A 216,877-nucleotide genomic window follows, 5' to 3' on the forward strand; every position below is an offset into this window, starting at 1 on the left:
CGTCCTTACAATTTCCTATCATTACCTATCATAGTGGTTAATGAGTTTGACTTCTAACCCTAGGATTGTGGGTTTGAGTCTCGGGCCGGTAGGCTAATACCATGACTGAGGTGCCCTTGAGCAAGGCACCAAACCCCAAACTGCTCCCCGGGCGCCACAGCATGAATGGCTGCCCACTGCTCCAGGTGTGTGTTCACAGTGTGTGTGCACTTTGGATGGGTTAAATGCAGAGCATGAATTTTGAGTATGGGTCACCATACTTGGCCGAATGTCATGTCACTTTATCTTCAAGAATCAGCTAAAAACACATTTCTTCCAATCTTTATTTGACCCTCTAACTCTAGCACCCTCTATTCTAATTCTATTCTTCATTAAAAAAGTAAAAAAAAAATCAAAACAATTGCCTACACTTAAAAAAGGTTATATCAAAACTTCAAAAAAAAAAAAAAAAAAAATCATAACAGAAAATAAAATTATACATTTTATATCAATTAAGGTCTAAATAAGGCTTTAAAAGGTCTAAATCAGATTATTCTGTGTCACCTACCCTCTGTACAAACACACAAAGAAGAAGAGAAATGTTCCTAAAATTCTTTAATTCAACACATAGGTGATACTGACACAGGAAAGCATTAATGAGACTGGACAAAACTCAAAAGACATGCATGCATGGAACAAACAAAGGGAACTGATTAGTACACCGCTAAATGGAATGACTAAATCAAATCAGTACACAAAGAAACAAATGACGAAATTGATAGGCAGGGAGAAAACAGTGATTCATTCAGCACTGGCACAGTGTGTGCATATTCCAATAGAAAACTAATTAACTCAAGATGTGTTTTTCCACCCAACTGCCTGCATGTTTCAAGAGTAAAAATACTACCAGTAAACTGAGGTAACACTATAATAAAAATAAAAAAGCACAGATCCTCCTTGTTCTTTATGTATGACCTGTAGTTTGATATGTGTATATACAGTATCTGTATTCATTCAGGGATGGAAACCGTCTGGATGTTGCAAGAATAAAATCTAGTCAGCTTGAGGTAAAATAAAATTGGCAGATTAACAATAAAAAAGTAATAATTTAAAGCTTCCATGGTCTAGTTTGAATTGTGTGTAAAGCATTTTTCATTCATTGTAATGATTTATGAGGAGACATTAGTCAGTTAAGGTAAAAAATAACAACACTCTGGTAAATGGGAAAAAAAGATAAAATAGTGATTAGTAATATCTCTCAAAAAAAAAAAAATCTGCATTGTGCAACCAAATATACTGTGCTATAACAAGTCTGAGTTAGGTTAACACAGTACACGCAAGGACTATTAAATAATATAATAAATAAAAAGAAAACAGATATTGAAAATAGAAAAATAATAGAGCAAGCTAGTGTTAGAGATTTATTTTTTATAATTGTATAATACATAAAAAGAAAATAGAATACAAAAAGATTAAAGAATAAAATTTAAAGAATTTAAAGAATTCTATTTAAAGAATAGAATTAGAATAGTGAGTGTAAGAGTTAGAGGGTCAAATAAAGATGGAAAAGATGTGTTTTAAGATGATTCTTGAAGATGGCTAAGGATGGCTGCTCGGATTGAGTTGGGGAGGTCATTCCACCAGGAGGAACATTTAATTTAAAAGTCCGTAAAAGTGACTTTGTGCTTCTTTGGGATGGCAAAATCAAGTGACGTGACATTCAGCCAAGTATGGTGACCCATACTCAGAATTTGTGCTCTGCATTTAACCCATCCGAAGTGCACACACAGAGCAGTGAACACACACACACCATGAACACACACTGTGAGCAGTGGGCAGCCATTTATGCTGCGGCGCCCGGGGAGCAGTTGGGGGTTCAGTGCCTTGCTCAAGGGCACCTAAGTTGTGGTATTGAAGCCACGTTCACTTGCAGAACGCAAGCTTTTAGAGGGCACATAAATCTGAAGTAACAAATTTAGGTAAATGGGTGCAGAGCCAGTGGTAGTTTTGTAGGCAAACATCAATGCCTTGAATTTTATCCGAGCAGCTATTGGAAGCCAGTGCAAATTGATAAAAAAGAGGTGTGACGTGTATTCTTATCTTGCTGTCGCGTTCTGGATTCATTGTAAAGGTTTGATTAGAATTGGCTGGAAGACCTGCCAAGAGGGCATTGCAATAGTCCAGCCTGGACAGAACAAGAGCTTGAACAAGGAGTTGTGCAGCATGTTCCCAAAGAAAGGGCTTGATCTTCTTGATGTTGAATAAAGCAAATCTGCAGGATCGGACAGTTTTAGCAATGTGGTCTGAGAAAGTCAGCTGATCATCAATCATAACTCCAAGGCTTCTAGCTGTTTTTGAAGGAGTTATGGTTGATGTGCCTAACTTGATGGTGAACTTGTGATGAAGCGAGGGGTTTGCTGGATCCACAAGCAGTTTTGTCTTGGCAAGGTTGAGTTGAAGGTGATGGTCCTTCATCCAGTAAGAAATGTCTGTTAGACAAGCTGAGATGTGAGCAGCTACCGTCGGATCATCAGGATGGAATGAGAGGTGAGTGTCATCAGCATAGGCTATGATGGTATGAAAAGCCATGTTTCTGAATGACAGAACCCAATGATGCCATGTAGACAGAGAAGATAAGTGGTCCAAGAACTGAGCCCTGAGGGATCCCAGTAGTTAGATGTTGTGACTTGGACACTTCACCTCTCCAAGATACTTTGAAGGACCTATCTGACTCAAACCATTGAAGTGTGGTTCATGAGATTCCCTTTGCCAGTAGGGTTGATAGGAGAATCTGTGGTTAACCATGTCAAAAGCAGCGGACAGATCAAGCAAGGTAAGTATTGAAGATTTGGATTCTGCTCTTGCCAGTCTTAGAGCTTCAACAACTGAGATGAAGGCCGTCTCAGTTGAATGTCCACTTCTGAAGCCAGATTGGTTGCTGTCAGGGAGATTGTTTTGTGTGAGAAAGGCAGAGACTTGGTTGAACAGAGCTCATTCAAGTGTTTTTGCAATGAAAGGAAGAAGGGAAACTGGTTTGTAGTTCTCTAGAAGAGATGGGTTGAGGGTGGGTTTCTTAAGTAGTGGAGTTAAACGAGCTTGTCTAAATGATGAGGGAAAAACACCAGTGTGGAAGAATTGTGATAATGATGTGAGTGAGTGAAGGTACAACTGCAAGAGAAATGGCTTGAAGGAGATGAGATTTAATAGGATCAAGCAGACAGGGAGTAGGGTGATTAGAAAGGATGAGTTTGGAGACTTCTGCCTCAGAGAGTGAAGAGAATGATGTGAACGAGTATATGTTTGCAGATGTAGTTGACGGATTGTGGTGTGGAAAATTGTGCACTGATGTTTTTAATTTTATTAACGAAAAACTTGGCAAAGATGTCAGCTGTTAGAGTATGCAAGAATTAGACAAATTGTGAATTTTGTTATGGTAGTATGTCCTTTTAGCAGTGGAGACATCAGCAGAGAAGGAAGAGAGGAGTGACTGATACACAATAAGGTCAGTAGCATTTTTGGATTTCCGTCACACCCTTCCAGCAGCTCTAAGCTTAGAACGGTGTTCACGTAGAACATCAGATAACCAAGGGGCGGAAGGGGTGGTACGGTCTGACCTGAAAGACAAGGGGCAAACAGTGTCTAAACAAGATGTAAGAGTGGAGCAGAAAGTATCAATAACACTGTTAGCATTAAAAGCTGCTAACAGTTTAGAAGAAGGAAGTGAAGATGAAACCATTGCAGATAGCCGGGTGGGTGAGAGGGCACGTAGTGTCATCAGCATAACAGTGAAAACTAACACCATGTTTTTTGATGTTATCTCAAGGGTAACATGTCATGTGTGAAAAGGAAAAGTTTTTCTCTTCTCTAGACAAACTTAAAGCAGTCCAGCCATCAGAAGAATTGTGCAGATATGTGAAATTCTGGTTTAAAGACGCAAAGTGCTGCCTGCGTTTTGCCCCTTGTGATTGCCGTATCCATTCCTGAACCATCTAAACATCTTGTCAATACATTAAAATTGTAATGAAGTGTGCAAGCATCTCTCCACTGCACTCATGTCATGGTTTGTCACCAACGTCATTAAAATACCTCCAAACAGCAGACTTTGGAGGGAAAACTTACAGGCTCCTCTGGTGTAAAATATTCAAGATCCACAGTATGAAGTGTCCCACCTATCGAATACATTTCCTCCTACCTGATAAGCAGAAACTTAAAAATTCATGTTTCACAAAATCCACATCTTCATCCAAAAACGGTCAAACTAATCCTGTGTTTATTAAACAGGACATCTTGTTGGTGAAACGCACATCACTCTTCTATAGAATATATATATATATATATATATATATATATATATATATAGGGGTATTAGGAGTGTTAGGAGAGAGTTATGTGAGTCACAATACTTCAGTGTCCAACCACCGTATCCTAAAACTTATTTAGCAAACACTGGGATGTCAGTACATAGAGGACAAAAGAGCAACTGTCACAGGTGTGTGCAGGGAGAGGGGAACGTCCAAAAAATAATCAAACAAACACACACACACATACAAACACAAGTGTGCTGTTACCTTGTACAGGGCAAACTGACAAGACCAAATCAATAACACAATATTTTTGCTTCAACTGCATAAAATCTTGTCAACTTAATAACTTTAACTTAATCAAATTGAACATTTGCTGAAAATGTATTTACTCTCAAGCAATCTAAAATGTAGATGAGCTCGTAAAAGCATCACAATAATCCACAAGTGATCCACTTGACTCTAGTCCATCAATTAACATCTTGTGAAGTGATCCATCATCAAAACCCATCATTTAGATGTTTTTAACTTCAAACTGTTGTTGCCCACTAAATACAAGTCCTCTATTTCTCCATAATACTGTGGAAAAGTAATTTCATCTGAATATGGAGAGAAACATATCTAGTGCAAACAGTTCTAAACAAATATGTTGGTGGATTGGTGTGAGAACTCAACAGGGGATGGGTATTTTGACCGGAGGAAGAATTATTGTGGATTATGGATTGTATTCTGGCCAGAAACAACAGTTTAAAGTAAAAATGCCTTAATGATGGATTTTTTTTAAACATGCAGGTTCACTTCTCTCTAAATTATGGACAGGATTTGTGTGGAATACTTGTGGATCTTCTAGTGACCAAACATTTAGACAGGTGACAACAACATGATGAAATGCTATTAAAAAATATGCATTTATTAATCTGTATCCAGACCAGATGGTGGATCATTACCTGGAGAAGACCTCTACAGCCCTGTATGTCAGCGGAGACCAGGGCAACTAGATGCCCCCCAGAGACCGACCCACTCTGAACTCCACGTTGGCCATTGACTGACGAGTCCTCTGCACAATCTGACCTGTGTTGCAGCCAGGGCCGCTGCTGGCCAAATGGGTGCCCTGAGCAGGATTGTATTGTTGTGCCCCCCTTCCTCAAATATTATGATGGAAAAAAACACCTACTATAGGGGTAATTGATAATAGAACTTTAATCAAATAAAAAAGTAAATGAATAAATTGTATTATTTACAAATTACAATTGTAGCTCTCGACATTTACCTATGGTTATAACTTTATTATGACTCTAATTTATTTTATAGTCTCAAGCATTCAGAAATCATGCAAAAGGAAACTAAGCAGTTTTACTATGATAAAACCATGGTTTTATTTTTGTAAGGGTTGTGATATCCATGTTTGTTGTTGAAGAAATTATAAAGGCTCTGTCATCTATAGCAAAAAGGTGTCCAAAAATGAAAGATTTAGTGAATATTTGAATTAAATGTTTGATTAGTAGCCTAAACAAGGATTTGATTGTCCTGTAAGTGTAACAGCAGCAATTACATGGCATTTGGCTCCCTTTGCAGGTATTTGTAATAACATGTACGTAAATTGTTTATTTTGTATTTGCCTACATTATGTATTGTAACAGTGTTATTATCAACCAGTCATTATTGCCTCATTGTTTTTTTATATAATGCATTTTAAGTCATTTTAAAGGCTATTGATGGCCTAGGTCTGTTTTTATAGCAACAACAACAACAAATTATTATTTGAAGTAACAAAACCATGGTTAATTTGCAGTTACCATGGCTACAATAACGATTTGTGGTTTTTCTCCTCAAATGCTGTTGAGCTTCAAATTTGCGTTTGAGCCCATGTGAAAAAGTAGCATAATTTACATACGATTTACAGTTTATTTTAATAAATATCAAACATTCAATTCAATTGTGCATTATAGCTGACACCTAGATGAACAATTGCAGTTGTTTTTATGACTGTAAGTAATTTTTCTCAAATGCTACTGACGTTAGAAATGTGTATACCAATATCGCATGTAACTTTAGAGACAGTCTCTAAATTTGAGACTCGAACGTCCAAAGTCAGGCCAACTTTATGCCTGTTTTTTTATTTATTTTTTTATTTTATTTTTTTACTTTCTTTAGTTTTCCTTTCTCTTCGGCAGATTGCTGATGTCCTTTACCCGGGTATAGTTGTCCATCCATCAATTATGAACGTTCAGCCGCAAACATGAGGTGCGAGCGGTCGCAAGTGCGGATGGGTGAATGGCGGAAGTTTTTTTTTTGGACGTTTTTTTGAGCAACTGGGATGGTGCCCCCTCTGGGAGTTGGTGCCCTACGCAGACTGCGTACTTTGCCTGTAGGGAGCGTCAGTACTGGTTGCAGCCTGGAATTAGGGGAAGTCGTGGCCTAGTGGTTAGAGAGTTTGACACCTAACCCTAGGGTTGTGGGTTCGAATCCCGGGCCAGCAATACCATGACTGAGGTGCCCGTGAGCAAGGCATCGAACCCCCAACTGCTCCCCGGACGCCACAGCATAAATGGCTGCCCGCTGCATCCATCCACCTCACAGGTGTGGCATATCAAGATGCTGATTAGACAGCATGATTAATGCACAAGTGTGCCTTAGGCTGGCCACAGTAAAAGGCCATTCTAAAATATGTAGTTTTATCACACAGCACAATGCCACAGATGTCACAAGTTTTGAGGGAGCGTGCGACTGGCATGCTGACCGCACGAATGTCCACCAAAGCTGTTGTCCGTGAATTGAATGTTAATTTCTCTACCATAAGCAGTCTCAAAAGGTGTTTCAGAGAATTTGAATTTCAGTAATTTGCCTAAACCGGCCTCACAACCACAGACCATGTGTAACCGCACCAGCCCAGGACCTCCACATCCAGCATCTTCACCTTCATCTGAGACCAGCCACCCAGACAGCTGCTGCAACAATCAGTTTGCATAACCGAATAATTTCTGCACAAACTGTCAGAAACTGTCTCAGGGAAGCTCACCTGCTGCTCGTCGTCCTAATCGGGGTTTTGACCTGACAACAGTTAATCGTCGTAACCTACCTGAGTGGATGAATCGCGGTTTTTACTGAACAGGGCAGATGGCTGACAGCGTATGATGTCATGTGGGTGAGTGGTTTTCTGATGATAACGTTGTGGATCGAGTGGCCCATGGTGTGGTGGGGTTATGGTATGGGCAGGCGTATGTTATGGACAACAAACACAGGTGCATTTTATTGATGGCTTTTTGAATGCACAGAGATACCTTGATGATGTCCTGTCTGCTCTGGATCCACGTATACGACAGTGTGTTCCAGTTCCTGCCAATATCCAGCAACTTCACACAGCCACTGAAGAAGAGTGGACCAACATCCCACAGGCCACAATCAACAACCTGATCAACTCTATCTGAAGGAGATGTGTTGCCCTGCGTGAGGCAAATGGTGGTCACACCAGATACTGACTGGTTTTTAGACCCCACCCCCCAATACAGTAAAACTGCACTTTTTAGAGCAGCCTTTTATTGTGGCCAGCCTAAGGCACACTTGTGCTATAAACTTGCTGTCCAATCACACCTGTGAGGTGGATGGATTATTTTGGCGAAGGAGAAGTGCTCACTAACACAGATTTAGACAGATTTGATCTAACAATATTTGAGTGAAATTGTCCTTTTGTGTATATAGAACAAGTCTTAGATGAGACTTCAGCTCATGAAAAATGGGGGCAAAAAATGTGTTGTGTTTATAATTTTGTTCAGTGTATTATTATAGCTTTTTTCTATCCTTGTTATTTTGATACACAAAATCCTAATTAAACACCACAAATTCTCTTGTGATCAGTTTACTCACTTATGTTTGTTAAGACATTACCGAAAGGGTCATAAATAAAAGGTTTAATGCATTTTTGGGTGAGCTATTTCTTTAAGGACTGTTACTTTAAGTACAAAACCAATGAATCAAACATCTGGGCAGGTGACAACAACAACACAATCAATTGCTTTTTAAAATATTAATTTGTTTATTTATCATACATTTTGTTTACCCTAGTTATTTGAATACAATCCTGGTTAAACCACAAGTGCTTGCGATCGGTTCACTCATTCACTCGTTTGGATTTAGACCGAAAGAGTCACGATGACTCATCATGAACAATAACTTCAAACGACGATTCAAACGGATTTGTGAATCGTTTGTCTAGTTCGTTTAAAAGAATCTGTTCAAAAGCGCGAATCGAACATAACACCGATTTTCCCGCCCACACAAAGAATAATTACGTCATTTCTGCCCGGTTTTTCTCGCTAGCGGTTTCTTCACGTGTCTCCGGCCATCAACTCCTCTGCTAAACGTAAGCTGCTTTATTTTATAACTTTAACTCCTCGGTCTTAATGCGAATTAAAGCACGATTGAAGAGAAGATTGACTCGTTAGCGTCAAATAGTTAGGCGATAATTGTGAAGTTGACTTTTACTGCTGCGGTCTAACGTTAATTGACGTAACATTAGTCGTCTTTGGTGTTAATATCTATCTTAATTAAATTATTAGCTGTTAAATTAACCTATATTACTGTACTGTAGCAGAAAGGATATGGTGTCGTGTGCTTTTTCTAGAAATGACGGTGTTTTACACGAGGCTTTCAAAGAGGTTAAGAGGCCTTGTGCAGAAACTAATGACCGATTTAAATTGAACGTTAATTGAACTCCTTAAAATGTTAACCGATAATCGAGTTAGTTTGATGTAGGAAATATTGAGTTTCAGCAGTGTGGTGTTTTCTGTCACAGATCTTGGAGAAGTGTTAATTGTCGGTGGTATCCTCTCAGCTGAGCTGCTCATCATGGATGACTGGGAGGAAGATCAGGTGAGGCCACCACACTCATCCTCTCACGGTGTGAAATTCACTAGCCACACGGAGAGGTCTTGATTCCTTCAGTAGTACTGGAAACATTACTCATTGTTGTTTTATTTTATATTTTGACATGTATATTGGCTAAGAGAAGTGATTTGATTACAATGAGTTTGCCAGAAGTTTCTACGTGTTGCATACGGCCGGTGTCCTGACATTTTATCCTACCCCGTCAGATTTTCCTACCCGGGTTTACTGCGCACGCGCACATCAATATCGCGTCCTTTGTCTCATGCTAAACAACGATATTTAATGTATCTGCATTACTGTAAGGGTAGGTTTAGGGCTGGGGTAGGTGTAGACTTTAATAAAAACGCAATCTAATTGGTAGAAAATAATATTTATTGTTGGTTTCCTGTAACTGTATCCCTTTTAGCTACAACCGCGAATATAACACATAATTACTGTATTTGCAGTACTGTAAGGGTATGATTAGGGTTGTGGTAGGTGTAGACGTTAATAAACCATAACTTTACAGTAGAATTTTCATTGTGGAATTGTACTACCCACTGTTTTGGTGGGAGGTAGGAAAATCTGACAGCGTAGGACAAATCGACAGAACACCGGCGCTTTTATCCCAAGTGACTTTCAGTGGATGCGAGGTTTAACGTTAGTTTCGTTGTTTCGGTTCATAAACTTAACGTTACATTACTTTGCCAGATGTGCAGCGTTGAAGATACAACATGTACATTTCGCAAGTGTTCAGTGCAAGAAATCAAACCCGATGAACTTTTTAGTACAGACTTCAGCACCTGAAATGAATGTCAAATAAGTGTTCATTCAGTTAACATTCAATTATTTCAAATAAATACAATAGGACTTTGATGCAAGATGAAAAATGTATGCTGAAAAAAGTCAGAATAGTCGCATTCCTTGAACAAACAGGGTCAAGTGATTTCATTTTTAAGATAAACTAATCATAAATTAAAAATACAAAAAAAAAAAAAAATCGATTCATGGCCTTAGAGAATTGATTTTGAATCACATTTTAAAAAACGATTAATTGGAAAAATTGAATTTTTTACCCAGCCCTAATATTTAGAAATGAATGTTGTTAATGTGATTACTTCTTAATTTGTTCATCTTTTACAGGGCCCTGTTGTATCCTGCAATTCAGGTTTTGGTAGGTTTAAAAAATAATAATGCACACACACATATACATACATACATACATACATATTTATTGCACTTTGTTCTTTTTTTACGTTTAGTTCCATACAACCTGACAGAAATTACATTTCAGTTTCACATTAGGGCTGTGCGATTTGGGTAAAATATATAGATGGAATTTTTTTGACACAGATTGCGATTACGATTTAATTTGCGTTTTTAATTTGGCAAAGTCAAGCTTCAGCTTAAAATTGTCAATAGTGTGCAGGACAGTATGGGTATTGTTACCCTGCTGAAAAAAACAACAAAAAAAATTATTATGGTTTCCAAAATTATTTTTGTAGTGTGTTTTGGGCATTACTCTCATATTAATTACTGTTCTATTGTTTCCCATCTGACAGATTATATCCCACCAATAGAATCCATCAAATGCAAGTAGACACCATTATAGTTTACAGAAAAGCCAAAATAATTCATATTTTAACCATTAAATCCATTCATTTTCTTTGGTGTTTTGGGAGGGGTTCTATTGTTTGTTTGTTTTTGTTTAAGCAGGGAATATTATAATTGCATTTAGGGCTGTAGCTATCGAATATTTTAGTAATCGAGTATTCTACCAAAAATTCCATCGAGTAATCGGATAAAATGTGTTTTTGCTTAAAGTGCAATATTAATTATGCAAGAGAAAATAAGACTCCTGGGTCTCTTAAAATGAACAACTAAGTTTCCTTTTTTAGAAAAAAAAAATATTTTTTAAATGCATAGAATGCAATGCATAAATAAAAAATAAACATTTAATTATTACCTATTGTTTTTTTGTCTGTACTTGTACTGTGAACAATGACAAGAAAGTTGACAGATGAATTAAGTGCATTTTAAGGGACATTCAGTTGGGGTTTTACATAAAGCATTTTCTGAGATGCACATTAAACACATAAAACATGAATTTAATTTATCTTTTAATTATTGAAAATTAAACAAACTTAATTTTTTTTTAGTAGTAGGCTATGTACATTCTGCTGAACAATAGTAATAGATTTCTGGCAAATACTTGTCTTTAAACTAAACCAGACTTTTATTTTGACGGGTTACCATACCTTTACAGTTCTGTGTGAGTTCCCACACATTGTGACGTGACACTAGTTTTACTCAAATCAAAGGGTCAAATGCTCATGAAGTGACTGTCAGTGCAGTTCTAGAGATGTTGTTCATGTGTTCACCTCCTCATTAAGTGACACAGCAGACGCTGAAATCACCAGAGCGTCACGCGCGCTTCAGTGTGTGTGATAAAGGAAGAAGTGCTTCTGCTCCATTCATTAACAGAGGCACACAGAACATGCAGGATTCATATTTAAACAGACTGTTCCGGCTTAATATTTACAGATATTAGTCCATATCGTGATTTGATGTAAGTGCAATGACCTATTTTTGATTAATTCATTCAAAATTTGGCAAATTCCGTGCCATCCCACGTTAAACTGTAAATTCCGTTTTATGACTGGATTCCGCGATTCCCTCCGCATTTTCTGCATCGCAGTAAACGCGTTGTCACATTAAAAAAAAAATTGAGAAAGAACCTGACATCAGATTTAAAATATATTAAAAGAGGCTTTGAGGCAGAGGAATTTGCCTCGATAATTTTTTGTAATCGAGTTTCAGCCCTAATTGCATTACTTCTTTTACAGAATTTACTTATTTAATTTAACAGGAAAGATTTATTTTGTGTAAATAAAGAACTATTAGTTTAATCAGTTATTAAAGTATTACATAGGTTACATAGGCTGATTTATTCGTTTTTAATATTTGGGATTTTAAAAACAAGTGGAAAATGTGTTGAATGTTTCATTTCATCCTAGTGAAATTAGCAAAGCAGTGTGACAGATTTTTTTTAAAAAGCAGAGCCAAGCAATTTTTAAAAGCAGAGCCAGGCAGGTTGAGCGCATGCTTCGGGTCTCATCCATATTGCCATATGTGCTCGTGGAGACCTGCGGAGCCGCGTGCGAGTATAACTGAACATTACGAGACAGGCTTGTGTGAGCGGCGTGTTTAAATGGCGAGTATGAGAAGCATTCAGAGTTGTGCGCTCTTCTGAATTGGGAATAGCGAACATGCATTATAAACTTCTACCAAATTAGAATCTGTTGGGGAGATAAAATGTGCAAGATAACGTTCATGTACTATTAAAAACCTATAGGAATAAATATTTTATTCTCCAGACACCGCTCTTGTAAATTAACTTTACCTTTTTTTGTGGTGTCTGTCATTTCATAAGTTTTTCTTTAGTATTAACTTTCCTAACTATTGACCCTGCAGACGCAATAATCACACACATACACACACACTCTCTCTCTCTCTCTCTCTCTCTCCCACTTTCTGTGTTTTTTTTTTTTAACTGTGGGCGTTTACGCAGTTAGGGCAGTGCTGATTGAGGAGAACGGGGGTGCGCTCTCTCTATTGGTTCGTTATAATGCCACTCAAGGCTGACAGTCATGCATATGCTCTGGAACAGAGTAATATCGCATCCACATCGCAGGCTTTGCGATTAGCAAAATCGCAATGTCTCCAATCGCGTTTGCATTTCGATTTCAATTAATCGCACAGCCCTATTTCACATGCTTTATGTACACAAAAATTGCTTGATTTTGAACGGGCATCACTGAAAGGAACGATAACTTGCAGTTAAGTGAGTCAGAATTATTCAGTAACTGCTCTGAGTTTGGTTATTTCTCTCTCTCTAACTACTAATACGAGTGAAAACTAATCATCAAAACAAGTATTTGAACATTTCAGTATAAAAATATCAGCTGTCTGTTACGCGTGTTTTCTAAAGCTTGCAACTCAGTATTTTGTGAAATAAAAATATGCACAGGAATTTAATTTTTTACCGTAACGTAAACAAAACATAAGGAAACCTGCCAAAGAGCACTGACCCTGCCTCTTCGACCTGACTGCAAATAGAGACCGATCCATTCAGAATTACTAAACACCACAAAATATACTTTTCACAATGTGTGGGAACTCAGTGATCCATTCCTCCTACAAAATAATAAATCATGTCTATGTTTGTAGCATCTCCCATCTTTTGCCTACATGTACATAAACCCCACTAAATAATGTAGACTTGACTGACTGCTTCACTTTCCCTTTAAATGTACACTTAAATGTCAAATGCACTGTTGTGTTTTACTTGCAGGTCTGAGCTCTAGTGGTGCAATTGGAGGATTCAAGAGCTTCTATTCAGGTTCACTCTCCCATTTTGTACATGCAGTCATTTGTAACCCCTTTTCCAGACAAAAGCAAATTTCAATTGACAGCATTGGCTAGAGCAAAGAGATCAGAAACCCTGCTCCTGGTGATCTACGGTCCTGCAGACCTTGGTTGAGCCCTGCTCCAACACTCCTGCCTGTAGTTACCAAGTAACCCTGAACACCTAGATCAAGCTAGTTCATGTGTGCTTTAGTGGCATCAAAGCTGAAATCTGCAGGATGGTAGCCCTCCAGGAGCAGGGTTGGCATTTGTGTGATCGGAGTTGTAGACTAGAAACATTAGATGGCAACTTTTTGTATTATGGTCATTAAGCTGCTACCTTTATACCACTTGCTGTATTAGTCGTAACACATGCAGTTTCCTAAAATCCACTCCCTGGAGTAAATCCAGTTACATAAAATGCAGTTACTAATGTAGCTAAATTACTGAAGGGTCTGTACACATTGTAGTTAATCAATCAGTAGAGGAATGCCAACTGTGTTTGAACAAGATGCTTTTCATTTGTAGGAAGTACAGGAAATGGGAAGACAAACAATGTTTCGTATCTCTTTTCTTTAATGCTGTTCCTGTGAATTTGGTTTGGAGTCCTGAAGGGATTTTTGTTACAGGACTTCAGAATGCAACTAAATTTAATATAAATATGCTTTCAAAATCTATTAGGTGTCAGTTGATTTAAACAAATTAACTAATTGCACAGATTTGTGCAGTCTTAAATAATTGAGCCTAATATTAAAATGTGTAATTATTAATCAGACCTGCCAGCCTGTGCACCATTTGGGTAGCCAGTATGTACTTTGACCTCAAAGTATGCGGTTACAATTTGGGACCGTAAACTACGTGAAAAGCTTTGTTCAGTTATGCACATGCAGTATGCTAGTCACTTAAATCACACATTTGTTCTTGATAAACAAAATATTTGTTAAATTGTTACTTGTGTACGGAGTGATAAGGCCAAAAAACTCAACATTGATGATGATCACGATACATTTCTAATTTGTAAAGGCATATTTTTGCTCCCAAGTACTTGTTGTAAGAACCAGATCATTATTTTTTGTTTAAATCTACTTTTTATGGTCGGAACATGACAAATGCTTTATGCTTTTCCTGTAGGACTGCATGATAAATCACATGAGATGTTTAATGTGCATCTTGTCAGTAAAGCCGGTTCTGAAATCAGTGTTAAATCTCCATCACGCATTACATGGAGCAGCATTTACTACACAGAGCTGTTATTCACAGACAAGTATGGGCAATAACTAGGGCTGGAACAACGCGTCGAGGTCATCGATGACGTCGACACAAGAAATACGTCGACGCAAAATATGCGCATCGATTCGTCGACCTGTTTTTATTTCTCTAAAAAACGTTTGCAAAACGTTTACCTTATGTGCGCTGAATATACGCGATGGCCGGATCAACATTCTGTCCGACGTTATAACCAATCCAGGGGTTTTTCTGCATTGATCTTTTTTTTTTTTTGGCGGCTGCTTGCTCTCTCTCTCGCTCTCTCTCTCTCCCTCGTGCATATTAACCAAAATCATTAGACACGATAGAAAAAGGGCAGAATGCCAAAGTTTCAGGTGGAGCATTCTGAGATTTTTTTTTTCCTCCATGACAGGCTGCTGGCTCCCACTGTTAATTTATTTTCTTTTTTTCCTTTTTTTCTTTTTTTTTGGAAAAGCACTCTCTGTATTAGGGATGTCAATTTCGACAAATTCTCATGATCGATCGTCGTTTAAATTAACGATCAATTAATCGATTAATCGTTAAGCTTCATACTGCAAGATGCGTCTACAGTAGTTATCGCATGAATTGGTGTGCAATGACACTAAAAACGCAAGTGTCCTCCCACAAAGGAAAGGGTTTTTACTGTAAATAAAAGGCTAGTAGGATTATAAAATGAATCGATTGATCATTTAATATAATTATTTAATTCAAATACAATGACTAATATAACTCAGTCTCAGATGCACTCTGGCATATGACCGGAGCGGAGTGGTAATATTTCCTTGAGCGCCTTTCTGAAGATTCCACTCCGCTTGCTCAACCCAGTTCATAATCCAAGCGTTCTAAGTGCATTTTATCTTGTGTGTGCTTTTCACATGCTTTTTAATCCATGTGTATTTTGTAAAGATCTACGAACATTTCATCTCCTGTGTGTGTGTGTGCGTTTGTGTTTTAATGAGCCTATTTTGAATATTCTATTGCACAACAACAGCAGCTATTTTCACGGAAATAAAGTGAATGAAAATCAAATACTTTTTCAGTTTTTGCATTTTAGGAATGTTTGCTAAGGATAGATTAATATATTTAATACATTTTAATTAATACAATTAATAAAATTAAGAAGAAACATAATAATTTGAAACATAATAATTGCTATTTATCAGCATGCATAATTTTAGACAATTATACAAGAATTTTGGTACAAACAGTAAACAATTAGGCCTACTAGAAAAACTTTATTTTGGAGCTGGAACTGGTTTACGGCGAGAGTCAGCGGAATATTAACGGAGCGCTTGCTCGGGCTGTTAGCGACTCAGTGGAGCACACATCCATAGAGCGGAAAACGTTGCGGGCGTGCGTCCATGTTTTTGTTACGGTGTTATTTTCTTTCCAAATGTACATAGGATATTGTGCATATCAAGGAAAATCCGGAGAATGCGAAAAAACCCATCTACGCGTTCTGATGGTACAGATGTTTCTGGTATGCATAAATAGCCCTTTGCCAGCTGAGACAACCTGGGAAACCTGGTGGCATTCGCTTTCCACCAATTATTACATTACATTAACATTATCACCATTTGAAATAAAATGATCCCAAACAAAACTCTTGTGTGCTCGCTTCATTTTCCTTCACAACTGCTGTACTTTACATGTTTTGGCATAAGCCACGTGCGTCGTCCTCTTTTGGCGGTTGGCAAACCAGCTAGCCGCCTATGTCTCAAACTATGCACGTTAATGGTGATCATGCTTAATCGACCGTCGATAAGGTTTATCGATTAAAATATTTATCGACAATTAATCGATCGTCGATTAATCGTTGACATCCCTACTCTGTATTAGCTTAAATCCCTCAAGTTTACATTGGTTACTGTATTCTTTCAATTGCTCTAAACAAGTATTTGAAAAAAAATAATCGTTAGATTAATCGATGCATCGGAAAAATAATCGCTAGATTAATCGTTTGAAAAATAATCGTTTATCCCAGCCCTAGCAAAAACATTATCATATGTAAAAAAAAAAAAAATTGCATGATCTTTATCACAGAAAAATATTTGAATGTAAAGTCGGCAACACCAAAGCTCAAAGGTATAAAAAAATAATGTTTAACTATCGCATAGCATATGTGACGTTTCAAGCAAGCAGGCTCTTCATCAGAAATCTTTCTGCTTGTTTTTTGGTCGATCACCCAGTTTAGATTGTGTGTGCTTTTGCTTCCTTTTTCTGATCTTTATCACAGCAGCTCATAATGTAAGTCAGTAGTGTCTAGGTACTAGTACTGTTGTTGCCCTTCTTCAGTCCTGTCCATCTGTCCTCTTGTAACAGCCCATCTTTTGGTTACTTGAATGCACTGAAGGTGCAAATATTAGAATGAAGGTATCAAATTAGATCTAATCTAAACTAAATACAGCTTATTAAACCGAAGCTCTTCTAAACCACCAAGCAATTTTGTAATTTGTCAGTCTTTTGGGTCCTAATTGTGTACATCTAATAATTATGGATGTTAGTACAATTGAACCTTTAGTTTGGTCTGGAGAGGTATATTAGAAGCAGTTCACATTACCAAATTTAAAATCGGATGTCAGCTTCTGTTATGATTTGGGACTATGATGCCTAAAAGCTAATGTAAGTATATAGATTTGAACATATGCAAAGTGTGTCCTTGTGTTTGTAGATGTTGACGGCAGCTCATGGAAGTCTACTGGTGATGGATTCAGGGGCAGAGGTGAGTAGGTGAACTCAAGTATTGATAACTGAAGTAATGAGTAACTGCATCAAGAGCGTTCACACAGTTGATGTTTCATTGAGACCTCAAGAGCAGTGTTTTTCAACTCTGTTTCTGGAGCCCTAATACGCATTTTTGAATGTCTCCTTTGTCCGAAACACCCGTTTCAAGTCTTGGGGCATCTGCTAATAAGCATATCCGTTACATCAGGTGTTTGATTAGAGAGCCAAAATGTGCAGGGTTTTTTGGGGTTTTTTTTGTAGAACTGCTAAAATTGTTGGTTTGAATTTGAATTTACTTGTGGATGTAGACCACATTTCTATCCAAATAATATTTGCCACAGTAAGCTAGGGACACTCTTTCACTAAGCATGTGTTAGCAAAATGTGCGTGAAAACTGTATGGATGCGTGTATAGCAAAAATAATTGATCATAGGTTTTCATACTGAAATTAATTCTAGATTCATGAAAGTATAGAAACAACTGAAAGCACACAATCATAGCATATACTTTAGTTAGACTTAATGTGTTAATATCGCATCATATACATTAGGGGTGTTCGATATATATAGTTTACGTTAATTTCTTAACTGTTGTTTAAACGATATGCAAATTGACATTATAGAGTATATTGCAAAAACCAAAAAGAAACACCCAGTGAGTGAAAGCATACACTGAGATGTAGGTGTAGGTTAGACTACTGCACGAGCACACGTCCACACTAGGGGTGTGCACGGATAGTCGAACATTCGAATGCAAAAGACACTATGTGAACAGCCCTAAGAGCTGCGGTCTTTTACAGCACTTCAAATATGCCGTGGAGAGTCACAGAAAGTGACTGAATTCAAGAACACTGTTACGGCATCTCTCAAGCAACAAATAAACACTACTGACTTGGAGAATGCAGTGAAAACTCCTCTTCTCGCGTCTGCCCTAGACCCTCGGCCCAAACATGTCAGGTTTATCGATGAAAACATGAGAGAAGTAAGAAAAGAAAAAAAAACTTTTTTTGAACATTATCAGAACATTTTCCCTGATGCGAGTGGTCCGTTACCAACGATGAAGAGGATAAAATCCCCACTCGTCGTAAAACGCTGAGACAGTTCTTCAGCGCTGATTACAGAGAGTTCTTGCTGGAGCCATGCATTCCACCAGATGAGGATCCCATTCAGTGGTGAAACGAAAACATGAAGCGCTTCACAAAACTTACTCGCTTAGCACACCGTTATTTGTGAGTCGCGCCAACGTCTGTGCCGTCAGAGCACGTTTTCTCCGCGGCCAATCATATTTACATGCCCGTATTTATTAAGAACATGTAAAACAATAGGGAAAAAAAGCAAAAAAGATTTGCTGACAGTTTCAGAGTTTCAAAGTTGAGTGTAGTCTACGTTCTACAAGAGCCTAATTACTGCAGGCAGCTTTGTTTTTTCTTTGTTCACTTTTTTTTTTATTTTTTTTATCTGTACTTTTGTTTGTTTGCACGCATTGTTAAAGGTTTTCAGCTACAAAACACAATGTGTAATGTTCAAGCTTATTGTGTGTAAGCTTGTTCAAAATGAAGGAAACAATAAATGTTGCTGAAAAATAACGTCGGTCTCATTAAACTTAATTTAAATAAATATTCAAATATTTGTTTTTTGTGAGCTCAAATATTCGAATGTGATATTTGCGGAAAACGCCCATCCCTAGTCCACACGGAGATGTGTTTTGCTGTATATGCTTACATTTTGTATCATTTAGGTGTTTCGTCCACATGGATCTGGTGTTTTGGGAACTGATATTTTTTTTTAAACCGTGTCCCAGAGTGGGTAAATCTGAGAAAATTTTAGCATTTTAGTTTGGACGGTGAATCAGTATATTTTCTGAAATGATGACGTCAGCCCACGTCTCGCCCGTAGGCAGACACCGCTACGTCACATAACTGCAACAAAGACATTAACAAACACTTTAACATTAACCCCTTTACGTGCAAACATCGCCGACGGCCCTAGTTTATATTGTTTCACTTTCACAGCACATTAAACATCACTGTCTTACTTCATCTGGACAAACTGTGCATCAATTGAAAGTTTGAAGACTCTAGCTTCGATATTTTACCAATATTTTGATAAAACATTGTTGCAGTGACAGATATTTAGTGATTTATGTCAGAAGTGCAAAATAATAAATCCGTATTATGCCATATTTTGAATAGAAATTCACCACTCACTCATATTCAGTCACGTCAGCAGCGGTTTATTTGTGTTCACATAGACTCACTGAACAGCGTCAATAAGGATTTATAGACCAAAGATGCATATCTGCGGAGATATATGGATATATTTACAGATGTTTACTTCATATTTCTTCAGACAGAATCGTCATTTCTATTCATTTTTCATGGATTTACGCGATCTGATGATAAACAGCCACTCCCAGAGATCTGTGTGTGCGTGCAGTAGTCACAGCTCGTGCGGTGTGTGACTCAGACTCTGATTGGGTCTTTCAAACGTCAATCTTACAGTTTCATATCTGGACACCGCCCCATCGTGTCACATGCTTCCTGCACACTTCCTGGTAGTTATCTGGCCAAAACAACACTGAAACACCTCTGTACACACGAAATATCCAAATAATAAACCCGCGATTACGATAGTAAAGCTTGGTATGAGAATTTATTGAGATCTGGGGCGTTTTTATAAAAAAAATCGAAAATGTACATCGGAAATGCTAACTTGTGCAGCGATGAAAAAGGCTACAAATAACATATTTTTACAACAGTAAACGACCAAATTCCACCCCTGATCGCTAAAGGAAGTTATTATAAACACTCGATCGGCGTTAAAAGTGAGTTTTGAGTAAAAGTGTACTAATAATTTCATAAATTGTCTGATGTAGCTTGATGCTAACGTTAGCTCCGATGCTACTAATAGCAGGTGCTTTTCTTCTTCATAATGCATTTTTGTCACAATAATTCACGTAAGGTCGTAGGAAAATGTTTTGTTGTATTTTTATAGTAAGACTTTTGATAAATAAGGGCTAAATGCAAAGAGAGACTTTTCACAGCCAAACACACACAAAATACACAGGAGAGTTTACATGTGAGATCTCACAGAGATGACAAGGGCCATAAATCAATCTGATTAGCCTTCTCTAAAAACACACATGACATGGCCTTAGAAAATATTTCATAAAATTCACAGTTTTACAGATTCGATTATTTTACAACGTTTTGGAAGACTTGTGGCCTTAGCTACACTGTGTTTTCAAACTCATTTCCTACATCAAATTTTTTTTAAATACATTTAAAACATATGTTTTTAATATTTTTATTTTTGTTTTTATGTTTGAGCTTATATATCTCTATCATAACAGTCTGAGTGATTCTGATTCCTGAACAGTAAACTTTAAAGTGTCAGCTTTGTGAACAAAGGTTGATTATGTATCTAGTCAGAAAGAATCAAAAGCAGAAACCTTTTTATTTTGGGTATGTAATTTCGGTCTCCATGCCAAAAAAGGGGGGTTACTAGTAAGGGGTTAAAGTGTAATTTTATGCTATTAAAAGAATTCAACCTTAAAGTGTGATTTATTCTATTAAAATACATTTATAATTCCTTCAAAATACAAGATAAGTGGGAAAATATGCCCCTGTATAAATTATATCATCTGATGTAGTTGGGTTAACATTAGGGCTGAAACGATTCCTCGAGTAACTCCACTCGCAATGATTTTTTTTTTAATGTGACAACGCGTTTGTCACCCACAAAGCGGAAGGAGAAACAAGCACTGAATTCGCATACAACGAGTCGGCAGTGTTTTGATTTGAGGGCGTGGGCAAACATAAAGCGAACGTCGTGGCTTGTGTCCATTGCAAGATAGAGCTGGCATACCACAACTAGGGCCCTGTGATTTCTGCGATGCAGAAAACGCGGAGGGAATCGCAGAATCCAGTCATAAAAACGGAATTTACAGTTTAATTCGGAATGGCGTGGAATTTGCCAAATTTTGAATGAATGAATCAAAAATAGGTCATTGCACTTACATCAAATCACGATATGGACTAATATCTGTAAATATTAAGCCGGAACAGTCTGTTTAAATATGAATCCTGCATGTTCTGCGTGTCTCTGTTAATGAATGGAGCAAGAAGCGCTTCTTCCTTTATTAACACACACTGAAGTGCGCGTGACTCTCTGGTGATTTTAGCGCCTGCTGTTTCACTAAATAAGACGAGAACACATGAACAACATCTCCAGAACTGCACTGACAGACACTTCATGAGCATTTGACCGTTTGATTTGAGTAAAACTAGCATCACGTCACCCGTCAAACCCGTCAAAATAAAAGTCTGGTTTAGTTTAAAGACAAGTATTTGCCAGATATGTATTACTTTTGTTCAGCAGAATGTAAATGGCCTACTACTAAAAACTTTTTTTTTCTTTAAGGTATGATCACACAAAATTTCTTCCATGTTTTATTTTTAATAGTAATTCCCTTTGTTTACCAAAAAGTTGTTAATTTTCAATAATTACATTTTTTTTAATGTTTTGTTTAATGTTTAATGTGCATCTCAGAAAATGCTTTATGTAAAACCGAACTGAATGGCACTTAAATGCACTTAATTCATCTGTCAACTTTCTTGTCATTGTTCACAGTACAAGTACAGACAGAGAAACAATGGGTCATAATTTAAAGTTTATTTTTGATGTATGCTTTGCATTATATGCATGTAAAAAAAAAAAAAAAAAAAAGGAAACTTAGTTGTTCATTTTACGAGACCTGTGACTGTCACAAAGGGACCGCGCGTTCAACATGGACGTTAATACGCACAAACACACACCAAAACTGTTTGGTGATACAAGAGTTTATTGTAATTGTTAATCAGAGAGTGAATAAAATACCTGCAACCCTCAGGCCACATTCTCCGCTGCAGAAACAAACACAGACTACCTTCCATTACAAAGACATTCACATTTATACTGGTGGCCAGCACCATTACTACATGTGGAGGGACAAACTCACAGAAAACACTTTACACATGTTCCCTTAAATGTACAGGGTCTGAAAGAAACATATTGCCATGATGTTCTACTTGATCAACTTTGATGTTATTTAGGGCTGTGGTGGTGGCTGATTTTTACCACCGCGGTAGTCATGGACCAACAACCGCCGGTGGCACGCTGTTGAAAAAAAAAAAATATATATATATGCAGACCTGCCAACATGTACGCATTTTTCATACTCTGCACGCATTTTGACCCATAAGTACGCTTGTACGATTCGCTGCTCCCTAGGTACGCATTTTGTTGCGTCTTGCATTTCGCCGATTTCTGTTTCCATGCAATCTATGACGCTGATTCTGCCACTGATCCACAGCGTGTGAGTGGAGTGAAAAGCTTTCGGCCAATCAGAGCGGTGCATGTTAACCCACCGTCCACCTGCCCCTCCTATCCACAAGCTTAGTTTGTAGTTAGAATTAGAAAAGTGGTGGAATGGCTTGTAATCTAGAAGCATGAGACAGGCGAGGTGCTGATTAACGTAAGATAAAGGTAACAGTTAGGCTATGTTTAGCATAATTAAATTTATGAACATTAAAAGTGACCTTGACACCTTGAGCAGTCCAGCTGTGACGAGCTCAGTTCAGTTCACGCGTTCATGTAGGCTAACATGTAAGGGTGGCGCTGCCAATAACGCACCTAAAAGCTGTCACAATGAACCAGCAAAAGTAATGATTATGGATATTTTATGAATATAATTATTAATAAGTGTTTTTGGTATCAATGTCGTGTCGACTGCAAAGATAAAGTTGACGATGCCGTCTCGCGATCTTCGCAGTAGTGAACGCGCCAGAGAAATGCACATTTCATACAGATTAACGTTACATAAGAAGAGAGCAGTCTGTTCTTTCGTTTTGAATTGTTCTGTTCAAACTTCTGGAGTCTATTGACGCGTATACGCGTTATGAGTCATTTTCTCCTGATAACTCCTAAAATAACTTAAATTACACTTTCAGTTTTGATCGTACAGATAAGAGCAAAATTGAATCTGTAAAGGGTCTACTTTTATTTGTATACAGACATAATAACAAAACTTTGTGCACATAAAATAAAGATAACAAACAAGCTGTGCTGTCTGCAGCCTTTGTCTGCTGTGATATTCATTTACAAACATGTCATTAAAATGAACTTTAACTCCATTAATACTCAACGAAGAGACATGAGAGATATATCTATAGAAAGCCTGGCATGTCTACTTTTAAACCAAACAAGTGCTGCCAAAAACAAATACTCTGTGATAAAGTAATCCATATGAAAACCATGCTGTTTTTCACATCTCCCTTCATTATATTCGACCACGCCCCCGCGCTGAACGCTCTATTCAGATTTTAATGTTAAATAAAGTTTTTATTTTTATTTTACTGTTTGCTTCGCGATGACAGGAATAAGTCACCCCAAAATGTGATTTGAGTATTTGGATTTCCTCAGAAAAAAGAATGAAGCACGTTATTCAGCAGAGAGTAAGTCTCTTTTTATTTATTTCTATACTTGTACTAGTTTTCACATAACGTGTAAACATTTTACTAGTTAGACTTTTTCCAAAGACTTTTTCCAAACTATAATTCCTGACTAAATGTATAATCAAGTGAAACATTATGAAGTTTCAATAACAATATGCAATACTATACCATTCAAAAGCTTGATGTAAATAATATAAATGTAACTGTAACAAATGTAACAAACAATGCTGTTCTTTCAATTTATTCCCCTAAAAAAAACGGAAAAAGAAAAATTCTCCGCTCTTTTCAATATTATTAATAATCTATTAATATGAGCACAGACATGTTTAGTTCTCTGGTGACAAGAAAAGTCATGATTTCCTCCAAAGGCAGCATTTGTTACAAAGAGACTTTCACTGATGCACTACTTAAAAAAGCCAAATCTGCAACCTTTAACAAGTTAAACAATGCAAAAGTTTAAACACTATGCATGGAAAATTATAAAAATAATTTTTGTTTGTTTTTTAGCAAACTGATTTTGATATTGATAACTGCTGGTTTTGCACGTTTATTTAATGTTTTGATTTATTTATTTAGAAAGAATGTCCTCAGTTTACTTTTCAGGTGGAAGAAGTTTCCATGGGCTATGCATCCTGTACAAAATGTTCGGAGTGATTGCAGTAATTGTATAACATTTATGGTCTTCTTGTATATTTTATGGAGTTACTAATAAATCTTAAATGGTGAAAGGATATTATGTGTATAATATGTATTATAGTGTTATGTATCTCATAGGTTTCTCACAGATGTGAGTGCATCGGTGTGGGTGGGGGTGTTTGGGTTGTAGTACTCAAAATTTCTTCAAGGTTGGCAGGTATGTATATATATTAGTTTCAAAATGTGCTAGTTAATGAAGGCGATCATTATATACTTCCTTTTATATACAGGATATATATATATATATATATATATATATATATATATATGGATGTGTATGCACATGTCTATGAAATCAGCCCAGCACCGTCTCACTCATCTAACACAGTCAGTTCGTGTTTATTTGAGAACTTCTGTCAGTGTACGCCGCCTGCAAAACACTAAAATAAATATAGAAAAATAATGCAGTTAAACAAGAAAGACGCCTAAATAAGAAAATTAAATACACCCTGTCTAACGGACGCGAGCAACGGAGCGTGACAAAATACTCATTATAATCAGTGATGCTACACTGGATGCACCACATGATAAATACTTGTCCGGTCTGTGAGGTACTGACACAGAGTTAAAATGTCCTGTATAGACACTAAACAGACTAAACCTGTTGCGTCGCTGTAGTGTTGCGTCCGGTTTAGTTTTCCGCCACCAAGCGAGCTCAATAACTCATCTGCACGCACTCTCTTTGAAATAGGAATAGTTGCCATATTTATTGTTACCATTTTTATTTATCGCTGTCTTGTTTGTATTTGGCCAGTCTGAAGAAAGCCTCACCAAACCTGACCAGCCAGCATTTGCGATCACGAGAACTTGTGCAAACGCAGATGGGTGACATGAATGCAGACGGCTCAACACTAAATTAAGGTGCTGAATGCATAAACTATTTAGGACCTGCGCTCCTAAACCTGCCAACTTACTAGCACAATAACACACTCCTCAAAATGTTGACCAATTATCGTCGTTTTAAAAATTTCAATCCATAAATGACTATTTTTTTGTGGCTTAACCCTGATAAGGGAGGTGGGAAACTACATATTTTATAAAACTGCATACTTTTTTTTTTTCAGAGGGTTGCCTGAACAAACAAGAACACTACAGATTTAAACTTTGTAAATCTGAATCCAAAGTTGTTTGTGTGCAGCATGCTTGTAAAAAGTTAGAATTTGTATTTGACTGCCATTGCTCATGATATATTTTCAGGAGGCAGAGGAGGATCACGAGGAGGAAGAGGAGGCTTCAGAAATGACTTTAAATCAGGTGATATTACATGTATCCTTGATTCTCCTAAACAGAAGTCTGGTTTTGAGCCTCTGTCAATTTTGGTTGTATTCTACTCCAAGAAGAAAACAAGCTGGCTCCAATATAATGCTGATGTAATTTGTCATAATTTTCCTGGATGAAATCAGTTTACTATAAAAGTGAACAGCATAACCCCTTCTGTTAGAGAAGAATTCATGGTAAATTACTTCCTCGAAGTGACCATCATATGGCGTACTTTAAAACTGCCACTGAAGACAACTGAAGTAGGACTAGGATGAAAATCTCATAATTCTTTATTTATATATAAGACACTCTTTCAGGTGCACTCTCTCTTTTTTAAAATACTTTTTATATATATTAGGGGTGTAACAGTACGCAAAAATCACGGTTCGGTACGTACCTCGGTTTTAAAGTCACGGTTCGGTTCATTTTCGGTACAGTAAGGGCAAGAAATGCAAACATTAAACTGCAGGTTGTTTATTACTATACACTTTTTAAAAAAAAAATACTTGTATACTAATATATTTTATATATATATATATATATATATATATATATATATATAGCATAAATTCTTAAATCCCAAGAATGTTTGGAGCTCTTTAATTTGACTTAACGTAGCTGTAATGCCTGAGTTCAAGCAGCAAATGAACCAATCGTCTCTTCCTTTTTATATATATACATACATACACACACACATTTTTTATCCTGTATGAATTTAACAATGTTCTTGCTTATTTTTCAGAAATTGATGGCAGTGATGAGGGTAATTATATATATATATTTTTTGTTGTTTATAAATAGACATGTTTTTGTGACTCTAGAGCACTTTCTTTTTTATGGTACCCATCTGTTTGCAGGTTGGAAGGAAGGTCAGGGTGAAGGTCAGGGAAGAGTGCGAGGTGGTTCCCGTGGTGGTTTTCGCGGTGCTTCCCGTGGGGGTTTCCGTGATGGTTGGTTGTTGTAAAAATTGTATTTGACTTGTAATTTAAGAGAGAAAATAACTAAGGGATGAAATGTGCGAGGCTGTGTATTAATTTGGTTCCTTGACGCAACAGTGAATTATAGTTCAGTGCTCATTATACACATTGAACCACATTACAATATCTTTGACCAATCCTGATCGAGTCGAGTTGTTTGAGGCATATTTTTTTTTTATTTATATATATATTTTTTTTAAGGTGGTAATGAAGAGACTGGGAGAAGAGGCTTTGGAAGAGGAGGTAACAAATTTTAATTCCTGTCTATGTATACATGTACAATTATGTATGTATATTTTTTTTAATTAAAATTTCTTTCAAATTCCAGGAATTGATGAAAATGGCACAGATGAGGGTAATGTAATTTTTCTTTAAAATAATATAAATTCTCTAAAGTGACACGTGATGTTTCAGTAATTCATGGACCCCGTCTGTTTGTTACAGGTTGGAAAGGAGGTGAAGGCCGAGGAAGAGGTCGCGGCGGTTTCCGGGGTGGTTTACGTGATGGTTTGTTATTGAAATAAATAAATTAGAATTGAAGTTTATGTGAGATGATGACAGAAAGGCCTGAGGTGGGAATCTAGCACATCTGTTTAGGGAGTTATTTGTCTGGGGCAACAGTGATTTATAGTGATTTTACCAATAAACAGAGGCGTTTTTTTTACTCATCAAAACTAAGCACTAAAACGAAATTGCCTAAACATGCATTGCTTCAAATGGTATATTAAAACTGGATCTTATATTAAAGGGTTAGTTCAACCCAATAATAAAAATGTCATTAATGACTCCCCCTCATGTTGTTCCAAACCAGTAAAACCTCAGTTCATCTTCAGAACACAGTTTAAGATATTTTAGATTTAGTCGAGAGCTCTCAGTCCCTCCATTGAAGCTGTGTACGGTCTACTGTCCATGTCCAGAAAGGTAAGAAAAACATCATCAAAGTGGTCCATGTGACATCAGAGGGTCAGTTAGAATTTTCTGAAGCATCGAAAATACATTTTGGTCCAAAAATAGCAAAAACTACAACTTAATTCAGCATTGTCTTCTCTTCCGCGTCTGTTGTGAGAGAGTTCAAAACAAAGCAGTTTGTGATATCCGGTTCATGAATGGATCTTTTTGAACCAGTTCACCAAATCGAACTGAATCGTTTGAAATGGTTTGCGTCTCTAATAAGCATTTACCACATATGACTTAAGCTGTTAACTTTTTTAATGTGACTGACACTCCCTCTGAGTTAAAACAAACCAATATCCCGGAGTAATTCATTTACTCGAACAGTACACTGACTGAACTGCTGTGAGGAGAGAACTGAAGATGAACACCGAGCCGAGCCAGATAATGAACAATAGACTGACTCGTTCACCAGTGAAGAACCGGTTGCAATGGGTTTTGGATCACCAGTACTTCTTTCGGACAGTTCGATTCAGTAAACCGGTTGAAGAAAACCGTTCAACGGTTCTTTTGCGCTCAACGTAATGACGTCATTTGCGATGATTGCCCTTGATTCAAGCCTTCGGTTTACCTGAGGTTCTGAAATCACGCAGCTCACACATCCAGGAGAAAATAAACTTGTCAACGCTGCCTCACGACTTCTATTAAATCCAGTTTAAATACTGAATCGTTACATTATATTTTTCCAGCAACGAGAGATAACAATCGCTGTTTTTAAGTAAACTCACTCTAAAAAGATAAACACACAGATGCAAATACACCCAACTTCTTTTTCTCTCTCTCTCGAATGGGCAATATTTAAGAAAAGGGTTTAGCGATTTCTAATTATTGAGGGGATAAGCCCCCATCAATGTCTACGGCAGTGATCGCCCTGATCAGACATTTGCTGTGGCACTATCATGCAGTCTGTAATGATGATATGATGTTAGCAAATATTAGCGACTTTAAACGAAGAAAAATCTTCGTTTAAAGGGCTATCCCACCCTTCCCCTTACCCCTACTCCTCCAACCAAAAAATTATTGTTGGAGACGTGAACAGTTTCAAATAATTCAGCTCGATTTGGTGAACTGGTTCAAAAAGATCCGGTTACATCGAGTGATTCATTCGCAATCCGGATATCACTAAACTGCAGTGTTTTGAACTCGCTCACAACAGACCCAGAAGAGAAGACAATGCTGAATAAAGTTGTAGTTTTTGCTATTTTTGGAACAAAATGTATTTTCGATGCTTCAACAAACTCTAACTGACCCTCTGATGTCACATGGACTACTTTGATGATGTTTTTCTTACCTTTCTGGACATGGACAGTATACCGTACACACAGCTTCAATGGAGGGACTGAGAGCTCTCGGACTAAATCTAAAATATCTTAAACTGTGTTCTGAAGATAAATGGATGTCTAATGGGTTTGGAACAACATGAAGGTGAGTCATTAATGACATTATTTTCCTTTTTAGGTGAACTAACCCTTTAAATGTAAGGCTTGGCAACAAATTATTTTTCCACGATTAATCTCATTTTCTGCGATTTAATAGTGGTGCACAATTAATTTGACTGAACTTAATGTTTCATTTTAATATTTGTGTCCTGCTTTTAAGGTGGTGGTGATGAAGACACAGGAAAAAGAGGCTTTGGAAGAGGAGGTGATATTTCCATATTCATGTGTTTTAAGTACTACGAGTCATTTATCTTATTGGTTCAATTGAACTCTCTTCAATGACACTGTGTAGGTTTCAGAGGCCGGGATGAGGAAGTGTTTTCTAAGGGTAATTTACTGCTGTTTTTAGTAACTAATTAATAAGCTGCTTTTTAAATTTGCTTAGTTTTCTTTCTCTTTTCCCGATTGTCTAGTCTCAACAGCAGACAAGGAAAATCAAGAAGCAAGTGAAAATACAGGTGTCATATCTTCCTTCAATGCAAGAAGTCATTGCTTTAGCCAGAGCATGTGTTATAGTTGACTTGCTTTATATCCAAAATAAACTAACATTGTGTTTCTGTTTCATGTAGGACCCAAGGTTGTCTATGTGCCGCCTCCCCCTCCAGAAGAGGAGAGTTCCATATTTTCCCATTATGCCACAGGCATCAATTTTGACAAATATGATGACATCCTTGTGGATGTGAGTGGCAGCAATCCTCCCAAGGCTATTATGGTAAGTTGTTAGTGCATATATTTAGTAATTCATTTTAACATTGGCTATAAAATATTGTAGGTTTTTGTAATATTAAAGTTATACTAATACTAACTTAAACTTTAAATTACAAAACTGTATTTCTGCTCCATGCAAGCACGCATGCGCCATCACGATCTAATGAATGGTCAAGATCTAATGCGCAGGATTTTTTTTAACAAATAGGCCTAGTGGAACACAGAAGTTCTAAATCGATTTCAATTAAAGTACTGGTCATAATACTTGCATAAAATGTTTGATGTAAAAAAAATGGTTAATTGACTGCGCAGCACAGCCACAAGCGCCACAGTTACGTTTGGGATAATTTTATTTAGTGTCATTCGAAAACATTGCAGTTGTGTTTTACAATACAACGAGCACCTTGAAACCATTTAAAGAGGCGCATTCACCAGTCTCCTTGACTAAGACCTAGAAACAGTCAACAAAGTATGATGATCTCAAACGTGTGGCGCGCTCTCTTCATTTTATCAAATGATCATAATCACATCCTATTAATTTGAGTCCTGCTACTAGCATTTTATTAAGACTAAAACCCCTTTAATTCGGGTGAGAAAGCTTTTTATCCAAGTGGCTTTTGCACAATAATAATACCGCTGTAGACGCATTTGAGTTGGATGGAAACCTGGCTATTGTCTGCATCAAACCATGCTTCCGAACAAATATGATTCACGGTTCTGGGCAGCTCCAGGACAGCTGTCTCTCCGAGCACAGTGCTCTCTGTGAGTGGGGCGGAGTAACTGAGCCCTCAATCAAGCTGCAGTGTTTGTGAGAGCTGACAACTTCACCCCATTTACAGAGTGAGATTCTCTGACTACCTTTATCTTTATATTTGACTGTTGTTGAATCTTCCAAAGGTTTTGGCTTGGGGTGCCTCACATGCGGCGGCAGCACTTTCCACCACACCAATAACATGGGGCTGCCCGCTGATATTGCCTGACTTTAAATCGGTGCTACTAAACACTGATATCGGTATCGATGCCGATATATAAAAAATTTAATCAAAACGAATGTGTGTGCGAACTGTTGAAATTTGGTTATCATAAGTGCATCTCCACAAAAGGAAAATCGCATGATGTTAAAACGCTTAACCTAGGGATGGTTACTGAAACCCGGTATTAAAGGGATAGATACGCCACCCTAAGATGAAAAATTTGTCAATCACTTAACCACATGTCGTTCCAAACATGTAGAAGTTACGTTTGTCTTTTGGAACACAATTCAAGATATTTTGGATGAAAACCTGGAGGCTTGAGAATGTCCCATAGATATATAATATATTTTTAGTGACAAGTACACATTTCCATTGGCAACACTTAGTGTCAGATACATTAAAGAGATAATTTGGTTATATTTGGAGATATTTGGAAGAATGACAGAATCAAATAGATCTCGGTCCCCATTGACTTCCATAGTAGGAAAAATATATACTATGGTAGTCAATGGGGATTGAGATCTGTTTGGATACAAACATTCTTCCAAATATCTTCCTTTGTGTTCAGCAGAACAAAGAAACTCATACAGGTTTGGAACAACTTGAGGGTGAGTAAACGATGATAGAATGTTCATTTTCCCTTTAAAGACATTGCTATTGCTATTACACACACACACACACTCAAACTCACAAACTTACTGACACAATCAAACACAGGCTCACACACTCAAACACAGGCTCACACACTCAAACATTCAAAAAGACTCACTCACACACAGACTCAGACACACACAGGCTCACACACACACGCCAAACTGGACCTGGAGGAAGAAAAAAATGAAGTTTTAGTCGCATAACATTGGTTAAGGGAAACGCTGTCATTTCGCAATAGTTGTTGTCGATATTTAGAAAAAAAAAAAAAAAGTTTTGCGCGAATCTGTAATGGAAACGCAACAGCGTTCTCAGAGTTATGTTGAGCAACAGTGTTCATTACTAACCATTCAACTCCGGATTGATTCTGGAATCTTCGCTGGGGGAATAAGCATTAAGCACCGGTGATCCGTCCTCTAACTAACGCATGCTCATGTTTTGATTCAGATGTTCGACGAGGAGGGGCTAGTCGTGCGTGCCTCCGTTGTCAGTTTGTGAGAGGGAGGGAGCAAGCAGCGCGCAGCTCTACAATAAAATACAATTGTACCCATATTAAATAGTTTAAAAATCTAAATCAATCCGTGGCGGTCAGCGTTGATATTGTGGCGGGCCGCCACAAATGAATGAATATATGGGAAACCCTGAAGAGAGAACCAAACAAAACTCTGTAAGTACTATATAATTGGAAGTACAAAACAAGATTTGGTAAAGAGAAATGTTGGAGGATTTCGATATAAGCCAAGAGGAGACTGGTTTTCCTTAGCTAAAGGAAGGAAACTTTGCTTCATTTGCTCCTGTAAACAAACATTGGTTTTCACGAGACTAGCATATTCTCACCGGTTCATTCGCTACACCTCCTACGTCATCCACCCGGATTGGCTTCTGCTGTACGACAGTTAGCACAAGCTACAGAAAAGTGGTCATAATGTTTTAAATATGGATCTCTTTCTTACAAGAGCGCATCGATTTGCTAAAGGAGGTCTATATTCACCCTCTGGAGCTGTGCGAGGCATGTTTTACTTTAGATGTATGCGCTTAAGTGCCCTTCAACTGTAACACCCGCTGAGTGCCCTTCTTGTGCTTGGAAGATCAAAGACATTGTTTTATTAAGCTCCAACTGGATTTGCCTGAAAGAAGAAAGTCATATACAGTTAGAATGCCTTTATGGCGAGTAAATCATGGGCTGATTGTCGTTTTTGAGTGAACGAACCATTTAAGCTAATAAAAAATTTTATTGCAATTTTGGCTTCTAAAAATCTAGCTGCATTTCTTCGAGCATAGTTCCTTCTCTTAACAATAATAATACTGATGATAAATATAACGTTTTTTTTTTAATATAAAAAACAACTGGTTGTAACACTGAAACTTTCAATTTACTGCAAATGCATACTATTTTAAAGTGTCATAACCTGGAACACCACTAGATGATGCCTGTTTATGAATCCTCTTAAAAACTCAGATCAAATTTGACAAGACATTGAGAGATAAATAATATTCTTTATCAGGGTATCCGCGGGGTCATAAAAAGTCATAAATTTAACAATAAGAATTTAAGGCCATAAAAAGTCATAAAAACGTCTGGTTTTTCCATACAAGGTCATAAAAAACATTTAGCCACGTCTTAAATTTATATACTAGTCCATTAATTTGTTCTTCCATCAAAATGCGCTCGCAGTGGCAATGGCATTCATTTGTTTCATTCATGTTGTTTCATGTTGTTGCAGCATACAGACTTGTCAGAATGACTTTTACAGAAACCCGCGCGAACTCCGAACATACTGTATCAAACTGAGTCACTGCTTAGATTAATTTAAATCATCCTGGCTATCACAATGGGAAAATGTACCTTTAAAGATCTATGGCTCGAAGATGGTGCGTTTAGTAGCTGGCTCAAGCCCGTCGCTTACAATCGGTATCAAGCATCCAAACACAAGACGCGGAAAAGCTGAAATGAGTAGCTGGTTACTCGCGCGCTCTGTATTCGGTGCGGAGAGAGAGCGAGAGAGAGAGCCGCATATCACGGACAGTCCCTCCTGCACATGAACGAACAAATAATAATCGCAGTTTTAAACAAACAAAAGGATGTGAAAGAGCCCGATTCATTACCACGGTGTTCAGGTGTTCAGGGCTCACGCTGAGAAAGGCGTCTCAAAATGCTTGTACACCGAATTTGCTTCTTTTTGCTCTTGTGCCGACAAATACATACAAAATGTCAAAATACCCGGCTTGGAAAGTATGCTCGAAAAAAACGTATTTATTTGTCAGTTATTTCTTAAGTGAAAGTAAACCGTTGAGGGAAAAGATGCGTTCATCGTCTCTTAAAGTGACCGCGCCTAATTTAGCTACTGGCTGCTGTAATGTTAATCCAAGAAAATGAAAGAAATATCACTCACTGCTCTTGACTTCATTACTTTGTAGTTTAAACAAGAATTTATGCACAGTCAAACCAAAAATTATCCAGACTCCAGATATAATTTTTGATATACATATTTTACTAGTAGGTAAAGGACACTAATACATTTATGTGAGTACAACCCCTGGCAAAAAGTATGGAATCACCCCTCTCAGAAGATGTTCATTCAAATGTTTAATTGTGTAGAGAAAAAACCAATTTTTTCACAACCAAAAAATTGTTTGTGAAAAAACAATTTTCACTCAACAAAACAATATTCTGGCTGTATAAAACACTTGAAAAAACAACAAAGATAACTATAGTCAATTACAACTGTTTTTACAGATCAAACAGAGGAAAAAAATATGGAATCACACAAATCTGAGGAAAATTATATGGAATCACCATGCACTTTGCATTTCTAAAACTAACACCTGTATCTGATTACAAATGCTAATTAGTCTGCAGTTAAAAAGGAGTGCTTGCACACATTAGTGATGTGTTGAACCAAGATGATTGACATAACTCATGGCTCCAACACGAGAGATGTCAGTTGAAACAAAGGAGAGGATTATCAAACTTCTCAAAGGTAAATCTTCACGGAATGTTGCAAAAGATGTTGGTTGTTCCCAGTCAGCTGTGTCTAAAGTCTGGACCAAGTACAAATCAAATGGAAAGGTTGTAAAAGGGAAGCGTACTGGTAGACCAAGAAAGACATCAAAGTGCCAAGACAGAAAACTTAAAGCAATATGCCTTGAAAACAGAAAATGCACAACAAAACAAATGAGGAACAAATGGGCAGAAAGTGGAGTTCATGTCTGTGACCGGACTGTAAGAAATGGCCTAAAAGAAATGGGATTTACATACAGAAAAGCCAAACGAAAACCATCATTAACATCTAAACAGAAAAAAACAAGGTTTCAGTGGGCTAAAGAAAGACGATCTTGGACTGTGGATAACTGGATGAGAGTTATATTCAGTGATGAATCACGAATCTGCATTGGGCAGGGTGATGATGCTGGAACTTTTGTTTGGTGCCGTTCCAATGAAATGTATAAAGACAACTGCCTGAAGAAAACATGCAAATTTCCACAATCATTAATGATATGGGGTTGTATGTCAGGTAAAGGTATGGGAGAGATGACCGTCATTACATCTTCTATAAATGCACAAGTTTATGTTGAGATTTTGGACACTTTTCTTATTCCATCAATTGAAAGGATGTTTGGTGATGGTAGCATCATTTTTCAGGATGATAATGCATTGTGCCATAGGGCAAAATCTGTGAAAACATTTCTACAGGAAAGACATATAATGTCAATGGCATGGCCTGCAAATAGTCCGGACCTCAATCCAATTGAAATCTGTGGTGGAAATTAAAGAAAATGGTCCACGACAAGGCTCCAACCTGCAAAGCTGATCTGGCAACTGCAATAAGACAAAGCTGGAGACAGATTGATGAAGTATACTGTTTGTCATTAGTTAAATCCATGCCTCAGAGAATTCAAGCTGTTATAAAAGCCAGAGGTGGTGCAACAAATACTAGTAGTGTTTTTATTTGGTGATTCCATATTTTTTTCCTCTGTTTGATCTGTAAAAAACAGTTGAAATTGACTATAGTTATCTTTCTTTGTTGTTTTTTTATGTGTTTTATACAGCCAGAATATTGTTTTGTTGAGTGAAAATTGTTTTGTGGCATATATGTGAAGGGAATTAAATATCCTGTTTGTACATGATAACGTTATTAGGTCAGCCGTTATTATTTCTATATGTAATAAAATGCAATTTATACATGAACTATATAATATCCAAAAAAACCAAAAAACATACAGCAAACGAAAATAGGTGATTAATGCATTAAAATGAAACCTCTACACGATTAATATATATATTTTTCTCTCACGAACTTAATTTATTTTTTAGCGTGTTTAAAAATAAATAAATAAAACATGCAGCAAATAAAAAAAAGGATTAATCAGTTAAAATGTGTTACTCTGGGTTAACAGTAATTATAAGTAATTCTGCAGAGCCTGCGTGGGCCTAATCTACAGGCTATTTTTTTTGTTTTTTTTTTCATTCCATCTGAAAATGACTTTGTTCATCGCATTCACTTCACGCGCTCTGACGCAGATCCCCCTCTCGTGTTGCTCAGCTGTAGACGATTTAAAATGTTTGATATAAAGGTTGCTGTCCCATTTTATACAGGAGTTTTTCATGTAAAAAAAATCTAATTATATTATTAACACAAGTTCATTTAGGCTATTTAACATGCACTGTGACATTTTACCCTTTTTTACTTATAAACTCCTTGATATTTTAAAGTTAGTTTAATATCATTTAAATTCAAGTTTAAAAAATAGGTTTTAACTGCTAAATACCAACAACCATACTGCATGCAGTGTTAATTTCGTTGACTAAATATTTTCGTCATTATTTTCGTCACGAATATATTTTTGCGGACGAAAACGAAACGAAAACTAAAATAGAAGGCACTGATGGAGACTAAAACTATGACTAAATTGATTGACATTATCGTCAACGAATAAAGGACGAGACGAAAATAGACTGTGATGAAAATCAAATCAGCAGACGGGAGAGATGCGAGGAATGAGCAAAAGAACCGGCAAAACAGAACAGACTGCATGAGAGAAGAGAACCAATCAGAGCCTGACTTATTGAGACGTGAAGCGAAGGTTTTCAGTTTTTAAATGAGCTCCCGGGAAGTCGGCATTCGAAGAGGTGATGTCTAAAAGAGCGACAAAATGTCCACAGCTCACTTCACGTTTGACGACGAACAAAACAAAACAAAGCGTAAAGCACGCGGAGCGCTCATTCGTGGCAAGAACACAACCAATTTGAAAAGACATTTACAGACGAGCCACCTGGACATTTTCTCAAATGTAATTTCACAACGATGTTCTTTTGTTTATTGAGCTAAGCAAAATTGGAATAGTGCAGTGCGTAGATGTTGTAGCATTAAATATTACGAACTGAAAAGTACTGTAAAATAGCCCCTTCTTCAAGTTAGATGAGAGCACACTACTAAGACGTAATATCATGATAAATACATTTGATTAATACTAATGTTTAGTATATTTTATAATTTTCTACTTGTTGACAATATCACAAATATTTCTATATTAGTCATGTGAAACATGAATGTTCACATCCTATCATTATACATACAAATCTAGCAATATTGTAGTATTTAAAACATACAATATTGCTAGACAAATGAATACCTTATAAAATCTTGTTACTTTTTTTATCCACCTAGCTGCCAACTTATTAAATATTTACTTTAAATGTATGCACTTATTGTTCAGCTCAGCTGTAAGCTTTAAGGTCCTGGACCTAACGTTATTTTTCTTTTATTGATGGTCAATTGGCAGCTAGTTATTGTTTACATTATCATGACAGTGTTTGTAGCTGCATAAAAGCTTTTGAATCGAAATAAAGACACAGTTGTGTTGAAATACAGTTGAATTTGTGTTTTATATATTTTGGTTAAGTTTGTTTCCTATACCAGCTGTAAAAAATTGTCTAGTAAATCTGTTATTGATTTTAGTCTTATTTTAGTCGACTAAAATACCAAGCAATTTTAGTCGACTAAAATAAGACTAAAATTAAAACAAATCAGATGACTAAAACTTGACTAAAACTAAAAAGAATTATAGTCAAAAGACTAAGACTAAAACTAAATTAAAATTTCGTGTCAAAATTAACACTGACTGCATGTGAATAAATAAAATTCATACTTTTTATAACATTTCATTATTCATAAAATGCATAACATTTCTGGTGTTTGGACTTGTTTGGCTCTCTCTCTCTCTCTCGTTTACAGACAAATGTTTTTTCCCCCAATAAGTTAAAGGACACATAACGAATAACAAAAATGCAAGTTGTTTTATTAAAGGAAAAAATATATTTATATTGAAAATATAAATTAAAATATAGGCATAATATATGAAAATATTGACATTTTGCATATTAATCCATGTAGCCAACCACCCTAAAATAGGCTACCACTTTTAATGCTCCGATGCAAAGTTAACCACAATTTATTTTGAATAATATAACGCATAATTAATATAATATAAATAATACTGCACACCTTTTAAATGTGTCAAATCTTAAATATGGTTTAATACCATGTAGATTAGAGAAAATATAATCACATGTTCAGGCACAGGCTTGACTTTTACCCTGCTTGAATTCGTTCTAAAAATGCACATAACTTCATAAGTACCAAACTTTCGTCTGTGGATATTAAATATTAAATATTGTAACTACAGTGTTTTTCTTTCATTTTCCCTGACTAAAGCCATAAAATCTAACACATCAGCGAGTCAAAACTGACGTCTATTAGCAAAAATGTGCTTTGTTTACGCTTGTTTGATAACTTGTGGTTAAAGCGCCCCTCAGCGGTCAAAGGTTGCAAATGCACTTTATACTGCTGCCGCGGCGGGAGGAGTGGCGGTAAAAGCGGCGTTTTGGATGTCTACTTAGTGTAAATGTTTTATCTATCTATATATAAAATTGGGAACAAAAATTATCCAGCACCTTATAAAGCACCATGCATTGCTTGTGTGTTTTTTTTTCTGAATTGCTAATGAAAGCTTTTCACACCACAGTCTGAACAAAATGAAGCATTGCTTGGTAATTGGTCAACAAAGTATTGATAGTTGTGTAAAGTCATAATAACAGTTGTCTGTAGTTTTGGTTGATTACGTAGATTTCTATCAAAGTTATGACGTTATCAAGACAAATTTGTTCCGACAGAGTTTAACTAAGTTTGTGTCATATTTTATAACCATTTTAGAAGCAATAGCAAATAAACTAATAATGTGAGAAATGTTCAAGGTGTCTGATTTGATTGTACATTTCATTTTTACATTGAAGACTATCCAGTGCTATTTTACATTTAATTATTCAGTTTCTGTACCTTGACACCTACAAACTTGAAAAAAACGTAAACATTGTGTAAATAGCATAAATAAATAAAAATGAACGTACATACAAATCAAACAATTTCAAACAGGCCCACTGGTACCACCTTCACCGGGTCCCCGCTGACCCCAGCTATGTCCTGTGGGTGTTTAATACTGTGACTAAACACCAATAACACTTGTTATTTTGGAAAGTAATGCCATAAAATAATTGTTCATTTACAATGTTACAATTAAGTGTTCCTGTGTTCTTGATACTCAAGAAAAAGAAGGCGAAGGCTTCAGTTTCTTAATCTTAAGAAATAATAGAATAACTCTTTTTAATAATAAAACTTGTTACTTACAATGAAAGTCAATAATTAAAAAAAAAAAAAAAGACTTTTGAAAATTATTTATCGTAATTCGTGTAGGTCATAAATTTAAATTGTAATGTCATAAAAAGGTCTTAAAGTCTTAAATTTGACTGATTAAACCCTGCAGTAACCCTGTTTATTGTGCCTACACACAGACTCATAGTTCCATTAGCTTTTTTGTGTACATGGTACATTTAAAAGCTTTGGAAATAGGCCAAAATAGCTGCTAAATGACACAGTACTACAAAATTTAATTAAGTTCCTAATGCTCGCTCTCTCTCATACAGACTTTTGATGAAGCAGGACTTTGTGAATCACTGAGAAAGAATGTAACGAAGTCTGGATATGTGAAGCCTACTCCCGTCCAGAAACATGGGATTCCCATTATTTCTGCTGGACGAGATCTAATGGCTTGTGCTCAGACCGGATCAGGAAAAACTGTAAGAGCAACCCTCTGTGACATGCTGTTTTCGTTAAATGCCAAGACCTTTAATTTGTGTTTTTGATGTAGTTTATCTGTGTTGGTCATTATCACTCATGTAATCGTCTGCTCACTCAGGCGGCCTTCCTGCTGCCCATCCTTCAGCGGCTGATGGCTGATGGTGTGGCAGCCAGCAAGTTCAGCGAGGTGCAGGAGCCCGAGGCTATAATCGTGGCCCCCACCAGAGAGCTCATCAATCAGATCTATCTGGAGGCCAGGAAGTTTGCATATGGGTACACATTTTTGACTTTTCATTGATTTTATAGATGGTCTAGTGTTTGTTTTATTTTATAGTTTTCTAAAACCAAAAATCTGGAAACACTGAACTACAAAGCAAAAGTAATTATAAAATTAGACTTTATTTGAATTACTTTTTTACGATGTATGAAAACAGACCAATTTAAGCACAATCTTACTCAACAAAAGAAATGTGGCCATCAGCAGGAATATTTCATACAAGTTTTTCTCATGCATTGCACAATAACGTCTCATAGTCTTTGCCAAAATCTGGACATGGAGACTTGAATCCCATTTTAGAATTTTCGCATTTTAGATGGTAATGTTTTCTCTTGGTTCTAAATAAATGCGACTTATAGTGCAGTGCAACTTATTTTTTTTCTCATGACGTATTTTGGACTGATGCGACTTAAACTCAGGTGTGGCTTATAGTCCGAAAAATACGGTAAACCAGATTGCATGTCTGACTGATGCGACTTATATTTACCGTATTTTTCGGCCTATAAGTCGCACCCGAGTATAAATCGCATAAGTCCAAAAATACGTCATGATGAGGGAAAAAACATAAGTCGCACTGGACTATAAATCGCATTTTAGAAAACATTACTGTCTCCAGCCACGAGAGGGCGCTCTGTGTCTTCAGTGTAGACTACAGGAGCACTGAGCAGCATTAGAGCGCCCTCTCGTGGCTGGAGACGGTAATGTTTTCTCTTGGTTCATTTCTCTCGGTTCATGTCAAATTAATTTTGATAAATAGGTCGCACCTTACTTTAAGTCGCAGGACCAGCCAAACTATGAAAAAAAGTGACTTATAGTCCTTATTATATATTATACTTATAGCCATATATTGTAAAACAATTGCACTCTAAAATAAATGAAAATGAATATAGGTGTATTTTTTTGAAAATTACAGAAAATTACAGCACATTTGTCCTAATTTCTACACTTGCAAGAGATATCACTTTGAATAAGGCTACTTTGAATTTTGCCTGCCGTACCCATTTCAACTAGCAGTTAATATTACATACTGCACCTTTAAGCTTTTGTTTTGGTGGAAAACTCCAGCTTCAGTAAAAACAGGTTTATGAATCAGTTTTTTGAATCCGTTCACTCATTCATTCTGTATTACTGGCAGCTTCCAGGTTTAAAAAATAACAATTGGTTTTGAATCTTGTGTAGGACCTGTGTGCGTCCTGTGGTGGTTTATGGTGGTATAAATACCGGATACACTATTCGAGAAGTGTTAAAGGGCTGCAATGTCTTGTGTGGGACCCCAGGAAGATTGCTTGACATTATTGGTCGTGGAAAGGTAACTTTATTTTATCCAAATCTTCCCCGCCGCTTATTTAATAAATATATAATGTGGCTTCTACTACTACTACTACCACTACTAATAATAATATTCATAATATTTATTATTTATTTAACTTTTTCTCTGTCAGGTTGGTCTGAGTAAGCTGCGGTATTTGGTTCTGGATGAAGCAGACCGAATGCTGGACATGGGCTTTGAGCCAGATATGCGAAAGCTGGTGGGATCTCCAGGAATGCCTCCTAAAGAGGATCGACAAACCCTCATGTTCAGTGCCACCTACCCTGAAGATATTCAAAGGTCTGACACACTTTAAAGGGCAACTTACTTTGCACTGACGCATGACCGAAAACGGTTCTGAGGGCTCCATAGTGTGCTGTGTTTGTGTGTGTTTCGTTGAACAATCTAGCTACAAGTTAATGACAAGATTTTGAAAATGTGTTTTGCAAGTCTCTATTCAGTGATGCTTTCATGGCTTCAGGAGTGAGATATGAATCATGTGTTGTATGATAGGATGGCAGCAGATTTTTTGAAGGTGGACTACATTTTCCTTGCTGTTGGTGTGGTTGGTGGAGCATGCAGTGATGTGGAGCAAACTATCATTCAGGTGGACCAATACTCAAAGAGAGACCAGCTGCTTGAAGTGCTCAAGTCTACAGGTGCATTCACAATCATACACATTAAATGATTTAATATTGAGGGCTTGATGAATTTCCAAATCCCATTCACTTACTGAAGCATAACCACGTTGCTTTCATAAGTCTAAAGCAAATTGATTACCTTTTAAGGAACTGATGGATTAAATTTATACTTTATATTTGAATTTTTTCTACTATGTGTCTCTTTGAATGGTTTGGAATCAATTTAAATAAATGTAAATTGATAAAAATATAAACGTATTAATTGCACAGGTTCCTGTGTGTTTTATAAATTGTATTTTAGTTTCACACAAATATTTTAGATGCGTTTTAAAATGAAAATGGGTTGTAAACAACTTTATGTTGACAGCTTTGAGGTTCATGTTATTAGCTAATTGGTCAATTTAATGGCACTTTGTTTGCAATTACAGGGAATGAACGCACAATGGTCTTTGTTGAAACCAAAAGAAGTGCTGATTTCATAGCAACATTTCTCTGTCAGGAAAAGGTCTCTACTACAAGCATCCATGGGTACTTTATTTTTTTCCTCACTCCTGTCCCTTTCTCTATTTCTTTCTGTAATAATGTGTTCATGATGATATAATGTTGAAGAAAAACAAAGCAGTCTCCGTAGCGTTGTAAATTCTGAGCTCAATATTAATCAGTTATAGATAGGGCTGGGTATTGAGTTTGATCATTTTTAATGAGATTTTAAATTTTATAAGAAAAACTGTTGTCGCTTTGTACCAAAGCTTGATCCCTGAAGGGTTAATCTTAAAGTCAGTGAGCAGTGCTCAGTTGGGACCCTATGATTTCTGTGATGCGGAGAGAATCGCGGAATCCAGTCATAAAAATGGAATTTATGGTTCAACGCAGAATGTCAAAGAATTTGTCAAAGTTTGGGTGAATTCATTTAAAAGGTCATTACAATTAAATCAAAACGTGGTATGGATTAGTATCTGTAAATATTAAGTAACAAAAAGAATATGGATCCTGCATGTTCTGTGTGTCCCTGTGTGAATGAAATGTGCAGACACTCCATTTCGTTTACTACACGCATACTGACGCACGTGTGACCCTCGCGGTGATTTCAGCATCTGCCGCCTCAATACATGACATGAACACAATCTCTAGAACTGCTCAGTCAATTCATGAGCATTTGACAGATTAATTTGAGAGAAACTATCCTCATATCATATGCACACACAAATGTAAAGGTATTCACGGCAACCCATCAAAATAAAAGTTTGGTTTAACTTGAATTATTATGCCTGAAAAATATTGCTGTTGTTCAGTAGAATGTACATACTACTACAACTACAACTACTATTACAAAAAAATTGCCTTTTTTTTTTTTTTTTTAAGAAATAGTTAGACAATATTTCTTTAATGGTTTAATGTTAATATAAAATATTTTTGTTATAAGTTTTATTTAATATTTATTTGATTTAAAACATGAAAAGAATAAATTTTTAATGCCTTCATTTGATACTCAGAATTTGTTTTATACAAAACACAATTTCTGAGGGGGGAAAACATTTCATTGCAGTGGAGTCATTCAGATTCAAAAAATAGATTTTAATTGTTTTTATGCATTCAAATAATTAGACATGGATAAACAGAGATTGGTAGCAATAAAACAGAAGGTGAAGGAAAAAATATTTCATAGGGCATTGTATAAGTTTCATGATTTTAATTACACATTGACACATTTTTGATTTGCTAATGTCAGTTTAACCATAAAGTCCAGAAGACTTAAATGGGGGAAAAACAGAAGTTGGGAAAAAATTAAACCTTTTTCATAGATTAGCTCTGGCAAGACGTCAAGGCAAATGCATGCAAACTAGCATCATGCTATGCAAGACAATTTATAAAAATGTGTACTACGCTTTTACTCAACTCACTTTAAACCACCGTTTGAGTGTAATAACTTCCTATTGCGTTCTAATGTGTGCTTTGGCCAAATAATGTTGTTGAAATGCAGTGTTGGGCAAGCTTCTTGGAAAATGTAGTTCAGTTACTCTGTTAAATGAACCTTCACTACATTTAAGCTATAGCCCTGTGAAATATAGCACAAGGCTTAAAGTTCTACGTCACCATGCGGATCTCCGGCGTGCAGTGTTTGGCTGTGGAAAAAAAATTACTTTGAGAAAGAAAACAAAACAAACATCACTTTTGAGTCCATGAGTTCTCCTACCAGTGGTATGAGAGGAGCAACTTTCACTCTCAACCAAACTAACATTACTAGCCAGTCAGAATATTTTGCTCTTATAAACACGAGACGCACCTAATAGTATCCAATTATAGAGTCGCAACCCTGATGAATGGAGAAGCGCAACAAAAGCTGCGAGGAGCAATGATTATGACCATCTAGCGCATATTTACATAGAAAAGCAGCAGATCTTTGTAAACAGCTCAGAGTAATAATGTAATCTCCATAAAAACTATATGATTGCCAGAACACATTTACCGGGATTTTTGAACTGTCCTGTTCACACATGATCTATTGATGGTAACTTACCTGTAATTTACCAGTAAAGACTGTATGTATGAAAGAGGTGAAACACTTCCTCTGATTATGCCGTAAATTTGAATTGCGTTCAAAAAAAAAGTTAATCTGGGAAAACTGTGCATTCTCACTAGATTTGTACGTTTGCAAGACCAGTTATTATTGCCTCATTGTTAGTTTATATATAAAATAGTCAAACTAAAGCCTGGTTTTCACTTAGTAATCTGATATTTTTTAGTAACACAAACAGACCTTAGATTACTAAATTACCAAAACAATGATTATAATTACAGCCCTAGACTAGTTACAGTATTTCTAAATACAACTGCATTGTTACTTTTATGCAATTAAAAGACACATTTTGTCATTTGAACATTTCTTAAAAAGTGTTAAAATTAGGGCCGGGACTCGATAAAAAAGGCTTTGTAATTAATTAATCAAAATTAATCGCACAATCAACATAAAGTGTAAAGTCCACGCTAGCTGCTATGTTTTGCGTTGAGGTGATACTTGAGGCTCGATGTGCTGCAGTGATATGAGAAGCGAACGCTAGTTGGTGCTTCAGTATAATCGGTCCGCCGAAACAAATCCAGTGAGAAACGTTCCGCGGTGCAAAAATAAGTTATTAAAAATGCGGGAATTTTTTTTTTCTGTAATTAATTAATCTTAGTTAACGCGTTATTTTTTGTGTAATTAATTAATCTCAATTAACGCGTTAAAGTCCCAGCCCTAGTTAAAATATTGTCATGTTCTAGTGAACCAAGTATCTGTATTTTGTCTCATCTCGTGAGTTGTGTAATGTCACTCCTCTAGTGCCGATAAGCAGTGATTATAGCACATAATTTTTCCAAGTGTATGATACAGCTTTTCATTTTTCAGGTAAACCATGTATTCATGAAAATGAAAATCAGTTTGAATAAAGCAATAACTTTGCCATAGTATCCTTTCAAATGTTAAAGTTGCCACCGTCACTGCATGACTTGCATGTGCTGCCCTGCCCCACCCCACCTCCAGAATTTTTTTTTTTTTTTTTTTTTTTTTTTTGTTGCTTTAACCAGATAGCAAGCTAAGTTACAGCAACATGGCAAAAGTAGTTTAATACATTAAAGCTATTAAAAAAAATAACATCATACAAACTGTCAGTCAAGCAGATAGACAGGCATAATAGTTCAGTTTAGTTGTTTATTCAACAAATTTTCCAACTTTTTTATTTTATTATACAATTAACAAAAGCAAAAAATGCCTTTAACATTAGCTTGTTCTTTTTCTATTCTACCGGTGTTTTTTTTTTTTTAATTTTTTTTATAAATTGTAAAATATATTAAAATGGAAATAGACAAATGCCAAGACACAGCTTTGATTGGGGGAAAACCGTAACGCTACCACCACGCTACTGGGAAATGTAGTTAAACTACTAGTGACACTGCTGAAATGTTATTAGCATTTCTCATGTAATCACCCATTATAAAATTAGGCTGAATCTCATGAAAATCATATACAAATCAAATACAGTCATAATCGGGACCATTTTTATGAAAGTGTAATGCAAGTTTATTCATCACCCGCTGCAGGGAACTTGTCATATGATGGACATACCGGTGCAAAATAAACGTATTTAGAATATATTATCCCACAAAATAATTTGAGATTCACTTGCAAGTGCAGCTAAAACGTTTATTAGGAACAAAAAAGCTGACTTTCAAAGCTGAATTTTTAGCATCATTACTCCAGTCACACGTCCAGTCAATGCAGCCGTTTACCAGGAGATTTTGGCGCACTTTATGCTTCCATCTGCTGACAAACTTTATGGAGAAACTGATTTAAATTTGCAGCAGGACTTAAGCACCTGCCCACCGAGCCAAACCACTTCCACAATGTGGTTAGATGACCATGATATTACTGGGCTTGATTGGCCAGACAACTCGCCTGACCTGAACCTCACAGAGGTTGAACATTTCAGTTTTTTTTTTTTTTTTATCTTTTTTTGATTGATCTTTGAGAGAATATTCAAATTTTTTAAAATTAAATTTTTTATTTTCCTAAGCTGCGAGAAAATGTAATCTTGATTTAAAATAGGTTTATAAAATTGGTATCAAAAAAGTTCATTCATGAACCATCAAGGTATCAATAAGGTTTTTATTTTTTTTTTTTATTTTTTTTAGCAATACCCAGCCCAAGTTATAGGTGCTTGTTGTTGTTGTTGTTGTTGTTGTTACAAATACTCCCTGTCCAAAAGCTTTTAATTGAATAGATTTTTTCTCTGAATAGTGATCGGGAACAGCGAGAGCGAGAAAAGGCTTTAAGTGATTTTCGCTTAGGCCAGTGTCCGGTGCTGGTGGCCACGTCTGTTGCTGCCAGAGGCCTGGACATCGAGCAGGTACAGCATGTTGTCAATTTCGACCTGCCCAGCAGCATCGATGAATACGTCCATCGCATCGGGAGAACTGGACGCTGCGGGAACATCGGTCGGGCCGTGTCCTTTTTTAACCCGGAGTCAGACACTCCATTAGCTCGCTCTCTGGTCAAAGTTCTGTCTGGGGTTTGTATTTTCATGTTTATTATAAAATCACTTTATATGAAGAACAGATATAAGTTGGATTTTTATCCATAGAAATATTGAGCAATGTGAAAACAGCACATTAAATTTGGTCAATGTTCAAATGTGTTTGCTTGACTTTCCACAAAAAACATTGGTTTACCATATTTAATGTGCTCAAAAATAAAATCGAATGGAATGTTTATTGATAAATGTTGCAGATTGTCCATTATACGAGGATCTTAATAAAACTCCCATAAATTGTAATCTCCCAGGCTCAACAGGAGGTTCCCAAATGGCTGGAGGAAATTGCTTTCAGTGCTCATGGGACAACAGGGTTCAACCCTCGTGGAAAAGTGTTTGCGTCTACAGACACTCGAAAGGTATGGCATATCACTTCTCATTTGACTGCCTGAAACCCCATTTTGAACTTAATTTGTTGTAATTTGATGCATGTCTCCATGACTTTTGCATTTAGGGGGGATCCTTCAAGACAAGTGAGCCACCACAAGCATCCACCCCAAGCCCAGCAGCGGCTGCAGATGATGAGGAATGGGAATAACTACTTACACCTTATGTTCTATTATGTTGATTTAATTTTTATATTTGAGTTTATTCATTTATCCAAATGGCTAAATGTTGATTAAGGTAGCTTTGCGGTAAAGCAAAAAAAAAAAAAGTCACATTATGAAAACTGTAGGTTTGATCTGAAAGACAGTATAAATCAAGACATGATACCTTTTAGCAGTTTGGTTTGAATGACCTGATTTTTGTGTCACCCGTTTTGATTTGAGCACATCTTGATTAGTGGATTTGTTTTGTGTTATCAGATTAACACTTTGCTAAGAGCGTATTGAGTTTTGTGAGGCTTTATCTGAAAGTCTTTTCCTACAGTTGTACCGTATTAATCAGTTCTGTTGTTAAATGTGACAGTTTGCAGGTTGTTTTTCTTGACAATTTTGTCTTAACGCCAAAGTATATAAGAAGCTTGTTTTGCTCATGTACCTTGCCAGATCAAGGTAAATAAAGCAATTGTTTGCTAGTCGACTTGGTATTAAAAATGTATTCTCGCTAAAATTTCACATTCAATATTTCTTGTGACAATATTTCTGTACCATGGATCAGTATTTCTCCACACAGTAAATTACTAAAAATAAAGATGGAAGCTGACAGTTGTTTTCTCAAAAACAATGCAAGTTTGATTTAATTGTTTTCTAGACCTTGAGAGCTTTACAGCATCCCATTGATGGGCTTAAAGGGGGCCACATCTCTTGACTGGGTACGAAATCATGTCCTTCACTTTCAAGAGAAGGTCCTTTCTTAGTGGTATTGGCCAGGGGGTTGCTGATGGCAGCTGAATCAACTCTGGGTACCATGTCTGATTCCTACTGAGTGGGGTCACCAGGACGACTGAGAATTTGTCTTCCTTTACCCATCTGATGGTCAATGGGGGCAAGGCGTACAGGCAGGTGCTGGGCCAATTGTGGTCCAGGGCTTCTCGCTGATTTGAGAAATAAATTGGGCATTAAGAGTTGTCTTCTGAGGCAGAGAGGTCCTCCTCTGCCCTCCCAAAGATCCATCATCCCATCATCTTGTAGCAGTTGATATGCATGCTTGACCAGGAGCATAACGCGGAGTTGCCTTCGAACAGAGCGCTCCAACCCAAATTGGATGCAACCACATTCCTCCTAAAGGACAGTCCCAGTTGAATGCCTGATAGAAACTTGCAGCTCTACTGATCCCTGTAAGATTCAGCCAAATGTGGCATTCCAGCACCCCTAAATTGGCCATAGCATTGCCAATTACCTGTGCCATTGTCTTGGTGGCAAGCAGAGCCAGGTCAATCACTTTGCACCGCTTCTTGAAGGTGTAAAGGTCCTGGCCGTCTCGTTCATGCTTCAGAGAAGAGCACTGCCATCGTATGCAGCCATAAGCCAGCTTGGCCGGCCACTGCATGAGCCCTTTTGGGCAAGGCCAATGTCATCCTGCAGGGCTTAAATGGGTGCACTGCAAGGGCTTTTAATCTAAGGGCCAATGGTGGGCTCAGGTGGGCAGCAATCGGGGGAGCTTGCTGTAACCTCGGTCTTTAGCGGAATCAGTGGGTGGTTAAAGCAGCAGAAGTGGAGGGATTTGTGTCACGTTTTTGGTGAGTTTTTGCAGGAAACTGCAGGCAGGAATGGGGAAGGGTGTTTGACGGGAGGAACAGGAGACCATGGGTGGGATCTTCTAGGGCCGACGAATTTAAGCAGAGATCCTCCACTGCCTTAAGCCCAGTTCACACTGCAATTTTGGCTACGATTTGGTCATTAATGATTTTGGATTAATGATAGCCTTCATTACAGTCTGACATTAATGAAAACTGAGATCCCACACTGTGACATGATCACCATATTCATACAGTTTGACAAGTACAATCCTGAAGGACTTTTAAAAAAAAAATCACACAGTGAGCCATGCTTTAGGGACATCATGCTCTCACTTTGAGAAAATGAGTCTCGCCAGTCTTTGCTTGAGGATATCTTTCCTTAAAGAAGGTTGGTCCTCCCTGCTCTGTTCTCGCAATTCCATTCCATTCAGTGCCAACTTCTGATCTTCCACTGCCAGGGCTCTTCTACAGGCTGAGCTTCTTCCTTCGTTGTGGACATTGGCAGTCAGCGAAGAGAGAATCCCTTTGCTGAAGGTGAAAATTCTTATGAAATGGCACTCTAAGCCACCTTATATAGCAATCAGTCTTAGAGCACCATTGATTTAGGCAGCTACACAAATGTGAAGAAATCAGGTTTCAGTAACGCAGTAAACAGGAGTTTCTCCAAAAGTGTCAGCATCGGAACAGGAGAGACCGTTCTATAGGGAACTATGGAAATATGGGAAATATGTTTGAGGATAATAGTATGAGTTTACAGCATATGAATGTTAATTTCCACTAACAATGCAAACACTGTTGCATTAGGTACCGAGCCCCACACGTGACGAGAAAAAATTAATTGTGCGCACGATTTACTATTGTGTATCGGATTTAGCAAATCGAGGGAACGAATTAGTAAATCATGCACTTGATTTAGCCTTATATTTTTCCCTGTATGTCATGTGCGGGGTTCTGTACTTAGGGCATTGGTTCCCTATATATATATATATATATATATATATATATATATCCGTTTATACCTGATAAAATATTTTAGATCTTGGCATAACTAGAAAAATAGTTATGAATAATATATTCATATAATGTATAAAAAAAGTGCATTTGGCTTACTCATATATCAAGTTATTCATTCAATCATTCATTCATACACATAAGAACAAGTCATCCTAAGGCTCCCTTGTAAGTTTACTGAGCTCCCCTGGTTAAGAACCTCCATTAAAATTAACTTGAGTCATTTCTATCGTCACAACATCACTAAATTAAGCTAAGATTCAAATGTTTAGAAGAAACTTTAAATATATATATATATATATATATATATATATATATATATATATATAATCAATATGTTAGTTTTCTGTTTAATCTTATTAATATATGCCTTTGGGCATGAGACTCGGGCCTCATGTATAAAACTTTACGTAGATTTTATCTTAAATGTTAAGATAAGCTACATTTTGTGCATGTATAAAAGTTTTCAGATTTACAAAGCCATGCATTTGCCAAAACCTGCACAAAATTCCCTTGTAATGCCCAGTCAGCAGAAAATTGTGCATACACAAATCTCTAGGGGTGTCCCCGACTAAGGATTTTCATAGTCAAATCGGAATTCTAAAATCTTGCCGATATTCGCTAATAGTCGAATCATATGTTTGGGGGCGGGGCAAAATACATTAACAAGAGTCAAGTCAGATATTAGACTAAAATAATTACTGATGTTAACACACAGGGAAAATGTGTAATGAACAACTTGCAGATATAAACGGGGTAAATAATGTTTTGTGTTTTGATTAACAGAATGCCAACACTATGGCGAAACCATAATTTATTATTATTATTTTTACAATAGTGTAATATACAATAGCTCATTATAACGTTAGTCTAAAACATTAGCAGTTAATGTTCTGCATTTCTGTTTTGAGTGATGCGTTTGATAGCAAGTTTTTAATCAATGGTATTCAACTCATAATTTCATTTAGAATAAGCTTCGTTACTTATAAAACACTACGTTAATATTAAGACTTAAAGGCAATTTGCAAAAAGGGCCCGAATGCACATGAACATATCTGCGGGGCTCTGAATGCGAACTGCTTTTGTGGACGCGTTCTTCACGAAACAATGTGCAGAAATACGGCAGCTAAAATGTTTTAGTATAATGGTCTTCTCATTATAATAGTATCTATATAACAGTCCCAGTCATAGTTATTAATATTCTGCATTGCCATTTGAGAAGAGATATCACCGTAGTACTTACAATGAAGCCCTTGACTCAAGTCTTGGCCTAGTGGTTGGAGAGCTTGACTCCTAACCCAAGGTTGTGGGTCTGGGGCCGGCAAGAACACGACTGAGGTGCCCTTGAGCAAGGCACTGAACCACCAACTGCTCCCTGGGCCCCACAGCATAAATTATGCCCACTGCTCCAGGTGTGTGTGTGTGTGTGTGTGTATATACATACATACACCCCGGCTGAAATGTTTTGAAATCACTTGAACCCTACCTGTTTGAAAAAATCCAGTCTGTGTCAGTTTGAGTCTTGGTAAAGTTTTAAATCCCTGCCACCAAGATGCTACTCTGTTGGTCACGGATTATGGAATGTGAAACATAAACCTAATAGGGGTGGTTGGATTTATTCACACACTTTAAAATATAAATCTGAAGCTTCTTTTCAGATTCTTACAGCTTTATCATAATAGGCTTTATATTAACTTATTGGAAGAAAACCCAAAGTTCTATGTGAAATCAGACATTTGAGCTAGTCAAAATGGCATAATCATTAACACCCCACGAATATTCAAATGTTAGATTGGTAGTCGAATCAGGCTCCTCGAATTGAAGCATCGATTCGTCGACTATTTGGGGTCACCCCTATGAATCTCCCAGAGACCTTTCCATGCTTCAATATGCATAACGTAATCTACATATCATTTCCATCCAAGTGACAATCAAATTTAACACAGTTAAGGGTATTTTATTTTAAGGGTATTGTAGGCTCTTTTTTTTTACAGTCTATGGGGACAATACATTAGGAAAATATGAGACATCACTATTCTAATTTATGCAATTTTCCCTAAAAGGTATATTTTAGAATGTTTACAGCATATGTTTTTTTATGAAAAAAGATGGGGCTTATTTTATTTTTATTTGCAGTGTAAATAGCTGTCTGACTCACCGCGTCAATAACAAAACATTTAAAACCTGTTTTATGGTGTTTGTCACTATTGGGAAGAGCACGGAAGGGGTTATCATTATGAACAGAGCTTCAAGAGTAGGCTATGTCATCAAACCTGTTTTATCAACGAGTTCATCATCATGTCTGTCTTTACCGTCTGTGCTCCAAAGCCATCAGATGAATCAGGTTCACATCAGTCATCATTATTCGTGCTAAAGTATTTTCTCAGAACATGCGTTTTGCTATTTAGAGCACAATTTAAAGCGAAATTGTTATATGCCAAACAATCCTGTTGTCATTTCTTGAAAATAATTTATTGAAATTTCAGAGCTCAACTTAATTATTCAGTGTCATATTTAATCTAAATGTGTATGTCAAATGTAAAACAGCCTGTCGTCAACCGTTGGTGTTAAAAGGCGGGAGCTGATTGCTGAAGCCACGCCCATCTAGCTCGCCGGTGGTGAGAAAAGCGTCAATCCACTTGTCACTCAAGTGGCCACGCCCGTAATTATGTAGAATTTTATATGATTTAAACAGATGAGTTATAAAAGTAAAAAAAAAAAATCTCGCCCTCAACATTTGCAATGAAGCCAGTCTCTAGCGGTCAGTTGACGAATTACATTTTTAGTCACTTCCTTATTGGCTTCACGAGAGAGAGCGGGAGATTGCCGCTCGGTGCATACGCAAGGTCTAGACTAGAGAGTCCGTACGGTGCGCACAATTGCGTACGCACATTTCCATGCAAATATTGTACGTACTAAACGTTTATACTTCCCAGTACAGCTTGCATGTCTTCGCCCTCTCTGGAATTATGGGTAGTGTAGTTGTTTGAAGGCTGCCTCGCCTTCCTCGAGCGTTGTGTAGTGGTGGAATCTGCACTACTAATCCCATGCGACACTGGAATAGCATGTGCCTTTTAAAAACCGAGTTTCCTTTTAAAAAAAACACTTGTTTGTCTCAGCAGTTTGTCGGCTTTTGTGTGGTTTGGTAAGTATATAATTCTAATTTCCTGTTTAGATATTTCATCTAAATACTAAAGCACTTCGAAATCTCCATGTGAAGCGTTTGTGTATCCGTGCAGATAACCACATACATGTACGAACTCTACACTTGTTTATGACCCATGTTGAGCTGATGAATGGGCTTCTGAGTTAATTTAGTGTATTCAGTAATGATCGCTTGAAGCTGTTGTTCTGGTTATTTCGTTATAGTTTGAATGAATACTTTAGCATGTTTTAAAATGATGCACATTCACATTCTTACAAGATTTCACCTGTTTATGCCATCCTGTGTAAAACATATAAACTGCAGATGTTCGTTTCCTTTTATAGAACAGAAACTGTATTATTGACACATTGTATATGAAGGATAATGACACCTGATGTCACATGACTGTCGGAAGTGCCTTCAAACAGCAGAGAGGATATTATTATACACTTCAGCTTCTCTACCTCAGTCTTTTCAAACAGTGAATTGGTTACATGCAGAAGTAAAACAATGAGTCTCAATGCTCGCTTCACAAAATGAGTTTTGTTCGTCAAAAATAACAGGAAAGACAATTTACTTTACATTGCGTGTTTACCCTTTTTCCTCTTAATCAGGATTAATCAAAGTGTTGATTAGATTTTCTGTTTCTGAGCGGCTTTGCTTCTGAGTTGAAAATGTAAATGATGTTAATTGTAATAATGAATTTGATATACTGATTTTAACATTTATTTAAAATTCAGTTGATATCAAATTTGACATACAGATGTGTGTGTATATATATTTCTTATGCTCATTAAGGCTGCATTTAATCAAAAGTACAGGAAAGAAGTCATATTGTGAAATATTAATGTGATGTAAAATAAATGCTTTCTATTTTAATATACATTAAAACCTAATTTATTCATGTGATGCGCAGCTGAATTTTCATCATTATTCTAGTCTTCAGTGTCACGTGATCTTCAGAAATCATAATAATATGGTGATTTATTATCAGTGATGGAACCTGTGATACTTTTCAGGATTCTTTGATGAATAAAAAGTTAAAAAGAAGAGTATTTATGTAAAATATAAATCTTTTCTAACAATATACACTACAGTTCAAAAGTTTGGGGTCAGTACATTTTTATTATATATTTTCTTGAAAGAAATTAAAACGTCTATTCAGCAAGGATGTGTTAAATTAAGAAGTGATAGCAAAGATTTATATTGTTAGAAAATATTTATATAAATTATGTTCTTTTTAACTTTTTATTCATCAAAGAATCCTGAAAAAAGTATCGCAGTTTCCCAAAAAGTATTTGGCAGCACAACTGTTACCAACATTGATAATTTTTTAATAAATCAGCATATTATGATGATTTCTGAAGGATCATGTGACACTTGTTACTGGAGTAATGGCTGATGGAAATTCAGCTTTGCATCACATTAATTAATTATATTTTAAAGGCTATTGAAATAGAAACCATTATTTTATATTGTAATAACATTTTGCAAGATTACGGTTTCTTTTTCTGTATTTTTGATCAAGCAAATGCAACCTTAATGAGCAGAATATTATAAGTCTTACTGACCCCAAACTTTTGACTGGTTGTGTGTGTGTGTATTTGTATATTTGTGTGTATTATCTTACACTCCAGATGATCTGGATCAGGGTAAATAAGTGTTCAGCTGGACATTTCCTCATTACTCACAGGAGAGGAATCTGCTGTTGTTTGTGTTCTCTAATGTGAAGTGGTGCTTTAGAGACCGTGTGTAACAGGTCTCATCATGTCTTATCCAGTTATTTGTATGTGCAGGGTTTAAAGTGTCATTACAAATGTAATGTTTTCCCACAGGAAATGTGTCTGTAGGTTTCATCTTCCCTGTCCGAAGAGTTGAAATATTTGGCTGTTAGTGTGTTGACTCTCTGAACAGTCTCAGATCTGGTTTGGTTTTCTTCTGTGTATGTCCATCTCCACAGGTGATGAGGGTTTAAACAAAGCACAAGCATCATGGATGAGGACACTAAACCCTTACTAGGATCAGGGCGAGCTGGGGACTATTACACCGATTCGTTGGACCCCAAGCAAAGAAGGTACTGTTTCTCTGCTGGCTTTAGTCTAACATCTTATTACCAGTATTTTAGGTGAAATTGAATTTCGTTGCCTTGTACCTTACATGTGCAATTACAATAAAGTTGAATCTAATCTAATATTTAGTTAGGAATCGTAAAGACACATGCATGCCGTATTTTAATCTTTTGAAGTGTTTCAGCTATTGCACTCTCTTTTTGGGCAAAAAATCAATTGATCAAATGTTTAACAAATATTTATGTATACAGTAATGGCTCTTTAGTCTTGTGCTGATGTGAAACATGTCTTGGATCAGCGTTCTCGTTCTGAGGTGTTTCTGAACCAGCTCGGGGTCCTGTTTGCGTTGTCTTTCAGGCCGTTTCATGTGGAGCACAGGAACATCGTGGGCGATGAGGTTCAGGAGCGTGTGTCCGCTGAAGCTGCGGCGCTGAGCAGCAGAGTACATTACTACGGCCGTCTGACCGCCTCTTCTGACCGACCTCTGGTGAGACATTGCACTGGCAAATACCACTGCATCTTTCAGATCTGCTTCTCTGTGTCTCCACAAACAAACAGCTACATATCTGCGGGTTGTTTATTAGGCCTGTTGCAATTTATTTGCATTGCATTTTATTCCAGTGCTTTTATTCCAGTGCTTGAGAATGCTTAGAATTTCACTTTTTAATTATTTATTCGTTTTCTTATTTTTGTTCACTGCATGTTATGCATGTTATCAAGTTAATGGCACAGAAAAGGAGATAAGCTACTAACACTAACTGTACAGATTTTAAGGTGTGATCACATTAGTGAAATTTATGTCCAAAAAAAAAAGTGTTTTTAAAAATGTAACAATGCATGAAGCACAGCTCATATAAAAATCGACTTCCAAACCAAGCATCGTACTCTTGGTCAGCACAGCAAACCTGTCTTATTTCACACACATTTGTGAGCAGTCTGTTGTTGTGTGTCTGTGTGTAATTGAATTAGCTGGTGGCTTTGATTTCCGTTTAGTTTTGCCTGGTTTGGTTAGTGTGTGATGCATCTCTAAATACAGATTAACATGGTCTTCAACCACAAATCCAGCTTTCCACCAGTATCTCAGGCTGTGCATCATTAGTTTGGTGACTCCAGAAGTTGAAATCTAGTCTTGTAGAATATAAAAGGTACCGTGATTTAATGTATTTGTTTATGCACCTTATGTTGGTCAGGTACCTCCAGATCATGTGATTCCTTCTCTTGATGACCTCTATATCTACAGTCCACTGGGAACAGCATTCAAAGTGCAGGGGGGCGACACTCCTGCCAAAAACCCCAGCATTGTCACCATGTAAGACCACCCTGAAAAAGGCTTTTAATGCATTGCTTCTGTACACAGAGTTACGAGGCCCTGCCACGGGACAGGTTTATCTGAGAATTACACTGCCAGAGTTATACAATGTGAAACAATTGAGCTAGAATCAGAAAACTGAACAATAGTTGCATAACAAGTGATGACAAGCAGAACAGATTTACATGGACACATTTCCTATGTGTGTGTGTGTGTGTGTCTGTGTGTGTGTGTGTGCAGCTTCGCCATATGGAACACCATGATGGGAACATCTATATTAAGTATGCCATGGGGAATAAAACAAGTACGTTAATTTTTCTTATGTGTTCCCTGTCCTCACTGCTGGCTGTTTTGAAGCTAAATCATTTTGTTTGTTCTGTTTCTAGGCTGGTTTCACTCTGGGCATCATCATTATTGTTCTCATGGGTCTGCTGACGCTCTACTGCTGCTACAGAGTATTAAAGTCCAGAGAGTCCATACGTAAGCCGAACACATGACCGCTCTCTAATAAACAGCCAGTCTTTCACTTTTTTTTGCAGCCCCAAAACACACAAGATATTGTGTTCCAGTGTAGCTCTTAGACATAAACATCTGTTATAAGAGGTTTCTACCATTCTCAGTTTAATGCACAACAGGAACCCCAGTGACAGACCTGGTACTTCTTTATGTGACTGTGTGTATAAAGTTTGTGTGATTACACAAGGTTCAGATCCTGAGTATTTGAGTTCCTGAACTCATTTTCACATAAGCTGGTCTTGATTAAACCTACTAACTGTAGATCTGTACTGGGAGTTTTAATAAACAACCTCAGGAGTTCCTGCAGTATTTACAACACAATCTGTTTCTCCATGAGGTGTTGAATCTTCTGTCTTTGCAGCGAATGTAGACACCTCAGACTGGGAGTTTCCTGATGTGTGTAAATATTACTTTGGTGGGTTTGGGAAGTGGTCGAGTCTTGTCTTCTCACTGGTGTCTCTGATCGGTGCGATGGTGGTCTACTGGGTCCTCATGTCCAACTTCCTGTTCAACACAGGAAAGTTCATCTACAGTGAGTGTTTGTTCTCCTCATGTGTTCTGCTGCACTGATGTTTTCTAGGAAGCTCTGTATAACTGCTGTGTCTCTCTGTTTCTCACAGACTATGTTCACAATGTCAACACGTCAGACACCTTTGGCACAAATGGAACAGATCGAGGTTAGTGGTCACATTGGTTTTTATTATTATTAATTAGTTAGTCCAGTGATACCCAGAGTTCAATGCTTTGAATTTTTCACTTGATTGAAGTGTGATTGGGAAGGTTCACTCAGGATATGTACAGTTTCGAGACATCTCGTGTGCGTGACTGCTTGAGTCCATCTTTTTTGCCATTTTTCTTTCTATAGAGAAGGTTTGGGAAATCCTCTTAAATTTAAAGATTCTCTTGCTAGCTACGAGGCTAATTTTGCTAAAATGGAAATCCAAAATGCCTCCTACGTATTCTCGTTGGCTATCAGATGGTCTTTATTTTATTAAGTTAGAAAAGATACGATTCTCACTCAAGAAGTGTTCAAGAAGTGTTTTGGAAGTTGTGTCCACCCAGAGCTAATTAGGACTTTTGGGCCTGGTGTGTATGGAGTAAGACTTGGTTTCTTAAGGTTGGTTTACAGCGGTCACAAACATCTTAAAGAAAATTCCAATTCCATTCTTCACAAATCTGAGTATGAAGATCACAAAAGGAAATATAAAAAAAAAAATATATATATATAAAAAATCAGTTAATTTGGTTGATAAAATGACCCTTGATTCAGATTAACAGCGTGTGTTTCTCTAGTGATATGTCCATATCCAAACCTGGATCCGGACGGAGACGGCAGCACTCTCCAGTACTCTGCGGGGGGGAACAGCACAGGAGCGGTGTTTGATCACTGGTGGAGTAAAACCAACACCATCCCGTTTTACCTCATTGTCCTGCTGCTGCCGCTGCTCAACTTCCGCTCGGCCTCCTTCTTCGCCAGGTTCACCTTCCTCGGTATGGCCTTTATTTCCCAGAGAGCTAATATGAACAGCAGCTTGTGTTTTGCTCCATTAGCTGCATCTATCATGAGGATGTCATTTATTTTCACAGGCACCTTGTCGGTGGTTTATCTCATCATCTTGGTCACATATAAAGCCATTCGACTGGGCTTTCACCTGGAGTTCCACTGGTTTGATTCATCAGAGTTTTTTGTTCCAGGTAAAGGAATATTTTCTTTTTTTTAGCATGCATTATCTTGAAATCACCTGTGAACTAAATTGAAAGGGATATTTATGGTTCTCTGTTCACTTCCTTTCACATGACTTACCCACTGAAGTGAACTTCACAAAGCTAAATGTCAAGCCACATCATAATCCTAACAGCGTTGTGTAGGCAGAGTAAAAAAAGATGCATGTAAAGTCTAAAAAAAAAACCTGTGTAACCTTTAACCCCATTTGATTCTGAATGTTGAATTCATCCAGTGATTGATGGAATAAATTGTAGGCCGTTTAAATGATGATTAAATGGTCAGTGCAAAATCAGGTACTCCATTTTAGTGAGGGGTTTTTCTTACCATGATGTCTGGAGGCAATCAAAGTCATGTGAAAGAGTGGATCTCTGTGTGACGTGTGCTTGTCTTTATCTCTGATTGAGCTAGAGTTCAGATCGCTGTGTCCTCAGCTGACTGGGGTTCTCACGCTAGCATTTTTCATTCACAACTGCATCATCACGCTAATGAAGAACAACAAACATCAGGAAAACAACGTGAGTGCTCTCATCAGTCTGTTATTACTGACTCAAACCATCACGTCTGTCCTTGTGGGATTACTTCCATATTCCACCCATTACACACAAGTTTCTTTTCTGCTTCAGGAAACTAAAACGTTTAGGGCTGCAAAAAAGACATGCTTTACTTTGTACAAAGGGAAAATGGAAATGAGTCACTTGTGGTCTAGAATGAGTGTTCAGGAAGATCAGCGAGAACCAAATTAGGAGCGCTTTTCTGTCTATGTAACGTTTTTGTGTGTGGTTTGGCAGTAGCCCTTCATTGCACAATGTCCAGTCACCGAGCAAACATAGGAATCGTTGGTTGTAACAACGTGAAGATATGAAGACATAATTACAGTGGGTACGGAAAATATTCAGACCCCCTTAAATTTTTCACTTTGTTATATTGCAGCCATTTGTTAAAATCATTTAAGTTCATTTTTTTTCCTCATTAATGTACACACAGCACCCCATATTGACAAAAAAACACAGAATTGTTGACATTTTTGCAGATTTATTAAAAAAGAAAAACTGAAATATCACATGGTCATAAGTATTCAGACCCTTTGCTCAGTATTTAGTTGAAGCACCCTTTTGATTTAATACAGCCAGGAGTCTTTTGGGGAAAGATGCAACAAGTTTTTCACTCCTGGATTTGGGGATCATCTGCCATTCCTCCTTGCAGATCCTCTCCAGTTCTGTCAGGTTGGATGGTAAGCATTGGTGGACAGCCATCCGTTCTCTCCAGAGATGCTCAATTGGGTTTAAGTCAGGGCTCTGGCTGGACCATTCAAGAACAGTCACAGAGTTGTTGTGAAGCCACTCCTTCATTATTTTAGCTGTGTGCTCAGGGTCATTGTCTTGTTGGAAGGTGAACCCAGTCTGAGGTCCTGAGCAATCTGAAGAAAGTTTCCGTCCAGGATATCCCTGTACTTGGCCGCATTCATCTTTCTCTCGATTGCATCCAGTCGTCCTGTCCCTGCGGCTGACAAACACCCCCACAGCATGATGCTTCACTGTTGGGACTGTATTGGACAGGTGATGAGCAGTGCCTGGTGTTCTCCACACACGCTTAGAATTAAGGCCAAAAAGTTCTGTCAGACCAGAGTCCTTCAAGTGTTTTTTAGCAAACTCCATGGGGGCTTTCATGTGTCTTGCACTGAGAAGAGGCTTCTGTCGGGCAACTCAGCCATAAAGCCCCAACTGATGGAGGGCTGCAGTGATGGTGACTTTCTACAGCTTTCTCTCATCTCCCGACTACATCTCTGGAGCTCAGCCACAGTGATCTTTGGGTTCATCTTTATCTCTCTCACTAAGGCTCTTCTCCCCTGATAGCTCAGTTTGGCCGGACGGCCAGCTATAGGAAGGGTTCTGCTCGTCCCAAATGTCTTCCTTTTAAGGATTATGGAGGCCACTGTGCTCTTAGGAACCTTAAGTGCAGCAGAAATGTTTTTATAACCTTAGCCAGATCTGTCACACTTCTGTCTCTGAGCTCCTCCGTCAGTTCCTTTGACCTCCTGATTCTCATCTGCTCTGACATGCACTGTGAGCTGGAAGCTCTTATACAGACAGGTGTGTGGCTCTCCTAATCACGTCCAATCAGTATAATCAAACACAGCTGGACTCAAATGAAGGTACAGAACCATCTCAAGGATGATCAGAAGGAATGGACAGCACTTGAGTTAAATATATGAGTGTCACAGCAAAGGGTCTGAATACTTAGGACCATGTGATATTTCAGTTTTTCTTTAATAAATCTGCAAAAATGTCTACAATTCTGTGTTTTTCTGTCAGTATGGGGTGCTGTGTGTGTATATTAATGAGGAAAAAATGAACTTAAATGATTTTAGCAAATGGCTGCAATATAACAAAGAGTGAAAAATGATGGGGGTCTGAATACTTTCTTTACCCACTGTAATTAGTAAGATTTATATTAGGTGAATTCTTACAAAACCTTTCCAGAACACTCTGGTCACATTTCAAAATGTTTTGGAAAGAAGAGTCTATATAAATAAAAATACGGTAAACACAGTATTACTGTAAAATATTAATATCTTCAGAGGCACATGATACTTAAGAAGTCATTCTAATGTGATGATTTGGCGCTCATGAAACATTTCTGATTATTATCAAGTTGTGCTGATTGATATTTTTGTGGGAATGTTTTCATTATATGTTTTGGTAATAGTGTAAAAGTCTTTGCTGTTATATTTGATCAATTGAACACACACTTGCTGAATAAAACACTAAAAGCAAACACTAAAAGTGGTGTTTTAGTTCTCACCATAGTTAAAGGTGAATATGTGCTGGTAGTGTAGTGAATATGTGTGGTGTTGTGTTGGCAGGTGCGGGATCTGTCTCTGGCGTACCTGCTGGTGGGGTTAACGTACCTCTATGTGGGTGTGCTGATCTTTGCTGCTTTCCCATCACCACCGCTGTCTAAAGAGTGCATTGAACCTGTAAGACCCAGCATGCATCTGTAGTATCATATCATTCTTCTAAATAAGCTGATTGAGGTGCATTCATTAACAGTGAGATACTCTCGTCCTCTATCTCAGAACTTCCTGGATAACTTCCCCAGCAGCGATGTCCTGGTTTTCTTCGCGAGGACTTGTCTTCTGTTCCAGATGACCACCGTGTATCCTCTGCTGGGGTACCTGGTGCGCGTGCAGCTCATGGGACAGCTGTTTGGGGACCATTATCCCAGGTGAGGAATAATTGATATGATAATGAGTTAAATCAGTGCTTTGTGACAAAAATCATGTTATCCCAGTTAAACCTTAAACCAGTATTAAACATATGTCTGTAAGCGCTCTCGAGTCAGTTTTTAGTGGAATTTGCTCATAAAAGTGTTGAAAATATTTGTAAAACTTACAAAAAATGTTGTATTTGGTGGTATTTACTGATTACTGGAGTTACATGGCTTTAACCAGCAGCTGTCTTCACCCAGTAGAGTTTCAATCGCTTCAAAACAGCAAATCACTTTAATTCACTGTTTGGCAAAATGATTCAGTGTTTTGTTAATTGACATTATTGTGTTTCCATTTCTAGTTTCCTTCATGTGTTTGTTCTGAACATCCTTGTTGTGGGAGCTGGAGTCCTAATGGCCAGGTTTTACCCCAACATCGGCTCCATCATCAGGTAAAGAGAGACTGTTCCTGCTTCCTTCTTTAAAACAGGAACTTGGTGTGATTATTTCTTAAACTGAGCAGAGCCTGTGTATCAGAGTAAGGATTTGCACTGAACTCTTTCCCTGCCGTTGTTGGTTTCCTCTCAGGTATTCGGGGGCCATATGTGGCTTGGCTCTGGTGTTTGTGCTTCCCTCTCTGGTCCACATGACCTCACTCAACCGCCGAGGTGAGTTACGCTGGCCCTCGGCCATCTTCCACGGCTCCCTCGTCCTCCTCGGTGTGGCCAATCTGTTCGGACAGTTCTTCAAGTAGCACCCTGTGCCTTAAAAGCGTTTACCTGATGGAAGAGTTACTCTGTGTGTTGGGAACGGTTGCTTGGGTGCTTCTCACAGGAAGGAAGTCATGGTTCTGGAAGTCCTAACTATTCATGTTCCTGTGAATTTCATTACAAGAAACTCGCTCAAAGGCACCAAATGTCTTCGTTTTTACATTTAATTAAAGCTATGCATTTATCATATTGCTTTTAACGGCTCTTATTAGTTCAAGAAAAGCTATTTCTATGGGGATTCAATCGTTCTGTTGTTTTTAAATGTATTTACATTTTCTTCAATCACTAAAATCACCATCTTTCATCAACATTTGCTTCCTCTGAATTATAAACATGCATACATTATTTTGCATGTAATGAGCAGGGTTTTTTTTTATTACTAGAACTGTACTTGAACATCAGTGAATTCTGCATTCATTCAAAATCAAGTTCTTAAATTAGGACCTTGCTAAAGAAAGTGGATACGGATTTCATTGTAGTGAAATGTAACCTGCTTACAGTAATTCATGGATACATAAAGGGAAACAAACGTCTGTTTTTTTTGGTTTCAAGTCACGTTTTGGATGACTGTTACTGATACTGAGTCTTTGAGTGTGCGGAGGCATTCTGTGTGAGTTCATGTCACTTTATGAAATATGTGCACATCAAAAAGGGAAACTGCACACTTTTGTGAGATTCCAAAGCTCGAGTCACTTTCAAGTATTTCTACATTTGTCAATTTATGTCTTGTTAATTTTTCAACAATTAAATTTAAGTGACCTCTTTAGAATTTTCTTTAAAAATAATGCATTTTACAGCATAAAGCTCACAATATCTTAATTAAAACCTACAAAACTCAAATAAAGTGTTGTTTGCAATGTAGTGTTTCCTTTATGATTTCCACTCATTAAAAACCTGATGAAAGTTTACGGAAAATGTTTTAATATCACAACCAAGCATTTTTTTTATTTTTTATAAAGTGTCAGAAGAAAAAAAACTACATGCTTCCAAGACTGTTTTCAAATGTATTTTGTGATTAAAAAGAATAAACTTTGTTATTGTCTGTTTATGAATGATTTATTTTAATTACCAGCTTGTTTGTATAGAATAAAATGAAGAGTGCACTTGTCATATCGGTTTCTGAAATAAAAAGGAATTTGTCCAAAAAAAAAAAAAAAGACTTTTCAGTTTCACTTCATCAGTAACACTTTATTTTGAGGTGTCCTTGTTACACGCTACTATAATAACAATTAATTATGCATAATAACATGAAAGTAACCCCAATCAAACCCGAAGTAATCCTAGCCCTATAGTAAGTACATGTAGTTGATTAATATTACTCCGTACTTAAATGTATAATTGCACTGTAAGAAGAACTACTTAAAATAAAGTGTAACCCACTTCATCTTTTTTGAGTTTCATCTTTTCTGTTACACAAAGGAACAGGCTAGTGTTTTGGGTTGGAAGTTTTTAATGTTAGATTTAAATAGGTGTGCTTATGAAATCTGGCAATGCCTATAAAAATAATCACAGAGATGTTGGTTTGCAGTTATCTGTGTTCGTGTAAAGCCCAATTTATACTTCTGTGTTGAACCTACGCTGTAAGATATGTGAGTACACCGTAGCCTGACGTGCACTTCTCCAAAAACCTAACAGTGCATCTAATCTACGTGGACCACAAGTGCTTGTGATTGGTCTGCTAGAACCCCTCCCTCCATATGTACTTGAGTTTTGTGTGTGTTTACGTGCACTTAAATGTATTTGAATGTTACACCCTCTTATATACAATAAAACAAAGCAAGAACAAGGTTCTTATCATTTATTAATTACATAGCATTATACATCACTAGTTGTCCTCGACCAACTGTGTTTATCTGCCCTGGTACAAGTCCTTGTGGAGATGGAAAGAATCCCTTCTCCTGTTCCGTGTTGTCTCTTTTTGTAGTTTTAAATAATGATTTGATATTTATCTGTCGCTGTCACAGCTTTAATGCTTCTCCGACGAGCCGTTTCCTCTTTGGGCTTCTGTCGTGGTTCTGCAGGTTACACCAGTGTGGACACTGAAGACTAGCGTTTGCATGTGTACTGCCACCGACGCAGAAGTATAAATGAAAACTGATGCGTAGGTCCAACTCAGAAGTATATATCAGCCTTAAGACACAGCTTCTCCACTCTTCTGTTGGTTGGCGTTCAGATGAAGAGCTCTGCATAATCTGGTGCGGCTGCTTTCTGTCCACACGCGCGCCGCAGATACTCCTCCGCTCCAGACGAGCTCAGAGGCTCTGCCTAGTGCCACACAATACAGAGTTACACAAGGGTTAAAACTGCCATCACCACACACACACGTACACCCTCTCAATCCAACCCAAACACAACCTACTCTGATGACTGCTGCACATATCCACCGTTTTCTTACGTCTCATGATGCTTTGTGTCAATTATGGTAGTAACTTCTGTTAAAATTTATGTAATCAGTGAAATTGTAATAATAATAAGCATTTTCAAAAAGAAAACTGTGTGCAATGAGGTACAACAGACTGTTAATAACCTATAGACTGTATAAACGTTACCCGTAGGCTTCTGAAGGGTGTTTTTGAAGCTGAAAGTGGGCGGAGCCGGCCGTCGCCATTTTGGCAGCATGTCATTGTGCGTTACTCCTGGATAATTGGAAATGGACATATTTTCTGAAACGACGCCCACCTAGCGCGACACAGCAGTGACCACAGCTGCAATCCACCTGTCACTCAAGTGGCCACGCCCTTAATTATGCAGAACTTTAAGGCTTAATATAATTTAAACGAATGAGACGTTCCCTTTTGAGAGGTTCCCTGGCGTTGCGTACAGAGTAGGCGGATAGCTTTGGAGAACATGTGAAGTCATGCTGTGTGAAGCTCTTGGAAGGCATCAGGACTTGGGTATAAGCTTGGCCTGAACCACTCATCTGAAAGGCCACAGGCAGGCTCTTCCGGAGCCGACCAAGCTAAGGCGAGATCCTCCACAGCCTTGGTGAGACTGCAGATCAGCTTGCTGTCCATGCTGGGTTGTGTTGGTGTAGATGAAGGGAGGGTGTCAGAAGCTTTCAAAGCAGGGTGAGACTCATGATCTCACAGTGAGAGCATTCAGTCCAAATGAGTGCAGTTTCAGACTTCTGCATCAGAGTAAACAGGACTTCCCCATAAGCGTATTAAACACAATGGGAGAGACCCTTCGATAGGGAATAATCAGTTCATGAAAGTAAACACATAAGGACACTTGCGCATTTATTTATGTGTATTTTTTGTATGTAAATCTGGTCACACATGTGAACAATATATATATATATATATTTTTTGGGATGTGCACACCTGAAGAAATAAAATCCAGAAGCCCAATGTACCTGACAGGACCTGTGACAGGCCAAACAGGAATCTCCCGTATTTTATCATTCTATTACCCCGTTTAAATATTTTCCTGTATTTCTCTCATATTTTTAATCTTTCTATAAAAGATCCCACTGTGCGTATTTGATATGTTTCCTTCCTACGCCTCCTGTTAAACTCCCTTAATTTGTATGGTCCAAACCTCATTATATGAATAATCACCCCAACAAATGCCAAGGTTCTCAGTTGCCAGATCTTGTATGAAACACATACTAATTTCAATCCATTTGTCCCCTCAACTTTGGAACCTACAACAGTGATGAGTACCACAGGAAGGAAATGATCTCTAGTAAAAATGGGACGGGAGGAGAAGACTCGGGGTTGTGAAAAACAAACAAAAACGAATGCAAATGTAGCCTGTGCGGAGCAGTGAGTGATGTATAGTACATTACCTGATGATATTCCAGCAGTTCAGTGAGCGAGCTGAATCTGATCTGGTCTCCCAGCAGCATGTAGCAGCTCTCTGAAGCATCGATCAGCAGGTGCTTGACTCCCTCACTGGATCGGTAGGAAAGCACATATCCAAAGATCCTCTCGCTAACACGCACCAGGAAGTCCCCAGGCTCTCCCTCGCTCAACAGAGCCTCTGCCTGTTCACGAGATATTATACCTGCAGGGAACACGAGATTATGTGAATGACAGGAAATCCAACAGCATTCTGACACTCAATCTTAATGCTGTATGAATGCAGATGGCAGCAGTGTGTAACCTCTAGAAGTTGAGGTCTAGATTTATACGGTAAGTTCTCACCGTGAAACCAGGATGCGATCCGGCTTTGGTCGCGCTGGAATCCTGCTCTGAGCGGCAACTGTTCCTCCTTAAACCAGCGAATAATATGATCTCGGCAAGAAGTTGTCACTGAGCGCCGCATGCCACCCTTCCTGCCAATGAGAACACGAGATGTTAATTACTCTCATATCCTGGATCATCAACCACCATGCAAGACATCACCACCCCACAACAGAAACATCTTTAAATGTATGTAACAGAATGTAAATCTTTGCACAACAGATAATGGTTTGAGGGGAATTCCTTGTCAAAATACGTAACTGCACAAACCGCACAAGTGACATTCCTGAGATGAATAAGACGCCTGAATGAAAAGATGTGACACAGCTGTGATCAATAAATCATCATTAAGAGAGACCGGTGACATTCCAGTCTTCCCAGTGTCTCTGCATAACTTCCTGATTACTGACTATTAATCACTGATAAATAAATCATATTATACAGGTTATTATATTTATATCAAACAGAGGAGGGTAAAAAAAGATAGGTCAAAGTACAATATTTTCCATAACAATAATGTTACCAGTATTCTCATTTTAAGATTAACATTTGAGATGCATGCATTTTTTTTTTTTTTTGAAAAAGCAGGTTAATCAGTATTCAGAGAAAAGCTGAATAATTATTCATTTCCACAGTACATTAAGCTCAATTTCTGTTCCACTAAAATCCAAACTTAGAACAATTTACCACAGTTTCAAATGAATACACTACTGAATCTGATAATATCTGTCATTTTATTGATTGAAAGAAATTAATGCTTTTATTTATAAAGGACACGTTAGATTAATCAAAGTTGACAGTAAAGACATTTAGAATCTTACAAAAGATTTCTATTTCAAATAAATGTTCTATAGAATTTTCTATTCATCAAAAAAAACTTGCTTTTAAATGTTTTTCACATTTTTTGATCAAATAAATGCAGCCGTGGTAACTAAGAAAATCTTGGGGTCCTCACATTTTTGAATGATGGTGTCTGTACTAAACATAAATGGCTGCTACATCACATCTCGACCCGGATAATCCCATATTGACGGGTCTCCGCTCATTCCCACCAATCACTGGTGTAATGTAAACCCAAATTCAATGGTTGTTTTGTTTGAATAAGCCAACTAACAATCAACATTATGTGTCATTTAGACTTCTTGTTCACAACATACACACCATGTCCAAATGAAATGAAAATGATTTTTTGGAGGGAAGAGGACGTTTCCATACAAACATTAAAGCAAATGAACGTATATTAATACACAGATGGCTGAGAGCACCATTAGAGTCCCATGACCTACATTTGGGCTTTGATGCACCTTCTGTGAGGTGTTAGCAAGAACATGAATGAGCACGAGTAAGCTTCAATTACGGTTAATATTCAGAACAAAAGAACAGCAAGAGCAAGCCTTTCCAGTATTTCCGCATTAGAATAGCAGCTGTTCACAGAATATGCTGATTAACATCAATAAATGAATGTTGACATGTAAACGTCTTCAGAGTAAAGGCTTACTCATATATTTTGGGGAAATGTGACACATTATCACATGACTCACCGGCTGATAGCACTGCTGCTGTTTCTGGGTTTGGGTTTGGGTGGAGTGGTTAAATTGGTGCTTCCGAAGGCCTTTGTCATGGCCTCTACCCGTCCTCTTTCTAGAGCTTTAACTGAGCGTCTGCGGTGGTCCTCAATAGTCTGCTTGGCCAGAGATCGTCTGCGCATGTCTGCAGCTTTTGACTTCTGCACTGGAACCACATATGCAAAATCACACGGGTTATTCCTGTTATCAATGCATGACTGAGACAATAACAGCACAAACAGAACCACAGAGAGCTAATACCCTTTCTCAGACAAGATCTGTCATGTGTTAGTTTCTGTGTGTCATTCTCAGTATTATCAGTGATGATTTTCAGTATTGTTAGTGTAATGGAGAAAAACTTTAGGTCACACTTTATTTTTAAGGTCTGTCTGTGTAGATTCAGCACTAAATATATAATTTTTAACATTCAATTCTCACTACTAACTAACTATTAGCTATGTATTTTGCCTCAATAATCTCCTAATTATCTGCTTAATAGTTAGTAAGGTAGTTGTGATTGTGACGTTTAGGTATGGGGTGTGATTAAGGGATCATGCAGTCATGCAGAAATATGTGCTTTATAATAAACAGCCAATAAGCTAGTAATATACAAGCTAGTTAAGAGTCAGAACCAGTCCTTAAAATATAGTGTTACCCAATAGTATATTAATATTAAAGATTTACTGTATGCATAATTTCAGTTAAAAATGGTATGCATTTTATTTTTTAAAATGTGATACAATAAAACATGCTTTCTGCCTTAAGAACATGTTTCTGTGAGATTCACTCTCTTTCCCGTAAACACTGTGGATGCATACCATAAACAGTGCTTATGTTCTAGATAAGTAATTGAGGAAATGGTTTGTAGTGTAGATTGTATGGTTTTCTGTACATGTGTTCTTCCACTCCTTGTCCTCCTCCTCCTCTGGAGTGTGTTTACTGCTCTGCACCTCCTTCAGACTGATGTAAATCTGCTGCTTCCTCTCCTGCTCCAGCCTCCTCAGCTCCTCCTCGGCCTTACGCCTCTCCTCCAGCTCCAGTGTCTGACAAACAACAAGCCTCCAGGTCAGGACAGACCCAGAAGATCTGCTTCTTCATTTGTTTAAAGTGAAAGTGGGGGGAGTTTGTGTGGTGACAGTACCTTGAGTTCCTCCTCCGCTCTCCTCCGCTGGACCTCCTGCTCTGACAACACAACCTGCTCCAGGCCAGAAAAACGCTTCTCCAGCTCGGCCTCTTTCATAGCCCTGTACATTCAGAAGTGAAGAGAACACTTGCATAGGTCACAAGAGTTTTTGGCGATCATTAATGATTCACAGAACTGAACAGGAAACAGTTGCTATGAGGGAAACCATGCATGTCAGTGAGAACAATCATAACAATAAGAGGTAAATTCCTTGAAGACATAAGTGCACGTTCATACACAGCAAAACAGACATTCCTTGTGCTTACTGTCTTGTGCATACTCTTTAAAAAAGGTATGTGAGGAGAAGCCAGACAAGCCTTTTTGTTTTCCATGATGTATTTTTCATGGCATAGAATTCAGGTCGCTATTAATCTGTGTTGGATTTAAGCTGGTATTTCATATCGTGTTAGTTTAATGTTGCACATAGTCTCTACACAGAAGTCCTTTAGTTCGGTGCAGTTATCTGAACACATTGCATCATGGAAGTACCTGCCATTTGGTTTGTTTGCACTGATATACACCCAAGCAGGCACTGATTATTATAATTTTACATCAGAAATGCCTGTAAAACCAGAAACAAATATTCATTTTAACTTCTGTCCAGTATTCCCATTGAAAAGAACAAGTGCATGAGGAGGAAGTGGTTTCAACAGGAACACAGCATTAGCACACAAACCCCGATGACATCACTCCATTAAACTGGTGAAATACTGAACTGGTGTTGACTGAGTGGATTACTGTGAGGTTTATGACATGCAATACATTTTCAGAGTTAAAGAACAATTACAATAGAACAGAAACACAAGAGAATATAATAGAAATCTTGCCTTAACCGACTGAAATACGTTTTGAGTTAAAGCACTAAAATTAACAACTGGAAAGAAAAAAAATGATATAAACAGAACTTAAAAATGGTAATATTAAAATAATAATCAAATATTTAGTGCCTTGCACACCTGAATCAATCATGGGTGCATTAGATTTAAATGAGCAAAATTTCAATCAAAATTTCTGTAATGACTCAAACTTGATTGGTGTGTGGGACTAATAAAAAATGACAAGATTAGTCAAAATTGATTATATATAATACTGATTTACAATGATGTTTGTTCTTAGATTCTCATGATCTTTTCTGCGGTATTACATAAAAAAAATAAAAATAAAATGCATTGCATTTTCCATTTAAATCTGCATTAAAGGCAGTGCTATACATTATATCATTATGTATAGCTACTCTATAGCTTAAATGATATATAATCGTGATTGCATGACATTAAAGGAGACTGTGAGTGTGAGTGGTGTTTTACCGGAGCTCCTCGGCCTCTCTCTGAGCCTGCAGCGCTGCTCTCTCGCCCATGATCTCGTCACAGATTTGATCGTAGGGTTTGTCCTCAGGATGTTCTCCCATCACCCAAACCCACACATCCTCATCCAGACCCTTCATCCACGACACAGTCTTTCCTGAAACTGCACAACATGCCTAATAAATACCTGACTAGATTTCTATAGCACAAAGCTGTCTCTTTGACTTCGTCTCTCTGAGGCTTCAAGAAGAAGTTTAGTGAAATCCAGAAATCCATATATTTCTGGATATATATATGACAGAGCCTCTGCCCAGTACATTCACATCTTAATGACAGTCAAGATTAAACACCTTTTTTGGCTTTGACACGTGCAGCTTCCTCCTTCTCCAGCTGCGCCTCTCTTTCTCTCCATCTGCGGATCTGTTCTTCTCTCATCTTAAAGAACAGAATCTGTTTCTGTTCCTCGTTCAGCTCGGCCAGCAGCTCGGGCTGGATGAACATGTCAGACAATATCTGCTGCAGCATCTTCACGCCTCGGGAGCCGAGCTCAACACCTGCAGCTCAACGGGATGTCCCTCTCGGTCTCTGTGGGTCTGGTGAAAACACAACTGTTTATGATACAAAAGAAGGAACACAAAAGAAGATATTTAAGGTTTGGTTACCATTGACTTACACGGTATGGACCAACAACAACATTCAACGACATTTCTCAAAATATCTTTTTCTTATGCTCCACAGACACATTATAGGTCACACTTTATTTTAGGGTCCAGTTCTCACTATTAAATAACCATTAACTATGACTTTTGCCTCAATTAACTCCTTATTTGCTGCTTATTAATAGTTTATAAGGTAGTTAAGTTTAGGGTATTGGGTAGGATTATGGATGTCATGCATTATATGTACTTTATAAGCACTAATAAACAGCCAATATGTTAATAATAGACATGCTAATAAGCAACTAGCTATAAGTGTGAATTGGACCCTATACTAAAGTGTTACCCAATATTATAAGTCAGAATGATGTTTTTTTTTTTTTTTTTGGTGACTATTCATGTTTCATTTATTACTACTCTATTTATAATTACTTGACTAAAAAAAAACACTTACCACAGAAGTTATTAAAGTACAGAATAACACATTTACTGTTACATATTTGAAAGAATCTGATCAGTCTGATCTGATCGGTACAGTCAATATATAAATGTAAACAAGGAACGGGAAGCAGGACAAATAGCCGTCACACACACACACACACACACACACACACACTCACCGCTGGAGGTAAAGGCTTCACACACTCATTTCTCTCGCGAGGATCAGTGCATCATCACATCAGTGGTGTGTCTATAACGAATCCAGATGAAGCTTTGCTGAGAATACAGCTTGATTTCTGTCAGAAAGCCTGAGTGAACACCTGAACCCTGTCCAGAAAGGTACATGTCGAGTGAAATCTGTGGTCATGACTCATGTACACACCCTTACATTCTTCCAGCCCAGACTGAGATCCTCCTCCTCACTGCTGTGTGTGTGTGTGTGTGTGTGTGTGTGTGTGTGAAAGACTCATTCAGCTGCGCGAGAGCCGCCTCATGCACCGTGCACGCGCGTGTGATGAACCAGACCTGCGCAGGGAACACTTCAAGCTGAACACAATTTGTCTAATCCGACCCTGAAATTCTGAGAGATTAAGATAAGAAGAAAAAACAGGAAAGAGGATAAAATTAATAAATAGTGCGCGGCCATGTCCCACACATCTCTCTCTCTCTCTCTCTCTATATTTTTTTTTACAACATTGAATAACAGACTCAGACTTTGAAGTGTCTTGATTTGTGTAAGTTATGACAAACAACGTGCACTAGGAGGTGCACTTGTTACAAAACCGCCACCGAAACCAATATTGTTCTGCACATGGGCTCATATTTCTTGCTGTGTGCCATAAAGGTGCAATTTCCTAAAATTATAATCATACAGACGACACACACACATACATGGGTCAAAGACGAAAAGAGTGTTTCAAGCATAAAAAAACTTTGTAATATAGCTTTAAAATAGTTTTTCCCCATACTTAAGAATGTGTCCTGTTTAACTTTATATTTTTCTGAAAAAATGCATTTTATTTTTACCATGATTTACAGAAGACTGCGACTAATGCCTTTCAGTGTAACAATGCTTATATACCAAAAAAATCTTGTTTAAACATGGTTTGTTTGATTGCATATTAAAGAACTATATTCAAGCATCACAGTGCAGCCCTCAAATACAAATTAAAATATCTTTATAGTATGCCAATGTCCTTTAAACCACTAGGTTTTACCTGTTTGTCAGCAAGAGGTTTTTGTATGGAAGTGAAAGTCACTTCAAATTGAATAAAATTTTGTATGATCACATATTCTTTTTTTTGTATTTTGATATGTGCAAGACAGAATAAGTATATTGTTTCATTAACTGATGCTCCCATGCAATGCTTACTTAGCTTGTTACTTTGTTTCTGACTTGCTCTGACCCAAAAATTGCTGCTTGCAGTCATATTAATTAACACTTTCTGTTTGCCAGCACACATGACATTATCAGGACGAGTATTTGGGAGGAGAATCCCCTCAAATGATCTCCATTAAACTTAACATACTCAATATAATATAATATAATGACTATCAGTTTTTATATGATTTCAGAATGGCTTCTTGGCTTTTTTTTTTTTTTTTTTCGGGACAAAAGTCCCCTGGTTATTCAAAAACTTAAATAATAATAATAATAATAGGACTTTTTAATATAACACAGCCAACACTTATTTAAAAATGCCAAGACAACAAATGTATTTTTAACTTGGTAATTTATATGTTTATTTAAAGATGTAATGGTAAAATCAAAGGACCATTACACTGAATCACAATTTTACACTTTGGAGCATTATTTCCCCCATGACATTTTATTTTCACCAAAATTAGTTGAAATATGAAAGCAGACTCTTTACTTGTATTTAATATGTATTTTTATGTATATAAAATTACTTAAAAATATTATTACACCAGTACATCAAATCTTCCATTGTGTTATAATTGAAACAAATTGATAAAAAAAATAAATAAAAAAAATTCAGTAAATATGTTTAAAAGAGCTACTCATTGCCCTCTGACACTGTAGGGGGGGAGAGCTATTCTCATTTCTTATGGGATGATGAAATCAAGTCATTTACCAGTATAAGTACATTTACCAGTTATTACAAGGACAAACAATCCAAAATCTAAAAAAGTGTTTAAGAAGTTCACAACAAATAAAGCAAAATATAAAAAACTCATTATTATTATACATTATTGAATATATTTCAGAATTCACTGGTCCTGTGAAGTGAAGGGTTTTTCACATTTTTTCAAGAATTGACTTTTTAGTCATTTGAATGTTTTCATTATTAACAGTTTTGTTCAAGATACTATTTACAAAAAATTCAACAAGCTAGAAATTATATAGGCTACAGCTTATGTTTTAATCTTTTTTTTTTTTTTTGAAAATTTGAGCAAGCTTGAAAACTTGACAAATCAGCAGAATTTGCAACAACAATGTAGAATACATCACTGAAATTGAAAGTTTGCATGGCATTAAAATACATATACAAGATCAACAGTAAGCAGCTCTCCTATCCGTATTTTGCCATTATTAAAGACCGATTACAGGAGGATACAACCCAATTGTTAGTACCGTCGGTAAATGCTATTCCAGACTGCACATTGCAATCCTATGGCAGGGCATTTGTGAATGACAGCGACACTAAATCGCCTAATGACCCGTTTTTTTTGGCTGGGCATTCACGAGAACGTGTGCGCATCTTGTCGTGAATGTCAGTTGGTAAACCCACCGGCCACACCAAAAGCGCCATTGCGCCCTCTTCCTCTAGTGCAGGTCCCGGTCGGACATCGGCACGCGGACATCGGTTTGCGCTAGTCATAGTCGATTACGCAACCCGATATCCCGAGGCAGTGGCGCTCCGCAACATCTCGGCAAAGAGTGTGCCGGACACCCTGTTTTGTTTAATCTCCCGTGTGGGAATCCCAAAAGAGATTCTCACGGACCACCGTGTTTATGTCATGCACGTTACGCGAATTGTACGAATTATCGGGCATTAAAGCGGTACATACCAGCCTCTATCACCCACGAACGGACGGACTGGCCGAACGCTTTAACCGTACTTTTAAAACGATGATTCGTAAATTCGTACAAGAGGACGCGAAAAATTGGGACAGATGGCTGGAACCCCTCTTATTTGCTGTGCGCGAGGTCCCCCAAAGCCTCCATGGAGTTTTCCCTCTTCGAGCTTCTTTATGGACGCCAGCCCTGGGGGTCTTGGACGTCCTGAAAGAAACTTGGGAGGATGGACGTTCGGAGAGTAAAAACAAAATTCAGTATGTCATGGACCTGAGGGGAAAACTCCATACACTGGGGCGGCTCTCTATGGAGAATTTGCTGCAGGCCCAAGGCAGACAGAGACAGTCGTTTAACAGGGGAACTAGGCTACGAGAATTTGCACCAGGAGATAAAGTGCCCGTTTTACTACCCACCTCTAGCTCCAAATTATTAGCAAAGTGGCAAGGACCCTTTGAGGTCACACAGCGGATAGGGGATCTCAATTATGAAGTAGTACGAACGGATAGAGGCAACGCACGCCAAATTTACCACCTCAACCTCCTCAAAAAATGGAGCGTGAAGGCGTCAGTGCTGTTAGCGACGGCAGTGAGCGGAGAGGAGGATCGCGGGCCAGAAGCGATTGTCAAAGAGAAATCCCTCGCCCTGACCCCAGGGGGGGATCACCTCTCGCCCTCGCAGCTCACTGACATCGGGCGAATTTGCCGATGTGTTTTTGCCTCTACCGGGTCGCACTAATTTGATTCAGCACCATATTGAGACCGAGCCGGGCGTGGTGGTTCGCAGCCGGCCATATAGATTACCTGAACACAAAAAAAAGGTAGTTCAGGCGGAATTAGAAGCTATGCTGGGGATGGGAGTAATCGAGGAGTCCCACAGTGATTGGGCGAGCCCAATAGTTTTGGTGCCTAAAACGGACGCTTTTGTGTGGACTACTGCAGGGTGAACGCAGTGTCAAAGTTTGATGCTTATCCAATGCCACGGATTGACGAGTTGCTCGATCGGTTAGGCACAGCTCGTTTTTATTCGACATTGGACTTAACAAAGGGATATTGGCAGATGCCCTTATCTCCCATGTCCAAAGGAAAAACAGCCTTCACCACGCCGTTTGGATTGCACCAATTTGTGACGGTTCCGTTCGGTTTGTTCGGGGCCCCCAGCTACGTTTCAGCGTCTCATAAATCGGGTGCTAAGACCCCATGCTGCATATAACGCGGCCTATCTGGATGATATTATCGTCTATAGTGGAGACTGGCAGCGGCATATGGAGCATGTGAGGGCCGTCCTTGGGGCGCTGAGACGCGGGGCTAACGGCCAACCCGAAGAAGTGTGCAGTTGGGCGGGTGGAGGTAAGGTATCTGGGCTTCCACTTGGGTCATGGGCAGGTGCCTCCCCAAATTGACAAGATGGCAGCAATTGCAGCCTGCCCCAGTCCCAAGACCAAAAAGGAGGTGAGGCAGTTCCTGGGGCTCACCAGCCCGCTGACTGACCTCACTAAAAAGGGGGTACCAGATATGGTCCAGTGGACGGAGCTGTGCCAACAGGCCTTCACCCGGGTTAAGGCTGCCCTGTGTGGCGGACCACTCCTGCACTCTCCTAACTTTTCTCTCCCCTTTTTGTTGCAGACTGACGTGTCAGACAGGGGGCTGGGCGCAGTCCTGTCTCAAAGGGTGGAGAGGGTGGACCGGCCGGTGCTGTACATTAGTCAAAAGCTCTCAAAGAGAGAGACTAAGTACAGCACCATAGAAAAGTAGTGTTTGGCCATCAGGTGGGCGGTTCTCACCCTTTGCTATTACCTCCTGGGTTCACCATCTGCTCAGACCATGCACCCCTCCAGTGGCTCCACCGAATGAAGGATACCAACGCACAAATCACTCGCTGGTATCTGGCTCTGCAGCCGTTTAAGTTCATATGGTGGCGGAGCCGTGGTTCAGCGAGGTCTGCGACAGGAGAGAGAGTGAGGAGACGAGTGGTGGTGAGTGGTTCAATTGAGAAACAAGTAACACCTGCTTCTCGTTGCAGTGATTGGCGTGGGGAATCGGCATTTAAGCCACCCGCGAACTGGCAAAGACTGAGAGAGCTGAGGACTCGTGGGAGAAAGCAGCAGACGTGTGGGAGAGACCGTAAACCAAAAAAAGTGAATAGCGTTCAGTGAACGTGTGAATTGATGCGCATGTGGCGCGACTTTGTTTCTTTTTGAGTTAATAAATACTCCCACGAGCCTCAGAACGCCGACTCCGTTCTCCTTCCTTCTCAGCCGAGTTTGAGCCTGAAAACATTACAATGAGTTTTAAGGAGAAGGCATTTCCTGCTTCATGCTGGAATGGATCTCTGTAATTTCTCCATGTTTATATGACGCTGTGATGCTATCTCACTGGGGCTTCGGGTGGTCCTAGATGTTAGCTGTATCAAGGGTGTAATCAGTAGTGATCCATGATGGTTTACATACTCGGGCGTTTGATGTCTTCAGTGCTGGGAGCTGCAGTGTTCCTGCATGAGCCCATGTCTGGCTGATTTGTGCAGAGGGACAGTGAGGGGCGGATTTCACTGATAAACACCTTTCGAGGGATCAGGGGTGATTCACAGTCTTTCTCAAAGCTGAATTACACTGATGTGTCATGATTGGAGATTCTAGTGGTAGTGCCTTCAGTGCTTATGGATTAATTAAGTCTTATAAATGCAACTCCTATAAAGTAGAGGACTGAAAATAACTGATAATATATTTAGCTGCATGTAAACTCTCTCCTGTCTATATCTGGGTGTTTTGAACAGAAATAATGGACACTCGTTCACAAGATGTAAAACTGCATTTTTCCATCTCGAAAATATATCTAAATTACGGCCTATGCTCTCAATGTCAAATGCAGAAATGTTAATCCATGCATTTATGACCTCAAGGTTAGATTATTGTAATGCTTTATTGGGTGGTTGCTCTGCACGCTTAGTAAACAAACTACAGCTAGTCCAAAATGCAGCAGCAAGAGTTCTTACTAGAACCAGGAAGTATGACCATATTAGCCCGGTCCTGTCATCGCTGCACTGGCTCACTATCAAACATCGTATAGATTTTAAAATATTGCTTATTACTTATAAAGCCCTGAATGGTTTAGCACCTCAGTATTTGAATGAGCTCCTTTTACATTATACTCCTCTACGTCCGCTACGTTCTCAAAACTCAGGCAATTTGATAATACCTAGAATACCAAAATCAACTGCGGGCGGCAGATCCTTTTCCTATTTGGCGCCTAAACTCTGGAATAACCTACCTAACATTGTTCGGGAGGCAGACACACTCTTGCAGTTTAAATCTAGATTAAAGACCCATCTCTTTAACCTGGCATACACATAACATACTAATATGCTTTTAATATCCAAATCCGTTAAAGGATTTTTAGGCTGCATTAATTAGGTAAACCGGAACCGGAAACACTTCACATAACACCCGATGTACTTGCTACATCATTAGAAGAATGGCATCTATGCTAATATTTGTCTGTTTCTCTCTTATTCCGAGGTCACTGTAGCCACCAGATCCAGTCTGTATCCAGATCAGAGGGTCACTGCAGTCGCCCGGATCCAGTACGTATCTAGACCAGATGGTGGATCGGCACCTAGAAAGGACCTCTACTGCCCTGAAAGACAGCGGAGACCAGGACAACTAGAGCCCTAGATACAGATCCCCTGTAAAGACCTTGTCTCAGAGGAGCACCAGGACAAGACCACAGGAAACAGATGATTCTTCTGCACAATCTGACTTTGCTGCAGCCTGGAATTGAACTACTGGTTTCGTCTGGTCAGAGGAGAACTGGCCCCCAACTGAGCCTGGTTTCTCCCAAGGGTTTTTTCTCCATTCTGTCACCGATGGAGTTTCGGTTCCTTGCCGCTGTCGCATCTGGCTTGCTTAGATTGGGACACTTCATCTACAGCGATATCATTGACTTGATTGCAAATAAATGCGCAGACACTATTTAAACTGAACAGAGATGACATAACTGAATTCAATGATGAACTGCCTTTAACTATCATTTTGCATTATTGAGACACTGTTTTCCAAATGAATGTTGTTCAGTTGTTGTGACGCAATGTATTTCGTTTAAAGCGCTATATAAATAAAGGTGACTTGACTTGACAAAAGAGTGCAGTCAATCACTGAAAATAGGTACCCACTTATCATGATTATTCATGGCCGATTCTGACAGCTGATTATTTACAAGCAAATGGGCAGATAAACAATGTGTTTATATGCTCTATTACAGGCCGCATGACAAGTATCCCAATAATCTTGTTTCTATATGAGCCACTGTACCATGTCACGGCCCTCAACAGAGCACCAGGTCACATTATTGAGTTCAAGCAGAAGCGAAGTAAGGTCAAAACTGTTGAAATAACTAACTGCTTTGGACCTCAGGGAGCGACGGGAAGAGATGGCAGTATCTCAATAGACTCAGTAGATCTCAGAGACCTCAGTGCCAGACACCCTTAAAGAATGAGTGTATGTGTCTGTGTCCAAACAGAAAGCATTTTAAACATGAGTGTTTTGTTATTATAAGAACATGTTCATTGCACAAAGGCTGCTTATTCTTCAAAGGTCAAAATTATTTTGTGCAGTTACGAAAGTCATAAGTACTGTGTTCATTGTTGGGCAGAGAGCACTGTGAGTGTCTCAGATTCAAGGCCATGACACCAAGTTGAGCATCTGTCCTTTAGTTTTTGTGGTGTGTTCCTCACCGCCGACTCGGTTTTGGCAGATTGAACATGTTGAATTGGCAGCAATGAAAACAAAAAAAATTCCAGTCCTCACTCCCCCCAGCTCTGCATGTTTTGCATGTCTCTCTTTGTTAACACACATGATTCAGATAATCAGTTTGTTTGAAGTGAGCTCCGTGCATGAACTGTGTTCACATTGACACGCTCCCTACTCCCTATGCAGGGAAAATCTGTTTAGGCACTGCCCAATGTCTCCACACACGGACAAGTGTGACATCTTATACCTCTGTAAATCAATACAATTTAAATTCACGTCTCGCACAATTCAATGCACTTTGAATGGAACATACACGTTCACTTCAAACTGGAATCGCAATATCCTGTGATGTCCACTTCGCAGGGCACTTACGTTTGAATAGAACAAACCTCTGAAGAATTAAGAAAAACATACAAACAATGTGCATGTCATAATTGAAAACCCGCTGCTCTACATTGCTCAAATCTTGTGTTTGAATCATCAGTGGCAAATCCTTTATGTAAACGTACTTACAGACTGTGAGTCAGAACAGAAACCATTGTAGTCTTCTCTCCCAGGATCAGGAAACAGTCCTCCATGAAATGCGCTGAATATTCAGGTGGAACTGTTCTGGAACTGTGTTGTAAATACAACTTAACCACTGATTTCTAGTTGCATCAAACGAAGGTCAAACTAAGTATTTTCACTTTCACAACGAAACAGCATCTCCACAGCATGGCGCCAGAGAGAATAAAAGTTACACCTTCTTTCTTTGCTTGAACATTTGGGTGGTGTTATGCAAATCTTCCCACATAGTTTGGGGGGTGTGGTTGACTCTTAACTTTGATAAAGAATATCTCTTTGGATTTGAGACTTTAGTCTTTGCAACTTTAAAGATCTTCTTCATGCCCCAAGAGCTTGAAACACTCCAAAGAGAAAACAAATCGCATCATATGACCCCTTTAAACCAAATACCGTTTATGTGTTTAATCCCATTTTCATTTTTTTTTTGTGTGTGTATGTTTTATGTTATTTTAATTTCTGAAGAGTGTTGAAAATTCTGATCAATTAATCACATTTTAGGGGGTGATACAATATTGTAATGCATTACTTTCCCCAACAAGGGTGTCTGGGTTTTTACACTGAAATGAGTTAAAGTATAGAGTCAGAGTTGAATTGGGAGTGTTTGATAAGGTATACATGTTAAATGTCTAAAGTGTTGGGGTACTCGAGGACCACCATTAGTAAACAGTAGTAAACATGAGTTATTTAGGCCTAGATGCAATATGTGAGCGACAGAGAGGTCAGACGCTGATGCTGGGGTGATGAGGTCTGGTTAGCTGATTGTGTTCATCCCAATGGTGTTCACTGTTTTTGTGCAAGTTCTGTCACACTAGACACATTTCTGTATGGACAGAGTGATTGTCATGCAGAGCCACACAATTCAATCTATCCACAGCTACAGTATTATATTGCCTTAGTGTTAATATTAACAACTCACTCACTGACAGTGATATGAAGAAGTGGAAGAAGACAGCTGCACATTTTGTCAGAAACGTTATGAAACTGGCTTTGAAATCACTGGGAGTGGCATTCTGTGAACATGAACTTTCAGACTGAGTGGCTCATCGTATTGTCAGAGAAACACTGAGCATTTGCTAAAGTCAGCAGTGTCCTATCTGGAACAGAGCGAGTGTGAGATAGCAGGTGCATTATGCAAATGTTTTATCACCAGAACTAGTTCAAGTAATGAGTACTGATGCTCTTCTCTCAGCTCAATCATAGTTCAACCCATTTCTTTATTTTAAGACAGTCTGTTTCACAGCCTCATATCAGTAGCGGGTCAGTTTCAAAATAGAATGTCCTCATTCTCTGAATTAAAACTTTCTGATGTAACCCAGTTCAGATGTCCATTCTGCCAGTGTTGGGGAAAGTTACTTTAAAAAAAAGAATGCATTACAATATTGTGTTAGGCCTTATCTAAAAAAAAATAACTAATTGTGTTACTTAGTTACTTTTATTGAAAAAAAGGAATGTGTTATATATTATATATAAATATGTGTTATATTTGAGCAATAAATACACACACACACAATTCAATTCAATTCAAGTTTATTTGTATAGCGCTTTTTACAATACGAATCATTACAAAGCAACTTTACAGAAAATTACGTTTCTATAATATTTAGTAGTAGCTTATAAGTGCTGACTGTCAGTTTGTGCACGTATGACAGGATTTTACAGAAAAATTAATACAAGATGTAGTCAGCCAGACGATAAACATTATTAACCTCATTTATAATATGATGCAGTCACATTTGTAGCAATATTTGTTAGTTCTGTTGTTGATTCAGGGTCAGCATCATCTGGGGTCCTCTGAGGGTCAGCATCATCTCTTCTCAGGTGTTCTGGTTTCAGACTGGAGTTTGTGTAAATCCTCCTTTTGATAATTGCAAATATGCAAAAATGACTTTGTGTGTATGTGTGATTTAAATGAACCCCCTAAAACGGGTCGTTCTAACACACCCCCACATGTCTACGTCAGTATGTGGGAAGATTTTCATAACGCTGCCCAAATGTTCATGCAAAGAAAAAAGGTGTAACTTTTATTCTCGTTGTAGTATTGTTGTTGCCCGGCCATCATGTTGTACAGACGCTGTGTGTTTTACTTTGAAAGTGAAACTACTTTGTTTGGTTTTCCGAAAAAGGACATGACTAAAAATCAGTGGTTAAGTTTTATTTACAACACTGTTCCTGAACAGTTCAACCCAAATATCTAGATGTGTGCAGCACATTTTATGGAGGACATTTTCCTGATCTGCTGGCTGTTCTGTCTCACAGTCTGTAAGTATGCTTTTATATTTAAAGAATTTGCCACTGATGATTCAAACTTGATTTCTGAGCAGTGCTTGTTTGTCATTTCCACAATCACAAATATAAACATAGTTTTATGTTCACGTGGCACGATGCAATGCAACACATAAAAATACAGTATAAGTCATTATAAATAGTAATTATGTCCCCACTTTATGCAACAAATGCTTTGTTTGTAAAGGGCTTATTGGTTTGGTTTGGTCGTGCTTGGACACGGCACCAGTTTGGTGATTCAGCCAATCACAACTCACTGAATAGCTGGCCAATCAGAGCACACCTCGCTCTCAGACAGATGAGCTTTGTAAAAATCGATGGCTTTCAGAAAGGCGGGGGACAGAGGAGAAACAATGGCTGCATCTGAAAACAACTTGCTGCCGTGTGGAACGCACAGGATTGTGGGATATCAAAGGCAGTGAGGGATACATCTATACCGCCTTAAAAAATCAGCCAGATGAAAGCATCTCAGGAGACAGGTACTAAAGCTAACACTGAATTCGGACATGCCTTGATGCCTTCCCACCTAGGAATGCTCTCTCCAAAGGCTGCACTTATCAGTTTTCAGATGCAGCCAATAAAGCACAGTATGTGGAAAATAATGTGAACACATTTCATTACACAAAATAATGTTCTTTTTAGCAGCATCATATGACCCCCTTCTATTTATGAAGGCGATGTAAACTAAATAATTACCTATTCTATGGTAATTGTACAATAATATAATATTTTATTCATTTCAATACATTTTCAACAAATAAATTCAATAATTCAGATGCTGTATATCTCTAGTGTTTGACTGCATCCATTGCATCCGACATATTTTGTCACTGACACGCCCCCAACTCTGAATCTTGGGGGTTAAAGAAAATTTAGAGTTTCCCACTCACCAATAATGACTTGTGGTGGCGTTCCACTCATGAATATGATCTATCCGACTTGAATACACCATACTGTACCTCCCTAGATTCAGTTCCAGCTCCAACACACCTGCCTGTGTTTGTCATGTGATCCTGAAGAGCTTGATTAGCTGCTTCTGGGGTGTTTGATTAGGGTTGGATCTGAACCCTGTATGAAGCTAGCGCTCCTGGACCGGGGTTGGCCGCCCATGCTTTAAAGGGATTTTAACTGCTCCTCATTGAATTGTGACTCATTTCAACAGACTGCTGCAGGGATCACATATTTTTGTAGACCAAAGTCCTAAAATCAATAATTCTTTTGAGTGTATTTTTGGTTAAATGCCAGACCCGGACAAACACTGTGTGATTTAAGCAATGCTTTGTTAAATACCAACTCTCGATGTACAAGTCAATTGTGATAACGCTATACGGTCCAAGCATTAAGCTTCAAGTTGACTGCACTATAAGTGTGAAATCTGGGACCCACAATCAATCAAATAATCACAATTTAATAAATTACACTGAAAATGTTCTTGGAAATAAAACATTTCTACATCTAAATGTGTGCCGTTGTTAATAAATGCAGTTTAGTTAGATGTACCAGTGCCATCCTGGTCCCTATGATCCTGGGACTTGTCCTTTTTGAAATTTGAGCTTTTCAGAGCCCCTCAAACCCAACTCAGAGAGATTAGCCTCTCTTACAGGAAATAGGAGATCATCATCGTGGTAAGACTTCCTTCCTCTGCGTCCAGGGACCATCAGCACCAGCCCACGGAAAGAAGACCCTCTGTTTTACCATCAGGAGAGACAGAGAGCCACTGCCAGGGGCCAGCTAGACCCGTCTGTTCAAGGAGGTGCACTAAAATAGTAGAATATTAAAAATAATTGCGTTCACACTTACAACCCTGTTATATTGGATTACTGCACTTCTCAGGAGGACACCACAGCTGAGAATCAAAACCAGGACACCTGCCGTGGTCGACAGTAGATGGGACAGAATTCCCTAATTAGATTTTATGCCAAGGGAATTCTGAAATCATGAGCCAGATGAGTCCATCTGCTTCACAGGGAAGCTCTTCCCCACCGGTGTACCCCAAACTCACTTCAGCTGCCAGAGTGAGCTTCCTCCATCCAGGAGCAGGAGCGGACACTAACGTCAGGAATCCAGAGATCAAACCTAAACTGAGCCCCAAGCCTCTCGTTCTTCCTCCGGTTCCTGTGATTCCAGTCATCACCCGCAGCAAGCCGCGGCAGCCGCACACGAGCTGGGTGCACAGTGCCAAACAGAAAGAGGAAGCTGGTGCTCAGAGCAGAGCAAAGGAGAGCCGGAGAGCTGACAGGACGTCTTTTCTGTCTGCTGTCATCGAGCGGACCTCAAAGCTGTATGGATACACACCTGCACTGCATCCCAGCTCCTCCAGGGAGACACCTGCCACCGAGTCTGCTGGAATGACATCACATCCAGATAAGGACGGCGGCGAGACTTCAACACTGACGGCAGAAGCACAGTCTGTTGCAACACAGACCGCCATGGTGCCGTCGGCCAGACTCAGACCTGCAGTTCCTGGGAAGGTACTTTTGCCTTTTACTAAAGCTGCTTCTCTCATACTAATCCACCGAACTGGAAACTCAGATATGTGTATGCATGTGTGTATCTGATGGGTTTATTAAGTTTGTTGACTACATATAACTGAGTGATTGATTTGCTTGTCTCGGCTGTTTTAGACTGGTTTGAAGAGAGCTTCTTTGGGATTTGAGCATGCTGGGGATTGTTTGTCTCTCCACCCAGATCGAGTGATTACAGCTCATATCTGAATCCCATCTTTGCCATAACTCACATTAAATGGACTAGAACCATTTTTCATCCTCCTATTTTACTTTTAAAGAGTTGGAGACTTGTGCAATGGCACCAAATCTTATTTGGACATTTAATTTGTGCTTATAATGAGAGTGAATACATAAGAGTGAATGTTATTGTATAGAGTTAATATTATGATAAGTGTCATTTACAAAAATATGTGACAGAGTTTGTCACTTTGATCAAAATAAAGCAGCACAGAGTTATTAAATTAGAAGAATACAAGTGAACTGAAGCATGGAAATAAAGTACTATACAGGAAAAAACTAGAAACACATAGAGGTGGTGATCACTCAAATACTGATGATTAATAAACACAATAACACAGACACTTTTATCCGTGCATCATACAGTGCATCTAAGGCTTTCATATCGTAATGCCCCAGCAGTGTCCTGAAACTATTATGGCTGTAGTTTCTCTGGGTTTTTCAAACAGTGTTCAGTGTTCAATTTAGCAATATCCTACAAATAAATCTTACATGATGATATATTTATTACAACAGCACAGCTGTGAATGTGACACTTGCTTTTATAACTTCATTAAATAAGAATGTTTCAATTATTATTATTAATTTACATATTAGATCAAATGTGGAAAGCACGTTTGGATTGTTTTTCCTCTGTAAATAAAAATAGTCTTCAAATAAACTAAAGAATCAGGCTCTGGATGTCCAGAGCATCACACTGTCCTCATAAAACTCCTTACAGTCCATGTTAAAGGAAAGAAAAGATTCATAACCCGAACAGATCAGAGTCTATGAACCATTTTGCCACAAAAAGACAAGGGATAGAGCAAGTATGAAACCAGGAAGCTGAACTTTGGGCCTTTCTGATAGTTACAAACTTGTATTTGAACATCTTTTACATGTTCCTAACTTTAATTATTCAGACACTTTCATCCAAAATGATTTACAAGCGTGGATCATTGTAGGTCAGAGCAGTTTACTAGGAACCAACAATGTATTTAAAGTACACTGTACCAAGTTTAATATCAGTCAAGTCTTAACATTTTTGAGTATATATCTAATTATTTTTATTTGAAATAATCTAAAATATATTTTTTCATTTATTTATATATATATATATATATATATATATACACACACAAATACACACACACACATATATATATATATATATATATATATATATATATATATATATATATATATATATATATATATATATATATATATACACATATAGATATAAATGAAAAAATAATATTTAAAATAGTTTATATATAACTAATTAAATATATATCAGATGTATATAACACTTCATTTTTCTATATATTTATGTTTATAATTTCATATATATATATATATATATATATATATTAATAAAATCATTACAATTTAGTAGTTGTAGTTGACAAATGGGCAGTAAAATGCTTTTTTTCTTTCTTTCTTTTTTTGTAAAAGACCATTTTTGAAGAAAAAACAAATATATATATATGTAGTTTGAAGTCTGCTGTTTGAGATAATTTAAGGGGTCACTAACTTTATCAATTCTTTCATTGTTTTTTTAAAACATTTTTACTGAATTGTCCCAGTAAATCTGTTCTATGGTGTGAGTGACATAGCAAAAATTAAGAAAAAAAAAAAACTCTTAATAATATATAAATAGAATCAGAATCAGAATGAGCTTTATTGCCAGGTATATATGTTCACATACGAGGAATTTGTTTTCGTGACAGAAGCTCCGCAGTGCAACATAACAGCGACAGAACAAAAAACACAATAAGGAATAAAAAATACACAAAAATAAAAATAGGAATGACAATATACAAATTGAAATGAATGGCAGGTGTATTACAATGAGCATTATGTATGTACATGTATATTATGTGCAAAAGATTTAAGTGTATACTAAGTATGTGTGTTAGATAAATAAGTGTATGTGTATATAAATATAAAGTGTAGTGTGTTCCACAGTTATTATCAGCTGTTCATAAGATGGATTGCCTGAAGGAAGAAACTGGTCCTGTGTCTGGTCGTTCTGGTGCTCAGTGCTCTGTAGCGTCGACCAGATGGCAACAGTTCAAAGAGGGAGTGTGCTGGATGTGAGGGGTCCAGAGTGATTTTAACAGCCCTTTTTCTCACTCTGGATAAGTACAGTTCTTGAATAGATGGGAGAGTTGAACCGATGATTCGCTCAGCAGTCCGGACTACCCTCTGTAGTCTTCTGAGGTCAGATTTAGAAGCTGAGCTGAACCAGACAGTTACTGAAGTGCAGAGGATGGATTCGGTGATGGTGGAGTAGAACTGTTTCAGCAGCTCCTGTGGCAGGTTAAACTTCCTCAGCTGGGGAAGGAAGTACAACCTCTGCTGGGCCTTTTTCACAATGGAGTCAATGTGAATGTCCCACTTCAGGTCCTGAGAGATGGTGGTGCCCAGGAACCTGAATGACTCCACTGCAGTCGCAGTGCTGTTCATGATGGTGAGTGGGGAGAGTGCAGGGGGGTTTCTCCTGAAGTCCACGATCATCTCCACTGTTTTGAGGGTGTTAAGCTCCAGGTTGTTGAGACTGCACCAGACAGCCAGCTCTTTTACCTCCTTTCTGTAAGCAGACTCATCACTGTCCTGAATGAGGCCGATGAGTGTGGTGTCGTCTGCAAACTTCAGGAGCTTGACAGAAGGGTCCTTAGATGTGCAATCGTTAGTGTACAGGGAGAAGAGCAGTGGGGAGAGGACGCAGCCCTGGGGAGCTCCGGTGCTAGATGTGTATTTTCCCAGCCTCACTAGCTGCTGCCTGTCTGTCAGGAAGCTGTTGATCCACTGACAGATGGAGGTGGGCACGGAGAGCTGAGTTAGTTTGGGCAGGAGGAGGTTTGAGATGATCATAGCATGAGAGTATTTCTCTTCATTCTTAGCCACTTATTTTCATACACTGTTATTTATTTAATATGAAATCATGAATAGCGTAATTTTTTGGACATTTTCAAAAGAAACTTGGATGTCATCCGTTCTAAATTGCGGAAAATGATAACATTTTCAGATGAGTGTTGATTTTTTTAAAAGATATTTTGAGATATTTTTACATCAAATCTATGCTTCTTTTGTGGGGTCACACCATGCATGATACGCTAAAGTTATTGCTTTAAAGAGAAGGTGAGAAGTATTACATTAAAGTATTTCTATTTAACTTTGAACATGTCAAAGGAGAAAGTTTAATTTTGATACAAACAATATCAACATGTTTTTTTTTAAAAAGAACTAAAAATTATTTTAATCAACAAAATTTCATCATTTAGTCACTTAGTCAATCAGAGTTTTACTGAAACTCCCCGCTGCATAAATATGTGTAGCACTCTCTTCACTTTACAGAGGAAGAGGGCTCTGGGTTCGTAGAATATCTCTATAAACTGATCTAATTTCAACCAGCTCTATGGATAGATTACTTCACCTGTCTCTGTGATCTGTAATTAAACAAACAAAAAGACTGAGAATTAACAAAATGGATCCTTTAATTTTCTTTAAGCCTAATGAAATGTGATCAATTTAAATAAATGTGAGGAAAACTTGCATCAGTATGAATTAAATGAAAATAAAATTACATTCTTCAAAATGTGAATTTACTTGTCTTATTTCAACTAACAATGTAACCCTGGAGATGTATTAGCTTTTAAACATAAAAGTAAAACAATTAAGCCTTCCAGAAATGTACACAAGACAGATTTCGTGGGAAAATCTCACAACTCTAATGATTTTTCCTACAGCATTCAAATATGAAAAAAAAAAGAAAAAAAAACTTGTTCACACAAATATTCGACTGTGGTATTCACTCAATATTCATAGTTCTAAACACTCATTGGTACAATATTTACCCTATAGTTCAAACACAAACATTAAGCGAGTGTTTTCTCTTAATTAAATACCATTCTCGTTCAATGTTCAGCAACGGTATTCACTGGGCCCAGACTCAATGTCAACCGAAACTGGCAAAAAAAAAAAACACTGGTTGCAGGCCTGGACGGTGCTTGGGAGCGTTGTGGCATTAAACAAAATGCCCCTTCACTCGGATGAGCAAGTATAAACAATGTACTTACGAACCTGTAGCGATCCTTCAGTGTAACTCAGTCCGATTGATCCGCGAGGAGCAGAAGAGAACGGAGCAGATGAGTAGATAGATGAGAATGCTTCTCCAACGTTGTCAGCAAAACAACGAGCGTCTTAGGAACTTGACTAGATGAGGAAATCTAGCATTGTCCAAGGGCCTCAGTCTCTGGTTAATGATCCATCCTCCCGCGATGGACAAACGCAGCACACAAACTGAGAGTAACTTGACTCATTAAACGCACATAATGGTGTGCGATCTCGACAGTCCCTCGATACTTCAGTTCGTAACGGTGACGAGAGAAAAACTACACTTTAAAGAAACAGCGAGCAACACTCAGCGTGCACATCTCAGCAGATCTTTTTTTTCTCTCTCCCGAACGTTCCAAAGAAAAAACTCCTACGCCCCACGTTCAACCCTTCCACCAATCACATTTTTCTCTTAGATGATAGGCATGTTACAACACAAATCAGGCTTCGAGCTGAACACAGGTGAACACATCAAGTTAGATAAACTTGCATTGAAGCCACGTTTTTGCTGTGTCCAATTCACACAAACTATATCGATTTCAGAACTTTATTTAAAGAAAAAAAACTAACAAACAAAAGTTATTAATATTGTGAGCAACAATTAATATTGTTCATTTTACCAGGGCTACATATGATTGATATTCAATTATTTCATCGTAAAAACAAAGTATCACATTTTATTCTTATTTTCATGACATTTTATTGAAGTACAAGTTTTCTTTGAAAACATTTTAATTAATGTAATTATTGCAATAATAATTAAATAATTAAATAACAATTTTCATTGTTCTTAAAGAATTTAATTATTTAAAAAGCTTCTTAAAGAGACAGTGGTGTGTCACAACGATGGACATTATCTGTCCCACCGGAGGTTGCTTCAGCCTTTTGTGTCACTTTATGACCTTGCTATTCCAAGATAAGCTGTCATTAGCAGTTAACAAGACACATTTGCATAATTTTAGATGATTATTGTGACGAGTGGGGCGGGGCCAAGAGATGTGGGAACGAGCAAGGTCGGTAGAGTGATTGGGAAATGAACGACACCCACTACCGGTCTCGAGTCCCACAGGGGAGATGGAAGGATATAAAACTGGAGCGAAGACAGTGAAGGACGAGAGAGGACCAGGCCTGGGCTTTTAGTTTATGTTTTGCTTTTTATTTGCGCGCATCAGTCGTCCGTGAGGGGCTGATGCACTGTTTTGTGTTTATTTTGGATTATTAAAATGATGTTTGATGGTGCGCCGGTTTCCGCCTCCTTCTTCCCGATGATTATGGAGTTAATATTATTACAATTATGTAATATAAAATGCAGTTTTTAATAAAAAATTAAATAAAACTATTTATGGGTGTCTCACCAAAGGACAACAAACGTAACACTTCTACAGTGGTTCCAAAAAAGTTTAATATTTGAACAGTTCTGAGACAAACAGATCAAGGGCTTCACAGGGGCTTCATAACATGACCTCGAATGGGCCCTTCAACTAAGTAAAGCTGTCTGAGGAACTGGCCCATTTAAAATCAGGGTGTCACACTGGAGGACAGGGTTTTCAGTGATAAAATGTATAAAGATCCTATGATTTTACAATTATAAAGATGGAAAAACATTTTTTATTGCAATTTACTAAAATATAGCTACACTTGAAAAATTATGCCTGAGGTATTTGATAATACATTTATGCTTTTCTTTTTAATTTATAAAAGTTGCAATTTACTGGAGCATGCTTGAGACAGTCACATCATACAGTAGGACAGTTTTCAGATATGGCAAAAAAAAATAAAAAAAATAAAAATAAAGGCAGCTATTGTAACAACAGGCCCATGTATTGGACAAATATATATATATATATATATATATATATATATATATATATATATACCATTTACTGCATTTTAAATAATGAAAATGATTAATTATTTTCCTTTTTTATATATGTGTGATATTGTGTTTTTTTTTTTATTTTATTTTTTTTATTTATTATATAATAATAGATTTAGCCAAATATTATATTATCACATTGGCCATGGCCCTAAAGAGTTGGTTTGACAGAAAAGCCCCGGATATCCTCATGAAGATTTAACATCTGGATTTTAAACAGATAATGCATGATGATGACGTCTGAGGTGTATGAACCTGGAAAACATGTGTTCGCGCGCACTCACGCGCACAGGACTGTACCAACTGAATCTAGACTGAGGGGTCGAGACACACACACACACACACACACACACACACTACTGCTCTTACACTGAGCCGAAGGAAATCACAGTGATGCTCAACATCCAGATTTACATGACTGTGAATCATTCTGTCGGTGAGTCTCATTGTTTGTTGTCCTTTATTCCAGTGTTTTGCACGATTTCCCGATAACTGGATTCACGCGCTTTCACTTCTGCAGCAACGTTATTCTCTGTTTTTGTGTCACACATTCAGTTTCCTTCAGTCATTTCATACACGTTTGTGTGTGTTTGATAAAAAACACACTTTAAACATGTTCACTGTTTATTTTTGTAGCTGCAGCGCTCGTTCACGTCTATTCAGTGAAGCTAACAGACTTTAGCACACAAGGGGAAATGAGTGAAAATAAATAAATGAGACTCAAACAGTGATGATGATGATGATGATGAAGAAAACATGGTGCGTTTTTTTAAAAATGTTTATTTACACTGTTTTTATTTGTTTTATTTTTTTGCTACGTCTTTATTCAGGACAGCTTTATTGTTTTCTGGCTAGCGAGATGAATGATGAATGGATATCCATGGGATGATGCTTTGTGTTAGACCTTAATGCATGTTATAATAGTGTAATACTAGTGTAATTACAGTACTAATAGTGTAAATTAAAGTAACAGTGCTGAGTTACCACAGACCCTCAATACAACCATCACTGGTGCTGTTCTGTGTTCATTGTCTGCTCAAACCATCAGTCAGCTGTGATTCAGTGATATTTGGTCTCGGTTGTAAAGCTACTGTCCTGTCATGTGTTGTCACAGCCTCAGTCCTGAGGTTTAGGGTTTTGGCACAGTGGTTCTATTTCGGATGAAATCTGCCATCTCTTCATTAACCACTATATGATACACAACACCACAAGACCTGAACGTGAAGAGGAGGAAACACAAGTTGTTGTTGTTGTCTCAGAAATATTTAGTCTAAACACCAGCGTTTTGTTCTTATTAATACTTGCATGATGTTACAGTTGTCTTGTGCACGTGGTACAGTTGTAATGCTTTTATTGATTTAGTTTTGGAAATGTACAGTTGATTGGTCTGTCACTTGACCTTTAGATCTGCATTGTCTTATGTTTGTTGACATTGGACAAATGTATGGCTTGAAGTGTCTAAACAATGTATCATACCTTACTAAATAATAAGTATGGTAAACAATTTAGTATGAGTAAATATCTATGAAGAATTGAGCATTAAATGCAAAATTGTACTCTTATGATTAATATGGTTAATATTTTCATTATTAAAGGTCTTACACCTTTAAGAGTGGATTTTTGATGATAATCAGTTTTTGTGTTTATAAATGCACTTAATGTTGCAAGCTGTGCTGATAATATTGTTTTTCTAGCAAAAGTGTTTATAAGAGTCATAGAATCATGTTTTAAATATTATTAATCATCAATAAAGATTTAATAATTAGATCATATTTGTGAAAGGGATGTTGGCTTGTGCTGCAAAAATTTGGTAAAAATTTCCATTTGTTAACAATAAAAATACTTCTAAAGCGTATCTTTTAGTTAATGTTGATTTCAACGTGGATGAGTGCATTATTAAAATCAAAAGTTGCAACTGTTAATATTTAACGGACCTGAGCTAGCATGAATTAACAGTGAACAGTTGAATTTTTTATTAACGGTCGCTAGCAAAGAATAATAACAAATGTATTGTGCATTGTTAGTTAATTAATGCATTACCTAACATTAGCTAATGGGTCTTTATTGTAGTGTTACCAAAAATTTGTATGGCTGTATTTGCCTCATATCTGCTCAAAGAAATCTGCAAACTATTTGGGTTTTTAGAGATTTAAGCATACTCTAAAGTAAAAATGATAAATGAATACGCTCTATATTGGATGTTTTACCAAACTAGCCCAAATATTTAATAAACAAATAGTCAAAGGACAAGAAAGTGTAAGCATTGGAGTTGCAACAGTATTAGGCAAGTCTTTGCTGTGTCAGAGGAATTTAGGGTTTGTACGCTCTTGCATCATGGTCTCTGGTTGCATGCCACAGTTTTCCCCTGCATTGACAAAACGGTCATTTAGCAGATGTTTTCTCATCCACAAGCAACTGACAGTAAGAGCACAGACCCCATGGACTAACCTGACGCTTCATGTCTTGCTCAGGGCACAGTGGTGATTGACGAGCTCAATAACTCTGCAGTCAGGCTGCATAATCATGACAAAAATCATAATAGGTGATTATTTCCCTTGACACTGCGATTACAATACAGGACCTATTCATTTGAACTGATATTAACAACAGCAACTGCATGCCATGTTTTCAGGCAATGTGGAAAACAATACCCAGCCCTTAATTGTGCATGAGTTGAATCTGCCGTGCAGGGGTTGAACCTTTGACCTTTGAATTGCTGACCCTTTAACCACTATACCATCATCATCCTATAATAAAACAATGATGCATGTTATTATTAAACAGCTGTGTGATAGCTGTATGTAAAATAGTGTTTAGACAACAGCCTCGGCTCTACGGTTGCTGTTTGCATAAATGGCTGTTTATTTCCATGCAGTTATAAATGTGGTCAGATAAGTGCAGCAGTGCTGTGGTTGTCCTGAGCTGAGTCTCTGGCAGTGGGTTGATTCTCTCAGGAAATGTTTCCACCTTAGCAAATGTTTCCAGTGTTTTTCCTTACTGAGAGCTCTGAGAGAGGCATCCCACTGAATGACTTCGCTGTCAGACTTTACTCATAAATCGCTGAAACTGGAGGCTCATAATTTCCTAAACAGTTTAATACAGCACTAGTGACTTAGAATAATCTCACATGCTCAGTAATGTAATTGATGGAAGAACACAGTTTGTAATGGTCAGCCAACACAAAATTTTAACTAAAAGGGTTCAGTGAACTTGTTGCACATCAGGGTGGGGAGAATTATCTGACGTCATCAAACAATCTTGGAAAGCATATTAAAGAAAGTGACTATTAATTTATTATAAGGCGTCTGAAACAGTGGTGTTAACAGAGATAAAGAGAGTCGTGTTGTAGTATTATTGAGTCATGCCATCTCTGCATGGTGACCATCATTACACACAAACACTAGTGCCTCTCATTTTTAGGGGAATTTTTGCACCTGTAAGTAATGCTAATAATCAGCCTGTGGGCAGTTTTATATTAAATGCTTTTGCTATTTAAAGTTGCAAGGAGTGTGATGTGACAACATTTTTGTAATTCTTATTTTTATACATGCAGCTTTCATGAGCTCATATTAACTAATATAACAAATGTGAAAATAGGTGCACTACTCTCTCTTCAAAGTTCAAGCTTTATTAATAAAAAAACAGGATGTTTCGGCCATCCAAGGCCTTCATCAGATCGCTGATGAAGTCATGTTTTATTAATAAAGCTTGAACTTTTAAGAGTGAGTTTAAGAAACAGAATACATGGAATATTATTTAGTTTTTAAAAAGTAATTATTTTAAAGCTATATTACTATTTATTATTAATAAAGAGCAAAAGATGATTAAATAAACTTGAAAGAAAATCTGACTAACACTTTACATTTAAGTTCCATTTGTTAACTAAATTTAATGCATTAACTAACATTAACAAAGAGTGTACCTTTGTTGACATTAATTAATAAAAATACAGGTATTCATTTTTAGTCCATGCAAGCTCAGGTCAATTAAATAACATTAGATTTTTATTTTAATAATGTATTAATAAATGTTGGAATCAACATTAACTATGATTAATAAATGTTTAAGAAGTATTTTTCAATGGTAGTTTATGTAATATAATGTAGTTAAGTAATGATAACTAGTGGATCCTTATTTTAAAGTGTAAGCAAATTCACACTGCACAGACAAACCCCAACACACACCAACACACATCAGCACACACCAACACACACCAACACACACCAACACACACCAGCACACACCAACACACACCAACACACACCAACACACATCAGCACACATCAGCACACACCAACACACACCAACACACACCAACACACACCAACACACATCAGCACACATCAGCACACACCAACACACACCAACACACACCAACACACATCAGCACACATCAGCACACACCAACACACACCAACACACATCAGCACACACCAACACACACCAACAGACATCAGCACACACCAACACACACCAACACACATCAGCACACACCAACACACATCAGCACACACCAACACACACCAACTCACATCAGCACACACCAACACACATCAGCACACACCAACACACACCAACACACATCAACACACACCAGCACACATCAGCACACATCAGCACACACCAACACACACCAACACACATCAACACACACCAACACACACCAACACACATCAGCACACATCAGCACACACCAACACACACCAACACACATCAGCACACACCAACACACATCAGCACACATCAGCACACATCAGCACACACCAACACACACCAACACACACCAACACACATCAGCACACACCAACACACATCAGCACACATCAGCACACACCAACACACACCAACACACACCAACAGACATCAGCACACACCAACACACATCAGCACACACCAACACACACCAGCACACACCAACACACACCAACTCACATCAGCACACACCAACACACACCAACACACATCAGCACACACCAACACACACCAACACACATCAGCACACACCAACACACACCAACACACATCAGCACACACCAACACACACCAACACACATCAACACACACCAACACACACAAAACACACCAACACACATCAGCACACACCAACACACACCAACACACATCAGCACACATCAGCACACACCAACAAACACCAACACACACCAACACACATCAGCACACATCAGCACACACCAACACACATCAGCACACACCAACACACATCAGCACACACCAACACACACCAACACACACCAACACACACCAACTCACATCAGCTCACACCAACACACACCAACACACACCAACACACACCAGCACACACCAACACACACCAACACACATCAGCGCACACCAACACACACCAACACACATCAACACACACCAACACACACCAACACACACCAACACACATCAGCACACACCAACACACACCAGCACACACCAACACACACCAACACACATCAGCACACACCAACACACACCAACACACACCAACACACATCAACACACACCAACACACACCAACACACATCAGCACACACCAACACACATCAGCTCACACCAACACACACCAACACACATCAGCACACACAACACACATCAGCTCACACCAACACACATCAGCACACACCAACACACACCAACACACACCAACACACATCAGCACACACCAACACACACCAACACACACCAACACACACCAACACACATCAGCACACATCAGCACACACCAACACACATCAGCACACACCAACACACACCAACACACATCAGCACACACCAACACACACCAGCACACATCAGCACACATCAGCACACACCAACACACACCAACACACACCAACACACATCAGCTCACACCAACACACATCAACACACATCAACACACACCAACACACACCAACACACACCAACACACACCTACACACATCAGCACACACCAACACACATCAGCACAAACCAACACACAGCAACACACACCTACACACACCAACACACACCAGCACACATCAGCACACACCTACACACATCAGCACACACCAACACACATCAGCACACACCAACACACACTAACACACATCAGCACACACCAACACACATCAGCACAAACCAACACACACCAACACACATCAGCACACATCAGCACACACCAACACACATCAGCACACATCAGCACACACCAACACACATCAGCACACACCAACACACACCAACACACATCAGCACACACCAGCACACACCAACACACATCAGCACACACCAACACACATCAGCACACACCAACACACACCAACACACATCAGCACACACCAGCACACACCAAAACACATCAGCACACACCAACACACATCAGCACACACCAACACACATCAGCACACACCAGCACACACCAACACACATCAGCACACACCAACACACATCAGCACACACCAACACACACCAACACACATCAGCACACACCAGCACACACCAACACACACCAACACACATCAGCACACACCAGCACACACCAACACACATCAACACACACCAGCACACACCAACACACATCAGCACACATCAGCACACATCAGCACACACCAACACACATCAGCACACACCAAAACACACCAACACACATCAGCACACACCAACACACATCAGCACACACCAGCACACACCAACACACACCAACACACATCAGCACACATCAGCACACATCAGCACACATCAGCACACACCAGCACACATCAGCACACACCAACACACATCAGCACACATCAGCACACACCAACACACATCAGCACACACCAAAACACACCAACACACATCAGCACACACAACACACATCAGCTCACACCAACACACATCAGCACACACCAACACACACCAACACACACCAACACACACCAACACACATCAGCACACATCAGCACACATCAGCACACACCAACACACATCAGCACACATCAGCACACATCAGCACACACCAACACACATCAGCACACACCAAAACACACCAACACACATCAGCACACACCAACACACACCAACACACATCAGCACACACCAGCACACACCAACACACACCAACACACATCAGCACACACCAACACACACCAACACACATCAGCACACACCAACACACACCAACACACATCAGCACACACCAACACACACCAACACACATCAGCACACACCAGCACACACCAACACACATCAGCACACACCAACACACACCAACACACACCAACACACATCAGCACACATCAGCACACATCAGCACACACCAGCACACACCAACACACACCAACACACATCAGCACACACCAACACACACCAACACACACCAGCACACACCAGCTCACATCAGCACACACCAGCACACACCAACACACATCAGCACACACCAACACACACCAACACACACCAACACACACCAGCTCACATCAGCACACATCAGCACACATCAGCACACACCAGCACACACCAACACACATCAGCACACATCAGCACACACCAACACACATCAGCACACACCAACACACATCAGCACACACCAACACACACCAGCACACACCAGCTCACATCAGCACACACCAGCACACACCAACACACATCAGCACACACCAACACACACCAACACACACCAACACACACCAGCTCACATCAGCACACATCAGCACACATCAGCACACATCAGCACACACCAACACACATCAGCACACATCAGCACACATCAGCACACACCAACACACACCAGCACACATCAGCACACATCAGCACACACCAACACACACCAACACACACCAACACACATCAGCTCACACCAACACACATCAACACACATCAACACACACCAACACACACCAACACACACCAACACACACCTACACACATCAGCACACACCAACACACACCAACACACATCAGCACAAACCAACACACAGCAACACACACCTACACACACCAACACACACCAGCACACATCAGCACACATCAGCACACACCAACACACACCAACACACATCAGCACACACCAACACACACCAACAGACATCAGCACACACCAACACACACCAACACACATCAGCACACACCAACACACATCAGCACACACCAACACACACCAACTCACATCAGCACACACCAACACACATCAGCACACACCAACACACACCAACACACATCAACACACACCAACACACACCAACACACATCAGCACACATCAGCACACACCAACACACACCAACACACACCAACACACATCAACACACACCAACACACACCAACACACATCAGCACACATCAGCACACACCAACACACACCAACACACATCAGCACACACCAACACACACCAACACACACCAACACACATCAGCACACACCAACACACATCAGCACACATCAGCACACACCAACACACACCAACACACACCAGCACACATCAGCACACATCAGCACACACCAACACACACCAACACACATCAGCACACACCAACACACACCAACAGACATCAGCACACACCAACACACACCAACACACATCAGCACACACCAACACACATCAGCACACACCAACACACACCAACTCACATCAGCACACACCAACACACATCAGCACACACCAACACACACCAACACACATCAACACACACCAACACACACCAACACACATCAGCACACATCAGCACACACCAACACACACCAACACACACCAACACACATCAACACACACCAACACACACCAACACACATCAGCACACATCAGCACACACCAACACACACCAACACACATCAGCACACACCAACACACATCAGCACACATCAGCACACACCAACACACACCAACACACACCAACACACATCAGCACACACCAACACACATCAGCACACATCAGCACACACCAACACACACCAACACACACCAACAGACATCAGCACACACCAACACACATCAGCACACACCAACACACACCAGCACACACCAACACACACCAACTCACATCAGCACACACCAACACACACCAACACACATCAGCACACACCAACACACACCAACACACATCAGCACACACCAACACACACCAACACACATCAGCACACACCAACACACACCAACACACATCAACACACACCAACACACACAAAACACACCAACACACATCAGCACACACCAACACACACCAACACACATCAGCACACATCAGCACACACCAACAAACACCAACACACACCAACACACATCAGCACACATCAGCACACACCAACACACATCAGCACACACCAACACACATCAGCACACACCAACACACACCAACACACACCAACTCACATCAGCTCACACCAACACACACCAACACACACCAACACACATCAGCACACATCAGCACACACCAACACACACCAACACACATCAGCGCACACCAACACACACCAACACACATCAACACACACCAACACACACCAACACACACCAGCACACACCAACACACACCAGCACACACCAACACACACCAACACACATCAGCACACACCAACACACATCAGCACACACCAACACACACCAACACACATCAGCACACACCAACACACACCAACACACACCAACACACACCAACACACATCAGCACACACCAACACACACCAGCACACACCAGCACACACCAACACACACCAACACACATCAGCACACACCAACACACACCAACACACATCAACACACACCAACACACATCAACACACACCAACCCACACCAACACACACCAACACACATCAGCACACACCAACACACATCAGCTCACACCAACACACACCAACACACATCAGCACACACAACACACATCAGCTCACACCAACACACATCAGCACACACCAACACACACCAACACACACCAACACACATCAGCACACACCAACACACACCAACACACACCAACACACATCAGCACACATCAGCACACACCAACACACATCAGCACACACCAACACACACCAACACACATCAGCACACACCAACACACACCAGCACACATCAGCACACATCAGCACACACAACACACACCAACACACACCAACACACACCAACACACATCAGCTCACACCAACACACATCAACACACATCAACACACACCAACACACACCAACACACACCAACACACACCTACACACATCAGCACACACCAACACACATCAGCACAAACCAACACACAGCAACACACACCTACACACACCAACACACACCAGCACACATCAGCATACACCTACACACATCAGCACACACCAACACACATCAGCACACACCAACACACACTAACACACATCAGCACACACCAACACACATCAGCACAAACCAACACACACCAACACACATCAGCACACATCAGCACACACCAACACACATCAGCACACATCAGCACACACCAACACACATCAGCACACACCAACACACACCAACACACATCAGCACACACCAGCACACACCAACACACATCAGCACACACCAACACACATCAGCACACACCAACACACACCAACACACATCAGCACACACCAGCACACACCAACACACATCAGCACACACCAACACACATCAGCACACACCAACACACATCAGCACACACCAGCACACACCAACACACATCAGCACACACCAACACACACCAACACACATCAGCACACACCAACACACACCAACACACATCAGCACACACCAGCACACACCAACACACACCAACACACATCAGCACACACCAGCACACACCAACACACATCAACACACACCAGCACACACCAACACACATCAGCACACATCAGCACACATCAGCACACACCAACACACATCAGCACACACCAAAACACACCAACACACATCAGCACACACCAACACACATCAGCACACACCAGCACACACCAACACACACCAACACACATCAGCACACATCAGCACACATCAGCACACACCAGCACACACCAACACACACCAACACACATCAGCACACATCAGCACACATCAGCACACATCAGCACACACCAACACACATCAGCACACATCAGCACACACCAACACACATCAGCACACACCAAAACACACCAACACACATCAGCACACACAACACACATCAGCTCACACCAACACACATCAGCACACACCAACACACACCAACACACACCAACACACATCAGCACACATCAGCACACATCAGCACACATCAGCACACACCAACACACATCAGCACACACCAACACACATCAGCACACACCAGCACACACCAACACACACCAACACACATCAGCACACATCAGCACACATCAGCACACACCAGCACACACCAACACACACCAACACACATCAGCACACATCAGCACACATCAGCACACATCAGCACACACCAACACACATCAGCACACATCAGCACACACCAACACACATCAGCACACACCAAAACACACCAACACACATCAGCACACACAACACACATCAGCTCACACCAACACACATCAGCACACACCAACACACACCAACACACACCAACACACATCAGCACACATCAGCACACATCAGCACACATCAGCACACACCAACACACATCAGCACACATCAGCACACATCAGCACACACCAACACACATCAGCACACACCAACACACATCAGCACACACCAACACACACCAACACACATCAGCACACACCAGCACACACCAACACACACCAACACACATCAGCACACACCAACACACACCAACACACATCAGCACACACCAACACACACCAACACACATCAGCACACACCAACACACACCAACACACATCAGCACACACCAGCACACACCAGCTCACATCAGCACACACCAGCACACACCAACACACATCAGCACACACCAACACACACCAACACACACCAACACACATCAGCACACATCAGCACACATCAGCACACACCAGCACACACCAACACACACCAACACACATCAGCACACACCAACACACACCAACACACATCAGCACACACCAACACACACCAGCACACACCAGCTCACATCAGCACACACCAGCACACACCAACACACATCAGCACACACCAACACACCCCAACACACACCAGCTCACATCAGCACACATCAGCACACATCAGCACACACCAGCACACACCAACACACATCAGCACACATCAGCACACACCAACACACATCAGCACACACCAACACACACCAGCACACACCAGCTCACATCAGCACACACCAGCACACACCAACACACATCAGCACACACCAACACACACCAACACACACCAGCAAACACCAACACACATCAGCACACATCAGCACACACCAACACACATCAGCACACATCAGCAAACACCAACACACATCAGCACACATCAGCACACACCAACACACATCAGCACACATCAGCACACACCAACACACATCAGCACACACCAACACACACCAGCACACACCAGCTCACATCAGCACACACCAGCACACACCAACACACATCAGCACACACCAACACACACCAACACACATCAGCACACACCAACACACACCAACACACATCAGCACACACCAACACACATCAGCACACATCAGCACACACCAACACACATCAGCACACACCAACACACACCAACTCACATCAGCACACACCAACACACATCAGCACACATCAGCACACACCAACACACATCAGCACACACCAACACACATCAGCACACATCAGCAAACACCAACACACATCAGCACACATCAGCAAACACCAACACACATCAGCACACATCAGCACACACCAGCACACACCAACACACACCAACACACATCAGCACACATCAGCACACACCAACACACACCAACACACACCAACACACATCAGCACACACCAACACACATCAGCACACATCAACACACACCAACACACATCAGCACACACCAACACACATCAGCACACACCAACACACATCAGCACACACCAACACACACCAACTCACATCAGCACACACCAACACACATCAGCACACACCAAACACACACCAAAATACAAGTGTGTCAGAGTTTGCTGGATCAGTGTGTTACCCCTGTCGGCCTCTGCTGCCATTGGTCGGAGTTTGTTTTCACCCGACTGAACATGTTCAATCAGCATTTATTTGGTCATGGAATATCTGAGCAGTGTGATATGATTTTTTTTCTGGAAAAACCAAAACTGATTAGGGACCACCCGAGCAAAAACACTGCGGTTCTCTGCATAAATTCAAGTAGTTGCTCCATCTTCCCCGTGACAGCAACCACGGCTTCACCCACAGCCCTTTTCTTTTATTCGCCATCTTTTCATGTGAAGAATGACACGCAAAGACATTAATAATAAGGGGTGGTTCGTTATCATTTTTTAAAAACCGATCCCGATCTAATACCAAAATTCGATCTGATAAAAAAAAAAAATTTTGTGTGTGTTTCTAGAATTTCTATACCTCAGTGTGTGTTGACCTGATCATAACTCTTTTCATACACAATCTACTAAATATAGACAACTTAATTTTAAAGAAAAATAACAAATAAAAAAAATGTATCATAATCCATGAAAACAATACTATTATAAACTAGGTTAGTGAAAAAATTATGAAGCAAAAGTTACTCTAGAAAAATCTTGACTGTAGGGATGGGTACCGAGAACCGGTATTTTTTTGGACCGACATCTATCTCTAGCAATCTGCTGTATTATTATGTCTCGTGGCTCTAGCTCCAACTGCACTTCGAGAGACACTTTCACATCAAATGTCAATTCAGCAGTGGAGTTACACTCATGAGACACTGCACTTATTAACAATCACAAAAGTACATCATTTGCGTGTGTTTTTTTAGGCCTTGCTGGTAAAACGTTTTATTCCTGTGCTGTTCTAACATGTGCTTATTCAGAGCGCGTCCACCCGAATCGTCCATGCACTAAAATGCCGGTCAAACAGCACCTGATTACTAACATATATCAGTTATCCTCTGATTATCCTCTGAAATTCTCTCATTATTTACTAATTCATGTTGTACCAAACATGTATTATTTTTTTTTTATACTTGCGCTGAACACAAAATAAGATATTTTGAAGAATGTGGGTAAACAAACAATTGCAGATCCCCACTGACTTTGATAGTAGGAAAAAATATAAGTCACTGAGGACCAGCAACTGTTTAGTGTCCCACATTCTTCAAAATAGCATTTTATGTTCAATAGAAGAAGAAACTCTTTCAGGTTTAAAACAACTTGCGAGTGAGTAAATGATGACACCATTTTCATTTTTGGGTGAACTATTCCTTTAATGTTGATAATAAAAGACAGAGAAAAATAACTCGCTGCTCTTGACTGAAGAACATTAATACAGTTTCTAAAGTTCAGCAGTAATAAAATAATTTGTAATTTTTTTTTTCATCAACTTTTCACTTCATATCTTTCCCCCCCCAAAATTATAGATAACAGGATCAATAATTATCGGTATCGATAAAATGTTATACATTAATTAACACAATAATTTTATACAATCTGAACATTTAGTGAAAAAAACATTATTTAGTGGGGAACAAATAAAAGTAAAGCATGTGTAGGATTAAATCGGGAATACATTTGTGAAAACAAATAAATATATTTATATAAATATACAGTATATACTTTAAAATGAAGACATTTATTTTAAATGTATAGCACAGCAACATATGATAGATAAGACAACAAGAAAGGCTATTAATAATCTTTGATTGCGCAAAAATATTATAATATGAAAGGCTTCAATACAGAGCGGCACAAAGTACTAATGTTCATCATGTGAGCATAAAACAGTCACAGCGCACAGCATCAAAAAGTTCAAAGCACAAAGGTTAAGAGATATTGATACATAGTGTGTTATATCTGTGCAATAGTTTGAGCTAGGGCTGTCATGGTGAGGAAATTTCCCCTGCGCTAATTTTGAATGGCTCTATAGCACGATATGTGGTATTATCGGCGCATATATATATATATATATATATATATATATATATATATATATATATATATATATATATATATATATATATGTGCGGTTGCTGCGGTTCTTGCATTCCTCTGTAGGGTTGGGAATTGTTCGAAATTTTTCGGTTCCAGTTCCAATTCTAGTTCCATTAAAATCATTAAACAACTATTAAAAAAATAGTGGTAAGGAAAAGTACACAATACTCAACTACTGAACTACTATAGTATACAAATTATTCAGGTTCCATTTAAATGAACTATTTTTACTATTTTACCTTCATTGAATGTAGTGTTACTGTAGTAAGGTAAGGTAGTAAGTAATGTTGAGTAATGCTAGTCCATCAATCAGCATGGGCTTCAAAGTTGATGTTTTTACACCATCAATAACATTTTGCTTTTAGTATGGGAGTGATACCTACCCTCAATATCATTATAAAATGAATATCATCATTTTATTTCCAGTCTTCAAATACTTTTTCAGAAGTTAGCTCTGTGGCTAGTAAGTTGTTAAGCTTTTCACAAAAGAAATAAAATACAATTATATCACCTCTTATACTGGTGAACCCTTTCCTTTGGAATTAAATACAACATTATTAATGCGTACGAAAACGGTTTAGAATATCGCAAAAAAAAAAATGTTTCTGTGCATTTAAAAAGTTCAGTGCAGTGTATCATCGGGTCGGGCTACGGAGTTGAGAGAATGAGCTGCTTCAGCAAGAGTCGGCTGTTTCAAAACTTAGTAAGCATTTTTGAGCATCACTGAAAGAGAAAATGTCTGTATTTCATTGAGATTTGAGATTAGTATTGTGGATCTTGCAATTACACATTGTCCACCAGACACAGTGGCCGGTGGACAAAAAAAGTTTATTTCCATCCCTGAATCAGATCTAGCAGTTTTTAATGTTTTTCTGTAGGATAGGGTGCCAATCTGAGCACACCGCGCTTGTCAGAACGATAAGCTTTATAAAAATCAACGTGTTTCAGAAAGGCGGGGGATAGAGGAGCAACAGTAATTAAGGTGTTTTTGTATTTATTTTTTATTTATTTATTTTTTACCTTAAACCGCATAAACACATGTAATGTTTTTTTTTGCAACGTCACATGACCCCTTTAATTGTATTTTGATGGTAAATTTCTGTAGGATTCTGTACTGTTTTCAGTGAAGTGCAAACATGAACTGTAAATCTTAAACATGCTCAGAAATGGTGTATTATTCCTCTGGTCTTTGAGAATAATTACTGTGTTAGAAAAGATCACAGGCTAGCATGCTGTGTGTCTTAAATAACATGTTTTACCCTGAAGGCAAACCTCTGACTGCTCACTGTTGTGAAGAATCTGGATTGTCAGAATTGGTTAATAAAGCACTGTTTGTTGTATTTGTAATGTGTAACTTTGTTCTTATTTTTTAATAACAAAGATAAAATAATGACAAAGATTTTTATTTGCCTTCTTTGGCCTAAATGTCTGCCATTGTTATTTTTATTTTATATGTTGTTACATTGTAAGTTTTGTTTTTAAATTAGGGAATGTAGGTTGGCTTTACTACTTAGACAACTTGTAAAATATTTAAACCAACATGACAAAGAAATGTGATAAAAACTTTAATCATGATATTACTGAAAAAAAAAGTTATATGATATTTTTCACCCACATCGCCCACCTCTACCTGCCAGTCATATAGTTTTCAAATAAGTTCATAGTTTACTAAAACAAAGCCTTCGGAAATGGTTTCAAATGGACGCACATAACAAATAAAATTTTTTTATCCAGGAATCACAGAAATAATCCACAACGGTAACACAGAACAACAAGTATTGATGAAGTAGACTCGACAGAGGAGAGGCGCAAACACAGGAACTTAAATACTATAGATAATTACAAAACACAGGTGCATAGAATGATGAGACAATTAACATGGGACACGGAACACATGGGGAGGGATAACACAAAATGAGTCCAGGGGTGTGACTACCTCCCGGTAGGGATGGACACCTGGGAGGGGGCCAGCAGATGGAAAACAAGGGGGGGGGGGGGGGCGATGAAGAGAGGAGCCAGGGAGGAGACGACAGGGTGTGGAGCCAGGGAGGAGACAGGAGAAGCCAGGAGGAGTCCAGCAGGATCCAGGTCACAGCCATGATGTCGACCCACGGTGGAGGAGCCATGGAGTAGAGATGGCTGCCGACTCAAGGAGGGTGACCAACGCCGGCAGAGCAGGTTGGGAAGGAGTTCGAGACGGAGACGGTGAGCCAACGATCCAGGGGCCAGTGTGGAGCCAAGAGCACTGTTGACCGAGGTGGAGCTTGGGGGAGGAAGGAGCTCAACAGATCTGGTGGAACAGAGTGATTGGGCGCAGCCAGAGGAGAGGAGTCCAGAGGCGATGGTGGGTTGATGCCTGACCAGAAGGAGCTGGAGGGACGAGGGAGCCCGTTGGAGCTTATGGATATGAATGGGTGACAGTGGAGGCGAGGGAGCTAGGAGCCGAGATGGAGCCACTGGGTCTACGGGCCAAGGCAGAGTCCGGGCCTTGGAGGCGGAGGTGAGGGAGACTCTGACCATGGTGACACTGGAGGATGGCAGTCCCACAGGGCTCGCACCGCAATGATAGTGGGCTGAGGGCGATGGAGGGTCGATGCCCGACCAAGGATGAGGAGGTGGGGGTGGGAGGGGAGGGTGGTCATTTTCGAGTAGCGGGCACTGGAGAACAGAAAGACCCCTCAGGGCTGGACGAGTGAACCATGGATGAAGGAGGGCTGGACGGCACCAGCGGAGACAACGGAGAGAGGAGAGGGGGCAGTTCAATCTCCGGGTCAGATTCCCAGTTAATGAGATCCTCCTCCTTGATTTGGCCTTTTTGCCATGCCATACTCAGCTCGCATTCAGGCGTGATGCCCTGCAGGGATGCAACGATTTTTCAGAACTGATCCGATCCGATACTGAAAATTCTGAGTATCTGCCAATACCTCTCCAATCCGATACAAGCACAGTTTTTTTTTATCAATGTAGAATTTCTATGCTTCTCTGTGTTGACCTGATCACAGCTCTTTCGTGTGTAAAACACGATCTACTACATACAAATAACCTTATTTTAAAGAAAAATAACAAATGAAAAAATATGTAATCATAATGTATTACAAAAATAGTATTATAATCTAGGTTGGTGGATAATTCAGTAGCAAAAGATACTCTAGATTCTAGAAAAATCACAGATGCACAATAATTGTATAAAATCCAGTGAAATATTTTATTAAGTCTAAAATCTGGTAAAATGTACACGTTGCTCTTTGTATTATTGTAAAATACATTCATGAAAAAACAAGTATACACACACACACACACACTACATATACTGTATATATATATATATATATATATATATATATATATATATATATATATATATATATATATATATATATATTTGTCGAGCCTAGTCATACTACGCAGTGGAAAAGCACCATTAGTGAAATTAAAATATAACAAAACTAAATAGAATTTTTTAATCAAACCCCAATTCAAAAAAGTTGGACAAATAAAAGAAATATCTTAATATAAACAAATTAAGGCTTTGTGCTCTTTCCGTTTAAAATTAGAGACAACCACTGGATTTTAATCATAATCCAAACAAAGATGCAGCATTAGTAGTTTTTAATCTGTATAATTTTGAATCAAAAACAGAATGGTCTGTCTTTAGTTTTGTGAAACCGTACTACAGAAAACATCTGAAGGAAAAGGCAGATGAGCTGAATAAGACACAGATGCACTCTCTGAAAGCAGGTGGCACTTAGGAACTGCAATAATAGTGGGATACCATTGTAAACAAAACAGCACTGCTTTTATGAATACTACTTTAATATGCATTGTTCAGAGGCAAAATTAAAAGAATATACCACATAAACCTTTCAGTTCCCTTCAGAAATACATTCACTCCTACTCCAATTGTATCGCGATTTGTTGAGCATCTCAACTGATTTGAATCTTCACATATTTGAATCTATTTTCGACGGCTTGCGGTTAATCATTACATCCCCAATTTTGTACTAAGCATCCTGAAAGTATAGTAGTTATCAAGCACATGCAAAAAACTTGCCAGCAAAAATAATGATTATGTATTGGGAAAAATAACAAGGAGGTATTTAAATGTATTATTAATAAGCTAATGTTTTCTGAGTCCGTGTCGGCTGCAAAGATGAAGTTGATGATGCTGAATCGCCATCTCCATAGTACAATGTACGCGCCTTCAGAGAGAAATTCATCTTTATTATGGATTACATAATTAAGTTATGTATTTGATTTGAATTGGTGAATTTTCACATTTCAAGCTTATTATTTATTTCTTAAGTCTATGAGGTGAGTAGCCTATTTGCGTTAATTTGGTTTGTGCCATGTAAAGTTGCTACTACTTTCACATTGTAAGAAAGAAATCTGTGACATTTACAATAAAATACTGTAGCTGTGGTTGCCAGAACTTTACAGAACTTTATTTAAAAAATATAGTAGCAACATTTTAGGTTTTACAGAATTAAATTAAATTTACTGTTAAAAACAAACAAATAAGCAATATATATTGGGCTCTCCAGAGCAGACACGGTCTCCACACACACACACACACACACACACACACACACACACACACACACACACTCAGCAGTCTGTCCCTCTCTGCTTGCCTTCTCATTCCTGTTACTGGAACAAGACACAGGTGTTTGTAATTTGCGTTTGATCCCCTTACTCACCGCTCGTCTCCCAACTCCCTCTCCCGCTGCAGACCTCGCTAAACCACCCTATCGCCACACTCATTCATTGATTTAATGTTAATATACCATCCTGTTTAAGTAATAATATCTGTTTTGTATCGTAATATGCCAATAAACACCAAGAGCAGGTGGTGATGAGAAAGTCACATGATGAATCAAAGCTCATCACAAACAGCTTTTCAACAAGCTAAGAAAGTAAAAACTAATAAATAAAAGGTGCACAGTGTAATTCACACAAATACTTAAAACCACCATGGTAATCACACACTGTAATAATGCAATAAAAATTAATTTAACAACACTAGATATTCAGTTGATAAGAAAAAAGTATGAAGATACAGTTCTTTGAAAAAACAAGTGTCATGCAGGGAATTCTGTGAATGCATATTTACATTTTTTATTGTAATTTATACAGTGACTTGTTCTTTTTCACATCCAAAAACCGTTTTACAGTTATTCACTATTTATTCAGTTATTTATATTTGAGGTCAATGAATGATAGGTGAACGTTTGGATTTCATGATATACTGTAATTAATTCAAAGACAAAAATGTAGTCGACCGTTAGGTTGGCAGCCCTAGTCCCAAATCACAACTGACTGAACAAGGGGCATCACACAGTGACCTTTAAAAGATCAGCTCCAGTCCTCAGTGAGATCTTGGACTAGTCAGTAACTGTATTTCCTGATGTCTTGGCTCAGAGATGGTAATGTCAGTCATGGTTCCCCTTCATCAGATCAGATGTCAGCATGCTGAAGCTGATGTTGGACTTGTTGTATCTGTGCTTTCCAGAGTCTCTGATGCTGAACTCTAGTCTTAACAAACAAGAGAAATCAGGCAAACCTAAGCAGCGAGGTCAGATTTTCACTAAGGCTGACTTCTCTTGAGAAATTGAAAGCGGACACTGTTTGAGTCCGCCATGAGTTCAGTTCCAGTAATCCCACATGCTCATCATGTGGCTAGAGTGCGGTCAATTACTTGTCAGCTACAAAAGACACTGGTATTAAAAAATGAGCCCGTTTCTGGAAACAGAAACATTCCTGAGCCGCCTGGAGCAAGTCATAGTGACCGGCCTCCTGCGGGCACTTCAGCGAGACGTGCATGAATGCTAGACGCACACAGACAGCCTGACATTCATGCCACTCGCTGGACTCAAAGGAATAGTTTATCCTAAATTGACGATTCTCATTGACTCACAGTCAAAATTGCTCCAAACCTTATGTGGAACTCAAAAGTAGGTGTTTAAACTGTGTTATCATTGTTATGAAACTGCTGCAATTTTTTTTTAAATACATGAATATGTGTAAGAGCAAAATAGATGTGAGAGCTGTGGAGGAGAGGGAATGAGTTTCATTAAATAACTTGAGGATTTTGGGTCTGTTCTTCTCATAAAGCTATCGTATGGCTTATTTTGTCATATTTTAGTTTTGGAACTTGACAGCATCCATCTTGTGAAACTCATTTGCTGAAGTCTTTCTGTCTTTGGTTGTAATCCTGCCATATGCACACTTTACAAAAACATCTTTTGGTCAGCTGAAGGACTTTGTCTCTGATGAGTCAGTGTGACATCATATCCTCCTGATGATTAAACTAATGACATGTCTATATTGGAACCAGCTTTGCCATCAAAGAAGCTGGTAACTGGTTAAAGTGATGCTAAACGGATGTTAGTATAATGCATGTAAGTGTAATTCTGGTTTGTTCTTGCAGGGAGAAGCATTTGATCGGGTCAGCAGCTCCTCTGCACATGCACAGAGTGTTGCCAAAGCCAAGTACGAGTTTCTCTTCGGGAAGACAGAAGACAGAAGCTCTTCAGATACTGGTACTTTTGTGTTCTTGTATTCTCACATGCAATTATTGTTTATATATATATATATATATATATATATATATATATATATATATATATATATATATATATATATATATATATATATTAGTATTAGTATTAGTAAACTGAAATTGCATGTAGCACATTTTCTCTTCAACTTACACCTTACTCTACTAACATCCTGTTCTTATGTCTGTAGTTCTTCATACTCTTATAATAAATAATACATATTTGACAGAGGCAACAACCTTGTACTTTGAGAGTAACTCATGCTAATTGAGGGATTTACTCCCAAAGTTGCAATTATTGTTGTTGTGATAATTATAGCAGCATTTGAGCATCAGTTGAACCTGTTTGATGTGGGCTATTTTTGATCAAAGGCATGCTATTCAACTGACGCATTATGTCTGAGAGTTTTAAGTAAAGCACCCGCTGACTCATAAACCTGCTGGTAAACAGCATATTTCCTTTCAGTGTTACCATGTTCAGTCTTTATAAGTATCTTTAGGCTTCTTGCTTCATTAAAGTAGTTCATAAAAGTTATGAATGGATTTTAAAAAGGCAAGCGGCTTGTTTTTTTATCAGATCCAGTTTTTCTAGTGAGGTCTTGCAACACTGGTCTCTGTGAAGAGTAATGTATGGGATTTCCCCAATACCACAGGGCTGATGGGAGAAACATTTAGTGTGCAAAATGTATGAGTCAGTGAAGACACACAGCTTTGTTTCTGTGATTTTCTAGCATCCAGTGGCATCCATTCTCGAGCTAACATTTTCCAAGAGGCAGCACTGCATTATTAACTAGTTCTGTTCACAAATGTCACTACCTTAAATGTTTGAGGAGTTAATTTGCCAACGGCCGTCATGATGAAACCTGTTTTAGAAGTGTATGTGAGTCACAAAGCTCAGATATTTCATTGGCTCGTGGTTTTCTTGTACTTCTTCAAATCCAAACCAACAGAAAACCAGTCAAACTCAACATGCTATCATTTGATTTACATAGTCATTTTTTAATACACTGGTTTGGGACAGTATTTCTCCAATTCCCTTTATTCACGGACATTTACATATACTTTATCCACATTTTGTGAGCCTGGAGCACAAAGGCAGTCATAAGTAGCACAGGTATTTGTAACAATAGCCCAAAATACATAGTATGGGTCCAAATATTCAAATTTTCTTTTATGCCAAATATCATTAGGATATAAAATGTATGTGTTTAGCAGACGCTTTTATCCAAAGCGACTTAAAAGCGACCTACAGTACATTCAGGCTATCAATTTTTACCTATCAAGTATTGCCAGGGAATCAAACCCCCAACCTTGATAACGCAATGCTCTACCGCTTGAGCTACAGGAACACTATTAATTTGATCTCCATATTAAGATCATGTTCCATGAAGATATTTAGTAAAAGGTTATTTATTCAGCTTTCAGATGATGTATAAATCTCAATTTCAGAAAATGTACCCCTATGACTGGTTTTGTGGTACAGGGTCACATTTCATCTCTGTAAACCAATAAACTTGGATTGGATAGTGGACTAAATCAATAGTTCATCCAAAAATCTTCTCACCCTCCGGTCATCCAAGGTGTAGTTGAGTTTGTTTCTTCATCAGATTTGGAGAAATGTAGCATTGAATGTCTTGTGAATGACATCAGTGAATGTCTCGGGAAGAGAAAAGCTGCAAATCCAGCAAGGCATTTTAACTTCAAACCATTGCTTCTGGCCAAAATATGAGTTTATAATCCATAAAAACGCTTCCTCCAGTGAAAAAGTCATAATCAACCCACATATTTGTTCAGAGCAGTTTTGGCTCTTGTATATTTCTCATCAGATGAGACGACTTTTGACCCTTTGACTAAACTAAAATGCAACTAGCATCTAGTTCTGTGCATCATTTAGTTCACAAAGGTTGTTCTGCAAATAATAATTAGTACACAAGCCCTGCTTTGTTGCCTGTAGAAACCAGAAAGCAGTATTTCTGAGAGAGTTTTACAGTGCTGACTGTTAACATGCTAAATCAAAGCACAGTATCAGTATAGGTAACACTTTCACATAGGGACTGAGTCTCACTATTAATTAGTTGTTTATTAGTATGTCTGTGTAACAAAATACACATCTCCATATTCATCGGGAAGAAGGAGGCGGGAACCGGCGCACAATCAAAACATAATTTTAATATTCAAAAATAAACAAAATAGCGCGTCAGCCAATCACGGCGACTGACGCGCACAAATAAAAGCCAAAACATAAAATAATGTCCCAGGCCTGGTCCTCTCTCGTCCTTCACTATAGTCGCTCCAGTTTTATATCCTTCCATCCCCTATGTGGGACTCGATACTGGCGGTGGGGCGCAGGTGTAGCTCATCTCCAGTCACTACACCTGGCCTCACTCCTCGTTCCCACGCCTCTCGGCCCCGCCCCACTCGCCACAGTCTGTTATTAACATATTGGCTGTTTATTAGTACTTATAGACCACATACAGTTTTCCACATGACAACTACTTTATTAACTGTAAATAAGCAGCAAATTAGGAGACTATTGAGGCAAAAGTTGTAATTAATGAATTGTTAAAAGTGAGAATTGGACCTTAAAATAAAGTGTGACCATATATTTTTACCTAACTCAAATGTTTATATGTATTTAACTTAAATGTCTGAATATTTATTTTGTCTTCATTGTGTAAACTAGATCTATGGTTTTATCAGTTCAACCTTTTTTGTCCGTCGTTTCGCTTTGATATTTTCTGTCGTTTGACATGAAGTGTCAGATCTTTATCTCACATACTGTACTGAACTCTACTGTAAGTGCATTGGGATGCAGCTCGATGTTTTTGTTCAAATTTTACAGTACATTTTAATTTCATTTCATTCCATAGACAAATGCTGCCACCTGCTGTTAATGTCTAATGTTTTACAGACCTTCACATTTCATGATAAACCAGTGCTTTCATTTCAGCTTGAAAAAATGAAAATTTCACATACAGTGGTTTGAAAAGACATTTTCTATAAGGAGCAAGTTTTTCATTTCTGGACAAAAAAATTATTTTATATTTTTGCACAAGTCACCTTATTATAATAATAATGATTATTGCTTAATAAAGTAATTACTGCTATCACTGACTGTCAGCAGATCCAGAATTAACATCTAATGATCTCTAATCCTAATGTTTTGGTTTGTCAAACAGTCGCCCCTTCGACCCAAGAGAAACAGGAAAGCAGCTCAGGTCTTGAGTCTGCTCTTGATGAGGATGACATTGACGAGACGTCCCTCTTCCAGGAAATTGACAGAGAGCTGTCAAACCTATTGAGCGGCCTGACGGCTCGGAGTCAGCATGCTGCGGCAGAAGAGGACTCGCCGTCAGGAGACCCCACCTCACCCATGATCCCCTGCAACGGGCAAAACGAAACCCCGCCGCCACAACTGGATATGGCCGAGCAAGGCCTGGACCTTCAGAACGGCCGGTCCGAGTTAGCAGGAGACTCTCTCCTCACATCTGGTATGTTGTTTGACTCGTGGTGCGAGGCGCTCATAAAGGACCCCAGCTCAGTTATGGCAGCCGCAAACGAGCTGAGCTGCTTCAGCTCTGGGCCCAGTCGAGACCCCAGGAACGCATCAGCCTGCCAAAATAAATCTGACGCCAGCTCAACTCGAGCTGCAGCACAGTCTGTAGAGGTGCCCTCCCAAGAAACCGCTGGAAAGGAGATGGAGGGCAAGAGGGCCGGGTCACCCTCGCCCATTAGGACAGACGCCGACCCCTCGGGAGAACTGGTGGATGAGTCTCTAGAGGAATCCACTAAAATTCTGGCTGAGATCCCGGGCATCTTCAGTGGCTTTCTGGAGGGGGGCAAACTGCGGGACAAGCCACCGAAGAAGCTGCGGTTTGTGGAGAGCAGGGCGGAGAGCCTCGTGAACGGAGAGATGCAGAACGGAACGTACCAGAGCTGCAGTGTGAAAGAGGAAGTGACTCTAGACACACAGCATACAGAAGCCACAGGAGTGCCTCAGGGGTGTGTGCTGAGACCCGATCACAAACCAGCAGAGAACGGCTCAGACAGGTACAGTACCTCTGCATCTCAGTCCTCACTTGCCAAAAGCCTGTAAGATAGTAGAGAGACACCACTATTTGGCATGAGCAAGCTGTTTTATATGATACTTTTGTACTTTTAATTAAATTATAAAAATAGTTTCCTCCGGTGGATTTAATTTGGTGTTCGTTCAACAGGAAACAACAGTGTTCACAGGTAAATCAACTCCTTATATTTTTATAATAATATTATTAACAATTATTAATATTATTGACAAAAGTGTTGTTTTACAAATATTTTTTATGTAACTATTTATATAATTATGGTATTATTAACATGTTTTAATACCATTTTAACGATGCATGTGTTTAAAAAAATACTTGGTATTATGTGGAAAAATCCATCAATTATAAAATGCTTCAACATTAAAATAATCAGTAATGTATTTCTTATCTCTGTTTAATAGCAATTATAGTTTTTATTATACATTTTTAAATGAACACACACAATAACATTTTCTCAGTTCTAGTAATACTAGCTCTGCCTTGTTACATAGACAATGCGTGATGGATTTAAATGCTTTGCATTGATGTTTGATATTTTTTGGTATTAAATTAAAATATTAAAATGTATAACATGCTTTTTTTTTACTTGTTTGCCATCTTGGCATGATTATTCCTGATTGACTGTTTTGACTGGTTGATTATTAACATGCATATTATTAGCATATTGTCTGTTTATTAGTACTTATGATGCACATTCTGTATATTAATGCTTTATTCTGAATGACAATATTCTAGATCCCTTAGACCTACTCAATACCTAAACTTAAAAACTACACCTTACTTACTATCAATAAGCAGCAAATGATGAGCTTATTAAGGGGGAAAGTTAATGGTAAATACCCTAATCTAAAGTTTTACCAGCTTAATGTATAAATAGCTGTTATGTCAGGGGTGCACATATGATGTCAATGTAGGCATCTCACAGAGGTCAGTAAAAGCTGTCTAGAACGAGAGATATACACAGCTACACTTACAATAAAATATGCAATACACAGAGCAATCGTGCTGTTCATAAACTAATCTAGTTACTTTATATATTCAGTTCTGTAATTATAAGTTTCGCTTCCTTTATCCTTTCTGCTCGGTCTTCGTAAGAAGTTATCAAGCACAATTTAGAGGAAGCGTTGTGTTTACTTTAGTTGCTAAGAGGAACGAGGTTTGTGGTTTAGAATGGAATCAAACTTTTTTCAGCTTCCTGTGGGTGACTCTCATGAATTAGTCCAACATATACGGCTCATAAATAATGTTTTGCAGAAAGAATACTGCATTTAATTTTATTTTCATAATCACTGATTTCATAATAATTAATAATCATAATAATATTCACTATAATAAATCATGTGACTTTGCAAGATTACGGCTTAAGTTGGCAGATGTTGTAGTAAATGCTTGAGTTGTATCTATGGAAAACAAATAGGAAATGTCCTGAACTTCTGAATCTTCCTGTTTAGTGTCACACTTTGTGATGTGCTGCTGCTGAGATGTGCTTGTCTTTCTGTGTGTTTCAGGAGTTGTGCTGCAGGTGAGAGGGACACCACAGATGTCTTCAGCTGCCAGTTTGAGAACATCCTGGAGTCGGAGCGTCTGCGGGAGACTCTCTACAGCAGCGTGGACAATCTGTCCAACCCTGTGTCTGAACCCAGCTCTCAAAGCGCCCCGGGAGCCTCGTTTGCCTTCGACATCCCCCTCACGCCCATGATCCAGCAGCGACTCAAAGACAGAAGTCTGTTCCTGAGCTCGGACGCTGAGGTGCTGAGCGTCACCAGCTCGAAGGAGAGCGGCAGGGCAGGTCTGGAGGTGACCTCATCGTTCCTCTCAGTGGGTCGTGAAGACGCTGGAGCAGCTCCAGCAGACGCTTTAAACGACAAGGACCCCAGAGACTGGCTGCAGGGCTGTTTAAGGTAAGACCATACAGTTCAACGTATAAAAATGCTGAACGAATGGCCGACGACTCTTTGACTTTATCATGGTTGTGAGTATTGCATGCAGTGTTGCAATCATTCTCAGCACTGAGCGTTGTTTCGTTGTTTTTGTGCTGAAGAGCTTGTGTTGAATAAATGTGGCGCCCTCTACAGAAAGTCTTTTCCATTGCACTTAGAAGTTCAGACCAAAGTTACTGTATAATTGTTAACTAAACCTAAAACATTTTTGATACGTGAAATAAAATAAACATAAGCTGCAATAAAATAACTTATTTTATTTTGGCTAGTTTCCAAGGAAACATTTTAAATTCTTTTTCAACATCATTTTCATGATATGTAAAAATTGATAGCCTTAATGCACTGTAAGTCGCTTTGGATAAAAGCGTCTGCTAAATGCATAAATTTAATTTAAATTTATTAAATTTAAATTTAAATTTAAATTTAAATTTAAATTTAAATTTAAATTTAAATTTAAATTTAAACTTAATTTTAATTTAATTTTAATTTTAATTTAATTTTAATTTAATTTTCATGTAGTTTATGAAGTTGAACTAATAAAATAAATTCAAATACAAATAAAAGTTAAAGTAAAATAAAATAACAATATCAATGAATAAAAACTATATTGACATTTAAAAGCAATTACAAACATGAATAGTAAGTAAAAATAATATTTATATGATACAAAAATAATTGTGGTTCAGTAAAGATGTTTGGACAATGACTGTAATTCATAAATAAATTAGAGTTGATGTTAAAGGGACAGTTCACTCAAAAATGACAATTCATCATTTAGTCACCCTCTGCTCGTTCCAAAACTATATGAGTTTCTTTCTTCAGAAGATATGTTGAAGATTGTTGGTAATCAGACAGTTGACCGTAGCCACAGTTTTTTACAACATCTTGAGGGTGAGTAAATGATGACAGAATTGTCGTTTTTAGGTGAACTGTCCCTTGAAATGTTGAGTTGTTTTGTGCGTCTGCCATGGTGCTGATTCTAAACATGCATGAAAGACATCAGACTCGTTCAGAATATGGTGTTAGATGAAGTAAAGAAAAAAAAACATTTTAAATATAAAACTATAAAATGGTTTAGGGGTCTTAAGGGTGGTTCATAAACGCCAGCAAACAACAAATTGCTCTGTTCATTCCTCTGTTAGTGACATCAGTGTCTGATTAAACATTTAAAAAATTTTTATGAATAATTTATTTTTATTTATTTTTACTTATAGGAAGTGGAATAAAAATAATAAACACTGTTCTAACCAGATGTCAACGAGTGAAAAATCGGTGTTAAGGGGTTTTCAAATATAAACCGACGGGACAACATTAAAAGAGTTATAAACTTCCAGTGCAAGACCGATAGAGACGTTTAGCAAGCATCAGCAGGGCTCAACTTTATGCAGATGAGCAAAGCAGAGAGAGAAGAAGTGATCAGGGGTTCGTCTCCTGTACAACGATGTAACTCTCACCCTGCACCCCAGTGTTCATACTATCAATCCTAAATAGTATGTGAGATGAGAATAAGTGCGTCCCAAAGCATAGTATGTTGAAATAGAAAGCCCAAAGACCCGAATGGTCTGTGTGGATCCGTGCACACTCTGATGGCTAATATTACCCACAATCCATTGGGCTTTGACGAATGACTCGGTTGAGAACTACAAACATGGTGGATGTGCGCGACCGACAGTAGAGAGTAAAGAGGTTTAGATAAAGGGGTTTGAGTTACTAATAATCAACATTTAACCTGGTAATAAATATTCATTTAATGTAATCTGTGTTGTATTTCATCTGCAACAGCAATGTGAACTTTTATAGACATCCATTTGTTTGTTAACTTTAATAAATGCATCATGCAAAAAATATTATCAGAGTACTCTGAATGAAGAACCACAGCTCGCAGATCAACGTGCTTCTTCTTTTCTCTCTGATGTGGTAGGAAGTTAAACATAATGAAATGTGGAGGATGTTGAACTGTGACAAGATGATTGACAGGCCAGTTTACAGTGACAGGATGGGATTAATTAATCATCAGAGCGCTCTGTTATCGACGCAACTGTATAGTGATAGTATGTCGCAAAGCTTGTCTACTCTTCTTCTTTTTCTTCACCAAAAAAGTACAAAAGCACATTGGGAGGCAGCATTCTTGTGGAAACGAACTAGCCACTAACACGGTCGCTATCTCTGTCATTTGAACCACATTAATTCAACAACACAGAGCCGCTGTTAATGACATCATCACACGCATGCGGTGGAGTAATCATTTCTGCTAATTAATTGATTCAAGATTTCTGAGATGCTGCTGTATTGAACATGGCACCTGATGACTAATTTACTATTCTTTTGGTCCGTCATTTAGTTTTTTGGTTTGATTCATCACTGGTTTCCTCTCACGTCATACTCCCTTATGTATTTATGCACATGCGCTAAATGAGCTTGCGCAAAAATGTATGGATTAAAATCTATATTTAAATAGATTGTAAGATATAGATTGTACTGCATGTTAGTTGCTTATTGTTCCCAAGAGCATGATTTATTCAAGTCCTCATGTTTTGCTAAAAAGGAACTGTGCTTCTAACCGCCGGTGGAGAGCTGTAGTTCCTAGCGTGTAAGTTTGTGATGGTGATCGTTTGAAGTGTGGTTTCGGGAAACACTGACTCGTTGAAATATGTTGGTAACTTGTTGTGACCATAGTTTGCTAATGATGCTTTTGGGAAGTTCACCCCTGACTGGCTGTGTTTTGTGAGTGTGGGAATTACAGCTTATTTTCACGCTCATTGTGAACAGAATAATGTAGCTGTGATCATTAACTACAGGCTGTGTATGATTCATATAATCCCAACTTCACAGTCAGAGCTCAGTGATTTCTCATCCTTTCCCTACTTCTTATTCTCGTGATTATTTTGAAAAGCACCTTTCTAAATTACTTATTAATTCCAATAAAAATCAACTGTAATAATAAATTGTCATGTTAACTAACAGAAAGCAGTAGATCTAGTTATGGCAGTAAAGCAAAACTATTTTTAATTTTGCTGATGTTGATACTTTCATATTGATTTGCCGTTCACAGTTTCAGTACACTTTCATGATTTTGTGCTCATCGTCATTGAAGCTCATTTCCTCTGTGGCCATAAAACACTGCAAAGTTTTAGGTGTGACAAATGCATTTAAACACAAGAAACATTTATGATTATTATCAATGTTGAAAACAGTTGTGCTGTTTAATATTTGTTTGGAAACCATGATACATTTTCTTCTGTATTCTTTTCCCATACTTTTAAATGGTGGAGTATTTTTTTAATGCATCAGTATGATAAAAATCAGAGGAATAATGTACAATGACCAGGTCATTATCAAAAAAATAAGCTTGATTAAAAATCAGAAGAACCTTGTTTTTTAGCTGTTGATATTACTTTTAAACTTCTTTCTACCCTAAGACTGCAGGGCTGATGGGAGAAATGATGGTTTAGAGAAAAACTGGCGTCAGAGTGGGTCAAGACACGAACAGATATGACATTTTCTAGAAGAGAGTTTCCAAAAGAGAGTGAAACTGCATTAACGGTTACGTCACACTCTACTAACTCTATGTGGGTTTGAAGTAGATTCAGTTGGAATTAATATTTTGTACAATACAGTCCTGTTAATAACTCATCTGTGTGTACAGAAGAAGATGAAACACTCAGAAGACTAATGAGACACAGATCAGCTGAGTTCAAACTGCACAGAATTGATGGAGCTCTTGTGTTTTATAGATGAGTGAATTATTAAACCTGCTGTTGATGGTATTCACTCAACCTCTCAGATATAATTTGATGAACCATTGCTCATGTATGGATATAATATAATTAATAAAACACATTTGAGTCCAACATGCACTGAGAGAACTGATCAGTAAACATGCATCCTCACCCGCACACTGGTCAGAAATCAGGCTACACTTCCTCATCATCAGCCCTTCTGTTATTTATAGCTCCAGCGCGGCAGGCTTCAGCCTCGTGCCCCAGAGCATGATGGATGTAAATAAAGCACATCTCTGTGTCGCTCCATTCACACACGCGTGTTGGGCCCAGCCCCCCCTCCACCCGTCTGTCCGCTCGGACGGCCCGCAGACGGAGTGAGCGCAGCGGCTGCAGTGATCAGACTTGCTACAGTAATGAATAAGCACAAACAGAGCACCGTGTCCTAGCAGCCCGCAGGAAACCGCACGCGCCGTCTCCATGTAGGTCAGAGCCGAGCATCCGTCCGGACGGTAGGACACGTCAGGAGTTCGTCCACACGCACCGCCGACCGACCGACTCTCATGGGCTCCGTAATGTCCAGCTGCTTTCCCCTGCTAGGCCTGTCCGACGCCGAGCAAGCGTCTGTCCAGTAAGTCTTGACCTTTGGCTTGCATGACACGCTTCTCAGACACCGTGGCGATTCACGTGGGCAGTGTGTGTGTGTGTGTGTGTGTGTGTGTGTGACTGCAGTGACGTCTCCGCAGCAGCTCTCGTGTCTGTCCGCTGTGAATGTCCTCTGCTGCTGAAAGCCTGACGCTTTCCTTTCTTTGTGTGATTCTCCCCTCCCTCATGACTCCAGTGGGCTGATCCTGAAGCACATCAGAAATGATAACAACCGTAAATGTTATGATGAATATATCGTTGCCTGTATTGTAATTTCATTACTCACCTACAGCTGAGTCGAGATCATTGACACCTTTACCTGTCTGTGTACGCTTTTAATTTATTGTTGTATACGAATTCTGTCTTGAGTGCAAATCCAGGCTATTTAATTTTATAATAAAGGGAATAAAAACAATCAGGATATTGCTTGTGTTAGGATAAAGATGTGGTCATGTTAGCAGAAACTCCGGTAAAAGACAAATCCATTAAGGTGCTGTCACATTTACGGCAAGTTTCCAATAGAAATTGAGTGACTCCTCATAAATTCTGCATCAGGTTCAAGTTGTTCACATGGATTCTGTGGACTTTTGTGTGTAGAAAAGGTCCTGTCTACTGTCAATACTGTATCTATGAAACACAGCTCACACAGATGTCACTTTGAAACCAAGCAGCCTTCTGCTGGTCAACTTGAAAAACCAACTTAAACCCATTGCAAAATCTGTGGGGGAAGTCCCTCAGCCTCACACACAATTTTCCATTACAGAGAATCTTATTAAAATAACTTTTTAAAATGGAGAAAAATGTGTCGAACCACTGTAAAAATGAGTGCAAGTGTTTGTTCTACACAACATCCGAATATGCTGTTTTAAACTCAGGGTAAGGCTTTCTCAATCCAACATTCAAAACTTGATAAAGTCTTGATAATCTTCCTTTATCTAGTTTTTCCAAAAATGTCATTTTTGCAAGCAACTTTATCTTTTGTCTGCTACAGACAGTCTAGTCTGCCATAACAATTTTAGAGATCACAGTATTTTTCTGAAAGCATTAACTGCAAACATGCAGTATTTACTCCTCATAAGTAATGGTGTGTTTGTGAATTTGGGAGGAAATGAATTGCTTTTCCAAGTTATCATGCTATTTATATCCATCAGCGCTTGTCCCCAGACCATAAGCCTTGTTCTCAGTAATGCTGATGAAAGCAGTCTTCAGTTGTTCTGCTCTGTGAGGTGTCACCCTTTACTTCCACATGGTCACACACACGCGGAGGTGAACAGTGTGTGTGGCAGGTGCTGATGTCATGTGATGGGCATCATGGGCTCTCAGCTGCTCTAGAGGAAGTAGCTCTCAGCAGCGCTCTGGGTTTGTGCCAGTGCTGGATGTGTGAGTCAGCACCAGCGCCCCGGTGCCAGGCGTCTGTCTGCTCACTGTCCCGCACACAGACCTGTTTCATCTAACAACCCTTCATTTCTCCACTCATACATTTTGCCTGTGTGTTCCTCATCTGTTTTGGTCAGTTTGGTTGGGGGTTATGAGTTCTCTTAATTTTGTCACTACATACCTCATTTACTACATCAGCCTCTTATTTATTGCATGTTGCATGCAAACTGAAAAACAAAATCCCTAAAATTAAATCAGGAGTTTACAAATATAATTCAAGTTATATCATAACACAAATGCGATGTTTCTAGCAGAATTCTCTTGTGATATTGTAGTGGAGTACCTGAATGAACTGAAGTCTGGTACTGTACATGAATGCGCTCTTAAGTGCAGTTAGTACAGTGAATGCACCTATCATCCTCAATAGTGGGGAATCATTTTGATTGAATTAATTTATATGGTGACAAACAAAACTTTCTATAGACATCTTGTTGGGTTCAGACCATAGACTGTGTAAGAACATGGATGTAATGTCTGTGTTGTCACCTGTAGGTTTCTGAAGAGTGTTTTTGAAGCTCAATGTGGGTGGAGCCAGTCGTTGCCATCTTAGCAGCGTGTCACCACCTGGACAAAGAGGCGGGATCTGTTTGCTGAAACCACGCCCACCTATCTCGACAGTGTTGACAGCAGTGGCAATCCTCCTGTCACTCAAGGGACCACGTCCTTAATTATGCAGAACTTTAAGACTTAATATAATTTTAACGGATGAGTTAAAAAATTCACCCCCTCACAGTTTTGTCATGAAGTGCAAAATTAGCTATGTAGACCAAAGCCACTTTTTGTACTAGGCTGTAAACACTTTTTTTTTTCTCCCGTAAATTTGGGCATTTTACCATAGGGGGTCTATGGGACTGACTCTCTTTTGGAGCTAGTCTCCAGCGGCCAGTCATTAAATTGCAGCTTTAGTCACTTCCGTGTTGGTTTCACGAGAGATAGCAGAAGGTTGCCACTTTGTTCAGACGTACAACTAGAGACCACCTAGAACACCACCAGCAACCAGATGCACTAAAATCTGCTCAGGACATCTTAGGAACCACATTGTGCCCTTCAGAAACCATTGAAAATAGCTTATCTGCCTAACAGCACTCCAGAAGCTGCCCACAACACCCTAGCAACCACCTAAACCCAATCAACTGCATATCAGTGTCCTAAAACCAATCACAACACCTTTCGTAATCACATACAGTAACAACAACTAAGCACCCACCCAGAATCAGAGCAACATTTATATTTCAGAATATGTAAATATCTAGCTAGATTAAATCTTATGAGCACATAGCATAGAACTGTACCTGAATGAGATCTGGAGACATTATAGAAAGCACAAGAAGTAAACCATGAAAAAGTGAAAGTGTCAGATGACACTTGTTTGTGTTCCCAGTGTTTCAGGATTCATCAGGCTGACGGCTGATCTGCGCTGCTGGGATTGAATTGATCAGCACACACCCTGCTAATCTACTGACCCGGCCAAGATCTGACTCTAGGAGAGAGATGCTGTGTGTGTGTGTGTGTGTGTTGGCTGACTCTAGCACGTCTGAGTTGTTGCTCATCAGCCTCATATTTCACCGGCCTGCCCTTGTGCCCAAGGCCGAGCTCTTTACAGCCACCACCTCATCACATGATAAAGCAGCAAAAACAACCGTACAGACGCAGATATCTGCACAGATCCTTCTGAAGGTCAACACACACACACACACACACGAATGCCCTGTGCTTTTGCAGGGACTTCTGCTGCAGAAACACTGGGAAGCATTCTTGTGGTAATCTGCTGGAAGATCAGGCTGTATCTGTTAGCTCGATGTCATCTGCTGTTATTCTGGCGCTCAGAAGACGCCCAGAGATAATCTGAGGTCAATCTCAGTGCGGGTGAAATGTGGGAGCAGGAATAGGGAAGTTAGAGAATGTTTGGAAAGGGTGGGGGGTGACATGTGCATGCTTTCACTTCATACTTTCAGTGCGAGGGAATTAAAAACGAACTTGTTCAGTGCTGTGTGGTTGGTCCACCATTCTGTAGTACAGATGGAGGGAGGCGCTTTCAGACCTTCATCTCAAGTCCTCTGCTCTGTTGCTGTTGCTGAACACTTTCTGTTACTCTGATCATCAAGTGTACATTCGTCTACCCTTGATATTTTTGGACTTCGGTCTGTTCTCAGGTCAGTGCCTCTACTGTTGTTGGCTCAGGATGGTGATGTGGTGAATGTCTTCACTGTTTGTGCAGGTTTTCTGTGCTGGGCTGGATCTGTCTCTCTCTTCTGTAGTAGTTGTGCTGGAGCCTTCTGTATAATTGAATTAAATCTGTAGCATTTTATTTCAGATGTCTGTTGTGGAAGAATGATTTCCTGCTTTAGTGTTATGGGAAAGAAAATCATTCAAAATCATTTCATATCCCCATGATACAGATCCTGCTGTGATATTTGGGGATTTGTAGGAAATGGCCTCCTTAATATGTATTCTGAAACGTGAAAAGCATGATTCTTAAATTCTTGATTGTGATTTCTATGTTTGTGAAAGATTCATCCATAAATACATTTGGTTTTTGAAATTTATTTGACCTTATGTTAACAACCACTGATCTATAATAGAGAGCTGGATTGCTCATGTCCTTGTTTTTATATCTCAAGTAGCCCTGTACGTTCTTACAACGCAAACATCCTATGCATGTAAATGGAATTTCCCCTGCGTATCAAAAAGTCAAGTTCATATTCATTACAGTATTTTCAATATATGACAAAGTGCCCAGTTTGAATAGTTTTGTGCTTTTTATAGGCGTACCTTAACTGTTCATGTAATTATGTTGTTTTATTGGAGGCTAACTGTAACATCTTGATGCAGTAAATGATTTAAACGTTGGTTAAATTAATAATTAATTAAACGCACACATGTCACATTCTGCTCTTAAATGGTAAAGCTAGTAAAACGCCACAGAATTTGGAAGAAGAGTCTGATATAGATGTTCCTTCATCAGGACATAAACAATACACACATCATAACATAATTCAGAGAAATAACGGCGACTACATATGGTACAGACTTAGACATTAAGTGTTATTTCCAAGATGATGCATGGTAAGCTTTGAAATTCAATACAATATAGAGCAGTATAGTAAGAGGATAATATTTGCAGTAAATTCTAATCAGTTTCTGATAATAATACCAGATAATATGTTCATGTTTAATATTTCCTGAATAATTATGTACATAAAGAAATATTGTGTTGGATATGATTTTAGGTTAAGGTTTTGGCTGTTTGGCTCGAACTCTTCTGGTGGATTCACCGCCGAATGACCGTTAATAACTCATTATACAGATCAGTGGTTACAACTCCATCTTCCAGCGAAAATGACAGTCCACTTTAAGCCCATGCCTTCACAATCAACAGCAAGCTTGTGCAATGCCCACATTGATTTCAAAATCCATTCAACAACCAGTGGATATAACTAAGTACCTGTCTTACATGTTTGTATTGTTTGGAAGAGAAAAACGTCACTTCTTCCATTTCATCTCAACTTTATCATACTTAATCCCACTTTGCATACTTCTAATTATTCAATGCCATTGTTCATCATTTAGCTCTGGTTCTTGAATTTGATTGGTGGTCCAGGGCTGGTGGCCCCAGAGCGTGATTTATCCCTCGTCTCTGGAACCGAGGAGGAATAATCGAGGGGAATACAGAACACAGACTGAAGGGGAACGAAGGCGATTCTGCCAATAGCGCTGACACACTTTATCAAGTTGCATTGCAGTATTTGTTTGTACCAATTAATAAAACATTATATTTACAGTTATCATACTTAAGTGTGAACGGCCCTTTAGTGGTGTTTTATTTCTGAAGGTTGCATTGACATGCCAGTAGGTGGTGACAAGTCAAGTCAAGTCACCTTTATTTATATAGCGCCTTAAACTAAATACATTGCGTCAAAGCAACTGAACAACATTCATTTAGAAAACAGTGTGTCAATAATGCAAAATGACAGTTAAAGGCAGTTCAAGTGACTGTTAAAGTCGTTGAATTATTCATGCAACCTATTCATTCAAAAACGCTGAGTTGTTTAGTAATGCCACTTCTGTGTTGCTTAAATAGCTTTGGGCTGGGTTATAGTTGGCATATTAAGCTTCATCAGTAAGTGAACAGTAACCCTATTATCACTTTATCATTCCTGCAGTTTGCTTTGCTTCTCAACAATGTCATTTTTACATGTTGTTAACATTAAGTATATAGTTGTTGTTGTTGTTTTTTGCATTGTTAATCTTATATTTTAAGCTTGGTCTCAACAATTTAGCCTTGGTTCTGACCAGTTACACAAGCTGCCTGAGGCCAGAGTGAATGTCTGTGTTTTAGCAGCACAGCTGGCCGGACACTCCCTTCAGGGCCCCAGAAAGCCCCAGCATTGTGTGGTCACTGTCTGTAGAACTGCTCTGCTGGTGAGAGATACACCAGTTTCCCTGCAAGAAGTGTGTTTCAGCACAGTGCACTTACGTCCTGATTGAGAGTTCATAACAATTCTTTATAGTCTGAAAATGATATCTGTATTTCACATAGTGTTTGAGTTAAACTGGAATTAACACCAGCTTTCTATAAGGTGTGGTCAGTTTCAGTTTTATAGTCGTGCTCTGAAATGAATTAAATGTTCTGGTTGTGTAATGTTGTTTCTGTTATGTTTAAAGCATTCCATGCATACCACACACATATGTGCATACTACATTCCTAGTAGCCTAGCTGTAGTGTGGTTGCACGCCATTGGGAACACATCCCAAGAGCTCCATCTGCTCTTTGTCAGTCTTTCAATTGTTCTGTGAGAGAACTTTTTTAAAGAAGAGGATGTTCCCGCTCTTCTTCTCCCTCCTCCTGTGCGCTGAGTTCTGGCGGAGAGCAGCAAGGGTTTGTGGGAAATGCGTGAGAGATGAGCAGACGCTAGTATGAGCCGAACTTTAAACAGCGCTTTATTTTCGTGCTTTAACCGGCGAGGTGTGAACTTTAACTGCGCGTCTCTGTCGGGATGTTAAGGAAAGCGTTGCGCGAGAGTTGGAGGTTTGCGCTCTGGACGTGTGCGTGAAATCTGCAGGTAAACAAAGACACTACTGAAAGTTTGATACGATCGCGACGCAACACATCAGAACGCGACGCGCTCTTTACAATCATTAAAGCTTGAACAGTTGACGCGCGTGCCGGTAACTTCTAAAAAGGAACGTTGCGTTCTGTTTGTGACGCGTCACGTCGCTTGCAGAAACGGTGGAGTGAAATGTTGTAATGTTTTTGTGAATCACAGTGAGCCTTCTTCAACTGTACTACAGATAAAAAGACTGCAGTGCATTTCGCAGGAAAGAATTCCACTTCTCATTTAAAAACAAAAAACAAAAACAAAACAAAAAACACGAATTTGTGACGGGTCCAGTTTTCTTTATGTACACAAAGCATACTATTTTTAGAGACCTGTTTCCTCCTTGAGCATCAGTGAGCGTTTGAAGTTTCTGTAATAGTTGTGTATGAGTTCCTCAGTTGTCCTCAGTGTGAAAAGATGGATCTCAAAATCAAACAGTCATTGTTGGAAAGGATTCAAATTCACAAAAGATTTCGGAAAACCAAAGAATTTGTGGAACCTAAAGTATTTTTATGAAGAACAGCTGGCAGTTTAACTGTTCAGGACAAACAAGGGTCTCATGAACAATTATCACAAAACAAATAAACAGCTGTGGATCATCCAGATGTAAACTTTTTTTTAACTATTATTTTCTCTTGTGGACTATATGTAAATGTATTTTATTTATTCGTCATTTACAGAACTTTTCTTTACAATATTAGTAGTTTTGCCACGAAGATGCATATAATTTTTTTATTCAGACAAAAATGAAATATACATTTGATACAAATGCAAGTATTAAACATTATGCATAAAATACAAGAACAGTAGCATTTCATTGGTCTACCTTAAACACATCATGATCTTATCCTGTTTGGAGTGTTTAAACAACTGTGCAATCTAATATATTAAATTGATATCATGGGTGTAAACTACCCTGGTAAAATGTGAGATTATGAGACATCTTAGACTGTGTTTACACCTGTATTCATGTCTGATGTATCTTTGAAGTGTTGTGTGCTGGTGTAGTGTGAACACAGATGCTTTGGTGATCTGTTTCTGATATGTCTGCCTCACTGTGGTGTAACTTCAGAACAGCAGGCTGTGGATTTACATCATGTCCAATATCTCAAACCCGTCTCTTCTTACTATTTATTCAGTATTTAAGGAGATTCCTATTTTAGGTATTGGTGTCCAATATTATTCTACTTGTTTTGCATTTTTTTCCAAGAATATTACATTGATTTGGCATTCAATTGCCTATAAAATAAGTCACTATTAAAGGAATAGTTCACTCAAAAATGCAAAAATGAAAATTTGCTGAAAATATTCTCTAAGGCCATCCAAGAAGGAGATAAGAATTTTGCATTGCATTATATCACATTGCAGTGAATGGGTGCCGTAAGAATGAAAGTCCAGGCTCATAAAAACATCTCAAGTGTTTTTAGACATGACTCCATTCCAGTTTTCTCCAAATCTGTTCTGATGAAGGCCTGAAATTTTCAGCACATTTTCAATTTTGGGTGAACTATTTCTTTAACAGAAGTCTCACTGGCACCACAAGTCTGTAATTAATGAATTTAATCCTGTTCTTTGAAATAATCCCAGTGTAAAAGTCTGAAAGGGTCATGGACAGGAAGGAAAACAATGCTTAATGCAGATTAATAAGATGCAACTAACTTATAATCATGGATAATTAGGTTAGCAAAATAAATAGGCGTTTCAAAACGTCAAGAGAAAACATTTCCTATTTATATCGTTGTTAAAATCAGAGGCCATGCATCCAAACAAAATCCAAGCAGCATTTTTGACAGAAATATACTTTATTTGTCACTCGGTAAAAGCTCATTTGTAAGATGCTAACATGGATGGATTGTGTAACATGTTGCCATCCTCAAAAACCATGAAAAAGAAACTGCACAAGCTAGACAAAAGTATAATATCTGTGGCAAATTGAAAAGCTTAACATTGATATATTCTCACTATACAATCACAGTTTATTCTGCAGTGGCGCCGAATCGTCTTTCCATAAATGCTTGATAATTAGCAATTTGCATTCCTATACTAAATGCTGAGAGGGCAAAAAAATAAAAAAATTAATGATGCTAGTAAATGGAGACAAGAGCTGTTTGGTGCTTGTATTGATATTTTTCCACGTGTTTTCAGTAGGATGTGATGCTGAAACCTCATCAGTGTTTAAAAGTTGCCAGTGTTTCACAATGAACTCTAAATAAGAAAACCGATTGTGATTATCCATTTTCTATTTACCTATATGCATAAAAAGCATTTAACATTTTGTCATTTAAAAAAAATAAATATTATTTGTACTATTACAGTGAGATGCACTTTAAATAAGTGTGGCAAATAACTTGAAAAAACCTTTAAGAATAAAAAGAAACATTGAAATACATATATTGTTATTATTGCCTAATACAGTGGATCTCAATTCCAGTCTTTGCGTAACAGCGCTCTGCATATTTTGCATGTCTTTTGTATTTGTAACATAATATACTTAACATAATATACCTCTGTAAATAAAAACAATTAATGCACTTTAATTCCCTTTGAATAGAACATATTGCTCCCTTCTAACTGGAATCATGGAGGGATATCCTGTGATGTTCCCTTCGCAGGGCACTTACATCTGAAGTGAAAAGAGACACAATCAAAATGTGCAGAGCGCTGGTTCACGAGGACTGGGATTGACAGCCACTGATCTTATAGTATCAGAGTCATCACTTAATGACCAAAGAAAAAGTTAAGCAGACACTTTCAATGTTTTAAATGTGTTTCTTTTTGTTTTTTTATGACTGTTTACTTGAAAAATTACATCCAAATCTGAACATTCACTTCATTCAGAAACACACGAAGGCTGTAATAATTGTTTTTAAACCGTTTTTAGACTGTTTTTCTCTTGTACTTATGTGATACGAAGAATAATGTGTGTTGCTGAAGACTGAATTGCCATATTTGTTGCATATTGAAAATAAATTGCCTTCAGAAACTGAAATTTAAAAAGTTTATCCACAAACAGATGTGCAGATATAGTGGGCTGCAACATCTCTGCTTCAGGAGCTGCTTTTACACACGAACCGGGTAAATTATTGTAAAATTGCCAGATTAGTAAATGCATCACATTTGCCATTTACACAAGCAGTGGCTTTCTGACTCTTTCTGTTAAGATACATTCACACATCAGCAATAAAATACCAATAAAATCTATGATGTAAATGACCTTTAAATGCTGCAGCATTTTCTTCATCCGATCAGATTAGGAAAAGTGCTTTTGTATCATTATCTGTTCAATTTGACATTTTTTTGAAGCTTCCTAGTTTCTGCCGCAGTATGGAATAATTTCTTCATCTCAGAGTGTTTATTAAAGGACGTAGAGATGTGGGGGCGTGTTTAAATGAGGGTGGGGATGAGTCTTAACTTTTATACAGTCTTTGGATTTGAGACTTTAGTCTTTGCAACTTTAGGGGTCTTATCTATTCACAAACAGCCTGTGACACTCCAAAGAGAAAGGAAAACTTGAAATTGCATCATATGACTGCTTTTATTGCCTGAAGCAGACCTCTTACTTCAGTCCTGACCCTGGAGGTACTTAAATTAGCAATCTACAGCTTCACACATCAATCAATCTAATTAAACAATTTTCTGTTATACTGAACATTGGATATGGTATATTATTTGCGGCGTTAATTTAGATTATTGTATTTTCAGAGTAAAGTAACAAAACAAACTCTGTAAAACATAGGTTACAATAGAAGTTAATAAAGTGAAATAATTTTTTTAAAACTCAATTTTCTCTACCTTTTTTCGCTTCTCAATTGGTGTCCATAACAGTGGGAATGTTTCTGTACTAGGGACACATGGGAATTTATATTTGATATGAACATTTAAGAAAACTGACAGCTAATGTCCAATCCAATTAGAGAAGCAGAATAAACTGCTGCCACCAATATCTGCCACCAGTTGTTTTATTTTCTACAAAACATTATGAACTTTTCCTAAAATGAGATTTGCGTGTGTGTTGTCATTTGTTGTGGCTCTCAACAGATGGCACTGTTAAACTGTGTGTGGTGACTTGAGGAAGACTGTACTAATGCAGTAGATAAATACAACAAACTCTTCAACTTCAGAAACCAGCCTTAGTGAGCAATGCTGTTTAACAGTTTTTATGGTCATTCATCTGTTCAACTATGAATTCATGCTCTGACTGCACAGAGAAGACATGAAAACGCATTTGTCTGTTTTAATAACTCCCTTCATTGCATCTCAATGTCACGTCTCTGTTCAGATCTCAGATGAAGTTCTGTTTGAAGGATCATAACATTCTTCAGATGCAGTCCTTCATGACACGGCTAGCGTTAGTCTGCATTGTCCTTCAGTGGCTAATGGCTCTGAAATGTTGCCAGAACCAGAATAACACAGATTGGACTGTGAGATCTTGCATGATGTCATTGATGTGGGAGGACAGCGGGTGATGATCGTTACATTTGTTTTTGTATGATGTAGTTCTGGTTGCTATCGCTGTTGGCAGAAGCCTGTGGTGACATTGGTCTTCTGTAATGTCGGCCGGTTGATTTGGGCTTTGCATTTTGTTTCTCTTGTGAAATGAATCTGATGGTGCGGGTGGGGAGAGTGCAAAAATGGGTGTTTCTGTTTTCAGCAGGAGATATCGGACAATTCCTCAAAATTCACTTATACAGGATTAAATGGATGAGCGAACATCATTTAGGCAAATTAATTAACATACTATTCACTGTTCTCTAGTGTCATGTGAGGCTGTGCTGGAGTTCAGCCAATCACATTCAGATCTGCCTCTGTTCCAGTATGCAATGTTTGCTTTTTATTTACATCCCAATAAACATCCCAATTAGTTTATTATTATTATTATTATTTTATTTTTTTTGATAGTTTTGCTTCACTTGGAAATACATCACAGTAGGGTTGAAGTCAATTGCCGTTTATGTAGAATGCAGAACTTTTCAGAGAAGATTTTAGGGGCTACACAAAAAGCTAAAACATAGAGTGCTAAATAAAGAAGTGGCAATAAAACATCTAAATATGAAAATCTTTTGTGTGTTTGTGTGCTGTGCAGCAGCGATGCAGGGCTAAATGACATGCTGTCAGACTGGGACTCAGACATGGATGGTGTGGAATGTCTTAAGGACACCGATGTTCTCCACAATGGCAGCCAAAAAGACCAGGAAGCTGCCCGACGTCTGGCCAGACGGCTCTACCACCTGGAAGGCTTCCGGCGCTCGGATGTCGCCAAACATCTGGGCAAGAAGTGGGTGCATTCAGTCATAAATTTAGTTTAGTTTATCACTGTGTTTTCCTCCACTCTATATTGTCTTTGATTGGACACCTGTAATGCACACCGAAGAACTAGAACCTCTCACTAGAACCTGAAGAAAAACTTTGAACACTGAATAAGTCCAGCAGTGTCTGTCATTGTCTATGTAGCTAGGCACATGCATGTCACATACTTATCGTTATTCAGGTGAAAATGTTTTCTTTGCACTCAGAACTAGATTTCTGTTCCGTTTAGGGCACAATTCAAAGTGGAATGACCATGAGCCAAGCAATCCTCACTGATGTTGCAACAGTAAAATGTTGCAAATTGTGCCATGGGAAAAGTATTCCAACACATACATTTCCAGTGTTTCTTGAAAGGTTAAATTCATTTAATTTTATAACTTTGTCATTTGAGTGCTTAACTCCATTTTTAAGAGTGGCACATGTAATCAAAATATGTTAAAGAGTTTAAATTAATTTTGTGTACTTCAGTATTTGGCCAGTCAGCATTTAGCTAACGCCAATACAAGAGTGTGTCTGCACAGTGCACATATTTATGCCAGATTTATTTTGAATAAATTCCAGTGTTTTCACAAAAATGCTTGTATGCATGTTTCAGTGGCAATCATTTGTATTTAATAATGTTTAAAAAACAATAAAAAAAAAAAACAGTTGCTGGTCCCCATTGACCTTCATTGAGAGAAAAAAAGTATATATATATATTATTATAAATGGGGACCAGTAACTGTATGGTTACCAAAATTCTTCAAAACATCTTCTTTATAGCCTTAAATGTTATTTAATTCCTTATTACTGCAATATTATTTTATAATATTAAGCTGCTTTGAAAAAAATATATAAATAAACTCTGAATAAATAAATGCTTTAAATCAATAGAAACTTAATTCATTGTATTTCCAATTGATTTTTCAATTACATAGCTCTGCCCACGCCCCCAAAATGAATCTTACACTTTCAAAAGGCTCCATTGGCACATCCTCAAGTATGATTAAATTAGCATATTTTTTCATACCAAAGATCTTGTTAATACAAGCTTTTGCTAATGCCATTCATCCATTTCGTAGCCTACATACAAGCATATTAAACAACAGCTCAATGTATGTCGTTTTCTAGTTTACTGTGGTGAACTGTGCTGACAGTTATTTCTCAGACATATTTCTTTGTCTCTCAGAACCAATCAGATCTGTGTGTGACCTGAGTTCAGTGACTGCATTGGAGCAGTTCAACACCCTCAGCCCCTTAAAGAACAACCGATAGGCCTATATGTTCATCCCTTACATTCTCAGACAAACTAGAAATAAAGGTTTCAACATACAGGCACTCATCCATATTCATAAGCACTCTCAGTGCCAGGCACAGTACTCTAGAGGAGAGCATCATTACTTCAGTGTGCTCTTTAGCACCGCCTCCACAGCCCTGGACTCATCCTGTCTCACTCTCCCACTGTCTGCAGACCATCTCTGTCCATAGCAATGCTCTCATCCTGTCCTAATTTTACGCTGTCTGCAGATCATCACTGTCCATAGCAATGCTCTCATCCTGTCCCACCCCCCCGCTGTCTGAAGACCATCACAGTCCATAGCAATGCCCTCATCCTGTCTCACTCTCCTGCTGTGTGAAGACCATCACAGTCCATAGCAATGCTCTCATCCTGTCTCACGCTGTCTGGAGACCCTCCACTGTCCATAGCAATGCCCTCATCCTGTCTCATTCTCCCGCTGTCTACAGACCATCACTGTCCATAGAAATGCTCTCATCCTGTCTTACACTGTCTGAAGACCATCCCTGTCCATAGCAATGCCCTCATCCTGTCTCACTGTCCTGCTGTCTGAAGACCATCACTGTCCATAGAAATGCTCTCATCCTGTCTCACACTCCCGCTGTGTGAAGAACATCACTGTCCATAGCAATGCTGTCATCCTGTCTCACACTCCTGCTGTGTGAAGAACATCACTGTCCATAGCAATGCTCTCATCCCGTCTCACTCTCCCACTGTCCAAAGACCATCTCTGTCCATAGCAATGTTCTCATCCTGTCTCCCACTGTTTGAAGACCATCCCTGTCCATAGCAATGCCCTCATCCTGTCTCCCACTGTCTGCAGACCATCACTGTCCATAGCAATGCTCTCATCTTGTCTCACTCTCCTGCTGTCTGAAGACCATCACTGTCCATAGCAATGCTCTCATCCTGTCCCATCCCCCCACTGTCTCAAGACCATCACTGTCCATAGCAATGCTCTCATCCTGTCTCCCGCTGTCTGAAGAACATCACTGTCCATAGCAATGCCCTCATCCTGTCTCACTCTCCCGCTGTCTGAAGACCATTACTGTCCATAGAAATGTTCTCATCCTGTCTCCCGCTGTCTGAAGACCATCCCTGTCCATAGCAATGCTCTAATTCTGTCTCACTCTCATATTGTCTGGAGACCATCCCTGTCCATAGCAATGTTCTCATCCTGTCTCCCGCTGTCTGAAGACCATCACTGTCCATAGCAATGCTCTCATCCTGTCCCATCCCCCCACTGTCTCAAGACCATCACTGTCCATAGCAATGCTCTCATCCTGTCTCCCGCTGTCTGAAGAACATCACTGTCCATAGCAATACCCTCATCCTGTCTCACTCTCCCGCTGTCTGAAGACCATCACTGTCCATAGCAATGTTCTCATCCTGTCTCCCGCTGTCTGAAGACCATCCCTGTCCATGGCAATGCTCTAATTCTGTCTCACTCTCATGTTGTCTGAAGACCATCGCTGTCCATAGCAATGTTCTCATCCTGTCTCCCACTGTCTGAAGACCATCCCTGTCCATAGCAATGCCCTCATCTCCCGCTGTCTGCAGACCATCACTATCCATAGCAATGCTCTCATCCTGTCCCATCCCCCCGCTGTCTCAAGACCATCACTGTCCATAGCAATGCCCTCATCCTGTCTCACTCTCCCGCTGTCTGAAGACCATCACTGTCCAAAGCAATGCTCTCATTCTGTCTCCCACTGTCTGAAGACCATCACTGTCCATAGCAATGCTCTCATCCTGGATCACTCTCCTGCTGTCTGAAGACCATAATTTCCATAGCAATTGCTCTAATTCGGTCTCACTCTCATGCTTTCTGAAGACATCACTGTCCATAGCAATGCTCTCATCCTGTCTCACGCTGTCTGCAGACCCTCACTGTCCATAACAATGCTCTCATCCTGTCTCCCACTGTCTGAAGACCATCACTGTCCATAGCAATTGCTCTCATCCTGTCTCACTCTCTCGCTGGCTGAAGACCATCACTGTCCAAAGCAATGCTCTCATCCTGTCTCCCACTGCCTGAAGTCCATCACTGTCTATAGCAAAGCTCTCATCCTGTCTCACTCTCCTGCTGTCTGAAGACCATCACTGTCCATAGCAATTGCTCTCACCCTGTCTCACTCTCCCGCTGGCTGCAGACCATCACTGTACATAGCAATGGCCTCATCCTGTCTCCCACTGTCTGAAGACTATCAATGTCCATAGCAATGGCCTCATCCTGTCTCACTCTCCCGCTGTCTGAAGACCATCACTGTTCATAGCAATGCTCTGATCCTGTCTCACTCTCCTGCTGTCTGAAGACCATCACTGTCCATAGCAATGCTCTCATTCTGTATCACTCTCCTGCTGTTTGAAGACCATCACTGTCCATAGCAATGCTCTCATCCTGTCTCACGCTGTCTGGAGACCCTCCACTGTCCATAGCAATGCCCTCATCCTGTCTCATTCTCCCGCTGTCTACAGACCATCACTGTCCATAGAAATGCTCTCATCCTGTCTTACACTGTCTGAAGACCATCCCTGTCCATAGCAATGCCCTCATCCTGTCTCACTGTCCTGCTGTCTGAAGACCATCACTGTCCTTTGCAATGCTCTCATCCTGTCTCACTCTCCTGCTGTGTGAAGACAATCACTGTCCATAACAATGCTCTCATCCTGTCTCACTCTCTCGCTGGCTCAAGACCATCACTGTCCAAAGCAATGCTCTCATCCTGTCTCCCACTGTCTGAAGACCATCACTGTCCATAGCAAAAGCCTCATCCTATCTCACTCTCCCGCTGTCTGAAGACCATCACTGTTCAAAGCAATGCACTCATCCTGTCCCCCCCGCCGTCTGAAGACCATCACTGTCCATTGCAATGCTCTCATCCTGTCCCCCCTGCCGTCTGAAGACCATCACTGTCCATAGCAATGCTCTCATCCTGTCTCACGCTGTCTGCAGAACATCACTGTCCATAGCAAAGCTCTTATCCTGTCTCCCGCTGTCTGAAGACCATCACTGTCCATAGCAATTGCTCTCATTCTGTCTCACTCTCTCACTGGCTGAAGACCATCACTGTCCAAAGCAGTGCTCTCATTCTGTCTCCCACTGTCTGAAGACCATCACTGTCCATAGCAATGCTCTCATCCTGTATCACTCTCCTGCTGTCTGAAGACCATAATTTCCATAGCAATTGCTCTCACCCTGTCTCACTCTCCTGCTGCCTACAGACCATCACTGTCCATAGCAATGGCCTCATCCTGTCTCCCACTGTCTGAAGACCATCACTGTCCATAGCAATGCTCTCATCCTGTCCCACTCTCCTGCTGTCTGAAGACCATCACTGTCCTTTGCAATGCTCTCATCCTGTCTCACTCTCCTGCTGTGTGAAGACAATCACTGTCCATAACAATGCTCTCATCCTGTCTCACTCTCTCGCTGGCTCAAGACCATCACTGTCCAAAGCAATGCTCTCATCCTGTCTCCCACTGTCTGAAGACCATCACTGTCCATAGCAAAAGCCTCATCCTATCTCACTCTCCCGCTGTCTGAAGACCATCACTGTTCATAGCAATGCTCTGATCCTTTCTCACTCCCGTGCTGTCCAAAGACCATCGCTGTCCATAGCAATGTTCTCATCTTGTCTCCACTGTCTGAAGACATCCCTGTCCATAGCAATGCCTTCATCCTGTCTCTCGCTGTCTGCAGACCATCACTGTCCATATCAATGCTCTAATCCTGTCTCCCACTGTCTGAAGACCATCACTGTCCATAGCAATGCCCTCATCCTGTCTCACTCTCCCGCTTTCTGAAGACCATCTGTTACAGCCACTGCTATAACACAAAAGAGGGATGACACAACGGCTCGATCAAAAGGGGAATTTATTAATTAAACGGAATATAACAACAAGTGGGAGAAATTAGACAGGAAAAATAAGAAGGATAAACACAGAAGAGAGCTCAGCTCCGACTCGGGACGGCCGCTCAAGTTCCGCCCCTGAAGTGTGGGAACTTGACTTCCTTTAAGCTCACGTAAATAGTCCACACGTGTAGAGGATCTGCTAAATCAGAACAATGGTAAATCACGCTTTACCTGCCCCTAGAGGGCAGGCAAATACATAAATATACATGCATGTAACACCTTCATCCCCCAAAAGTGAACCGTCACCACAAGAAAGTGCATCTACTAAAAGACACCTTTCTCAAAAACATACGTTACCCACAGGCCTATCCAATCCGGGATAGGGCGTCAGCGACCACGTTGTCCCGACCTCTGACATGTTTAATGTCAAGGTCGTATGGCTGCAAGTATAAACTCCAGCGCATAAGACGCTGATTAAAATTGCGCATGGAGTTCAAAAAGATAAGCGGATTATGATCACAATACACAAGGATCGAATAACAGCTGGACAAATACACCTCGAAATGTTGAATCGCAAGAACTAATGCTAATGCCTCCTTTTCAATGGTAGAATACTTTAACTGTGCAGTATTAAACTTTTTAGAAAAGTAACACACTGGGTGTTCCACATCATCAGCACCCATCTGCTGGAGGACAGCTCCCGCCCCAACATCGCTAGCATCCACCACGATACTGAACTGTTGTGAATGGTCAGGTGCGGCCAACACTGGGGATGAAATCAACAGAGATTTAACATTTTCAGGCCACTTTAATGAAACTGCAACCCTCTCGAAATGACAAAAATACTTCTCAACGTCCTTCTCACAAAAAGGAGGGACCATCCTCCGATTTCGGCCGACATCAAAACCATCAGAGGCAGCGTGAGCAGCCTTAGAGCTCATCTCTAACTCCATTCGTTTCAAAGCAAACTGATGATCAAGTTCACGCTTTCGCAGCTCTAATTTGGCATTCTCTAACTCCAATTCTTTTTCTTTAAATGCCAACTCTTTCAATCGAATAGCATTCTCACTTACCGAAGGATCAGCCACTTCCTCCACAACACTAACGGTTTCTAATGGCATTTGTAAAACGCCTAACTCCACCAGACAGCCTTTAAGGACGTTTCGCAAAGTTTCCTTCAAAGTCTTATACCTAGGAGCGATTTCGACTTTATAAGACTCTGCAATTTGCAATAACTGCTCTTTTGTATACGATAAAAGCAGTTCTTCAGAAGGAGACTCCCGAAATACATCAACTACCGAAGTCATTTCAACACACGTAGGCTATTCACCAAAAATAACGAAAATAATGGTTTCAACACAATTCAGAAAAATACTCAAATGAAACCACTAAATCGTTTTCACAAATCCTAAACTTTACCTGTCAAAACTAAAGAAAACAAAGTGATTTTGGCCGCTACACGAAATTATCACGCATGATACGAATTAAGAATAAACTTCACTTACCGATTTAAATTTACAAAGTGAATAACCAAAAGCGATCCCACAACACACGCGTATTTACCCCATTTAACATTAAATTAATTCCCTAGTCTTCAGTGGCGTTAGGGGCTCGAGGCCACTTTAAACGCTAAAATCATGAACACCTGCACACCAATCCCATTAACAAGATCAGCTGCCGGTGAACTGAAGCGTGCCTCCACTCCGAATAACCACTAAAAATAAAAAAGGCAAAATAACAAAGTGGCAGGTTCAAACCTACCCGACGACTACTGACTAAATAGGGCAAACACTCACCTGGGACGCTCGTAGTTACTCACAACCGAAAAGTAAATCGAACAAACACGACGAAAACACGGCCATACACATTTTCTTCCCTCCCACACTAAACAGCTGAGAAAAGAAAAATGACGGACGAGCCCCCAATTATGTTACAGCCACTGCTATAACACAAAAGAGGGATGACACAACGGCTCGATCAAAAGGGGAATTTATTAATTAAACGGAATATAACAACAAGTGGGAGAAATTAGACAGGAAAAATAAGAAGGATAAACACAGAAGAGAGCTCAGCTACGACTCGGGACGGCCGCTCAAGTTCCGCCCCTGAAGTGTGGGAACTTGACTTCCTTTAAGCTCACGTAAATAGTCCACACGTGTAGAGGATCTGCTAAATCAGAACAATGGTAAATCACGCTTTACCTGCCCCTAGAGGGCAGGCAAATACATAAATATACATGCATGTAACACCATCACTATCCATAACAATGCTCTCATCCTGTCTAAATTTTACGCTGTCTGAAGACCATCACTGTTCAAAGCAATGCACTCATCCTGTCTCACTCTCCCGCTGTCTGAAGACCATCACTGTCCTTAGCAATGCTCTCATCCTGTCTCACGCTGTCTGCAGACCATCACTGTCCATAGCAATGCTCTCATCCTGTCCCCCCCGCCGTCTGAAGACCATCACTGTCCATTGCAATGCTCTCATCCTGTCCCCCCCGCCGTCTGAAGACCATCACTGTCCATAGCAATGCTCTCATCCTGTCTCAAGCTGTTTGCAGACCATCACTGTCCATTGCAATGCTCTCATCCTGTCCCACGCCCCTGCTGTCTAAAGAACATCATTGTCCATAGCAATGCTTTCATCCTGTCTCACGCTGTCTGCAGAACATCACTGTCCATAGCAAAGCTCTTATCCTGTCTCCCGCTATCTGAAGACCATCACTGTCCATAGCAATGCCCTCATCCTGTCTCACTCTCCCACTGTCAAAAGACCATCGCTGTCCATAGCAATGTTCTCATCCTGTCTTCCACTGTCTGTAGACCATCACTGTCCATAGCAATGCCCTCATCCTGTCTCCCACTGTCTGAAGACCATCACTGTCCATAGCAATGCTCTCATCCTGTCACACTCTCCCGCTGTCCAAAGACCATCGCTGTTCATAGCAATGTTCTCATCCTGTCTCACACTGTCTGAAGACCATCCCTGTCCATAGCAATGCTCTCATCTTGTCTCACTCTCCCGCTGTCTGAAGACCATCTCTGTCCATAGCAATGCTCTCATCCTGTCCCATCCCCCCACTGTCTCAAGACCATCACTGTCCATAGCAATGCTCTCATCCTTTCTCCCGCTGTCTGAAGACCATCACTGTCCTTAGCAATGCCCTCATCCTGCCTCACTCTCCCGCTGTCTGAAGACCATTACTATCCATAGCAATGCCCTCATCCTGCCTCACTCTCCCGCTGTCTGAAGACCATTACTATCCATAGCAATGCCCTCATCCTGCCTCACTCTCCCGCTGTCTGAAGACCATTACTATCCATAGCAATGCCCTCATCCTGCCTCACTCTCCCGCTGTCTGAAGACATCACTGTCCATAGCAAGTCTTTCATCCTGTCTCGCGCTGTCTGCAGATCCTCACTGTCCATAGCAATGCTCTCATCCTGTCTCACTCTCCTGCTGTCTGAAGACCATCATTTTTCATAGCAATGGCCTCATCCTGTCTCACTCTCCCGCTGTCTGAAGACATCACTGTTCATAGCAATGCTCTGATCCTGTCTCACTCTCCTGCTGTCTGAAGACCATCACTGTCCATAGCAATGCTCTCATCCTGTCTCACTTTCACACTGTCTGCAGACCATCACTGTCCATAGCAATGCTCTCATCCTGTCTCACTTTCACACTGTCTGAAGACCATCACTGTCCATAGCAATGCTCTCATCCTGTCTCACTTTCACACTGTCTGCAGACCATCACTGTCCATAGCAATGCTCTCATCCTGTCTCACACTGTCTGCAGACCATCACTGTCCATAGCAATGCTCTGATCCTGTCTCACACTGTCTGCAGACCATCACTGTCCATAGCAATGCTCTCATCCTGTCTCACACTGTCTGCAGACCATCACTGTCCATAGCAATGCTCTCATCCTGTCTCACTCTCCTGCTGTTTGCAAACCATCACTGTCCATAGCAATGCTCTCATTCTGTCTCACTCTCCTGCTGTCTGAAGAAATTCACTTTCCATAGCAATACTGTCATCTTGTCTATGTTTTTTAATACATTGATCAAAAGGTATGGGAACCATGAATCTCAAGCCATATAGCAGCACTCCCTCAAACTTATTCACATGTCTTTGTTTGCTTTACTTTGCTTTATACGGCTGTGGTTCCTCTTCTGTCACCCTCTCTATTATAGTGTTGTGTCACAGTAGATTAATGTCTTTTCTGGGTTGTTCATCACAAACTAGTAAAATGCTCTGAACTTCAGTATGTCTGATTTCTGTCATGCTGATATTTCACACACACACACACACACACACACACACACACACACACACACACACACACACACACACACACACACACACACACACACACACAGAGTATACAATGAAGTGATGTGTTATTACAGTGCCCACAGGCCTTTATCAAATGTGATTGCCAGATACCATAAACCTTATGAGCATGAGCTTACAGTATGTCCAGTTGAACTGTTGATAATGTAAATGTGTTTTTTAATCCCTGTGATAATGTCATATTTATTTTATGTTTGTTTTCACAGTAATGACTTCAGTAAGATGGTTGCAGAAGAGTACCTCAAATTGTTTGAGTTTACAGACATGACATTGGACCAATCACTCAGGTACATCTCATGTCAAGTGTTTGTCATTCAGTTATTGGACACTTTTACAGTCTCAGTGTGTGTGTTGCTGCTGTTTTGCAATGACTAAAATTCGGCTCATCTGGTTGTATGTTTACAGTCTTTAACTCCAATGTTAAATAATATATTTTTTCTTTCAACAGTGCCACTCATTTATTATACATTTTAAATTAATGAATGTTTTGCTGAAAAGTTTATTTGTAAATGATTGTCCTCTCCACACACACAACATTGTCAAGTTTTTACTGTAATTTGAGCTTGTATTGGCTCTTTTTATCTTCTATCTTGCATCTGGACCTGATTCTGGACCCCTGATGAGTCTTAACACTCAAGCTACAAGCAAAGCTTGAAGTTCAAGGTCATGTTATATTGCTCTTTTTATGTTGCAGATGTTTTCTGAAAGCATTCTCACTAATGGGCGAGACACAGGAGAGAGAGCGGGTGTTAATTCATTTCTCTAATCGGTACTATCAATGTAATCCCACCGTCATCACTGCACAAGGTACTTCATGTGTCATCCTTACGTAACCTTTCTCATTTTCTCATTACTTTTTTTTTTTTTTATTTCAGATCAGTTTAATGTGTAAAGGGTCATTATCATACAGTGGTGGTCAAAGTACACAAATCAAGTACTTGAGAAAATGAACAAATGCCCTTATAAAACATTACTCTAGTAAAAGTACAAGTACTCATTTTCAATTTTGCTTGCTTAAAATTACAGAAGTACTTGATTTTATAATGTTCTTATACTTCAGTACTTATACTTGTACTTAAGTATTAAAATGTAAAAAGTAGTGATAGCTGAATCATGTTTATTATTTAGTCTAGCCAGCACTAGTCAGACTACACATTAATCTGCACTAATAAAACTGATTAATGAAGACATTTAATATGCATTCATGTGTAAATAAGCAAACTTTACTACCAAAACTTATTGTACACTACAAAGCATTAAACTTCAGTATACTAAAATATCCATTTGCTAATAATTAAAGTGTGGAAACAAGTGAAATATACATGTAGTATTTTAATATTGCGACAAATCTAAATTTGTGTAATTATGTATCTACAATGTACAGAGGTCACATGGGAAAAAATTTACTAATGTTTAAAGATGGAAGTTATGCAAACATGCTAGTTTTATGTAATTTTAAACGGCTACATCAGTGAGGAAAATGCAGTAATTTACATTATTTTACCTAATGTAACCTACCCTGTATAGACATGACACATAACCCTTTTACAGCAGATTCACTTTACAAATAACTGATAACTCCACAAATAACTCTTCACCTAAAACTTAACAATAATAAATACTAAAATTCAGCAACTTACTTTTTACACCATTGTTTGTGTTTCGGTGATATCTCGGTTCTTTGCCGTTCTGACCGGATCATTGAATCGGTGAATTGTTGATTCAAAATAAGCTTCAGTCAGGTCAGTATGATTCACAAATGAATCGTTTAGTGTGATTTGTGAACGAATTCAGCAGGTTCATTGGAAAGAATCATCTTGTCCACAAATCAGACATTGAAGGGAAAGTAGAAAATATGATATTATGCTTTAGAATGCTTTGAAGTAAAAGTCTCCCAAAATAAAGTAGTGAAAATAAATAATACTTTTCTGTTACTGTTCACCAGTTATCGTAACCCTAGCACAGAGAAACAGCCTCTCACTTTATATTAGGATCCTGATCACCTGGGTGGAGTTAATATCATCACATATACAGCTGAATGCACATTATCCTTCTATTACATGGCTGCTAACTAAATAACAAATAAATGGATTGTGAGATTAGACAAAGATATGAGCTGAAGTTAATAATGTCAGAATATTCGATACAACAGTGAAGTATTAAATGGGTATTTATGAAATGGTTTCATTTCAATGTTAATGACTGTTTGTAGAAAACAAATAATATGAATAAAAGAAATATTGTCATAAGGACCATTATTTAAAGTAGGTTTTCAAAGACATTCCCATAAAAAACTGTATATTGTGATATATATCGTTACAAACTAAAATGTCAATAATGTAGCGATATACATTATATTTTGGCTTTACATCGCTCACTCCTCTGAGAGAAGAAAGAGACAAAAACATGAAGCTAAAAAAGTTGCCAAGGACTGTTTAATGCCTCGGGTTATACAAGTAACTCCATATGAAATCTCTAAATAAAACATTGCACAACATTTGTTATCTGTTAGATATTTCATATTCCCCTCTTCAGTAATTCTCCATCAAACATGATTGGGTTTAATCGCTTATTCAGTATCACAGTGTCGTGTTTCTTCCATAGCAACCATCTTAGTAACAGCTATGACCAGTCTATGGGTAAAAAGCTAAACCATATCCTTGTTGCTAAGAGTGTTGCCATGGAAGTGATGTTAGTCTTTCTCCTGACGCAGAGATGAATGAGTGCGTGATATCAGAAGTTATGATAAAAATAATGTTCAGTCTCTTTGAGCTGTCTCTGAGTGTGTTCACGGTGTGACCGAATGTTTCATTGATGTTTGCAGATGGAGTTCATTGCCTTACCTGTGCTCTAATGCTGCTCAACACTGACCTTCATGGCCCAGTAAGTGACCTCTGACCCTTCGCTAGAGTTGCCTGTATTAGTAGCTACATGAAAACTGACCGTTTGTTCCATCTTTGCCATAAGCCATGAATGCATTTCATGCATTTCTTTGCAATAAGCCTTTGCCATGAATGCAGACGCCGTTTGAGCCTGTTATAAATTTGACCTGAAAAGGAAAACAAAAAGAAATGATTCAGGAAGTGCCATTAGTAGCAGCAGTACAGTGAAGACAGAAGAAAGTTATCTACCCCCCACTACTTCCTCAGTGAAATGTGAGGTGCATTCTGGGTTCTCTAAGAATAGCTCCTCTCATTGGTCTCCATGGTGTTTGATCATGTGTCTTGGAGCTTGCAGGACGCCGTGTTGTGAGCTTGACACGTTCAGGAGAACGCATGTGCCATGGAGACGCAGAGATCTCCTGCCCACGCCGCAGCACTTCTCTAGACGCTTTCATTTCAAACATTTCTTAGTTTCATGTCATGTGGGTGAATACAGCTGAAAGTTGCACTGCTCTGGATCTTTTCAGAAATGTATGCCAGACGCCCACACACAAATAAATACATGGCTACGTTTGTGGAGGGAAGCGTTATGCATATCACAGGTTTATATAGAGACAGAGCAGGTGCAGATGGGTAAATCTCAACGAAACCTGTCCTGCTTTGAAAGAAGATATGTATATTTTACATAAAGAAAGCAGAAGTTATTTTGTGGAACCAATAAAGACTTCATGAGCTGTTAGCTTTGAGGTCGACTACTGTATTCCTGAAAACTGACAAAATTAATATTTAGCAAATAGATGCATTAAGATTTACAGTCCAGATTTGTGTCCACTGGCGTGCTCTTTAGAATGAGAATGAGCAATGACAAACACGGTTCACAGCTGTGTCATGACTGAAGCCTGAGCCAAACCTCATGTTTCAAAAGGACATACACTACCACTGGGTTCAGAGCAATTTTTTTGAAAAACAACAACAAAAAATTATTTCAGCAGTGATGCACTGATTCTGATTAAATGCTAAATAAAAGACTTGGATATTGTTATAGAACGTTTCTATTTCAATTAATTATGTTCTTTTAAGCTTTCTGTTCATCAAAGAATAAAAAAATGTTTTTGCATCGAGAAATGTTTCAGCAAATCAGCACATTAGAATGATTTCTAAAGGATCGTGTGATGCTGAAGACTGGAGTAATGATGCTGCACATTCAGCTCTGATCACAGGAATAAATAATGCAATAAGCCCCAAGAAGCCATGGTTTATGGTGAATTTATAATAGCATAGGGGTGTTGTTTGGCACAACCCCCTTAGCTGTTATAAATTTACTGTAAACCACGGCTCCACAGGGTTTATTGCTTTTATAAAGCAGTTATTCCATAGACGTAGTAAGGTTTCACAGAATAAAACAGAGTAAATATAGTGTAATGATATTAATAACTGTATTTTTCCACCAAACAATGTATTTCCTCAGACACAGTTGTGGTTCTAAAACCACCGAGCAACACACAGATGAAAAAAAGGTGTATGTTAGTAGAGTAATTTACAACAGCTTTGAACGTGTTTTATAAATTACATTTTAAGTTATAAAAAGTAGTACAGTATTTCACAATAGTACAGTTTTTACTGTATTTCTGATCAAATAAATTCAGTGTTATTAAGCAGAAGAGGCTTCTTTCAGAAACATACAAAAGGTGAAATAAAAAAGAAGTAATTAAAAGGCAGCACGTATCAAGCCATGTCCTGTGGTCTTTTTGTGACAATACAATAACTGCATTTTCCAATAACGCAAAAATCGTATTATAATTACGGTAATACATCGTGGAATCCTGTCATTCTGTTTAAGAATGTTTTCTAAATATAAAGAAGCATTAATTGCATTCATTGTAACAAATACATGATTTATTCGCAATTTAATTGAAATAGTTATTCCTTGCATTACAGTAATGAGAATGAAATTATGGAATAAACACACATTTGCATTTTATCCATGAGCGTGGTATCTGGTTACTGAGCAGGACTCAAATGTTGTTGTTGTTAGGTTTTGTTTTTTAGAGAATGATTTGTTGTTCTTGCAAAACAGTGTTTTATTCTCAGTCAGTCTTTGCTGACTTTGTGATCCGTGTCAAATCAGAAAGAGAAAATGGCTTGGTGTGCTGTTAAAGTGATGGATGACAGGAGGCTGTAGCATTACTTCACAAGAGCTTGTGGAATCGTGTGTTTGGAAGCAGCCTGTGTCTCTCTTTGATAGCTTGTGCCAGTCTGAACAGAGCCATCCACCTACAAACTCGGCTGGTGCTGGCAGGAACAGTAAAGTCAGTGGAACAAACACCGTCTGCGCTTTCTTTTAGACTCCTTCAGTCTCTGTCTATGACATTATAAAAGCAGCAATCTGATGCTGTGAAGGAGAAAGCAAGGTTCAGACAGAGTAATCGTAGTGCTGTTCATTTGGTGAAATGCCGCTCTGGTATCATGAAGTCATTGCAGCAATTGTAGGACTATGAAACGGCATTTGTGCTGCTCTGATGCTTTCTCTTCTTGTTTCTGCGTGATCTGTTGTACCAGCTCTATGAAAATGGTGAATAGTTGTTGATTTTCCCCCACATGATTTTGCTTTCTCACAAAACAAAATCATTCAGTCAAGTAAAACATTTACCCCCAGTTTCACAGATTGATCTTAAAAAATATCAGTGCCTTTGTTTTGTCTCAAGATGCACATCAATGTTTTTTCTAAGACATGTTAATAAAAATTACCTATTATGGCCTAATCCTGGATTAGTCTGTGTGAAACTGGGCCTTAAACGATATAATAGCTCAGAGATCAACAGCAAAGTAGTTCAGAGTAAATGCTCATGGGGTGTTAGTCATTAGTTACTGATTACACACTCAGTTAAATAATTTCATGCCATTGGATTAGATCAGTTCTGGACTGTAATAGATATTCTTAATTCTGTACATTTAGTTAAAGCAGTACTTAATCAAGTGCATCAGTCTGTGATTATTATTGCATGAGCGTGGAATTATATGGTGTCAGACGTAATTTATAAAAAAATCTGAAATAAAACAATATTTTGCTTTGCATCAATCAATAGACAAAATAAAAAGAGAAAACAGTTATTTAAAAAATCAAGTATTTTTTCTTTGCAAAGTTAATTTATTTGATTATCCAAAAATAGACCTTACATATAGACTGCAGTTCCAACGTTTGGGCTTTTTAAACATTTTTTTGAAAGATGTCTCTTCTGTTCACCAAGGCTGCATTTATTTGACCAAAAATATTTTGATATTTTGAAATATTAAAATTCGAAAAAACTGTTTTTATTTTGATATATTTAATAATGCTGCACTGATACATATGTAAGGCAACATTGAATACAATATAAATAGATCTAAAATGATCTAGGTATTGGAGAATCAGTTATATCATCTTGTTATGTTGTCATATTGCCCAGTAATAAAACTTGCTGCATGGTAAAGCTGTACATGACAGCACAGTTACTGTAGAACTGCTTTGAAACAAAAATGTGTCTTGTGAAAAGCACTATACAGATACATTTCATATTTTTATATAATTTATACCTGTTTATTTTTCAGCATTTTTTGTTAAACAGAAAGCTCAAAAACATGATAAATCTTTTGTCTTTTTTTTATTAATTTAATGGATCATTGCTGAATAAAAGTATACATTAAAAAAAGGGAATCCAAGGGACTTCTAGAGGCTTTTAACATTTGTGGACCAGAAGAAGTGCCTTAGATTCCCTTTTTTCAAAAGTAGTTTCAAACCCAACCAAAGAGCACCTTCTGGGATTACTTGACAAGGTCCTTTCAGCATTAGCTCTTCAAGATGTCTCCTACAGTTATGGTAGTGTATCTCTTATATTAACTGTGTTTTACATGGAATTTCCAGCGAAAACAATTACATAGTGATAATTCTGTGATATAAAATGACTCATACTGTGATTTAAGGTTTTGGCCTTGCCGCCCACCTCAGTGAATACTGTAGGGTTCTTTTCTTTTAATAGCAGGCTCTATTCAGTTTGTAAATTTGATGAGAAAGCAGGACTGAGTGATTTCCAGCCATTGTAGCAGTGCATGCTGGGATGTCAGCATGAATTCATTAGAGATCCCCTCTCCTGCTGTCAGTGGCGTAAGGTCGTGTTGGACATGCAGGGGTAAATTAGGGTATGCCAGGTATGCCATCCTGTCCCATTAGCAGCCCTATAACTGTTTCTCATGCCCCACAGAATATTGGGAAGAAGATGACGTGCCAGGAATTCATCAATAACCTGGACGGACTCGATGGAGGACAAGATTTCCCCCGGGAGCTGCTGAAGGTACGTCTCAAACAGATCTCTCAGCGTTCCTCTTTGAGATGATGTATGAAAGGATAACTTTTGTTAAAAACCAGCTAGACAAAACTTTTCAGATTAGAAATCAGCTGCCCCAGGTCCTTTGAGTGTGGTGATATTCTATAACACACAATGCTGTGTACTTTCTCTTGTTTTCATAAGATCATCTGATCTTTACTAGTCAATCACCGTCAACCTGATGTTTGTGCTCTTAATACAAGCTCAGGACAAAAGGGCTCTCGACTCGGCTTCATTTGTACAGACATGGATATTTGGAGGCCTGAACTAATGCACGTAGATCTCAGCAAGATTTTCTTCAAAATACTGCTCCACCATGACCATACTTAAAAGAGAAATCTGTTGTGGCAATATTTTGTGGCACTACTAAGACTGCAGAATGCAATGATGCATGATGTGTGGCTAAGAAACATCTATATACTCAATCAAACAGGACAGAAGCATGAGAGAAATTATTTGTTTCACAGCAAAGTTGTGTTACTGTAATTTATTTTTTTATATGGAGTTAATTGTTTCATGCAAATATTCGGTTCTTGAGTTGTTTGTGTCGTAAGTGATGCTCGCAAAGATTTAAATGTATGCTTTTGCTGGTGCTAATCTAAAGCCTACAATGCATTCAAGATTCAAGATAAAAGTGTTTTTCAGTTTATTCAACACTTGAACACCAAAAAATTGAAATATTTACTTTGTGATTACATAATCCAGGTTACATGTAACTACCCAGCCCTGACCATCAGATCTGTGGCCCCCCTGCTAGACAATCTTGTCCCGCTAGCAGCCGAGTCAATCAGTGACAGGCCAAAACAGCCCGGTGTGGACTCAAAAGAGTGTGATCTGCCAAAATCAGCGGACATAGATAATTAAATACCCCCTACCAGCACTTCTTCCGGATAGTGCACAGTTACGTACAATTCTCACACTAACAGGATGTGTATTGCATGCTCAATAACTTGGCAGTATCTTCAGCGAGCACTTTATAAGGCGTTATATAAAGCTGCACCAAAAGCAAGTGCCCTTGCCGAGCGTCTGTCGTGTCTGTCCTCTGCCAACTCCATGAGCTGGCCACTTTCATGAGCTTTTTATGGTCCGACTGATCCGTCTTAATGAGAGAACAGAAGATTGTGTGTACTGTGTTCTTCAGGTTGATTTTGCTGTCAAATATGTCTTTCTGATCACAAGATTGCTTGTAATGGATGCTGTTAATCTAGTCTAGGTTTAGTTAGTTGAAGCAGTTTGTTAGTTGAAGCAAACAAGCAAACCAATCAGACAGCTTTATTAAGTTGTGAGACCACAAGGACAAAATCATTTAAAGTTGTTTCCAAGCTCATTTCAATGGCACATTTTGAGTAAATTGTAGTACAAGGTAAAGTTTTCGGTTGTGTGGGTCACAATCTTGTTTTCTGCAGTGAAATCAGCCTGCCAAAACTCAGAATATATTGATGAATCAGTTTGTCCTTTCATATTTCTTGGTTTGGCATCTGAAGGAACTTGGTTGGTATCTGAAGTTCAGCACCTTTTGTATCAGAACTTAATGTTTTATGGTATTATTAGATCACAAGTTTAGGGCAAACGTGTCAATTTATGGGGTTAATTACATATCAGTAAATGATGCAGACCATCTTTATTTATTTATAAACAAAAACAGATTTAATGTTTAATAAAAGTAAGGTTTTATAACCCTGAGAAACATTGTGGCTTGTTAAGAGCGTCTTTTCAGAACGACTGTGGAGACAGACTCAAATAAACTTGAAAGTATCAGTGACTGTTGAAGACTGTGTCTCTGTTTGATTGGCAAACACCACAGTTTGTCAGATATCTCTTGCAATATTAAACATTCTCTTTTGATACATCAAATATCTAATTTCTTTGTCTACTCGAGTTACACACTGTCATTTGGTGGCTGACCATTTTGCATTATTGAAATGTTCGCAAGTTTAATGTTAATGTGTATATGATTATAGCCTTGTTTTCTTGTTGTGAAGTATGTGAATGACCATCTTAGAGACAATATGGCAGCGAATGTGCATCGCAAGGCACAGCATCTTACCAAATCTCTGAAAATAGTGTTAATTTGCTTGGTTATTTCCTATGTGCTCGCTCCTTTCAGTTATGCAAACTACACCTACAGCAAACAATCACTTTTGGACATCAAAAAATGGTTCTCCAACCACCAACCTTTCGATTTTGGTGAACTCCCTCTGGAGCCGCTGTGGCCTAATGGTTAGAGACTTGGACTAGTTACATGAAGGTCACCAATTCTAGTCTCGGTGCTGGGAGGAGTTGTAGGTGGGAGGGAGTTAATGAACTGCGCTCTCTTCCACCCTCAATAACCATACTTAGCAAATGTCACAAATTTCACTTTCTTTCCCTTGGAGCTACAAATCACTGCAGACAAGTGGATCACTTGTGTTCGCCGTCAATATCAAAATCATAAACAAACATGGGGGAAGTGTGGAGGGCTGGGTGCTAAGCAAGCGGTCTCTCACGTGAAGGAGGTGAATTCTGTTTAAATTATATTAAGCCTTAAAATATTGTATAATTAAGGGCCTGGCCACTTTAGTGCCACTGCTGTCACAATCGGCGTGTTAGTTGGGTGTGGTTTCTTCAACCAGCTCCAACCACGTCCCACCTCAGCCCATTTTCGATTATCTAGGCTGGCAAAATGGCAACGGTCGGCTCCACCGACTTTGGGCTTTAAAAATGCTCTTAAGAAACCTACGGGTGATGTCACGGACATTACGTCTATGTTTTTATGCAGTCTGTAGTGCTAAGCTAAGACTGAACCCACACCAGACAGATCTACCTAGCATCTGCCTTGCCAATGTACGGTTTCTAATAAACAAGTTGGATAACCTGAAGACCTGGACCCTCACACAGATGGCTTATGGACTGTAATGTCATGGTCTTCACTGAGGCCATGTCCAAACGTACACAGGTGTTTTTATAAACTGTGTTTTTCCTTCTTCTGATTTTAAAACAATCTCTGTACACATGAAAACGCTGTGCATAGCATGCAGTGCTATGAAACACTGTCGGGAGCATGCAAAGCCAACAAGTGGCTAAATAATCTCAACCGTAAAGCCGTGTTGGCTGATCAGAAGCCTGAAAAAGTTTCCAGTTGGTGGAGATAACAGCACATGCTCCGACGCGCACCCTGTTTATTTTTTTATTTTAAAAAAAGCTAAATGTTTTGTTGATATTGTGAATGCACTCAAATATGCACTGCGGAGTCTCCAGGCCAGGACCAGCAGACTGAAGGACAGCTTCATTCATCAGGCTGTCAGCAAGCTGATCTCCCTCATGAACTTGCCCCCCCCATGAAGAAGCTGTATGTCTGATGGGTGGGATTGCCTGCAATGCAGAGGGCTTTGCAGGTGAGACAGGTTCCATAAATGTCCTGGAGGGAGGGCAGAGAGACACCAATGATCTTCTCAGCTGCTCTCGCTATGCGTTGAAGTGACTTTTGGTAGGACGCGTTGCAGGCGCCATACCACACAGTGATGCAGCTCGTCAGAATGCTCTCGATGGTGCCTCATTAGAAGGTGTACATGATGGGGGCCAGGGCTCTGGCTCTTCTCAGTTTGTGGAGGAATTAGAGACACTGCTGTGTTTTATTGGAGGTCCTCTGTGATGTGCACAGGCAGAAACTTGGTGCTGCTTACTCTCTCCATATTTGCACCAATGATGGTCAGAGAAACATGTTGAATGATCAAGAAGAATAGCGCAGTCTGGAACACTGTTGCTGAGCCATGTTTCTGTGAACACAAAAACACAACAGTCTCTTACAGTCCTCTGAGTTGAGTGCAGTAGGCGGATGTAGTACAGTTTATTGTCCAAAGACCGTACTTTAGCCAGTAAAATGGTGGGGATAGCTGGCTTGTGTGGGTTAGCCGTTAGCTTAGCCTGGATACCTCTGCACTTACCCCTCTTCTGCTTCCTCTCAAGCCTCTTGTGGTGCCTCCGATGTGGGCGAGATGCAGTAGTGGGGGTCGGTGATGGTGTAGGTCTCTGGAGCAGACAGAGATCCTGTTTAACTCAAAAAATGTGGTTCTGCCGACATTGAGCAGAAACTCACGAGTGTGTGCTTAAAGACAGGTAGACGTGATGAAGACATACAAAAACACTGCGACTCACCAGACAAAAAACATGAAAACACTGTTCTGGTGGGAGAAAGGTGTGGTAAAAAAAAGTTACTCCACATCAGACCACAAAGCACTTCAGTGGGTGGTGAAAACTGCCCAAAGGCTCACTGGCACCCACTTAACTACCATTGAGAGCATTTATCACAAGTGCTGTCTTGGCAGGGCAATGAACATCATCAAGGATGCCTCACATCCTAACCATGGACTGCTGTGTTTAACGTATTTGATGCACACTTTTGTAAGGAATCATTCAAAAGTAATTTATTTACTATTCACTATCTTCTGTCAGACTCTCTGAGACATCATTGTCATAATGAGTTGTGTCTTGCTTCGGACTTGACTGACAGACTGGCATTCTGACATTCACAAGTTTCATGCTTTCTTTCCTTACCTCGAGTTTTTTCCCTTTATGTTCCCCTTTATCTTGTTGTTTTACTTATCACAAGTAGTTTATATCATTAGTCCCATATTATTAATTGTGAGCACACAGCCTGTTTACAATGTCTATCATCGTAACGTTTACATCTACCAATTGTTATTTTGGATATGAGTGATGATAGATATCCCTTTTTTTTTTACATTTGATCCCCTGCCCCTGAGGACGTCCCTGCATATCCCTGTTTACATTGGATTGATTTTAATAACGTTTTTGTACTTAATTGTTGCCTAGCAAAAGGAAAATAATAAGTATCTGATCAGGACTTGGTATCAGCAGATCAAATCAGATCGGATCGGCATCCCTAATATTTTTCACTTTTTTAATGGTAACATTCAGTTTAAAATGTGGCACTTACTCATTGTGTCATATTGGACGCACTGTAAATATTAGGTGGTGTTCACACTGACAGCAGTCTGATTACAGCAGTGTAGTGGACCTGTCCTCCTCCGGGCTAAGTATGCAAGCTCAGTTCTAAACCTCACCATGTAAGGATTGATTAGATATGGCTCAGATGTATATATACTGAATGATGTCTAATAAGAGCAACTGTTCACCAGTTGACAGGGATTTACTGCAGTAACATTTGAATGTTCTGGTCCTGTCCTGGTGTACTGAAATCCCTTGAGATCTTTGGATTTGTTGAAGGTCTGGCCTTTAAAACAGAGACATGAGAGGCTGTACGCCTCCATGTAATCAGACACCAATCACCGCCGCCACACTTATGATGCTTCTATTCTTATCAGACCTATTTTTGCTGGACTCAGCACACATAATGCTGAAGGTGTTTGCCAAGCTTTTGACCTGTGATGAATTGAACAGAAACATAAACCTTCATTTTCAACACTAGATCTATTTGTGTTGTCATTTTATACCTAGCAATCAAGTGTTTTGCTAGTAAAATGTGCTTGTGCGTCTTTCTTTGTAATAAATGACACCTGTTTTGCTCAGATTGTCTTTATTGCACTACTTAATTTGTCAGTTTAGGTGTCTTTCTGCATATCTTGTTGGAAGATTTTTTGGAGGGTGAAGTTGTGGCCTAATGGTTAGAGATTCGGACTTGTTATCAAAAGGTTGCGAGTTTGAGTCTTGGGCAAGCAGATATTGTATTATACCAGCAAGACACTGAACCCCCAACTGCTCCCCGGGCACCGCAGCATAAATGGCTGCCCACTGCTCCGGTTGTGTGTTCACGGTGTGTGTATGTGTGTGTGTGTGTTTGCTGCTGTGTTTACACACTTTGGATGGGTTAAATGCAGGGCACGAATTCCGAGTATAGGTCATCATACTTGGCTGTATGTCACGTTACAGTCATTAACACATTCATTTGGATAGATCAGTAACTGATCTTAATGATTCTGATTGTTCTCCTGCTGGTCCAGAACTAAAATATTTTTTTTTTAAATTAATAAATAAATAAAAGAATAAACATTTCAAGTGTTTAATTTAATATAGATGGTTTTCTTCATGGCAGGATGCTTGTGAAATGATTGTGTGATATCAGGTTTATAAACGCAGGCGATGTGACGCAGCTCATCTCTCTGAAAATAAAGTGTTAAATCAAAGGTCAAAAGATTAATAACTGTATATTAAATGGAAAATCGCAGTTGCTATCTTTAGACAACTGCTGCTTTACACAAGCAGTGGACAGCTTATTTTTCAGTGGTACAGATCCCAGTGTAGTGATGCTTTTATTCTTTTTTGCAGGCTTTCCTTGGGTCCTTAAAAACTCTTTAGTTTAGTTATCAAATTTAAAGCCATAAAGCCATAGTTTTTTTTTTTTTTTTTTTATGTAAAGACCAAGCGGCCAGCGGCAGACAGTAGTGAGCCTATGTTTGATCAATTTAGCCTTCTCAAATCATCACGACTAGCCTAAAATAAGATCTATAGATATAAAACAGATCAAGAATATAACAATGTTTAAATGTTAAACCTAGATAAATGTGCACTATATCCAGTAGTTTGTGTGGAGATGCTTTGCAGGACACGGAGGAGCCAGTGTGATCTCTTGCATTTTTCTTCAGTGGATACGCCATCATTTATGCTCATAAAAGTAAGAGTAATCACTTGTAACTGTAAATGGTCTACTTTTATTTGTGTGTGCACTCACAATATCAACAAAATGTTGTGCTTTTATAAAATAAAGAAAACACAATGCGCTTTCTGCCATCTCGTCTTTAACAGGAGTGCTTCACAAAAATGAACAGAAACTCAGACATGATAATATATATATATATATATATATAAAGAGAGAGAGAGAGAGAGATTTAAATGAAATAAATAAAAATCAAAAACAAATACTATCATTATAATCATAATCGTAATCCGTGAAGATGCCCTTCTCTCTAAAGATGCGTCTTTAGAGAGAAGTGCATCTTTACAGATTACGTAAAGGAGATGGTGAGTCAGGATCTGCATTTTCATCCTTGTGACAAAGACTCAGAAAACACTAGTTTATTAGTAAATAATTTAAATATATCCTTACTATTTCCCCGTCACATTTATGGTAATTACTTTTGCTGGTGCTTTGAGGCAAGCTTAAGCCTATTGCGTGTATTTGAACGCAGAACTGTTCAGATGCGCTGACAGCATGCACCAAATCTGTCGAGCCACTCTTGACAGTCGCAGTAGCACTGTCTCGTGTTGTTTCCACCAGCACTGCATTTTTTCATTACTAATTGATTTATGTCTAAAATATAAAAATAAGGACAAGCCTAAAACAGGCCCGAAGCCCGGCCAAAGTCTGAACTATGAGGTGAAAACTGGCCTGAAGCCCGGCCCGAGGGGCGTAAAGCTGAAATGCAGGGCTCTAATCAGGCTTGATTCCTTCTTCTTTTGAAAGTTGCCATAGAATATATGACTATAGTTGCTACGAGCACTCCCTCAGAGAGTGTATTCAGTGCGGCTGGCAACATTGTCACTCTGTTAATATCTTAGCTGAAACCAGACAAAGTGAACATGTTGGTTTTCCTGGCAAGAAACTTCAAGACCGAAAAACAAAGCAGCAGGACTTGCCAATTCACTTAAGTGGCCCAGTAGTTTAACAGTGATGTTCCTGATGTTCTCTTATGTTGCACTTTGAAAAACCTTTAACTTTTTTTAAATGTTTATAAATTGCAATGCTCTGGTAAACCATTATAGAGTAGCTATTGCTATAGAGTTAGAACCAGTGGATGCGGTTTACAGGTTGCAGTGCGCCAAATGAGACGCTGTAGAAACCAAATATTTTAATGGTTGCGGATGAAATAGCTCAAATCGAGAGCCAACGCAAATGCAATGACGTGAATAAAACATCATCATGTATTAAAGAGAAGTGGCTTGATTAAGTACTTGAAGGGTTTTTTTATTCCTAAAAATGTTCAGAAATTGAAGTCAACAGATGTTTCAGATGTTCAGGGAGACAACACTGCATGTAACAGATGCTTTTAGCCAAAGCTACTATTCAAAAGTTTGGGCTCAGCAATTATGCAAATCAGCATATCAGAATTATTTCTGCATGATTGTGTGACACTAAAGTAACATCTGCTAATAATAACTTTGCCACCAATAAATTGCATTTTATAACAGAAAATAGAAAAGTTATTTAAAACTGTAATAGTATTTCAAAATATTACAGTTTTGACTGTATTTTTGATCAAATAAATGCAGCTTTGGTAAACGTGAGACTGAACGGTAGTATAAACAAGCTACACTTTATACTTTTTTTCAGTTCATGCATTTCATTGGATTCATATTTAATAGTTTGAGCTGCAGAAAGACCTTGTGTATTCCTTGTGAAAACTGACAGCAGCCGTGACATCCACAAATCTGCACTGGTTTATTATGTTTTTAGTGTGTGCTGTGAAATGAAGGCATCATACAGCGCTATATGGCATGTACCCACTATACTGGAGGTTTATTCTGAGCAGCAGTGAACTGACCTGACTGCTTCCAGCGTTTTATCCTACACATGCATTTCCACACCATTCCAAGGCTGCGCATAGAAACTGTGTGTTTTATTTATATAGATTATACAGACACTCACATGCTCTCCTGTACATTTTTAAGAAGCATTGTGTTATTCATATGAATGTAATGACTTTGAGCTGCATGTATCATGTATATGTTTGGCAACAGTAGCATAGTTATGGCCCGATGTCTAATAAATCTAATTCTGATAGCGGCCAAAATAATATTCAGTGTGAATATTTCTCAGTGCATGAATTATCAAGTAGAATCAAAGATGTGAATGCATGTATGCTGCTCATGAACCTGTAGGTCGCACCGAGCTGTGCTGCTTTAATGAGGGTATAAAATAAGGTGAGTTTAATGGTCAGCAGGCAGATAAACAGACACTATACAGATTTAATTCTGTTAGAGTACATCATCTGTAAAGTGCTTTTATTCAATATATCAGACACATTTAAATGCGTGATGAAAAGTGTCCACTGATGACAATTGTGCACATTAACCATTTTGTCACAAAGTCACAGTCAATAAGAATGTTTTTATATTAAATTTAATTTAATGTCTTTCTTAAATTAAAATGGATTTTTTTTGTCAGTGGTTGGTCGATATATCACTATATATTGCCATATTTGCATTATTGGCTTTTTTTAATTAACGACATTGGCCAATACGTTTTTCTGTTTGGCCGATAAGTGTCAAACTTTTATTTTGATAGCTCTATGAATGCCAGTATGTCTAAGAAATAAGTAGAGCTCTTAAAAAAGTTAATTTAATGCAAATTAGCATTTGCAGAATTATAATGTTTATTATTAGTAATAGAAATGCAAATGCTATAATACCTAAATTCATTTTAATATTTGTTAAATCCTCTGACAGTTTGTCTGAGCAGATCTAATAGGACGGTCACTTGACAGTCACATACATATATTTGAACTTGATACATGTTTTATCAGCCACCCTGCTCTCAAAGCTCATTAGCCATTAAATAAATCCATGTTTTCATGCATCATTTATCATAATACAGATCCAGAGACTGATCAGTTGTTGCTCGTGTTGTGTCTCTGTTTAAACACAATGTATATTTGTCTTCACTCTGACAGAAATGAAATCATTCTACTCTGCAGTGTCCAATCACATCAGCTCTGTCTTCACTCACATTCACAGCAGATGCTGTATAACACCTCCACTCCTACATACATGTATAATATCATAACCTATACCTTAACCTGGAACTAAATATCATGCCTGTAGTCCCAAATTACATTTAAAAGAGTCTTTTTTATCTAGAATGTGAAACATGTTGTTTTTCTGTATGAGTTTTCTGTTCATTGTTGTCAGATTTTATTCGTGATGTGAAATGTTATTCAAACAATCTTATAAAGAGTTGCAGATTCAGAAAATTGCTGCCCCAGGACCAGCGAGTGAACTGTCATCATCGGCTCATCACTGCTCATTAGAAAGTTCATAAAACTCAACTTTGTTGCATTGCTAGAGGTCGTTGTTGCTAATGTCACCTCTAACTCTTGTGAAGCTCAATGACTTCCAGTCGCTTTGTCACTGTAGATCAGTTTCAACATGAACACACCTTTAATGAGATGACATGAGTTCTGTCAGTATACTACCACAGTCTAAAACTAACGAAAAACAGTTGGCTTCAGTGGGTAACTGAAATAATACATACACCCCTGAGTAATTTTCTAAGAAAGTGCATGGATTAGACTCTATTAAGCCTATCCATTTTTTATATATACAGTACATATATATAGTATATATATAAGCATTGTGCTATAACTCCCTCCTCTCCATTCTGAAAGCAACATTTATTGTTTTCACCCTGCAGAATTATATATTTTTTCATTGTGATGTGAGGATGTGGTGTTTCACATGTTCACATGTGATCAGCTGTGCCCCCCACATCAGATCATTTTATGTGTATTTGGGACTTTTAGTAATATACTTGTGATTATTTAATTATGTGTGATTGATCCTGATTTATCACAGAAAACCTTTGAGAATAATGGGTCAAACAATTCAGTCCTTTAACATACTTCAAGACAATTGTCAGTGTATTGCTACTTTGTTTCCAATTAGCTTCTGATTAATTTATTCTTTAATACATTTTTGATTGTTTCAGTATAACAGTGTGCCACTGTGCAAGGTGTGAAGCATTGTTGTTCTTTTTATTATCAATATTATTTAGCAATAAAGATGCTTCAAATGAGTAAGATTAGTTTCTTCCATTTTGTAAAAAGACATCAGTGCTGTTGGCTGTAAAGCAGTGGCTGTTGGTTGCTTGAGGAGCCGCACACGCTCTCCAGATCACTGTAGGGAACAGATGGGCCTGATGATGCATCGCACGTTGGCTCTCTCGTCACATAAAGGCATATTGTCTGGCAAGTGACCAGGCCGTCTTAAGCAACCTGATGACAAACCTGCTGAGAATAATATTAATAACACCTTCATCAGGTGTGTTTGAAACTGCTCTGTCTTTTGCACTATATATATACTAAATCTTAAGATAACTGATTGTCATAAAAGAAGCACATTGATGTGCAGTTATTTCAGCTGCTGTCCGGATTATCATGGTCAAATAAACCTGCTCATATAAAGCGGCTGTATCACAGGAATCAGAAAGGTTCTTATGCTTGTGACCCATTTCAGTCAAATGCAGCTGAAGAATGAAGAAGTAAAAACCATATTTGACCTTTTTCCTTTACCTGGCACTGAGCTTGGTAAATATATTAGTGTTTTTGCAAAATTCCATGTTTAAAACAACTTTGGAAATGTTACAATTTCAAACAGGAACATGTCATTTTAAATGTCAAGTTATTAAAAACGGCTGTTTGCTTACAGCAACACATAAGGCTTGTATTGTATTTATTTAAATATAGTTTATATGCCGAGAAATCTGGATCACGTCCCAGTCCAGTTCACTTATCCAATTAAAAAAGGCAAGATACCACAAACTAAAAATCTTTTAAAAATGTGATTTATAACAACAGAAAATGCACAAAATTTACGAGCATGCATGCATTTATTTAACATTTCTTAACATTTTTCTTTCAAGGTAGCTCCTCCCAACCTTACTGTACTCGAACAAAAGCAAAAACAGAATGCATTCTACAGAAGACTCTAGTTTAGGGGTGGCCAGCGTCAGTCCTGCAGAGTTCAGCTCCAAGCCTAATCAAACACACCTGGACAAGCTAATCATGGTCTAAGGGTTACTAGAAATCATCACTTAAAGGGGGGGGGGGTTGAAATGCTATTTCATGCATACTGAGTTTTTTACACTGTTAAAGAGTTGGATTCCCATGCTAAACATGGACAAAGTTTCAAAAATTAAGTTGTACGTTTGAAGGAGTATTTTTGTTCCCAAAATACTCCTTCCGGTTTGTCACAAGTTTCGGAAAGTTTTTTTCGAGTATGGGTCTGTGTGACGTTAGATGGAGCGGAATTTCCTTATATGGGTCCTGAGGCACTTCTGCCGGAAGAGCGCGCGCTCCCGTATAGCAGAGCACTGAGAGCACAACAGACTTCACTGATCAGAGAGAGAGCGTCGCCAAATGTCACAAAAGAAGTGTGTTTTTGGTTGCCAGGGCAAGACAACCCTGCACAGATTACCAAAAGAGAAACAGCATTAAGGGACCAGTGGACGGAGTTTATTTTTACAGAGCATCAACGGAGTTGTGCAAGTGTTTGTGTTTGTTCCCTGCATTTCGAAGATGCTTGTTTTACAAACAAGGCCCAGTTTGACACCGGATTTGCGTATCGTTTATTTCTTAAGGATAATGCAGTCCCAACGAAAAAGGGTCACGATTGTATGTTGGAACCACAGGCGGTGAGTAAAACTGCTTCAAATATCTCTGCCTCCTTGTTAGTGCGTCCGCCTCCCATGCTGGAGACACGGGTTCGAGCCCCGCTCGGAGTAAGTCGTTGCTGCTGCTGCTCTCATTCAGTTTCAGCCTCTGGATCTGATTCTGGATCATAAATATACGCTGAATCTGACTGTTAGCCATGGTTTGTTTGGGATGATGGTTTTTTCCTCACGGTAATGTCACAGCTTCCACATCCTCTCAATCGCAAAAGCCTATTCGCGAGCGTGATTCTTTAGCTCCGCCCACACGTCACCCCTCCAGCCGGTCGTGTTTTTCCGGGAAAAATCGGTACAGACTATCTTTCTCTTATGAATATAATAAAATTAAAGACTTTTTGGAGTTATGAAGGATGCAGTACTACTCTATAGGTACTCAAGATTAACAGGATATTGAGTGAAAATGAGCATTTCACCCCCCCTTTCAGCCCTATTCGGACGGGACTAGTTTTCTAAACTACGTTTGAGTTTCGATTCTTTCATGTACCAATTCATGTACCGATTTTCATGAATTGCCGATTTTCATGTACCAATTGGGACTGGACTGACATCTCTGTGTTGATTACAGAGGTGGGAGGGTCTGATTTGTGCATCTGGGCGTCACAGAGATCACGCGCTCTGCATGCGTGCATTGCATTCATTCAGAATGATTGCCATTAGTATTATTACACAATAAATACTAAATGGCTAGTATAGCAAAACCATGTTAATGTGTGGTTCCTTTAGTTTAACTTGGTTTCCTTTTGTGTGTGTGTGTGTGTGTGTGTGTGTGTGTGTGTGTGTGTGTGTGTGTGTAGTAGACTAAACCTACCTTCAGACGGGATTAAAATCACCAAGTACGTCTGTGAAACACATATTTCTCTAACGACCCCATGTAAAACCCGTCCGAATAGGGCTTTAGGTGAGTTTTTGTGAAGGTCCTCTCCAGGACCGATGTCGGCCTACATCGCCCCGCTCTACATCTTCAGTAAAGTTGCTAAGCACATTAAAGAGTTAACAGTCACACAACAATGAAGAATACATTGTCCCTCTATTACATGGCTTGAGCATTGCTACACTTCTTTTTGTGATCGAGAGAATGCTCTTTAAACTGTTGGCTGTTTTGAGCATTGGTTCAGTTCGACAAAAAAGAAGTCTGAGAATTTCTCCTAACTAATTTGTATTTTGTCTTGTTCTTGAGTAGCATAGAGTTTGAACAATTCAGCTGTACCTCTCTATCAGTGCCGTGAAGTTCATTTGTGCTCTTAAAAATGAATGTTATTTTTGGTTGAACTGCTAAACATCCATGAAATCTTTTCACTGCGCAAATAATTCTTTAGATTATTAAAATGTTCTTCACACTAAGGAAAAAAAATGGTTTACTGTTCATTGCTGAAAGTTTTGTGTCCCTTATTAAATATTATTTGTGAACAGTGTGCCTTGTTGGATTAAAAGCCATCAAATAAAGTTCAATAGACAGTAATTCTGCGGAGTTATGATGGCATGTTTATCTCTACACATCCACAGTCTACCGGCTCCTCAGAGGAACTGTGTAATGTTCTCAGAAGATGAGCCAGCCACCATATGCCACCTACTCTGGTGGGCATGAGTGGGTTTTGGCTGCTGTGCATAATATGAATGCAGACTTCAAATTTAACTGTTGAAAAGAGACTAATCTCTTCTTCCACTCTCAAAGAAAAAGTGCTGTTTTTGGCAACATGAAAGATCCAGTCTGTGGACATGCAGAATAAACCCATGATCCTCAGTCTGGCTGCATCTCTACTCTCTATGCTGCTGTTACTGCAGCACCGTCAGTGGCTCTTCAGTTCTTTGACCCCTTGCTTGACCTCAGACACCATCCATCATAACAGATACTGGAGCTTCTGTTCTTGACATTGGCTTATGCTACTCACTGTCCTGCTTTACAAGTGCATACATAAAGCGTTTCTTGTTCCTCCACCACACTGTTAAAACAACAATCTGACATGAACTAGAATTTTGAGTCTCTCTGAACCAACTTCTAACAGAAAACATTTCATCTACATGTAGAGGTCTTAAAAGAACACCAGCAAAAGCAGTCTGTGTAATTGTATTGGTCAGAGGGTAGACAATGATTATGGAAATCGAAATTGCAACATTTTTAATGCTAGAATCCATACCTAACATTATGATTGGGGGAAAAATCAATGTGACATAGAACCAAAATTGTTCAGTGGTTTTGAAGCTCATCTTTCAGATAACTTGATGCTGACATAAATTTGCATACAATGTTTTGTAAAAGGTCCATGGATTAGATTGTATTTGCATCCCACGTCCACAATATGTGTCTGACAGCATATAGAGAATTGGTGCCATGAAACCATGTTTTTTTTCCCTAGAAAGCATGTGTGAACATTATAGACTTTTCCCAAATTAACTTTTTCTTTGATTTAAAAAAAAAAAAAAAAACGTAATGAAATCATGAAACCTCTGCTTGAATCATCATTCATGAAGTCAAATATAAAATAGTCTCACAGACTTTAGACTGTTGGCATGATGTCTGGTTTAAATTTAAACTTATCCTAGAACAGATCATGAGGGCTGAACCACCAATAGTGATTTGCTTTCTTTATTGTGACTTTCATGGCTAGGTCTTTGATAAAGAATGATAAGCTGCCATGGAAAAAACGTATTCAGATAATGGCCCAGGAATTTTATTTTCTCCCCAAAAAATAAAAAAAGTGTTTTCACTTCATGGTCAGAGATGCTTTATGCTGTATGCAAACACAGTCTCATATATTGACGCTTGCTCAGGACACCGTGGTGTTGCTTTTTGACGCTCAAGCTACCCTTTGTTTTCAGTTGTTTTTCTTAATTTAATGGTTTTCATGCATTTGTATTAAATATAAATAACTTTATATAAATTTATACTTTCATTGGAGCACGTAATCCCCCACTACCCTAAACCTACCCACTTCTGAACAATATAAAACACGTAACAGGCAAATAAAAGTACAGTCACAGGTATTTATTGAAAAATAGAAGCAGTATAAAAGCGTTACAAACATGTCGGGTTGCATTCCAAGTCTTCTGAAGCCATATATATATATGAAGCCAATATATAATTTGATCATAATGATAAGCTTTTACTTTTATCTGCAGTCAGTCTATCTGAGATTTAATGTCATAATGTATTGCTGCGAGCTTTTTAACCATACCTACACTTTTTTCCCTTTATGTTGCAATTATTCTACTTATTGCACATATAAAAAACAAAAAGTTTATCTGTAGTTCCACATTCATAATTATGACCACACAGTCTGTTTTCAATGTCTATCATTGTAACACGTTCACATTTAACCAGCATCTTTATACAGTGTACAGTATTCATAAGGAACTTAAAACAACACAACAAAACAAAAAAAGTTTGAATAACTTTGGCTGTTAAAAAAATTCAGTCTGTTTGCACCATTTTATATATATATACAATATATATACTATTTTCAGCTGAGGATTATTGTGGTATAGTGCATCCCTAAATCTCAGCATCCCATGAACCTCACACACTTTTAACACAAATTGTGTTCTTCCTCTGAAGTGTTCATTGAGACAGATTAGAGCTTGTAAGCTTTAGCCACATTTTGAAACGGTCTATGAGTATGTTTCATGTTTATCATCTGAAGTCACACATCTGAAACTTAAATGAATAAACCTGCCCGCTCATGATTTGTTTCATTTCAACCAGTCATGGTGTGTTTATAAAGCATTTGTATGCACTTTGAACACTTGAATTATTGATTCCAGTTGAAATCATACTGAGGAGATGGATTTCTCACAGGAGATCTTTGAATTACTGCCTGGAGCCAGGAGTGTTTGAAAGAATCTTCATCATTATTCCACAGCCGTTATTATCATAAACCACCTCAAGACAGCCAGAGTTGTGCATCAAAGTCTTATTGCGTTCAAAAGTAGAATATCATTTGGCCATTTCTCCAGTAAACTCCAACATTAGCATGCATACTGTATGTATGCCTCAGAGGCAGTGCTGCATTGTTGTCTGCTGAGGGTGATTTGGAGAGCTCAGCTACAGCTCGTGCAGGTAATGTTCAGCTCTGTGTTCTGTGTGAGTCCAGTGCCAAACTCACACTGGCTGTTTCAAATATAAATGAATCGATCTCAACATTGGCTCACTTCAGAATGGGAGGAGCACCTCCTCTCCCCTCCTCTCTCTCTCTCTCTCTCTCTCTGTGTGTGTCTCCCAGACTCTACCCATCACTGACGTGTTGCTTTCAGGGAAACGCGCTCTGTATCCAAACACTCCAGTGAGTGATGCGGGAGAGAGCAGCGCCGCTCATGTGTTGAATGCAGGGACATTTGTTTGCTGTTCCTCTTTGCTCGTCTGTTCGTTTTCAGTGTTTTCCCTTTGTGTGGCTCACTGCCTCCTCACACGTCCCTCTAGCGAGACGTCCGTGGGTCCTGGATCAAGCTTGATCTCCTCTCTTGCGCTGTGTGCGTGGCTTTAATCGGAGGAGATGATCGGGGTAAACAGCGTTCAGGGGACGGGGAAGGTCCGCATGCGGGCAGGCGGCTCGGTCAAGTACGGCAGGGAGGAGCCGGTCAGGCGTCAGCCCCAACACCGCTCCAAGTCTCTCAAAGTGTCCACTTCTGTTGAATTCAACACTGGACTGCCCAAAAAGGAGAAGGTAATGAGCCTGACGTTTGCTGTGGTGTTTGTGTGCCTGGAATGGAGATTATTTCTTTGGCATTGTGGTGCTGCATTAACAATAATCTGTGATTTTTGGATGTCATTGCTGACATGCTGTTGTTATCTTGCCTCGCATGCAGACTAAAGCTCTTCATATAACCCTGTTTTTAAGAGCTGCTCTGGTGTTGTAACTGCAGCACTGGGAGCACATACAAAATGCTGCATTTCCCTCTGGAGGAGATGTGTCTGTGTCCTTACATTGGATTTATGTCTTTACCAGCAGTTTGCTTATTTAAGTGATGGATGGTTTGATGACGGCTTTTTTGTCGGTTGTGCCAGTTACTGGATGAAATGCATGCTGTTGTTAAGATCTGTTATTGGGATGGCATCACCGTGTCACCTTGACCCGGGGTTACTGTGTCTGTCTGTTTTATTGGCCACTGTGCTTGATTTATGATTCAAAGACATTGTTTATGCCAATGTTACCCTCTCCGGTGTAACTTGCTCCCTCTTTCACACCCGTGTGTTTTCTGTAGTGCTGTAAACACATCGATCTAATGTGTCTGCTGTCCAGTGGACGGTATCCGCTGCCATAGACACACATCTCATGTGAGAGGAACATACTGTATGAACACTGAAACTTCTCACACTGAGTCAACTAAAATGGGAAAATTACTACACTTCCATTTTTAACTGTACCATGACTGTAGGTTGTAGGTTGCTTTAACGACTTATTTGGATAATATATTTATATGTATAAATACATTTCTAGAATGCAAACACAAATTTAATATTATTCATTATATGTATTTAAGCAAGATATATAATAGATATATATATTTTATAAACATAATTTTGGCTTTTTTTTTGCCTTTATTCATATAGTATAGTATAGAGTTGGCTGGAATCTCTGTGGGAGACAGTAAGAGGGCGATGACATAGGAATCAAACATGAACCAGGACTCAGACGAAGCACAATTATATGTTGGAGCACTATACACTATCGCACTATCGACTCAAGCAGATAATTTTTTTTTGAATGCTTGGTTTACATCCAAGCCTATTTTTACATCACATCTGGACCATTTTTTAAGTTGAATTTAATTTCTATGTAAGTAGCATCATTAAATAGAAAGACAAAATAATGTCAATGCTGTTATTCTGTATAATCTGTCATTCAAACAGATAGTTTTGCCCAAACTCACAGCATCGGGTCAGTAGTTGGCATGTTGTGCCTCTTAATCAGCGTACTGGATCAGTGTTTTGAAAGCACCACACCGTTTACACTCTTCAGGAAATCAGTCTACTTATTTTTATAATTTTAAATAACAAATATAACTTTTGTATTCATGATTACTAATTACTAATAGTATATTTTACTAATATACTATTTTACTAATTACTATTTTGCCTATAGATTCTTATTTAAAATCCCTCACAGTACAGTATAAACTATCCTTTGACACTTAAAACATGTTACCAGGCTAAATGATTAGCCACTAGGCCCCATGCCCATCACCTTTTGACATACAGCAACAGAACAACACATAGCAAATTATAACAGAGGCTGAAATTTTAGAGTTTTCATTTTATCAAATTACAAGTCTATCAAAAACAGTGGAATTTCAGGTTTCTTGGTTCCAATTTAAAAACCTCAGCAAAATCTAATACTATTGAACACACTCCATTTAAAAAATGTCCTAAAAATATTAACACATTTAATTAAAACAATGGAATGTAGCTTCAAGTGTTTGTTAGTGAAGTAAACTGCTTCAGATTTATCATGTAATGTGACATAATAGAGAACAAGGAAATAAATTATATTCTCTGCAGAATGCTTTCTGTTATGTTAGAAGACACATCACAGATTTTGCCTTTAAGTTTATATAAGAAAAACATTTACGAGGTAGTTTGGCACTGAAATCATGCCAAGATGAGCATTTTGACCAAGAAGTGAACATTGGATCATTTACATGCACACATAGTGTACACAATCAGATGTGCACTTAGACATACAGAGGTTCAACAGCATCCATCTGTCAGTCACAAAGCACAGACTGGTATCATGACTTTTTCTCATATTTGTATTGACACAAATGAGTGTGTTACAGACCACAAGCATACGGCCGTGACCCATCGTGTGTCATGTAGCAGCTTCATGTAACATCAGCTGACGTGTGTTTAGTGTTATGAGACGGTGACTGTTGTGAGATATGAGCTGCTTCAGTGTCTGCCGTCAGTCACATTTGCATGTGGTCTGAAGAAATAACTGTGTCCTTATATTCGTGCTAACAAATGACATTTCTGCAGCATTTTGATGTCTGGTTTGACCTTTTGCTCATACTTCACCCGGGAATCTCGTCGTGCATCTGCATAAATAGTGCAAATAAATTATGTGACATTTCCAATCACAATGAGTTTTACTGATGGCACTGCATCAGAAAGCTTCATTAATCCAGAAGAGACAGCGTTTCATCATAACTCATGATTCTACGGTGTTTGACTTCATAATAACTCATTGAGATGGAGTATTAAATAAAAAGCACACATCCAGAGTGATGAAATTACAGTTACATGGATCACACGTACCATGGGACAGACCTCACATTTGAAGAACGCTTATTTAAGGAGGTTAAATTAATAAATTGTACTTCAGGTGAATATGAATTCTATTAAACTGAATGCATACCATACTAAGCCTTTTTCTTTGTTCTGTTTTTTTTCCCCATGCAGTCGTTGTATAACTCCATCAAGAACGAGAAGCTGGAATGGGCAGTGTAAGTACTAACACACTCACCACCATCATTGCTGTTTTCAGAACTGAAATATAAAAAAAAACTGGGAATTCTAGAGAGAAAGAATGGAATTATGATCAAGAAAAAACTATATTCACTGCCCCAGAGATCATACAACACAACCTTTGTGAAGCATCATGTTTCCTTTCCATCTTTACAAGGGGTAAAAAAAAATGATGCTTTTATTTTTATCTTCATCATCACTGGCTCTGGTTACCACCAAACACAGATACACAATAAACACATGGTGCAATTAATGTCCAAGAAGTGTGTGTGATGGTGTGCCTTTGAGTCAAATGATTAGATTGGTGTCATTTGAGACATGAGCTGTAATCATGATTTTGAAAACATGACATTAGACTGACAGTGTGCTTCACTGATAACAGTTATAGAGGCAGACACCAGTTGTGCTAAATTACAGCAAGCCCTCGCCAACTCTCTGTACCAACCACAAACCACAGCTCGCTCCGCTTGACCCCAACCAATCCTCCTGAACCTCAAGCTTATCTCTTGCTGTAACATGTAGGAAACATTAGTTATTTGCAGATTAATTATAAATTAATATCATGTTTGAATATATTCTGTTGATTAAAGCAAGACGAACCCATGGAGTACATTGGGTCTCATTCACTAATAATTGACGCACATTTGAACTTCTCACGAGAACTTTCCGCCTAATTCACAACACTTGCGTACGCACATGAGCTTGTTCTTAAACTCGTTCTTTTGTTAGTGAATTTGGAGTCTTCTAAAATGAGCGCCCGCGTGCACGAGGTTAGTAATTAGCATAACTCACGCCCAAACCAGCTCCATACAAGGGCTTTCCACAACGAGGCACTTGTACATAGAAAGACAATTATGGCACCGAAACAAAAGACAAAGAAAAATAACTTTAACGATAATGAACGTGAGGTTTTGCTGCCGGAGGTGGAAGCCAGGAAAAATGTGTTATTTAAAAGTGTATCCACTGGCATAACGGGCACAGGTAAAAAAGAAGCATGGGTTATAACACAGGCTTGGAGATAAGGTGGTATAGGGTGAGAGCGGTTGGTGATGTGGCTTAGGTGTGGTTCCAGTGAGTTGCATAAATCAATGAGGACTTCTCTGGGCAACCTAAAGCGACTGAACAGCCATTCGTCACTCTCCGCAAATATATCTGTGCGCTCTCTAAAGACTCTCTAAAGGTGAGTATATATATAAATTGGAACTCTAATTATAATTTGTCAATAACATCTAATTATATGTAGGGTTCTTTACACATGCTTATAAGGTCCCGGTTGTACATGATTATTGCGTACGTGTGGTATAAGTTGTTCTTGAATCTTTTCCTACATTTAGAATAAATTTTAGTACGAAAGTTTTTGATGAATCATGATTTATTCGTGAAAACGTGCGTACGCACATTTCACGCAAAAATCTGTGCCTATGCATATTTAGTGAATGAGACCCATTGATTTTAGAACAGCTAAGAGCCACAGTTAAAGTTTTTAACAATATATTTATTTTTTTACAACCTGTGGATGTAAAAATAACAAAATAAACATTAAAACACACTGTTTTGAACATACTGAATAAACACAAGACTTTCATATACATGTATGACTGAAGTAATATTGGTGTAATCAACGTAATGCCAAAATTATGCCAAGTTGAATTTGTGTTGAGCTTGGAATATTTCTTTAACTCAAAGTAACTGGTGTGTGTTTATAAAGTATTTTACAATGGCTTAGAATAAATTTAACAAAATTCACTGTCCAGACAGGTCACATCAGGTATTTTCCAATTATAATACCAAATGTATTTCAAACAGGTATAGATATTTGAAAATTAGTTTTAGAATGGTTTGAACATTTTTGGTTTTGTTCAACCCTTGCTCTTGAACGGTTGAATTGTGTGGTCTAGATTCTGTTTTATACTGATTCCTTTGACTTTTTTTTTTTTTTTTATGTGTTCACAAATGTTCCTTACTGAAAACCTAGCAAAAGCTACAGATGGGATTTTAAATTACCTTAAGAACAGAAAGCGAAGCTGTGCTTAACAATGCTTTAGCATATTGAAATAATACTTGGCATATGCCATTGCCTTACCCCCCATCTTACCCTGAAGCTACCTGAACAGTATGGGAACAACGCCACATACTGACCAAGAAATCTCATTAAAGATTGAAATAAGGTGAGTAATTACAGTAGGGATGTCAAGTCGTGAGAGTGGTCCCTGTAGATTTCTATAGCCCAAGTTAATTCACTAATGAAGTCGACTGTGAATACAAGTGCGGCTGTATCTTGGCTGTGCTTTTGCATATTAAAGTGACCTGGGACCACGCCAAGAGGGCCGCTTTCTCCTTTTTCACCAAAATAGTACTAGTACTTAGAACCAGCGTAACATATTGTCACAGACTTAAGAGCCGGACAGTAACATAACTGACTACATAACCTCCTTACCAAGAGCACAAGGTGTAACTGGATGATTTTAAGGGCTGGAACAGACGGGGCCCAGACGGGGGAGTAGGAGTGCATATTGATCCAATGGAGGTTGTCTGCACATCAGCCGTTCCAGTGGATCTATAAGGGGTGCAGAGGGGCCAAGAGCAATATACTGTATACAATCACAACGCCCGTAATTCCTACGTACACCCCAGGATGCAGTCTTTGTTTACAAGTCTTCAGAGTTTTGAGAACATGTTTAAGCACCAAAGTCGTTCATTACATTTATATATATTTTCTTGGGATAAAATGGACAGAAATCTTTAATTTCTTTGGTTTTACAGTTATTCATTCTTTAAATGTGAAATAGTTGTCACCCAGTGGTGCAACCAAATTTGGTGCAACTCTTTTTGGTTGCTTTGGTTAATAAGTAGTTATTTGGTCTGGCCTCGTCCCATGTAAATCGGAGTGAACTTTACAGAATTGATTGTAAATATTAAAAGGGCATCATACCCCAAAGAAAGGACATTTCAGAGGACCCTTGTCAAATAGTCATTGCAAGTAAGGTTACAAAACCACTTTGAAGTGCTTCTTCTGCTTCTCTGACCTACAGTTGAATAATAGTGGAGCTTCCTGTCAGACTTACATTCTGGTATGTTTGGCAAAAAGCAAACACTGCGTTTCATAAGGACAGCAGTTAAGGACGTTGGTGGTAGTGTGATGGTCTTGCAATGTTTCTTCAGGAGAATCTGAAGTCTAGTTCTAGTTTTATTGTCTGTCAGTCTTTCTTAATTGAAAACTGTATCAGTTGCTTGGTATTAGGCAAGCAGGTTTGATGAGCCAGTGGAAACATATGTAACGGTTGCCGGTCAGTGGCACCTGTGAACTTTTGGCACTGGTCAATAGCTGTAAATAATTGGCTCATTTAGAAAAGTTTGCAGCTTGCAGGTTATTTCATATGGTGTAAAACTTGTATCATCATTTCCAATCCGTGTTTTGATTGTTTGCCCTCATTTCTGATCCGGCAGATGTTTGATATGCTAAGTATTGCTCTGTTTCTGTTGTGCAGGAAGTGTGCAGCCTTATTTCATTAGACGTTTTATTTAAATGTGGAAAAGTGCAGTCAGTTCACATAGATTGCATATACATACAGAACCAGTCATTTATGTCTAGCTCTGTTTATTTCTCATCTTGCTGAAATACTCTGCCTCCATCATCATTTATCTGTGTTTTTATAGGGTTTGCTGGAGTGTGGAGAACGAGCACTACGTATAGAGAGGGAGAATGAGATAGCCTGCAGTTGAAATGAGGATGAAATGAATTGTTTTCTGATTTGAATTATGTTGATTGTTTGTTTTGTGGCTAGGTAAATCTCACCAGCCTGTTAATGGTGTGATTCAGCTTGAGTAAGTGGAAGGGAACTTCTAAAAGGGTCATTTATTTACAGAGACAAGAGACACTGCTGTGAGCCTGTCTGCCAGTTCTGACTAACTCTACTTGTTTCTTATTTCAGTATTTCTTCATGTTTTTTTTAATGGTTAGAGGGTTGGACTCCCAATCGAAGGGTTGTGAGTTCTAGTCTCGGGCCGGACGGAATTGTGGGTGGGGGTAGTGCATGAACAGTTCTCTCTCCACCTTCAATACCACGACTTAGGTGCCCTTGAGCAAGGCATCGAACCCCCAACTGCTCCCCGGGCGCCGCAGCATAAATGGCTGCCACTGCTCCGGGTGTGTGCTCACAGTGTGTGTGTGTGTTCACTGCTCTGTGTGTGTGCATTTCGGATGGGTTAAATGCAGAGCACAAATTCTGAGTATGGGTCACCATACTTGGCTGAATGTCACTTCACTAAAGGGAGTCTTTGAGCATTTCTAATGCCACCTGACTCTCGACTAAATAGTCTCAAGCTTCAAACATATTACTGCAAGCTAAGGTAAATGGCTACCATTGGGATTGTTAGTGTCCTAGCAACGTTCTTTTCCATTACTGACAGAAGCTCCAACTTTCAGGACAGAGTCCAGTCGAGTGTTTGCATTTAAAAAAGCAGTGCAACTGTAGTCTTTGTCCAAAAACCCATCAAAGCATCTTCTCAGATGTTACTTAAGTTTTGGAGTCTGATAACATAATCTAGATTACTACTGAGCACTGGGGATATTTACATTTGGTCACTTATTGATTGGACAGGTGACTGGTTATTCATTAATAAAAAATTGAAAAGTGAAAATTTCCACCAAGATACCTGTGAGATGGATGGCATCACCATCACTCAAGGAGTTTTTTAGGAGCCCTGCCATTCATACATGAGCAAGCAGTAATAGAAGGCATGCATGGATTCAGTGTCTGTAAAACACTTATTGCGATATTGGATGTGGATAGTAGCATCACAGAAGTCGACTCAGTAAAAGTTGCATATAGAACAGGAAAAATACATTGGATTTATATCTATTGTATGGATATAAACTGGAGTGCGCATACCAAAACAGATGTCCTTGCCATCGATCAAGATGCATGAATTGTCTATAATTTGTTTGCTGTCATTTATCTGTCATGCAAAAGAGACCATTTTTAGCATATAACATTTATTGATTTTTCCTGCTTTTTATTTTCACAAATGTCAGATGGCCACATAATAACAGTTGTGCATTATCAATCAATCAATCAATCACCTTTATTTATATAGTGCTTTAAACAAAATACATTGCGCCAAAGCACTGAACAACATTCATTTGGAAAACAGTGTCTCAATAATGCAAAATGATAGTTAAAGGCAGTTCATCATTGAATTCATTGATGTCATCTCTGTTCAGTTGAAATAGTGTCTGTTTTAATTTGCAATCAAGTCAATGATATCGCTGTAGATGAAGTGACCCCAACTAAGCAAGCCAGAGGCGACAGCGGCAAGGAACCGAAACTCCATCGGTGACAGAATGGAGAAAAAAACCTTGGGAGAAACCAGGCTCAGTTGGGGGGCCAGTTCTCCTCTGACCAGATGAAACCAGTAGTTCAATTCCAGGCTGCAGCAAAGTCAGATTGTGCAGAAGAATCATCTGTTTCCTGTGGTCTTGTCCTGGTGCTCCTCTGAGACAAGGTCTTTACAGGGGATCTGTATCTGGGGCTCTAGTTGTCCTGGTCTCCGCTGTCTTTCAGGGATGTAGAGGTCCTTTCTAGGTGCTGATCCACCATCTGGTCTGGATACGTACTGGATCCGGGTGACTGCAGTGACCCTCTGATCTGGACACAGACTGGATCTGGTGGCCACGGTGACCTCGGAACAAGAGAGAAACAGACAAATATTAGCGTAGATGCCATTCTTCTAATGATGTAGAAAGTATGGTGTTATGTGAAGTGTTTCCGGTTCCGGTTTACCTAATTAATGCAGCCTAAAAATCCTTTAACGGATTTGGATATTAAAAGCATATTAGTATGTTATGTGTATGCCAGGTTAAAGAGATGGGTCTTTAATCTAGATTTAAACTGCAAGAGTGTGTCTGCCTCCCGAACAATGTTAGGTAGGTTATTCCAGAGTTTAGGCGCCAAATAGGAAAAGGATCTGCCGCCCGCAGTTGATTTTGATATTCTAGGTATTATCAAATTGCCTGAGTTTTGAGAACGTAGCGGACGTAGAGGAGTATAATGTAAAAGGAGCTCATTCAAATACTGAGGTGCTAAACCATTCAGGGCTTTATAAGTAATAAGCAATATTTTAAAATCTATACGATGTTTGATAGGGAGCCAGTGCAGTGTGGACAGGACCGGGCTAATATGGTCATACTTCCTGGTTCTAGTAAGAACTCTTGCTGCTGCATTTTGGACTAGCTGTAGTTTGTTTACCAAGCGTGCAGAACAACCACCCAATAAAGCATTACAGTAGTCTAACCTTGAAGTCATAAATGCATGGATTAACATTTCTGCATTTGACATTGAGAGCATAGGCCGTAATTTAGATATATTTTTGAGATGGAAAAATGCAGTTTTACAAATGCTAGAAACGTGGCTTTCTAAGGAAAGATTGCGATCAAGTAGCACACCTAGGTTCCTAACTGATGACGAAGAATTGACAGAGCAACCATCAAGTCTTAGACAGTGTTCTAGGTTATTACAAGTAGAGTTTTTAGGCCCTATGATTAACACCTCTGTTTTTTCTGAATTTAGCAGTAAGAAATTACTCGTCATCCAATTTTTTATATCGACTATGCATTCCATTAGTTTTTCAAATTGGTGTGTTTCACCGGGCTGCGAGGAAATATAGAGCTGCGTATCATCAGCATAACAGTGAAAGCTAACACCATGTTTCCTGATGATATCTCCCAAGGGTAACATATAAAGCGTGAAGAGTAGCGGCCCTAGTACTGAGCCTTGAGGTACTCCATACTGCAGTTGTGATCAATATGATACCTCTTCATTCACTTCTACGGATTGATGGTGGTCATATAAGTACGATTTAAACCATGCTAATGCACTTCCAGTAATGCCAACAAAGTGTTCAAGTCTATGCAAAAGAATGTTATGGTCAATTGTGTCAAACGCAGCACTAAGATCCAATAGAACTAATAGAGAGATACAACCACGATCAGATGATAAGAGCAGATCATTTGTAACTCTAAGTAGAGCAGTCTCAGTACTATGATACGGTCTAAATCCTGACTGGAAATCCTCACATATACCATTTTTCTCTAAGAAGGAATTTAATTGTGAGGATACTACCTTTTCTAGTATCTTTGTCATAAATGGGAGATTCGAGATTGGTCTATAATTAACTAGTTCTTTGGGGTCAAGTTGTGGTTTTTTGATGAAAGGCTTAATAACAGCCAGTTTGAAGGTTTTTGGGACATATCCTAATGAGAATGAGGAATGAATAATAGTCAGAAGAGGATCTATGACTTCTGGAAGAACCTCTTTTAGGTGCTTAGATGGTATTGGGTCTAACATACATGTTATTGGTTTAGATGATTTAACAAGTTTATACAATTCTTCCTCTCCTATAGTAGAGAATGAGTGGAACTGTTCCTCAGGGGGTCTATAGTGCACTGTCTGATGCGATACTGTACCTGACGGCTGAATGGTTGCAATTTTATCTCTAATAGTATTGATTTTAGAAGTAAAGTAGTTCATAAAGTCATTACTGCTGTGATGTTGGGAAATTTCAACACTTTTTGAGGCTTTGTTTTTTGGTTTTTTGGTTTACCATGGTGTCAAACTGGTTTCCTTAACCTTCCTTAAGCGTAAAGGAGCAACTGTATTTAAAATGCTAGACAAGAGAGTCCATAGTTTCTGAATAATTTCAACACCATCAACATCAATTCCATGTGACAGTATTAAATCTAGAGTATGATTTCAACAATGAGTAGGTCCTGAAACGTGTTGTCTAACCACAATAGAGTTCAGAATGTCTATAAATTCTGATCCCAATACATCTTTTTCATTATGGATCAACATGGATATTAAATCACCAACTATTAAAACTTAATCTGCAGCCAGAACTAACTCGGCTGTAAAATCACCAATCTCTTTAATAAAGTCACAGAAAATAAGTTACAGAAAGGTTTCCACGCCTTTCCATTTAACAGAACCTGTTGAGACTCTCACTACAGACACTTCAAGAAGACTTGTCATGCATGAAGGTTGATAGGATATGTGTGTGTGTGTGTGTTGTAGTGATGGAGATGAGCTGAAGAAGTCTCTGTCTGAGCTGGCGGATAAGAACCATCACTCTCACACTAAGAGCATCAGTCGCATCAGCAGCGGCAGTAACCCGTTCCTGGACATTACCCATGACCCCAATGCTGCTGTCTACAAAACTGGCTTCCTGACCCGCAAAATCCACGCTGACATGGACGGGAAGAAAAGTAAGATTTAATCCAGAGTTCATTTGAAATATCTCCAATACAACAACTGCTCGATTTGAGCAGCCACTCAATGATTTTGAAAGTGTAAAAAAAAAAAAAAAATACTGTGAAATGTGTATAGTTTAATTTAACTAAAATACCATGATTTATTTATTTGATAAAGAATAGCAGTTTTCAACTAAAGACTTTTGTTTAGCAGGTCAGGCCATTCAAATGACTTATTTCTAGTTTTTACAAAGCATTTCAGTTTATAGATTTTTTGTGTAATTAAAAGTCGTCTTCATAAGCACTTAATATTTATGACTCTTCATAACCTAAGCTTCTGGGTATGCAGAGAATGATGGGACAGAAGATTAAATAAATGCTGTGTAATGTGAACGAGGCTAAAGCAGGTGTGATTCAGTGCTTTGGCAAGCACACATGGTGAAATGGGATTTTGGCTGTCGTCTCTCATATATTATGTCCATTTATTTTTCCTTCCTAATGAGATTCTAGAGTCTCTAGAAACCTGCTGAGCTGTTGTGTCTGTTTGAAGAGATGCACCGATTACAGCTCGTCCTGCAAAAAACATTTCAAAGACTCTTTAAAATGATGCTTTTAACAACTATGCATAGTTCTGTTTTTGTATTATAAACACTACCACGCAGAAGTTTTGGTTCAGAGAGATATTGAAGTAAATTTATACTTTTATTTAGCAAGGATGCATTAAATTGCTCAAAAGTGGCAGTAAAGACATATGTTCTGTTATGATTTTTATATATCATGATAATAATATAATAAAAAAAAATATTTCCACATATATGAAGCAGCACCTTAAAATTCTAAATTCTTTTTAAAATTCTCCAGAAATGGTTCTTGAGCAGCAAATCAGCGTTTTGAAATGATTTCTGAAGGATCATGTGACACTGAAGACTGGAGTAATGGATGCTGAAAATACAGATTTAATCAAAACAATCAATTACAGATATTTTAAGTTGTTTTATTCCATGGTCTGTCAGTATACCTGATTCTTATTGGCTGGCAGTTATGCGTTAGAGAGGACCGTTTAAAACACAGGTAGGTCCAAGTCAGTTTAATCACTTTTCTACTGTATATTAATGCACTGCTTTCCCTGATGCACACGCACACACACACACACACACACATCACTCACATATAAACACAGTGAGAGGGAGAGAGGTCGGAGATTGCAAATCATGCTGCGCCCACACAGAAACATATTGTTGGGGCTGCCCCGTCACTTTAATTAATAAAATAGCATAGATACTAGATCACTACATTATATTTCTCAGCAACGAGCTAAAATTGAAGTAACTAAACAGCTTCATTGTTTGTAGAGAGACGCACAGACACCACTGTCATCTCTCTCTCTCTCTCTCTCTCGATAATTAATTAAAATAAATGCTATAATTCATTCAAATAAATGTGGTATCTGTATCTGATTTGAAATGGGCAGAATGCTGGACCTAACGAGCTGTAACTGACGGAAATAACCATTCTTATCCTTCGGTTAAATATTGCACTGCCAACGTCATAAACAAGTTTTAGTTGTCAATAGTGGAAAAAGACCATGGAATAATTGGGATAATCATTGGCTTTCCACTTTACGTCAGGTGGTTCTCCCTTACATACTATTTTACAATATTACTGTTTTTAACTATTTTTGATCTATAAATGCCTTGGTGAGCAAGAGACTTCTTAAAAAAAACATTTTTAAAACCTTATACCGTTGTTTGAACACATCTAACAGGGTAAACTGAAGTGGTTACCTTCTACCCTCCCCTGATTTGTGATTTACGGTCCAGCTGTGGCAGAAGAGTTTAGTGGACATACCAGTCATGCCAGTGTGGTCTAATGAGCGTGTCCCTGGGTTATTACAGTCAGGATAAAAACAGCAGGGCTTTACTGATCTGGTGCATCGCATGCTGAGAGCATTCAGGCCAGGGTCCCAGGGGTGCCATCAGCGCACTACAGAGAGCTCAGTCTGTATGGGGTGTGAAGGGTTTGGATGCTTCCCAAAGCTCCTATAACACAGCTGTAAATAAAGCTGTTCTTCAGCGACACTATCAAGGGAAACATTTGACAGTAGAAATGCAAGTAATGCCCTTCAGAGGAGGAACACGTAGTGACATGCCAAACTGTATGAATTTCGGACTTCAGTTGAAATCAAATGGAGAAGTTATTTTCCAAACCGTGAAAGTGAAATGAAGCAGATGCTGCCGAGCTCCATAAAGCACTACAGAACTAGTCCATGCTACTTTTATGTGTGTTGATATCGATTATGATAAGTGTTGGATTTGACACCTACAGTGATTAATAATGCATAGCATCTTAAATTTGGGTATGTTCCTCACACAAATCAAATGCTATCAGAAGACTAGGAACAAGTTAGGATACCTGTAATGATGTTATTGTCCTTTTAACATCAACTGTTAGTGAATAGAAAATAGGAGCATATGATAATTGTGAATAAATGATTTTATTGTATTTGTATTCTCTAGCACCAAGAGGGAAACGAGGCTGGAAAACCTTTTATGCCGTTCTGAAAGGCATGATCCTCTATTTGCAGAAGGTTTGTTTATTCTCTCTTTCATTTTCCCCTCTCGCACTGCTGATTAATCAGATCTCCATCGTTTCCCACCAACATCAATAATAATTCAGTTTCTCCTCCACAAGGTTCGGATGTGAGACGTAATCACATTGATTAATTTATTTCAGGTCTGGCAAACCTTTTTAGAGCCCATCAAAGATAGAAGCGTTTTAGCCCATTACAATAGTTTATTTATGTGCTCCATTTGAACTTGCGTTAGTTGCTTAGCTGTGCAGTCATGCAAAAGTCACAAGAATGAAATATTGGTGCAGAAGGAGGCCGTACCTGTTCATATCATTTTGTGCTGGTGACTGATTGTATCCACAGCTGCAGGTTTCCATGGCATTAGAGCTAATGATGTGCCATTAACCCATGTGCGGCAATCACACCAATGACTTTCATCAGAGAAAAGGGAAATGTGCTGGATAACATTCTCAGTCTCATTTCACACAGACCTTTTACTTCGGAGGAAAAGAACACACTCAAGTGCAAACTGAGTGAAATGTTCTCTCAATCTTAATTGCATGTTCATTGCAATTAAATAAAAATGTATTGTAGTTTAAATATGAAAACGGTCTGAACTTCAGAGTGGCTTTTGAAGACGTAAATACTGTAGTTTAAATCTTCATATGTAATTTCATTATTACTTGTATTGTCTTTGACATATAGTTCAGGTATACTGTGGAATGTACCGACAAGCATTTATAGAGAACTAGAATATACTTTAATATAATTTCTATTTACACTTGTATGTCATGTATTTAAATGTATCTATAATTAAACATTTGCAATGAAGTTAAAATATATTAGCTTTAAATGAAATATCAAATTAGACTAGAGTTTAAATGACATGTACTTTAGTACCTTACTAAAGAAAACTTTAGTATTACTTCATAATTGGAGTCTGTTAGCTCCTCCCCCTCCGCCACGTAATTAAAGCTGTGACAGTTGAGCTCATGTAGTGTCCGACACTTTGCACTTTGTTTTTACGGTTAAGTGCATCATCCAGGTATTTAAAGTGCACTTTCTCTTTTGGGTATTTTTTTTTGAGAAAATGCTACTACAAATAGCACATGACCGACCTTCAACGTTGAAATATGGTTGAAATAAGGTTAGTTGTGGTTTCAACGTTGAAACAATGTTGGTTCAACGTTTAAAGATGAACTGTTGAAAAACTTCCAGCACATGACCAACTTTCAACATTGAAATATGGTTGAAATAAGGTCAGTTGTTTTAATGAAACAACGTTAGAAATGTTTAATGCTAAATGGTAGAAAAAGGTTAACAAGCTGAAATTAATTAATTTATTATTTTAATAGCATTTTAAAATATTTTAGTCATGATACCTATTCTAAAATCTAAAGGTATATGTTAAATAGCACTATTTATACAAAATAGCATAGCATAGTGCAAAAGTACACAACTTAGGACTTTTAATTTCTTTAAGGAATTTTTAAATTTAAAAGGTAAATGTTTCATTTAAAATTGCTACAGAGTGCATTTTTAAGTCTTCTTCTAAGCTTTCTCTGATGAGAAACGGCCACAAAAGTATAATTTCTTTAAGTAAACATCACAACTTACTGTGTTGTCTCTGTAAAAGGCTTGAAGTTTTCAGATTTGTTTAATACCTTGGATTCCCATCCTTGTCCGTGTTCATCATTTGTCCTGTGTGTGCGTGCTCCTGCAGGATGAGTTTAAGCTGGAGAAGGCCCTGTCAGAGGACGACCTGAAGAACGCCATCAGCGTGCACCATGCTCTCGCCATCAAGGCCATGGACTACGAGAAGAAGCCCAATGTTCTCAAACTCAAGACTGCAGACTGGAGAGTGTTCCTCTTCCAGGCCCAGTAAGCACTTTCAGAAACAGGCCTGAAACACTAATTTCATGCTTCAGTTCAGGCTCAATTAAACCTCATTTATCTCTTCCGTTGGTCTGCAGACCTTTTATTTCTTCGTAAGGCTGACTGCTCTCATCCTGTGAGTTTGCACGACTGTAGCGTGGTCTTCTTCATATGAACGTCCCGTCTCTTTCTCTGTAGGAGCCCCGAGGAAATGGAGTCCTGGATCAGAATAATCAACTCAGTGGCGGCCATGTTTTCCGCCCCATCCTTCCCCGCTGCCATCGGCTCTCAGAAGAAATTCAGCCGTCCTCTGCTGCCGGCGACCACCACCCGAATGTCTCAGGTGGGTCTGAAGAGCGCTGTTGATGGCACGTGTCGCGTCTGTCTGAAGCCTCTGAATACTTCTGCTCATGTGATGTGTCTGCTGTGTTACAGGAAGAGCAGCTGAAGTCCCACGAGGCCAAGCTGAAGCACGTCTCTACAGAATTAGCCGAGCACAGATCCTATCCGCCAGATAAGAAGGTCAAAGCCAAAGAGATCGATGAGTACCGCTTGAAAGAGCACTACCTGGAATTTGAGGTAGATGCCTTTTATGATGCTAGAGACACAATTAAGCAGATCATTTGCTCGGCCGTATTTCCCCCTCACTCATATTCATTGTCTTTGACGTTCCTCATCTAAGCTGTTAAGAAAGAACTTGTCTAGATTCGATGGAAATGTGTTAAATTGTCTGCCTTTGATTGAATGCTCATTCATTCCTCTTATCAAGGCTATTTTCATAAAAATGGATTTAACAATGCTTAATTTAAGGAAAGTATTTTTTTCTGTAACATTTGGTGTCACACTAGAGTAACACTTTCACTTAAGCTACATATGTTTAAATATTAGGTTTATTTAACACATTTCAAAATAAATAAATAAATAAAGCAAAAGCATTGTTAAATGTATTAAATCAAATCAACAGTATTCTGACTTGAAAAATCTACTATGAAATTAATTAAAAATAAAACCGCTTGTATAAAAATACTTAAGCAGCATCTTTCACAAATAATTGGGTTAAAACCACATTTATTTTGGAGGCCTGTTTTGAGCACTATTTCTGGAAAGGGTCTTCTACAATTGTAGAATTCAAAGAGAAGTAGCCTAGAATTATCAAATGACCCAAAACGTTTCTAATTTAGTTTAATTGCAGCTGTGTAGAAGGAGGCACTTGATCGGGTGTGAAATGCCTCGTCATCAAGCGCAGTGGAAGAGCAGTGTGTGTGATAAATACAAAACTAATAAGTATACGAGATATGAAATACAAGAAACTAATACAAATAGTTTAACATATGCATGTGTTTTTTTTACACTGTTATGGTAAATCCAGTGGAATTATCTAATTGATTAACATGATCTTAGTTTAGTTTTATGGATTCCACTGTTATAATGTGATAAACTCATTTATATTGCAGTGTATTAACCCTTCTTAATAAACTAGACCAATTACACATCTCCATAATATATATCCACTTCTGTGAATAAAAAAATAATCTATTTTAAAGCCCTTTGGCCTGACAAACATGATCAATATTCCATAACAAAGCTGTATGACTCATATGCATAAATATTGCTTTTTTATTTAAAGAAGCAAACTCATTAACATCTTAGATGGCCTAAGCGTGAGTAGATCTTTAGCAAATGTGTATAAAAGTTTTAGATCTACCTTTTGACAATAGAAGATTTATTTGATCTTATATTAAGCACTCTTGTAATCTTTATTATATTCAGAGTTTAGCTCTGGTCCAAACATTAGTGGCACACACCGGACACAACGGCTGATCAAAACAGTAGGCTTTGACCAAATTCTTGGCAATGTCGCAATATCCTTTCTTGATAAGTCAATCTCAGAATGCACTTTAACAAGCTCAGTAAATAAACTGAGGAAAATTATAATGGATTATAAATGTATTTTTATTCAGTACTGACAATTATGAACAGAGAATAGTCCCATGTGAGTCATTAGATCAGCAACATGCTGTGGTCAACCTCTGCTGAAATCAACTGTGAGCATTGCTTTAAGACTTTAAGGCAAGACACCACAGGTGAATAGGGTTCAAAGAAGATAATTGCTTTGTATAGCAAGTTTTACAAAATGTCCAGAACAAATCTGGAACATTGGAAAACATCCAAAATTAAAAATTATTTCTTTTGTTGAAATATTAAGAGTTAAAGGGTCATGAAACCCCATTTCAGTAGCTACTGGTTAGTTCTCACCAGGGTTTTAGTAAATGCTAAAAACATGGGCATGGTGCGGAGTGGAGGAGGGGGAAGAGGGGAGACCGACAACACACACAGCTTTGTGTTCAGACTGTTTCATTTTGCTTCCATTTAGTTAAAATCACAAATAAATTCACAGCCATTTTCACTCTGTATCGAAAACATATATATGAATCTGCTGTTGCACCTCAGAGAACTTTTAAGGCTTATTCTGTGGCATTTATATAAGCCTTTATTGTCACAGAGCTGTAAAAACGGTTATGCTCACCAAGTGAATGAATCGCGTTCGTGCCAAACTCGTTTTATTACAAAGCAAAAACAAACACCCTCCTTCGATCCATGAACTTCTCTCTTGGTTAATGTACACAGTCTCACAGAAGCGTTTGTCACAGCAAATCAACAACATGCTGTTGTGAATAATTAAGTGAAGCGTCTTCTCATAGGATAAGAACACGCAGTCTCAAGAATAATTTAATAGACACCGACGCATCATCGATGTAGATTTTAAACCCGGAAGATCAAAATAATGCAAAAAAAATGTTCTCCAACATTTAAAATTATTGGATACTAACATTATCTTCTATGATGTGCAACACAACTTGCTATAATCTCAGAAAAAGTAGTCTGGGGTTTCATGACCCTTTAAAGGTTTACAGAGGGGATTTCAGGAATAAAATGTTAATAAAAACAAATGGTATGTGAACAAACCCCTCAGTAAAGGGGATACAACTGTAAAGTTTTTAAGGTGCATGTAAGTGCTGCTGAAGTTTCTGACTCAGTGTAGGAGAAAAAACTAATTTTGATGAAACTTATTTTAATTAAAATCTACTGATGCAAATACTTAAACGGTTAAATGTGTATTTTGGATGTTGTCGATCCATTAGTCTGAAGGACAAGACATGTTACGGATGCAAAATTGGCTGAAATCTCACAGTTAGCCAGTGCATGAAAGCAGTGTCATGTTTGGAATAAATGAGCCTCTCACAAGGTGCCTTTGACTGAAGATGCTGCTTTGGAGATGCAGTAACAGATACACGGTGGCTAATGATGGATTTTCTGAATTCTCTCTGAAGGAAAGCCGTTACGAGATGTACGTCAAGCTCCTGAAAGAGGGGGTGAAAGAGCTCTTGACGACCCGGGACGGTGACGCAGTGCTGAAGAAGTCTCAGTCCAGTCCATCTCTCAACCAGGAGTCCCAGCCGGCCGCCGCTAAAGTCAAGCGCAACACGTCCGAGCGGAAGGACTACCGGCCCGAAACACCCAAGGTCACATAGACATCTCCTGCTTCCTGTCAGAGAGCCTCTGTATATCACGCGTGACTGTACTTTGATGTAATTTATTTATCTGCCGACAGCTGAATCAGAAAACATTTGTGTAAAATGTAAATTGATCAATTGATTGGAAGTTGTAAATCTCCCTTGACCAGCTTGTGGAGTAAATAGTGTGGTTTTCTTTTTTATTCGTTAGCGTGTAACGATTTTGTGGTTGCACTTTATTTGACAGTACAGTACGTGCGCTTGCAGAAATGACTGAGTAAGATCAGGTAACTACAGGGGTTTAGGGTTAGATTCAGGGTTAGCACCTACTGTAGTTACTGTAGTTTATAGTATGTGTAAGCGCAACAGCACTGTAAAATAAAGTGCCGCTGATTTCGTTCTGAGAACACGACTGTCTCTTGATTGTGCTGTTCCCCTCATTTGCTTTTGAGAAGTATTTTCTTCAAGTCGAAACATATGCTAGACAGTAGATATAGTCTCACTCAGAGCGAGTTATTTTACTAGACTAAGGGTGTTTTCACACTTGGTCCTTTCCAGGGGTCTGAGTGCGTTTCGCTTGATTTTTGTCCCATATGTGAACACAACAAACGATCTCAGACCCTCAGAACCGAACCGAGACCATCTGGGGAGGTGTCTGAGTACAGTTCACTTTCAGCTACAGGGATGGTTCGCTAAAAAAACATGCATTGTGAACACAGATGGGCCCAGGCTCACTTGATTTTTCCTTTTGTGAATTACGATGTAGTTTGACCTTCAGATGTTTCCGTACAAATCAGATGTTTGTGGTGACGATGGAGACGGAAAGACTACTGCCATATAGCTTAATGTGATGATTAACATGAAAAAGATGATTTTTCGCTCTTTTCTTAAAAATGGTATGACGTTCGAAAGGCTGTAATTTGATATTATTTATATTTTTCGCGAAAACCTGTATCTGAACTGTAAATCATGGTTTTCACATTCGTTTTACAGTTTAAAATGTTACCATAGACATTGCCCCACAAAGTGTTACATTTGAGCTTAAAAATCCTGCAGAAACCCTTTGTGCTATAAAATAAACACGATTACACAGACAAGGAAAACAATTTAAAATAAATATTACAAAGGTGTACCAAAGGTGTGCAAAAGATACAAATATTCCAGTTTTGGAGGCCATAATGTCAGCCATTACACACTGAACTGTGACAATCTGAACACAATCTGAAGGAGGACTGAGACACATATCATGCTTAAGTGGCCCAAAAAATGATCTGAGTCTTCTTTCAGGAGCTGCAATAGTGTGAACACAAAGAGAACTGTGCTTTTTCTCTTGGTCCACTTAAAGGGGTCTGGGTTTGGATCTTTAAAGAGGACTCAAGTGTGAAAACACCCTAATAAACGTGGATCTGACTTGATCAGCAGAGAGAGCGTTTGAGGGGTCTTTTTCAGTGCATGGGTATGATGTGGCATATAGCCTTTCGATTTTGTTGCGGATGAAATCCACTACCGATGTACACACACCTTCTAACAAACCACCGGTAATATCTACTCTCACACACACACACACACACACACACACACACACACACACGCTCGCTCGCTCGTTAATGGATCGTACCAGCATGTCACAGCAATGGACCCAACTCTAAACAGATTATTTTCTAATGATGATTTCGAGATACTTGCTGAGTTACGGCATTTCAGACTGCAAGATGATGTTGACTTCAACGTCATCGGCTGCGCAGTTTGTGCCATTTATTTTTTTATCTGTTTGTTGAAGTAGAGAGTATACTTCTGCTTTTTCAGTAGTGTAAATGCCAATGCTCCTTTTGTGCATTTTATAATCTTCTATATTTGAATTTTTAATTCTCAGTTCAGAACATTATTGTTGTAAAGATGACAGTAGTATTTATAGTGCACTTTATTAGTTCTTTTGACTCTTTACAGAGCTTTGTAAAGGGTAGTGATATGTTACTTCATTATACAGGTTTTTCAAGCGTAACCAAATCTGTGGTTGGTTTTATTGAAGGTACACAGCCGAAGGTACATTTCCACTCGTGTAAAGTCGTGTTAGTTTGTCTGTGCTCCTGTGTTTTTGCCGTCATGTTTAGGTTGTTCGAATGCAGAGGTTTCTAGAAGAACTGAGAGCGTTTTGGTTTGGAACGGTTGCTTTTCATGATGCTGACCTTAAATTTAAGATGTCATTTTCATTACAGAAGAAAAACAATGACGTGAACACTATATGAATGTTCTACACTGTTTTTGCACATCAACAAAGCCACATCTACAGTATTCACTTATTTGAACATTTAAGGGTTTAAGAGAAATCTTTATGAAAAGCTTACAGATATTATTTTGAGTACCTTCTCGAGTTCCCGTCTATAATGACATTTTGTTTACTTGAAGTATTTTTAAGGACACTTTATTTTAAGGTAGAATTTGACAAATAGAAAGGATCATATTTACATTGTGTTTTTGTCATTGCAAGCTCTTTCAACAGACTTTATAATGTTGCTGCGTCTTGTTTTTTGTTTCCTCTCTGTGAAATTGCTGGACGTATTATTGGTCTTGTCCGGTTCTGAACACAGAAGCACTTAGATGATCTTTATTTTTATTTATTTGTTGCTACTTTGAGAACAAAAGTTGCATAATGTTTTTAGCAGTATATACAGTACACACTTAGTAATAATGTATACTATAAAACTGTCATCAGTATGAATGGTGATAAGAAGAGTTCGGCTCTTCCTGTTATGTGCTACTATGTTTCATGTTTGATGTTCGCCGCTTTTCCAGACCAAACATGTAACGCTGGCACGAACCCTTTAATAGTGCACCTCCTACACACAGACTTAGTGCTTTTAAATTATAATTTCATTTGTTATTATTTACATAACATTGCAAAACAATAACTCAAATAAAAAAAACATCCGAAAGGGAGACTTGTCTAATTTCAAGCAGTCACGAGCTTTGAAATATCTTTCTTTGTGGTAATAATATTTCGACTGGAACACTCACTTTGTTTTTGACTTTTGTTTGTCAGTCTCTTGACTTTTTCAATTTGGTGCGTTTATTTTGGCGAACCCTGTAATGTATGATCTCCTCTCAAAATGCAATTGCGTGAGTACTGAAGGAGTGCAGCTGGTTTTAATGCGCCTTAGCCATCAGTTGGACCATTTGCGGTCCAGACTCAGATATCGTGAATACCTTTTTTAGCTGTGATCCTGTACTACTCCTTTAAATCTGTAAATGTTGTTCAATATGCCTGTTGCCCTGTATTCAGAAGACTGGATGTACTGGTTGTGATCTCTTGGCATGAGCGTGTCTTACGCCTGCCCACAAAGATCAGGGACACAATGTTGGCTTCAGTGAATAAAATACTGTATTTAATCCTTCATTGCCTCTGCGCTCGTTTTTAATCCACACATCTTCTGAAAGCAGCTCAAAGTTGAGCATTCTGAAGCCTCATCGCTGAAATGGTTCATGTGTGAATCAAACAGATAAAAAATAGGCCAAGCATTACACACCACAGCTTGGACAGAGAAGGTCAATGAACATCATCTCCTGTTTATACTTTGCTCCTAAAGTCGACAATGCCAACTAGTGTTTTGGCAAAGTGGAGTAATAAATGCAACAATCACATACACTATAGAGCTGCTGTATGGGTCTGAACAATAGACAGTTCTCCAGTATACACTAGAAGCATGGACTGTAGCTTTTAGCTCCATAAACTATCCTCAAATTTGCGATCGCCTCAGAGTCAGTCTGTGTGTTTATCGATAGATTGCTAGAATATCTGTATCTGTGCAGTTCTCTGTCTTAAATACAGTTTACAAAAGGTCACGAGGGAGCGATCAGTTTCCCATCTAATGTAAAGTTTTCGCTCATCACACCACAGCTGTTTCCTGCAGCGAAAATCAAGCCCTCAACACATATGAACACATACTTTAATTACACTTATTTAAATATACGTAATCTAATTATATGAACTTTATACATACACTACTGTGCAAAAGTCTTAGTCTTAGGCAGTCTGTTGTCAGACTAAAGCAAACAATATAAATAATTGGATTAAAACCATTTTTTGGAGTGAAAATACTAATGTGCCTAAGACTTTTGCACAGTACTGTACTTTACAAATGACATTGTTGCTACTTTATAAAGAATAAGCATACAGTGATTTACAGAACTGATTAAAGACAGTGACAGACAGCACTCATCTTAACTAAATATCAGAGTGACTGACAGAGATTCAGTAGAAACATTATGTGTGGTTTTGTATTAAACAATGACCCAGATCTTGAAATACATTTATTAGAGTAAGGGACGCTTGGGAAATGAGTGTGTGAATGCTATGGATTTATTTTACATCTTTTTAATGTTCTGTAATGTTATCCTTTTTAGGCTTTATTTATTTATTTATTTATATAGAAGTATAGACTCAGGCACCGTTAAGGCACCGGTACTGTTTTAAAAGTATCGAAATGTCACCGGTATTGTATAAAACCCAAGTGAACATTATTAACTGTCTTTACATTTATTTAAGAGGAAGCTCACAATTATGGAAAGGGCCGTTACATGAAGTAAGACTTTGTTGAAAACAACGTGTTTGAGAGAGGAGGAGCATAGAGGAATTACAGTAATTACAGTATTTGAAAAATAATGTGTTTTTTGAACATTAAAGCATGTCAACATATTCTGTTACGCCAAACACGCAAAATAATGATCTTTAAAGAAGCATCATATGACCCCTTTAAACGAAAGCAGAGGGGTGAACTGAAGGTTCAAGAGAAGAACCGCAGATGGAGGAGGGTCTCGAGGAGGAATCTCATCACCTCCAACTTCAACTTTACATGGCACTCAGACAGAAGAAGCCTCCTTTGAAGGGATCATCATTAACAACAAGAATCAGAAGATTAAAATGAAATGAAGCATGTATCTTTGCTTTTGCGTCACCAGATGTGGTCAGAACAGCTTCACGCTTTGCTTAAACGGGTGAGTGAGTGTTTTATGAAACCGGGCTCTGCTGATTGGAAACGGTTGCTTGGAAACCAGATATCTGAGATGCTCTTCAGATGATGGAGACGGAGTCGAGGAGAGATGAGGAGCTAATGGACAGGAAGCATGATGTCAAGAAGGACATCTGTGTGGATTTACTTTGACATTTATGTTCTGTTTACCTCAAAGTAAAGAGCTGCTAACAGTGTCACAGTTGTATGAGTGAAATTAAACTTACATAATACACAAAGTCTCCTATGTGATTCCTGGTATGTTCTCATTGTCATATTTAGTATCTTATTGAGGATTGTAATTCATGCAAAAGTGATGTCATAAATAAACACTTTTAGCAATGTTCTAATCATGTGTGCCATGTGAGATGCTAAGTGTATCTGTCCAGTCATTTAAGGCAGGTTTAATGTGTGTCGATAGCAGATCAAAGTCAAGCAGAGCGCTGGTGCTCGATTAAATGCCCGAATGTGCTTGCAGTAATTACTCTTGTGTCTTTCTTCAGTGTATGAATTTGTGGCCACCTACACATGTTGCCACTAGAAACCAAATCCAAACCATGCATTATCTTTAGTTATAATTTGCAGCAGCCATATACTTGCAGATAATAACATTTTACACCTCTTTCTTGTCAGATAACTTAGTTTGGTTTACTCTTTCAGAACATGCTGAATATAATCTAGATTTTGAGCAGTAATACAATGCTATACGATCCTCTGATACATTTGTAAATATGATGTAAACATCCATTTAATGCGCTTAATCAGTTTAAATAACATGAATGTACATAGATGATACCAGGCATGAGAACTGTGCTGCTTTATATACAGTACAGTACAGTCTAATCTGCTGATTTGCTGCTCAAGAAACATTTCTGATTATTATCAATGTTGAAAACAGTTGTGCTGCTCAATATTTGGGTGGAAACTGATGCATCAATTTCAGAATTTTCTGATGAAATTAAAAATTCAGAAATCTTTTTTGCCTTCAATTATTCACATTTAGTTGGTAAAAATCAAGCTTTCATTGAAGTAAGACATGTTCTGAATTCATTGATCCGTACTGAATCTCCAGAAGCAGGTGCTTCTCTTCTGTTCACTCTGTTTCTACAGGGTCCAGACCAAAGGACTGGGACGGCCATAGCACAGCCTTCATTTACTGCTCACTGACCTCTTTCGGTGTTTATTTTGATGTTTGTTTTTAGACCATTGTCCTGATGGAAGATCCAACCATGACCTTTTATAAGATTTCCAGCAGAGTCAGGTTTAGATTTCTTTATCTGCTGGTGTTTGATCAAATCCATGATGCTATGTATCTAAACAAGATGCAGAACCTACAGAAAACTTTGTGCACATAAAGATCCAGTCGTACTGAGCAAACACATGAATTTCTGATGCTCTGTAAGCTTCACTCTGCCATTTCCAAAGACAGATGAAGGCTGTGACAGTAATGATGATGAGAGCTCGTTTAGGGCTCATCTCTTCCTGTCAGCTTTTTATTAGCTTGAATGGAAATAAATGCATAGATTTTGTTCATTTGTACAACTATTGTGTACTGACAGTACAGTTTCAAAATATTAGTGTACAATACAATAAAATAAAATAATGAAATGAAATAATATCTAAAGCGCTTATAAATCATTAAATGTTTTAACTTTATTGCCACAATAAACCATATTTGTCCAGTTGCCAGACATGATTAGATATATTGCTGTCCACTTAAAATGGAGATTTCAATAAAATGATGTTATAGTTAATGCAGAGCCATCAGATCCCTAAAACAAAGAAGGTGAGGAAACAACAGTTAAGTGTTAAATGAATAAATCTAGTTTTACTATTACAAGCTAAGGATTACAGTACTGTAACAGGAACTGAATCTAATGTCTAATCTGTGGATTGATTAAAGTCATAAACAACATATCTCCATTAATCAGTAGTGGGCTGAGTGAGAGATGAGAGATGCAGTTATTAGTTTTGTTTGGTGAATAGCTATTTATTGTGTTTGTGAAGCGCTCTTCACTTTGATTATAGGAATCAGAAATCTGTGAATCATGTAATAGTGAGCAATCAGTGCTGTAATGCTTTACTCTGCCTTTACACAAACAGTCTCAGCAAGCAAACCAAAGATCATGAAATAAAATGCTATGTGAACAAAACATGCTGTACTGACATTTCTCGAGCATTTGTGAAATGTACAGGAAACTGGCTACGGTTTGAAAAATAAAATCGCCACATTTATGAAGACACACTGATATTAAACAACAGTCAGTTGTAACATTAATAAATCTGAAGATTTCTATTTGTAAAGCTCTTTATGCAAATGCATGTACTGTTTGACAGCCATGTGGTTTAGTGTGGAGCAATGTGTTTGTCAGGTGCTTGACGAGAGGATGCTGATGCTGAGAGGAGGACTTCTCCGAAACACAAAAGGAGAACGAGCACTCAAGAGTGTTTCTGTTGTTGCCATGGCAGCAAACAGGTACATTATGACTCACTGGTCAACTTCATCTGTTGAAATACATCACAAATCACACGAGCAGAGTGCATCAGATGGACAGTCTTTTACATTCAATTCATATTCATATGAACTTTGTATTGTTGTAACAGTTATAAAATATCATTAAATATAACTGTGACACAGTTTGTGTCAATGTGACACAGGCAGGCATTATATTTTCAGACACTGAAGTGAAAAGGACCTGAGAGGCAAGCTGTTACTGTTTTTATTTTTTCATTCAATACTCACACAGAGTTTCAGGAGTAACAATTTAAATATGGGAATGAATGCCCTAAATTATTAACCAAAGTATCATTATAGTTGGCGATTTTAACGAAATCACAGTCGACAGAGCCATTGTGTTTCGTTTTTATTTTGAAATCCATAATTGGTTTTCTAGGTCCTTACAAAGGAGGGAAAATAAATAAATAAAAAATACAGATTGTTTCATTAAAACCTATATGAGTTAAATCATAACAGTACAGTGTTGCTATTCTGACATACCCTCAATTAGAATATGGGCTAATAAATATCTAATTATTCTCATGCCTGATTTTACCTTTCAGGTGAAATTTAATTCTGCCTTTATCTGTTAAATTTACATTTACAGTTTACATTTATTCATTTATTCATTTAGCAGATGCTTTTATCCAAAGCGACTTACAGATGAGGACAGTGGAAGCAATCAAAAACAACAAAAGAGCAACTTCAATAGGGGAAGTTGTGGCCTAATGGTTAGAGGGTTGGACTCCCAATCGAAGGGTTGTGAGTTCTAGTCTCGGGCTGGACGGGATTGTGAGTGGGGGTAGTGCATGCACAGTTCTCTCTCCACCTTCAATACCACGACTTAGGTGCCCTTGAGCAAGGCATCGAACCCCCAACTGCTCCCCGGGCGCCGCAGCATAAATGGCTGCCCACTGCTCCGGGTGTGTGCTCACAGTGTGTGTGTTCACTGCTCTGTGTGTGTGCATTTTGGATGGGTTAAATGCAGAGCACAAATTCTGAGTATGGGTCACCATACTTGGCTGAATGTCACTTCACTTCATGATATATAAGTGCTATAACAAGACTCAGATTAACACAGTACACGTAGCAATGGCTTTTCAATAATATAATAAATAAAAAGAAAACAGATAGAATAGTCTTTTTTTATAATTGTATAATTGTATAATAAATAAAGAGAAAATAACTACTTTTCTAATCTTTTTGTATTCTGTCTAGATTATTTTAAAGAATAGAATTAGAATAATTTGAGACATATCATTTGATTTAGCATTTTACATTAACAGCATTTTAAATATATATATATATATATATATATATATATATATATAAGAATATTAAAAAGACTGATATCAAAAGTCATTTATACAAGTTGTAGTAGTGAAATATAGGTGCTCATACCATAATAGAGCTTCATATTTAGAGTAATGTTTGATTATTTCCATATAGTTATTGGGGTCCTGGTGTCTCTTCAAGAGGACATCTAGAACTACTCCTAAATATTATACATTATACAAATCACTTACAATCGTTAAACATTTGCCACTCTCTTATTCACCGAAACACAGCAGCAAAAACATTTATTTAATGAACGTGTGTTTCTATAGTAACAATCCGCTTGCAAATACAGTAACTTCCACTGATCTAGAGAGAGAGAGAGAGAGAGAGAGAGAGAGAGAGAGAGAGAGAGAGAGAGAGAGAGAGAGAGAGAGAGAGAGAGATCAGCGGTAACTTCTCTTCGTAGAGGAAGTGTCTGTGGTTTAAAGGGTCGCGTACCGGAAGTGACGCTGATACGGAAAAGCGCTCCTCGGACAGCCGCTATGGGATCAATATATCTACAGGAATAAATAATGCATTAAAGATCGCAAATATTCGAAAAAAAACATACCATCAGAATGAATGATTAGGAAGTGTTATTGTTTTTAATGTTTCGCTCGCGGACAGAGGGTTTGACATGTGGCCAGTCTCAGTTAAAAAACTTTGCGCTTTTTGTTTCTGCGCGTGTGCGTTTGTGTTTTTAATCATGACATTTCAGGTAAAATATTAACTCTGTCCTTAAATGAAACCTCAGATAGTCATCAAAGATTTGCTTACCTTAACATGAAACGTATTTCTCGTTGTTTTGTGATAGGATGTGTCTCTTAACCTAGACAGCACGTCTCACAGCTCACTACGGTTTCAGACACTGCTATAAAGAGCTTATAACGATTTTAAAACCTTCACTATGTTTAGTTATTAATGCAGTATTTAGCTTATACTGAATTGTTGTCTAAATATAGAGCAAATGAACCATTAGTGTGGACTATGCTGGTTTTGAAGTTGTTCTTGTTTGCAGATGTCTCGCTGTGTGTCCTCTGGACTTTGGGATCTGATCAGTCTCTCACTAACATTTGGATGAATCTCTGTCCTTTCCTCATCCTTGGTATTTCCTTTCACTAAAATCTCCCTTTTCCATCCCTGCAACCTGTATGTAATAGCAAATGCTTACTGACTTTTGAAAGATGCATTGCATTTCTAACATAGGAATTTTCTCCACTTCTCTAACAAATAAATGCTTTCATTTATGAAACTTTTTGGATAAACAACTGACTCTTCTATTTCTGCAAACAGTATTTTGTGCTTGTAATGTGCAAACCTTCCTCAGTAAATCCATCGTTCATGTGTGGTGAGCGTGATTTCACCAAGTACAACATGTTCCTGGATCAACATGCTTGTTTATTCTGGAGCAACGTTCCAGTCAACCAATCAGAATTGAGATCTAACTTCTCGGGAAATATCTGTTTTAGGCTTACAATCATTGTTAGGTGCTTGTTAATCAGCTATAATTTCCCCCTGATTTTAGGAATATAATATGGGTAGGGTTAGGTTTAGGAGTAGAGATTTGGTTAAATCTATATTTTTGGACAATAATGTTGATCCATGATCATCAGAAGATGTTGATCCAGGAACATGTGTGCAGTATCAGTGTATTCACACACCGGTCTCTCCTCGTAGGTTATCGAACAGCTCGGACAGTTCGAGGAGAACACACTCAGACAGAAGTTAACACACACACCGGTCCAGGACCCTGTCATTGTGTGGTGGTCTCCTCTGACTGGAGAACTGGGACGTCTCGGAGACTGTGGCCATAACAGATGTTTCTTCACTGTTAACAAGTCTTATCATTCCCATCCACACACAAAAGCTTTCCTTTTTTATGGTGAGTCCATACAGTCATTGATTCATTGCTCAGTTGTTCCATACTGTACACACTCATTTTATACTTGCATTTATATGATTAAAATATTAATTTTATACAGTTTTGTCTACATAAAAAATACAAGCTAATATCAGTTGTTTTAAATGCAGATTACAGTGTGTATAGAAAAGAATCAGACCCCTTTAAAATAATAATAAAAAAATAATATTTAATAATATTTATTCTCACTGTAGTTACAAACTGTAGTCTGTTACTGATTGCAAATTACATGACAAACATTGCAGAGAAAGAAAATATGTTTCATTTATTGTTATTAACAACATGAAGTACATTAAACATTACGTTACATCAAGGTTTCCCAAGCTGGGGTTCATGAAGAGTCTGCAGGGGGTTTGTGACGTCATTAAAACGCTAACAATCAATTAAATCATTAAAATGTAGAATTTAAATAAAATAACTTTCTAATTAACAATTAAAATAAAAATACACAATGATATTTACTTGTATTTCATGTGACCATTAACCAACATCTGCACACCGTGGACATGCAAATATTACTGAACTTATTACTGTACATTTTCGGTTCAGGTAAATATATTAGGTGAAATAACCCACTGAGTGATAATTCAGATAAACAGTAGTTTAACAGTGTTGAATCTTTGAGAAACGTAATATAAATAAAATTGAAATTATTTTTGGGAAATCCAGTGGTCAAATGCTGTGTAGCGACCGAAATAATGACTGTGTGAATGTCCACAAAACTGACAGACTTTCTGAATGTATATAAGCAGTAGGCTATTTTAGAAAGCAACATGTAAAATATGAAAATAAATTGTGAGAATCAATGCATTTTTAATAATTAATTTATATAGTGTCAATAATATGTAATAATGTAATCAATAAAAAAGTAACTATAGTCTGATTTAGGGTATTTTAATTATTCAAATTTGTGTAACACTTTATTTTAAGGTGTCCTTGTTACACTTTACATGTACTTACTATTTAATAACAAGGAATTATGCATAATTGCATGCAAGTAACCCTAACCCAAACCCTATAGTATGTGCATGTAGTTAATTAATAATACTCAGTACTTAAATGTATAATTACACTATAGCAAAAACACCTTAAAATAAAAGGTAGACAAATTTTAAAATTTGATTACATAATCAGATGTATATTCATTTGGACTACTTTTAACAGTGTTATTAAATTGTCAGTGTTCTTTAAAGATGAACTTTAAGAAAGTGTTAGATGACAGCAAAGGTAATGTTAGATCAAGTCTCCACATCAGCAATATTAGATCAGAAAATATCTCTTTTGTAAGGTACCCAAAATCAGTGTTTTACTGCATTTTGTGTAATACTCAAAACTGTATCAGCGGTCAACAGCTCAAGAGGCACACAGTCTCATACAGGAAAGAGCAGAAAGCAGGAGACAAAGTAATGAAAAATGAGCTGTTTATTGTTTATTGAATGATCTTAGTCACTCATGTTTCCATGCACGGACACGGATCTGACCAGCATAAATCCAAAGAGTGTTATTATACATTACCAAGGCAAAGGCAATGCTTCACAACATCACACTGCCTCTTATCTCTTTCTTGTGAAGACATTTCTCATTTAAAACCACACAACCATCAGATTAAACAACAATGGAAACATATATCATATAATATAGAATGAGTAATCCATGAATGATTGATGTCCAGCTACAACACTAGCCCCATATCAATAATGACACTTTTCTATAATAATATAGATCCTTGTAGATCCTATATTGGTCCTTGTACTGATGAACACAGTTTATTTTCAGGTACAGATTTCAGCATTGAAAGTCTTCCTCTTCCGCGTCACGAGCAGCACCAGTGGGCGTTGTTTCACGAGGAGTCGCCCAAGAACAACTACAAGCTTTTTCATGAGCCGCTCATTACCGTGTTCAACCACACGGCGACGTTCAGCCGTCGCTCTCACCTGCCCCTCACCACGCAGCACCTGGAGGACCTCAGCGCCCTCCGCGCACAAACACACCTGGTGCCTCTGGCCTACAAAAACCAGCTGAGGAGGACTCTGGCGCCGGTGGCGTACGTCCAGTCGGACTGTGACCCGCCGTCTGACAGAGATGTTTACGTTCAAGAGCTGATGCAGCACATCCAGGTGGACTCATACGGACAGTGTCTTCACAATAAAGACCTGCCGCCCCATCTGAGAGACTCCACTGCGATGGACGATCACGATTTCTACCAGATCCTCGCCCAGTACAAGTTCATCCTGGCCTTTGAGAACGCCGTCTGCGATGACTATATCACTGAGAAACTGTGGAGGCCGCTCAAACTAGGCGTTGTGCCGGTGTACTACGGAGCTCCTAACGTGCGCATGTGGTTGCCAGATAACAGGAGCGCAGTCGTGGTCGATCCCAATGAGCCGCCGAAGAAGCTCGCTCAGTATTTAAAGTGGTTGGACAAGAATGACGGGGAATATCTGAAATATCTGGAGTGGAAGCAGAAGCGGGAAATATCTAACGTGAATCTGGTGAGAGAGCTGAAGGACAGACCGTGGGGTGTTCACGATATTAGTCAAGACAGCTTCATTGACGCCTTTGAGTGCATGGTGTGCAACAGGGTCTGGGAGAATATCCACCGGCAGGAAAAGGTACTGAAATGATGGTTTTGACAGGATTTCTCTAGATTTTCCATTCTCTGATCATGCAATATTCAAAAGGTTTTGGTATTGTGGTATCACTTTAGACTAGGGGACGCATATTCACTGTTAACTAAGAGTTTTCTCTTAGTAAACTCCTAATTACTGCTCATTGGTAGTAAGTTAAGTAGTAGTTGCAGTAGTTATGTTTAGGATTAAGGGATCTGGAATATAGTCATGCAGAATAAGGCATTAATGCAGGGGTGTCAAACTCAGAGTACATTCAGCCCTAATTAAACGCACCTGATCCAGCTAATCAAGTCTTTCAGGCTTATTCGAGTACTTACACGGTTTGTGTGTTTGAGCAGGGTTGGAACCGCAGCCCTCAAGGAACTGAGTTTGACACTCCTGTATTAATATGTGCTGATAAAACAGACAATATGCATGCTAATAAGCAACTATTCTAAAGAGGTTTACTGCTATTGTTAATTTGATCTGTGACAGAAACTGCCATCTAAAGTCTGGCGAGCTGAAGAGAGCCACCTCACATGCCCACCTCCAGAGCTGTTTGAGTTTGCTGTGAGCCCCAGCTCGTCTCCTCGGCAGATATGGAGAGCCGGTTATGAGCAGTCCAGAAGAGAAGCACGGGCGCTGGGACGGATGCTGCGCAGGAACAGAAACTTTACAGTCACGCAGTTCTGGAGAGAAGTGTTTACTGACTAAAGGAAACGGCTAACTGAAATGCACTTATTATGTTTATGTGGATGGCAAACCTGTGAAGTGTAATTCATAGGGCTATGTTCATGTTATGTGAAGTTATGTAAAACATTGCTTTATATTTAACATAATCTTTATGTGGACGTGACATTTTTTCTTAAACAGTCGAACAATGCTCAGGATATGTATTAACCGTGTGTTTTTTTTATTTAATCTATATAGCCTAATGTCCAGCCTTAATATTCAAAGCCACTCTTGACAATAAGGGCCCAGTGAGTTTATGCAAGTTAATGCATTAACAATGATTATTTCTTACAGTAAATTTTTTAAAATAATTTAAAATGTTTGTTAACTTTAGTTAATAAAAACTAAAATAACTGTTCATTGAATAATATTAAATTATATAGTCAGTTACAGTTTTTGTTCATTGTTCATGTTAATTAATAAGGAATATATTAAATTTAAGTGTTTAATGCAAAGGTCTACAGCAGGGGTTTCAGGAGCAGGATTGGACACCCCTTTCTTACTATAAAGTATAAACGCATTAAAATGCACTGTATGCACTTTATGGTTATGATTTTGTGAAATTTAAGTAAATTCAAATTATTAATAAATTAACTTTTTTTAATTAACTTTTTCACACAGAGTATTGAATAACTCTCTGTAATTTAATTTAATTTTTATTGTTATTGTTTTTTTTATGAACTGTGACTTTCATAGATTCATTATATTAGTTCTGATTACATTCAAAAATAACCAAAATAATAAGAAAAATTCAAAGTTTGTCAAAGTTATATCCTAGATTAGTATGGATATAAGTCACAGGATCTTTATATGAAATGTTTCTCAGAAATGAAATCCTCTCTTCTGTTGCTGTGTAATCTTGAGTAGTGTTTCCTCTTTACTCTTCTTGACACTAGATGGAGACACAAACATGCACAATGAATGTACAGCTTTAAGCAATGTTATCTGTTTTTCTTCTATATGCAAATAAACAGCAATCTAAAAGTGATGTTGATAATATACTATTATTCTATCAGCAGTAGTACTGATTAAAAGTATTACTTACTTTTATATATGCAAATTCAGATTACTGCAAAGAGACAACCTTTTTCTAGAATAAGGATGAGAACTAGAACTAGAAAATAGATACTAGATAAACTAGAAAAAATATATACTTGAAGCTTATTGAGCCTGAGTGGTAAGAATTAAGTGAAGGCTTGAAAGAGTTATACAGAGGTCGTGTTTTAGCCAGTATCTACACAAATTTGTGAATCGATTTTGATGGAAAGTTGGGTTACAAATGGTAGGTTAAAAAAGTACTTATGAAACTTAAGGACTATGTGTTATATGTTATTCTTTGGTTGAAATCAACATACATTTCTGTTAAACAATTACGGTATGTTCATATAGAAAGATAATTCTGAAGCAAAATGGTAGTAAAATTATGAATTCAATCATTTATTTGTGTTAAGACACAGCAATAAGTCACTGCTTCACAAACATCAGTCTGTAGATGATTGACAGTCTTCTGATACCAAACCAGACTAGAATAGTCTAAATTACAGACAATTTTCAAGTGCAAGTGAGTACTTGTTATATCTACAGAGCTAAACAATGCAGAAAGTATGAATCATCACATACTTTTCTTTGTTAAGTCCAGAAATCATCATTCTGGAACTACAAGTTTTAACTGTCAGCGAGTTTTTACATGTAATTCAGTTATGAAGTCCTGGTGGGTAGATATCCATCTTGAAGGAATGTTTAACTGGATGCAATGTTTAACAGATTATCAAAGATTAGACGCTGGAATCCAACAAAGTCAACAAAGGAAACATGAGCTGTTGAGGTGTGATTGGAGCATAAATCTGGATGAGTAGAAAGAATCAATGAATGCTGGTTTCTGTGATGACTGCCACATTTATCCAGACATCAGAGTCAGAATCAGAAAGAGCTTTATTGCCAAGTGTTTACACACACACACACACACACACACACACACACACACACACACACACACACACACACACACACACACACACACAGGAATTCATCTTGGTGTCAGGATATTCCAGTACAGAAAGTACAGACATACATATAATTAAATGTAATAAACACTAATAATAAAGAGAATAGACAATACATAAAAAATAATAGTAGTTATAACACTGTAATAAAATACAGAGAAAAAGAAAATATCAGAATTGTGAATGTGCTATTTACTTATGAAATGTTTTAAGTTATTTATAGATGTACAGTCCTGAGGTGTGTTTTGTGGTGTTCAGGTGGAATATGGCCGGGGGAAAAAGCTATTCTTGTGTCTGACTGTTTTGGTGCTAAAGGCTCTGTAGTGCAACAGTTGAGGGCAACAGTTCAAAGACGAAGTGTGCTGGGTGTGAGGTTCCAGAGGGATTTTGAACTCCCTCAGCTGGCAAAGGAATTACAGCCTCAGCTGGGACTTTTTTTTTTCAGTGTGAATGTAAAACTTTAGGTCCTGTGAGATGGTGGTTCCCAGGAATTTCAATGACTCTACTCTAGCCACAGTGCTGTTCCTGATGGTGAAGGGGGATTTCTCCTGAAGTCCACGATCATCTCCACTGTTGTGAGTGTGTTCAGCTCGAGGTTGTTAAAGGGATAGTTCACCCAAATAACAAAATTATTTCATTAATAACTTACCTTCATGTCGTTCCAAACTCGTGAAACCTCCGTTTATCTTCAGAACACAGTTTAAGATATTTTAGATTTAGTCTGAGAGCTCTCAGTCCCTCCGTTGAAGCTGTGTGTACGGTATACTGTCCATGTCCAGAAAGGTAAGAAAAACATCATCAAAGTAGTCCATGTGACATCAGAGGGTCAGTTAGAATTTGTTGAAGCATCGGAAATACATTTTGGTCCAAAATATTGGTCAAAACAAAGCAATATCCCGGAGTAATTCATTTACTCAAACAGTACACTGACTGAACTGCTGTGAGGAGAGAACTGAAGATGAACACCGAGCCGAGGCAGATAATGAACAAAACATTGACTCATTCTCGAGTCAAGATCCAGTTGCAATGGTTTTTGGATCACCAGTACTTCTTTCGGGCACTTCGATTCAATAAACCGGTTGAAGAAAACGGTTCACCGGTTCTTTTGCGCTCGACATAATGACGTCATTGGCGAAGATTGCCCTTGATTCAAGCCTTTGGTTTACCTGCGTTCATAACATTAGCACAGAATCAGTTCAGAATCAATCACCAAAAGAATCAGTTCAGTTCAGACGCTCTGTGTGTCGGTCTGCTTCACGCTGAATCACACATGCGCAGCATCATCAGCTCCTCGGTTCACGAATCGGACGCGTCTGACAGAAACAGTTCTTGACTTGAGAACGAGTCAATGTTTTGTTCATTATCTGGCTCAGCCCGGTGTTCATCTTCAGTTCTCTCTTCACAGCAGTTCAGTCAGTGTACTGTTTGAGTACATGAATTACTCCGGGATATTGGTTTGTTTGAACTTAGAGGGAGTGTCAGCCACATTAAAAAAGTTAGCAGCTTAAGTAATTTATGGATTAATGCGTATTGGAGACGCGAACCATTTAAAACGATTCAGCTCGATTTGGTGAACTGGTTCAAAAAGATCCGGTTACATCGAATGATTCGTTCGCGAACCGGATATCACAAACTGCTTTGTTTTGAACTCTCGCTCACAACAGACACAGAATAGAAGACAATGCTGAATAAAGTTGTTGTTTTTGCTATTTTTGGACCAAAATGTATTTTCGATGCTTCAAAATATTCTAACGGACCCTCTGATGTCACATGGACTACTTTGATGATGTTTTTCTTACCTTTCTGGACATGGACAGTAGACCGTACACACAGCTTCATTGGAGGGACTGATGGGGAGTCATTAATGAAATAGTTTGGCTATTTGGGAGAACTAACCCTTTAAGACTGCACCAGACAGCTAGCTACTCAACCTCTTTTCTGTAAACAGACTCCTCACTGTCCTGGATGAGACCGATGTCTGTAGTGTACTGAAGCTAAATGTAAATCAAATGCCATGACATTTTAAGTAGAATTGCTGGTAATTTTACAGATAGTTACAATAAATAAGCAACTCCAAATGAACAACTAGAACTAAAATAAAATGCTCCCCATAATCATAGGCGGATATGGGCAAATGGGCGAGTGCCCAGGGGCACCAACATAACCACTAAAAAAAAATATATAATTTGAATTTGAAAAAGATACATGATCACTAGGACTTTAAGACACAGCTGTGTCATTCGAGGGGGCATGACAAGCAACCGTTACAGTGAGAAAATGCTTTGATTATAAGTATGAGGCATTTCTATTTGGGCAGGCAGCCAAAAGCACCAAACGCCATTTAATTGGCAAATGCTAGAAGCTAAGTGGCAGTGGTAACAAAAAAATAAAGAAAGAAATACATTTAGCTACTTTACAAAAAATTCCTCAAATATGTAGCTTCTTTTCTCGCGGCACTGCTGAAGATGAACTGCCAGAGGGGGTGCACTGAAGTCAAGTTTTCTAGCTTGCTGATGATGGCGCAAATGTTAGCTCTGCTAAAAAATCTATTAGCTACACTGATGATATTGCTGAGCAAAGCAGCATCACGACACCTAGGAAGCCTTAGCTGTCTGCCAATGGCTAGAGTCGATCTGCACCCAGTCCCAGGCAGAGATTGAAACCACGCATCAGTACATCGTACATGTTGAAATTGAACCAGGCAATGGCAATCGCCATGATTTGGCCAAGTAAGACATGTTCTCTGATTCAACATCTTTTGCTGATTCTGGATTAACATTACTGTCCAAAAATAGAGACTTGGCCCAATCCCTACCCCTAAACCTACCCCTACCCATAATTTATTCCTAAAATCAGTGTGAAGTGGTAGCTGATTAAAAAGAGTGTAGAGGCACCTAACCCTGATCATAAGCTTAAAACAGATATTTCCTGAAAATTCTCACTGGTTAATTGCAATGTTGTTTCAGGATCATCAATGATGTTGATCCAGGAACATTTTGTACTTGGTGAAATCACAGTCACCAGCCAATAGCTACTTTACTTGCTGTCAACTGGTTTAGTTTATTGCTATGCATGCAATCTTTTTTCATCGCAAAGTCACGCATTCATTAATGGCTTCTGTGACTGGAAGCATCCGTTGTCCGTGTGGGCTCGCTTACATTAGTAAAATTTCTAGATCGTTAATATAATTGGAATAATACTAGCTTGCTCCATTCTTTTTCTACTCTAAGTGTTTTCTTTTTATTTATATAATAATAATAATAACGATAATAATAAAAACCTGCTATGTGTACTGAGTAAAGCTAACTGAGACTTTTTAAAGCACTTGCATATCATTAATCAATTGTTGATTTTGATTGCTTCCATAGTCCTCATTTGTAAGTCGCTTTGGATAAAAAGAGCCTATAAAGAGTTGTACCTTAGTTCAACGGTTTTGTGCCTGACAAAGACTTATTGGTAAATATTATTATTATTATGCAGTTAAATCAGTGTGCAAAAATTATGTTTTGTTCATTGCTTCAGTTTGTCTCATTTTGTCCTGTAACTGAGCCTTGCAGTATACTCTATACTGAACTTGTAAGCAACATGACAGCTCAACTGCTACAAGCTGATAACAGTAAGTACATTTTGAATATTAAGTAAATAATCATTTGAACCATGTCAATGCAATTCCACTAATGCCAATGTTATTTTGGAGGCTATCCAAGAAAACATTGTTTATAGTAATAAAGGCAGCACTAAGGTCCAAAAACTCTAATGGAAAGATATAACCATGATCTGATGATAAGAGCAAGTCATAAAAGAGTAGAGGCCTCCATAAAAGAGGGTGAAGAATAATAAAAAAGGTTTTCCTGGCTGTGGAAGGGGATCTTCAGAAGGGATAAACAACAACAGACCAAAAGCTGCCTGTCACTAAAAGAGAAAATACAACATTAATGTCCATAATTGAGGTAATTGTAGGTCAGAAGGAGTCTTTATTTGTCCTTCAAACCTGTTCTTCCTCAGTGGACACCCGCAGATAAATTGCTCTGTCCAGCAGGCTGGCCTCCAGCACAGATGCTCTAAATACATGTTAGTGAAGATAAGCGGTTGTGAGAGAAACCAGCCTGTTTAACCTCTATTATTATAAAGACACACCCTCACACAGGTGCATTCATGGCAAGCAAAGAAGACAAATGGAAAACAGCACTCGCAATTGCAATTGCAAAATAAGACAAAAATTCTAAAGAGGACATTGAACTGAAAAAGCAGAACATTGATCTTTCCCATGTGAATCTTAAAAGTTAGACTGATTATTCATTGACTAAGTGCTTGATCTAGTTCTTAAGATGCAGTCTTACCATAATGGATATGTTAATGCACCTGGCTCAAGATGTAAAAAGCTAAACGTAGGCTGTAAACCAAATCATGGCCTGACCATGGTGAATCTGCCCACAAGCTTTTTGGAAATGTGTTTATGTTGCATTATTTTAGAGACATTTCAATTTGTGTATAACATGCATCTCTTTTGGATTGTTTTTCTTTGTGGCAAAAATATTTTTTAGTGTTTATAGTTTTGATAAAATGTAAAAAATATTTTTGAATGAACTCTGCTACTTTTAAATTTTTAGCAAGAAAATTGCAAGATCATGACAATTACACTATATAAACTCATTTACTGACTGATTTAGATTTCTTGTATTTTTTTATATGAGTGGATTTCAATCAATGTGAGCGTCAGCCTGGTATGATTCCAGCGCGGCTCTCCACTCTCTCAGCTGGGCCTGCCTCATCTCCAGGTCCCGAATCTGCTTCCCTACGGCCTCGAGCTCGAACTCTGCACCGAATGCAGCTCGAACGTGTCCTCGCCTACAATCAAAGGTAGACATTCATCCACCATTAAAGCAAGTAACACTGAGTACAGCAGTGGTAATGTGTGTGAATAGAGTATTAGCAATGTTAGCGCAGTTAGCAGCAACCACGCCGCTGATGCTAACGGGCTATAAGCTAATAGCGGACCCCAGAGCTCAAAATTAAATTAGTGATAACGAGGCGCTCTGATTGTTTTTGTTGTAGAATGCAATAGAGGATATATTCACACGTTAGAGAATGAGCGTAATTGTTTTTTTAGGAGATCTACTGTGTTATCTGGTGCAATGCTGTGGCTGACAACTGCATGGTAGTAATACAATTGCTTATAGTATCTATCTTGGAAGTAAAGAAGTTCATGAAGTCATAACTGCTGTGCTGCTGGGATATCTCTGTCTGTGGATGCTTTATTTTTTGATAATTTAGGGTCTGTATTAGATAAATGCCTGGGGCTGTGTTTGTTCTCTTCTAAGAGTGACAAAAAGTAAGTAGATCTAGCAGTTTTTAGAGTTTTTCTACAAGTAGAAGTTATTTTCCACCATCCAATATAAAATACCTCTAGTTTTTTTATTTTCTCCCAGCTGCGCTCCATTTTCCAGGCTGCTCCTTTTAAAGCATGTGTGTTCTTGTTAAAGTATGGTTTCCCATACTCTGAATTTGTGTTCTGCATTTTACCAATCCAAGTGCACACACAGCAGTGAGTAGTGAACACACACACACTGTAAACACACACTGGGAAGTCATGGCCTAATGGTTAGAGAGTCGGACTCGCAAATTTGAAGGGTTGTGAGTTCGAGCCTCGGGCCGGCAGGAATTGTAGGTGGGGGGAGTGCATGTACATGCAATACCATGACTTAGGTGCCATTGAGCAAGGCATCGAACCCCCAACTGCTCCCCGGGTACCGCAGCATAAATGGCTGCCCACTGCTCCGGGTGTGTGTTCACAATGTGTGTGCACTTCGGATGGTTTAATCAATCAATCAATCAATCACCTTTATTTATATAGTGCTTTAAACAAAATACATTGCGTCAAAGCACTGAACAACATTCATTTGGAAAACAGTGTCTCAATAATGCAAAATGATAGTTAAAGGCAGTTCATCATTGAATTCAGTTATGTCATCTCTGTTCAGTTTAAATAGTGTCTGTGCATTTATTTGCAATCAAGTCAATGATATCGCTGTAGATGAAGTGACCCCAACTAAGCAAGCCAGAGGCGACAGCGGCAAGGAACCGAAACTCCATCGGTGACAGAATGGAGAAAAAAACCTTGGGAGAAACCAGGCTCAGTTGGGGGGCCAGTTCTCCTCTGACCAGACGAAACCAGTAGGTCAATTCAAGGCTGCAGCAAAGTCAGATTGTGCAGAAGAATCATCTGTTTCCTGTGGTCTTGTCCTGGTGGTCCTCTGAGACAAGGTCTTTACAGGGGATCTGTATCTGGGGCTCTAGTTGTCCTGGTCTCCGCTGTCTTTCAGGGCAGTAGAGGTCCTTTCTAGGTGCTGATCCACCATCTGGTCTGGATACGTACTGGATCCGGGTGACTGCAGTGACCCTCTGATCTGGATACAGACTGGATCTGGTGGCCACGGTGACCTCGGAACAAGAGAGAAACAGAAAAATATTAGCGTAGATGCCATTCTTCTAATGATGTAGAAAGTATGGTGTTATGTGAAGTGTTTCTGGTTCCGGTTTACCTAATTAATGCAGCCTAAAAATCCTTTAACGGATTTGGATATTAAAAGCATTTTAGTATGTTAAGTGTAAGCCAGGTTAAAGAGATGGGTCTTTAATCTAGATTTAAACTGCAAGAGTGTGTCTGCCTCCTGAACAATGTTAGGTAGGTTATTCCAGAGTTTAGGCGCCAAATAGGAAAAGGATCTGCCACCCGCAGTTGATTTTGATATTTTAGGTATTATCAAATTGCCTGAGTTTTGAGAATGTAGCGGACGTAGAGGAGTATAATGTAAAAGGAGCTCATTCAAATACTGAGGTGCTAAACCATTCAGGGCTTTATAAGTAATAAGCAATATTTTAAAATCTATACGATGTTTGATAGGGAGCCAGTGCAGCGATGACAGGACCTGGCTAATATGGTCTTACTTCCTGGTTCTAGTAAGAACTCTTGCTGCTGCATTTTGGACTAGCTGTAGTTTGTTTACTAAGCGTGCAGAACAACCACCCAATAAAGCATTACAATAATCTAACCTTGAGGTCCTAAATGCATGGATTAACATTTCTGCATTTGACATTGAGAGCATAGGCCGTAATTTAGATATATTTTTGAGATGGAAAAATGCAGTTTTACAAATGCTAGAAACGTGGCTTTCTAAGGAAAGATTGTGATCAAGTAGCACACCTAGGTTCCTAACTGATGACGAAGAATTGACAGAGCAACCATCAAGTCTTAGACAGTGTTCTAGGTTATTACAAGCAGAGTTTTTAGGTCATATAATTAACACCTTTGTTTTTTTCTGAATTTAGCAGTAAGAAATTACTCGTCATCCAATTCTTTATATCGACTATGCATTCCATTAGTTTTTCAAATTGGTGTGTTTCACCGGGCCGCGAAGAAATATAGAGCTGAGTATCATCAGCATAACAGTGAAAGCTAACACCATGTTTCCTGATGATATCTCCCAAGGGTAACATATAAAGTGTGAAGAGTAGCGGCCCTAGTACTGAGCCTTGAGGTACTCCATACTGCACTTGTGATCGATATGATACATCTTCATTCACTGCTACGAACTGATGGTGGTCATATAAGTACGATTTAAACCATGCTAATGCACTTCCACTGATGCCAACAAAGTGTTCAAGTCTATGCAAAAGAATGCTGTCGTCAATTGTGTCAAACACAGCACTAAGATCCAATAAAACTAATAGAGAGATACACCCACGATCAGATGATAAGAGCAGATCATTTGTAACTCTAAGGAGAGCAGTCTCAGTACTATGATATGGTCTAAATCCTGACTGGAAATCCTCACATATACCATTTTTCTCTAAGAAGGAATATAATTGTGAGGATACTACCTTTTCTATGTAGCAGAAATGAGTCGAACCAGACAAATCAAAGAGTCTATCAGAGCTGTGTGCATTGAAACGAGAGCCGAACTCCTCAGGAAGTCATAAATCAGTTCTAGTGCCACAAGAACCAAGCAAGATAACCAACCAACTTGTTCACACAACAGCTTTCAACATTAACACCAATAGAACAATTATTGACAATTTTAATTCGAAGAAGAGATTGTCAAATTTATTGTTCGTGATTGAAATGCAACGCTGGACATCACATAAACCCAGGAGATCAAGTTAAATACTTGCATTGACTTCCCCCCAGCCAGCAGAACCAGACTGAAATTCCTAAGGGGGAAGGGCTTTAAACCTTTGTCTCCACAGAAAAGTCCCTTTGCCAGAGAATGGCAAAGAAACTGCTTTTTGTACATTATATATGGACCAGAATGAACTCAAAAAGACTTATAAATGAATCGTTCCATTGCTTAACTCCATATTCATTTATGTGTAACCCACACATTTGACTATCATGTATAATCACTTATTGTGTATGTCTTTTGATAACTATAGGATACATAGTCATGTCTAGTATTGATGTAATCGAATTTTCTTGCTTGATATTGTCCTGACAATCATTTATTTGTAAAATATATCATAATTGTGTTATAGGAATCATGTCCAAAATTAGATCCTGCGAGGCAGGAACCACATGCTTGGTAAGATAAACAAATGATTTATGATCCCCTGAGCCAAGACCATATCTGATTGGTCAAGGCAACATTTGAGGGGTGGCCCACAAGGAAGTTTAAATACTTTGGACCCCATGAAATTTGGTTTTTTGTCTGCTTTTAGTCCCTAGCTGCTGCTATTAGCCATGTCGGCTTTTAGTTACAGCCTTGCTCGTGCTATCAGTCATGCCTGCTCTTAGCTTTTAGCTTGTAGCTTTGCTACCTAGCTTTAGCTTGTAGCATCTAGCCATGCGGTTAGTCATCATTGTTCTTTGAGTGTGGTTCCAGCGTGCCTGCCTGCTGCTACTATGCCACGATGAGAAGGAGCACAACCTAGTCTCGTCAAACTTTATTTCTTTTCTTTTCCGTTTGAGAGTTTTGTGTTCTGAGTTAAGTTTTGTAATGTCCATTCAACTTCAACCAACGAACACGACTCTGCACTTTCAGCCAACGCCCAACAACCACGGGCTTCCCAAGACGTCACTTCAGAGACTGAACTTCCAGCCAATCAACAACCTCGGGATAGCCCTTTCACCGAGGCTCCTTCTTCACAGGAGATGCAAGTAACTTTACCTCCAGACTGTGACCTTTACTGGTGTATCTAATATAATTTTAACCTCACTGAGGAACTCAATGCGAGCGCTAATTACGTAATTGATGGTTGTTCATGTTTATGCAATTTAACGTATTGCTGTTAACTTGGGATTCCATATTTCCATTCTCTTAAATTCATCTTTCCCTAACTTTCGACCTTCCTGCAACTTGTGTGAATGTGTGTGTGCGTGCATTTATGTGTTAGATTAGTTTATATGTCTTAGATTTATCTAATAAAGCCTTATTCATATTGAAAAGAGAAGTATCTTGTGTTTTGTGCTTACAAGTTAATGTCTTAAACTGCCGATCTTGTTACTGTGCTAATTGATAGTGTTTTCACTATGGTTTGGGTATTAGTATCCAGCGCAGATTTGATGTTAAACGGCTCGTTCACTGAACCGTAGGCGCGTCTCCGTGATCAGCCGTGAAACAGTGATTCTGTTCAAATTCCCTTTAAAATCTTAAATGATTCCCTTTGAGCTAAATTGACCTGTTTCCCTTAGATCTAGTATCTTGGAGAGGAAAGGGAGATTCTAGATTGGTCTATAATTAACTAGTTCTTTGTTAACTCTTCATCATCAGTTAGGAACCTAGGTGTGCTATTTGATAGCAATCTTTCCTTTGAAAGCCATCTAAATTATGACCTATGCTCTCAATGTCAAATGCAGAAAAGTTAACTCATGCTTTCAATACCTCAAGGTTAGATTATTGTATGCTTTATTTGGTGGTTGCTCTGTGTGGTTAATAAACAAATTACAGCTGGTCCAAAATGCAGCAGCTAGAATTCTTACTAGTACCAGGAAGTATTAGCCTGGTTTTGTCAACTCTGCACTGGCTCCATTTTTGCAGGGCGGATAATACTCAAATTATTTATAATTAAAAAAAATTCATAAGAAGTATAAGAGAAACTCATTTGTGCAATTGCATTTTGGTGTCTTTGTTTCCATAGTGACGGAGTCTCAACACGGTCTGTTAAAGCTCTTTCACATGGAACGCAGCGTGCAGTAAACCTGAGTGGCTCAAGTCTGCCCGGTCCGCCCTTTGAAAACAAGAGGCTCTTCAGATGTAGGGCTGAATGGGAAAGGATATATCAATGGGTCTGTCCAACTAATGATGAACACGCAGTTTGCAGAGAAGCATTTCAGTTGCTCACAGAGGACTTACTTAACCTGTTGAGCCGCACCCAGACGGGGGCGCACTGAACTCTCCTTGTTTGCACGTGTCAATGTTTATGAATAGATTAAATGAAACGGGACAAATTTAATCTTGACAAACTATATATCATTATAAAGATCTAAGCCTCGAGCATCGACGACAGATTGCTGTTTTTCAATGGAAAGCTTATACAAAATGTATTTGCTAGATTTGTGTAAGCAGTACACATCAAAACATGAAGAATGAAAATGCAGTACATACCAGATTTGTTGTAATAACGAGTCATAAACACATCCACAGCTGTAAATCCCAGTTTAGTTAGGAAGGTAAGGGTCCACTTAACAAAATCTCATAGAGGACATTTAGTCCAATGAAGCAATAACTTTGTAATATGGATGATAATTCGTTTGTTTACGTTTCAGTTCTTCCAAAAATGAAAATTCTGCCATCGTTAACACACCCACAAATTGTTCCTTACCTGAAATTATTTATTTCTTCTGTTCTTCTGAAGTATGTGGATAACCAAACAGGGTCCTCAGTGACTCCGATAGTATTTATTTTTTTCCCTACTATGGAAGTTACTGGGGACCAGCAGCTCTTGTTCTGGGGTAAAACAGCAGATAGCATAGCTACCCTCAAAAAGATAGTACTTGCCATTTCTAAAAAGTCAACAATAAATGTTTTTATGTAAAACTATTTATCTTGTCCCATTCTCTCAGGGAATTTTTGGCTTCTTCCTGTTTCTGGTAAAATGCCAGTACCACGTACCAGATGTTCCATTAACATCATTTGTTAAGATATGTCAACAGTTCAACAGTTGGTTACTTGCAAACCATCAATTTAACAGGGCGCGGGTTCGGGGCGGGTCAAGAAATTTTACTTTATTTGTGGGGCGGGCCAAATAATTTCAGGAAAGCGGGACTCGCGTGTTGGAAAAAAAAGCCAACCCCGCGCATCACTTGTAGGCAGGGAATCAGTCTGGACAGACGGCCAGTCCAAGTAACAGTACATTGCTAAAATCTAACTTACCACTATACAAACTAACCTGATATACAAGTTAAGCAAGAGTGTAATTGTAGCCCAGTTACGAGACCAAACACACTGGGGCAGGAATCAGAAAGGCAGAGCATATTTGTGTTTTCAATAAACTGAAAATTTAGTGTGCAGCCAGAGATATCAGATTACAAAAGGTAACAGATAACAGGTAACAGATTCATGCAAATGCAACACTCGAAAGGGAATCAAATGCCTTCATATCATACACTGTAATATGCTCTGGGCCCCTCCCTGCTTACCGTGGTGATGAGATGCATAGCAGATTGTCATCATTTAATGGCTGGATGTCTAAGTTGTGCCCACAGAACAACATAGGTTTCATAGACAATTGGACGACCTTTTGGGGAAGACCTGACCTGTTGAAAAGAGATGGTCTTCATTTCTCCTGGGGTGGGGCCACTCTTCTCTCTAGATATATGGCTAATAGTCTTAGTGTTTATACTTGTCTAACTGGGGCCCAGGTCAGGAAGCAGACAGACTGGCTAAACCGACCGTCTGCTAGCTGCCTCACATGATAGAGGTCAGTTAATTCTCAGCACATAGAGAGACTTTTTCACCAAGTTAAGATTAACAATTTAATTGAGGTTCAACAAATAAAAAACAGATGCAATACGGATAAAGCTTGGCTTATTGAATATCAGATCTCTTCCTACGAAAACACTTTTTGCACATAATATGATCACTGATCATAATCTAGATCTGCTCTGTTTGACAGAAACCTGGCTAAAACCTGATGATTAAATTATTTTAAATGAGTCCACCCCCCAAGATTACTGTTATAAACATGAGCCGTGTCTAAAAGGCAAAGGGGGAGGTGTTGCTTAAATTTATAACAACGTTTTCAGGATTTACCAGAGGGCAGGCTTCAAGTATAACTCATTTGAAGTAATGGTGCTTCGTATAACATTATCCAGAGAAACAAATGTTAATGATAAATCCCCTGTTATGTTTGTACTGGCTACTGTATACAGGTCACCAGGGCACCATACAGACTTTATTAAAGAGTTAGGTGATTTTACATCCGAGTTAGTTCTGGCTGCAGATAAAGTTTTAATAGTTGGTGATTTTAATATCCATGTTGATAATGAAAAATATGCATTGGGATCAGCATTTATAGACATTCTGAACTCTATTGG

The 216,877-nt window shown here is 38.6% G+C and overlaps 5 protein-coding genes across 18 annotated transcripts; 4 read left to right on the forward strand and 1 right to left on the reverse strand.

The window, feature by feature from the left end:
* Positions 1–8,519: 8,519 nt before the first annotated feature.
* LOC128021549 (probable ATP-dependent RNA helicase DDX4) lies at positions 8,520–48,266 on the forward strand. 2 transcript variants are annotated; one of them, XM_052608836.1, is made up of 24 exons: positions 8,520–8,640; positions 9,073–9,149; positions 10,287–10,317; positions 13,498–13,545; positions 17,470–17,520; positions 25,909–25,965; positions 26,714–26,734; positions 26,829–26,921; positions 27,150–27,191; positions 27,277–27,303; positions 27,393–27,455; positions 29,499–29,543; positions 29,631–29,666; positions 29,752–29,796; positions 29,908–30,050; positions 39,653–39,805; positions 39,925–40,079; positions 41,263–41,392; positions 41,526–41,692; positions 41,906–42,051; positions 42,462–42,561; positions 46,808–47,078; positions 47,351–47,458; positions 47,554–48,266. In XM_052608836.1, exons 2-24 carry the CDS (start codon positions 9,126–9,128, stop codon positions 47,635–47,637), a joined length of 2,040 nt encoding a protein of 679 aa, XP_052464796.1. In that variant the 5' UTR covers positions 8,520–8,640; positions 9,073–9,125; the 3' UTR covers positions 47,638–48,266. The 2 variants fall into 2 exon arrangements, with proteins under 2 accessions (XP_052464796.1, XP_052464797.1); XM_052608837.1 differs by lacking the exon at positions 8,520–8,640 and adding an exon at positions 8,796–8,935.
* A 4,736-nt stretch (positions 48,267–53,002) lies between these two features.
* Positions 53,003–64,022, forward strand: LOC128021550 (sodium-coupled neutral amino acid transporter 9). Of its 3 annotated transcripts, none has more exons than XM_052608838.1 (15): positions 53,006–53,377; positions 55,338–55,451; positions 55,804–55,933; positions 56,637–56,755; positions 56,996–57,059; positions 57,142–57,235; positions 57,633–57,803; positions 57,892–57,948; positions 58,565–58,762; positions 58,859–58,966; positions 59,406–59,512; positions 61,861–61,974; positions 62,074–62,222; positions 62,567–62,656; positions 62,793–64,022. In XM_052608838.1, the coding sequence occupies exons 2-15, from the start codon at positions 55,369–55,371 to the stop codon at positions 62,956–62,958; spliced, it is 1,650 nt and encodes a 549-aa protein (XP_052464798.1). In that variant the 5' UTR covers positions 53,006–53,377; positions 55,338–55,368; the 3' UTR covers positions 62,959–64,022. The 3 variants fall into 3 exon arrangements, with proteins under 3 accessions (XP_052464800.1, XP_052464798.1, XP_052464799.1); XM_052608839.1 differs by lacking the exon at positions 53,006–53,377 and adding an exon at positions 55,081–55,103; XM_052608840.1 differs by lacking the exon at positions 57,633–57,803 and having other exon boundaries at positions 53,003–53,377.
* Positions 64,023–64,757: 735 nt separating this feature from the next.
* Positions 64,758–73,377, reverse strand: LOC128021552 (SH2 domain-containing protein 4A-like). 2 transcript variants are annotated; one of them, XM_052608842.1, is made up of 9 exons: positions 72,490–73,377; positions 71,564–71,806; positions 71,217–71,376; positions 69,868–69,970; positions 69,619–69,769; positions 68,703–68,892; positions 67,123–67,253; positions 66,765–66,982; positions 64,758–65,239 (listed from the first exon to the last, which is right to left on the reverse strand). In XM_052608842.1, exons 2-9 carry the CDS (start codon positions 71,736–71,738, stop codon positions 65,144–65,146), a joined length of 1,224 nt encoding a protein of 407 aa, XP_052464802.1. In that variant the 5' UTR covers positions 71,739–71,806; positions 72,490–73,377; the 3' UTR covers positions 64,758–65,143. The 2 variants fall into 2 exon arrangements, with proteins under 2 accessions (XP_052464802.1, XP_052464801.1); XM_052608841.1 differs by having other exon boundaries at positions 71,564–71,821.
* Positions 73,378–84,959: 11,582 nt separating this feature from the next.
* On the forward strand, positions 84,960–191,652 carry LOC128021553 (PH and SEC7 domain-containing protein 3). 10 transcript variants are annotated; one of them, XM_052608843.1, is made up of 16 exons: positions 85,124–85,409; positions 113,100–113,211; positions 116,408–117,278; positions 118,822–119,214; positions 135,237–135,428; positions 145,158–145,238; positions 145,646–145,758; positions 147,776–147,834; positions 152,072–152,161; positions 171,988–172,031; positions 180,126–180,316; positions 182,818–182,888; positions 184,594–184,751; positions 184,944–185,088; positions 185,181–185,324; positions 188,078–191,652. In XM_052608843.1, the coding sequence occupies exons 1-16, from the start codon at positions 85,287–85,289 to the stop codon at positions 188,276–188,278; spliced, it is 2,988 nt and encodes a 995-aa protein (XP_052464803.1). In that variant the 5' UTR covers positions 85,124–85,286; the 3' UTR covers positions 188,279–191,652. The 10 variants fall into 10 exon arrangements, with proteins under 10 accessions (XP_052464807.1, XP_052464803.1, XP_052464804.1 ...); XM_052608844.1 differs by having other exon boundaries at positions 85,140–85,409; positions 135,240–135,428; XM_052608846.1 differs by lacking the exon at positions 85,124–85,409 and adding an exon at positions 91,974–92,095.
* Positions 191,653–197,522: 5,870 nt separating this feature from the next.
* On the forward strand, positions 197,523–203,330 carry LOC128021555 (alpha-(1,3)-fucosyltransferase 10). Its single transcript, XM_052608864.1, has 4 exons — positions 197,523–197,798; positions 198,758–198,962; positions 200,778–201,613; positions 202,106–203,330. The coding sequence occupies exons 1-4, from the start codon at positions 197,718–197,720 to the stop codon at positions 202,322–202,324; spliced, it is 1,341 nt and encodes a 446-aa protein (XP_052464824.1). The 5' UTR covers positions 197,523–197,717; the 3' UTR covers positions 202,325–203,330.
* The last annotated feature ends 13,547 nt before the right edge of the window (positions 203,331–216,877 follow it).

Source organism: Carassius gibelio, chromosome A10 (assembly GCF_023724105.1).
Source record: "Carassius gibelio isolate Cgi1373 ecotype wild population from Czech Republic chromosome A10, carGib1.2-hapl.c, whole genome shotgun sequence".
NCBI lineage: Eukaryota > Metazoa > Chordata > Actinopteri > Cypriniformes > Cyprinidae > Carassius > Carassius gibelio.

Bases quoted from the DNA above. Each gene is read 5' to 3' on its own strand.
- LOC128021549 (XM_052608836.1), top strand. From the start codon at position 9,126: ATGGATGACTGGGAGGAAGATCAG. The intron at 9,150-10,286 runs GTGAGGCCACCA...CATCTTTTACAG, and splicing joins ATGACTGGGAGGAAGATCAG to GGCCCTGTTGTATCCTGCAA. The intron at 26,735-26,828 runs GTAATTATATAT...ATCTGTTTGCAG, and splicing joins AATTGATGGCAGTGATGAGG to GTTGGAAGGAAGGTCAGGGT.
- LOC128021550 (XM_052608838.1), top strand. From the start codon at position 55,369: ATGGATGAGGACACTAAACCCTTACTAGGATCAGGGCGAGCTGGGGAC. The intron at 57,804-57,891 runs GTGAGTGTTTGT...TGTTTCTCACAG, and splicing joins CACAGGAAAGTTCATCTACA to ACTATGTTCACAATGTCAAC. The intron at 62,657-62,792 runs GTAAAGAGAGAC...GTTTCCTCTCAG, and splicing joins AACATCGGCTCCATCATCAG to GTATTCGGGGGCCATATGTG.
- LOC128021552 (XM_052608842.1), bottom strand. From the start codon at position 71,738: ATGCTGCAGCAGATATTGTCTGACATGTTCATCCAGCCCGAGCTGCTG. The intron at 71,377-71,563 runs GTGTTTAATCTT...CATGTTGTGCAG, and splicing joins ACGTGTCAAAGCCAAAAAAG to TTTCAGGAAAGACTGTGTCG. The intron at 67,254-68,702 runs GTGAGTCATGTG...TCTCATTGGCAG, and splicing joins AGCAGCAGTGCTATCAGCCG to GAAGGGTGGCATGCGGCGCT.
- LOC128021553 (XM_052608843.1), top strand. From the start codon at position 85,287: ATGACATCACATCCAGATAAGGACGGCGGCGAGACTTCAACACTGACG. The intron at 117,279-118,821 runs GTACAGTACCTC...TGTGTGTTTCAG, and splicing joins GCAGAGAACGGCTCAGACAG to GAGTTGTGCTGCAGGTGAGA. The intron at 119,215-135,236 runs GTAAGACCATAC...TGTGCTGTGCAG, and splicing joins TGGCTGCAGGGCTGTTTAAG to CAGCGATGCAGGGCTAAATG.
- LOC128021555 (XM_052608864.1), top strand. From the start codon at position 197,718: ATGTGGCCAGTCTCAGTTAAAAAACTTTGCGCTTTTTGTTTCTGCGCG. The intron at 198,963-200,777 runs GTGAGTCCATAC...GTTTATTTTCAG, and splicing joins AAAAGCTTTCCTTTTTTATG to GTACAGATTTCAGCATTGAA. The intron at 201,614-202,105 runs GTACTGAAATGA...GATCTGTGACAG, and splicing joins ATATCCACCGGCAGGAAAAG to AAACTGCCATCTAAAGTCTG.